This window comes from Cupressus sempervirens, chromosome 3 (genome assembly GCF_028749045.1).
Source record: "Cupressus sempervirens isolate cs-2001-9-10 chromosome 3, ASM2874904v1, whole genome shotgun sequence".
NCBI lineage: Eukaryota > Viridiplantae > Streptophyta > Pinopsida > Cupressales > Cupressaceae > Cupressus > Cupressus sempervirens.
Window position 1 is genome coordinate 611,500,240 of NC_143120.1, and position 288,358 is coordinate 611,788,597.

The window sequence follows — 288,358 nt, forward strand, 5'->3', positions numbered from 1 at the left end:
GTAACCAATAAGATATGCAAGTATTCCCATCTAGTCTATCACATGTTCTTCATTGTTTTGATAAAGCATTGGAATGGTTAAAAAATTTAATAATTTGAATTTTGAAAGTAAGCTTGAACCTTGGCTAAGATGTAACCACTTGTAAAGATAGAAGGCAAAATAACATCTTCATAGTGACTTTTCATGATTGACAGTCTAAGCATATAAGAATTTGATTTATAAAAAACCTTGATTTCAAGTTGATTAAAATTTTTATTTTCTCCTAATCATGGAGTAGCCAATCAAAATAATAATAGCAAGAGCATGATCTGGTCACCCCACCATTGTCTAGACTATAATAAATTGAATGCAATTAAAACCTTTGGAGATGATACTTAAGAATTGGTAAAGAAAACATTACTTCTGCTTGAGCCAAGTTTGGTAATGTAGATTCATAATGCCATAGAAGATAGAGAAATCAATATAGTCTTGATGATATTGTCGAGTTAAACATTTCTTGTCTTAGTATGGAAACTCATTCAAGAATCCTTTGGTCCTTGCTTACAAAGAAAAGACTCCAAAAATTACTAATGGAAAATAAAATTCATTAAGATGATCTAGTTTTGAGTTGGAAAAAATGAGCCATGTTTTTTAATGATGTATTTATACTATTCAAATAAACCCTTGCCCTTAGTGTATTTTAATGTATTGAGTTGTACTTGGTATTTTGTTTAAGATATTGCCCTTACTTTATGGTTAAAGTTGAATAAAGACTAGTGAGTTTAAATCCTTTCTGTGATCTATTTTAGTGGGACTTTATTATAGCTATATACCTTTATTACTTTTTTAAGGCATATAAATGTCACTAGAGGCCTGTGATCCATATTATTTAACTATGAGGTATGAGTTTAATTTCTATAAAAAATTGGTTTGCAATTTAATTTTTATTCATTTGTAGGTCTAACATATTATCATTAGAACAAGTTTACAATTCATGTTAACATAATTACTACTATCACAAATCAATATAGACATACACATATGAAGTCTTTAAAAAAACTCAAAATATTCATAAGGAGCTCTATCAAAAGAGAGAGATAGAGTAGTTGCCATGAATGTAGCAACAAAGCTACCATGATATGAATGAATCACAATCTCCCTACACAAAAGATTGAGGAGTGGAAGATGAGTGTTCCATAAGTTGAGATCTTCTCTCCTTGAAGAAGTCTAAATGTGAAGTTAATTCAACTAAGGTAGAAGAAGCAATTGGTTGGTGTTGATATGTAGCAGAATCAATCCCTCAATCAAAGAAAAGGGAAAAAAAATAAAAATACTTCAAAAAAATTCTACTTGTAAACAAACCAATCTTTACCTTTCCTGATTGAATTGAATGGTTTGATCAACATCTTCAAATATTTTGGCCTCTCGATTCTCTTCTCTTTGTGTATACATGTAGCCACAAATCAGGGAACTCTTCAAATATAGAAAAATAAGAAATTATCATGAGGATAGTCATGCAATCCATGCCCAAAGATATTCCTCCCTCTCATGGAATCACCCCATGCTCATCTAGGATTGAATTAAACTTCACAGAAATAATTTGTATACCCCTTGACATTTGGTGTTTGTCATTTTAGAAGTAGCCTTGCTTGCTACATATATTCATTTACTATATTGTCTAACCCAAAGCCACATGCCCTCTACTCCTTATCTTGGCTCAAATTCAATTCTACCTATTGTTTTCTATCTATTCTCTCAAAATATTTTACAATAGTTTACAAAACAAGTAGAATATAAATCATTTTGGTCAACAAGTATCCTAAAATTTTTCTTTATTGAGTTGCAAAAGAATGAAAATTTCTAGCACCAATTGAATCATTGATACCCAATATTAAAAATTCTCCAATCTCATTTCATAAATACACAAAATAAAATTGGTAGCCCACCCTTAAATCTAGTCAACCTTTACAAATAAAATTCTTGATTCAATTTCCTAAATTAAACTTATGTTCCTATACATCGTATAGTATGTTCACGTATTGAGATTTTTTTGTTTTTTTCTCCAAAGTTTTCATGGAAAAATTAAATTAAAATGGATGAGAATTATATATTAACTGATGACTATTTAATTCTTACAAAAATGGCCTTATCATTGAGGTTAGAATATATTTAAAAAGTTGTGGCTATGATTCAAGGACCTTGTAATGGCCTGCAAAGGGATCCAAAAGAATTAACCTAAAGTTTTACTAAATTTGCCAAACATTTTTTTTTAACAAGACAGAATAACATAAAGTAGCGAAAGCAATAACATACAATCATCTATAAGCATACATAACAAATTACATTCCTTAAGGATCCCAAGATGTTGAATCACATTTGAATTTAATTAAAACTAAGTATAACAAATACCACATCCATATGAAAGAATACTTAAAATTCCAATGTCCATTTAAATAATTTACATTTGTTCCAAATGCCACTTGGAAAATAAAATTTGGAATGCTCAATCATCCATTATACATGTCACAGGGTATAAATGCTAAAAGAATATAAATTTATAAAAATAGAATTACATCATCCTTCTTGGATCCATGATACAAAGTACAATACAATAAATGAAACCATCCATCATAAAAGATATAAACATTCATCATAAGATATAACCATCCATCATAATGATAAAAAGATAGAATGAAAGGAAACACAGCAAGGAAACTCTAGTTACAGAAGTAACAGATGGATCTCAATGGTAAGAGTAAAAAGCACTATCACCCAACTGTGTGGTAACCCAAAAAATCCCACTCCCATCATGCTAAGGAGATAGTCTCAAATCCAAAATAGGATAACAATCCAAATATCAAAAGCACTCTCTTAGTCCAAGAAATTCCTAAAAGTAATCTAACTCAAAGGTTCCATGATAAATTGACATCTAATCCTAGAGGCACACAAAGACATATAGGAAACCTACTATGTAAGTGGGAAAGTTTCATGGCATAAATCAACACTAGAGTTACCCTAGCAATCTTTCAAGACCCTGACCCCCTAGTGACCCTATATGGAACTAGTATCGTCTCATACTGATGAGGCATACTAATGATGCAAGGTTGCAACCAAGCGCTCTCTCTACTCCCATCCTAGTCTGTACTAGCACTCGAGGCATGGGAAAGAACATACAAAGACTCTTATTAGGTTCATTTTACTCTCATTTGGTGTAGTGTTTTCATTTATTAAACAACTTACAATGGGTTACTCTGGCAACCACTTAGGGCCCCGACCTCCATTGCAAGCCACTTTTTGACATTACATATAGATAACCTAACCTAAGCTCATGAAATCACAAATCAATGAATCATAGTAAAATCACCTTAGCCCTATACAAGTGACTGGAAAGCATCCAAAAGATAAATCACAATACCCATTAGTTCTCTATGAGCAACTGGAAAGTATCCCAAAAATACTGATCGAAGACTAAAAAATGGTTAAGTCAAGTATATCATAGCACTTATCTCACCATCCCATAATGACAATGAAAAAAGTAACCAACAATATAATCACATTCATCATAGAGCATACCAACACATTACCATGGTTGAGTCAAAATAATCAAGATCAAGTCAGCATAATAGCACAATCACATAACTCTCAAGCCTCTAGTAGATGCCCTAGAACTAGTCAACACTCTAGTCAACCCAAACCAAAACATAGACAACATAAAAATACAAAGTGTAGGTTTCATAGTTTGGTTTGATTTTGGAAACATAATGATGAGTTAAATATAAGATTTCAGTTTTCATTTTGAAGTACGTTTCAAGTAAAAGATTCTTAGTTTACCCTACAAGTCAACCCATTCATTTATTCAAATAAAATATAGAATTGCCCCCATTATATTATAAGTCAATTACCTAAAATATTCTAAGGATAATCATTTATTTATTTATATTATTAAAATAATAACTAATGATCTTTCAATAAAATAGTTTCAATTTAATAAAATCATTATCATTATAAAATAAAATAAATTTAAATCCATTAAATACTCCTAAGTTGTTAATTAAACTTAATTAAATTTGATTTAATTAAATTAATTGATAACCATACAAATGAATTAACTATATTAACACCCTTTATTAATAATCAACAATTATAATAATAAATTCATTAATTAAATTGAATTAAATTTAACTATATATAAAAAAATTATTAATTAAAATTAATAATAAAATATTTTTAAAATATTTTTTTTTTAAAATACGAGTTTATTTTAAGGCCCACTAGCTTTTTAGCACACAATACCTTCTTGTCACAGGGCCTGCAGTAGAAATGGTATAGAGTGCCATTGTTGTCGTAGCACCAACGACAACGGTACTCGACCACAGTGAAAGGAAAGGAGGAGGGTACGAGGTTATTCCCACCCCTTCTGACATATATAAATATATTAAAATTTATATAACATTTTTATTAAAAACATTCTTTTTTCAAATTAATTTATTTTATAAAATTTTATGAATATATAAAATTAAATAAAACAAATTTCCTTCTCCATTAAAACTTTTTTTAAAAATCACAATCCTAGTATTAATCTGATGGAGAAAATACAGGGACCCCATCAATTTTTTTCGTTGCAAAGAAAATTTCCATTTTAATTCAAACCCTTCCCTAATTAATTTCCTATTTTTAAATCTATTGAAAGAGGGTTGTATTGATCTTTCAATTTTCTCGTATATAGAGGATTTAACATACATACTAGAAATACACAATATTGAAACATTCATCACAAGAATTTTTCAGATAACCATTCAATAGTCACGATGAAGACAGGAAAAGAAAGAGCGTAAAAAATTGTGTGAATAACCACAAAAATATACCTGGACTCTAATGCTAATCACTATGCCCAGAAAGATTGCAAAAAAAATTCCTCCTCTCAAAACCTTCTCTCTTCCAAAATTCTTTCCCCCTACAAAATTTGTGGTCCTTCAAAAATGAACCCTCAATTGGTGATAAGGAATTCTCTCCTAAAATCAAGGCACTAATTGTGCATTCACCCAAGAGGACTTCTTGGTCACCAAACTTTAACTCTTATTATCTCTTCTTTATTTTTTTCATGCACATTTAGTGAATTATAAAATAACTTTATTTATTTTTCACTTGACTTCTTTTTTTTAATTAATTTATTAGATTTTAATCTCATGCACACATCATGCAATCTTAAAACTTTAAATAAATTAATATCTTTTTCACTTTTTAATTTATTTTCAAACGTTAAATGATAAAATATTTATTAACTTAAATAATAATAGTATTTATCATTTATTTAAAAATGAACTCTAAATATATTATTTAATTAAATAAATATTATCACATTCTAAAATTAAACTTATAATTTTATCTTTAAATTTAATTTTTTTTATTTAATTAATTTCCCAATTAATTAAATATAATTAAATATTAAAAATACCATTATAATTTCCCATTAAATTAAATCATTAATTTAATAATTTAATTTGACTTAATTAATAGAAAAATCACCAAAGACTTATAAAACAAAATACGAAAACCCACCACAGAAAACCACATACAAGATCAAACTAAAGGGTTATAATCATGAATTAACGTCATTCGACGCATTCGAGAAGTAATCAACTCAGTTACTTGTCCTAATTTTCTAGGACAAATGGGTTCAAGGTTAGGATTTGGACTTAAGAATTTATCTCCGCTCTCTTACCATTGAGATAATGTGATAGGGTACGCTCATCCTTGCAATTCAGGGAAGTTGATACCCGGTACCTGCAATCTGCATAAAATCCATGCATGTACAAACACAATATTCTAAACTAAATAGATAATGGTAGGAAGTGGAGCATCATGTAGATCTTGGCTAGCTGGTGACTATGACTCCCTTCCTTAACCACATTAGAAATGCCATACATAAAGAAAACGTACATGCACACCATACACATGTAGTATGGGGTAAGTATCCATAAAAAAACACATGATAATCCATCTAACTAATTATCATCATTAATTGAAATCACTGAATAATCATCATGCATACATGAAGTATAGAGTACCAAGTAATCTCATCATATAATCAACTAAATGTGAAACAATATCTGATAATCTCAAAACAATACTGCTAATAATAAAGCATAAAACTGGCCTAAAAGAGTTTTGCAATGATAATAGAAATGTAAAATAGGGGCAAGGACTTCATCCACCCCCCCTAGACTGAGGCTTACTCCTGGAAGCCTATAAAAAAGTAGGGATATAAATCTTGTAATCCGGATGCATCCTCCCATGTAGTTGATGAATCATCAGTAGGGTCCCATTGGACCCTTACCTACTCTATGGTTTGACCCCTGAGGGTCAACTCCCACTACTCCAAAATGTGAACCAACTCCAAAGTCAGCTATATGTCCTCTACTTGTAATGCATTCCAATCAAGAACATGTACCACATCAGGAATATCCTGCCTAAGTACTGAAACATAGAAAATATCATGAATACAAGCAAGGTTGGGCAGTAAAGCAAGATGATAAACAACTAGACCAATCCTCTCAAGAATCTTGAACGGTCCCACAAAGCGAGGTGCTAGCTTTGAACCCTTTCCATAACAAATCAAACTCTTCCATGGAAACATTCTCAAGAAGACCTTCTCTCCCACAACAAATTTCTTATCCGTCCTATGAGCATCGGCATGCTTTTTCTACCTATCCTATGCCATAGACACATTCTCTCAGATGCACACAACCTATTGCTCCATATCTCAAAGCACCTCAGGACCCAATAGGATTCGATCCTTAAGACTCTCTCAACTCAAAGGTGTATGACAAGGATGACCATACAAGGCCTAAAAAGGTTCCATGGCAATAGAATTGTGATATTCATTGTTGTAAGCAAACTCCACTAGGTAGAGATAGTCCTCCCATAGAGTCTTTCTATCCATCACATACATCCTCAACATATCCTCCAGTACCTAATTCACTTTCTTTGTCTACCCATCTATCTTTGGGTGATATGTTGAACTGAAATTCAATTGCGTTCCAAGATCATGCTACAATGATGTCCAAAATGTGGAAGTAAATACAAGATCCCTATCCGAAATGATCTTCCAAGGAATACCATGTAGTCTCATGATGTCACACATGAAGACATTATCTACAGAAGCTATAGTGTAGGATGACCTCATCGGTGAAAAATATGCCACCTTAGTCAACTGATCAATGGTGACCATGATAGTGTCATGTCGACAAGTAGTCATAGATAATCCTACTATGAAATCCACAGAGATGATGTCCCACTTCCATGAAGGAATAAGATTTGGCTATAAAAGCCCTGCCAAATGTTGGTGCTCTACTTTGACTCTTTGACACTCAAGACACCTAGCCACAAAATTAGAAATGTCATACTTTATCCCTGTCCAATAGAATAAACATTGCAAGTCTACATACATCTTCTTGACACCTGGATGTGCTGAGTAAGGTGCACGATGAGCCTCTGATAGGATTAATGTATGAAGCTCATCTAGTAGTGGTACATAGATCCTTCCTGAATGTCTCAAAAGGCCATCTGACTCTAGGAAAATCTAAAAACTTACCTTCCAATGGTCTCCCTGAATCTATCTCTCTACTCACCTCCTGATACCAAGTGTTAGGAGGGAGTGCCTTAAGTATCTAGATCCTCAAATAAACACTAAGAGTCATAGATAATGTCTCATGTCTTATGTGACTCAAAGCATCAACTACCATGTTCTCCTTCCCTTGAATATACTTCACCTCAAACTCATACTCACATAAAAACTCCATCCATCACCTCTGCCTAGCATTCAGATTAGGCTAATGAAAATGTACTGAAGACTGTGATGATCACTATGAAGTTCAAATCTGTGTCCCAAAAAGAAATTTCTCCATCTCACTAAGGCATGAACTACTACTATTAACTCAAGATCATGCGTAGGATAATTCAGCTCATGATTCTTGAGTTTACATGATTCATAGGCAATCACTTGTCCATCTTGCATCAATACTACTCCAATCCCCTCAAGGGAGGCATCTATACACACCATGAAATCACCTATTGGATCAGGTTCTAATAAGATCAGTGCACTAGTCAGAAACTCCTTGAGCTTTCAAAATGCTTCCTCGCATTTCTCCATCCATAAAAACTTATTTCCTTTCCCTTGAAGGGAAGTGATAGGATTTGCTATTTTGGAGAAGTTTTGGACAAATCTGTGATAATAACAAGCTAGACCCATGAAACTATGAATTTCTAAAATAGTAGTGGGTGTAGGCTAATCTACTATTACCTGAATCTTTGTGGGATCTACAGAGATACCTTCACTTGATATGATGTGAACTAAGTATTGTATCTTTGATAGAAAGAAATCACACTTCACCGCATTGGCATAAAGTTGATTATCTCTCAAGCATTACAAAACCAAATGTAGATCTTCCTCATGCTCCTTTTGGGATCTAGAATATATTAGTATATCATCAAAGAACATGAGTACAAATTTGTTAAGATAGGAACAAAACACTCCATTCATCAAACACACGAAAACTGATGGAGCATTTGTGAGTCCAAAAGGAACCACTGTGAACTCATAGTGCCCATAGCGAGTTTGGAAGGTGGTCTTATGAATATTAGCATCCTTGATGTGGAACTAATGGTATCCTAACTTAAGGTTAATCTTGAAGAATACTGTAGCTTCCTTAATTTGATCAAATAAATCATCAATCCTTGGTAAAGAATACATGTTCTTTATTGTCACCTTATTTAGCTATCTATAATCAATACAAAGGTGTAAAGAACCATTCTTCTTCTTCATAAAGAGCACTAGAGCTCCCCATGGTGATACACTCGATCTAATACTACCTTTGGCCAAAAGGTCCTCTATTTGTAGGTGCAACTCACTCAATTCCTGAGTGGTCATAAGATAAGGAGCTCTAGAAATAGGCTCCACTCCTAGAGTGAGGTCAATGCTGAAATCAATATCTCTCTTCACAGGCATGCCTAGAATCTCACTTGGAAAGACATGCACATATTATTGTAGAATAGGGTGGTCTAAAGTCTTTCCCACAGGGTCTTCTTCTTCCAGCTCATTTACTATAACAACAAATACCTAACATCCCTTATGAAAGCTCCACTTCAATTGCATAGTGGATATCATCCGTAGAGATATAGGCCTCAGTATCCCCACAATATCCACATCCTTCCCTTGGTCATCTTGACATACTATGGTCTTTTTCCTATAGTCTATACTAGCTCTATGAGATCCAAGCCAATCCATACCTAAGGTTGAATCCTAGGAGCCAAGAGGAATAACCCAAAGGTCAACAGATGTCACAAACCCTTCTATGCTTAGCTTACACTTCTAAACTATAGAATCTATGGAAACCTTAGCACCTGAGGCTAGTTCCACTTGCTAACTCATATCTTGCTTAAATGCTTCCAACTTACACCTAGAAACTAATGATGGTGAAATAAAAGAATCGGTGGCACTTGAATCAAATAATACAGAGAGGGGTGTACCTCGAATAGCTCCCATAGTTCCAACCATAGTCCCTTGATGGTCTGCCTGATAGTGATCTACTATCACAAATACCCTAAGAGCTCTACTTGTAACTGACTATGGGCTCAGATGCTGCTAGCCTAGAACCTAAATACTGAGATGCACATTGTGGATAATATGTTGCAATGTGTCCAATTTTCCCACAAGAATAACATCATGTGCTTCTGCTAGATCCTCTTCCTATAGGAGGTGCACTCGACTGCTAGTGGCTACCCCTACTAGCAAAAGACTAGTTGCTCTATGTAGGTTGAGTGTACTAGTTTCACCTATTGTATTGTGTATTGTGATTGTTCTTAGAGTTAGAACCACTGCCACCACTCTATGCTTGAGGGTATGATCCCTTTTGCTGCTATGACTATTGAGGTTGCTGCTAATTTTGATTCCCCTTAGGAAAAGGAAGCTTCATATTCCCACCTAAGTTGTGGTTTCCCTTAGGTCCTAATTTTGTAGGTGCTCCCACAAAACCCCCATGTCCTAGGTTGACATTTTTCTCTACAAGGATGGCTCGATGTACCACATCCTTAAGGGTTTTAGGCTCAAACACCTTAACACCCCCAACTAGATAGTTGTTCAAGCCTTTGATTAAATGTTGTGCCAACTGTGCTAGGTTATCACTCATTCTTGAAAAGGGCATGAGCTCATAGAACTTGTGCTCATACTCTTGTACGGTTATAGTGAACTATCTTAGGTTGTGGAACTCATTTTCTCTATGCTGCTTCCATTCCTCTAGTAGGAATCACTCATGGAAGTTTTCCAAGAACATCTCTCATGTCACACTATTCATGTCTATGCCCAACTTCTTATCTTTAATAGTCCACCAAGTGGCTCTAAAGAGTTCCAGGTTGGTAATAGAAAACCTCGCTTTGACATTACTGTCAAAGTCCTAAATAGAAAAAATCTTATCAAGAGCAATAAGCCACTACTTAGCTACATATCTTGAACCATGCCCGTTAAAGGGCTTGACCTTGGACCTCTAAAGGTCCTTCATCTGAGAAGCTACTAAGGATCTATGTTGATCCTTTTGAGGGATCCTAGACTTAGGTCTATGCTCATGTCCTTCATGATGTGCTCCATCTTGATTCTGAATAGGAGGTAGGTGATCAATGATGGTTTTCATCATTTTCTTGAGGTCAACCTCATCAAAGTCAGCATACTAATCCCTATGGTTCTCCTCCTAATGCTCATTGACATACTCTTCCCTATTCTCTTCCTGAATAGGGCCTTTGTGGATAGACTCATGTACACTGATGGCTCTGCCTCATCCACGACCTTTACCATGGCCAAGGCTACGACCTCTAACAGAAGATCTCATCCCAAATACCATCCTACAATAATATCCAAGATACAAGATACTATAACAACCATAAAACATACTACTATAAAGCATACATAAAAGACACATGTTTTGAAAATAGTAAGTTCAATTTTTAATTTTGCCTAATTTGGGTTTAAGTATAATCTTCAATTTTGAAGTTTAAGTATTCAAGTATGAAAATATACAACTAAAAGTTTAGATTTTGTTTTAGTTCAACTAGTTCAAGTTTCAATTTGAAATAGATATGCATAACAGTTTTAAGTTTTGTTTTTTGTTCAACTAGTTAACAACTAGTGGCATTCAAATATACCCAGAGCTCCCAATGTAGAAACTTGGGCTCTAATACCAGATGTAATGCCTCGCCAAGGAATCCAAAAGAATTAACCTAAATTTTTACTAAGTTTGCCAAACATTTTTTTTAACAAAAAAGAATAACATACACATCAAACATAAAGTAGTGGAAGCAATAACATACAATCATCTATAAGCATACATAACTAGTTACTTTCCATAAGGATTGCAAGACGTTGAATCACATTTAAATTTAATTAAAACTAAGTCTAACAAATACCACATCCATATGAAAGAATAATTAAAAGTCCAACATCCATTTAAATAATATATATTTATTTTGAATGCCACTTGGCAAATAAAATTTGGAATGCTCAATCATCTACTATACATGTCATAGGGTATGAAAGGCTAAAAGAATATACATTTATAAAAATAGAATTACATTGTCCTCCTTGGATCCATGATACAAAGTACAATACAATAAAAAAAATTATCCATCATAAAAGATATGACCATCCATCATAATAGATATAAACATCCATCATAAGATATAACCATTCATCATAATGATATAAAGATAGAATGAAAGGAAATGCAGACAAGGAAACTCCAACCATAGTAGCAACAGACGGATCTCAATAGAAAGAGTAAAAAGTACTACCACCTGACCGCGTGGTAACCCAAAAAGACCCACTCCCAACACACTAAGGAGATAGTCTCAAGTCGACATTACATATAGATAACCTACCCTAAGCTCATGAAGTTACAAATCAAAGAATCATAGTAAAATCAACTCAGCCCTATACGAGTGAGTGGAAAGCATCCAAAAGATAAATCACAATACCCATCAGTTCTTTACGAGCAATTGGAAAGTATCCCAAAAATACTGATCGAAGACTCAAAAATGGTTAAGTCAAGTATATCATAGAACTTATCTTGCTATCCCATAATGACAATGAAAATAGTAACCAACAATATAATCACACTCATCATAGAGCATACCAACATATTACCATGGTTGAGTTAAAATAATCAAGATCAAGTCAGCATAATATCACAATCACAGAACTCCCAAGCCTTTGGTAGACGTCCTAGAACTGGTTAACACTCTAGTCAACCCAAACCCAAAACATAGACAACATACAGATACAAAGTGTAGGTTTCATAGTTTGGTTTGATTTCAGAAACATAATGATGAGTTAAACGTAAGGTTTCAATTTTCATTTCAAAGTATGTTTCAAGTAAAAGATTCTCAGTTTACCCTATAAGTCAACCCATTCATTTATTCAAATAAAATATAGAATTACCCCATTATATTTTAAGTCAATTACCTAAAATATGCTAAGGATAATCATTTATTTATTTATATTATTAAAATAATAACTAACAATCTTTTAATAAAATAGTTTCAACTTTAATAAAATCATTATCATTATAAAATATTATAAATTTAAATCCATTAAATACTCCTAATTTATTAATTGTACTTAATTAAATTCTTCTTCAAGACTCTACAAATGACATCAGATCTCAATGTTGCCTACCACATAATCTGAATTAGGCACAAAAGAATGAAATATATGGAAACTATAATAGAGGAGAGAGCTTTCACAACAACTAGAGGAAAACCAAGGAAAGAAGAATTAGAGAAGACTAAGTCAACAAAGGAAAGAAACTCATTACTCCTAGATAAAAATTATCAAAAAGAAAAGGTCACAAAAGTCAAGGAAAATAGAGAAAGGAGTCCGCCTCTCAAGAACAGATATAAAGATCCAATATCAAATTTGACCAAGGATAATTCGAATTCACCAATCATTACAAAGTAGGAAAACCTCAACCTTAGTTTGGAGAGCCCTTCCAATTTCAATAAATAGAGTAGCAAAATCTCAAGAGAAGATATGACTGGATACACCCAAAATGAAGGATCAACCAGATTGAAAATCATAATAGTGTGCAACAATAAATCCAATAGAAAAAAGAAAAAGCCAAAGGAAAGGAAAAATTCTTCAGAGATATGCAAAGATCGGACTTCAGCTGCTCTAGTATTAAACAATGAGGATATCAAGAGTCATGTCAACTCTTTTGGCAAGATAGAAGAGTTGGAAAATTCCCTCTTATTTGGCATAGATGTAGCGCTAGATAATACTATATAGATAGAGGACAAAACAAGGGTAGTGATTCAACAACCTAAAGAGCCTCCATTGGTTACATAAACATCTAGCAAGAAAACTTCGAAGAAGTTAACCAAATTTTGGCAAACCCCACCCCTAATGAAAGACTTACTTGAGGATTCTTCCATAGCAAATAATCCTAGTGGGAAAAGGCCAAGAAATACTCGATTGCAAGACTTTTAGGATTTTCTGAATAGAGGGTTGGAGGAGAGTTAAGTTATGGGAGAAGAGGTCTTAAAAGAGGAAGAAAAATAAAAACTAGAAAGGCTTTTAGAGGACTTGATCCAAGTGTTTGAACCTAAAAATTTAGATGTTAGCAACACTTCTTAGAAGGAAGAACTCATGCAACAAATACTATAGTTGGGAGGAGATGATTATACTTTTGAAGATCTCCAAAGAGACCTACTATCCTTTGAGGAAGATCATAAGTTAAGTAAGGATACTAAGGTCATGTTAACCAAAAGGAAACCTAAGGAGGAGGTCAGAGCCTCAAAGGAACAACAAAGCAGAGCAGAGAAAATACTACTAGAGCTGGGAAGTGATGAAAAGGAAGAAAAGGAAAGTAAACTATTTGAGTTTGTTAAGAGTTCACAGGAAGATCCAGAACAACTGGGTATAAAAATGAATCAAGAAGGTGTGAAATATCATAATTGTGGTCGAGTAAAAGCTAAAAGAAGAAGAAGATCTCTCAAGGAACTTAGAGAAGCAGATGGTCAAGCCCAAGAACAACAAAAGATCAGTCAACTTTTCAACATAGGGAAGGGGAAGTTCCTTCCCAATGAGCCATGAAGATCACCACATGGAATGCTAGGGGTCTAAATGCCCCTAGTAAAAAAAGGTTATTAAAATAAAATATAAAATTATCCAAATCTAACATTATTTTAATACAGGAAACTAAGCTGAATAAGGAAGAAGGTACTAGGTTAGAACATAGGCTAGGCAGTTGGCTCAACATATTTCAGGAATCCAAGGGGTTGTTTGGAGGTATGGGTATCATATGGAACCCTAGGAAAGTTAGTTTAGAATTTCTAGCATCCAATCATAATTGGTTAAGTTGCAGAGTTAAAAATATTAAAATAAACTTTCAATTTATTTTGATTAATATATAGTCCCACACACAATTTAGATAAGAAAATTTTATGGAAAGAAATAACTTATCTCCTTAATAGCTATAAGAATGACTTAATTCTCTTAGGAGGAGACTTTAATACAATTTTACATATGGAGGAAAAATTTGGTATTCAACGTATCTCCCATGCCTCCAAAGATTTCAAACTTTGGTATGACTCTAATAAATTGTTTGACATTCCTATCAACAATGGAAGGACTTCTACAATATTGCAGAAAAACTAGATAGGTTTTTTTTTTTTTTTTCTGAAAGCAGATTTAAGTAAAACCAACATTAATTTTTACTCCTTAATTCTACCTATTACTGGTTCGGATCATTTTTCATTCAGAATGGTTTTTTTAGAACCCTCCAAACTAGCTAGGAATCCATTCAAATGCAAAAAAATGTGGTTCTGCGATCCCAAATTCTTAGATTGCATAAATGACTAGTGGAAACAAGGATCTTTCAAAGGTTCCAAAATGTACATCTTTGTCTCAAAAATGAAAATGCAAAAAGAGAATATACTAAAATGGAATAAAGAACACTTTAACAATATTTTTGTAGAAAAACAAGAAATTGAGGAGAGGTTGAAAGAGCTTAACTTAGAAGTCATAAAAAAAGGTATGAATAATAGTAGTTAACTTTTGGAAAAATAACTGCTCGCCAAACAAGAAAGCATTTTGGTGAAGGAAGAATTTTTTTGGAAACAAAAATCCAGAGGAAAATGGTTCGATGATGGAGATCATAATACTAAGTTCTTTCATCACTCTACTCTCCATAATAGAGCAAAAAGAAAAATAGTCAAAATAAAAGATCCATCAGACATTATTACTGAAGATTTAGTTAAAATATCTAAAGTTATAGTTAATCATTTTCAAAGAATTTTAAATAATTATGAATTTTCTGATAGAATAGCTCAATCAACCATGTTGGAAGTAATTCCTAGATTAGTCTCTGAGGATGAAAATATACATTTAAATAAACCTATCATGTTGGAAGAAGTTAGAATGGAAGTCTTTGAATTGCATCCTAATAAGTCCCTAGGTCCAGATGACTTCCAATCTTTTTTCTATCAAAAATACTGGGATATTTTAGGAGAAGACCTATGGAAAGCCATCAAAGCTACCAAAAATGGTGGGACTATTCTAATGGAAATTAACCACACATTCTCACTCTGATTCCCAAAAAAGAGGATCCACTCTACCTTGGGGATTTCAGACCCATTGCCTTATGTAATACCATATACAAAATATTGGCAATTTTTTTAGCAAATAGACTTAAACACATACTGCCTAAGATCATTTCTGAAGAAAAAACTTGTTTTGTCCCAAGTACATCAATTTTAGATTGTATGCTTATCATCCAAGAGACAATTCACTCAGAAATCAAAAACAAAAAGGCAAGTATGTTCTTGAAATTAGATATCCAAAAAGAATATGATATGGTGGATTGGAGGTTTCTCTGTAAAACCCTCAAAGCATTTGGATTTTCCTGCCAATGAGTCAACCTCATCTTTAAATGTATTTCAACCACAAAGTTTTTAGTTCTAGTCAATGGCTCTCTAGAAGGTTTCTTTAATTCCTCGAGAGGAAATAGACAGGGTGATCCCCTCTCTCCATTTCTATTTATCATTATGGTAGAAACCTTTAGTAGAGCTTTCTCCAAAGCACATAAAAAAGGGAAGATTTTGGGTATTACAATCACAAATAACATCTCTAATATCACCCACCAACAATTTTCAGATGATACTATTCTGCCCAGTGAAAGCACAATCAAAATAGATAGGGTGATCCCCTCTCTCCATTTCTATTTATCATTATGGCAGAAACCTTTAGTGGAGCTTTCTCCAAAGCACATAAAAGAGGGAAGATTTTGGGTATTACAATCACAAATAACATCTCTAATATCACCCACCAACAATTTTCAGATGATACTATTCTGCCCAGTGAAAGCACAATCACAAATTGATCATTCAACTCTATTTGACAGCTTTGGGTCAAAAAATCAATGTAGCAAAATCAGAGATCTTCTTCATCAACACCAATCCAGAGGTAGAAAAGAAGATTTGTCATATTATGGGATATAAGAAGGGTGTCTTCCCTTGTAAGTATCTAGGTATAGACCTAGAAGAAGTAAGCAATTCTTGCAAATTTTGGCAAATTTTTTTGGACAAAATGGATTCGAGACTTGGTGATTGGAAGGATAGATGACTCTCTAAAGCAGGGAAAGTAGTCAACATTAAGTCTGTTTTATCTGCTATCCCTTCTTACCCTTTATCATGTCTCCCACTCCCTAAGAATATTAATAAGAAGTTTGAAGCTAAACTTAGAAATTTCTTTTGGGGAAATGGGAAGAAATCCAAAAGTCTACCACTTACAAAATGGGAAAAAATTTGCAAACCTAAGATCTTAGGAGGTTTAGGGGTTAAGAACCTTAACTGGCAAAACAAGGCATTTGGTGCCTCTTTGAAAATAGCCATAGTAGGTGGGCCAAAATCTTATATAATAGGCATCTTGATCCTTTGGACCCTTACTCTATTTTCAGGATGAAGAATCTCCCTAAAGGATCTGAAAGTTGGAATTTCATGGTTAGATGTAGACCGCTCATCAATAAATTTCTCACTTGGGATACCGATAAAGGAGATAAAGCTATTTTCTGGGATGACTCATGGGATGGACTACCTCCCATCATCTGTTTAGAAATTCCTAGGGAGTTCAAAGAGATGTTGGTCCCTCGGTGGGGTAGTAAGGTTAGTGACTATAAGACAAAGGTTCCTAATGATGAATCCTCTATTTGGATTTGGAAAGAAGTGGACAACATAGAATTGGATCCTTCTTCAAAAGAGATTTATCAGAAGATAATAAAATCAACAAAGATCAAGCAATCAAAGAAAGTAGATAAGCTGGTGTGGGCTGCATCCAAAGATGGTAGATATAATGTCAAAAGTGGCTATAAAGCTCTTATTAAACATTTTTATAACAAAGAAGAGGACTTGCCATCCTCTTTTTTTTGGGACCCTTCATGCCTACCCAAGGCAGGGATTTTCCTTTGGCTAGTATACTATGAGAGATTCTACAAATTGGGCTATGAAGGACCCTCAAGATGCATCTTGTGTAAACATAGCAATGAGGATGTTGATCACATTTTTTATAAATGCCCTTTCACCTTACAATGTTGGGAATGACTCAGACGTATGTTGGGTAGCCATGCCCCATTTCCTTTTTCTTTGGTGGATCTTCTGAGAAGCTAGCCTTCTAACTCTTGTAGAGGCATTTACAATAATATTTGGAAGATCAGCCCCTCCATCCTTGTTTGGGAGGTTTGGAAAGAAAGGAACATAAGACTGTTTAGGGAAAAGGAAATGCAACTGGAGGATATCATAAATAAAATTTAATCTAGTATTATCAAAACTATGAACTCTCATCTTAGAAAGTCTCAGAATGAACAGGGATCCTTTTCTAGCTAGGATGGCTTCATTAAAATAAAATGAAACAATCTTATCAACCCTCTGCTCACGTATAGAAAGAAAAAACCAAGTTGCTAGGGAATCTTGCAAATGGCAACCCCCCCTAGTGGGTAGACAAAATTAAATTTTGATGGAGCCTCATGTGGTAACCTAGGAAAGGTAGGCATTGGTTGTATAGTTAATAATGAGTTAGGCTTTTGGATAGCTAAGAGGGAAAAATCTATTGAGTCAACTACTCACAACCTAACAGAGCTTGAAGCCTTGCATGAGGGGTTACTAATTTGTCTAAAATTGGGTCTCTCCAAAATTATCATCGAAGGAGATTGTCAGATAGTACTAAATGCCATTAGGAAAATAGTCATGCCTAGCTAGACTCTAAATTCAAAATTATTAGAGGTCCTCTCCATTCTAGATAAATTTGAAGAAACTCAAATTCTTCATATCTACTGGGAAGGTAATAAGAAAGCTAACCTTTTAGCTAATGAAGGGGCCAATGGTAAATCTTATCTTATTTTTAGAGATAGTTAGTACTTTATTTTCTTTTATAATCCTTGTAATGGGCACCTCTTTCCTTTGTTTCTGCCTCTTTATACTTTATTTTTTATTTATTTTGTTTTTCCTCCTTTTCTTTTTTGCTTCCTATATTTTGGTGGCATCATTTCATTTTTTAGTTTTTGTTTGTCCTTTTCATGATTGTGGCAATTTACTCCTCTAGATTTTCCATCATTTCACCTTCAAGTCTCACTCATATCTCAGCTCATGTTGGTGTCATCATTTTATGATGTAACAATAGAAAGGGCTTCTAGGTCCTTCGTCTAGATCTTGACTTTATTCTTTGGCTGTCGTTATCTCTCATTATCATTGGGCACAATCTTACCTTGGAGATGGATTCAAATATCAATGTATTTCACACTTCAAAAATTCAAACCATGGCATTCCGAGGTAATGTCAAACCAGAAAGAAGTAGCAAAATCCTTAAACTGGTGGACAACATGATGAGGATTGTTGTAAGCAGAGCCATTGGAGAGGGAATTTTTGACTATGATTATACCTGGAGGATGAATAGTGATATAATAGGAACCCTCATCAATTGTGTGGCAAGAGCTAGGGTGGAGTTGTGGGCCATTATTAGGCTCTACTGCAACATCTTTGACCTAATTTGGAGGAAGGGTCTTGAACAAGTCATTAGAAGCATAGATGACAAGCTGTGTATTCCTCTCCAAAATAAGTACATGGAACTCCCTCCAGGGTCTCTAGATTTGGAGGTAGCCTTTTGTCGACCCTCACTTGTGATTTGTGAAAATTTAGCCTTTTATCGAGAATGGCCCAAGATGGAAGCCGGTATTCAATTCCTCCTCTGGTGGAGGGGAATAGTTGAGGAGGAGAATAGAGCATGGCTAATCAACTATCTTAATGTGTCCAGAGCATACATCCAACCTAGGATGGTCTTTGACAATCTAGAAGCCCTAAACTTTTGCACTCCAAATATAGAGAAAACCAGCAGGGTAAAATTTGATTTTGAATTTCCACCCAACTTCCATTTGGAGAATCAAAATGATATTTCTAAAGTCATTATGGTTTATTGGAAGTAAGTGGCTCTCAGTGTTATGATGGGTAGTTTTTTTTTGATCCTAGGTAGTTGATTAGGATACTTTTAGTATTAGGGCTATGTATATACTGGTATGTTAGTTTCATGATGTGCTCTGTGATGTAGTAGTTTCTTAATTTTGGGTCCTCCTAGCTCATGACTCTTATTAGATATGGTCGAGTGGAGGTTTTTGGTCACTTCCTCTACTCTATATAAATTCTTCTCTCCTCTAATACAGATAATGGCAAAAAAACTTTGTTATATTTACTTTTTTCATGGTTGCTTTAGCTTTGGAGGTCTTCAAGGCCTATCGCCCCCCTTTTTGTTATAATTAGAGCTTCCATATCTATTTGGATCTAGCTAATTTGGTGGATTTATACTCATTTTGGCAAGCCCAATAACAACTTCCTATTTTTTTGGATGGGTAGGAAATTCACATATGTATGACTTTTAGGAACTAATGTTTAATCTATCAGTTCTCAAGCTGTATCTCTTCTTTTCATAGCATAGTGATTGCTTTTAGTATTTTTTGCCTGATATCTCGCACTAGTTATTATCATGGTTATATTTGAGTAGGTCTCTGATATCAAGATTATGTTAAAGACAACCATTATCTACTTGAATGGTATTATGGCTTGGGTAGTTCCTGCCCACTTTTGGTTCCTTTTCCTCACTCAAGTAATATCTACAGGATATCTAATCTTTTTGTCCTTATCGATATTAAATCATTTTATAGTTTTAGTTCAAATGAATTTTAGTCATTGTTATGATGTATTCTCCTAAGGCTATCTAAAATTAGATTGTTAAGTTATTGGACATATTAGATTATTTTCATGCTTTTCTGAATTGTTATATTATTTTTACCTCCTCATTCTTAATATGATCAAAGTAATAATTGTAGCTATCTCAAGTTTAGTTGGGTAGGGGTTGATTAGTTTAGAATTTTTACAAGGATTGTAGATTTATTATAAAATATGAAGTAATTACATTAAAACCAGCGGCAGGTTATTGATTACTCAAAGTATTTACTAAAACTAGATGAGTAGTACATCAGTAAATATAAAGTTTAAGAAATATTAATATATTTAAACTTCTGCTCTTGGTACCAGCCACATTTAGTCAACCTGTTTTGGTTTTCCCCCCTCCTTGTTTGGATTAACTATTAACTTATTTTTGTGGCTAGTTTGTGGTGTTTTTCATTTTGCTTTCAGGATTCCACTCATTAAACTCAAATGCATTTGTCAAAATTTGGAAGGGTCACCTTCTTTTTTAAATCATATTTATTATATACAGAGGAAATTATGTAAATTTGTTGAGATTCTTACTTTGGTATGCTCCTTTTATTTCTGTATAATATAGGACTTTGGTCCTAGGCTAGACTGGAGGTTTTCTTCTTCATTCTTTCCTACCAGTGCCTGCCAGAATGGAGATTATTGTAAACTCTTATTTTTTCATTAATATAATCCATGGCTTTGGTCGTTTACCAATTTAAAACAAAAACTATATTAACACCATTTAATAATAATTAACAATTATAATAGGCAAGAGCCTATAATGCATCGGTAAATTACGAGCCTCTCATCGGAGAGATCTTGGGTTTGAATCTACTCACGATTAACACATAATAATAATTAATCTTAATAATAATAAATAACATAGGCTTCAACCATTTATCTATCAATTTTAAAAAATTATAATAATAGTTAATAATTATAATAATAAATTTATTAATTAAATTGAATTAAATTTAACAATATATAAAAAAATTATTAATATTAAAAATTAACTTAATAATAAAATTTATTAATTAAAATTAATAATAAATTAAATTAAAAATATATATTTTTTAAATCGTGTTTATTTTAAGGCCCACTGACCTTTCATCACACAGTACCCTTTTGTCGCAAGGCCTATGGTAGTAGTGGTATAGAGTACAACTACTATCACAATACCAGTGACAGCGGTACTTGGCTGCAGTGAATGGAAGGGGGGGGGGGTGTAGGGTTATTCCCACCCTTTTCGACATTAATATATATATTTTTAAAAAAAATTATATATAACGTTTTTGTTAAAAAAATTCTTTTTTCAAATTAATATATCTTATAAAATTTTATGAATATAAAAAATTAAATAAAACAAATTTCCTTCTCCATTAAAATATATATTTTTAAATCACAATCTTAGTATTAATCTAATGGAGAAAATACAGTGAACCCATCAATTTTTTTTTGTTTTAAAGAAAAGTTCCATTTTAATTCAAACCTTTCCCTGATTAATTTCCCATTTTTAAATCTATTGAGAGAGGGTTGTACTGATCTTTTAATTTTCCTGTATACAGAGGATTTAACATACATACTAGAAATACACAATATTGAAACATTTGTCACAAGAATTCTTTAGATAACCATTCAATAGCCATGATGAAGATAGGAAAAGAAAGAGCATAATAAACTATGTGAATAACCACAAGAATCTACTTGGACTCTAATGCTAATTGCTACCCCCAAAAAGATTGCAAGAGAAATTCCTCCTCTCAAAACCTTCTCTCTTCCAAAATTCTTTCCCCTTCCAAAATTTGCGGTCCTTCGAAAATGAATCCTCACTTGGTGATAAGGAGTTCTCTCCTAAAATCGGGGCACTAATTGTGTGTTCACCCGAGAGGACTCCTTGCTTACCAAACTTTTAACTCTTATTATCTCTTCTTTATCTTTTCCATGCATGTTTAGTGAATTATAAAATAACCTTATTTAATTTTCACTTGACTTCTCTTTTTTAATTAATTTATTAAATTTTAATCTCATGCACACATCATGTAATCTTAAAACTTTAAATAAATTAATATCTTTTTCACTTAATTTATTTTCAAACATTAAATGATAAAATATTTATTGACTTAAATAACAATAGTATTTATCATTTATTTATAAATGAACTCTAAATATATTATTATTAAATTAAATAAATATTATCACGTTTTAAAATCAAACTTATAATTTAATCTTTAAATTTAATTAATTTTCAAATTAATTAAATATAATTAAATATTAAAAATACCATTAAATTAAATCATTAATTTAATAATTTAATTTGACTTAATTATTAGAAAAATCACCAAAGACTTATAAAATAGAATATGACAACCCACCATAGAAAACTACATACAAGATCAAACTAGAGGGTTATAATCACGAATTAACATCGTTCGACACATTCAAAAGGTAATCAACTCGGATACTTGTCCTAATTTTCTAGGAAAAATGGGTTCAAGGTCAGGATTTGGACTTAAGAATTTATCTCGCTCTCTTACCATTGAGATAATGTGATAGGGTACGCTCATCTTGACAATTTAGGAGTCAATACCTGGTACCTGTAATCTACATAAAATCCATGCATGTACAAACAAAATATTCTAAACTAAACAGACAATGGCAGGAAGTGGTGCATCATGTAGATCCTAACTAGCAAGTGACTACAACTCCCTTCCTTAACCACATAAAAAATGCCATACATAAAGAAAACTACACGCACACCATATACATATAGTATGGGGTAAGTATCCATAAGAAAACACATGATAATCCATCTAACTAATCATCATCAATAATTGAAATCATTGAATAATCATCATGCATATATGAAGTATAGAGTACCAAGTAATCTCATCATATAATCAATTGAATTTGAAACAATATCTGATCATCTCAAAACAATATTGATAATAGTCAAGCATAAAACTGGCCTAAAAGAGTTCGACAATGATAACAAAAATGTAAACTAGGGGCAGGCACTTCAAACCTATTATGGTACCAAATTTATGAATTGAAGTAGCTTAAAATTACAATGAAATTGGTTTAAAGGAAAACAAAAAGTTGTGTGATTAAAGGCAAGGTTCAAGCCATACCAAGCTAGTTCCTCCACAATTACAAACTCATAGGCAACTACTATACTCTCACATTTTGCATACATGTCTATGAGGGTATTATTGACTACTATATAGGCACCAAACTCACTTCTAACTATGTGATCATACAAATTTTTGCCTTGAGGTAAAGCCACTAAGCCATTGCAAGTAGGAAGCAGGCTACCAATAGTCACATAATTGGGTTTGGGGCCAAGATGGTACATTTCATGAAATAGTTTTCCATTCTTTACATAAATTACAACTATGGTATTCCCAGTGACAACACTTTGTTTAAGGATTTTGTGAAACACCTAGGGAGCAAACTCCAAAACCCAACACTTTGTATGGATGAGAAACTAGATTTATGTAGCACTAGTCAAGGTGTGTAAAAAACCTCCTCCCCATAAACATATTTCTTCTATAGTGTATGAAAATATGAACTGCTCTCAAACTAATAACATCTATAATCATTGCCTCTAGTAGTGACAAAAGGTAATTTTCTATGGAATTCTTTCATTATTGCCTACTAATACTACTATCATATTTTCCTTGTATTTCTTAGCAAAAAGCATGCCAAATGTGGAAATATAGACAAGGCATGTAGAATCTTCACCAAATGCCTAAGAGAGCTATCTCCATGTAGACTATTATTTGGCCTTGGGCAAGCCAACTACATACGCTTGTAAGTCTCTAATTAATCCCAACAACTTGTTATGCTCCCTATTCTATGTATTTACATGGTCTCCCATATTGGGAATTGAGATGTTGTTGTATACATCCAATGAGAGATGACCATTACAAATATTTAACATTTAAATTATCCAATTTTGAGGAGATCATCCCTCTATACTTTCTCATTAACAATAGGTAGATTGACAATTATTTGTATTATGGAAAGTCATTAATAATAGACAGATTGGCAATTATTTGTAACAAGGAATTGTATGTCAAGTTAGTCTCCATGTAAGACATTTTTGGTATAATTTTTCATATTTGTATAATTTATTGTTCAGATTTCTAGATTACTCCCTAAATGGATTGAATGTAATTTCCATGGTATTTTTTTACATTTGTTTAGCTCCTAAAAGGAGGGACTAGTAGTTTATATGAATCATTATGGTAGGCTGATTTAAAGAAGAGGAATTAAGTATTTAAAGAAGATACAAAGGCTCACATGACTAAAAAGAAGGAATTAATAAGAATAAAGAATGACATCATGGTGATGAAAATATAACTAAATCTGCTAATGTTAATAGATACTTTTTGTTCATATTGAAATAATATAAATCAAAAAATAAATTCCATCGCAAAAACTTTGGAGGAGATCGCACTGAGTCAATGCAAGTCAAGACAAGGATAGGCACCAATGTGAGAGAGATTTGGGTGGTCATGTTGGGCATGCTGAAACTTATTTTTTTGTAGAGAAGTCAAATATAAACTTATTATTATTATTATTTCTCTACTTAATCTCTATGAATGTATAATAAATTAGATTTTTAATATTAAAATATATTTTATTATTTAATTCATAAATTCTCTTTTCCACCACTTTCATACTTGGTTGAAATTAATTAATTCACTAAATTTTTTTCTTATATATTCTTAGTCTTAGTCAAATCAATCAAATCATATAAATTTTCTTATTTACAAAATTAATTCCTTTGTAAACAAGACATTGATGCTTAATGGATGTGGAATGCATCTTACAAAATATTTGATGACATCCTTATTAGCAAGGAAGTGATTATATTTAAAATTTAAAAATACAATTTTAGAATATTGTGACATGTTATACATTATTCAAATATTTCCAATCTTAAAATGTGCGTATATATATATATATATATATATATATATATATATATATATATATATATATATATATATATATATATATATATATAATTATTATTATTATTTTTTAATGGATAAGAGGTGGAAGCCAAGGTTAATTATTATTGCTTGTTGTGATTAATTATTATGATTATTAGTTAAGCTCGAGTAGATTTGAACCCAAGACCTCCCATTTAAGAGGCTCACAATTTATTATCATGTTGTAAGCTCTTGCCTTTTTTAAATTATTAAATTTATTAAAAGTTCAAATATAACATTTTTTTAAAAAAAATTGTAAACTCTTAGAAAGTGCATTGTTGTTTTCTATTAGCATTGACAGGCTTCCCTTGAACAAAATTAAAATGAAGAGGCAAAAATGAAACACAAATTATGACATTTCCTTCATTGCACCCATATCTTCTATTTATGTCCCTAAGCTAGACACTAATATCTATTGGTTCTCATCAACAACTAAGATAATTAGTTCTCTGCCACTATCAAAATTTATCAATGGGAGAATGATAGTCCAAATAAGTAATCATTATGAAATGGGAGTTGTGTTGATGTGGCAGATGGAGATATAAATGGAGCATATTTATAGGAGTGAGATGGGTCGATCATTGGGTGAGAAATGTGATGAATAGGGATGAAATGCAAAGGTGGGATGTTGAAAAGGAATAATGGTTAATTTGAGCGAGGTGAGGTGAAATGCATTTTCCCAAAATTGTTTTGAGTTTTCCAACCACTTATGAGTTTAGTTGAACACCATATTTAAGTCTACCACTTATGAGTTTTGAGTAGGTTCTAAAAGACTAACTTGTTCAATAATTCTACCATCTTCAAAACCATAAGTGCAGTTATAAACATTAAGTAGAACATGTCCAATATTTTTTCAAATATACACATTAATTAAACCAAAATTTCTTTCAAAACCATATGTGTAGATATAAACATTAAGTACATGTCCAACATTCTTGCAAATATACACATTAAATAAACTCATTGATGCCATGACAACACTTTTTAGACCCAGTGTATTTCAAAAACTTAGGCTCCTTGGGAAAATAGGCCAAGCTTTGAAGTATATAAGGTACAACTATAGGACCCAGATTAACATGACCTTTATTATGAGCGCTCCCCCCTAAATTACTATTACTGAGTGGGAGACTCTAAAAAATGATGTCATTAAGAAAAGTGCACGCCATGGTGGAGAAATATTACCACCTAAGGAAATAAGGTATGTTATAATATTAAGAATGAAATTATGTAGTAATTACTCTTAATACTTATGTGATCTAACATGTTTCAAACTTCACATTGGTTGTCTGACACATCAAAGGCAACCAAAGTAAGAAAGCAGAAGCATGGGCACCACAAGCTCAACTCGGGTGGATATTCAAAACTTGTTGCACAAATTGTAAGTATATATATTAAAATGAATGATAAATATTTATCAATATTTATCTTGTATTTATATGAATATATTATTAATAAATGCACTAATTATTTAATTGGATTGTAGCCTGCCAATCATGATACACCATTCGAGCACTATGGAGACATTGATTCAAATGTGCATTGTAGTATTGAAGGTATATATTTTTTATTTGAATTTTGATTTCTAAATTATTAATACAAGTAAACATTTAAAATTGAATTTGGTATAGTAATACAAATTTAACTATAATATGTGTTGGGATTAAGAAAACGTCTTGTATTGCAGTTGTAGGAGATGTAGAGGTTGTTCTTGATGAGTGTGTTGAGGTTCAAGCCATTGTTCTGATTTATGTAACTTATTTGATAATGACTAATGTTTATGTCTCAAAGTTTTAATTATATTCTATTGAATGTGAATGTGAATGTTCTAATGAATCTTATGTTTTAATATTAATTTGAATGTTCTAATGAAACTTATGTGTTAATAAATTTTATCATATGATCATTGATGAAAGTTGTATTTTATTAATAGAATAAATGAATTTTAGATGTTAACAGAGAATTTAGATGTTTTGGGGGGGGGGGGAATGATCTTCCACCTTCACGTGGTTGGCCTAAGTAGTAGAGAATATTAAACTATTCTTGATACCAAGTGCAGCTCAACATCAACCTATGATTACATGAAAACTAAGTGTGTCAATCTCTTGTTTTCAAGCAATGCAGAAGGAGGCCATAGTTCAATATGAAATCTCAATGCATATGCATACAACATCAGGTGGAACTAAAAAATGCAACAGGTTTGCATTTTTGCCAGAGGTAGTTAATTAGGTATTTTAAATTATAGACCATCATGAACATTGTAACTCTAACTCTTATAGGAAAGGGTAATGTCCTTAGCATGCAAGAAAATCAAGACTTTTTATGTGTTGGTTTGTTGAGGACATTCTCTCAGCCATAGCAGCTATAGTTCTAACATTCATGATGGTTTATAATTTTAAAAAATTAATAGACCTATTAAATAAATATTAATGCAGTATATTTTTTCAGCTCCACCTATTGTCCATGCATATAGAATGCAGCTACACTTGCATTCTCTATTTAGAGTAGCAAAATCTTATTTTGGATGCGATGCAAAAATGACTTGCATCGGAAGACGAGAAAATGATGTCACTTTTGTAGGCCTAAAACCTTTTTTTGTGATATTTTGTCACATGTATCCACATGAATATGAATATTTTTTCACACATACCATTTAAGAATATATTTTCCTTCATATTTTAGGTTGAAATAGGTGTATTTTTTCCATTGATAATCTTGCAATCCCTAGATAGCTGAGATAGTCGACTTCACCAAAGGAGAGTATATTTTTTTCATGGATGATGTAGGAATTCTTAGAGATTTATGCTCTAGAAAAATCAACATATCAATGTTGTATTATTTTGTTTCTTTTTTCATGTATAATTTCATCATTTGATGTGATATGGGAAAGACAAACAATCTCTACATACACATCATTTATTTTTATAATTTTAAAATAAATAAGTGGAGAAGTGGATCTATGGGTGTGTTTAATGTCTATCTTTCCTATGTTTATAAGATCTTCAAATAGATGCTTGAAATGTAATGCAACTATTACTATAATGATAGGAACAAAAATACTTAGCCTTGTGTGGTGATGATAGGAACACAAATACTATTTTTTTTTCATATTATTATAAGATTCACCTCTTCTTCTTAAGAATATTTTTCATAAGGTGTGCATCTATAGCTTCACCTCTATACACTTCTTTTTCTCATTGCTATAGGGTTTCATAATCAAAGAAGTTTCCATGGATGGAATGTTGAGGAGACTCTGTATAGTCAAGTCATGAATTAGGTACACATGCCACCTTGTTTTATTCTTTTCGTGGATTTCATTTCTTCTTTGATTTTGTAGTATTTTGTTAAGTTGTTATAGAAAGTTGTATGAGAGGGTTTCATTTTTGCTTTGATTTTGAAGTGTTTTGGTGGGATTTTCAAGTGTGTGAAGAATATTTAAGGGGTGTCTTATTTCTCAAATTTGTGGTTTGTTACAAACATCTAAACTTGTTAGTGTTGTCTAAAGTTTTGAGATAGAAATAACTTTAATCTGAATTTTATCTTCTCACCTTATAGAATATGACTTTGGAAATATTTTCAAGCACTAGATGGCCTTACATAACATGAATTTATTCTCATGGAATGGGATTTAAAATAGTTTTGAGTGCACAAGTTTTCCATCCACTAATGATGGAAAGAGAAGCATAGGTAATCTCCATCTTCAATAAATAGATTACAAAAAAGAAGATGATAGTTAGGGGGGGGGGGGAAAAAAAACTTTTACTATGGCCATTGCACATATTAAAAAACACACCCTCTATGATCATTGTAATGGTCATATGGTTATTTGTTAGAAAAATTGTCTAATCACAATAGTAGCCCATCTAGTTTTGCCACAATATTGTAGTATGATTCTAATGAAAATACCAATTAGTCTCAATCCATCCTTCCCATAGTTTCTCATAAATACTTACACTAGTTTTCAAGACAGACACATCTTCATCAACTATAGCTACCCACAAGAAGTTAAGAACCTAGTCAAGGGAAGATATGTATGAAATAAGACGTTTCCTTCATATGGTTTATGTGAGATTTTTGTTTCACAATATGGAAAAGGAGGATCAAATAACTCTTCTGACCCTTGAGATCATGACCTACAATGATATGATCATGTTGAACTGTGAAGGGAACATGGACATAGAGATAAGACTTATAACTCAAGTTGATGGTTTTTGTAGGACTAATTAGTTTATAAAGTCACTGAAGCCTTTTATCAAGGATTGACACTTGTTGGGGCTTTATTTATGATGAAAGGATCCTTTTGACAAGTATACATCTGGGATAGGATATGTTCTATTATGGGTTTTGATATAGTTGATAAGATGGCACGTGTTTTGGTTAGATGAAGGGAAGAAGTCTAAGAATAGGTTTTAAAATGACCTTGCAATGTATGCATTTCCTTTGTCCAACCCCTATGTCTTCATGAATGCATTACTAAACACAAGATCAAGGACAGGGAGTAGTGGATCACTGGCCTCAACTACTCCTATTTTACTTCTAATCTTAAGGAATTGAAGCTATACCATTTATTGATAAAGTGAATAAGAATCAAATGGGTCTTAAGAATCCTCAAATCATGAAAACTAATTTCTTTGACAAGTATTTGGCTTTTATTTCTTAGGATTGCAGTTATATTTCATATGCATAAAGTGAATTACCTATGGTTCATATAGCAATTGTGAAGATTCCATTAATTTATCAATTTTTTAAATAGAGGTATTTAATTATATAATAGTCAAGAAAACAAAACTAGATAGATGTTGAAGTTCCTTAGTGTAGCTGAGAGATGTAGTTTTGTATACATAAATTCCCTTGGGTACATCTACACAATTTCTTGATTTTTTTTGTTAGAGAGAAAGTACTCCAAAGTTCCAAACCCACATAACTATCACCCACTACATAGGCCTTGAACTTGAGCTTACCTTCTAATTCACTACCAACTCAGATGAATCAACCATGAAATGGAAGAAGCCTCTTCTACTGAGCACATTTGAGTATCATTGCCATTCTGATCATTTTCCTTTTATTCATCAATTTTCAAATGCTCACCAATGTTATCATCATTGAAGATATCATTTGAGTCAAAGATATACTTATTGTTGGTACTAATAGTTGTGTTATTATTAACCTTCACTTTAAGAAACTCATAAAATGGAGGCACTGGGACTCTTTCACGTCTCCTAGCAAGTGGGTTGGTAAGTGCTAGTATTTGAGTTATTCAAGAAAGTTTTCCATTACAAGGGAGCATCCTACAACATTTCAATGTATATCTTTAATTTTAACTTGAGATTGATCAAGATTTGATTTGTTTGAATGATTTTTTTTATTTCACTTTTGTGTTTCTTATTATTTATTTGAATGTGATTAGCTAAAATGCATAATTTTATATTATGTATGTTAAGTTTTCCTACCAAATTTTATGGTTGGGAATTTCAATATTTTGACCTATGCTATACATGTGTGAAATGACACATTTTCTTGTTAGATAGAAAATTTTCACTTAATCTTTGGTATCAATTAATTATTTAGTGATTTAAAATTTGCCACAAAAATTGGATTACTTTCATCTTATCTTTCAAAAAAAACAACATCAAACACCCAAAATGAAAAATCAAGTGGTCAAAATGATGATTCCAGTCAATACATTTCACATCACTACTTTCCACATATTGGTTTTGTGTTTTCCTTAGTTAAACAAGTTCAGTACTTCCCAACTTTATTTTCAAAATGCCCCCTCTGGTCTCTTTTCGCTACTCTGTCCAGTAAGCAACAAAAAAATAAATTTCTTGGGAATCAAGAATATAGAAGAAAACTCATAAAAATGAATACAATATACTTTGGCCTCATTGAATGTTTGGAAAAAGTGCTTAGAAAATTCATTAGTCCTAATTCCTTACTTCTAATTGGTAAACTCATCTTTCCAGATATTTTTCTCAAATCCCATGAGAATCCAAGCTAGTTAGAGTCATCTAATGGTAGAAACCCATTGCCTAAAATTAAAACAACAATTTTTTGTCAAGAAGTTTTGAAACAAACAAAAATTCCTACTCAACATGATATGTATATATATTTTCATGTTAGATTTGAAGAAATCAACGAGAAGAAAAACTTGGACCCAACATGTAAAAATCCCAAATCTCAAAAGTGCTACAAAGAGAGGCAATTTATGTGGAAAAAAAGGCTCTGGCTATTGACACTCAAAAAATACTTATACAATCATAGAGTACTAGATTGGGTGATCATGATGACCATTTAAGTGAAGAGAAATATGAAGATTATGTAGATATGGTATGAAGATTAAATGATCAACTTAACTTAACAATATAGTTAAGATTTCTATTTTAATTTCTTAAAATGGTAAATTTGGAAATTGACGTTCCTTGTTTTGTCTTTGTAAATCACCCAACTGCTAGAAACAAAGAAGATATTTTTCAAAAATTTGGCATGGACATGATTGTGGAGTCTTTCTTGTCAAGAATTTCTTTTATTGACTTGCATTCAATTTAAACTTTGTTGTAGAAATCATTAACTAACTTTGTGATCATCACCTTGTTAGCATGAATCTTGATGATACTACATTGGGGGAGTATCCTAAGCATTGAAGAGAATTGATATGTTGCATTCATGACCACATTTTTCATTGATGTCAACATGGCAGTAATTCTATAAAGATTGAAACAATAGCAATCAAAGATCTTACGATGCACAAAAGTTGAAGAAGTTTTAAGTGATGCATAGTGGAGGACATGTTCCTAAGGTTATCTTGATGACATGCTTAAGAGGAATAAGTCTGAATAAATGGTGTACAAAAGCTACACTTGATTTACTAGAAGTAGTGCAAAAACAAAGCATTGGAAAATAGAGTTCTAATGATCTATCGCTATCTTTCGTCTGAGATGTAATGAAGAGATGTGTAGTTACATAGTGATAGAGGATAGTCATGTGATGACACCAGCATGTGCATAAGATGTAGTTTCACACGTGAAGTTTTGTATAGACTGTGAGCTGACAGTGCTATTGTAATTATGAATTAATTACTTATCTTATTTTAATTAATTAAGAAAGTCTCAAGGCCAACTCAAAGAATTATTATAAAGATACGCTATAAAGGATAGTTGTTTTCCTTTTTTGAAAAGAGAAATTGGATAAGTGGACCAAGTGGGATGTGAAGTATTAGTGTGTAGTGTGAGAAGGAGCAAAATGCTTACTGAATGTGTGTAAGCAATCCAAGGGATCATTGGATGTGCAATATGAGATCTAGTTACAAGATCTAAAGGAGTAGAAGTCCAGTTGATAGGATAGAGAAAGAGAAAGGAAGTACATTTTAGTTCTATTATTCTACAAGAAATAATACAAAGATCATTTGGACAGTGGCTTCATTGATCTTAACCTTGAAGTTGTTTGGGCAGTGGGTCCAGCTATCTTCCACAACTCCTAATAGGGTTGGAATCTCATAACAGGGATTCAAAGTCTCCTAACAAGGACTCGTATGTATTCAATGTTGTAATAGAATCTTAATAGGGTATATCCTCTAATAAGGAATATTTATATTAGTACATCATCTTGTGGATACCATCCCCATTGAAGTTATCCCTCTGATCAAGGGTTTCCCTAGTTAACATATCTGGCGTTAATTGTGTATGAGTATCTTGTTGTGGTTTCAGTTTATATTACTCACATGGTTAATTTTGTTTAATGTTAATGATTGTGATGATACTTGTATAACTGATTCACCTCCCCCCCCTCTCTTATTTATATGTGTGGACTATATGTTCTAACAATTAGTATTAGAGCTTTAGGTCCTTGAAGATAAGGCTTAAAAACTTTGGGAGGTCAATGGAAAATATGTTCAAGAAGGATAGTTCAAGATTCCATGGGGGCAACTATGATAGTAGGAAGAAAAGGATGAAGACTCATCTGCTATGCATGGGACCAAGATATTGGATTTTGACAAAAACTAAGAAGGAAATTGTTGAAGAATCAAAGTTAGATAAATGCAATGAGGGAGAAAGAGATTTTTTCATGTGTAACATAAGAGCCAAAGAAGACCTACTATCTGGTCTTCTAGAAAATGAATACAATTAGGTAAAGACATTGCAAACTTCTCATAAAATTTGGAAAGCATTAGAAGTTACTTTTGAAGGTGATGATCATGCAAAAATAATGAGATTAAAAGATTGGATTTGTGCATTTCAAGATGCTAAGATGATGGAAGATGAATCTATAAGAAGTTATGTAGGAAGAATATCAAAAACTATTGCAAGAATCTGGTCTCTTGGTGGAACTAAAGAAGATGATGAGGTTATATGGAAGATCTTCAAAAGTTTTGCACCACCATTCAAGCAAACAGCTTAGATGATTCAACTAGTTATGCCCTCCACCAAACATTTCACAAAGGAAACATTGCTTGGAAGATTAGAATCTATAGAAGCATAAATGAGATAGTCTGGAGAATTAGCCAGAGTTGAGACAACTTTTATTGCTTTGAACATTCAACTTAATCTATCAAGAAGTGAAAGTGCAAGAGGAGACTTTTCCAGTAGTAGCAGATCTGAAGAAGATAAGAATACTGAAGAAGGAATAACCCTTCTAGTAAGAAGAGAGAAAGATGGTAAGAAAATCTTTAAATTTTGGACTTGTGATGAATATGGTCATTATATATCTAAATTTCCTAAAAGAGACAAAAAGTTTAGAGGAAAATTTAAGCCTAGAAGAGATAAGGATAGAAATTTTTTATATGCTAATGAGGACGAACAATCCAATGAAAGAGATTAGAGTGAAAGTGATGATGATTTAGAATTTTTGGCTATCAAGGAAGATGATCTTGATAGAGAAATTAGAGAGAAAAGAGCTCTAGTTACCCAAGTTGAGAAGAAATCAAATTGGATAATTGATAGTGGATGTTCACATCACATGACTGGTGATATGAAAAAATTTGTAAGTTCAGAAATCATGATGGAGGTATTGTTAGAGTTGGTAACAATGCAGTCTGTCATATTATAGGGATTGGATCTATTACTCTTGATAGTTTTCTTTGTTGATGGTTTAATTTGTTAAGTGTTGGACAGTTGGTATACAATAGATAACTATTGCTATTCATAGAGAAGACTTGCATTATCAAAGACAAAAATGGTAAGTTGATTGGTACTAGAACTAGATCTAGAGGTAATGTATTTCAGTTGAATCCTACTAAAATAACATGTTTGCACTAGTAAATTTGAACTCATTTTTTGACAAATTTTGGTCAAATTTTTGACATAGGTTGGTCAAAATTTTGACCAAGCAGTTCGTGGTAAATTTTTTCGTTAAAATTTTGACCAACCAATGTTTGGTCAAAATTTTGACCAATACATTCATTGAAATTTTTTAATTTTTTCTAGCTCTGATTTGTCAGTGTTGGTTAAAATTTCCACCAATGTTTAGTCAATTTTGTTTTGAATTAGTGGAAATTTTGACCAATGTTTAGTCAATTTTTTTTATAATTGGTGGAAATTTCGACCAAGTCTTGGTAGAAAACAATCAAGAATTGATCAAAATTTCCACCAATGTTTGGTCAGAATTTTTTTATAATTGGTGGAAATTTTGACCAATTCTTGGTAGAAAACTATCAAGAATTGGTCAAAATTTCCACCAATGTTTGGTCGAAATTTTTAAATAATTGGTGGAAATTTTGACCAATTCTTGGTAGAAAACTATCAAGAATTGGTAAAAATTTCCACCAATGTTTGGTTGAATTTTTTTTTAATGTTGTATCAAGGAATTGTTTCTTATCGAAGCCATTTAATTTAAAACCTTTTAAATCTCTGCAAAGATAAAGTTGGAGCAGGAGAATTTTTCTTCTCAAAGGTGTCCTCTAATTGTAAAGTGAATTGGCTTCGATAAGAAACAATTGCTTGATACAGCATGAAACAAAGAATAACATAAACATATAGCATGGACATGTATTCTTTGAAATGAAAGCATCCAAGAATGTAAGCAAAAGCAGAATTATTGAAGTGTGAAGGATTCTACATTGCATCTTACTTTTTGCTAGAAGTTATTTTCAAAAAGAAAAATAGAGGTGTCTATTACAAAGCCAATACTTGTAATCCACTAATGAATTTTCTAATTGGTTTACATATGTGTTTCTTTGCAAAATAAATCAATTCCTTAGTCATTTTTGTTTGTACAAGTTTGTTACAAGAAGATACAAGGACTTAGTACTCATAAATCCTAATTCATCAATAAGCTAAATGTCCACTAGTTAAAATTTTCAAAGTGATTACCGGATATAAAGATAAAAATACCATAGAAACAATAAAAATTATTTAGTTAGATGGTATATATATCATAATATTTTCCAAGGTCAACTCAACTAATTAAGACTTGGACTAAAATTCTACACTATCTAAGTTACATGTTTTGGTTCGTCGTATGAAACATCGACTTAGTATTTGAAAAACTTATACAAAAGTTGTGTTCCATGATAGAATGAGTACACTAATTTCATGTCATCATTATTCAACCTGATAAGTAATGTCATAATCTGGTTGTGGCCCAGAGTTTGGCACCTATAGATAAACAATCCTATGCCACTACACTACTCTTAGTAGGCCCATAGTAGCAACCTAGCACCAAAGGCTCCACCATATCTAGGAGACCAATTTTATTTTAACTCTACATAACCAAAACTATTTGATATATCAAGCCTTTTGTACATTTTTCTAGTTCAGCCATTAATTTTGTGCATAAAGGGTTGTAGATATGAATGATGATTGCATAGAAGAGCTATTTTTTAACACAAACTCAAATAATTCTCCTGTAGTGATCATTTTATAACACACACTTGGATAATAATCATGATCATCTTGGGTGCTCTATCAATAATATAGTAAGTTCACTCTTTGTAATGAGAACCATGAAGTTGACTTGAAAAAAATAATCAATCAGGAAATGCTTCCAATTAGTAATATTTTGAAGCCACTTTTGGCAACTTTTAAAAGCTAATTCAATAGAGATTCTTGTCATAAAGCATTGGTGCTACTTTAAATTGGTTGTAGTTATAAGATAAAAAATTCAATTTACTAGCTGGACATAACTATCTACTATATGAAATTGAATAGACTTGCTTTTATATGTATGAAACAAATTTACATAGTTACATTTAGTTCATTGTGAGTTGAATGTGATGATGGCCATGTTCATGATAGTATATGCATTCCATCACCTAGAAATGTGCACCAAAATCCTTTTGAATTGACATGGCAATAGCCATAATCATGGTGATGGTACATGTTTAATCATTCAAGATATAGTAATAAAAAATATTCAAGATGATATCCATGAAATGCACATTTACAGTCAAGCCCTAGAAGCATTCTAACAAGATCTTAGGACATCACTTCAACATGGATGATCATTGATTGCTTATCTCATTTCATGATAGCACTTTGGAGTTAAATGCAGGTTATCCAATGTCATTGTTGGAGGATTGGATGTTGAAGAGGGCCCTAAAATAGTTAGAAAATATAGAAGGCATTAAATTTCATGGTACAATTTCTGCTAATGGTACTATTGTTGCTTTCATGAAAGTTACTGATGTCTCAGAGAATGAAATTTTTTATGGAGTTTTGATGGATTAGAACACCTCTTGGTACAGGTTTCTAATGGTTCAAGTTTTTGGGTTGTGCTTATGTGCAACATGCTGCTTCATGAGTTGTGGGTACTATCTTTTAAGGCAGGCTTCCTATTTCTCTGTGGTTTCTGTGAGTTTGCTAGATTTTTTTGACAAAATTACATTTTTTTTCATGGAGATTGTACATCTATTCATATTTTGGTATGGCTATCTGTAGTATTGCATAAAGTGGGAGCTATGGGTTCTATGGTATTTATTTAGTTTTTAAGACTTTGGTGGTATGGTTGTAGTGTTAATTTCTTTGAGTAACTTTGCTACTGGCATAGTTGCTACTATAATACTGTATTTTTTTCAAATGTTGCTAGGTTGGGGCCACATATGTATTCACATTGATATAATTTTAAGGGAAAACAATGTGAATTACATGGGATATAAGAAAAAGGGCATATACATTATTAATGCAACCTGATCAGTTACTATTAGTCTTCATAATATAATTAGGAACATTTTAAATTTCCTCTACATCAAAAATTTAAAAGTCTCAAAACCCTTGAATTAATCATGATGTACTGGACAACATCCACTAATGTCGTAAGAAATAAATTGCAACTAGAGAGAAATAGATTACCTCCAATAAAATTTTATTCATGATACTACCATCACAATTGAAAAAATCCACATCTTCAAGAGGCAATCCACATTGATGAAGAAGCCTTGGCATTTGATCCATCACAATGCTAAGCTAAAATAGAAAAAGGCATTCAAATTAATAAAACTGCAAAATTATTTCCTTTTATCTTGCATACATTGACAAATGTGAATTCTAAATTAAAGATATCAACTTTTAAAAGTGGCTTGTTGCCCATGTAGAGAGCGCCCATAAGCTATAGGACAGGTATCTCCAATGGAAAATTGAATGGGGTGATGATTGTGACCTGGAAAAACAATTGATCTTAGATTTAGGATATTGCCAAAGAATTATCAAACTTTTAATGAAATGTTAAACAAAACTATTATAGAAAATAGGTCAAAAATTCATTAGTAATGGAAAAAACACAACAATTATTAATGTACCAATGATTCAAGTCAGAGAAGAATGGAAGGTCATTGTTTCCTATAGTGATTTTTGATTTGTAAAGTGAAGCAAATAATCATACCCCAACCTGCTATTTACTGAAGTTGCAATGACTTATCTAATTCTTTGAGTGGTTGGTGTTAGAATTTTGTTGAGAGTCAAGATAGATCAAATTCATTAGGAAGAAGCGTAAATTGTAGCTCTTTGTAGGGTTACACAATAGAATAGCAGAATAAGCCCAAGCAGGTCATACAGTGGGATTTCAAAGAGGATGCTAGTTGCAGAGGCAAACTTGCTTGAGAAATTTGCAGATTAGGCGCCTCAGATATAATTGAAGACTGGTAATTACTCTGAGCTGGCCATACTACCTACATTATAGCTAATGTCATCCATTACAGTTTTAAGAAAAGTAATCTGGGTCTGAAAATTGGAGTTAATAAAGTTTTTGTATCATCAAATTGCATAATTTATGGTCAAACTACCTGGTATGGTTTCCAAAATTAATCTCTTGAGTAGTTTTAAGGAGTTTGAAATTGTTTCAAAATTGTCTATTCATGAGTGGATGTAATTCTAGTTTAGATGTTTTTGTGTTATTCTTCCAGAATTTTTGAAAAACACATAAAAATTAGACTTTTGTAGTCTTAGAAATTCAGAATTTGCTTGGTATGAACTTCTAATTGGACATTTGTTTTGAAGAAGCAAAGGAATCAGAATCTTCATAATGTTCTCTATAGATTGTAATGCTTAGTAGTGGAAAATTTTCAATTAATCAAGATAATCAGCTTCAGTAATTTTTCATTCTCAAAATTATTGCAAAAAAATCAACAAAAAAATAGAAGATAAGAAAAACACATCAAAAATTATTATGCTAGTCAAAGTCCATTTTCCAAACTAACCTCAAAAATTTTGCTAATTTCCTTATCCAGGGTATCTCAAGCCATCATGAGAGTGATGGTAAACTTCAAAGGCCATTGATATCCAAATCCTTGACACTCTTCAACATCCTATAAAGTTTAAACTCGAAAAGAAACAATCTTGATATGCATAAAGACCCAGTGCTGCAACACCAAACAAAGACTGTATTGGCAAGCCATCATTACAATGATGGTAAACTTCAAATGATAGATGTGGTATCCAAAGAGAGATCATAGTGATGTATGAAAGTCATGGATATGATGATGATCAAGTTGTTATCTCAAATGTCATTCACAATCTATTGAAATTTGAGACAACAATCTACAGAGCTCATAATCACAAATGATTCTTGTTCAACTCATGTCAAGTAGACCCAGCTCAAATGACCTACATGAAGATGGTTATCTAAAATTTAGAATTTAGATATTTAAAATACAATATAATTGCTACTCTTTACATGAAATTATATGAGCTATCAAAGTACAAGAAGGTAGTACAAATATCACTTCTTCAAGTTCAAGGTTGTCTACCTATTTTCAATATTGATCAAAAAACATGACCACGACCCTTCATTAACCCATACATAATCTAATCATTCAAATAGACCTCCCAAAAATTGTAGATCAATTCTTTCTAAACATTACCATTGTTTGCTAAAAGCAATTGCAGCATTCTTCAAATGAAAGGGAAAATAGTACACAAAGCATTTAGTAGAGAAAGTGATATATGGGTGGCTTTCGTCTTGAATAATAATATGATAGTAACAAGAAAAAACATTAGTAAAGGAATACACCTCTCCCTACTACTAGTTCTAAAACTTCCATTATGAATGGGGTATTAAATAGGTCATGTACACAGGTTTTTAAGTTCTTAAAGTACCCATGAATCCTTATTTCTCCAAACTTTTATATATTGAACCACGATTGCAATGATCCAATCTACAATTCCTCCATGTGGCATTGCATCCAATTCTTTCTTCACCTTGATTTAACATTGAGCTTCAATTAGTATGACCTTTTCTTAGATTTAACATTGAGCCCATCCACGCATCCCATTCTCACACCTGCATCTACATTTGCACCTGAATTAGCAACTTAGGTCAAAACCCCACAAGTAAATTGTTAGTCAGCAGTTAGAACACATAGAATATATATGTTAAGGGGTTGATGTGAAAATGGAAGGATTTGGATAATTTAGGAGTTACTTTTGTTTCTGTAGCATTGAGAATTGTGTTAGATATTGTTGATCACATCCAATTTTTCACTTTTGAAAATAACTTTCCATCTTTAAGATATAGTATTCTACCACAAACAACCAGCTCACCTATTAGGCTAGTGCAAGTTAGATTAGATTAAAGAGGAAATGATGGTAGAGCTATATCTGGCTACACTTCTTTAAATTTCCTTGATATGCTCACCAGAGTGCCAAGATCTTGAAAGGTGATGAAAAAGTTGTCTAAGAGGTGCTTCATCCATATTAATTAAGAGCGCAAATATTTGTACACTAATCCAATATGAAATATATAGGTTAGGAAATGCTTAACTATATGACTGTCCTTTATCAAAACAAAATTATGCAATTCAAGATGCTCTAAATGACTATTGGTACTAATTCCATAGTAAAGTTAAGAAAAAGGCTTATTGTTCAAACTATCTACTAATAGAACAACATGTTGTTCCATAGTATAGGTACATATGACATTAAATATGTTTGAATTGTCAAGGTTCAATTAATAACCTTCAATTACATCATCATATGATGAAGCCACTGTTGAGGATACGACTTTGTTATTTCTTGATTTTGCAAAAATGGATGAAAGCAAAAAAAAAAATTGGGAAGGAAACACCTCAGTTTCTATTTCTATTGCAAGTTCAAATAAATTATAAAACCGGGCCTGTTTGTATGCTTGGCCTTCACTATTGTTCAATTTTGATATAATTGACCTTGCAAATTCCTAGAAGAGTGACCTTAAAGAAGACTAGAAGACATAATGCATGAAATTACAGTGTTATGGTGATACATTAAGTTTTTCCAATTATGAATATTACAATCTTTAATGCTTAACATTTTTCATGATTCAACCTCATTAGGCCCTTTTCCCTTGTTTTTAAGCATTGAACTATCAAGATCTATCACAGGAAAAAAAAAACCTCTTGATTAGAATAGAAGTTGATTCATTTTCCAAATTTACAAGGTTTCAAAATGATTATAACTATTATCCATTGAATCCATATGTTCTTGCATCTAGAAATATGATTTGATGTGTTAAGACACTGTACTATCATATTCATCTACATTGTAAAATCAAAACACATTTTCCTCGATTACAAAGTGTCTTAATCGATATATGAGTCTTAATGGAGATACTTTCATACAGTGTTTTATTGTGACAATGGTTCAACACCACATTAACACAACAGTCTCTCTCACAATGTCACCATCACTACAACAAATGTCTCTCGCATGACACTAAAGGGCAACATGGTGTCTTTCCTAAAAGACTACAAGAAGTTTTTCTATCAAGTGATAACATAAATAACACATCAGTTGCTCTTTGAAAACACCATAACAAAATGCTCTTGTAACAAAATGTTATCTACTTTACCATGAGTGATGATTTGATTCTATTAATAGTGGCATATAATATAGAGAAGCTCACTTGGCATATGTTTCTCATCTGTATGAGTCATCCTTTCTATGACCTATCAAATCCATGTTCTCCCTTGTTTTGTACTTGTTTGGAAACATAAAATTGTTTGGTTAAATTGTCATGTTTTTATTAGTTCTTCTGCTAAAAAGTAACAATATTTCTAGGAAAAGATTTAACTTTCTATTGAAAATATAGCCATACTACTCTTTGTTTATTTGTAAATTTAATGGATAATTATCACAAATTGATGGAAATTCTTTTGTAATCAGCACCAAGACATTTGACAATTTAAAAGTTGTTATGCTACTACTAGTCAATGTCAAGAGTCTATTAATAAATTCGCATACCTGTCATAGGATATATCTGTTGACATGCACTTGAATGACGTTATAAATTTTATCTTTTTGCATGTAAGAGATTTTGACTATAAATGCCTTCCTACTAAAGTAATTGAAAAAGCTTTGACCATGGTTTGACTGACAAGGATGAAATTGAGAAATTGAGCATTAAGATTCCCTAGACTAAACTTGGTTGGGACCCAATAATGATTGCTTTGGAAGATGTATTCATATGCACTTGCAAAAGAAGCGATTTAGAGGTGTTGTTTGATAGATTTTGCATTGTAACTTTGTGAAAGTATTGATACATTTGGAATAATTTTCCCATATGGAAGTGTAGATCTAATAATGTTGCAATATCCTAGATACAAATCTGTAGTAACTAACAATGATCCTACCAGGTTAAAGACTAGGAATATGTCAGATTCTCAAAATGTTTTTCAATTACATTTGTGATTTCTAGAATGATCATAGTGGTGTGCAGAGGTTGTGGAGGTTAGAGAATGGGCTGGAAAGAGATAAAATCTTGTAGCATCAGAGCTTGCAAAGTAGTCAAGACATGTTTGTGGTAATTATTACTTTGGTCTGTTGGCCATTCCTTTAAAAAAGTGCTAGTGTGCTTGACAAAAGCTATTGAGGTTCCCATAATGCATTTTATCTTCTTTGAGAAAATATGTTTTTATTGAATTAGTCACTTTTATGGAAAATCGGAATGACTCTACAACTTATTGATTTTTAACATTCTTCTTAGTGAGGATAAATTGTGGTTGATTCATAGCTCCAGAAGGTAGTGAGGTTATGAAATTAAATCTCTGAAGGTATTGGGTTAATAATATGGGTGATAATACAGAATGTTCTAATACCTATTTGACTTTTGAGAAGATCTTTACTTTTTTTGTTTGATTGTATCAAATAATCAAGCTGGTTAATATTTCATTTCCCAACCTTCAGCAAAGGTGATTTTAGGACTTATGCTTATTCATTTTTGACAATCTCCATATAGTATGTGAGAAAAAATAATTTATGGTCATCATTGTTGTAGTTTTGAGACACCACTCATTTTTTGGAACATTTTGTGCTATCTAAATATTTGATTGTCTTCAAGGTTTACTGCTGATTTATGTTTATGCACCTTAGTCAGATTATTGACAACATTCAAGTAACAATCAAGAATGTTCACATTCGATATGTTGATCAAGATCCCGCTTCTAAGGTAACCTGTGCTTATATGCTAATGATTGCCTTATGTTTTTCATGGATTTATATTAAGTGTTCTTTCTTATTAAGTGTTCTTTGGAGGGTGATTGCATAGAATGTATTGAAACTCATATACAAAAAAGCTTTTGATTACTTTGGAATGGCATTTTGTGACATTCCCTAGTAGGAAATTCCAATTCCCAATGAGTAATGGTATGTCACTATGCTTTTAAATCAAATTAAGGAATAATCATTGATTCACAATACATAGTTCCTAATTCCTTACTTCTCTCGTAGTCATTAACCTTAAGAAGGATGATAGATTTACTATGCCAAGGGGGTATGAAATAGCCTACAAGTGGGTTCCCTCAAGGCTCTTACCTTTATATATTAGTTGATGATATACTGAAACCATTGTTTTGCTCTTACCTTCAAAGGGAATTGTCATGATGTGACAAACCTATAAGGTCCTTCTAATAGTATTGAAGACTAGTATGGTGAGCATGCAAAGGTTGTAAAAGGGATGTATAAATAACAATGATGAACAAATGATAACTACACTATTATGATAGTTTTGAAGGTATGTTAACAGTATGAAATAACTTCAATCCAAATCAATGATGTAGCAGCATGTAAAAGATAATGATTAATGAACAATGGTTTCCTCATATATATCTATACCAATTTTTTTTGTTGTGTCGGTTATGTTTGCTACAGCAAATGCTCTAAGACATCTGGACTTGAAACCCTCTCTCATGAAGGCCAGCTGAATATGGTTTATGTAGCATCTATTCTACTAGGATAAGGTAAGCAATAGTCATTAATCTTATACTCTCAACAAGTTTTTAATTGCTACATCATATTTTTGTTTATGTTGTAGATTTTTGTGATTGTTGGTTACCTTCAATCATTTTGTTTGTAGTTATGTTCTTCTATGGCTTATTGTGCACGAAAAATCATGACTGTGGGACCATACTTTAAGAGTAATTATTAGGTAGTTTGCATCATAGAAATAAAATGGGAAAATCTTTTTGTTGTTTGTTAACTATTATAATTTTCAGAGTACTTATAAGTCTTATATTTTATGACACTGGACTTGAGAGGACTTGTGTTCTTGAATAAGATCACAATTTCAAATCTCATTAAGTGACTTTCCTAATACAAATTATCTGTAGATCCAAATTTACATCTCTTTACTGGCCTAATAAGGGTGATAGTCATGGTCTTGTATCTTTTTTTGGCCTTTTCCAAAGATTAATGATAGTGCAAAGAATATACTAAACCCAATAAAAACTACAAGCTAACGACAAGCTATGAGCTATGAGCTAATCAGACTACAAGGACTAGGATATATTTTTATGTAATATGCAGTGCTCTTGATGTACAATATAAAAGCAAGTTACTTTAGACATGGATATTGTTGTTGCTATAGACTACAATGAAAGTGTATTCTGTAGAATGAACAACTTGTCTTATTCCTTGTCATGGAAGTGTTTTGAACAAAAATGTGCATAATTTTCTATCAATATGAATGTTGGCTAAAGAGCTAGGAAGGAGATAAGTGTATATTTGCAACTAAGACACCAATTTTGAAGGATTTGTTGGATTTATTCAAAGAGTGTGCATTTTCTAGAAAAATGTAGGTGCACATATGTTAAATTCATATTGGAAAGGTTAGGATTTTATTTGTGATCTTAATAACAATTTAAACAATGGAGTTCAAGAGATTGGCCTACTCATTCTCTAAGTAGTATGCACTAAGGCACCAATTGTGAAGGGGTATGTTGGATTTATTGGAAGAGTGTGCATTTGCAAGAATAACGCAGGTGAACATATGTTAAATTCACATTGGAATGGTTAGGATTTTATTTGTGATCCTGATAGTAATTTTTAATAATGGAGTTCAAGAGATTAGACTACTCATTCTCTATTTAGTATGTACTATTCTCAAGAACTGGTCAAGTTATTTATCAAGGAAGCTTATGAAAAGTCCATTTCTTGTTAAATGTTCAAAGAATGACTGTTGAGTGACCTTAATAGTTAATTGCTTCCGTGTTTTTTAACTGTAGAAAGGGTGATTATGAATACTAGCACATGCTCTCAGACGGTCAAAAAGAACAATATGATAAGAATATGTTTGAAATGAGCTAGATATGTCTTTGAAACATTGATAAAAGTAGCTAACAACTATTTGGTATTATGCTAGTGTTTAGGAAATGTATAAAAAAGTATATTTACAAACTCTGTTGTAGGATGATATATTCACTTGATTATGTAGTTGTAATTAATATGGATGACTGAAGGAAATCATAAATAAGAAAGTATAAAAAGAGCTCCTTGTCTTCCAACTGTGTATACCTTATCCAATAAGCCCACACCAAATCCTCACTTGTTTTATGTTGAATAATGATCTTTGATGGCTCACGAATGCTTAACTAGGTTAGTAAGAGTCACGTGCCTTGAAAATGCAAAGTTTCTCTTTTAAGAAAAAGGGCCCACTTTTCAATATCGCCTGGTAAACCCTGTAATAATCAATTTACAAACACCCAAATCTTGAAATCAATTGTGAACCAATCCTTCCCATTAAGTTATGCTCTATTCAACTACTAGTCTAGACTGCTACTTCCAATTTGGGAAAACAATTTTGTTTGTTTGCATCTGATTCAAGAACTTATTGATTGGCTCAACTTTATAAATTATGTTTATACTCTTTGAACTATCTTGAAGAAACTTATCCAGCTTTATATACAATATTAGAAGAGTTTATGTTAGATCTTCTTTAAGCTAAATAGACTGCTTCCAAACAAGGAGTTTGCCCCTTAAATGGATGATGAAAACGCAACAACTATATTGTTTTACCTTTTAATAAAAGTAGAAGCAGATGCAATACTCCTGTATGTGGACAGGCAAGGGCCTCTATATGAGAAAAGAATGCCCAATGGCCTAATTCATTCTCATTGGGAAGCAAATGCACTATAGCTTGAGGACCAGTTATTCTAATCTCATGTGTGTGTCATGTTGATGAGAATGAGAAACAAGTATCCGACGTAGGCTATGGTCAACCACCTGAATGCTATTCACTCTCACCAGTCGGTTGTAGCTGGTATTGAAAGAATGGTTCCACAGTGGACCAAGTCGACATAGGGCACCTACAAGAAAATTTGTTCATGGGAAAACCCTATGAGAAATGCCAATCTGATATTTGTACTCACCAAAGTTCAAAAAAAATGGGCAAACCCTATGCAAAATGCCAATCTAACTACACTCACCCAAGTTCAGAAAACGTGGGCAAACATATTTGGCATGCACTCACCAAAGTTCAAAAAATGTGGGCAAACATATTTGGTGTTTCTAGTCTTTGCATCGACTTTATCCAAAGTTGGTTAGTCAAAAATTTGTTATGACCCACTTTGGGTAATTTGATGTTGGTCAAAATTTTGACCAAAGGGGGAAAAAATTACGAACAACGCGGGAATGAAAAAAATAAATAAAGAGGATTCATAGTGTTGGTCAAAAAGTTTGGTAGAAAAATGGATGCAAATGTACTAGTGTTGGTTGCAAAGGTTGACAACAATTGGCTATGGCATAGAAGGTTCTCTCATATAAACTTTGATAATATTGTGAAAGTTAGCAGTACATTTGCAGTGAGAGATCTGCCTAAATTTATTAAGCTTACTAATGTTATCTGCAAAGAATGTATTTTGGCTAAGAAAAGGAAGTGTCTTTTCCTAGCAAGAAGTTCTCTACAACAGAGAAATTGGAGATTTTTCACACAGATCTGAGTGGTCCTACAAGAACCAAAGAATTCTATGGTGAAAGGTACTTTATGATTTTTGTTAATGATTTCACTAGAATGATGTGGGTATCATTTCTTAAAGAGAAGTTTGAAGCTTTTGAGAAATTTAAGATATTTAAGAATAGAGTTAAAAATGAATCTAGTGTCAAGATTAAATGTTTGAGATCAGACAGAGGAGGAGAATTCACCTCTAAAGAGTTCAACATGTTCTATGAAGAGAATGAGATTGTTGAAAGAAGGAACAAGTTAGTAGTAGAAGCAACAAGAGTGATGTTATTTGAGAATGATGTCTCAAAGACATTTTAAAGACAAGCATTTAACACTACAGAACATACTCTGAATAGAGTACAGATTAGAAAAGATATTAGCAAGATACCCTATGAGTTATGGTTTGGTCATCCACCATTAGTCAAGTATTTTAAAATATTTGGAAGTAAGTGTTACATAAAGAGAGATGATGATACTAGTAAGTTTGATCCTAGAAGTGATGAAGGCATGTTTATTGGTTACTCATTGAAAAGTAAAGCATATAGATGTTTCAAATATAGAACTAAGACAATAGTTGAGTGAGAAAATGTAAGGATTGATGAATTGTTTGGTACTAAAGAGAAGATAGTAGATTATAATTCTGATGAAGAAAAGGATAATTATGCAATTGTTAGACAGAATGTAGTTCTTTTTTAGACTAACAAAAACTTGCAGAAAGATGTATCTGTTGAGCATAAAGAAGAATAGAGATCTGAACCTAGTGAAGAGATAAGAGCGATGTCAACTCCTACTTCTAGCAAAAACATGACAAAGAATCACCCTCTAGAGTAGATAATTGGGAGAAAGAATAAGGGTGTGATGACAAGGAATAGCATGAATAAAGAATTGTGTCTAATTTCTCAAGTAGAACCTAAGAGCACAAATGAAGCATGTAAGGATGAACACTAGATGCAAGCAATGAAAGGAGAATTAGTTTAGATTGTGAAAAATGAAACATGGGAATTAGTTCCTAAACCTAAAGACAAGAATGTTATAGGAACTAAATGAGTTTTTAGGAATAAGATGAATGAGCAAGGAGAAGTTGTGTGAAAAAACAACGTCAGACTTATTTATAGAGGTTATTCATAGAAAGAAGGAATAGATTATGAAAAGACATATGCACCTGTAGCAAGAATGGAAGTAGTAAGGATGTTCTTGGCTTATGCAGCAAGCAAGAATTTCAAGGTTTATCAGATGGATGTCAAGTCAACTTTTCTAAATGGAGAACTTGAAGAAGTCTACATTGAGAAACCTAATGGATTCCCTGTGATAGAAGAAAAATAATTCGTATGTAGACTAAAGAAAGAATTGTATGGTCAGAAGAAAACACCTGGAAATTGGTATGCAAGGTTGGATAGGTATTTGTCTAAGCTTGAATTTAGCAAAGGTTCAACAAATGGTAATCTATATTTAAGGAAAATTGACGATGGTTTGTTAATCATTGTAATATTTGTGGATGACATAATATTTGGAGGTAATGATAAAGAAAGTGATAAATTTTTTGAAGAAATGAAAAATGAATTTGAAATGAGCATGATAGGAGAAATGAAGTTTTTCCTAGGATTGCAGATTGCACAGAGTAGAGATGGGATATTTATTTCATAAACCAAGTATCTGAAAGACTTGTTGAAAAGATTTGGTTTAGAAAGTTGCAAACATGTTGGTACACCCATAATAACTGGTCACAAGTTATCTAGTAAAGATGAAACACCTCTAGTTGAGCAAAAAAAGTATAGATCTATGATTGGAGGATTGCAATATCTAACTCATGCCATACCAAATATAGCAAATGCAATTAGGATTGTAGCAAGAGTCCAAGATGATCCTAAGGAGTATTATTATGCAGCAGTAAAGAGGATATTTAGATATTTGAAGGGTACATCTGATTATGTAATTTGGTATGACAAATCAAGTGATTTCACTTTTTGCGCATATAATGATGTAGATTGGGCAGATGGTATGGATGATAGAAAGAGCACAAGTGGTGGAGCATTCTTTCTTGGAGGAAGATTGGTTTCATGCTTGAGCAAGAAATAGATTGTATCTCTCATAGCATAGTTGAGGCAAAGTATGTTGTAGAAAAAATAACTGTAATTAAGTTATGTGGATGAAACAAATACTTAAGGATATTGGGATTGAATTTACAGAGAATATTATCATTTACTGTGATAACACGAGTATAGTAAGTATATCTAAAAATCCAGTATTGCATTCTAAGACAAAGCACATATCCATTAAGTAACATGTTTTGAGAGAAAAGGTAGTTGAAAAGGAAATAAAGTTGGAGTATGTAAGTACTAAAGATCATATTGCAGATATCTTTATGAAGCATTTTCCTAAACATATTTTTGAGTACCTAAGAGGTATTCTAGGGGTTATACTCCTACCTACTTAAGAGTAGATGGTGCAAGGAGTGTATTAGCCCAGTGGTATAGAGCACTATGGTTAGACGGGACTGAATGTTGATGCTTCTTGAATGGAGGAGTATCTGGTACATACTGAGTCATGAAGGACTCTTGGTAATTGGTAATTAGTATTTGGTATTGAACAGTGTCTTTGGACATTTGAGTTGGTTGATGATTTGAGCAGCTGATTAGCAATTGGTATGTAACAATTGGTATTGTGATTGAGACCTTTGACATTGATGTCAATGGAGGAGAGATACACATGAAAAACATCTTCTAGAGAATATGTATGAGAAGAAATCCTAAGAAATGGGGCAGAGATATCTCTTTAGGGAGATTTAGAAAGGTTCATGTAAAGATGCAGGAATATGCACTTGATGTATTATTATTTGTTTAGTGTGAAAAACTATTTCTAGTCCTAGAGAAGAAGAATATGGATAGAGTAGTGTTCTAGAGGATTTCAGATTTGATTGATGAAGAGAATTTGAGAAGATGAGAACAGTAGCAACAACAATAGAGTACTATTTGGTATTCTTGGAACTTAGATATTTTTCATCTATGTTGTCATCAATGCCAAAGGGGGAGATTGTTAGCATGAATGTTGATGATAATACATTGGGGGAGTATCCTAAGCATTAAAGAGTATTAATATGTTGCATTCATGACTGCATTTATCATTGATGTCAACATAGCAGTAATTTTTTAAAGACTGGAAGAATAGCAGTCAAAGATCTTATGATGTGCAGAAGCTGAGGAAGTTTTAGATGATGTGCAATGGAGGACATGTTCCTAAGGTTTTCTTAATGATGTGGTTAAGAGGACTAAGTCTAAGTCAATGGTGTACGAAAGTTACACTTAATTTTACTAGAAGCAATGCATAAATAGAGCATTGGAAAATAGAGTTATGATGATCTATCACTATCTTTCATCTGAGATGTAATGAAGGGATGCACAGTTACACAGTGATAGAGGACAATCATGTGATGATGCCAACATGTGCACAGGATGTGGTTTCACATGTGTGAGGTTTTGTATAGATTGTGAGCTGACAATGCTATTGTAATTGTGAATTATTATCTTATTTTAATTAATTGGGAAAGTCTCAAGGCCGACTCAAGGAATTATTATGAAGATATGCTATAAAGGAAAGTTGTTTTCCTTGTTTGAAAAGAGAACTTGGATAAGTGGGCCAAGTGGGATGTGAAGTATTAGTGTGCAGTGTGAGAAGGAGCATAATGCTTACTGAACGTAAGTGATCAAAGGGATCATTGGGATCATTGGATGCATAGTATGAGATTTGGTTACAAGATCTGAAGGAGCAGAAGTCTAGTTGATAGGACAAAGGAAGGAAGTGCATTTTAGTTCTATTATTCTACAAGGATTAATATAGAGATCATTTGGATAGTGGGTTCATTGATCTTAACCTTGAATCTATTTGGGTAGTGGGTCCAATTGTCTTCCACAACTCCTAACAGGGTTGGAATCTCCTAACGGGGATTGAAAGTCTCCTAATAGGGACTCATATGTATTGAATGTTGTAACAGACTCTTAACATGGTCTGTCCTCTAACAAGGAATATTTATATTAGTACTTCATCTTGTGGGTACCATCCCCACTAGGGTTTTCCCTCTGATCAAGGGTTTCCCTAGTTAACATATCTAGTGTTAATTGTGTATGAGTATCTTGTTGTGGTTTCTGTTTATATTACTTACAGGGTTAAGTTTGTTTAAGGTTAATGATTTTGATGATACTTGTATCACTGTTTCAACAACCCCCCCCTCCCCCAACCCCACCCCTCTCAATTATATCAGTGGACTAGATATACCTAGTTATTATAACATACCATATATTAAGCTTGATTCAAAGAAAATGAATCAATTTATTTACATACCATCATTATAACCCTAAAATAAAAATACATCCTTTTTCAAGCATGTGAATTTCATCATATGTAGTTCACCTTCTTGGGACTAATTTTCTTGTTTTATAGAATATACTGCTTGGTATTACTTCATTATTTAGCGATCACATATTCTAGTACTTTCATTTAATATTTCATAATAAACAACATCAAATACCCATTTGGAAAAATCAATTGGTTAGAATTGTGATTACAATCAGTTACAACAAATACATTTTCTTCAACATTGCTTTCCAAAAATTACAGTGGCCACATGGATCAACATTGCTTCAACAAATCAATGTATGAAAAAGGAAGAAAACATAGATTAGATAGGAATAAGAGGAGCCACATTGAGAAAAATCTTTTAGCTTCAGCTTCTAACTTGGAAATAGAAGCTTGTGGCATCTCCATAAAGCACAAGAAACACAACTCTTTCAAACATATTATTTAAAGCTAAATCCAATGGCACTAATCAACACAAGATTCAACTACAAGGAATAGCACGATATCCAAAAGCTTGAGATTATTTCAGAAAAAGATTATGAGATAGACATATAATTTTGATGTTATAGAAACACTCAAAGTGGGAACTCATATTTTCATCTCACTTTTTAGGTTATTTCATTTTTATTTCCAAGCATTTTAATTTTAGTTGGTTTGAAGAGAACGGTGAATGTTGGCGCTTGGCACATGGGCTATGTCGTCGCATCTTGCATACTATATTGTACAAAAATGCTTGTTTGTATTGTACACCACTTCCATGTCCTCTCCAAATGAAGATACACAAAAAATGATTTTTGTGTGAAATTCTAACATTATCTGTGTAATTTTGTGATCTAGTAATCAGATTATATTATACTCTGGATGAATCTACAATGTTCTTAGATCGGATTGATATGAAGTTGTTATTAAATGTGATGAATTGGGCTTGGTCTTTAATCATCACCATTACATCTATAATGCTAATATTGAATTTGTTCAATGCATAGGGAATCGAGTACTTGAAATATGATAATTGTTACGATTCTATTATCGAAGCTAGAAAAAGTTATATAGTACTTTTGATATGTCTAGTTTGTATGGTTTCTCTAGATCTAAATTTAGGCAAAATATGATGAATGACTCTATTTTTTGTGGGGATTATTGAGTTTGGCCTCACACTCATTCTTTTATATGCCAGTGGACAAAAGCAATAATTATTTTTAATAATTCAACTAGTTGTCTCAATTACGATGGACCCACGTTGAAAGCGACAGTCAGTTCAAATGGCTATTTGTTGCTTACACAACATAGCTATCGTATTAGCATCATAACTATGACAGCAAGATCTAATAGATAACCATCACTTCTGCAGTATAGCTATCACATATATGTCACAAAGGAAAAGTGAAATTTATAACCATCATAATTACAATGGTGTGTTGTCGTGAAGATGAAGTCTTGTCCCTCTCCTCTTCTAAGTTATGATAGTTTTTACTACTGCAAGTATGACAGATTTGCTTGCCATTGCAATTTGCAACAACAAAAGTCTAACAAGAGCCATTGAGCGAGTTTGTCGCTAGGGCGATTGTTGGATGTCGCAATTGAGACAATATGTTGTAGAAAAATGACTCCAAATGTTGTAGTGGTACTTGTACTCATAATTCAAAGAGTTGGTTTGTATCATGTATTCTTCCCATCAACAATGAAAAATATGCTTCAAAAATAAGTGTACTTGGTGGCGTTTGGTTTTATTGCAACAATATGTTTAATTCAGAAAATAAATAATTTTTTAATCTCATTTTTTTTGTATATTATAATTTTTGTATTGTAATTCTTCAATTTGATTTTTCTACATACTCTTATTGGAAAATCAATTGGTGAAATAGTCATGATTAATTGGAGTTTCCAAGCCCCTTGTGCTCAAAATCTATGTGAACTAATTTTGATGGAGAAGGAAGTTGATGTACGGTAAATCCTTAATGAACAAAAGCCTATTTGCAGGAATAAGGGTTGCACTATCGTCTTTGATTACTGGACTAACAACAAAAAGAAGTCATTGTAAAATATTTTAGCTTTGTTCAAATGACAAAATGTTTTAAGTTGGTTGTATAATAACTACCCTATATTTTTTAGTTCCTATTGGTAAGGCATGAGACTGAAGTTTTTGGTTTCCATTCTAACATTTGTTTGTCATAAAAAAAAATTGTGCAAAATCTACTAAACATGTGCTCTTAAACAATAATTTCTACACTTAATTCTCATTTTCTCATTGACTACTTCAATTTATTTGGTAGTGTTTTCTATTTTTTGAGAAAAAAATGCTATAATTTTAAACTTTCTATTAGCACTGTTGAAAGGTTGCATTTCATGATTTTTCTAGTTGTCAACATGTCTCCCGCTCCAACTATTCATGTATAGACAGATGGCTTTTGTTTGCAATATAGTTTCCTCTTTCTCATTATGTTCAACTTCCAACCACCCCTAGCCATTTTTGGGAGTGTTTTTTTACCCCCTCCCTCCATTGATGTGAGACATTCTAGATTTTTAAGACCCTCGTGATGTAAATATTATGCTCCTGTATTTCTCACTTGACATTATAGCTTCAAAGTCTCTCCTCTATAGATTTATTATAAGATTATGAGTGATTGATGGAAATTTATCAGTAGAAGTGTGGGCCTAAAATTTATATTTCTCTAATTCCAAGTATATGCACCCTTATTTTTTTTGAAACATATTATGTTGTTTTTTATTAGATAAAAAAGTTTTATAGGGAACCTGAAACCCAAAAGTTAGTACATAAGAAGGTTGATAATAAGCGTGACAGCCCAGCCAAAAAGGTAAAAGTTCAAAGGCTGATAATAAGCATTAAGCCCAACTAAAGGAAAAAGTACTAAGAAAAGACCAGGAAAAGGAAACAGACAAATCCACGGCCAAAAGCTAGCACAAAAAACCAAAAGATAGCGATAAACAAAAGAACATGCAAGAGTTATTCCTCGTTCTTTCGCTCTAGATCTTGCATCACCTGAGCAGCCTCAAAGGCCTGTTGATTCTCCTCCGTTTCCATTTGTTGCCCTCTTGGACTCCCCTGGTCCTATGCAAGAGTGGAGTTGTCCTTTGCAAGGTCATCCTCCATTCTAGCCTCGTCTCTATCTTCTCCATCCTCATCATCGTGCTTTTCTCTTTCTTTGATCTAGCCCATGAGAGAGATGATGTTGTTGTTGATGGAGCTTAACAAGGAAAACATCTAATTGGCAAGGTTGTGATTTTAGTTTTTCAGATTGTGTATCCTTTGTTTCGCCAGAGTGAGCCTATCAGCCGAATCAGTCCTCCTATTGTCTTCCCTTCCTTCCCTTGTTGCCTCAATGTGTTTCACCTAGTCTTTAACCTCCTCAAGCTCGTGGAAAAGCCATTTGATTGATCTGAAATTATCAATCATGCTATTGCGAGCATTATTTAAAAGATTCATCCCTGTCTCCCTGGCCCTGTCCGAAATAGCCACAATCATCGGATCAATTAATTCTTCCAGCCGTTGCTCTTCTTGATTATCCACTAGGATTTGGAGATTCATGGCCTCCCTAAAGATTCCCATTTTGACAGTCTTGACATTGAAATTAATCCACGGTTTCCTCCTGTCATTGGTCTACACTTCCCCTTCCACATACCCAGCTTTCTCCTCTTTCTATTCCTCAGGGTGGAGATGGACAGGAGAAAGGGGCAGTGCAGACATCTCCTCATAATGAGAGCGTACATCCTCCAGACTCTCCCTCTTGCATTTCTTCCTTCCCCTATCGACCTTTGTTTCCTCTTGCATCTCCTTCACCACCTCCTCAAACTCTGGATCCTCCTCATCATCGTTGCTTCCCTCCTCGGCCTTCTCTGCTTGCTTCTGCCCGAGATCCCTAAGGCTTTTTCTACTTGGGGTTATGGGGGAGGGGAATTTTTTAACAGTCACAACTTTCCCTAAGGAGGAGACTCCGCCTTTCTCAGAACTAAGGCTCTGAATGTCATCTGAGTTAGAGGAGTAACTGGAACTTCCAGACTCCACAATCTCGGTCTGAGGGGGGGCATTGCTAATAGTCTGAGCTTTGAAGTGCTCATGGATAAGAAGCAGCAGCCCTTTATGCAGTGCTAAGTTTGCAATGGGCTTCTTTTTGAAGCTATCCATCGCCTTACTCATAGAGGTTAACAGATAAAAAGGAAAAGAAATTCTGGCTTTCTTCCGAAAATGATTTAAAATAAAAAAGTGGTGGGTGCGGGCTATATCAAACCTTGGGTCCAAAGTGATATACTCAATAACAGCTTTCAGCACATACCTCCACCGCTTCTTCATGGAGTCAGGGACATAATAGGTGTCAATTTTCTTTAATGCATTCAATTCCTTCTCACTCTCCACAAAATCCCTTACCGCATTAGCTGAGAGCTTCTTATCCCTGAAGAATTTGAAACCCTCGATAGGGATCTCAGTAACAGTCGCGATTACCTCCTTCATTATCTAGAAGTTGATGTCGTTCACCTTAACCCTGCCCTCTTTCCAGGACCCCACCATACTATTAGTCACTTCCTGATCATAACCGTGTAGCTTCATGAGATACTTGGTTACCCCACCATCTTCGAGCTTTTCCCAAACTTTGGCATGTTTCTCCATTTCTCAAAGTCCCTCGCTAGCTCCTTTTTGCATCTCTCGCCCACCATCTCCTCACTCTGCAAACCCGCTTTACTCAAAAGCTCTTCACTATGGGCTGGAGAGGACAGCTGAGATTAAGCAAGGAGCAAAGAAAAATAACTCTATTGTTGCCCCTAAAATGAATGCAATAAACAACCCACAAAGCATGGAAATTAATCAAACAAGGATATTTGCATTTACAAATTCCCATTTTTCTATTATGAAAAGTACCCCTATATCTTAACCCTTTCATATTCATAATTACAACTTGATATCCTCCGTACTTCCTTGGATTTTCTCCAAGTCGATCAGACACTTGACGTCCTCCGGCAAAGAAGTTTCGGGAAGCCATGTCATTTTTTGGTCTGTGCCAACCCCTATATTTGCCAACCTGTCGGCCATCGGGTTTGCTTCCCAAAAAGTATGGGTGACATGAAATTTTTTGAATTTGGCAAGTGTCTCTCTCGTCTCATTGATAAGATTTGCAATCATCTAAGAAGGATATGAATTGCCATTAATGCAATTAATAATGTTATTCAAGTCCCCCTCCAGCCATAAATTGGTGACCCCAATTTCAAAAGCCAGTTTAACTGCATTGCACGCGGCGTTGGCTTCCGCAAAATGGTTTGTTTGGAAACCCAATGGGAGAGCGAAAGCCGCAATATTGTCTCCATTTTCATTTCTAACCACACCTCCACTACTCGAGGATCCAGGGTTGCCCTCGGAGGCTCCGTCGAAGTTGGCTTTGTGCCAGCCTTCAGGGGGGAGGTACCATTTGGCTTCCTGTCTTTTTATCATTTTGTCTTTAACCTTCTCCTTCTTCTTGCCTCCTATCTCAAAAGCTCCCCCCTTCCTCACGAAAATATTTTCCTTTATGTTACTGAAGATCTTCCTTCCAAAAACCAAAGCCAGCTCCTCCCTATCTCTGAAAATTCGAATGTTTCTCTCCTTCCATATGCTCCAACAAAAATGGGGCAGGAGCCAGGAGCTGATTTCCTTCAAGGCAAACCCATTGAACATACCTTGCCATTGGCAGATGAAGTCCAGGAGGTTGGAAGGAATGCACCAGCTATGGTCAAGGTCCTAGGTGAGGAAGTCCTAGACTGTTCTAGAGTAAGAGCAAAGAACGAACAAATGATTGCCTGTCTCTAACTCGTCTTTGCATAAAACACATCTATTGGGCATGATATGACCTCTTTTAATGAGATTTTCCTAGATGAGATTTTTGTCCTGAAGTGCCAACCAAAAAAAATATGTTGACTTTTGGCGTTAGGCCTGGGAGCTAGGCCCTCGACCAAGGGGGGGACGCATTTGTAATCCATAAAGCAGAGTACACAGAGGCAACCAAATAGAACCCATTGGAATTATCCCTCCAAACTAGTTCATCCTTGTTGGTGCTGAGGGATAAGGAATTAAGCAAGATCATAATTGGTTTGAGTTCCTCTGAGATAATAGAAAGGTCCTTCCATCCTTGATCAGTCCTGTATTTACTGACTTTGTGCCCAAAAAGGTTGATGCAATCATTAGCCCAACCACCATAGGTAGGGTTATTAATGAGTGGGCCCTGAGAAAGCCAACTATCCGACCAGAAAAGAATGTTCTCCCCATTTCCCAGCTTCCAGGAGACCTTAGAGTTAGCCAAATCCCTGGCTTTTAAGAAGCCATTCCAAACAACTGAGCCTCTGGGTAAATCCTTACTGAAAAGAGTAAACTAAAAAGAGGGCCTTTATATACTTGTTCACCACAGTGTCTCTCCATTCCCCCGCGCTACTAAAGATGCACCAGATTTGCTTTGCCAGGAGGGCCTTGTTGATATGAGTGAGCTTCCTGATCCCCAGACCCCCATTCTTTTTAGGGAGACAAAATTTGTCCCAAACAACAAGGGGGTACCTTTTATTCCTATCAGTTCCCGTCCATAAAAAATCCCTTTGGATTTTCTCCATTCTCTCGGCATATTTTCTAGGTATGGTGAAAAGGCTCAGGGCATATATAGGAAGGTTTTGAAGGATGGATTTAACCAGTTGACATTTTCTAGCTTGGCTGAGAGAGGCTCCTTTCTAGCCATCCAGCTTCTTACTGAACCTATCCAAGATTTTGTTCTAGAAGGAATCAGAAGGGGTCATGCCCAAGGGGAGACCAAGGGAGGAAGAAGGAAGCTTCCCCACCTGACAACCCAAGATTTTGGAGATTCTATGCTATCTTCCCTCCAGGGTGTTGATAAAGAAAACAGAGCTTTTGTCCCAATTTATGAGCTGCCCCGACCCTCTGGAATAGGTGTCCAAAGTGTCTTTCAAAGCCTTGGCTTCCCTGACCGAAGCCTCTCCTCCCATAATGGTATCATCAAAAAATTGTTGATGCGTGAAGGGAGTGCATTTGGAAGAAGGTTTAAAGCCTTTGATCCTCCCATCTTTCTTTTTCTTCTCCATGAGTCTACCAATACATTTCACTAGGATGATAAAGAGAATTGGTGATAGAGGATCTCCCTAACGAAGGCCTCTAGTAGGTTTGAAGAAATCAGAGGGGGATCCATTCACTAAAACAGCTAGCAAGGGGGTGGTGACCAGCTGGGAAATTAACTTGCAAGATTTGACATCAAAGCCAAAAGCCTTCAACACCAACTCCAAAAAGGACCAATCCACCCAGTTGTAAGCTTTAGACATGTCAAGTTTGAGTAACATCACTTCTCTCTTACCAGCTTCCATAGAGTGAATCACTTCATGCACCATGATAATCGAATCTAAAATCTATCTGCCTGGGACAAAACTAGATTGTTGTTGAGAGATGATCAGGGGGAGGCTTAAGAAGCCTCAAAGTGAGCACCTTCAAGATGATCTTATAAAATGAGTTGCATAAGCTGATGGGTCTAAACTTATCCAGAGTGTCAACCCTTGGCACTTTAGGGATAAGAACTAAGAAGGTGGAGTTGATTTCCTTCAGGATGCAACTTGCTCTAAAGAACTCCTGAACTGCCTTAACAACATCCTTCATAATGACAGGCCAATGCATTTGGAAAAAGTAGGCAGAAAAACCATCAGGTCCAGGTGACTTATCCATCGGAAGAGAAAAAAGAGCTTCTCTCACTTCAAAATCAGAAGGAATGGCCCAAATCAAATTATTATGGTGCAATTGGAGGATCTGAGGGATACAAGAGACAATATCGCCCTGGTCCACCTTAGAGAGAGAAGGATACCAAGAAAGAAGGGAGGAGAAGAAAGAGACAACTTCAAGTGAAATATCATCTTCCTTAGTCAACACACCCTGGTCTTTTTTCAGGCCAAAAATCCTGTTGTTAGCTCTACGTTTAAGAGTGGATAAATGGAAGAACTTTGTGTTTTGGTCTCCTTCCTTGAGCCAGTTGATTCTAGATCTCTGCCTCCAAAACTTTTCCTCTTTACTAATGATTTCATGTAGATCAGACAGGATGGAGAGCTCTACATCTCTACTCGAGGCATCATACCCATTTTCCTAAATGGAGGCTTGGATGGAAGAGAGATTAGAAGAAAGGTCCTCTTTCATAAAGAATAAATGACCAAAATCTGACTTATTCCAAGCTTTTAACATTACTGAGTTTCCTTTCTACTCTGAACATAGCAGTGCCTTCCACATCGATGCTCCACCAGCCCTTTATTCTCTCTAGAAGGTCGGGTTGGGAGGTCCACATTTTCTCGAAACGAAAAGGAGGAGGTCTACAGGGGTCCAAAGGGACAATCAAGAGGGAGATGGGGGAGTGGTCGGACCCAATTCTACGCAAAAGAGCTAATTTGCAAGAAGAGGACTATAGCCAATCAGGAGAAATGAGGGCTCTATCTAGTCTAACCTGAATACACTCCTTACCTGAGCGTTTGTTGGACCAAGTAAAGTTACCACCCATGAGGTCCAGATCCAGAAAGCCCAAATCATTGATAAAGTTGGAAAGATCATACTTGCTATCCCAGTCCTGAGGTAGACCGCCCTTCTTCTCCTTATCCAAAAGAGGGGTATTGAAGTCTCCCATGATGATGCCTTTTTTCAAGTTGCTATTCTAAACCATCCCTACTACACTGGACCAGTAGGAATTTCTTTCTCTCTTGTTGTTGGGGGCATAAATGTTGAGTAAGAACCAAAATTCATTGGAATGAATATTGTACACTTTCCAAAATAGAATGTTACCAGCATTGGAAATCGATTCCACCCTAAAAAGATTTGACTTGTATAAAGTTAGGAGGCCCCCAAAGGCTCCATCAAAGTCTGCAGCCTCTCTGCTGATCATGTTACTGAACTCTATGTTTCTCAAAAAATCCTTTTTCATTTTTGTTTCTTGGATCATCAGAATATTTGGTCTCTGGTCTTTGATCAAATTCCTAATTATTTTCTGTTTATGGGCGCCATTAAGGCCCCTGATATTCCATGAGATGATCTTCATTTTTTACTCTTGGAAAAGTCCTTTAGGGTGCTTTGGCATCCATTCACCAAACACCTTCTAGTCTCCTCTTCTCTGGACTCCCTTTCTGATTTCTTGCCTGCTTTGGTTGTAAAGCCCACATCTGGTTTGCAACTACTCCTAGTTGTTGCCAGAGAAGCCTTGGACGGATCTCTGATTTGATTCTTCCTTAGTATCTCTTCCTTCTTTTCAAACTTCAAGGATCTAGAAGCCTTATTAGCATTCCTTGGGGTGTTGTGAAGATCAACCCTTTGGTTCTGATCTTTCACCATATCCTCCTTATTTCCTGTTCTGGTCGGTGCAACTTTGGTGGAGACCAAGTTTTCTTCTGGATCCTGGAAAATGATAATTTCCCTATTATCTCTTTCCTTGATCTCTGCCATGGAGCCCAAAACTGACTGCTCCTCTCTAGGGGGAAGGACCAAACCATCCTCTTGAAGACCTTTCAGCGAGACACCCTTAACTTCGTCTTCTCCAGTCTTGAGGGTCCTTTCCTTGACTTGATCATCCCCTGACGGCTAGGGTTCGATTAAAGGTAGAGAGGAACTGGGATTGTGTAACTCTCCTTCTTCACTAGACTTTACCTTAGGTGCTAGGTCTGTCCTCTTTGGGGCTACTGCTGCAACCTGGGTCTCTGAAGATAGGTCCTTCTGGCCTTGAACTGTGGTCTTTTTTTTCCAAACTTTCTTCATCCTTTGTTGAGAAGAAGAAGGGGGATTCTGCTTACTAGTCATCTTAGATTTCAGGCACTAAAATGCCTTATGACGGGTTTTTAGACAGTGAAAACACCCAAAAGGAACACTTTCAAAGTCCAGTTGCTGGATATGGGTACCAAGTTTGGACTAAAAACACACCACTTCAGGCATATCCTCCCCTTCCCTTACTCCAACGCAAATCCTCGCATAAGTTAGCCTACTCTTTGAAGTAGTGATTGGGTCGATGGAGAGAAGCTCTCTGAAAGAGCTGGCCACTCCCTTGGAGACATGCTCATTCCAAAACTCTAATGGTAGCTCCGGGAGTCTGACCCAAATCGGAGCTTGCTAGAGGAATGCTTCGTTTAAGTCCAATTAGGAGGACCATCTCTGAAGCATGAGGGTGGCCCTTCCAAAGCTCTAGGGACTTTCACACAAAATCTCAGCCATATCCTCTTGAAAGGAGAACTCAAAAGAGAGGAAACCCTTAGCCATTGCAGTGAAAGAGACCTGACCTTTCAATCTCCATTTTTTCAGAGTATAGGCCTGGACCACATCGATATTTGGTCTGGGGCCAATAAACTTTCCAACGAGCGTTGAGGCCATAGAGGCAATGTTGTGATCAACAATCTCGTCTAGAATAGCGATCGTGCAAGATCCCTTTTCCAGACCTGACACAACCTTAACTGGAGGGAAAGAGGATTTACCTGATGGCTTGACTCCAAAGAGTGAGGCCCAATGCTTTGGGAGAATCCCTGGAATGTCCTCACATGGGTCCCCATTGCTTGACTCCTCCCCGATGCCTACCTGGATCCCCTCCTGCGTGCCTGGTGATCGAGATCCGCCTCCCTGTGAAACATATTATGTTGTTGATAATTTATAGTTTTTCCTAATCTGAAATATATGTCTCTAGACATGGATCGTGCTTAAAGTCTGCACAAATCTATTCGTAATTTCTACTATCCTTATTTTATGATATCAAATTTATTCGTAATATTTCTACTATCCTCCTTATTTTATGATAAAAATTTTGACTGTGCTTAAAAGATTGGTTCCAATAGTTTATCATTGCAACTAGACCAACAAGCCTCTGTACTTCATTTCTTTGCCTTTTTCTGGTTTTGTTCTCTATTATTTTCTTCAACTTTTTTGACATATTTTGTAAACTCTTATTTTATTTTAATATATTCAGACAACTGCCATTTGTTTTAAAAAAATACTACTTTTCAAGTTTGGCAGAAATTTCATTTCCTTTTCAAAAAGCAAGAAATATCATTCAATTTGATATTTTAGTTCACGAATGATGATCATTCAAAAGATTGTTTGTGTACTTAATTGTGTATGTTTTTATGATTCATTCTTTACAATTTGTAAATCACTGAACATAATTTATAAACAATATAAAATTATTATTTTGATCACATTAAAACTTTTCTTTCCACATTAAATCTCATAACATAAATAGCATTTTTGCCACACATGCAAATATCAAATGTATTTCCTATTACATTCTCAAGATCAAATTGACAAACAAATCAGTTTTACAGTACCTAAATTAGAAGTTGGGTTGATCCTAATCTCTAAACTAATAAAACTTCAGTCTTCAACACATAACAGATACAAATAACATATAAAAAAAATTTAGAAGTACAAAATGCAAGATTCGATAATGTAGGTCAATTTCCTTTAAAATAGTATTTGGTTTGTAGCATTACCATCTTTATAGTTTAAAAGACCTCTTCAACAATCTATCTATCAAATCAAATCAAATTTCTGATATTTAATGATTTGGATTAATTATTTATTTTAAACTTTTTAATCTAATTTCTGATATTTTATGATTTGGATTAATTATTTATTTTAAAATTTTTATTTTTATATGAAATGTGCTAATTTTTTAGATAATATACTCACTGACAAAATATATAATTTTTGACAAAATTATTAACATGTTAATATTTAGAAAAATCTATGTAAAATATGTTTATAGATATCAAATTTTTAAAAAATTAAATTATTTTTTTCATAAGTCAAATTGTGATATTAGGGTAAATTGTGTTAGGTCAAACTCGTTACCAGTATTTTATGAGTAGTGATTCACACTAATCCATATCTCATAAGAATGAATGAATGGAAGAATGTTTTTGTGAAGACAATAAAAAAACAAATCTAATTCAATTTGCTAATTTCTAGCTAGAGACTTAAATCTTATAAGAAAAATTATAAAAACAAAATCTAAACCCCTCAATAGTGTCAAGGTTGTGCTTTGTGGGATTGAATTGACTTAGAGATAATCCTCCTATGATCATTGGTTAATCAATAATTAGACAAGTATTGATATATATAGTTTAATTATTGATTAATTTATAAATTATCAAAGAGACATGGCTCTTCTACAAATATTCATATATTGAAATACGCCGATATAATGACAGTTTTATTACATTTGTAATTGCAAATGTAAAACAAGGAATAGAGAAGAGAGCAAATGTTTCTTTTCTTAAGCTCTCCTATTAGTCGAACCATTTTAAGGGAGTAACTGAATCGAAATTTCTTGAGTATAATAGTGACGACTATAACATTAGGCATTTTATTTTGGAATGTCAAGCTTTGTGACTCACTAGCTTATATATTATAATTTGAAGTTCAATGTGAATATGTGAAACTTCCCCAAAAGCCATAAATTAATATTTGTTATAAAGTTCAAATTCCAAGAGAAGAAAATATAAAACAAGTTTCGTAGTCAAACCCAACATCAATGAGTAGCATGACACAATTAATCTAAGGGAAGAAAGTAATGGCTTCGACGAGAGACCAATACTAAATATCCATGGTTCTTTTTGGAAAAGTGGAGTTAAGAATGTAAGATTGACTATTGTGTACTTTCTTCCAATGAGGACTAAGTACCGCATCATATATTTGTTGATAATTATGAATTAAAGTATAATAGATTTTTTTTATTAAGATAAATAGATTTTGAAGGGTACCAAAAACCCTATACAAGTCTAATGATTTTCAATAAGTTCAGATACAAAGATACAACAAAGAAAGGCAGAATTGGTCACCCCCCGAACATAGGGTAACCAAGGTGACAAAAAGCCTTTCACTAACCAAAAGTAAAGATCCAATAAGGGGGCAGAGCCAGATATATCACGATTTGTCCTTTGATTTAGAGCCATCGTTGTACGATCGGAGGTTCATTTCTAAAGGAGGAGCAGATGGTCTAGTGTTCTTTCTTTTTACCGTAGTCCAACCATCCTCCACCTTAGTTGCCTCAGTAATCCAATCCCCAGAAGAAACTGAACAATGAAGCCCAAGGGAATCTGAAACACCAACAATCTTCCTAGAAGAGCCCGTTGCCAACTAGCCCCCCACAGAACCAGGAGGAAGGACATGGGCAGGGGCAGGAGAGGGTAAAGGGTCCTGGCCCCCAACAAGACCATGAGGAACATCCAGTATTGTGGCAGGCGAAGGAACATGAACCTCCTCTAACACTGACATCAAAAGATCATCACCGAAGGAGACATCTACAGATACAACTGTTGAATCCAGAGGTGCATCACTGGACTTAACCACCGTATAGTGTTCAGAAGAGGCCCCTGACCACCAAGAAGGTGGTCACCTGGATTTAGTCTTCGCAATAGCACAGCAAGCAGCAATGTGACCAGTCTTATGACATTTTCTACAGCGAAAAGTGATACCTTCATAATCCAAAATTTGGGTCCAAGAGCCCCTCGAAGAATCCAAACAAACCTTCTCAGGAAGGCCCTTAGAAATATCCATCTCTACAAGAAATCGAGCATATGTCGAATGAAGGATATCCAAAGTATCTGAGTCCACATATAAAAAATCACCAATGGCAGCCCCAATAGCTTCATAAACTAAATCTAGGTAGAGATGCATCGAGAGATTCGATATCTAGAACTAGATAGGAACCCTGTTACGAGATTCAGTTAGCGGAGCAAAATCCATATGCCACAGTTTGGCCATAAGAGCATATCTATCCTCCCATGAAAAATTGTTATTGCACAAAATAGTCTTCCTGTCTTTAATAGAATTAAACTTTACTATGAAAAAACCTTTAGCTACCGGAAAGATGTGGACCTCACTATCTAAAATAGGCCCTCAATGCTTAGAAATCCAAGCGTAAAGCTTAGAAAGAGAGGGCCAAAAACCCTGAAATCTAAAGATACCAGCAAAAGAAGAGAGCTCATCTGCCGTACCTAAAATATTATCAACTGTTTCAAAGTCCAAGAGTACCCTTATAGGGTTTGAAACACAAACAGGGGAAACTTCACAAGGACAAGAAGGCCCGGATTGAACATCTCAAGCACCATGAAGACCCGCCTCAAATGCAACCACATCAGCATAAGAGGTAGATCTACCCCCAGAAGGCATAGTAGAAGCTGATCCAGATGAGCTGCTACCTACAACCAGACCACTCCCACACCCTGAACCAGCAACCAACAAGAAGCCAAAGGACTACACCCAACGACCACAACTAGGACTAAGAGGCAACAAAAAAATGCAACACCCAGACGAACTAGAACACGAGCAAGACCAGAGGCCACGATGAGGGAAAAATTGACCAGCATCAACAGCATAGCATACAGGCCAGCAGCCATAGCAAGGGCTACAAGAGCTGACCTGTGTCCATCCACAACTAGGGCACACACAGACTCACGGCAGTGGTTTGATAAAGTATAATAGATGTTAATAATGGAACAAATGGGTGAATATAATAAATTCCATATATTATAGGGATAGGGAATAAACCCTAACAATATACTCTTAATACATATATTGGATATTAAAATAGAATTAATCTATAATTATAAAATAGTTATTGAAAAGATATTCATTTTAAAATATAGATATGTTTATCTATACTATATTGGAATGATCCTATATAATTATGAAAAATTATTTATTATCTGGAGTATTATTGTAGTTTGTCTTTCTTATTTTTATTTTTATAAGAGTTATTTTCCTTGATCTTTTCCTCCAAAATGCACTTGAAGGAAAAGGAAGATTGATTTCAGGTTCAAAGGGAGTTTTGACACTTGAGACAACCCTAGAAAGAGAGGGAGCATATAGTTAATAATGATAGTGGACATGTAGTAAGGAATATCCATTCAAATTTAAGCTCCCTGAACCAAGTCAAGGGAGGGGGTGTGACTACACTAGTTGGGAAAAGTGAATATGATTCAATGATGGAATCCCTGAAAGATGTTTTTGGGAACTAGCAAGAGGTCAAAGTGGAAGATTAGAGGAGAGGAGCATAATGCAATTATAATTTTGATTCCATCTTTTGCATAGACCACTTACAAATACGAGAGAGTTTTAAACTTGTCATTCTCAAATTCATGTGTATGATCTTATTGAGAAAGCACAAAGTTATGTCATATAAAGAAATCACAAATTAAAAGGAATTTGGTCATGCAAAGAAGCAACAATAATATTTGTGAAGTTAGGTTTCTTCACTTGCATAATTAAGTCACTATATCAGAAATAGTAAGAACAGTTGAGGTAGGGAATACACATCTATTATTGTTAAGATATGGACATCTCTCTCGGTTGGAATTGCAAACATATTACAGGCTTGCTCCTAAAGAAAAATAAAATAAATAAATTATTTTGAGTCTATAAAATGAAAAGAGTGGAAATTTTACATTGTGGGGGGATAATAAATAACCAATGTTTGATTCCCACTTGAACCATCTTTAGAGGGGAGATGTCAAATTTTCATATCTGAATGGAAGGGACGTCATCAGAGTTTCAAATATGAATCATCTTTCGAATTGATGCATATGGGTTTCCATTAAAACAACTTGTATAAGGGATGCATACATAGATATTTATTAGCTTTAGGTATTATATTTATCTACTCATTATATTCTCTCTCTTAATTGTATTTCCATATGTACTATAAGAGTTATCTACCTTGATCCTTAGCTTTATGTCTGGGGAAATTCTTGCATGAAAAGAAGGTTGGTACTTTACACATGCTACCAAATATTGTGCAGACTTAATCTTATGATAGTAGATTCAAAGAATTTGTGATCTAGAATTCAGTAACATTTGATGATAAGGATGGACTAAATGAGGTTCTTGAAACGAATATCTTTGATAATTGAGATTATGAGTATCCTTCTATATTTAGAGGGAGTCTAAAGATACATCTATATGCCTCCATGATTTTGATGGGCCTACCCTTGTGTACATCATGAGGAAGTGCCAACTTGTCACAAAAAAGTCGAAAGATTAATATCAAATTCAAAGGGAGTGACAATTTATCTCAGGCATCCTTGGACAAAGAGATCTTCTAAGGGAGAAGCTAGAGGATATGACTTGACAAAAATAAAATTAGAAGGACAATTTCAAGGTGCAATTCCTTGTTAATGAGTTATTCTCTACATAAGAAAGGTTTGAGGTGAAATTCCTTATAATACATTCTTCTTTATGAGTGAGAAGCTTAAGGTGAAAGCCCTTTGTCCCACCCTCTAGGAGAAGCTATGGTAGATCCACCCTCTGACATGGTTCATGGTAGATATCATGTGAGTTTCTACATGATTCTATTGGAAAACATCATGAGGTGATGATCTTTCATCAATGTTTGTGTTGTGAGGTTGTTATTGTAGGATGACGATCTTAACAATGGCTTTCTTTGTTATCATGATGGACTACATTAAGTTGTTGTCTTTGAATGTGTTGGAGATCGTGATAACAAATGTATCATGACACTACATTTGTTGTTCTTGAGTTCTTGATCCATTATCATGATATACTTCATTAACTTGTTGTCTCACAGATCATGATAACTAACATATCACGATAGGTTACATTAAGTTGATGTCCTGGAGTGTGCCAGAGATTGTGATACTTATCATAATGGAGACTAATTTTCTTTCCTTGAGATGAACGTTATTATCTAATAGACTACATTCATTATTTGTCTCAGAGTGCACTAGAAATCAAATAACTCATATCTTTCTAAGATATGATATTCTTGTTGAAAGGCCTCTTGGTGTTAATGCTAGTGCTCATGTCACAAGAATGTGATATTGATAAGATAAATAAGAATTAGGTCACCATTTTGTGAAATATTTGTGTTGCTTAGATCATCCCTCGCTAAGAGGGAGTGTTGGTGAAATAGAATCACTTGGATTATATATGATTTGATGGATATATGTCGATATCATTAAATATGTCATTTCAAGAATATCATGTCGAAATGATATCTCTCTATATGCTTGAAAGCATAATGTGTCGTAAATGTGTTCTATATCAATCCTCCCTAACTAAGAGGGAGTGTTAAGATTGTAACTTCTATGGGATTGAATTGGCTTAGAGATAATCCCTCTGTGGTCACTGGTTAATCATAAATTAGACAAGTAATTACATGTGTGTGTGTGTATTAATATTTTTTAATTATTGATTAATTTATAAATTATCAAAGAGACATGTCTCTTCTATGAATAGTTATATATCATTCAAATCTGCAATTGGAACACACTGATATAATGGTAGTGTTATTACATTTGTAGACAAAGATCTTATAATATTCAAAAAATAGAACTTAAGAGAGATTTGAAACCAAGACTATGGGAGACTACCCACAAGCTCAAGCCAGCTCATCTACCAATGGGGGCTTAGAAATTTAATTGTTAAGTAGAATCTTCTTCTAGTTTCTATCATATATGATGGATCCCTTTATTTATTATTAGATTTTTCATCTTTCTTTTAGAAATTATACGAACATCCTATAAACAACACTTAATTACCAATTTAGATATTGATTTTGAGAATTACTCACCAATTTATTATCTTTTCCATCATACCAAATGTTAATTGGGTTCACTATAATTTCTAATTTATATTTACATTGCACCGACCTCCCTCTAATCCTATTGTATAACACATGTTAACCCAATAACTAAAATTATTTGATTTCAAGAATTAGTAATAATACCTTTTTAGTTAATTCAAAATTATATCTAAAATATTATCCATTGAGCATGACAAGAGTGGAACTCCAACAATTTTCAAAAATGTTGTGGGAAATCATTGTAAACCTTAAAATATGAGTTGTATTCATTTATAAATGTCGTAAAGGGTAACATGTAGAAGCTTAGAAATACACTTGTTTTGAACATGTTGGTTAAGAAGGGAGCAAGGTTAGGTAAAAAATGCCCTTTCAGTTAAGCTATCGTTGTTGTTAGCCTAGCCCCATCTAGCCTGGACATGAATGTCATCCCATTTCTGATTCACAAAAGCGTTTGAATAATCCTTAACTAACTTTTGAATGGAATCTATTGAATTGTCTATATTATCCAACTCTGTTTTTCCTCGTTCAAGTAGTTATATTTTTCTTTGGCACTATCTCACCAAATTTTTTTGTTTTTTATTCTCCAAAAACTGATGTATATATTGCATTTCGCCAAAAGAATAAAGTAAATTAGTGCATGTTAAAATATTTGGAGGATAATGGTCATTCTTAAACATCACATGTTAAAATATTAGAGGAAAATAGTCTACATTTTCAAAATCAGAAAATTTATTTACAAAATATTTTGATTTAGGAAGTGTAAGAATAAATTTTGAGGTCTAGAATAAAAATTTTAAATATATGAAAATCTTTACATGAGCACTATATTTTATGGAAGATCTTTGTAACAATCATAAGAAAGGAATAAATTTCTGTCAAGGGAAAAAAATCGAAGCAAGAAACTCTTAGAGTTGAAAGATAATCTATGTTCATAATTTTACAAATTTGTAATAACAATGAATTTTTTGATATAGCATTAAGAAATATGTTTACAAATTGTTAAAGCTCACAATAGATTGTCTCAAGGATGACGAGCAAATTTATCCAAACAAGTAGCTTGAAGTTACTCTACTAAAACTAAATATATTGATAAATATGGTACTTTTAGGATATTGAAACGCAACATGGTTACTTAAGAGTAAAACATATGGTGTAAAAAGTTGTGTTGATCGATTCCCTTTTGTTTGCAGAAACTAAATCTTCTTGTGTACACAAGTTACATCATCATCAAAACATATAATTCATTTTTCTCCTTACCACTCTGTTAGTGTAGTTTTTTTATTCCTAGTGGGTTATTTATTTTTCCCTTTACTGCTAGTTTTTTTTCTTACACTTTTAATAATCTTGCTTAGGTTAATAAAGCATGTCTTATTTAGAAAGTGGTTGCGAGGTGTCACCTTCCTACATGTGAGCATCCATTAGCTATCTTAGGAAGATACTTTGCTATATTTAGTCTGATAGATGGTTGCTCCTCATTGGTCGGTGTTTCCACCTCCTCCCTCTTCCTAGTCTATATAAGCATGCTACCTGGCTTGTATTTGGGATCGATTTCTTTTGCATCCTCTTAATGTTATTTTGCTTCCAATATTTGCAATACTCTCTTGGAGACTAACTCTATGTTGCTATTCTGATTTTATATCATTTGCATTCATTTTTTAGATATCTATTCTTTGAACTAGTTTTCTGGGTTATCAATTTTGTCAGATTCTAACATGGTATCAGAGCTTTTTTATGTGCAAGAGTAGATTTTAGTTTTCTTATTTGAGAGATTCGTGGGGGGGCTAATAAATTTTATTGTATTTTTTTGAAAAACGAAGTATGCTCTTCTCTTACATCTTTGGATGATCTTGAGAATCAGAAAAGTTTTGACAAAAACATTTTTTCTCTGGGGTTTCAATCTCAAATCTGACAACCAACGTGCATATTTGGAGTTTTGAATCAGTATTGCAGGTTCCAGCATGCCATTGATGGACTTAGGAAGCTGATTCAGCATTTGCATGTCATATTTTGGTTGCTGGGGTCATTTCTTGATTTTTGGAGCCACTTTTTTTTACTGTTAAAGGCATCTGATTTACACTACAACAACATCTTTTGTACATCAGCAAGAAAATCGCTTTTTGGGTTTTGTTCGCAGCACCAAAAAACTATCTGAGTATCTTTTAGTTTTTGCATGCAAGCTCTATATTTTGCATAATCGAGCACGGAAGGCTACAACCATACCCCTCTCCATTGGCAGTCGCAGATTTGAACACAGTTTTCAAATGTCTCATTCTTGCTCATACAAACTCCGATTTTGATGATTCTTGTTATGACCTTGGCTACTTTTTTGTGCTCTATCCACTAGTGGAGTTGTTTTTTGATTTTCGTATGAATTCTTCAGAAATTGCATATTCTCGGCCGTGACTATGCACAGTTCTCGTTTTGGAAACTTCAGAGGATCATAACTTTCTCATACAACTTCGTATCAGGGCGATTCTTTTTTTGAAAGTGCATGATTTTTCGAGTAGATTGCAGTGATGCTATTTTTTTTCTTGATTATTGTGACCAAGTTTCACTTTTAGCATATGCTCTTCATGAGGGTTTGTAATGCATTGAAATCAAGACCACTAAGTATTTCTTTCTAGTGGCAGTTGTAAACGAACTAAAATAAAGTGCCAAATCATATTTCTTTGGGGGGGTTCTTTGATTGAGTAAAAGGGGGGGGCCTTGTCATAGTTGGATTCTCTTTTTTTGGCATTTCTTCATCATGGATCAAACAAATATGCCAATCCTAACTCCATACAATTACTTTGAGTGGAAATCACGCATGACAATTCACTTAAGGAAAGTTGGATTAAATAGGATAACTACGGGACTTGAAACTAAACCTGCTAAAAATGAAGACAAGCCTAAGTGGTTTAACAAATGTGATGAGGCATATGGAACATTGTGTTTGTCTGTTTCTCCTGATTTGCTATTTCACATTGAATCTTTGAATACACCAAATGAAATATGGTTAAAGCTAAAAACACTATTTGGTACACAAGATTCAATGAGGGGTCATATGTTGGAAAATGAACTAATTAGTTTAAGTCTAGGAAATTTCAACACAATCCAGGATTTCTTCACTAAATTGAAGTCACTAAGGTTGCAGTTAAAACAATGTGGAATTGAAAAGAAAGATGAACAACTGATTCTTAGTATTCTCTCTAAGCTAAGTTCAGAATATTCTGTGTTTGTCTCCACCTTCTATGCTACTAAGGGTGCACTTAGTACTCAATTCACCATGCCATCTTTAGATGATTTTGCTGTCAATCTCACTTGAGAACAGGACAAGCTAATCCAGATGGGCACTCTTAAGTCCTCTAAGTCACATGCCTTAGCTGCCAACCAAGGCACAAAAGAACAAAAAGGACAAAGTAGTAAAAACAATAGTAAGGATGAGAAACAAAATAGTAGTGAGGAAAAGAAGGATCAGATACTAGTTGCTTCAAAAGCAACTATCAATACCCCATCTTTCAAGGGCGATAAGCCTAAGAAAGAAAAGGTCAAATGCACCTATTGTAAAAGACCTGGTCATGATGAACATAAATGTTTGAAGAAACAAATTGATCACTTGACATACATTCTTGAGAAGAATAATATCAATGTTCCTAAGTCTATCAAACAAAGTTCTAATGAAGGGTCTAACAAGAAAAAAGAAAATAGCAAGGGGAAAGGAAAGGGCAAGGCCCTTGTTGCAATTGCTTCCTCGCCATCCACTTGGGTTCTTGATTCGAGTGCTTCACAACACATGGCTTCTGTACACTCGAAAGTGTCCCACTCTAAACCCTTCTATCCAAACGATTCCATAAGTTGGAATGCTTGGATGCCGGCTTAGAGCTCCCTATCCACGGAGTGCAAGAGAGTATATTTCAAGAATAAGAAAGCTCTCAGATGAGCCTTAGAAATACTCTTCTTGTTAGTAAACCATGCAATGGGAGATTCCAAAGACAATATGCAAGAATGCAAATGTCCCAAGGAGTTCCTCAAGAATGCAATGCAACTAAAGATTAAACTAGAATGAATATGAAAAGTGCAACTATTCTAAGCATGAATGAGAGTGTTACAATCCAAATATTAAGCTATGTGAGATAGATTATTGCAAAATAGAAGCTAAACTAACATGCAACATGAATCTAAGCTAAAATGCTATGGTATGAGAGAATGTAGACAAGAAATAGAAGTTCTCCACAAAGCTCCAAAGAAACCTGTTAGAAAACTTGCAGCATAACAATATTCAAAATGAGGATGGATCCAGGGGGAAAGCTCTCTCCCTTTTAAAGTTGTATGGACGGTAGAGATCAAGATGAAGATGGTGGATGATCAACGGTGGAATTCGAAAATAGGTGTGATCCATGTGCACACACAAGTCAACCAATAGAATATAAGTTGACTTGTCATATACGACAAAAGTCACAAAGCCTTTTCTTTTAATTGCAAAATAGAAAAAGGACTTTATGTGTGCACTTTAAGTGGGTTAGAAGAATGGGGTGTTTTATTTAATTAAAAAGGGACGTGTTCTTTTAATCAAATAATGAACTTAGGATAGCATAGTCAAACTATAGGTTATAATCAAATAAATTGATTATTAGCAATTTGGCTTAGGTAAGTGATTAAATTAATTTAGCCAAAATGTTGAAAAGGGGGCTAATAGTCTAGATGACCATTTTTAGGTGATTACATTTGCCCCTCTTTGACTAATGTGTGATCGATCTGGGAACATATTATGTCAAAGAAAATAGAAAGCCAAGTAGGCAGTGATAGATATAGATGTTTGATTCCAAAGAATGAAATGCAGAAATAGATAGCAAGTCCTAAATGCACAGCCTGATAGTGGTAGTACTGAACATTAGGAAGATGATGTTAGGATCCGAAAAGAATTCTAACACCTAGCAAAGCGAATAGATTAAGAGCAAGTAATAAGGTCAAATAAATGCTCCTAAGAAATAGATAGCTGTAACAATCAGCAATAGAGTATTTTTGCCCCCTCGGGATCGAAATTGAAATGAGGTAAGAGGAAGAAGAAATTAGCTAGATATGAGAAAATCGAGATATAGAATTTTTTTTTTTTTTCATAAGGATGGCAACCTGTAATCACAACTTGTTAGCACCAAAAGTTAGTGTGAAATAACCTAAAAATCTGCAATAAAAAGTGGTGAGTTTCCTCAAAAATTCAATTTATCTTCCAACCAAGTACATGCAAAGAAAGTGCAAGTTAATCACAAATGCTCTCATTTTTACTCTTTGGTTTTGACCTAGTCAACAAGATTGGACCTGTTTGCTATGATTTCGTATCCAAAAATAAAAATGAAAACAAGAGACCCCTATTAAAAATCAGAGAGCTTTCCAAAAATGTAAAAAATTTAAAAAAATATCTTCATTTGCGCTCTAGAGATTGATTTTGTCAAAACAGGCCAAATTTTTTAAATCGAGTTTTTGATTCTTAATACGACCTCAAAATTCAAAACATAAAGAAAGAACCCCCATTAGAATTGAAAACTCTTTCTGGAAATGTAAGTTTTTTTGAAAAAAACGCTGATGTGTGACCAGAAATGACTTTTTATGAAAAAATAAGAAAATATCATAACTTTCGCAAATCACGTCAAAATGCTCTGAAAATCGGCTTGAAACATTTTGAATACATATCCAACTTGGGAAAAAAAATTTAGAACCAAACTCCAAGCGTTTTAATAGATATGATCAAATCTTTAAACCAACTAGATTTTTGGCCTTCAAACCAATCTACTTATGGGTTGGCCTTAAAACCAAAGTGATAATTCTACAAAAGCACTTGATTAGATCCAATATACTGTTGTAAACAACTAGAGATAAAAAAATGAAAGCAAATGGAGCTAGAACTTGATTCAAGCCCCACGGTGGGCGCCAAAAATGTACACTCGATTTGTGTCACACTCTAAACCTTCCTATCCAAACGATTCCATGAGTTTGGAATGCTTGGATGCCGGCTTAGAGCTCCCTATCCATGGAGTGCAAGTTAGTATATTTCAAGAATAAGAAGGCTCTCAGATGAGCCTTAGAGATACTCTTCTTGCTAGTAAACCATGCAATGGGAGGTTCCAAAGACAAGATGCAAGAATGCAAATGTCCCAAAGAGTTCCTCAAGAATGCAATGCAACTAAAGAATAAACTAGAATGAATATAAAAAGTGCAGCTATTCTAAGCATGGATGAGAGTGTTACAATACCATTATTAAGCTATGTGAGATTAAGCTACATGTAAAAATAAAAGCTAAGCTAAGCTAGAATGCCATGATGCCATGGATGAGAGAATGTAGACAAGAAATAGAAGTTCTCCACAAAGCTCCAAAGAAACCTGTTAGAAAACCTGCAGCATAACAATATTCAAAATGAGGATTGGTTGAGGGGGAAAGCTCTCTCCCTTTTAAAGATGCATGGACGGTAGAGATCAAGATGAAGATGGTGGATGATCAATGGTGGAATTCAAAAAGATGAGTGATCCATGTGCACACACAAGTCAACCAATAGAATTAAAGTTGACTTGTCACATAAGACAAAAGTCTCACAAGCCTTTTCTTTTAATTGTAAAATAGAAAAAGGACTTTATGTGTGCACTTTAAGTGGGTTAGAAGAATGGGGTCTTTTATTTAATTAAAAGAGGACATGTTCTTTTAATCAAATAATGAACTTAGGATAGCATAGTCAAACTATAGGATATAATCAAATAAATTGATTATTAGCAATTTGGCTTAGGTAAGTGATTAAATTAATTTAGCCAAAATGTTGAAAAGGGAGCTTATAGTCTAGATGACCATTTTTAGGTGATTACACTCGAAAGTGTCCCACTCTAAACCCTTCTATCCAAACGATTCCATGAGTTGGAATGCTTGGATGCCGGCTTAGAGCTCCCTATCCACGGAGTGCAAGAGAGTATATTTCAAGAATAAGAAAGCTCTCAGATGAGCCTTAGAAATACTCTTCTTGCTAGTAAACCATGCAATGGGAGGTTCCAAAGACAAGATGCAAGAATGCAAATGTCCCAAGGAGTTCCTCAAGAATGCAATGCAACTAAAGATTAAACTAGAATGAATATGAAAAGTGCAACTATTCTAAGCATGGATGAGAGTGTTACCATCCTAATATTAAGCTATGTGAGATAGATTATTGCAAAATATAAGCTAAACTAACATGCAACATGAATCTAAGCTAAAATGCTATGGTATGAGAGAATGTAGACAAGAAATAGAAGTTCTCCACAAAGCTCCAAAGAAACCTGTTAGAAAATCTGTAGCATAACAATATTCAAAAGATGGATGGATTGAGGGGGAAAGCTCTCTCCCTTTTAAAGATGTATGGACGGTAGAAATCAAGATGAAGATGGTGGATGATCAACGGTGGAATTCAAAAAGAGGAGTGATCCATGTGCACACACAAGTCAACCAATAGAATATAAGTTGACCTGTCATATAAGACAAAAGTCACCAAGCCTTTTTTTTTAATTGCAAAATAGAAAAAGGACTTTATGTGTGCACTTTAAGTGGGTTAGAAGAATGGGGTCTTTTATTTAATTAAAAAGGGACATGTTCTTTTAATCAAATAATGAACTTAGGATAGCATAGTCAAACTATAGGTTATAATCAAATAAATTGATTATTAGCAATTTGGTCTAGGTAAATGATTGAATTAATTTAGCCAAAATGTTAAAAAGGGGGCTAATAGTCTAGAGGACCATTTTTAGGTGATTACAGCTTCATCTAAGGAAGAACTTGCATCCTTGGAGCCATGTACTATGCCTTCTATTTTGATGGGTGATGACACTCATGTTGAGGTGTGTGGGAGAGGGTCTGTTGATGTGGGGGATGGCACATTCCATGATGTTCTTTGTGTACCCTCATTGTCAACTAATCTCCTATCGATATACCAGATCACTCACACAGGTTTAGGCAAGTGGGTTGAGTTCACTCCTGATTCAGTGGAGATACGTGAGTTGCATAGTGATTCTACAGTTGCAGTTGGAAGAGCAAATCATCAGTCATGACTCTATCTATTTTCTCACTTTGTTTTTGATTCTCCTTCATCTGTTTTGCTCACTCACTCTAATGATGTGAGTAAATTATGGCATGAGAGGTTTGGCCAGCTTAACTTCCGTTATTTGCATCAGCTCAACTAGTAGAGCATGCTCATAGGGTTGCCTTTGGTTCAGTTCTCAAGCGGTGTTTGCCAAGGTTGCATTCTTGGTAAGCATCCTAAGGAAAAGTTTGACAAAAGTAAGGCATGGAGAGCTTCACAGATACTAGAGTTAGTTCACAGTGATTTGGCTGGTCCATTTTAGCATCCTTCTTTCAGCAGGGCCAAATATGTCCTCACATTCATTGATGACTTTTCTTGATATACTTGGATGTTCTTTCTCAAACAAAAGTCAAAGGTATTTGATCATTTTCAGGACTTCAAAACTTTTGTAGAGAAGTAATCCAGGAAAGCCATCAAAGTTTTGCACAGTGGTGGACTCTAAACTCTTCTATCCAAACGATTCCATGAGTTTGGAATGCTTGGATGCCGGCTTAGAGCTCCCTATCCACGGAGTGCAAGAGAGTATATTTCAAGAATAAGAAGGATCTCAGATGAGCCTTAGAGATACTCTTCTTGCTAGTAAACCATGCAATGGGAGGTTCCAAAGACAAGATGCAAGAATGCAAATGTCCCAAGGAGTTCCTCAAGAATGCAATGCAACTAAAGATTAAACTAGAATGAATATGAAAAGTGCAGCTATTCTAAGCATGGATGAGAGTGTTACAATACCATTATTAAGCTATGTGATATAGATTATTGCAAAATAGAAGCTAAACTAACATGCAACATGAATCTAAGCTAAAATGCTATGGTATGAGAGAATGTAGACAAGAAATAGAAGTTCTCCACAAAGCTCCAAAGAAACCTGTTAGAAAACTTGCAGCATAACAATATTCAAAATGAGGATGGATCTAGGGGGAAAGCTCTCTCCCTTTTAAAGTTGTATGGACGGTAGAGATCAAGATGAAGATGGTGGATGATCAACGGTGAAATTCAAAAATAGGTGTGATCCATGTGCACACACAAGTCAACCAATAGAATATAACTTGACTTGTCATATAAGACAAAAGTCACAAAGCCTTTTCTTTTAATTGCAAAATAGAAAAAAGACTTTATGTGTGCACTTTAAGTGGGTTAGAAGAATGGGGTGTTTTATTTAATTAAAAGGGGACATGTTCTTTTAATCAAATAATGAACTTAGGATAGCATAGTCAAACTATAGGTTATAATCAAATAAATTGATTATTAGCAATTTGGCTTAGGTAAGTGATTAAATTAATTTAGCCAAAATGTTGAAAAGGGGGCTAATAGTCTAGATGACCATTTTTAGGTGATTACATTTTCCCCTCTTTGAATAATGCGTGATCGATCTGGGAACACATTATGTCAAAGAAAATTGAAGCCAAGTAGGCGATGATAGATATAGATATCTAATTCCAAAGAATGAAATGCAAAAATAGATAGCAAGTCCTAAATGCACAGCCTGATAGCAGTAGTACTGAACATTAGGAAGATGATGTTAGGATCCGAAAAGAATTCTAACATCTAGCAAAGCAAATAGATCGAGAGCAAGTGATAAGGTTAAACAAATGCTCCTAAGAAATAGATAGCTGTAACAATCAGCAATAGAGTATTTATGCCCCCTCGGGATCGAAATTGAAATGAGGTAAGAGCAAGCAGAAACTAGCTAGACATGAGAAAATTGAGATATAGCAATGTTTGATATGACAGATAAATGATTAGAACCCAAGAATGACTATAAGAAAGTGATTAAATGCCCCAATTTGACTTAGAGTTGACCATGAAGGATAGCTAACTACTTAGAAGAAAGTAGAATTTTAAAAGACAATTTTGACCATCAAGATGAACTCGAATTTGGATTTCGATCCCGAAAACGAATCTAGGACGTCAAAATTATTTAAGAGGTCAAAACTTTATATAATGTGATGACAACATAGAAAAGAGATGAAGCGAAAGATTAAGAAGGTGAAAAGACATGAACAAGAAGAAAGTAAAGAAATATATGAAACGAGTTAGCTGATATGTCCAAAAAAAGATGAAGATAGAGCTCTCCCCATATGCAAGAATGCAAGACTAAGCTAGAAAATGAACCTAAAATGCAAGCTAATATGCAAAGTGGTTTACCAGCAAGAAGCGCATAACATTTAGACTCTTAATTTCATCATTGAGCATTTATTAGGGACATCATGAGATCATACAACCATCACTAGTATAACTATGAGGATATGAATATGATCGATATCAGATAGGTATTGTGGAAATCCAATCTAAGCATCAGAGACATGTAAGTCAAGATAACTACGCGATTAGATTCCCTAAGTTTAGTTTAGCAAGATTACACCTATATCAAGGCATAAGTGCCAGGATAAACCCCAATTGCAGTCTTTCAAAACAGTCAAGGATGATACATTTGTAAGTCAACATGTTGAATAGGACCAGCATGAATGCTTACAACACTATAGAAAAACAAAAGTATACCCACAAGCAGAAATCAAGAAAATATGTCCCATGCCCCCAGTCTTCTAGTCAATGACATCCTCGAAAGACTATTAAGGAGGGAACACATGGCAAAGAAATCATCATAGACAGCACACAAAGTAGATAAAGGTCAGCATAGCTCAGTCGTTTAAGTGTTAAAGTGTGTGTGTGTAAGTCACTAGGCCATTTCTTTCAGACTTGATTCTGATAGTGAGAAATATCGCGACATCGGAGACCATAGGTAAACTATCTGTAAAGTGTTGAAAAACACTTGATGTCAAAGTGGGTGGGGGTAGTGTTGAGAAACACTATTTTGTGAGTTGTCAAAGAAACCCTAATGCACAAGAATACCTCAATAGGCTAAGTAGCTATGCCCCCAAGATGAGGACAAGAAATAATTCCAAGTCAGGAAATGTGTAGCGAAGTGGATGATTGAGACTGATAGACATAGGTGCAAGGGTTTCAAGTAGTGCCTATTTCCAGGTTTTCACCACTTGACAGATTTTTTCAGGACTTTTTTCAATTTTTTTGTATTTTTGTATTTTTGATTTTTTTGGTGATACATCAAAGTGCCTATTGCTAGGTTTTCACTACAAAGATCTTTTTTTAGGACATTTTTTAATTTTTAGGATTTTTTTCAGGATCATATATGATTTTTTTTGGAATTTTTTAGAAAGTTTTAGATATCACTAGTTCTCAAGCAAGATCACATCATTTTCTCCGAATGTCTAGCAAGGTATAGGATATGATGGAGCAACGAGCTAGTGGATAAGCAAAGATGGATGAAAAAAGAGTATGAAGCAAGTGAAAGTGATCCTCAAGGACTGACTCCTCAAGAGTACCCAAGCTAGGGAAAGAGGTGAAATAGTCATATGAAGCATATTTTGGATAAGCAATGGAAGTAATGAGAAAGATAGCATGTAAAATAAGCAATGAAGCCAACAAGTGCAATAGCATATAAGATAAGCAATGGAATCCAATGAGTAAGATAGCATGTAGGATAAGCAATGAAGCCAACAAGTGAGATAGCATGAAGTGTGTAGTCCAAAAGAGTAGACATGTCAAGAGATCTAAAAACCTTTTTTATTTATCATGATCAAGACCAAGGGGTCAACTAGATAGCATAGCAATGTGATAGAGTAATAAAAATAAAGCTCAAGATGGAGGCTATGAGGGAATGAGAAAGCACAAATAGAGAATCTCATGGATAAGATAGCAAATATGCAAAGATAGCTCAACATTGTCAAGATCAAAGAGAGAAGAGGGGATAGATGGATGATGGAAGAATTACGCATGACACCTGTTTGCCAAGTTTTCATCATGGTACTTATCCAAAGTGCCACAGGAAGTAATTTTCACCGTAGGATAAATTTATTTCTCTTTATTTTTGCTACCAAGGTGCCACAAGAAGTGGTTTTCACCAAGGCACATTTTCATTTTTTTAATATTTTTTCATTTTTATTTTTTTTGAATTTTTTGAAATTTTTTTTTTTTTAGAAAGATCTCAAGATTTCTCAATTTAGATAGTACTCCTCTAGGAAGAATAAGTCGTGATAAGCCAAGAGCATAGATAAGTATGCTCAAAGATGCTAATAGGGTAATGGAAGGGAGATGATAGTAGGAGTATATGAAGGATAAGAGTTCATGTCTTCAAAGAACTGAACGAGCATGGATAGCAAGTGGAAGCTATAAAGGATTTCATGAGGGTAGCTGAAATATTGGGCAAGATCAACATCGACACACACCTTATAGGGTGTTGGAATGATGTAGGAATCATGGAGGAAGTAGCTTTAGGTTTAGATATATGAGGTGGTAGAGAAATTTTGGAAGAAGGTGGAGTGGAAGGCTTTGAAATAGTTTTAGGAAGATGTTTGGAAGAAGATGGAATGGAAGCCTTTGGAAGCTTGAATGTCAACTTTGAAGTATTTTGAATATTCAAGTCTTTTAAAAGAGACTTGGGAATCCATATAGCTTTAGATTTTCCTTTCGATACTTCAAAACACATTTCTTCAATAATGGGTTTAGGAACCCATATTTTCTTTAATTTAGATTTTTTTAATAGTGGATCTTTGCAGTCTCTTTTGTGCATTCTCCTTCTTAGCATTCACATGTCGATTAGATGGGACGTAGTGATCTTCATTTTTCAATGGATTCTTATGTTTATTCTCACTTCCAAAGGAATTGGGATTTGTGGATGAATAAGGATGATATGACTGGTTTAGATGTATAGATGGGTGAAAAGTCATCAAGGATGAGTGTCTTTGTTGATCTTGAGGTATGATGGGAGAGCTAGGAGTGGAAAGTGTAGGAGATGAAGGAACATAAGGTCCCAATATAGATGGAAGGTTTGAAGGCTTTAGCTTTGATGGATAAGGACCAAGGATAGACTTAGGAGATGCAAATTGATAGTGAAAAGGGATATCAACATCTTTAGAGTGAGCAACGTGGTCAAAGCCATCAATAGACTCATGAATACCATTGATAGGAACAACATTTTTAATAGAAGCACTTGAAGCTTGAGCACAATTTTGAAGTGGATATGGAGAAGTAGAACATGAGGGGACACTTTGATCTTGACAAGTAGCTTTGGATAGCATATGAAGAGAACTTTTCTCATAATTTTCAGTAAGCTCAAGGGAGATAATGGAACTGCTATCTTCATCATACTTAGGAGGTGGACAAGATATAGGATATGGAGGGGAAAAATCTTGAAAGAGATGAAAGGGTGCTTGATCTTGATATTTCTTGACATTTATAGCTTTTTCTTTTTGAGAGTCCTCTTGACATGGAGCCACTTCTAAGGACAAGGGAGAATGAAGAGTGAATGGAGTAGTGCTTGGATTAGGCATAGTAGTGCATAAAGGTTGAGGATATTTAGGATTAGTAGCATGGAAAAGGTTTGCAGCCAAGTGAAGGTTAGCTTGAGTTTCTTTTAGAGGTAGCCCTTGAGGATACACGTAGTCAATGTGGAAAGTATTAGGTTCTTTATTTGATGGAGGCATGTTTGAAAGATTTGAAATGTTGGGAGATGCACGAGTGTTGGAAGAAGTGGAGGTATCAAGGAAACCATTGCTAGACATAGGTTCATTAATATGATCTTTCTCAAGAAAAGTATCCTCATCACATGAGTCATTAGAGGTATCAATAATTCCATTATCAATAAGATCTTGGATTTTATGTTTCAACTCAATGCAATCTAAAGTACTATGCTCATTATGTTGATGATAAGCACAATAGATATCCAAGAATGGGTTTCCATATGAGCTAGACTTAGGTAACATGATGAGCTTGGTGCCAAGAAGTGTTCTCAAAATGTCATCATAAGAATTCCCCAAGGGAGTAAAATTTCTCTCAAAAGTATGTCTAGAGTCCTTTTGTTGTTTCTCATGTGAATGGTATGCATCCATGTCTTCATCATTATCTTGGTCAAAGATAGGTCCATCATGAAATTTTGGCATAAGCTCAAATGCTTGTTCTCTACAGAGGTCTTTAGATCTAGAAGATGAAGACATTTGATGTCTTGAAGTAGAGCATGTAGACCTAAAAGAAGAGGATGACCTCAAAGAAGGTGACTCACATGCATGTAAAGACCTTAAGGAAGATTCATTTAATGATGCAATCTTCTCCTCTAACCTTTTCTCAAGTTTAGACTTCATTTCCATCATGTGCTTAGAGAGACGAAGGTAAGAAAGATCATTTGTCTCTTCTAGTTCTTTGTATTGTGCATATAGATCATGAAACTCTTTAGTGACATGGAGGATATCATGATCATCTAGATTTGGCCAAGGTTTGATAGCACAAGGTTTAGATCCCATAGCTTTAGATCCAAAGCCAAGCATAAAAGAGCCTAGAAGATAACTTGATGTTGAAATTATAGGAGGTAGAGTGTTCACTTGCCAAGATAGTAGAGAGAGATTAAAGTGACTTGTCAAACAATATGTCCAAGAAACTTACGACATGAATGACTCAAGTCAATAGCTAGGCAAGATGCCCAAATAGCCAAATAGATAGAGCAAGTGGGGTGACAAGTGAACAACTCTCCAACCCAAGAGTGTAGTCAAGAAATCAAGGCAACCATTTCAGCAAAAATATAACTAGCAAGTGGACATAGACCATGAAGATAGAAAGACCAAGAGTACCAAGACCAAAGAGTTACTTTAAGCATGTTCAAGAACTAGAGACATAAAAAATAAAAATCAAATCATGAGACTCCCCTTAGCAAGCAACACAAGAAAATGTTTGCATTTGATGTTTTGACCTGGTTGACAAAGTTTGACAATAGTTGATAGCATAGCAAGTTTGATGTTCAAAAGCAATTTCTTTCCAAGGAAGATAGTGACACATGGAGTAGTCTTCAAACAATCAAGCAAGGGAAAAAGCAACCTTGCATGATACAAGCATATGTGAGGTCTTAAAAGAAAGCCGTATAACTATCACCATGTGTATGTTCAAAAGATTTTCACAAGTATAGCACATTCGAGAACACATAAAGCAATATCTACCTAAAAGGCATGGTTCATTACTCAACAACTTGGCCCACACTTGATGCTCATTCGCCTCACACCAAGTGGTTTCCCACAAGAGATATTGGCTTTGTCATGGAAATGCCATAAGCACAACCAAGGGAACACATATGGTGAGTGTAAATCTTGGGGTGATCCGGGTAGTCCACTAGGATCAATCCTTGCACCAAGAAGTTGAGCAGCTAAAAAAAAGGTAGTTACTAACTTAGGGTATTTAGATAGGGCTTCCATTCATAGTGTTCCTCTTGCTGCCAATTATGGGACACCTCACCTTGCGATGAGTAACCGATCTCGCGATCACAAGAGTACCTTAAGCATTCTTGCCTAGTGATCTCCCTATGGTCTAAATCCCATAAGTGATCACACTAGGCGAAGATAAACACTACATCTACCAAGGTTTTGTGTCTTTGATAGCCTTGAGTTTATAGTGGGTTGGAAGAGCCAGGTAATCTGCTTGTCCCCACTTGGGCCGTTCCTCTCAGGTTGTCCGAGAGCAGGCCCTCTAAAGGATTCTAACTATACAAAGAGTGGATCAACTTTCAGAAGTCAAGATTTCTAATTCACCAAAAGGGTGAAGAGCATACTCTCCTATTCCAATCATTTTCTCCCAAACACGCCAAAAAGATTCAATTGCCTCTTACTCTTGAAATCAAATGGTAAGTCAAGATTTCTGATTCACCACAAGGGTGAAGAGCATACTCTCCTATCACCAAAAGATCCCAATTGTAAGTTTTAATGTGCTTAAAAATAAACAACTAGTATATGCTGCACATGTAAAAGTAAAGAACAAGAAAAATTGGGTTTTTATGCATTGGGCAGCCCTGCAAACAATCGTTAGTAGCCCTTGTACATTTGAAGCTTTGACATGCGTTCTTTTTATGCAATGTTTCGATTTTTTTTTCACAAAGATGGCAACCTACAATCACAACTTGTTAGCACCACAAGTTAGTGTGAAATAACATAAAATAATGCAATAAAAAGTGGTTAGTTGCCTCAAATATCCAAGTTATCTTCCAATCAAGTGTATGCAAAGAAAGGGCAAACTAATCACAAATGCTCTCATTTTTACTCTTTGTTTTTGATCTAGTCAACAAGACTAGATTTTTTTGCTATTATTTCGTATCCAAAAATAAAAATAAAAAGAAGAGATCCCTATTAAAAATCAGAGAGCTTTCCAAAAATGTAAGAAATTTAAAAAAATCTCTTCATTTGCGCTCTAGAGATCAATTTTGTCAAAACAGGTCAAATTTATCAAATCGAGTTTTTGATCCTTAATACGACCTCAAAATTCAAAACACAAAGAAAGAACCCCCATTAGAATTGAAAACCCTTTTTGAAAATGTAAGTTTTTTTTAAAAATTCGCTGATTTGCGATCAAAAATGACTTTTTATGAAAAACAAAAAAAAACTCAACTCCCGAAAATCACGTCAAAATGCTTTGAAAATCAAACTGAGACATTTTGAGCATATACTCAACCTGTAAAAAAAATTCAGAACCAAACTCCAAGCGGTGTAAAAGATATGATCAAATATGTAAACCAACTAAGTTTTTGGCCTTCAAACCAATTTACTTATGGGTTGGCTTTAAAACCAAAGTGATAATTCTACAAAAGCATTTGATTAGATCCAATATGCTGCTGTAAAAAATCAGAGATGAAAAATAAAAGCAAATGAAGCTAGAAACTTGATTCAAGCCCCACGGTGGGCGCCAAAAATGTACACTCGATTTGTGTCACACTCTAAACTCTTCTATCCAAACGATTCCATGAGTTTGGAATGCTTGGATGTCGGCTTAGAGCTCCCTATCCACGGAGTGCAAGAGAGTATATTTCAAGAATAAGAAGGCTCTCAGATGAGCCTTAGAGATACTCTTCTTGCTAGTAAACCATGCAATGGGAGGTTCCAAAGACAAGATGCAAGAATGCAAATGTCCCAAGGAGTTCCTCAAGAATGCAATGCAACTAAAGATTAAACTAGAATGAATATGAAAAGTGCAGCTATTCTAAGCATGGATGAGAGTGTTACAATACCATTATTAAGCTATGTGATATAGATTATTGCAAAATAGAAGCTAAACTAACATGCAACATGAATCTAAGCTAAAATGCTATGGTATGAGAGAATGTAGACAAGAAATAGAAGTTCTCCACAAAGCTCCAAAGAAACCTGTTAGAAAACTTGCAGCATAACAATATTCAAAATGAGGATGGATCCAGGGGGAAAGCTCTCTCCCTTTTAGAGTTGTATGGACAGTAGAGATCAAGATGAAGATGGTGGATGATCAACGGTGGAATTCGAAAATAGGTGTGATCCATGTGCACACACAAGTCAACCAATAGAATATAAGTTGACTTGTCATATAAGACAAAAGTCACAAAGCCTTTTCTTTTAATTGCAAAATAGAAAAAGGACTTTATGTGTGCACTTTAAGTGGGTTAGAAGAATGGGGTGTTTTATTTAATTAAAAAGGGACGTGTTCTTTTAATCAAATAATGAACTTAGGATAGCATAGTCAAACTATAGGTTATAATCAAATAAATTGATTATTAGCAATTTGGCTTAGGTAAGTGATTAAATTAATTTAGCCAAAATGTTGAAAAGGGGGCTAATAGTCTAGATGACCATTTTTAGGTGATTGCAGTGAGTATGTCAACCATTGGTTTGAAAGATTTTGCACTTCAGAGGGGATTGATTTACAACATTCAGTTCCATACAATCCTTAGCAGAACAGTGTTGCAGAATGGAAGAATAGATCCTTGAAGGAAATGGCAAATTGTATGATTCACTCTAGATCTCTTGCACCACAGTATTGGGCAAAAGCCATTAACTATGCTTGTTATATTCAAAACCGTGTTCCTCACTGAGCTTTGAAGGGAGTTACTCCTTTTGAAGCTTGGAATGGTCGAAAACCATCAGTTAAGAACTTTCAAGTTTTTGGCTCTCCTACATGGGCCCACATTCCTGTAGAGAAACGCAAGGCCTTGGATCCACAGAGCAAACCTTGCATATTTGTAGGTTATCCTGATGGTGTGAAGGGTTATCGGTTGCTCCACCCTACTACACATGAGTTGTTCATTGAGAGGAATGTTCAGTTTGAGGACGGACCTTCAAGCTCCCTTTCTATCACTTCTCCAACTCCTTCTACTTTGACATTGGAGTCACTTGGAATACATGACAGATCTTCTGATGGGTCGGACTCACCTGAAAAGTCTTCCCCCTCCACTTCTGATGCAGAGAGTGATATAGAGGACTCAACTCCTTCCTCTCCTAGTCATCATTCACAGGTTGATGATTCTCCTCCCAATTCTCCATCTTCCAATCCACTTTGGGCTAGACAGACCTTGCAGTCTGCAGGTGATTGGGTTGGGGATCTATCAGACACCAGGCAGACTCATTCACAATTCCAGGATGATCCACATGTCTTCATTGCTATTGCCTTAGATCCACAGTCCTTTCATGAGGCTTCTAGTATTCTTGAGTGGGATACAGCAATGCCGGAAGAGTATAGTTCCTTGATGAGGAACCACACTTGGGATCTTGTCCCTCTTCCTAAGGTAAAAAAACTTGTTCGATGTAAATGGATCTATCAAACAAAATTTGCAGCAGATGGGTCAATTGACAAATACAAGGCTCGCTTGGTCGCTAAAGGATTCTCCCAGGTTCGTGGGATTGACTACTCTGAGACTTTTGCACCAGTTGCCCGAATGAATTCCATTCGACTTGTTCTTGCCATTGCTACAGCTAACGTTGGGAAGTACATCAGATGGATGTGAAGAGTGCTTTTCTTCACGGTGACCTTCATGAGGAGATCTACATGGAGCAGCCACAGGGTTTCCTTCAGGATTCTTCACTTGTGTACCATCTTCAAAATTCTCTCTATGGCCTCAACAGGCTCCTCGGGCCTAGTATGCCAAGATGGACTCCTTTCTTCTATCAGTTGAGTTCACTCAGTGCCATTCTGATCTTAATGTCTACGTTCTGCAACAAGGTGATTCACTCCTATTTCTGGTTTTGTATGTTGATGATTTGCTGATCACAGGAAGTTCTTCACCCACCATTAAGGTTGTCAAAGTTGCCCTTCAAGACGATTTCTTGATGACTAACTTGGGCTTATTGCATCACTTTCTTGGGATTGAGATCTTTCAGTCTCCTTTTGGGATCACCATCACACAATCCAAGTATGCTCTAGATTTACTCTCGAGGTTTCATATGGCTGATTGTAAGCCTACTCTGACTCTCTTCCTTTCTAGAGTCAAACTTGAGGCTCAATGTTCTTCTCCACTTGTTGATGGCACCTTGTATCGCCAACTTGTTGGGAGTCTCATTTATTTGACTCATACGAGACCTAATATCTCATATGCTATAGGCATGGTCTCTCGATTCATGCAAGAGCCTCATGAGCTGCACTGGAAAGCAGCCAAGTGGATCCTTCACTACATTCAGGGGTCTCACAGTTATGGGATTCACTATGCAGTAGGTATTGAGCTTGATTTGGTGGGCTACACAGATTCAGATAGGGCAAGTGATTCTCAGGATTGCAAGTCTACTTCAGGTTACAGCTTCTCACTTGGTTCCGGTCATGTTTGTTGGTCGAGCAAGAAGCAGTTTGCTATTGCTCTATCTTCTACTGAGGCTGAGTATCGAGGAGCTATAAATGCCGCCACTGAGGCCATTTGGCTTCAACATCTTCTCACTGAGTTTGGTATCCAAATCAAACGACCATCAGTCATATTTTGTGACAACCAGAGTGCCATTCAAATCTCACGAAATCCAGTCCATCATGAACAGACCAAACACATTGAGATTCACATGCACTACATCTGGGAGCTCATCCATGGTCATGTCATCGACCTTCACTATTGTCCGACATTCGAGCAGGTTGTTGATATCTTCATCAAACCCTTCACTGAGAGCAAGTTCCTTCATTTGTGAGCTTTGCTAGGGGTGCAGGATGCTTCATCTTTTGGAGGGGCCTCTTCCTCTCACTTGGAGTCTTGATTATTTTTGGGGCTCTCTTCTCTCTCTTTTGGGGGAATTTTATGTACATGGGTACCTCATCAGGCCTAACTTGTCGGGACCCATTTCTCCATCCACCTAAGCTTCACTTATGGGGGGGTGTTAGTGTAGTTTTTTTATTTCCTAGTGGGTTATTTATTTTTTCCTTTATTGCTAGTTTTTTTATTTCCTAGTGGGTTATTTATTTTTTCCTTTATTGCTAGTTTTTTTCCTACACTTTTAATAATCTTGCTTAGGTTAATAAAGCATGTCTTATTTAAAAAGTGGTTGCGAGGTGTCACCTTCCTACATGTGAGCATCCATTAGCTATCTTAGGAAGATACTTTGCTATCTTTAGTTTGATAGATGGTTGATCCTCATTGGTCGGTGTTGCCACCTCCTCCCTCTTCCTAGTCTATATAAGCATGCTACCTGTCTTGTATTTGGGATCGATTTCTTTTGCATCCTCTTAATGCTATTTTGCTTCCAGTATTTGCAATACTCTCTTGGAGACTAACTCTATGTTGCTATTCTGATTTTATATCATTTGCATTCATAGTTTAGATATCAATTTTTTGCACTAGTTTTCTGGGTTATCAATCTTTTCAAATTCTAACACTCTACTTCTATATCCATGTTTATTTGAAACCTCCACCTCTGTACTTCATACTCCATTCACTGTCTAATAGAACTGACTCGTGTTAAGATAAGGCGGTCCAAAATTCTAGAATTATTCCCCTCTCATGGGAACTTGGATATATCTTTGGTGAATGTTTTGAGGTTTGTAATCACAAAATCAAACATCCCCTGTTGATGGAGCTCTTTCTAACTGGTTCAAAAGTCAACCTTGCGAAATTATTTTTAAGGCCTTCTAATATTTAAGATTTCATTTTTAATCATTTGACTTATCTTTATTTGGTGCATATATAAATATTCTTTGGTTGACTTCTTCCTAGATTCTACATTTATGGTTTCATACAATTATTCAATGTTTACTCTTACTAAATTTTCTTCCTTTCTTTTTGTAAGAATTATCAAAGAACACAACTTCATTGAAATAACTACATTAACATAGCCATGTTTTGAGCCCACAGAGTAAATGAAAACAGCAATATAAAAGGATGAAATAGATACAAAGAACACAACAGATTTTTCCTAGGAAAACCTTTTGAGATTGAAGGGTAAAAAGCAACAACACGTAGAAAAAATCCTTTTATTGATCATGAAATGTTCAAGTGTACAATCCTTTCGCTTCAAGCGAAATATATAACAAATAAAAAGATCATTCACATAACAATTGAAAGTCTCTTCAATTTCTCATAACTCCTATAATCATTTACAACTCTTTGAATTTTCATGTCTCAACACATGTGAATGACACATGTCATTTATAGTTAATATTGCAATTTAAACATAGGTGTCATTTTCAATTAAAGGTGATTATAACGATAATAACATCCATATTTCCAAAAAAAAGATCGCTATCGCAATTACAATCTTCAACATCAAGAACCCATGTTTATCAATAATATAAAAACCAAGAGATGAAAATTGAACTCCACTCCATTTTGTTTACTAATTATTTAATAAGACACTTGAAACTTAATCCTCTATAGCTCAACTGAAGTAGCCAAATTCTAAAGCAACCATAAAATAAGCAATTGACCACCTCTAATGCGTGTGGTAAGAATGGAGTTGAATCATTAACAACTTCACTTTGTTTTCTTAATAAATTATTTATAGTGAACACTAGAAATACAAACTTTTAAACTTCAACTACAGTGGCCACATCAGAGTAAATGAGAAATAGGTCATAAATCATATTTGATAAGTGATGAAATTGCACTCGTCACACAAACCTCAACTTTGTTTTCTTATTTAAGTTCATTCATGGAGTCTATATGGTGGAAAAAATAATAGAATCAAAACACTATGTGGCATTAATCACCAAGCTATATTTTAGCTAAAAATAAATGTAAACAAGAGATGCAATGCATCATAGTTCTTGCGAGAAGAAACTAATAGAAGAAGTTAAAGATATGGAGAGCGAGTTATATGGAAAGTAGAGAGAGTTATATTATCAGCGATCCCAGGGTAGTAATATAGATGGTTGAAAAAACAATTTGTTTTTCTCTATCAAGCTATTGGAGGTTAAGAAGAGATTAGCTTCTAAGGCCCTTCTTTAGCTTTATTGAGCTTGTGGCGACAAACCTACCTAAAGTTTGGATAGTTTAGAGTAAGTATGAGTCGAGATGAACTTGGAGGGGTGAGTGAAGAAGAATCAAATCACATAGATTGTGGGAGGAGCGAGAGAGACTTGGTTAAGAAATAGAAGCAAAAAGAGGAGACAAAAATAGGGAGAGGTGGCAAGGGAGAGAAATAGGCAGAGACTAGAAAGAGATTAGAGAGGGAGAGATTAAAAGAGAGGCAAATAAGAAGTAATATAAAGTAATTAAAATAATTGATAAAGTTATACAGTTTCGAATATTTTTAATTAAGAATACAATGAATATTTATTAATAGCATAATCATATAAGGTTTAAATATTTATTTAAGTCAATTTTACATTATCAATGATGCTTAAATTAATTACATATCTTAAAATAAATTAAACTTATTTCTGATATATATTATTTTTCAAAAATCAAGCATTAAAAGAACATATAAACATCTAATCGATGTCTCACAACTACTAGCTAAGCCAACAAACTCTATTACTAGTTTTTAAATTCTTCACATTTCAATTTCTACTTAATTTTATTTTAAAAGTAATTTAAAATCTAATAATGATCAATTTTGGATGTCTTCTATTTGCCTAATTTATGATGGGCTAAAATTTTTTAACTTAAAAACACCAAAGAAATATTAATTTTTAAATTTAATATTTTTCCCTCATTGAATTTAATATAGTCGCTTTCGTTGCAACTTCTTTGCTACAATGAGCATGTGTTAGCCAAATAGTGAGTGTTTCTGCGTGATGATATTATCTGGCCAAATGGTTTTAGTTTTAAGGCGAATTATAGATCTCTAGACTAGAAAACCTCATTGTTGCATGTTATCATTTTAACATTTCGACTTTGCCTTTGTCTTCTTTAAGTCGTCAGAAAATTATGACAGATCACATGCTGTGATGTTTTATAGTTTGAAAACTTGTAGATCTTTTATATAAACAATATGATCGTCGAGGCAATGTTTCCCACAGCTTACCTATGTGGCACTTGAAGAAATGAGCGCTCCATGCAAACCATGTGTCCCTGTTGATACTGCTCCAAGTTTTCCTTACTCCTCAACTTTGTGCTCTAATCTCAAATGCTCAGAATTTTTGAGCTTCGTCTATTACCAGGCCCCCATTTTTCCAAATTGCTTAAGACTCGTTATAACAAAATAGTGTCTGCAAATATTTTCCAGATTCATTTGAAGGGTAGAAATCTTGGGTTTTTCCCATTTCATTGACCTAAAGCACTAGTTTTGGGTGCTTGTAAAGGGCAATTATAAATGTCAGGGTTATCGCTTGCAGTAGCTCCTTGGATGGAGGACAGAAGATAAGAAGAGGAAAACAGAGTAGAATAGTTGAATAGTTGGACTGGGGGCATCATGGAGTCACTGTGCATCACAGAGCTACAATTGGTAACCTTTATTTTAGTTTTATTCGGTGGCAATTTAATTTCCCTGCTTGACATTGCTTGTCCTATATTTATTTCCCTATGTTTTCTTATTTTCCTTTCCAACATTATTGGTAAACTCTCGTTTTCACAACTTGAGTAGTTGTTGGTATTTTGCTATGATGTTTCACATTGGTGCAGTATTCAATTGCCACTGCATGTTGGAAAAACTGGAGGCAGTGTAATAAGTAATAAAAGCTACATGCCTATATTTGGGTCTTTTAACTATGTGTAGCACCCCACACATTGTGGCTCTACCTAACAAGTTGAAAAACAATCTAGATATGAGATCAGTGGGGGACATTGTGTTAAGAAATGGAGAAATAGTTATACCCTTCTTAAAGTCTTGCATGTGCATTAGCAAGAAGTCAATACACAGGATTTCAGTACGTATCTTCTCACTTGTTGCTACAGTGCGCACTAAATTTCTTAATTTTTGCCAGATCTTAAAAGCTTCTCATTGAAGATTCAAACTATCAAAGCATGTTTTTTAGTTTTGAATTGGTTGTGTTTTTCATGGCTACCTGTGGATTCAAGTCCAGCTGTTGAACATTACTGGTACATAATTTACTAGGCTCAAACAATGAACAAAATACCCAAGACCGAATTCCACTCTGCCTAACAAACAAAATCACAGTGATGAGGTTGGGAATTAGTCAAATAAGGATTCCAATGAACTTCAAAGATTGATATTTATGTTCTGAAAAGGAGGTTTCATGCCTTCTATTCTTCAGCTTTGCATTTATGACATGGAGTGCAATCTCTTGTAGAGCTAAATTGAATTTCAATATAATGTTGTCTATAAACCCACTTGGATGGTGAATTTGGTTGAATTTGTGACCTTTATTGACTTAGAGAATGTGGTTTAATCTTTACCATTTCAGACATTTTGAAAATTTATGAAAATTAAATCCAATTACAATGTTATACCATTTGCCGATTTTGCGTGCTCTGTAATAGTGTTCTTGGTTTCTTAAGATATTTATAGTTTATCCAACCAAACAGGTGCTACTCATCCCAGTATATGAGCTATGGTCTCTATTATTTCTGCTAAGATCTTGAGTCCTCTGTTTACTATCAGGCTCTTGACTGAAAGGGTATTTATTGTTTCTTTGGCCATGTGAGTTCATCTATGCCATCAAATTAAAACTTCTTGTGAATTTTATGCATGGTTTAGGGTAGCTGATAGACTTTGTTTATCCACATTTTGAATTGATAATTAAGCAACAATGTCTCTCGTCGTTAAAGAAAATTGAAATGGAGTAAGTAGATTAATCGATTTTTGAAGCGAAGAAAATGGCCTGTGCAGCGAAATTCTCAAACAAAGAAATAAATGCAGTTTTGAGCGTACCTCCAGTATAGGATAAAAATGCCAGCCGACAATGGAAATGAAAAATATGGAGAATCAGCCCGAGTACCTGATCATTATCATTCTCTTCGACAGATGCTCTGTATCCAAAACGTGGCCTCCATCTTTGGAATGTGTCGCAGATAAGTTTTAGCCTACTTGAACTTCAATGCGTTGCAATTCAATATTCGTAGCTTGTAATAGCTCACAAATAAATACACAGCTAATTAGCTTCACACCTTTGCTTCCAGGCAAGCACATAAGTACTTGGCAACCACTAGATTGAAGCTAAACAGGACCGAAAATGGCAGTCTTACAGAGAAAAGCAAATTCGGGACAAAATTTAGGGCATCAAAGTCTTGTCGATACATGCCCAACTGCGATCCAGGGCTCCAGAACTTTCCTAACGGCCTCAATCTGCGAAGCTTCCAGAACATTGGTGGATATGAAGTATAATGTCCCAATAAATTTATTAAGTTGATATAATGTTGGAAAATTCCTATTTTGTTTATAAGGAAATTAGATTTTTCAGCCTACTCTTAACCAATGAAAAATCAGAAAAAACATATTTCTAAATTATAAAAAATAAATGATAATAGAAGCTTCCTCATTAACAGAATCGTCAGAAATGAGTTATTATTTCTCAGAATTTTAGTCTAAAATAGATTTAGTCCTTCAAAAGAGAACATGCAGTGATAAGCAAGTTTTAATATTACTAAAATTTGGATACTTTGCAGTAAAAGATATTATCACTTGCAAGGCAAAAGATTTAATGCAAGCGAGTAAAGAAGATAAACGAGATGCATTATGTACATGGTGTTTAGGACAAAATTTAAGAGTTCTTTCGTGCAGAAAACATATAACTTTCGATACTTTAGTAAATGTGAATTCAGCTACCTATAACACTCAACGCAACCATGCTTTTCTAACTGTAATTAATTTTTTTACATCATCATAATATGAATCATCACATAACTCAAGTTCTCTGGTGTTCAAAACCCAATTGTGTAGAACAAGTTATCATTGGGTGTTTAAGGATGTAGAGCTTTCTCACTCTGCATGTTCATACACTAGGAGGATCAGCATTTTGTACTATCCATGGATGTTGCAGAAGGCCTGTTAACGGAAGACGCTGCCAAGAATGTTTAATCAACACCTGCAGCATAAATTGATCCCTCAGATACTTTTCAATTATTCCTGTATTTGGATGGGTGCATCAATGCCATGGAAATCCATACCTTAGAAATAAGGTCCTTGGCTGCATCAGAAACTATTGGGTAGGGAGGAAAATTCAGATCCACTTTCATAATCCTGCACAAAAGTTTACAAGTTTTAATAAAATCCAAAAATGAGAAATCACGTTCAATATCATGAAATGGATGGCTCTCAAATTGTAATATCCAACATATATTGTATCATATTGTTCTATACAGTGATGTACTTGTGAAAATTAACACTATTGCAGTCACTGATTATTAATTTCCTATCGCAAACGATTATTAAACTGCTGAAAACCAATTCACAGCTAATATCAAAAATAACACAACTGCAATTTCACCAATAAAATACGGAAAGAAATTTAGAACACAAAAAATACAATTTTTTTGACAAATCGTCCCTAGAAAAACTTCTAAGGAAAAACTAGTTCTGCAGATGGAAAATATATTAACTTCAACAAATCAAAAGATACAAAATTCCTTAGCTCTCACTGACATAATTCAAACAACCTCCTAATTTCTCCAATTGATATTTTCCACTGCTGTCCCCAATGCTATCACTACGCCCTTGCTAACACTGCAAGACTGTTTGCTATCACTGCAAACTCATTTGGTAACACTGCAAATGCTTCTACAACTTTTGTTGTTCTATGAAATGTTCTGGTTTGTTCTCCAAAGGCCTCTCTTGACCCCTTTTTATACTACTTAACCAAGAGGTTTCTATATGCTTCTTGATAAAGACAACTCAACGAAGAAGTTTCTAGTTGCTTCCTAACCAAGAAGTTTCTAGTTGCTTCTCGATTAAAACAACATAACCAATAAGTTACTAGTGGCTTATAGGAGTCAATTAATTAACAAATATTTTTCGTAACTCTAATAGTTATTTGCCAATTAATCACATATGGACGAATAGCTATCCAAGCTACCTAAACCTAACGATCTCTTGCTTGACCTTGGTTGCAATCTCATTTAAGACATTTTGATATACATTTCCAAGAAGTCGAGGAAAAAAAAGATTTCTATTTATATGTAAATATTATGGGATTAGAAACTCTATATTATGTCAATTTACCACTTTTGAATCAAGAATAAGAAACAAAATTAATAATTGTTTGAGCAGTTGGAAGTTATAAGAAAGTTTCATACAACATATTGAATTAACATTGTTAAAAACAAAGATTGTTCTCAAACTACAACCTATGTTTCTATATTGATTATTGTGAACATTGATTCTCTACCTTTGTTCAGAATCTAATCTTAGAGATTTTATTATTTTAGTAACATTTCTATGATGTGAAAGAAAGGATAAATTCCACCCTCAACGCTCAAATTGATTTAGAACTAGCAGTCACAAACTTTTGTGCTTGCAACGATCAGCCGATAAGTGTTTACTTTAAGTAAATTTTAATTTAATTTTGTAATAAATCAAATAAATAAATTTAATTATTTAATTTATTGTATATTAATAAATTATCATCTAAAAAATATTCCCATAAAAATCCATTATGAAAAACTAATAAGAAAAAAATAACACGTATAAAGTGGAGCAAAAAATATAAATTAAAATAAGTATAAAAATTAAAAACTAAACTTCACCTCTATGAGCATCACCCATATCCGATGACTACTAAGTGTTCTATAATATATGGAAAAAATAATCATTTAAAAACGATCCCGTAAAAAAAACTATTATGAAAAATTAATATGAGAAATATTTTTAAATTGTATAAAAAATAGAAACTCTCACAAATATCATATTGGCTAAACTAAAAATCAATATTTAAATAAAAAACTATATTAATTTAAAAACTAAAACTTCAATCATACAAATATCCTAATCATAATCCTATTTACTAAACTCAAAATTAATATTTAATTGAAAAACTAAACTAATTTTAAAAATAAATTAAAAACTAAAACTTTAAAAAGAATTTATTAAAACCAAAAATTAAACTAATTTAAAGTCTATTAATAAGCTTAAATATATGAATAAAATTGTTATTTTAAAAAATTTCCAAAAATTAATATAAAAAATTAATATGAGAAATCTTTAAAAATATAGTAAAGAAATAGGAACTCCTACAAATATCCTATTCGCTAAACTAAAAATTAATATTTAAAGTAAAAAAAAACTAAACTAATTTAAATAATTTAAAAACTAAAATTTCAATCAATTTTAAAAATCAGACTAAATAAAAACAAAGAAAAATATGAATTAAAAGTAGAGACAACAACTAATTAAATTTTTAAATAAATAGAAAAATAAATAAAGATTAATAATGTAGATAAATTAATTAAGCCAAGAGGCTTTCTACAGTGGCAGCAACCTTCAATGTAAACATCTTCTATTTTGAAAAAAAAAATTGACATTCATTTACATGTCAGAAAAACAAAATAGAAATATGCATTTTTTTATTGTAATATGATTTTTTTTAACTTTGTACATGGTGAAATAAATCATTTTCTAAATTTGATTTGCTGAATTTTTCTAGTCTCATAAAACTTCTATGTATTAATATCAAGGCATAATATATATATAAAAACAAATACAATAGTTTATTCATAAAACTTTTGTGCTCATTTGAATACAATATTTACTAAATTTATATTAATTCTTTTGAAATTAGATACCTCTCAGCTTATTTTATAAAAAAAATTGAATTAGATTTTTAGGTATGCTAGTTTATAAATTAAATACAAGAGTTAAAAATGGAGATAAATAAATAAATAAGAAAAAACAAGAGTTAATAGTGTAAATAATAGCTAATTAAATTAAATAAATAAGAAAAAAACAAGAGTTAAAGTTGGAGTGAGATAAAATTGGTCGGAAAATAATAAACGGCAAGAGCTGACAGTTTTCTAGTCAAAAGCTGACAATTTTCTGACCAAAAAAGTAATTTTAATAACCTATCAGCTAAATTAGTGTAAAGAGAATAGTATCCGAACTCTTTGAGTCAGTTAAAAGACTATGTGAATATTGCATATAACACATTGATTTAGCATTGCCAATAGAAAAAACATTTCATATTATTACCAAATCTCATAGAGTAGTTCCATAATGAACATGTCAATATTAACATGATATATATGGTAAAAATGTCAAATTGCCTTCAAATATAATGAAGCCCTTGAAAACAAAAACACAAAACGTCTACTTCCTGCTGATAGAAGAAAATAATATGAATTTTATATAATAATAAAATGTATAGTCTCAAAAATAATATGTTGTATTTTGTGTTAAAAAAATGGAAAGTCCTACAAAACAAGTCAGTTGTCAATAAATATATTTTTATGAATTATTTCAAATATAATATAGATGAAAACTTTATAATTACAAAAAATAATTGAATAATAAATTATTTTGATTACAAACAAATAAAGGTAAATATATTTTTATGAATTATTAGTTCTTTCAAATATAATATAGATGAAAACTTTGTAGTTGTAAAAAATAATTGAATAATAAATTGTTTTGATTGGACAAACAAATAAAGTAAAAAGTACAATATGAATATTTATAACTCAAAAAGTAATTGAATGATAAAGTGTCTAATTAGACAAACAAATTAAAAATTAAAAATGCTATCAATGATATGTGCGGTGAATAAATAATAAAATTTCAAAAAGCAAAAGTAAGCATGCCTCTAATTGTACCTAGTTCCTCCAAGTCTGCAACACAGTAAGTTGCTCGTCAGCAACTTGTACATTTATATGCTATATTGTTCACCAAGTTAGATTTATGTTTCGTACTTTAAAATAGTTTAGGAGACGTGTAAGAGGGAACACTAATCAAAAGCACCCAGACAATAGAGAGAATGCAAACAACTCTCTGTCAGAGGCAGTGAATTTATGGCATTCAAAAACTTTAAGAATTTCTCAATTTTTCTTTCTTCAAGCATAATTTCTTCATCTCTTCGAAATTTAGATGCCTATGATTTTATTTATATGCCCCGAGGGGATATGCTAGACCATGTTCTTACTGTTATTTTATCATCATAGAGAGTTGCGAGTGGAGTTCTTGTAGAGAATTCTCTGTTATTTGAGATTGCCATCGTAGCAATAGTAAGGGAAGAGAGCTACTAGAGGTCAGGGAATTCTCTGTTGTTTGGAGACTATGTCCATTAGCTTGAGGGCTGTTCTTCCATTGTAGTTCTGTTATCTATAGTACAAGTGAGACTGTCCTTACATTTTCAGCTGGAGTTTTTTAACAAGGGGTTCCTCCTCGGTAATCTTATCTCATTGATGGTGTTTCTCTCTAATTTTCTTTGCTTAGTTTGTTATTTGTCCTTATTGTTCTCTTGAACTCCATCAAAACCACTGTTGATGAGCTAGTTTAGGAACATCCTTCTGGTTCATGGATCACACACGACCTATCCACAAGAACTCCATTTGATACTTGAGACTCAGTTGAAGGCTGTATTTTTGGATAAGTTGATTCTCCTAGTTGGCAAATTAATCTCCCAATCACTCTTCTAATACTTCAATAATAATGAAACTGTTTTTTGGCTTGAAGAGTTTATATAAGAAGGGTGAGGGTGAAACAAATCAAGGAAGCAATCCATTATCACAAGAGAAATACTGCAGGTGGAATGAAATTAGAAAGTATTTCAAGTAATTTCGATTCAATATAAACAGTGGACAAATATTTGCCAATAATATTTATTGAAGTAGTTAATCCAATGACATGTCACATGCTTAGATTGAACAATTCATGATAACTCAATGGTAAAATTATTAATATTTACTAAAGAAATGAAATCACTATGAAAACCATGAAATTGATAGGTAGCAATAAAGTTGGACTAGGATGCATCCAAATCCAAGTGAAAAGAACGAATCTGGCAGAGCAACAAATGCTTAGGGAACCTTTTAAGCCAGGCTGGTAAATTAATTCTTCTTAGAGCTTCTCTCCAAAGTATACCAACTTTTGCCTTAAGTCTCTTCAAAATCCCCACTAAATTTGCTGAGGCTATTGATAAAATTCAAAGGAATTTTTTATGGACTGGTTCAGAGGAAAAAAAGAGAATACTTTTAATTGCCTGGGATCATGTTTGTAAACCGATCAGGGAAGGTGGTCTGGGTATCCGGAAAATCAGAAGTATGAATCAAGCTCTTCTAGCTAAACAAGGATGGCATGTGTTCCATGAGAAGAAAGAATGGAGTACCATTTGGAAACACAAGTACCTCCCTAATTCTGTTTCTCTTCCTGATTTCTTCTCCTCTGCTGATGTTATTCATCCCTCCTCAATTTGGGGAGTTGTGCAGGGTACTAAGAAAATGCTTGGAGAAGGGTGCTCTTGGAAAATTGGCAATGGGTCTAGGGTGAGTTTTTGGGAAGATGTTTGGCTTAAGGATCACCCCCTGATTGAAGATGTTCAAGATCTGAATCAAGTTGACTTATGCAAGCAGAGATATGGCACTCTTGTTAGTCATTATTGGCAGAATGATTCCTGGGTTAACTTGAAGGACATTGATCAAAGTTTCTATCACATCCAATTATCTCTCAATGCTGTTTCTCTCCACCCTTCTTTTGAGGATGAGATTATTTGGTATGCTGATCCTAGCGGGTAATACAAGGTTTCTTCTCTCTTTGCTTCTAAGGAGAAGGAAAATCATCCCTTGTGGTCTCAGGCTTGGATTAAGGGTCTCATTCCTAAAATTAATTTCTTCTTTTGGGTCCTACTTCAAAATAAAATTCTGACCCTTGATAACTTGCAGAAAAGAGGTATAAATTTGGTGAATAGGTGTATTTTATGTAAGAATGGTTTTGAAGATAGAGACCACCTGTTTCTGAACTGCTCTTATTCCCAGATGGTTTGGACTGAGATCCTAATGTATTGGAACTTGACTTGGGTTCATCATAACAATGTGGAATCTTCTTTTAAAAGCTGGAAATGCCCGTCTAAGAATTATGATGTTCAATTTCTATGGAAAATTACTCTGCCTCATCTCTGCTGGGGTATTTGGAAAGAAAGGAATAATAGAATTTTTAGAAACAGAGAGGTTCCTGTATGGGTGCTTGGTCAGAATATTATTAGAGCTTGTAAGGAGAATTTCAGATCTCTGAAAATATCTGATCAAACCTTTCCTATTGATAATCCTATGTTTCCTGAAAACCCTAAGACTCAAACTGATAACCCAAGATTGAATGTCACTTGGAGTTCCCCTCCGAATGGTTGGATTAAAGGAAACTTTGATGGTGTTGCTAAGGGAAATCCGAGGAGTGCAGGTTGTGGAGGTGTGTTGAGAGATCATATGGAAATAGTTAAAGATGCTATAGCTATCCCTATAGGTCAGACTAATAGTCACATTGCTGAAGCTACGGCGGCCCTTTATACTATGAAAATTGCAGTGGATTTGGGATGTCCAAAATTATGGTTGGAAGGTGACTCTTTAAATATTATTAACATCCTTAATAATAAAAGTGCTATCTCATGGTCAATAGAGGCCACTATCAAGGAGATTAAATACCTTATTCAAAAATTTGAAAAAGTTGTCATATCTCATACCTTTCGGGAGGCCAACGGTGCTGCTGATTGGGTTGCCAACTATGCTGTCCTAACAGGGCAAATGGTGAGGTGGACCGATGAATTAACTAATCAAGTTGATCTCAAAGCAATTATTCATTATGAAGCTATCCATGCGCAGGTGGGTAAGATATGAAAAGATTGGAAAGTTAATGATTTCGTAGAGTGATCAAATTATTGCCAGACTTTCATCCCCTATGAAGTACACTCAAATGAATGCGACGTGGTGTTCGCACGTTTCTCCGAACAAAGGTGTCTCTTTTGGTGGGAAGAAAAACAGATCTCTTTCTAACCCTCTCTTTCTATGCGTCTGGTTTTTCTGGTTTGAATGTTACTATTCTCTGCTGATGGGGGGCGAACCGCGCAAACAAGAACCAAAAAACTATGAGGCATGGAAGGCTCGCAAGGATGTTTGGAAAATTCTGCATAAAGGAAAAGTGACTCGTTACATGGAGCGACTCAATGGTTTTAAGCCACACATCACTACGGCTTTCTTTAAGAACTGGTCCAATGACAAAGTCACTCTCCATGGTGTGACTATGAAACTTACGAAGGAGTTTATTGCTGAGATCACGGGGCTTCCTACGGTGGGCATAAAATTCACTAAGCAAACTAGTATTTCAAATGCAGCCTACAAAAAATTTTCGAAAACGAAAGAAGAGGAGAAGCTTCTGGAAAAGAATGGTGATTTCTTTGATGCGAACCAGATAAAGGAGATCTGGAGGGATGTTCTCTGCTGCATCCGTGAGTATTTCATACTTGATGGAAGAAATAAAAGAGTTCATAAATGTCATTTTGTTTTTTTAAATCATTTCAGATATAAAGATAGAATATCTTTCCCCTTCTTTTTGCGGTTTTCTTTACTTAATAGTTTAGAAGCCCATAAGAAAAAGGAATCCATACCCATTCTTCATGAAGGTTTGATCCTTCTTATTGAGGGATATTGTAAAAATAAGCACATTGCCTCTACTCCCTCTAAGGACAAGAAGAAAGAGCCCATTAAGAGTAAGAAGGGTGACTCTGTTAAAGGTAAAGAAAATGCCCTGAATTTGAAACCCTCTGCCTCTCAAGTTCTTGAGGATGAGGAGTTTGAGACTGATAATTCGGAAAGCTGTGAGAATTGGAAACCTGAGGATGAGGATGATACTGAAACTGGAGAGATCAGTTCTAATTTGGACGAGTATCCGGAGACTAAAGATAATAATGAAAAAGGAAAAGAGGAAAACAATAGTGAAGGTAATTTTGAACAGAGTAAATCTAACAATGAGGGTAACCAGGTTATTTCTAGTGGGGGTAATAAAGTGGAAGATAACACTATCGAGAATCCTATTGAGAAGAATAAGGAGGACCATACGGCTATTACTACTTCTCCTGTTAAGGGGATAGAGGAAGAAAAAAGGAAGGACTCTACTCATCCTAAGGACTATGTCGAGGGTCAAAAGGAGGATCAAACGGAAATGGAGGATATCAATGACAATGTCTGCTCCCCCCCACACGAGACTGCTGAAGATGATTGTGATGCTATGCAGAGGGATACCATGCTTACCTTCCTGCATTCTGCTAAGGAGAAAGCCGACATCAGTCTCAAGGTTGATTCTTGGATCTACAATGAAATAATGGGTTTGAAGAAAAAGGTGGAAATTCTGCAACATAACCTGGATACTATCAATGCTAAACTTAGTCATATGGAAGGACAGATGGGAGACATCCCTAACAAACTTAACAACTATGAGCAGAACCTCACAATGTTAATCAAGGAGAGTAGCACTAAGATGGAACAGGTCACCTCGAGTATTTGGGCAGCCGCTGCAAGCCTGGGCAAAAGGGCGAATGAAGATATCATTTCGGTTGAGGGTCCGAGCAAAAGAACAAGGCAGAGCTTGAGGAAGAGTACTATGAAAGTTGCTGCTACTATGGATGTTGTTTCCATTCAAGAGACTGCTGCAATTGGTAAGGAAGCAGCTAAATTGATCCTGGAGCTGCAATAGTGGCACTGGAGTGGGTTCTCTGGTTTGGTGCCTGTCTGGTATTGGTCGCTGGTTGGGGACTCTAGTCTTGGTTTCTGGTTTTTTATAGTTTAGACTGTTTGTGGTTCTAAGTCCCTGTAAAACCTGGGTTAGTTTGTTTTTGGACTTTTCTAGTGGTTTCAGGTCCTTGTAAAACCTGATTTTGATACTGTTCTTCAATTTGTTGCAAGTTTTTTTCCTGGTTGGGTTGTCTTGCTTTATCTTTTTGTTTTTTGTTAAAGGGTTTCGGGGTCCCTTCAAAACCTGCTTTTACCGTAATCTAAAAAAAATGCTTAGGGAAATGAATGAAGAGCAAATCATGTTGCTTGTTAGCGAGGTTAATCCTTAATCGAACTGGATATTCTATTGCATGTTTTTGTCACCACAAGCTTATTTGCACTACCTTGTTTCTCACATGCTATCTGCTTATTTGGACAACATTTGAGTTGTGCTAGTGGATTTACTCAAACCCAATCCACACCCAAACTAATTTGTACTGGGGATGGGTCCTTGTTCAATTAAAGTTGATGTCTTGTTCATTTTTTCAACAAGTAATTGTATCCTCGTGTTACATTATTATTTTTCTGTTGTTGACTCTCAAAACATGTATATAGAAGTATAATCTAAAATAAATTTGAGTTTAAGTTATGTGGACCAGGGATTGGCTAGGGCTTTCAAAATCAGTTTGTTTTGTTGTTTTGAAGAATATGTGAGGATGGTTGAGCAACTGTTTGGACGTAGGGGTTAACTTTGGCATTGCAACAAGTGCCAAAATAACTGTAGGAGCTTCAATACTCAGCTGATCACTGGCCAAGGTATCAAAGCCTGTGGTGGGCCAATCAAGCATGTGTTGTCAAAGTACAAAATCTTGTTTATATCAAATAGAGAGAGGAAATCGGCAGTACGGATAACAAATCTAGATCAAAGATACTTTGACCAAGAAAGGATTCGATAGCCTATCAACAAGGTCACTTTTTAAATACTAGTCATGTCCCTCTCCCTTAATGTGTCCCATTTCCTATTTCATGTATGTAGCCAATATGATCCCCATAGGTTATTAGTCCTGCTTTGCAAGGCGATCAATCTTTGGGCATTTCTTTGTGCATGTTACCTTTGGGCCTGATCCTTGTTTCAAATTGTGGTATCACCTTTGAGCCAGTCATTTCAAATTATGTTTCGGCCAACTTGCAACTTTTGAATGAGAGCAATCTCATATATATATATATAGGCCTCTTGGTGATCTTCATCATCATCAGTCATCTTATTCTTGTTTGTGAATACCAAATTTGAATTTGAATGGGAGATTGGAGTTTTGGAGGTGAGATATCCTACTTAGTCTGCTATTTTTTCAATTTGGTGTAGTCTCTTAGCAGAGACCAAGTTGGTGAAGGTAGATGTAGGCATATCTTGCAGACTCGGACTCAAAGAGCACTCGGCAAGCCCAAAATTCCAACTCGAAAAAAACTCAGAGAAAACAATTTAGAGAGAACTAAAACATAAAATCTCTTAAAGGAACATTTTATTTTTACAATTCAGTTACAAAATGTATTAAATCTAAAATTGACATCAAAGGAGAAAACGCAAGGTTTTATAGCAAAAACAGCATGTGAAACACATTTTAACCAGCATTTTACCTGCATCAATGTTTTTACCTGGTTTTTTGTATCTATACAAAATGCAAGAACTAAACTTGTAAGTACTCACCTATGGTTTTTGTAATTACTTGCCAACTCACAGAGTACTAGGAGAGTTTGCAAACTATGGATGTGGTAAACCCTGCTGATTTTGACCTGAATTTTCCATTTGTCTGTTTGACATTACATCAAACAATTGACATGCTAACTATCTGAAATCTGAATTATGAGTTGTGAATATGTGTTTGATATATGTTTTCAATGCCAAATCATAGATAAACATATAATAATGTGGGAAACAAATGATGAATACACCATAAATTTAAGATTTCTCTTTGAATAACAGTGAAAAATAAAATGATATCAGATCTGAAATGGGTTTGATATTACTCTAGCAACGAACAAGTTCTTTCAAATATGACGGTTATAATAATCAAAATGATTGCACATGTACCCAGATGCATAAATAGAGGTCTAATATTAAGTGGAGGGCACGGCTGCCTTAAATGGTGATCAAATATGAAGTGGCTAACTGATATAGGCAGCAAATGGCTCTTGGAATTCTGATATATAAATCTGACCTCCAAACCCTAGCTGAACAATTTCCAACATTACCAAAATATGTCAAATCCTTTTTTGAAATTACAATAATCACCAAATTGGGGTTTTGAAACCCTAGCTCTAGCAACATTAAATTAATTCAGTCCATTAACCCTTGTCAAAACACCATGATAATGATGCCAAATGAATGTTAATGTTGTTCCATGATCAAAACTGCAATTATCTTCAAGACCTGTCAAACCCTCCAAACAGATTACTAGTTGAAACCTCTAGAAATCTGATAATGAGCAAAACAATAACTTCTAGATGAGTTCACAACATAAGATGAATTTGGGTTTCCATCCAAACTACTGAGAAACTCAAAGAGTATTTGTACTCGAATTTCCTGTATTGAAAGGAAAGCTCCCAAACATTTTAGAGAGAAAAATTAAAAGAAACCAAGCATATAAAATGACTTCCTCAATTTGTTACAAAGTTTCCGGAAACCCTTTTAAAATTTCTCACTTTTCATATTATAATATTTAACTTGCATATGGGAAATAATAATTAGGTGACCCTTTCATACAATTTCTTCACTAATATATAGTCACTTTAATATCCTTACACCTCCATATGTTAGCACCCCATTTGGCATAATAATTAAATACTTTGACATTAATATATTAAATGCACACTTGACCCCTTATATCCCCTTTAATCATAAAGATAATTAATTAATTAAATTAAATCATTAGACTCTATTAAATGTCAAATATCAAACCAATAACCGATCCTGCCAACTTTTTTGATAAAACATGTCCTCTAATTACCCGACTTTACCATAAACAATATGAACCCAAACATCCATTCAACTTACAAAAAATAGTGTAAAAATAGAGCCTAAAAGACCTATGGAAGACAACCCACAAATAAACCGATGCACTAAGATGAACTCTAAAATGGACACCCAAAGGGTAAGTTGAATAACCCTGAATCACCCCAAAAGGACCCCATAATCACCACATTAGCCTACGAGGACCACTGATAATAAGCTAATCTTTGAAAATAATTGTTGCTTAGGAAAGCAAAAAAATGAGGACATTATAGTGGGCCCTTCCCAGTGATTGCTTTCCCTCAAGCTGTAATATCCCTAATGGACATTATACCAATTTTTCTCATAAACAGATTTAATCATATAATAGATAATTCGTGCAAACCCAACGAGAAATGTAAAGCAGCAAATGAACCAATAATGCTCATTAAAATATTCAGTTTTGAAACATCAGATTTGCTATTGTATTATAAATCAGCAATACAATAACATGCATACATTCTAATCTTTACAAACAACAATAACAGTTAGATTTGAAACATATGAAAGAACTTGTAAACCCAATGTGAACTCTGTCTTGAATCCACTGCAGTGATGAACTGGGGCTATGTCCAATCCACCAGTAATGGACTGAAGTTTTGCATCCTCAGGTCTAAAACAGAAGATGTAAACTCTCCCAATGTTTCTTCAAGAGAAACCCAAATTCTCCAAACAAACAATAATCCAAGAATGCATGAAATGAGTCTCTCTTCCTTCTTTTAATGCACTCAATTGTGACTCTTCAGTTTCCACATCTCTGTCTTTCGTCCTTCTTTCTTGTCATCTCTACAATATTTATTTGACCCGTTAATAATTTTCTTTAAACTCTCATAAGTCAAATTTAATATTTTATGAGTTTAACTTCAGAATTCCTAATGTCCCAAAAAGGGGCATTACAAGTCCTCCCTCCTCAAGATTACTTTCCCTCAAGCAATCATGAGTCCATAAACCAATACCGTGGTTCCATATCCATATGCTATCATCACTGTGGCCCATACTAGTAACTCTAAAGTCGAGACTGTGATCACTAGATCCCTGGATCCCATGTCAATCTCTTAATCTCCACTGTGACTGTAGACTGTGCAACTTTGATCATAAATCTCTAACTGTATAGCATCACAACATAATCCACAAAATGCAAAACATACATCCTATTAACACCTAGATCCCAAACCAACCTATCAACACGGTCCTGGGTGTAGAAATAGATGATCGATGAATCTCCAACCTCTTGAATCAGCCAATTGAATAAATAGATGCCCAACGCATTGCCCATATGCAACAAAACCAACTCATCATGACTCAAGCTGTCATTATCATAGCTTGGATCAGCATCAAGAGTGACAATGTTATCACCAATATGTCGTTGAACTGAAAAGGGAAACATCTCATATGGGATATATTGCAACATGTGTAGTTTCCACTCATTTACATGCAACTCACTAACCCTTGTAGGCCAAGCCAAATCTGAAAATGCACTAATAGTCCAAGCACGGCAACCACTGATAGCTAGAGTGTGTAGAAGGATAAAATCACCAATTAATAAGTAGGCAACTGCCATATAGTAAAAACTTGGTGATAAATCTCTAGGTAATTTGCAAAAACCCCCAAGGCACACAACAGACAACTCTAAATTATCTGCTTCACCATAACTATCATCACTACAATCAACATCTCCATCAATGAAATGATCACCTCCACACATAGTTTTCTAAGTCATGTGATTCATATTCTACCTCGTCATATGGTGAGATAATGTTACTGTTGTTGTAAAAATCAAAACTTATATTTTTGACTTCTTACTGGTCTTTATGGTCTTCACCAGCAAAGTGTGCCTCATTAGGATGAGGAATGGTGGAAACATTGTTCTAGTTTTTATGCTTACAAATGGTATTGATTCTTTCAACAATTTATGCCATATCCATAGTTCAATTTTTTTGTTCATCTTCCTTGTGAATGGTTTCAATAGAATTCTGATTTTCAGCTTGATATAAGGAGTAATGTGTCATAATTAGTTGGAGACATAGCTCATCTATCTCCTTCTCTTTATCTTCACCATGTTTGATAACTATATCCCTATCTTTGAGAAACTTCAAGTAGTCTGATTTCAGCCTTTCTAATGCCTTCTTGAGAGTGTGAAGGTATGCACTATTGATTCCATTCATTATTCCCTTCTCCTTTTCAACATTATTAACCTCCCACATGGTTTCTTCAATGTTTTTATGGGTGTTATTGAAATGCACTAATGCTGCAATGACCATGTTATTTGATACCTTTAGCTTATCCTCTAAATTATAAGCTCCAAAATTACCGACTTGAAATGGATTTTCTAATTGGTTCTTCACATCAGCCCCTATTGTAACATCATATTACTCTAGTTTCTTGGATACTAGATTCATTTTTAGTTGCACAAATTTTAGAATTATTCTCCCTCTCAAGATGTATTGACTCAACTATGATGCTATGGTTTTCAAATATTTCAATCTCAGGGAGAGTTCATTTCCATTTTTGGAAACATCTTGTAGATAAATATTCTCATGAAAAGGCTTGTCAATAATCAATTCCAATTCACCAAATAAGATGCTAGTATAATCCTCACCATTATCCATAAGTGGTTCCCTCTCATGGATTTCATCATGTTGAAGTTGGACTATGGAATTCTCAACCGCCTCAAAGCTAGATTTGTGCTTCTTCAACTGACTCTTTCCCTATTCTTCTCACAAATGTGACCAAGTGATCAAGCATGCTTGCAAGTAAAACAAAGTTGTTCTTTTCTCATTTGGTTCTAGCTCAAATTTGAAGAACATGTAACATGTATGCCTACTGATCTCAGTCATGCTCAGACATAAATTCCTTGAACATGTCAAATTTATGTTCAATTATTTCTTTTACAAGCTCGTAAGCCATGGGTGAGATTCTATCTTCCTTCCTCCATATAGCCAGCAAGAGTGATTTTAATTGCTTGCATACATCATCACCCTCGTCTAGAATTAAAGACGTGATTGTTTTTATGCAAGTTTTCACTTTGTTTGGATGATGCTTCCTAACTTCCCTTAAGAAGCATTGAAACATTTGTAGCGTCATTCGCTCAAAATGGAGATCCAACATTATGATAAAAAATCCGGCCTTTGCCATAAGTTCTGCGATCTTACCCTGTCTACCAAAAGTAGGGCTTGTGGCATTATGAAATCCACATAGGTTGTCCACGATTTGTTGTAGAACATTCTTCAAGATGATATCATTATAGGGAACAATAGGAGCTGTTATTCTGATGATATCACTCAAACAAGTGGCAACCATTAAGCTCACCTCTTCACATGGATGTTCCATTAACCTATGTTAGACTAAGGTAGTCATGGAAGGTTGTAATGCCCAATTTAAGAGCCTCCAATAAGACTGATCCACTTTGGTTAAACAAGAACCCAATGTTGATGTTTTGGTAGCTTTAGTAGAATAAACTTGTGAAATCAAAGAGAAATATAATTACAATGATTCATATATATATATATATATATATATATATATATATATATATATATATATATATATATATATATATATATATATATATATATAAAACTTTAATTAATTTCTCCATTATATTAATTATATTAATGAATAGACATATCCCATGGAGGGACATGTCTCTTCGCTTGGTTTACTCATACAAATACAAGAGGACCGCTGTCATTTGGAAAGCACATACCATACATGGCAGTGCTTAGTACATTTGCAACGATCCTCCAAAACTAACATGGTATCAAAGCCACACTGCAAATGTATAGAGACCCACAAGGTACAAAACAACGAATCCATCAAGCATTGAATGGAATTTTTATCTACCAACGTTATTTATAAGTATAAAGAATATACAAAGATCATTACGGGTAGATAGGCGTCGAATTGAGAGGAAGATTTAATATGAATATCTACCAATGTTTCACATTCAGAAAACTCCCGAAAGACATATGATAGGAAAGGCAAAATTCAATTGGTTTGAAGCATCAAAGCTGTGTAAGCACAGTAAACGTTAATTATGCAAACCTTGGGGAAAGATTTTGCATATTCATCAGAAAATTTTAAAAAGGCGTGCAAAGACTTTTGAACAGAGCACAGGCACCCATGGAGATAAAAAAATATAAATTGAAAACTATTTTTTCATAACCTCGTATATAAGGCACGAGTCAAAGGACTTAGTCAAGGATTGGAGAAGTTTGAAATCTTCTAAAACCAAAGGGGTGTGATTTGTTACAAAGGCCAATCTTCAAGCTCCATAGCAGGCGACATCTCATGCAGTTGGTGTATGAAGAGTTACTGATGAAAAGTACAGTCAAAATCGTGCTGGTTGAAATTCACATACCAAGAATTGATAGAAGCATGATCTTCTATGCGAATATTGGCAACTCTATGTAAGACATATTCCTTCATTCAAATGGTGTGAGATACATGGAAATTTAAACAAGTCTAAAATAACAATACATATTGTTGCAGGTTGGACATGTACATCTATTGAAGCTGTATATTTCCATATGTGTGTTGGTTGATAGAATAAATGAAACAAAGAGAGTTTTCATTAGCATGAGTGTCCAATAAAAATAATAAGCAAAGGGATGTCAATATGGAGATTTTATATGTGCGATCCGAACGAGCACACCATCACCAAAGATTATAAACCATATAAGAATGATAAAATAAAAGGAAGAGATAACTATGGGCCCCACACGGAAATAATAAAGGACCCCATGTATTGGGAGGATAATTTCACAATAAAGGGAGATAAAACAAGATAAATGCAGTTTAAAGAAACAGAGGTAAATGCATTGGTAAGTATAACTTCTATAAGGTATGTATGATTATTTAATTGGAAGAGTATCAATTGAAATAATCTATTTATTAAGTTATGTTAATGTTTATGATAATATTATTTTGGAACAAAATTCTAATAATATTATTAGGTATGTGAAATAATTCATAATAGTCAATATTGAATATAAATATAAATATAAATGTTATTTTAAACAATCAGAATAAGATATTTATATTTTTTGATGATAGAGATGAAATTTTTTTCGATATTATTATTATCGGGTATTCAAGAGTGAAGTCTAATCACAAATGTTATTAAATGTAAGAGGATTAGTTGATGTGCAACAAGATAGTAATATACACTCTTATGAATATATGAATATAAATTAAAGTATATCTTTAATTTAGATATTTATCTATATTGCATTGGAATGATCTTATATTATTATACAAAATTATTTATTATCCTTGATTATTTTATTTAATAAATGAAATCTCTATCTTATTTGTATTTTTTGTATACACTATAAGAGTCATGTGCCTTGATCTTTTCCTTCGAGAATGTTACTGTAGGAAGAAGGAGATTGAGATTCAGAGGGAACCTAACATTTCATCAGAGACAACCTTGAAAGAGAGGGAGCAAGTAGAGGATATGAGTCGGTCAACCTTGAGTTATATCGATCATATTGGTTCAGAGGGAGTAAACCATGTTAAGATGGATTATCCAATGATGAATAAATTGTAGCAATTAAGAGGGACTGTGATTCATGAATATACCTCACTACTATGTGATTTTAATGGGCCTACCCCCTGTGTACATCATGAGGAAGTGAGGACTTCCAAATAATGTCACTTTGTTGGTTAACAGTTTGTTCTCCTATTAGATTTTATAATCTTGACTCTTTGATACCCAATGCTTGGAGATACAAAAGGATGTTTACCAACAAATGGGTCAGTGTATGTATTTTATCATTGCCCTCTAAATTGATTAGGTACAACTCCCTATGATTTGCAATAATATGCAATGAATATGTTTTTATGAGATCAGAAGTCTTGACATTATAAGCTCTTAACCTAAGAGCAGTAAAAGATAACCAAATTGTTTGTAGGCACAAACAATTCAGGCAAAATGGATTTTGGATAACCTATCACACTCAATGGAATGACTGTAATAGATGATCTTGGGACTTTCTAACTCTTACTTCTATTCTAAATGCAGGTTAACCATCTATATGCAAAAAGAGGAAGAGAAGAAGAAATGCACATAAAGGGGCAAATGAAATTGCTTTGACTATTAGGCTTGGATGTAATGGAATTCAACAAGTTACCAATAGATTCATACACATCTATTCTTCAATTCCCAATGAAACTATTTAACACAATATGAAACCAGCAAGAGAGGAAACATAACCATATGTGAAGAAAGTAAATGGAATTATCTTCACTGTAATCACCAAAATGAAATGGAATCCATATGATTATCACAGAATCACTTATGATTGTCTTTCAACTCTTAATGCAGAACTAATCTATGCATGGGCAATAGAACATGACAAGCAAATAGGGTAAATGGAATTACAAACCAATTCACCATCAAGTTTGCCAACCTTTTCATTATCAAATGAGGTTACATTTATATTTTACTATTATTCTTTCTTAATTTTGATAGAGCAACAGTCACATAAAAATGAGAATAAAATATAAAAGTATCCAATATGTATCGTGATATGAGCACGTGGTATCCCTTCTATTGATGATTTTGAATCCATGATATTCCTGAAAACACACCATGACTGTTCATCTTCATGCAATCTCAGAAAATCGTATAGAAAATCATTTATTCTTCATTTCATGTCGTTTCACGCCAAATCCATATATTTCATATTCCAATGATCACTACATCTTTGAACTCTGACTGTTGATCTTAAATTAACGATCACAATTACGACCTTCCTTTATGACTTCCTCCGCAGGTCCCCTTTTCCAACTAAACACATCGTGGCATAGATGTGGTATTACTTCATTGCTTGGAAGATCTGACATTAGACTAGTTTGCTTCGTTGGCACCTCGTGACTAGATTCTGAGTGTACTTCATGGAATGTGATGGGCCCAACGAGACACATGTTGAATTGTCGCTTTCCCACATTGTCTAAACCTTGCACATCTTCGAATAGTGGGAAAGCAAGTGTTGTAGATCAAGTGAAATTGGATGATCCTACAAAATTGACCCACCTCTGTCATTGTCAGAGAATCTGACCACTCATAGCACGCCACTTTGACCTTAATTCTGACAGTTATCTTTTGCGGCTCACAAACTGAATCTAGCCCCATTGCTCTTCATGTCGAATCATTACTTTGTCGCATTGTCTAAACCTCAAGCATCTCTGAAAAGCGGAAAAGCGACATCCATAGATCTTGTAAGATCTAACGGTTTGCGAAAAAGACTGTAACTTCGTTGTTTAATTTGCGGTGTCTGGGTCCATTTTCCAACTAGGCGCATCATGGCATATATGTGGCAATACCTTATTGAGCGAAGAATTTGATGTTGGCTTGTCTGTACCTCGTCGAACTTCATGACTGAATTGTACTGTGTGGAATAGAATGGGTCCCTCCATGTACACATGTAATGTTGTCACTTCCTCGCATTGTCTAAACTTCGAGCAACTTTGAAAAGTGGGAAAGCGATGGATGTCAATCTTATAAGACCCAACGGTTGAATGCATTCTCTTTTCGTTTAATATTTTAATGGGACCCGATCTGATAGGTAAGCATTTGACTTTCAACTAGCCAATAGCATGCATTCTTTCATTTAGTGACTTTTCAACTTGGTGATTTGGACGATCAGACGTGTTTTGATTCGTCGATTCGATTTCAAACTTTGGTCTTTGCCACCTTTGACCGTGTTCTTTGCCATTTCTACGTTCTTGAGTGCTCACTCTATGTAAGATTCGACTAATCTTGCTTCTGACTTATTCTCATAATCTGTATATCATCGTTAAGCTTCAATCTTCGATGTTCTCTACTACATTTGCTCTGTATATGTGTGTGATTTCTTCATTCTACCTGCATTATATCTTTAATGGAACACTTGACCACAGAATTAGGGTTGCTCAGATATTTTTAGAAATGCTTTCATGAAGAACTGCTTCTCAACATGAATCTTTGTCTTCAACATCATTAAGAACAAGAAAATATGAATTAATAGAATATCTAAACTTTCTTCTCATCGAAATAATGCATAAAAAACCCTCCAAACCCTAATCACCTAGCTTTGGACTGATGCATTGCTCACATGATTTCCTGCATTAGGTTAGCTCAAAGCAATGATGAGAAGAAAGATCATCCTATAGGCAATCTAGACTCAGACTCAAGAAATTGACACTTGACTTAACTCAAAACCCTAGAGCAAAAATATAAACTGAAACTTGGGCAACAACTGGCTCTGTCTAGGGATTTAAGCATGATAATGCTTGAAAGAACTCTAGCAATCTTTGGCTCTGCACAGAAGGTGACAACTTGAAGACAAAAAAGAACAGACTAAACTAGGAAACAGCAACAAACTACCTAAGAAAGCAAACAACTAAACTAAAGCAAACAACATGAAAGGAAAACTTACCTATCTAGCTACTATGCAGGGGTTACCTGTTTTCAATTTTGCATTTGTTACAACTTCAGATCCTGCCCATTATAAGAACATGGCAAGGTTTCTCCTGTGGGATATGCCAACTTGAAGGAATTATTTTGATTCATTTGAATAATCTAGAAAGGCCCTTTCCACAAGGATTGAAACTTGGTATGCATACCTCTTGACTCATGTCTCTTATCCTATAACAACACCAAATCACCTTCTATAACAATTTTTTTACCTTCCCTTGGTGTTCGGTAATTTTGTCAAACTCCCTTTCTTCTTGCAGCTTGGTGAGATACATGATTCTCTTCTCTAATCCATCTTTGAAAACGTCTTCTTCAATGACAGTCTTTAATTTACATGCAGCAAGTTCTAAAGGTAATGGCAAATTAGCTTCCACTCCATAGACTAATTCAAATAGTGAAATACCTATAGCTCTTTTAGGTGTAGTCCTATCAGCCCATAAAGCATCATGAATCTTCTTGTGCCAACCTTTCTGATTATTTGAGACAAATTTTTTCAAAATATTAATCAGGTTCTTATTGTGATATTGCTATCAGGATTTAACTGTGTGATTTTTGAGTCAAACTCATTGACCCATGTTTCATGAGTAGTGATTCAACATGAATCCATCTCTCATGAGAATAAATGGAACACTTAACACTGATTGGATCTAGGTGATGTTCGAAGGGGTGAAGCACCGGGACGTCACCCATCAAGTTCTTATTACTAGACTCAGCGTGCCCATTTCCTTGAGGAAAATAATCAGAGGAATGTCCAACTTGAATACCATTATCATAGAAAAACTCAATGATTTCTGAAGAGGAAAAGTAAGATGCATTATCCATTATCAATTTCTTAGGAACTCCAAACCTGATCAGAATATGTTCTTTGAGAAAATCACATACTACCTCTAATGAAGTCTTCTTCATTGGCTTAGCTTCAACCCATTTACTGAAATAATCTGTGGCAGTTAATATATATGAGTGTCCTTGACTAGAAGGAGGATTGATTGGGCCTATAAAATCTAAACCCCATTGATGGAATGGAGCTTCAATTACCACTGGCCTAAGAGGTAAAGCAGCTAACCGAGTTTTACCAGTAAACATCTTGCATTTCTCACAACTAGCCACCCACTTATATGTGTCTTTAAACATACCAGGCCAATAATAACATTGTCTCAGAATTTTGAATGCAGTGACAGCGCTAGAAAAATGTCCTCCACATGCTTCATCATGAAAAGCTCTTAACAACTTCATCAACTGTTCCTTATCCACACATCTCACAAATGTTCCATCAATAGCTCTCTTCTAGAAGACATCGTCATGAATTACATATTTCAAGGCTTTAATTTTTAGATCTCTCCTTTGCTTGATAGTCAATCCATCAGGGCATTCACCATATGTCAAAAAATAAGCAATGTTTGAGAACAAGGGATCCTAAAGACTTACCATAAGAACTTTTGGAGTATCTTCTTCTTTGAATTGTTGATCTTCTACCAAGGCTTTACAGAGTACATTACCTCTTACGAGTCTAGTTGGCTTAATTTCTATATCATATTCTTGGACTTTTGCTATCCACACTCCTCTATTATTACAACCAACTTCTTGTTGTGTCCAAATACTTTTTACTATAGAATCTGGCACATATATCACTGAATGAGAATGTAACACATAAAACCTAAAAATTTTAAGGGCTCTAACCACTGTATATGCATGTTTTTCAATCTGTGAGTATCTTAGTTCTTGATTCTTCAATGATATACTCATGAAAGCAATTGGAGCTTGTATTCTCTCTTTATTTTCTTGCATCAATATAGCTGACATTGCAGAATTGTTTATTTATCCCCACTTTTTTCAAAATTATGTGCTTGCGGCAAACACCTCCAATGAAAAAAAAGCTTCAACAACTTAGGAAGTATATATATCAATCAATACTTAGTATGCACCCCTTTATGAGAACTACAATTATTCCACCATAGAGATAGACTAGAATAATATTTTGTTGCAGCTGGAGATATACGACAAACACTAAATGCCCTACTGCCTCAACTTGTCTTAATACAAAATCAGTCACACAGCTGGTATACGGTTGTCGATTGCTATTACCCAGGCTTCTTCAACTAGCTAGAGAATTGCACACCTAATGCTACAGATGAATTACCACTTCACACTGAGTATGTGTATTTGATCCTAATGATTGTCTTATTCAGCAAAACTCTCATCTTCAATTATGGCAGTTGTCCTCATCCGTTTCTCAATTTGAATAAAGACTTGACACACCAACTATAATCTCCCTGTAATATTGATCTTCAACACGTCTACTTTTACTTCGGAAAATAACAGAGGTTGATAAGTTGTCACTTCCAAAACATGAAGAATCTACAACTACGGAAATTATACTCATAAATTCTGCACATTACATTTTCATAGTTTTTGGTTTTGTGTGAGAGAGGATTCACGCTAATGAAATAACCAAAAATCCCTTTGCTCCAAGCACACTACAAACTAGTACATATATCACTCAAATCTATAGGTGAATAGCGATAAATATTCGATTAGCCCTTGCCTTTAATATATTCAACATATTATAAACCCCATCATTGGATTATACAAGGTTAGCTAAGGCATTTAACAAACCCACAAAGAAAATTATTCCTTTAAACACTAGTTGGGACAACTTGTCAAGTAACATAAGAATTCCACACTCGACGTTTCCTCCATTCACTAGAAAGTCTCTGATAGCTTAGCAGAACTCGTAATTATTTTAATTGCTCATAATCCTTGTTCTCCAACAATTGTATGTTCACTATCGGTAACGAGTTGTGTCTAATATTCTCTTCCATAACTCTTGCACTGTTTCTGGCTGTCCTTATACTTCCCAAATACATTACATGTCACAAAGTAACACATGCCCAAAATAATCTATCTCATGTTTTAATTTGATACCTCCTAGCAATCTATGTCCAAGGCCAGCCACAACCCCCTCAAATCTCTATCGCCTTTCCTAAATACCTGAAAAATAAACCGCAAAGACCATTCGATAATTTAATTCTTTCATACCATGTTCGGCTATTAAGGACGACATCAAACCATAATTATCAGCTTCCAACGCACCAATAGAAGGCCAGTATTATCATCCAACTATAATTTGCAAACTATTTGCAACACGATATCAGAAATGTAAACAACTTGTGCCAAAGTCTATGAAAAAAATTGAATTGTTGGCACAAAAACTTCATTCACAGAATAGAATAATTTTTTTGCTTTACTTTCTCCTAAAAACTTTGATACTTTATGAACTCCTCACACGTTGCCTTGTTGCCATGACCATAAAAAGAATGAGAAGGGATTATAATGTCACTGTAGCCTCTGACAATATCCTCCTCCATGTTGCAAAGATAAGAAGCCGATATAATTTTTTTGGGTTCTACCTATGCTCCCAAAGACTTGAGAAAAACTCAAATTTATTTCATATAAATGTATCTAGGTCCACTAATACAAATTTTGTGAAAAATTATAGGGAGTCATACAAATATTTCCTTTAATATGATGACCACATAAGCCCGACTCAATATTTCATTCATGCATTTCCATACGAACCAAAATATTTTCCAAAATGCTCTTTGAAAAGCTTCAATCACTCCACTTGGCTTTATTAATCTCTGATATAAAATCTATTGGATAAATCAAAAAGATTATATTATATTACCCGCAGCAAATATAGACTTCAACTTTAGCATATGCAGTAAAACTTTTATTCATGGCACACGACTTCTAGATGAATATATTGCTTTGGCAAGCAACATTCAAGAGCGCTCAAAACAGCAATGCTAAATGTCTTTAATCAATTTACCCAAATAATATAATTTCAATATAAAACTTCATTCTTCGTAAGATACATGAACTGGTGATAAATAAATATGAAATATTCACGTCGTGAAATACAAATATTTCCTCCCATAGATGTTCCCATAGTAAAACTTCATATGTGTGAACCTTTAGAAGCTTGTGATATTGCTATCAAGATTTAACTGTGTGATTTTTGAGTCAAACTCATTGACCCATGTTTCATGAGTAGTGATTCAACATGAATCCATCTCATGAGAATAAATGGAAGACTTAGCACTCATTGGATCTAGGTGATGCTCACAGGCGTGAAGCACCGGGACTTCTAGGGAGGTCACCCATCCCAGTACTACTCCAGCCTGAGCGCGCTTAACTACAGAGTTTCCTCCATGGTTAAACCCAAAGCTTGCAACCCCATTTGCAAAACCTTCACCAAGTGTTGTGCCTTCTGAACCATTCATTAGAATGCCCCTTAAGGTCATCAATTGATAAGTAGGAGATAATTTCCACAACAAGTCAAATTGTGATATTGTTATCAGGATTTAATTGTGTGATTTTTGAGTCAAACTCATTGACCCATTTTTCATGAGTAGTGATTCAACATGAATCCATCTCTCATGAGAATAAATGGAACACTTAGCACTCATTGGATCTAGGTGATGCTCTTCTTCAAAAAATTTGTCACGATATAGTCTTTTCAAGCCAAATAAATATTTTAGATCTCTAAATTTCCTCTTTTATACAAAAATTTTTATAATTTTTTCTCCAAAATATCTTCACAGGCTAGTAGGAAAACTAGCTCTAATACCACTTTAATACCCCTAATGAATATAATACCAGTTTTTCTAATAAACTGATTTCAACATATAATAGATAATTCATGCAAACCCAACCAGCAAATGAACCAATAATGCTCATTAAAATTTCAATTTTAAAACATCAGATTTGCTATTGTATTATAAATCAGCAATGCAATAACATGCATACATTCCAATCTTTACAAACAGCAATAACAATCAGATTGAAAACATATGAAAGAACCTATAAACTCAACGTGAACTTTGTCTTGAATCCACTGCAGTGATGAACCAAGGCTACGTCCAATCCATCAATGATGGCCTAAAGGTTTGCATCCTCAAGTCTGAAATGGAAGATGTAAATGTTAGAAACAATAGTCCACCAAGATAACTGAGGGGGGTGAATCAGTTATCCAATTAAAACAATTATCAACTTTAATTAATCTTGACCATTCAATCAAAGTAAATAGCAACCATAACAAGATGTACATACACAATTACACTAGATTTGTTAACTAGGGAAACCCTTGATCAGAGGGAAAACCCAAATGGGAATGATGCCCACAAGATGATGTACTAATATAAATATTCCTTGTTAGAGGATGGACCCTGTTAGGAGTCTATTACAACATTTAGTACATGAGTCCCTATTAGGAGACTTTGAATCCCTGTTAGAAGATTACAACTCTATTAGGAGTTATGTCAACCCTGTTAGGAGTTGTAGAAGGCAAAAGGACCCACTTTCCAAACAGCTTCTGGGGCAAGACCACTGAACTCATTGTCAAACTGATCTCTCAACTATTCCTTGCAGAATAATTGTTCGTACTATGCTTTATCCTCTTTCCTATGTCCTATCAACCAAACTAATCACTGTCAGGCCTTGTAAGTCAAGTTACGAACCTCTGATCCAATTATCAAACCTCAAATCACTAAATAAAACCTCGGTAATGAAGTTCTCTCCAACTTCGCTCTGCTCTGCTTATCTTCACATTCTACTCTTTGTGCTTCTTGCAATCATTCATGCACTACATCATGATAAAGGAAAATGTCCTTTATACCGAATCCATAAAACAATTCCCTGAGTCGGCTATTACACCTCAATTAATTAGTATAGCACCTCATTAAGAACACGTTACACTTAGCGATAACATTAATCTTTCTCCTTGTGACTTGAATAACTTTTCGTACATGTGACATCTTGATAAGCAAGCTTAGCCACGTCATCTCCAAAATGTCTTCTATACATCATTAATTTCAGCTTCTCAGATTATCAATTGTAGTAAGAGATATAACAAGTTTATCAGAACATGCTTCTGTAAACTCTATCTCAGAACAATCTTCACCAAAACTTGCATAACTTCTTCCAAACTTAATATCTTATGCTTCCGAGGTTAGCTGCATATACTAGACACTTGGTAGTATCTCTCTTTAACCTTGCTTAGTGAAAATGCTCAACTATCTGTCCGTACCGACTGATCTTTACCGTTGTTCTTCTGTCAAATACCACAAAAAACTGTTATGTTGACATCAATGACAAACACAGGCATGAATGTAACATATCATCATGATAATGATCTAATCATGTTTCTATAATACTCCTCCATGAAGTATCATCAGCATTCATGCTTCCAACAATCTCCCCCTTAGCATTGATGGCAACATAGATGGAAAACATCTAATTCCAAAAATACCAACTGTAGAAGATTGTAATCCTTTCTTTTCAAATCCTCTTCATCAATCATATTGGCTTTTGTGTTTCCTTAACCTTATTACTGACATCAATTGTTCACACGCTTCTCCCCCATTGATATACCTCAATGTGCTCTGTAACTTCTCCCATGTGTCAAAATGTTTTTTCATGCTGTAATCTCTCCCCCATTGACATCAATGTCAAAGGTTTCAGCAATCATCAATCTTGCAACAATTGTCTCTGACTTGTTCAAGCGTCCAAAGACACTGTTCAAAAATAAAATCCAACAAGAGTCCTAGATGACTCTGTCCATCACAGATACTACCCCATACAAGAAGCATCAACATTCAATCTAGACAAACAATAGTGCTCTGTAACATTGGACTGATGCACTCTTGCATCATCTATTCTGATGTAGGAAGGGGTATAACCCCTAGCATACCTCGCAAATACTCAAAAGTCTCTTTGGGAAGAGGCTTGGTGAAAATATCTACAATCTGCTCTTTGGTGCTTACATACTCCAATCTAATTTCCTTTTCTGCAACTTTATCTCTCAACATGTGATATTTGATAGAAATGTGCTTAGTCTTAGAATGCAACACTAGATTCTTAGACATATTCGATGTGCTTGTGTTATCACAATGTATGACAACAAGTTCACTGAATTCTATCCTTATATCCTTTAGCATCTGCTTCATCCAAACAACTTGATTACAATTGTTTGTTGCTGCAACATATTTTGCCTCTGTTGTACTTTGCAAGGTGCAATCCTACTTCTTGCTTAACCAAGAAAGAAGGCTCCACCACTGGTGCTGTTTCTGTCATCCATATTGCCTGCCAAATCAGCATCAGTATAAGCATATAAAGTGAAATCATTAGATCTGTCACACGACAATCTGAACTCTGGTGTTCCTTTTAGGTATCTAAATATCCTTTTGACTGTTGCAAAATGTGCTTCTCTGGGATCAGCTTGAAATCTTGCAACAATTCCAACTGCATTTGCTACATCCGGCCTTGTGTGAGTCGAATATTGCAACCCTCCAATCATAGATCTGTACTTCTTTTGCTCAACAGTAGGTGTCTCATCCTTTGTAGATAACTTGTGTCCAGTTACCATAGGTGTTCCAACTAGTTTACATGTTTCCAAACCAAACCTTTTCAATAGATCTTTCAAATACTTAGTTTGAGAAATAAAGATTCCTTCTTTATCCTGCACAATCTGTAATTCTAAGAAGTATTTCATCTCTCCTATCATGCTCATTTCAAATTCTTTCTTCATTTCTTCTGCAAACTTGTCACTTTCATCATCATTTCCTCCAAATATAATATCATTAACAAATATTACCAAAATCATCAATCCATCATCTATTTCTTTCCAGTATAGATTATTGTCTGCCATACCTTTGCTAAATCCAAGCTTTGTTAAATGCTTGTCCAACCTTGCATACCAAGTTCTGAGTGCTTACTTTAAGCCATACAATGTTTTCTTCAAGATGCATACCATGTCTTTGTCATCTGTTAAAGGAAAACCTTCAAGTTGTTCTATGTATACCTCTTCTTCAAGTTCTCCATTCAAAAATGCTAACTTGACATCCATCTGATACACTTTGAATTTCTTATGTGTTGCATAGGCTAAAAATAACCTTATTGCTTCTATTCTTGCCACAGGAGCATAGGTTTTGTCATAGTCTATTCCTTCTTGCTGTGAGTAACCTTTACATACCAATCTTGCTTTGTTCCTTACAACTTCACCTAGTTCATTCATCTTGTTCCTGAATACCCATTTTGTTCCTATTACATTCTTGTCTACTAGTCTGGGGACTAATTCCGATGTTTCATTCTTCTTTCATAGCTTGCTTACAATAGTCATCTTTACATGCCTCAGCTGCATTCTTTGGTTTAACTTGAGATATCAGACATAGTTCTTCATTGATTTTGCTTCTTGTCATTACACCTTTATCTCTGCTTGTGATGATTTGCTTTGGTGGATGATTCTTTCATATTCTTACCAAAAGTAGGAGTTGTTATCTCAACTCTTAGCTCTATTCTAGGTTTCGAACTTTGTTCTTGCCTTAGCTCTCCTTCATTTTGCAAATCATTATTAGTCTCAAAGAATACTTCATCATTCCTTGGTTTAGTAACAACATTCTCATCATCAGAATTGTAATCAACTATTCTTTCTTGTATCCTGAATTTCTCATCAACTCTTACATTTCCACTTTCAACAATAGTCTTAGTTCTCAAATTATAACATCTATAAACTCTATTTTTCAATGAATAACCAAGAAACACACCTTCATCACTTCTAGCCTCAAATTTACCAACATCATCATCTCTTTTGATGTAACATTTGCTACCAAAAATTTTGAAATACTTAATTGTAGGTGAGTGACCAAACCATAGTTCATAAGGGATCTTGTTTGTCTTTCCTAACTTGCACTTTGTTCATAGTGTAGACTGTTGTATTCACAGCTTCTCTCTAAAACATCTTGGATACATCATTCTCAACTAACATAGCTCTTGTTGCTTCTGTTACTGACCTATTTCTTCTCTCTGCAATGTCATTTTGTTCAAGGGTTCTCGGAGCTAAAAAAATGTCTTTTGATTCCATTAGCTTCACAAAAAATATTAAACTCATTTGAGGTGAACTCTTCTCCTCTATCTAATCTTAAACATTTAATCTTCGTACCTGATTTATTCTCAACTCTATTCTTGAATATCTTGAACTTATCAAATGCCTTAGATTTTTTTTTAAGAAATGCAACCCACATCATTCTAGAAACTTCATCAACAATAATCATGAAATACCTTTCACCATAGAATCGTTTAGTCTTTGTAGGACCACTAAGATCTGTGTGTACAATCTCCAACTTTTCTGTAGTAGTAAACTTCTTGCTGGGAAAAGAAGTTCTGGTATGCTTTGCCAATACACACTCCTTGCAAATTGTGTTAATAGGCTTTACAATCTTAGGCAAATCTTTAACTGCAATCATACTACTAGTTTTCACAATGCTGTCAAAGTTTATATGATAAAATCTCTTATGCCATAGCCAACTGTTATCTACCTTTTCAACCAAACATGTCATTTTAGTGGGATTCAACTGAAATACATTACCTCTAGATCTGGTTCCTCTTCCAATTACCTTTCCATCTTTGTCTGTAATCATGCATGTCTTCTCTGTGAACTGTAACTGATAACCTTTATCCACTAGTTGTCCAACACTCAAAAGATTGTGTTTCAAACCATTAACAAAATATACATCTTCAGTGTTAGTCTTACCATCAAGAGTTATAGATCCAATATCTTTAACATGGCAAGCTGCATTGTTTCCAACTCTGGCAATGTCTCCATCATGACTTTTGAAGTCAACAAACTTGTTCATATCACCAGTCATATGATGTGAATAACCACTGTCAATTATCCAATCAGATTTCCTTTCAACCTGTGATACCAAGGCCATTTTCTCTGGACTTTCTTTAATAACTACAAATCCTATTTCATCATCACTAGCACTTACTGCTTGTTCATCAGAATCATCTTCTTCATTTGCATACAAACAATCTCTATCTCTTCTAGGTTTGAACTTTCCTTTATACTTTTTCTCACTTTTAGGACACTTAGATGCATAATGACCAAACTCATTACAAGTACAACATTTAAAGATTTTCTTACCATCTTTTTCTCTTCTTACTAGAAGGGCTACTCCTTCTATCTTTTTGTACTCATCAGTTCTACTACTGCTAGCAAAGTCTCCTCTAGCACTTGTGCTTCATGATAGATTAGGTCGAATGTTCAGAGCACTGAAAGTTGTTTCTGTTCTGGTCAATTCTTCGGACTATCTAAGCTCATTCAATTGCTTCAAGTCTCCCAAGTAATGTTTCCTTTGTGAAATTTTTGGTACAAGAGATCAACAACTGTATCATTTGAACTGCTTGCTTATATGGTGGTGTTAAGCTCTTCAATATCTTCCAAATCACCTCATCATTTTCCTTGGATCCTCCTTGAGATCTAATACCTGCAGTAATTTCTAATATTCTGCCTCTATATGTTCTTATAGATTCATCTTCCATCATTTTAACATCTTGAAATGCACAAATCCAGCTTTGTAGCCTCAATTTCTTAGAATGTTTATCACCTTCAAAACTATTTTCCAAAGCTTTCCAAATCTTATGAGAAGTATTAAGTGATTTTACCTGGTTATACTCAATTTCAGGAAGTGTAGATAATAGTGCTTCTCTAGCTCTGATGTCACACATGAAAAGTTCTCTCTTCCTTGATACAAGTTTCCAAAGCACTTTCAGCAATAATTGTCTTTTCTGATTTTGTCAAGATCCAATATCCTAGACCCATACACAGCAAATGTGTCTTCATCTTTTTCCTTCCAATTGTCATAATTTGTTCCATCAAACTTCAAACTATCCTTTCTGAATATGTTCGCCATGGATCTTCCAGGACCTGATGCTCTGATACCAATTCTTAGAAACAATACTCCACCAAGATAATATCCAATTAAAACAATTATCAACCTTAATTAATCTTAACCATTCAATCAAAGTAAACAACAACCATAACAAGATGTACATACACAATTACACCATATTTGTTAACTAGAAAAACTCTTGATCAGAGGGAAAACCACAATGGGAATGATGCCCACAAGATGATGTACTAATATAAATATTCCTTGTTAGAGGATGGACCCTGTTAGGAGTCTATTACAACATTTAGTACCTATGAGAACCTATTAGAAGACTTTGAATCCCTATTAGGAGATTCCAGCCTTGTTAGGAGCTATAGAACGAAAAAGGACCCACTGTCCAAACAACTTCTAGGGCAAGACCACTGAACTCATTGTCCAACTGATCTCTCAATTATTCCTTGCAGAATAATTGTTCGTACTATGCTTTATCCTCTTTCCTCTGTCCTGTCAAATGGACCAATCATTATCAGACCTTGTAGACCAGGTCACAAACCTCAGATCCAAATATCAAACCTCATATCACTAAATAAAACCTCAGCAATGAAGTTCTCTCCAACTTCGCTCTTCTCTGCTTATCTTCACATCCCACTCTTTGTGCTTCTTGCAATCATTCATGCACTACATGATGATAAAGGAAAATGTCTATCCTTTATACCAAATCCATAAAACAATTCCCTGACTCAGCTATTACACCTTCTCAATTAATTATTATAGGACCTCATTAAGAACACGTTACACTTAGCGATAAAATTAATCTTTTGCCTTGTAACTTGAATAACTTTCTGTACGTGTAACATCTTGATGAGCGAGCTTAGCCACATCATCTCCACAATGTCTTGTATACATCGTTAACTTCGGCTTCTAAGAATATCAATTCTACTAAAAAAAATATAACAAGTTTACCAGAACATGCTTCTATAAACTCTATCTCTGAACGGTCTTCACCAAAACTTGCATAGCTTCTTCCAGACTTAATATCTTATGCTTCCAAGGTTAGCTTCATATACTAGACACTTAGTAGTATCTCCCTTTAACCTCGCTTAGTGAAAATGCTCAACTATTTGTATGTACCAACTGATCTTTGCCGTTGTTCTTTTGTTAGATACCACAAAAAACTGTTATGTTGACATCAATGACAAACATAGTCATGAATGTAACATATCATCATGATAATGATCTAATCATGTTTCTACAATACTCCCCCATAGAAGTATCATCAGCATTCATGCTTCCAACAGTAAACTCTCCCAATGTTTTCCAAGAGAAACCCAAATTCTCCAAACAAACAGTAATCCAAGCATGCCCGAATCGAGTCTCCCTTCTTTTAATGCACCCAGTTGTGACTCTTCAGTTTCCACTTCTCTGTCATACCCATTTATTAATTTACTTTAAACTCTCATATGTCAAATTTAATAGTTTATGATTTTAACTTCAGATTTCCTAATGTCCCAAAAAGGGGGCATTACACAAGCAATCTGCATGTGCATACCAAACCAAACACTATCTACAACTCTATGCTAGTTGGGATACTTAGTCTCCATACCAATCTCAGAGATATTGCTCTACTAATTTGTTGCATCTTTGTGATACAATTGTCATTAACCACATTGTCATGTTACAACATCTTGGGAAGTATTCCATCCATCATGGACATCCCTAGATCCAAATATTGGGACTCATCATATATCCTAAAAGTGGCCAGATAGATAAACAAGAATAAGTCAACCAAAGAGAGTATCCTTGTGCTATTCAAATCTCCCTATATCATAACCTCCCACAGTTGCACTCCACTTGGATCCCATAGAAAAATTGGTCGTCCATGTGCCCCTATATTTGAAAACTTGTGTCGGCCTACATTGGCTACAAGTGAAATGCCAAACTACCACAACTTAGCCTCCCTATCCTGAAATCCAAAATAGAGACTATCCTGGAAGACTTGTAGGATTTGGATTCTTCCTCCACAAAAAGAAGCACCTCATATGTGTCATCCATCACAATCTTATGTGTCATTTAAAACATCAAGTTATTAGTAGGTGGGATGAATGGAAAAGAATATGCATATCTCACGCTGTAGTCATAATGAAATGCATTCACTAGCTTTGATGGAACTCTTATAGAGTTATGAATCTTACAATGCAAAGCATGGAGTGAAAAACTTACATCATCAAGTACAATTTCCCTACTAAGCCTACCTGAATCACACTCATTCTTCTCTACCCTTGCATTATCATCATGTATACCCCTAGTGATAATGGAACCATTGTTTCCCTTAGGTATTTCATTATTCCTGGCATCATAAAGTCCATCATTGATTTATTCACTCTTTATTGCCCTTGAAGTAGCTTATTGCGCCTCTTTTCCTATAAATGTTCTATATGCCTAGCAAACATGATGGCACAGTCTCTACTACAAAGCAATTGCAAGCGGTCTGATTTTATCACTTCAAGTGACCATCTAAGTGTTTGCAAACTCGATGTTGAGATTTCATCCCTAGGCTTGTTTCATCCCTCATCAAAGTGAACAATCTAGATGATGTATTCAATTGATTTATCTACAATATCTAAATGAGCTAAGGTCTATGAAACTTCTTCCTATGTTGTGAACTCACCCTCAAGAGCTGCTCCATGAGGTGTAATCTAACTCAAAATCAAACGTGTTCCTTATCAAAGCATTTTTGCCATGGATGCAAGTTGAAGTTTCCTATTAATCTTTCTCCTCCACTTTCAAGACTCCAAACTCTTGATGTGCTCTCCCATCAGTATTGCCAATGAGATATGAAGGTTCCTCCTAGATGGCTGATTTACAATCAACATCATGTGTAAATCAACATCATGCTCACCTCTCACATTTGTTAAGGAAAATCGTGGCCACAATCAAAATCTTCAAGAACTAACTCCCCTGCATGAAGTTCATCAACGACTCCAACTAAATGTTGGTCCTCCACATTTCTTGTATCGAAAAGTTACATCTTAGTTGATGATGCCATAGAAGATGGGATTTCAGATTGAGCTAAAGAAGAATGTAACAAAATCAGTTCCAAATTAAGCTCACCTAATAGATTTTCTACTTCGCGTACTACAGCTATGGTAGTCTCTAGGGTGTCCTTAATATTTGAGTGTGCGAAGGTAAGGGTGTCTAATTCTTCATCTTGCTTCCTCGATGCATCTGAATAAATCTTTGCAAGATCGAGGAGATGATCTCAATCTGAAAGAGGACGTAGAAAAATTGATTTCATTATTTTCATCCCTTCATTGATCGCATGTAAATGTGAAAATGCCTCTTCGAGTCCCCTTTGTCTCTTCTCTAATTGTATCTCCCAAAGGTAGTTTTCAATCATCCCATATATGTCATTAAAGTGTTAGAGCTACAATAATTTTATCTTCGGTGACTTTCAACTGACTCTCCAGATGATGTGAGCTAACACGTTTATGAGAAAAATCAGATTCATATGATGAAGAGGTTGATTGTCCTTGAAGAACTTGACTCTCTTCTATGCCACCTTCTCTACACACTGATTTGGAACTAGGACAGTGTTAGTTCCAAAACAAAAAAACATCATCATCATCTTGTATCAAAGCACACTTAGTCTGTATTGTTTCCTTGCACTCATCATCCTTATGAGAAAAATTCATTTCTTTATTACACTTATCAATGTTGATCTCTAGAGCACCCACAAAAAAGCTTGAGCACCCTTCCTTTGTTGGCTTAGCGAAATTGAAGTCTATGTTGTCATCAATGCACTGATCTGAAATAAGATGAAATGAATGAGGATTCATCTTCATCCTCTTTGGAATCACAAAGGATATCCTCATTATGTATTTCTTTGCAAACTCCCTGAAAATCTGTTCCACATTCATCACGAGAGAGTATTCTCTTCAACACATTCTTTCATTCACTCCTCTTTATTCGAGTGAGACTTGACCTTCCCCTCACATTGTTTGAGCTCACTGTAGACAAATGCATATGCAGCTGATGAAATTGCCCATTCTTGTTTCCAAATAGCCAATAAAAAAGATAATAAGCATTGGGAGAGAGCATTACTCTCATTGGTTCTTGTTTCCAAACAGCCAGTAATAAAGATAATACGCATTGGGAGAGAGCATTACTCTCATTGATAAACAAAACCATAATATCCTGTATTTCTGCAGTGACATATTTATCATGTTTGTTCTTGATACTGACAAAAAGATGATGAAACATGTAGATCTGATCTTGCATCCCCAAGTCCAATAGAAGGTTGCTTGCTCTAGTTTTGCATATATCTTCAGTAGGGCAACCCTTCTTTGGTAATGAGGACTATTGAAGTCATCCAAATATTGAAAACTATCAACAATCAGGCGCAATATATTCTTCATAGTGTCATGGTCATAGGGTACTAGAGGTATCAAACTTATCATAATCTCACTTAAGCATGAAAAAAAATCAACTTGATCTTATTGTCAAGATGCCTCAACAATATTTGTTTCTTTAAAGAATTCACTATGGGAATAAGTGCTAGCTGCAACAAGTTCGAAGGTGGTTGTTCCACCAAGAACAAACATTCACCTATCTCATTTAGAGTGTTGAAGACAACATCTCTTGGTTGATGTTGAATGCCCAATTTGTTACCAACTCCATGTAGAGACTTGGCCAAACACTGATTGTCTTTTGATGCCATGATTCAATCCAAATCAAAACTATGAGATTCCCCAATAGGCTGGCAAGATCACAAGCTCTAATACCACTATAGGAATCTGGCGCAGGAGCACCCATGGGACAAAGGTTCTAAGGAGTATTTGGTCTTTACTTTTTGAATGCAATAAGGTCTATTAGACCATTTATGTGTCAAATGTAATCAAATTAAGTCATGTTGTAAGGCTAGTAAGCCAATTTTATAGTGTAAAGGCAATTAGGGTCCTATTGTTCAACCATGATTAAAGTAGGTTGATTGATGTAAAAGGATTAATTTAATCCTATTTGATATGTATTAGGGGCATTTATCATGTTTAAGGTTATATTGTCAAGATAGATGAAAAGTTGTCAATATGTAATAAAGTGCTGTCATAAAATGTTGACAATATAAATTGTTGATGAAAAAGGGAATGTGAACAGTCATGGGGGTAGCTAATATGTTAGAGAACTTGTAAAGGCTTCAAAATATGATGTATTGGTCGTGATTTATAGAGATGAGAAGTTGGAGAAGTATGGAGATGAACTGAATAGAAAGAAACTTGATTTTGTATGTTTTATTCTAAGTATTGTGATATTTTTCCAGAAATCCGCCTATTGTTTGTATTGGTATGAGCACATGTAAAAAGATACGGACTTGAAACTTATACTTTCATTAAGGAATTTGAGTTAGATTTAATTTGGTTGTAGTTTGGTCTAATTTCATCATGATTTGCAGAATTTATGGTTGTCTTAGTGAAGACAGGTCTGAATCTGGTTTTTGTGTTAGCAATTTTGGCAAAAGTGCAATAACTTTTTTTCCACAATGATTGGGCAGGAACTTTCAAAAAAAAATATTTAATTCATTCATCTTCACTCTCATAAAAGGAAATTGTTATAGCTATTCTGAGTGATTCTTTCAAGAATTTTAATTCTGTCCTACAAGTTAATTTGGTAAGAAGTTGCCAAGACGTGCAAAATTTCTATTTGATTTTGTGAATCCTCAGGCCACTTGCATCAGAATCCCTACTAATTCTGAGCTGAATTTTCAGTCTTGGTCATTTGACATTTTGTCAAACAGTTGGCATGCTAGCTATCTGAAATCTGATTTGAGTTTTGAAAATGTGTTTGACATTTGTTTCAGTGCCAAATCATAGATAAACATATATATTTACATGGGGAACAAATGATGAAGGAACGCACTATGAATTTATGATTTCTCTTTGAGTAACAATGAAAGATTCAATGACATCAGATCTGATATGGGTCTGATATTACTACAACAGCAAACAAGTTCCTTCAAATATCAAGGTTATAATTAATCAAAATGATTACACACATACCCAGATGCATAAATAGACGTCCATTACAAAGTGGAAAGCATGGCTGCCTTCAATGGTGACCAAATATGAAGTGGCTGACTGGAATAGGCAGCAAATGACTCTTGAAATTCTAAAATATAAAGATGACCTCCAAACCCTAGCTGAACAGTGTCAAATACTACCAAAATATGCCAAATCCTTTTTCAAAATTGCAACAATCACCAAAACAAGGTTTTGAGACCCTAGCTCCAACAACAAAAAATTATTTCAGTCCATAAAACCCTTATCAAAACACCATGAAAATGATGTCAAATGAATGCTATAGTTGTCCCACGATCAAAATGTAATCTCCCCCTTTATTTGTGACTGTCACATTTAAGAGGATTAACCTACTTCCTCGCCCTCATAGGCTAATGGAGTTGTTCAGAGGATCCAATTGGTACAGTTAAAGGTCAATTCCTGCTCCAAAGGTCAGAAATGTTCAAGATTGCTCTTTGTTTGAGTCAGATTGGCACACTTACAATTTGTAGATAGTGTCTATTTTGGGAAAACTAGAGTTTCTATGTTTAGCAAGCCACCTGAACAGTTTGGTAGTGGGGTGGAGTTATAGTGACATTAACAGAGCTTCCAATTCGGGACTTACTATAGGAAATGAACTTATGGTCAGAGCTATTTTTTGCATGAGCACCCGGACTCATGGTATGCACACTGATTCACTCATTCATATGTTAAACCAAGTATAAGTTGTTATGCCTTACAATCCAAATGCGATAACAAAATTTGATATAAAATGTTCATCTACAGGAACACCATATGCTGATAGATATAATAATGCAAAATATATCAAAGAATCTAATGATAAAATAGCAGCAACTCGGTCGATAAACCTTCAAGAAGCTCATGCCCAGACCATTAGGTGACTAAGCAAGCTTTGGTATTAAGCTCTTCAAACCCATTGAAGAATTTTGAGGATATTCCCTTTCAGATTTGCACAAGAAGACTCCTGCATCAAAAATGTGCCCTTTACAAACACTCACAAATCCTTCATATTTCACACGACCGTTATATATCCGCTGCAACCGCTAATACCAAGAATCAAAATCCACTAGAAAAGATTAATCGTTTCCTTAAGAAGTCGAACCTGTAGTTACTGATAAACAACACAAATATAAAGTAATTCCACTCTAATCTCATCCAAGAAATCCCTCCTGGTTGAAGCCATTCTAATAGCACAATTCATTGGGTGTTTCACCAAATCATTATGCTGCACTTATTCGAGCTTAAAATCCGAAACTCTTGTTTCAGTTGTTCCCCACACAAACAAAAGCAAAGCACAAGTAATAGAATGACTTATAAAATATTTAGCTTTTATTGCACTAGCTTTTGATGCACTTGAAATATAATGTTTAATAATATTTCCCGCCACTTGGTGCACAACAAAATAACATAAAGCATATTTTAATAATCACTTATACCTCCCTTAAATTGGCACTTTACATTATTGTTCATATGCACTTTATAATTTGACTTTATGATCATTAAATAACCTCTTTTAATAATAAAGTCAAATAGCATTTAATGATGTGCACTTTTGAATAGTTATTTATAAAGTATTACTTCATTAATAATTAAAATGTCACGACACCAAAGGTACTCATTATTTCATGATTTTGTAAGAACTAGGAGGTAACCTACTACACGGTGAATTACTAAAAATAGTAAGGATCAATCTCTATCAACCCTTGATTTACTATTATGAGTAAATCCCTAAATACCTGATCAACAAAAGCGCCAAAGGTCATCACTACAACTGAGGTCAGTCCAATTATACCAAATTGAGCCAACTGACGAATGAGAATCATTGTGCATACCATGAAACTAGGTGCCCCTACCAAAAATAGCTTTGACCACAATTTGACGCCAACTAGAAGATCTATCAATGTCACCATAGCTCCACGCCACTGCCAAACTGTCTAGGTGCCTTGCTAAAGATAGAAACTCTAATTTTCCCAAAATGGACACTTAATATATATAGTTAGTGTGCCAATCTGACTCAAACTAAGAGCAATCCTGAATATTCTTGATGTCTAGACTAGGAATTGGCCTCTAACTCTTCCACCTAGATCCTCAAAACAGCTCCATCAGCCTATGAGTGTCAGGAAATAAGCTAATCCTTAGAAAGTTGACACTCAAGAAAAAGGGGACATTACATAGAACTATAATTATCTTCAATTCCTATCAAACCCTCCAAAGAGACTTCCAATTGAAACCTCTAGAAATCTATTGAGCACAACGATCAATTCTAGATGGATTAACATTGTAAGATGGATTTGTGTTTCCATCCAAACCATTGAGAACTCCAAGAGTTCTCATCCCTAGATTTCTTGGATTGAAAGCCAAGCTCTCAAATTACTTAAAGAGAAAAATACAAGAAACCAAGTATATCAAATGACTTCCTCAAATCTCTCATGAATTTTTCACAAACCCTATTTTAAAGTCCCACTTTTAATATTTTAATAATTAACTTACATGTGGGAAACAATAATAAAGTTACCCCCTCATACAATTTCTTCATTAATATAAATTTACTTTAAAATCCTCATACCTCCATATGCAAGCACCGCGTTTGGCATAAAAATTAAATACTTTATGACATTAATATATTAAATGAACACTTAGACCCTTATATCCCCTTTAATCATTGAGATATTTAATTAATTAAAACAAATCATTAAACTCCATCAAATGTCAAATATCAAACAAATAATTGATCCTGCCAACTTTTCTGATATAATCATGGTGGCCTCTGACCATCTAGATGACTTACCATAAATAGTAAATATGAACCCAAACATCCCAAGTGACTTACTAAAAATATTTGTATAAACAAAGGCTGAGAGACCTCTAGAAGGAAAACCACAAATTAATTGATTCATTGAGATGGAGAGTATTGAAATAGACACCCAAAGGGTCAATTGAATAACCTTGAATCGGCCACAAAGGGCCACACTAGCCAACGAGGAGCACTGATAATAGACTATCCTCTAAAAATAACTGATGCTTGGGAACCTGCAAAGGGACATTAAAGTAAAGATAATCGGTATTGTTCTTACTCATATATTAGACTTCTCATATACAACTATAGTCATTAGCGTAATCTAACAATTATTTATTTAAATTAATTGTGGCAGACATCGACTTAAAATATATTAGTGGCAAATAAATGCCAAAGGACATATATATCAAAATTAAGATCAGCATAGTCGTGACAATAAACTCATCCCTATCATTGTACAATCTTGGCAGTGGATACTATATCCTTGGTGGCGGAATGATCATCAGCATCAAGCTCGAATAGGAGGCAAGACACATTCACATGTGCATCAGCATTCTAGGAACCGTGTCATCAGCAGTAAGAGATTGAAGTATTCAAAGGTTTATACATTGATTTCAAGCTCCCTTCAATCCAAATATCATTTATCCATTTGTGCTTTCCATCTTGGATCATCGTTCGCAAGCCAAAGTGTGTTAATTTCCTCCATTGTAACCAAATTTTTAATCTGAATATAGATTGATAACATGTTTCTTTGATTATATTGTGTTTTGGGCATTTTTTTTTATTGCACACTTGGGATATTTCAATGGCATCATAACCTTGAACCTAACAGCCCTTTGGGTTGAGATTGATGAGTGGAAAGAAACAAATCTATACAATCTACAAGAGGAAAATACGCCAATTAATGGATAGACAAGAGGCACTTAGTCAAATGCAAGCATTTTGGCCATTTTGGGCAATTTGGCAAGAGGACAACAAATGATAGATGATATAATCACTTGTTTGATGGAGATAAGAAATAATGGTGCGAACAACGAAGAACAACCACCACAATGATAACTTGGTCAAAGGGAGGACCCACGTTCATCCGTCCCCTACCACCAATTCAAGATCCATAATGCCCACCTTTCCACTAAGGACCAAGCAACACGAGAATCATAGTCCTTTATTGGTAGAGTTGCAAAAACAGTGCAAGTAGGATTGCCTTGGTGGAGGATTGCAATAGAACATGTCCCTTAAGGACCACAAGGATTTAAGGAAGAGACATTTTCCCGCCTAGGGTAATCAGGACTATAATAATGGTTTGAGGCAAAACCTATGCAAGCTAAACCTCCCCTCCGCTCCCCTCCCCTATGATGGATTTGGAAGGTCAACAACACACACTTGGGTGTAGAAGGTTAGCACATATTTTCCACTCAATCCCCTACCCGAAGATGAAGCAATCAAGTACGCAATATTACATCTCAATAGCAATACTTGTGCGCTACAAAATGGTAATATTGGGACATGATCAAATCACCTCTTATGCTGATTTCACAAAGGCTCATTGATTAAATGGGAAAGATCCTGAGCACAACTTCTAAGAATTTGCACAATTGAAGCAAGGAGGATCAATGGAGAGCTATATTGTCTTGGTGATTGATATATCGGAGAGAAGGCTGATCACTCTTTTCATGGATGGTCGGATAGTCTCTTTGAGGGGTTAGGTCAAGGCTCTTAGCCCCAACACACTTCTAAATGAACTTAGGAAGGCTCATGATGGCCACATCTACCTTTAAGAATCAAGTTATTTTGAGGGTACCCTTTTTGTAGAAGGATAAAGGAAAGAAATTGTTTCAGAAGGATTGGCCTAAAAGGACTCTAATGACAATGCAACTAGACAAGACCTAAGGAGAAGGAAGCTTTGTTTCAATTGTAAAGAACCATGGGAGCCCAATCATAGATGCCTTGGTAAAGGGAAAATTAATTATGTCAAAGTTGTATCAATCTAAGAAGAGGATCACATAGTTTGAGGAGTCTGAGGAGTCTAGTGAGGAGCCACTTTGTATAGAGAAGACGGCCACAATTGAGAGAAAGGGTGGTATTATTGCAACCTTATCCAATAGACTACAATACGACATATATCCGGTGTGTGGTGTACTTCAAGGACAATGTGTCATCGTCATGCTCGACAACTTGGCTACTCAAAATGTCATCAATGCTTCCTTGGTGACCATGAGGGTTGCAAACAACGGGCATGATGTGTTTGATGTCAAAGTAGCAAGAGGTCAACTTTTACCTTCAACACATTTGGTATTCCAAATAAGCATCACTTTAGGGAACTACACAATCACAAGCTACTTCTTCATGTAGACTTGGATGGCATAGATGTCATTTTGGCCATCTAATGGATGAAGCTCTTGACACTCTAAGAGATCTAACCGCTTGGAGTTCACATTTAAGGTGGATGGGAAGAAGGTGGCTTTGCAAGGCATGTCTAACAAAGGGCCTAGAGTTGTTTCAGGTAAACACATGGAGGCAATTTTCGGGCATGATGACATAGCATGGGTAGGATAGGCTTGGTCTCTTCCAAAGCCTTGGACAGATGGCCTACACATTACCACATTGATGAGCTACAAACAATTTTGGGTAGACATAAGTTGGTCTTCAAAATCCCCATGGGATACTGCCAAACAGAGGCTTCAAGCATACAATTAAATTGGATGAGGGAGCCAAACAAATCATCACGACTCCTTACAAGAATCAAAAGAAATTCAAAGATGAAATTGAGAAGGCAATACATGAGCCTCTAGACATGGGACAATCAAGCCTAGCTCAAGCCAATTTGCATTTATCATGGGCTTGGTGACAAAAGAGGATGATACTCTTAGGATGTGTATCGATTGTTGACTTGTAAACAAGATTATAATCGAGAATAGGTATTCCATCCCATGAATTCATAAGTTAGTGGATGAACTTCATGGGGCAGTTTATTTCTTGAAGATGGATCTTTGATCTAGATATCACCAACTTTGGATACGGGAGAAAAATGCTCACAAGACGACCTTCAGATGTGACTATAGTCTCTATGAATTATTGGTCAGCCCTTCAAATTGACCAATTTAGCTGCTACACTTCAGCCTTGCATGAACTACATCTTCAAAAAATAGTTGAGGAAGTTTCTATTAGTATTCTTTAATGACATATCATATACAAAAAGACATGGAAAGGTCATTTGAGGCACTTGGTTGAGGTTTTGGGAATAATGGAGGCTCGGTCATTGTGTGTGAGAAATTTAAGAGCAAATTTGGCATGACATAGATTATATACTTGAAATGCATCATTTACGCATGAGGAGTGTAGGTGCGTCAAGAGAAGATCGAAGCAGTTCTTGATTGGTGACCCTAGGGACATTCACTGCATTACGTGGATTCTTTGATCTATGCAACAATTGTAGGAGACTTGTGAGGGGAATTTCGCAGCTCAAAGCTCCTTTGGACAACCTCATGAAGGGTACATTTAGTCAAATAGAGACGCACACCAAGCATTCAACAAGTTGAAGGAGATTGTGAGTACTTGTCTAGTTCTTGTGTTGCCTAAATTCACTTGGCCATTTTTCATCAAGAGGAATGCATCAAGAGCAGACATTGGAGCAGTGTTCATGTAGAACTCTCACCCTATTGCATTTGAGAGTGGGATACTCAAGGACACCGAGAGGTGGTACTCAATCAACGACAAGGAGATGCTCACGATCATGCACACATTGACTAAGTTTAGGCAATACTTGGTTGGTGGGAGGTTTTTGCTTAGCAATGAACATAACTATCTTAGGCACTTTCTAAAGCAAATTGATATGAATAAGAGACAACAAAAATGGGTGAGTGAGATACAGGACTTTGACTGAGTGTATGAAGGGAAAGAAAACATAGTCATTGATGCTTTATCCCACAGACCTTCCATATGCTCCTCGTTGGAGGTCTCAGCTGATTGAAAGGCACATTTGTTGGTTGAGTACTTCAAAAATAATTTCTCTTGAAAATTGGGGGATAGCCAAATGCGTGGTAATAGGTATAAGGTGGTGGACAATGTTATCTACTTCAAGAACAAAATCTTCTTGGTTCTAGAATTGAAGCTTAAGGAGGAGATCCAGAGAGCAATTCACGATCAACACTGGGGGATGCCCCAGCTACTCCAAGTTGTGTAGACAAGCACATGAGAGGTTTTTGTGGAAGGACCTCACAAATGATGTCCCACATTTTGTTAGGGAGTGCACCACTTGTCAACAAAACAAATCAAAGCATACATTTCCAACAACATTGCTAGAGAAACAACTTATGAAAGTGAGTAGAAAGCTAGTTACAAAAGTACATGGAAGCACAACAGAAGGTGTCAATTTATTGGATTCACGTAGGGGAGTATTGCTACAACACGAACTATCACATGTCTATTGGTATGTCGATCTACAAGGTGGTTTACAACTATAAGGCTAATTTATTTGTGAACTTGGCATTTGGGGATAGTAGAGCACCCAAGCCGAAGGATTAGATTCAAAAGAGTAACAATATCATTAGATCCCTTCATGATAGTTTATTTAGGACCTAGAATCAACAAAAGATACATGCAAATTAGCCCTATGTTGAGTGTAGTTTTAAACTAACAGATTTGGATCATCTTCAATCAAAGCCCTAGAGTAGCCTTCCTTGAGGAAAAGTGGCATGAAAAAGAAAAAGGGCATTTCTGACAACATTGCTAGAGAAACAACTTATTTTAGAGCTGAATTAGAAGAGCATTTTGATGGATTTCATTTTACGACTTCCCAAGGTACAAGGAAAGGATTCGTTAATAGTGCAGTTGATTGATTGACCAAGTATGCTCATTTCTTCACCAACCTAATAGAGCTTAGGGTGGTACAAGTTGTTGAGCTACTCTTCCAAGAGATTTTCAAGTTGCATGGGCTCCCAAAGAATATTGTTAGTGATAGAGATAGAAGATTCCTCAACGCATTTTGGCCAAAGCTCTTTAGGTTGCTAGATACCAAGCTAACCCCGAATACCATTTATTACCCTTTGATGGATAAAGAGACGAAGATTGTGAAAGTGAGTAGAAGGCTACTTACAAAACTACATGGAAGCACAACAGAAGGTGCTGATTTATTGGATTCACTTAGGGGAGTATTGCTACAACACGAACTATCATATGTCTATTGGTATGTCGATCTACAAGGTGGTTTACAACTATAAGGCTAATTTATTTGTGAACTTGGCATTTGGGGATAGTAGAGCACACAAGCCGAAGGATTAGATTCAAAAGAGTAACAATATCCTTAGATCCCTTCACGATAGTCTATTTAAGACTTAGAATCAACAAAAGATACATGCAAATTAGCACTATGTTGAGTGTAGTTTCAAACTAATAGATTTGGATCATCTTCAATCAAAGCCCTAGAATATCCTTCCTTGAAGAAAAGTGGCGTGAAAAAGAAAAAGGCCCATTTCTAAGGTCCATATAGAGTTATTAAGCCAATATTTGAAGTGGTTTATGAGTTAGAGCTTCCATAGAACAATCGAATACATACTGTGTTTCATGTATCTTGCCATAAGAAGGCACTTGAAGGGACTCAGTTCCATACGAGCTTTTGCCACTTGATGATGAGAGTAAACTTGCACTAGATCTAAATGAGATTAAAGACGTCAAGGAGTATCTCATCAAATGAAAAGACTTACTCATTGAGGATGCTACATGGAAGATTGAGCAGATATTGGAGCATCCTAATCTAAATTTACTTGTGAGAAAGTGATTCCGAAAAGGGGAGAGTGCCATGTCCCCCTCCCCTAACATGTCTAATTACCTATTTCATGTTTGTAGCCATATGATCCTTGTGGGCTATCAATCTCACTTTGCAAGTAGATTGATCTTTGCATCGATTCTTTATGCATGTTATCTTTGGGCTTGATCCTTGTTTTGAATTGTGGTGCTATCTTTGGGCCACTCATTTCAAAATATGGTATATATATATATATATATATATATATATATATATATATATATATATATATATATATATATATATATATATATATATATATAGATTGTTGCCCCACTTTTCACCCTGTAACCATTTTGCAAAAGTGGAAAATTTTGTGTCTCAATTAAGCCTAAGTATGTCTGGGTCTAGTTTTATTCCCCTTAGGTGAAAAGAGCTTCCATCAAATTTTTCATCTTTCCCTTCTCCAACATTTCATGGCCGGGGGGTTTTCCTTGATGTTGTGAGTTTACGAGTAGCTCGGTACCTAATTCGATGGGGATTCTTGCAACATGCAAAAGTTATTCACAAAGTTGGGCTTGTCCGCGGCTTATCATGTTTTCGATGAAAGAAGGAAGCTCACAAAAAATCGAGCATCGTCTTCTCCTCGACAGGTTTTCAACCCTTGAAAGCGATTTTCTGCAAAGAGCAACAAATGGGGCTCACGGATCAATGTAAGAAGATAATGAGCTATCTTGTGGAAAATCCCTATTTTCACTACAATATTCTACCTTAAGATTCATCATAGAGCTCAGAATCATCTTAGGTGGAAAACTCAAAACTAACTTCTCCAAAGGCAATTGTAAAGGAAAGAAACGAGAAAGTGGGCCCCTTTTTGACTTTCGCAGTCCTTTTAAGTTTTTTCGAACCCAAAGGAAATATTAACTCAAAGGATAAAGTTTAAAAGGAAAGCTTGGGCGGAGAAATGAGAATCCTCTTCTCCTCGGCAGGTTTTCAACCCATGAGCATGATTTTACGCATTCAAGAGAAAATCAACTTTGTAAGCGGATTGGGCCAACAAATTGCACACAAAACATCTTAAGATGATAATGGAAACAATCTAACCATTGCGAGAAAGGTATATTGAGTAGAATTCAACTAAGCGGATATTTCCTTACGGGGTACTCTGTTCATAATTCTCCGAAACTTAATGGGAAACGGAAAAGTAAGTATGAAAGAAAGGAAAGTTACCGTTGGGCCAATGGAAATAGTGAAAAGACACCGAAATATCCGTTAGAGCTCCCGCATTTACTGTTTCAACGGATTTATCCTTTAATTCATTTGTGTGGCGCAAATCCTGAAGATCAACGGATGAATTGAGACTCCTATATAGATGGAAACATAACAGTTATTCAAACTACTGATTTTTCTTGAACTGTTATTCTATTATATTGCACAACGCTTTCAAATAGTTTGTATTTGCAAATTCAATATCCTATTCTTTATCTAGATTTGAAATTTCAATCTACTTCATTCTTAGACAGAATGGCAACCAAGTTTGTGGGTTTTGATGGGTTAAATGGAATCAAGTCCACATTGCAAAATTTCACAGGTACTTCACTCTGTTTTTGTGATATGCAAGATTTCCAAAGGAGGCTGAAGTCGGAGCCGATTCACCCCATAACTGAGAAGCTTCGTGGATGTGGACTAGTAGAGGCAGCTGGTTTCCCGGTGGTTGTCCAAGCTCTAGAATTGATTTATGAATGCATAAATCGCTACAATCCGGATACCAAACAGATTGTGTTACTTGATCATACAGTATTAATCTCCATTGATAGGCAAACTGTGGTGAATTGCCTTCGAGTTCCAGAACGGGAGGAGTTTTCGAACTTGACAGTAGGAGTAGTCTCTGAGTTCTCCGCAAAGAAGATGATGTGGAGGAAGGAAATTATGCAGTCCTAGTTTCAAAAGCAACGGAGTGCCAAGTGTAAGGTCCCCAAAACTCTATTTGGTACTAATCTCAAACCTGAGATTGTAGACATTCTAGTTCTCCTGCACAGACTGAAAGGTGAGGTAGAAGCTCTAAATTTCGTTGAACAGTATTTCTTTCTGGTACAAGTTATTTGTTCAAATACGCAATATGTTGATTGGGCTCATGAGGTAAGTGAAAATCTTTCCAATGCTCTCAGCGCCACGAAATTCTACAACACTTTCTATATGTCTTCCTTTCTGATTTACATGCTAGCATCTCTACAGTTATGGCTGGGCCTTCCAAGAATAGAAAACTTTCCTGATAATGTGAAGTGTTATGAGTTCTATCCATGTTTGCAATTGCAAAATAGTTATGCAAAGTATGTCAAAGTTAATGATGCATTCACAATGAAAATTTGCAAGGAATTCCGAGGATGCCCAGAGAGGAGATTCAATCTGGAGGCAATGGTGGTTATTAGTTAGTTTGAAAGCTATTTTATCCAGTTCTCATCTTTCTCTTGCATCTTGCAGCTTTCAATGGATTCCCCTTGAAGCTTCCCAAGTATCCGAACGACATGATCATGCTGATAGAGATTGTGAGGCAGGCAGTCCAGGTGAATGTGCTAAGCGAAAGCTTGAAGAAGGGATATGAGTTCCCTATGAAAGTAGTAGCTTTCAGTTGCGAGTCTCAATCTGATGCAAAGAATATGCTCAAAGTGTTCGTGATGAAATACAAATTGGAGATGTATGAGGTCTTGAGACCTATGTTTGATCCGAATAGATATGCTAAGGAGGTGTTGCAGATTGGGAGTGTGATCAAACACATTACCACGGTTGAAGATTATTGAGCGGATTGTAAAGATGAATTTGAAAGTCGAGATTGTGCTTTCGCCAGGCTTACAGTGGAGCAAATAAAAACATATAATATCAATTCGGAGCCTTATGAGGATGTTGAGGAAGATTTAGACACTATGATGGCTCGAATCATCCAAAGAACTGGGAAATGGGTCAAATGGACAGCCAAAAGAAGCCGAAGTAAAGGCACAGCCACTCAAGCTTCTCTAGCAACAACTCCTCCCTCTTCCTCCTAGAGTGCTAAACAAGGCATAACACTAGCTATCACTCAAGGACCAGCTCAACCTTCAGGAGGAGGTGACCAACCTCCAGACAAGAGCATCCCCATAGTTAAGACTTGTCACGATGGCTCCCTCCCAGTTATTGGAACCCAAACTGATGTTGAGGAGAAGAAGAGGGAGGAGCCCAAGGATAGTGTTGTTACCTCAATTCCCTCTCCTCATGTTACACCAGTCCCCTCTCCTCATGTTACCCCTGTTCCCTCACCTCATCATAGCCCAGTTCCGCCAGTAAGTGCTCCCTAGTGCAGATAGTAGATTTGGGAGATAGAAAGAGCAGTAGCAATGAATCTACTAAATTTGATGAGGCAACTAAGAGAACCTCAGAGGTGGAGAAAGGCCAGAGCTCTTCCAAGCTCATTTCTCAGGCCTCGAAGAATCCCTTCTCTTCAACTGCAATGACAATCACTCCAATCAAGAAGAAGATGTTTAGCATAGAATCACTTGGGACGGCCTCCAAGGTGATAGGCATTGATTCTTGGTTAGAGGATACTCTGGAGTGAAAGAGAAAAAGGAAAGATGAAAGCGCCCCCGCCAAGTATACCATATCCCTTGCAGTTTGTTCTAGATCTGCATTAACCAAGGTGAAGAAGCAGAAAACCTTATCTATACTTGGGCAAGATCCAGAAACAGGGCACCTAACAATGGAGATAGCCAAGCCCAACAAAGAAGGAAGAATTGAAGATATGACTATTGATGATTTTACTCTACACTTGATGGACCTTGGAGAGGCCAGACATGACACCAAGGTTGGCTTGTGGAAGTCGACCAATGAAGTAATTGAGGGACAACTGGAAAACCTGAAGTTGTCAAAAGTTAGGATGAAGGCTGAGATAGAAGAGTTGAACAGATTCATCAGACAATTGGTCACTCCATTGGCAACTATCTCTGGAGTACCAGTAACAAGAAATCCTACTATTGCCGAAGTTCAAGCACTTATCTCTCAACTTTAGGAAGATATGCACTTTGGCCAAATTGGTAAAGACTGGACTGGGAAGCTCAAATCAGAGGAAGTCTATTATAGAACAAATTGGCAATGTTATCTTAAGATTAGAAACAGAGAAGGATAACATCTTAGCAAATAGCAGGTCTTTGGCTGAAGAAAGAGCAAAGAGTGACGATTGCATCTCTCTTCTGAAGATGATCATTCAAATGAAGCCAAAGGAAGCCGTTGAAGCAAAAACCTTTCCAAAGGGAGGCGAACCTCTGTTCAAATGGCTTCAGAGCATGCAGTTCAAGTCAGAAATGATCTTATTAGCAGAAAAAGGACTTAAGGAAACAGAGGATAAAGTGAAGAAGACCCAAGACAGAGGATTTGAACTCATGAGGGGACTACATACAAATTCACAGAGTAGTGGCCAAGGGAAAGCACTCATTGGGATAAACGTCATCAAGGAGAATTTCTCCAAATTCTTAGATAGTTTGACTGGTGTATCTTCCAGTAATCAAAACAGAGTTGCGGAACTCCAAAAACTCAACAGATGCATACACGTGGCCATGGAGGAATTGCCAAATCAATTGAATGCTGTGAAGGAGTTGGCCAAGGAGCATTCTAAGTGGCTCTTGAGATACACCAACATACACGTGCCTAGGCATGAAGAGTTAATCCCAATCATAGTTGCTGCTAAAGCCTATAGAACAAAAGTAGAAAAGGGGAAGAAGACGAAGTGATTCACATTCCGCCCCCTTTTCACTTTCTTATGTAATTATTTCAATACGACAAACTGGTTTCTTGCCATTTGTCATTCTTTGAGGAGATGAACCGATTGAACTTCTATTGTAACGGTCATCTCAGAATCTTATATGTATGAAATTGAAAGATTAATAAAAGGTCAACGAATTTTTGGTTTGAAGTACTTGATGTTGCAGAGTCAATTGAATGGTATTTTGTATCAACTATTTTCTATTCCATTTCTGTTAGTTGTTAGTTATATGTTTTCTCTTTTATCTGGATTGAAGCAAGGAAAGAACGGAGTTTCATTCTCCTGTTTCGAGGCAACGAACAGATGTGATAAGTAGTGTCATTGCATGTTCAAAGAGGAATCTCTTAAACATTTTTCCCTTTCAGTTAACTTCTTCTACTCTATAGTTCAGATTCTAGTTAATTTAGTTCAGTATTAGTTGTTATGCTATTTTAAGTCATTAAGCTTTGTGAGTTCATAAGATGTGTGGGTTCATGAATTTAATCAATTCTTCCGAAATCTTTTTCTGTCTGAGTTAGATCCTATTTAGGTCTAGCTCGATTTTACCTCTTCTGTTCTCGGGTCAAGAACACACCCCTATATTGGTTTTAGGAATAAAACATAATTCATTGCAAATTCACCATAGGGAGTTGTAGCTATTAATTCAGAGAAAAGCCAGTCTATTTAGAAGTGGCTTTTCAACTGCTTGTAATCAGATATTGTTCATAATTTGGGCATTCAAGAGTCATAATCAAAAAAGAATAAATCTGTTTACCAAAATATATATATATATATATATATATATATATATATATATATATATATATATATATATATATATATATATATATAACGGCCTTTGGGTGGCTTCACCATTATCAATCTTATTCCTATATTTTATTCTAAGTTGGAATTTGAGTGGGAGATAATAATATCCCCCTAAGATATTTGGTCTAGCAATTCTTCTGCAAGATTTTATATAAATATTTTGCAAGAAAACGGATTTCTATTCACCCAATACATTATTTTGAAAACCATATAATCTCAGATTGAGATAGAGATATGAATACTACCATTAAAATGTATAAATCATTAAATCCTTATTTCTAAACAGTTATGAAATACCCCTATTACTGCAAGAATTGTCTTCAAATGAAGACTTCATAAATTTGTCCAGTTGTGAACTTCATTGCAAGTTCACCTCCAAAGTTAGATTAGGTTTTTATCCAATCCACCAAGAGATTCCTAAAGGTATCCATCCTTGGGTCTTCAAAATTGAAAGCCAAGGCTTCCTAGAATTCTCCAAGAGAAAAATAATCAAGCATAAACCAAGCATACTAAAAATGAGCCTCTCAATGTTCTTTAATAGCACATCCTTGTGACTTCATTTCCCTTTTGCTTGTCTCTTGGTATCCTTTTTCTTTACCTCTTCATTGTCCCCCTTTAAATGAAATAATTTTATTAATTATTTACTAAGCTCAATTAAAAGTCATTTCAATACTTATACTAAATAATTAAAATAAGTCATAAAATTTGATATAATTTGACAACTTAAAATCTAAATATTTAAATAACTTCTAATGTCCCAAAAAGGGGACATTACAATCCTCCCTTTTCAAAGATTGTTTACCCTCAAACAATCAAAACCTGCATGCTGAACCAAATGCCTAGATCCCATAGCAACCTCAAGAATGTTGCTCCGCCAATCCATTGCACTACTCTAATATAAACAACATGCTCAGAATTGTGAAGCTACTCATCAAAATCCCACTGAAGTAATGCACCAAACATGGCAATACCAGGATCCCAAATTATCGTGTTGTCAAAATTGTCAAATATGATAAGATAGTAACATCTCAAGGAGCTATCAACACTTAAGAACACTCTATCTGTGAATGATCTCCCATGTAAATACATAAAATCCATCATTGGTGCACAATAAAACATACCAACCCATCCTAAGCTACTAGTGTAAACTAGAACAACTTCTAGAGGTTTAAAAGCTCTATGGGGACTAGAATCGATGCCATGTAATATATCCTGCCAAGGTGACTCGAGAAAAACCACATCAACAAGCTCACTACCAATTACAATCCAAGTACTGCCTCTATGGCCAACCACTTTAAACATGACATCGAGAGTTAGCCACCAAATGCTAGTGTGAGAAAATCAAGTAGTCCAACTCATTGCAAACAACCCATCAACATCTAAAAGTACACATACTGATGTTTTGAAGTGACCATAGTGACTCTATTTCTCCCAAACAAAGGTGAAGAATAATTGAGTTGTTCCTACAAGATGTCCCGCAATCATGCATAAGGAAGTAGCTGAAAAAACATCTCATATTTTCAAACCATATAACCATCAATCCTCAAGAAATATTCAGCTACTAAACCACAAAATCCATCCAACTCAATTGTAGATTAGAATTTCAACCCATGTGTAAGTTGATCCCTTTGGACCAACCTTCTTTAGTCCCCCAAGGCCTTATGGAGCCTCTTTTTCCCTTGCAAACCCCTCTCCTCTGTCACCTTAGACCTCGATTTGTTGGTTTCCCACACCTCCACCCCTTATGACATTCTGGATCAGTCCTCCATTATTGCTACCCCTCTCACCCACTACCACCTTTTCACCATCAATAACATCAACAAGGCAATTAGGTGTCTAAACAACAATAGGGTTGCAGATGAGGAAAGGTTCAAGTGGAACTCTTCAAGTACGACTTTAGGGCACTGGGTTCCTTCCTTGTGGAGTTTTTTAACAGAGTGGTTTGCATGGGAGTTACCCTTCTCTTGGTCACAACACATGATCCATCTAATCCATAAGGCTAGGCCAACCTCTAATCCCACCAATTACAAGACCGTCATATTAAACACACTTTCTCCAAACTCTACGTTGTAGTTTTGCATGTTATTCTTTCCCAAGAGTTGGATTAACGACGTATTCAAACTCGAGAACAAGTTGGTTTATGTCTAGACTTTTAGGCCACGAACCACATCATGACCTTCAGGGCTGTTAGTGAATGGTTTTTCCTTTCCAGCTATTTAAGTTTAATTCACAAGGAAAAACTTCAACAAATAAGTCTTGATAACTATAAAGACTCTCTATGTTCAAAGGCACAGCCCCCTTCTAAAATGATTTTGCAATACAACACTTATTATGAAAGGATATAAACATTCATTTATAGCTATAAAAGAACGCTGCAAATTTGAATAATCACTATCAAATATACACCATGCGACATACTACAGAATTTCAAAATTAAGATCAAGCTCAATAAACCAAACGAAAAGAGAACAGTAATAGTAGAATCAATGAAATAGCATCTACATGGGGATGAATCTCATACAAATTTCATTAACCAACAAGATAACCACACGATTATCAGATAGATGCAATAGAAACAACCATATGATCGATATCCATTATCATTAACTTTACTGTTTTCATTAACAAAGGCGGATAACTACTTACTAACAAAAAGGTACTATGCTATGTCCAGAGAGTTGACCCTTAAGGTCACTTAAAATATTACATATATAGCCACATAGGGCTTTCCGAATTCCATCAAAAAAAGTAACTCCCACATGGAAGTTCAAACGTTTTCAAACATAGAGTTTTAAAATATAATTAACTAAAATAAGAGAAAAATGATGTGAGTGACTCCTCGCTTCTCTTTCAGGTTCCAACTATATTATCAATATTGGTATGAGATTCATGGGCATCAGAACAGCCGCCACCACCTTTCCAGACCTTGTGTGATGCAAGAAAACTAACCAGCTCCTTCTCCTGCGAGACACCTAGCTATTCTAGCCTGAGCTTCCACATCTTCATGATTTGACCAATATGATCCATCTTTTTATCTTGAACCTCTAGGTGATCTATACAAAGGATCATCATTGAGTCTGCTCTAACGACGATAGTTAGATCACGAACTAAAACTTCACTCGTTTCCTGTAGCAACTTGATTTTGGAGAAAAAGGCCATCTCCACTTCTTGAGGGGGCTTTTCATTTTTGTCCTTATTTCCCATGATTTTGACGTCAATACATTTTATGTCAGCAATCAAAATCTCCTTTAGACTCCCAACCTCTTTAAGCAACTGAGAACACTCCTCTAACCCTTGTTCCATCACTATGTTTCGCCACTCCAAATTGGCATGAGCAATGAACAAGAAATCAGCATTAATCTAGGCTCTAGGGACTTCATTTCTGAATTTGTCTACGGCATATTCTTGCACTTCAGAATTATCGATGATGTATTCATCCCACCTGATCTTCTTAGAGTTCCAAGCATTCATTTCTGACTCCAAGGTTGTTGTCAACTTATCTACTCTAGTACTGGTACTGGCGAAATGAGAGAAATAACGGGTTGCCTAAGTATGAACAATGCTCAACCATTCACCATAGGCTTGGGCAATTGAGCAGTCTCTCTTAACCTGCTCGAGAAAGCCTTTATTCAAGGGAGAATCTACATCAATATACGAGATAGCATTAGGCAAGGCTTCTACATGTGGGCTCGATAGCTCATGAATGTATTCGGCCATCTTCTGCATCGATTGCTTTAATTCTTGCTTGTCTCTTTAATCCTTCCATATTCGCTAAGAGATCCTAGTATTCCCCACATTCCATATTTTCGTATCAGTAGCTCTTGAGGCAGGACCGAGGATGGTCTTTTCCACTACATAGTCCTAAGGTTGTATTTCCCCTATGCTTTTGCCAACTGCTGGCTTCATAACCTCTGCAACCCACTAACCTGTTTCATCATCAATGTTCAACATAGTCTCGATCTTTGGCCTTTTCGTCTTAAGGGTCTTCCCAAGGCACTTACCATGTCTCCTTGTAATGTCCCTTTTTGGGGACATTAGAAATATTAAAGGGGACATCGTTATAATATTAAAATTGACTATGAGAGCTAAGACTTTATTTATTAAATGTCAAATTAATATTCCAAGTTGGCAAAAGATGACAAGGAAAGATAAGACGAAAGGCCAGAAAAAGGAAGTCAAAGGGTCACAACTGCAAGAATAAAGGAGAAGAGACCCTCTCTTTTGGTAGGCTTGATTTACTATTCAGTTTTCCAGTTCTCTCTTGTGAGAGTTTTCAAAAAGCTTCAGCTTTCAGCCAGTGTGAGGACGTAGCCCCTCGTGCAGGCAGGCAGTGGACGAAAACTCATTGTTAGGGGAGATATCAGTTCAAGTGTCTCAGTCATGCTTACAAGTTCTTCTCTTTAGTTTTCCAATCTGATTGTAGAACTGTGTTTAAGATTGGATTTATAGTTGCTGGTTATTGTATTGCTGTTGTATAATACAATAACGTCTTATGAGTTATCTAGAAGTAGCTAGTTATTGTATTGTTGTTATTTAATGCAATAACGTACTTCAGAATTATGGAAAGTGTTGGTGTAAATAAGTATTTACTTATTACACTTACTTAAGTTTACTTAGGTTTATGCATTATTTAATTATTTTGCATTATTTTATTATTTTTATTTGTGAGACACTTAGGAGTTTGCGTACCTTTTTGAGTTGTCATGTAGACAACACAGGAGTACGCAACTCTATTTTAACACATGGTGTCTACAACACTGATTTGCGTGTCACATCCTTGTAAGCTTATCCTCTCATCACTGCACTTACTTTCATGCTTAATGGAGGATAACCCATATCCGGTGGACATGTGCTTGGTTGTATGACTTATCATGATGCTGATTACGAGGCATTCTAGATGTATCTCAGAGGCCTTTATATACAGGCACTCCTAGTGTACTTTTACATAGCATGAATAATGGCATATTGAATACATTTTCATTCTGATCATACTCTCTCCCTCTCTTTGGTCTACTGTGTGCTTGTGTTTAAGTTCTTAGTTCCTGGGTGAATTTTGCCCTTAAGCAAATTCTTACAGAAAGGTTACTGGTTTAGTACTTGGTTTGTAATGTATGTTCCTACTTTTGAATCCTTAATATCAACCTAAAAATCAGCTCCAATAAGGAGTTAGACGAATTCTATTTGGGTGATTGTTATGAGATTCACATTTACTGGTTATTTATAAGCAACTGGGTATATTTATGATTCTGAGAGTTAACAAGGAGGGAAAAGAATGGTTCGGGATAGTAAAATACTGGTCATCTTAATACCGTGTTGGTAAATTTTATAGCCTTGCTGGTACGGGTCATTTCAGTGGTATAAGAGCCTAAGGTCTTACCAGCCTATGAGGTTCGATAACAGTGACAATGGTATTTACAACAGCTTGGTTAGATTTCTGAAAAGAAAAAGAGTGCCTCATTAAATTTTTGAAAAAGGCCTCATCACTACAGGAAGCGTGCAAAACTTGATCAATCTGTTCTAGATGCTGAATTTGCAGAGAGATATGGTCAAGTTCTTGCAAGGTTAATGATGATATTGAAGATGGAGGAAAACGTTTAGAAAACCTATTAAGAGGAATATTAGCAGGCAATATATTTGATTGGGGAGCTGCACAGCTTGCAGAAGTGTTTGCAAAGGATGGAATTTCTCTTTTGCCCAATTGTGAAAACCTATTAAACCATCCCATGGGTAATAGATGACTTGGAGGCATTCAAGTTAAGCTGGATGAGAAAATCTTGGAGGAAGGCTATCATATTTGTGGATAATTCTAGTGCAGATATTGTTTTAGGGATTTTACCTTTTGTAAGAGAGTTGCTTCGACGAGGTACACAGGTGATTCTAGCAGCCAATGATTCACCATCCATTAATGACATTACTTACCCTGAATTGGTGGAAATTATCTCAAAGGTGAGAGAGGCCATATGGGAAGGAATTAGTGCACGTTGGGAAGAATACGTGAATAGAATACCAGGGATTTCCGTCACCTATGGGCATTGAAAAAAGAGTTGTTTGGATGTATTAAAGCAAACCGAAAGAGCTTAGAAAGATGTTATGACAGAGGACTCTTCATCAGATGTTCATCCGTTTGTGAAGTCTGAAGCATCGTCTTCATTTTCTTTTCTTCAAGGTCGGGCACAGCTCCTTATTTTTAGAAATTCTCTGACCACAATCGAGCAGAATTATTTTAATGTTATTCTGAACCTAACAAAACACAATTGTACAGATATTATGTCAAAAGCAGCAATAGTAGATTTATGGGTGTTAAGGTGAGACGTCGACTCTTGGGGAATGATGGAGTTGGTTGTAACGCCCGACGGTTATGGAAATATGGTCCAAGTGTTTAAAACACCGAGACTAAAATAAAATAAAAAATCTAAGGGACATTGAAACGTTTAATAGCCGCAAGCCATTTGGTGTGGTCAAAAAAACTCCTTGAATAAAAACTTTGGAGTTTGCCAGAAACATCCTTTGCAAAGAGCTAAATACGAAGCTACCTGTCACGAAGCATTATTTTAACCAATAATGTGCTCATTCTTGGTAGGAGACGTTAATCAACAGGGTCAAATTAAGTTGATAGATGTTGAATGAAAGTTGCATGCCGTTAGGATGGAAGGAGGTTTGCCAGTTGCCTATATGTCAAGATATTTGCAGGACGCGTGACAACTGCGGGTGGATATAAGTGTGTTGATGGTTAACGAACTACCAAATGAGCAACGCCAATAGGTACAAGTAGTCAGGAGTTTTGATTTATCACGGCCGGCAACCAAGAACACTACCCAAGCCAGAGTGATGTTAATAATCTTCCCTCTCACGACAGCGTTTGCAATAATATTTCTGGTACCGTGGAGTGGAGGTGACGCAAACAACAAAACATATTTGGTAGCAAGAACTATTTGGGTGACAGACCAGAACCCCTCATGAGGCACACAACAGGAAGAAGGGAGTGATAACTATGCATTTCGCGAGAGCCTGGGTGGTTACACAACGTCTGGGTTTTATGATAATAACTCACGAGTTTCCTCATCTCACTTTGTCGGCAGTATAAATTAGCAGAAGCCGAGTTTGGTCCTACAACAGTAAGGAGATTGGAGATTGGATACCGGAAGCCTGTGGACAAGTCTCGAGATTATTTTTAAAAAACGAAAAAAAAAAAGCAACTCCAAGAATTGGCCTTGTTGAATGGTACTTCTCACATGAGTGTATCTCCTTTTAACAGCTCTAGTATGAAGCGAGCAGAGACCAGGCGCTAGTTGTGAAGAAGGCATTTGTTCCTTGAGACAGACTGAAAATTCAATAGCGGAGTACAATACAGTTGAAGAAGGTATAACATCTGCAATTACCGAGTTATGTGTAGCCGCGAGATATTGAAAAGAATCAAGTAAATTACTCCACAGCAGCAACAGATTGTGCTTGCGCAAGGGAATTTATCATCACTGTCGAGTGCTAGTGTTCTTAATGAAATAGATAGCAAGAATCTTCGGATGATGTTTAGTGGTAGAAATGCTCCCATAAGCAAGGATGGTCAGTCTAATGTAGTGGGTGACATGACTAACAACACTGGTTCTTCGATGCAAGTTGCATCTCCACTTTCACGGGGTGCCGCATCTGATCCAGATTTTGTGTTTAAGATGAAATTGGCTTGTCAGCAGCGTCAACAACAGCAATTGCTTACCCAGCAGGCACAACCAACACAGCATTCTCAAGTGGTTCATCCTCATCAGCAATAGGATAAAACTAGAGCTGTCCTTACAGTTGATCGTAGCCTGTTGAATTCTTTGCGCGCAAATGATCAGGTATACAGTCCTAGCACAACAGTACTGGTACAGGGAAGGCTTCTTCCAAAAGTCAAGCTGGTAGGAAAGGAAAGCAGCCTAGTTCCTCTTCTGGTCCTGCAATTAGTTCTAGAACAGTGAATAATACTGGACCTTCTACGAATTCTCCACCCTCAACACCGTCAAGTCATACACTTGGCGATGTCATGTCAACAACTGGTGCATTGCAACATAGTGGTGGTTCATCAAAACCTATGATTTTGTATGGGTTAGATGGAACACTTGCTTCTCCTTCTGCATCTCTGAGATCTTTGTCAATATCGCTATCTCCTTGTATTCGAGAATCACCCGTTCCAACTCAAGTCGGTCATGTTTTGTCTAGATCATATGATGTTGTCGATGCTATTCATTCCTTGAAAAATGCCTTGCGTTCTGATTCTCGTAGTGCTTTGTCTAAGAAGACAAGAGAGAAGAATACGGCTGATATGAATTTGGAAGGAGATAATCTGAAAATAGCAGTGAAAATAGACAATGATTTGCATGTCACAATAGTTCAGGATGAAGAAAACGAATAGCAAAGTAGGAATACTAAAGATATGGGGATTTTAACTCCTTCCAAGAGTAGGGGAAAAGGAGAGACGGCATCTCTTTATAAAGATAAATCTCATTCAAAAGGTGACTTAATGAAAAATGCGAAGTCACAGAATTCTGTACTTGAAATTGTAAAGCTTCCTATAGACACAACTACACAGCCAAATTTGGACCACTCAAGGACAGTACATAAAAAGGGAATCAATGAACCGATGCATTGTCAAGTGAATGTCAAAGATGTTGCAAATATCTCACTAAAAGAAGCAAAATTGATTATTAATTTCAAAAAACTACCCATTGAAGAAACTGAAGTGGAGTCATCAGTAGATAATCAGATTCTGGATGCACCACTTCAAAGATGGATACGAAGTATGACTGCAGAGATACTCGATATGTATGCTGAATACCAAAAACTCCCTTTAAAGATTCAAAAAGAGTTACCCTTCATTGATTACATGGATTTCCATCCAAAGCTACAAAACAAGAATGATCTAGCAAAAAAGAAGTATTATGAATTGAGTCGAGATCTTCTTACAAAAGAGCAGTTATGTTTCACTCGTAAGCATGTTTGGTCTCTTGATCACATTTGGTACAAGAACAGGGAAGAAGAGACAACTCAAGAAGTGCAGACCAACATTGAGGGAGTTGGGAAATACACAGTTCAGCCTAAACCTGATGAAAAACATAAGCGAGAACCCACTTTGATTAATGGTAAGGATTATTCTAGCAGCTTATCTGGTGATTTAGAGATTATTCTTGACAAACAATTTGATGAGGTTGGTCCTATTCAAAATAAGAGCAACTTAAAATCTTCACATGATGAGTTTTTGCATGGGAAAGATGACATTTCAGCAGTTTTGCCTTTGCATGCAAATCAAATGAACAAGAAAATTGAAGCCTACGATGATGTTATTACTTCAAGTATGCATTGTGTTGATTGGGTGAAACATGGTAATTCACTTTTTGAGATGGATGTTGATCGGATAATGGAGAATCCGCTATTCGAGTTTGATAGTGAGGAGCCTCAGATTGATACTTGTTGCAGGCAAGAGGTTGCTGCCTTGAGAGGACATAACGCTGATTGCAAATCAGCCTTGGATAGAGACATAGTGAGCAGTATAGCGAGAGAGCATTCAGTTAGCGGAGCAGCACTGTGGCAGTTGAGTAGCTTGGACACACCACCCATTATGGGCACTAAGAAACAGGATATTGCAGACAGTTGGAAAGGTGGATGGCCCTTTTGTTTGTATCCAGGAGGAACTTCCCTGTGGTTAGTTAGGTTTCCAGGAGTTGGTTGGCAAATGGTTGAGTTCCCACAGGCATGTGACCACAGTGGTGCTAGTGATCTCAGTTGGAGTGAGATTCTTAGTCGGGTTGAGGATCTCCCTGTATATGTTAGTAGTACTTGGCAAGTTGTTCTGACTTATCGTGCACGTGGTGTAATTTGGGATCCAAGTGTTGGCAGTATGTATCTATGGTTAAACAAGGATTTTACAATAATTCTTCTAAGTTTGAGGTTGGATGTGGTGATGATCAGAGTTGTACAGTTTACAGGTGCAACATTTCTTCATAGAGTAATATGGGATCCGGTTGACGGGTGGTTTGCAGAGTGGCACCTTGCTTCACAGTTCGGCCAGAATTGCTTTCAGTTTTGGCTTCAAAGTAAACTGCAAATTCATATGGGATCCTGGTACTAATTGCTTGAGGGCAAGCAATCTCAAGGAGGGGAGATTTGTAATGTCCCTTTTTGGAGACATTAGAAATATTAAAGAGGACATCGTTATAATATTAAAATTGACTATGAGAGCTAAGACTTTATTTATTAAAGGTCAAATTAATATTCCAAGTTGGCAAAAGATGACAAGGAAAGATAAGACGAAAGGCCAGAAAAAGGAAGTCAAAGAGTCACAACTGCAAGAATAAAGGAGAAGAGACCCTTTCTTTTGGTAGGCTTGATTTACTACTCAGTTTTCCAGTTCTCTCTTGTGAGAGTTCTCAGAAAGCTTCAGCTTTCAGCCAGTGTGAGGACGTAGCCCCTCATGCAGGCAAGCAGTGGACGAAAACTCATTGTCAAGGGAGATATCATTTCAAGTGTCTCGATTATGCTTACAGGTTCTTCTCTTTAGTTTTCCAATCTGACTATAGAACTGTGTTTAAGATTGGATTTATAGTTGCTGGTTATTGTATTGTTGTATAATACAATAACATCTTATGAATTATCTAGAAGTAGCTAGTTATTGTATTGTTGTTATTTAATGCAATAACGTACTTCAGAATTATGGAAAGGTTACTGGTTTAGTACTTGGTTTGTAATGTGTGTTCATACTTTTGAATCCTTAATATCAATCTAAAAATCAGCTCCAATAACGAGTTAGACGAATTCTATTTGGGTGATTGTTATGAGATTCACATTTACTGGTTATTTATAAGCAACTGGGTATATTTATGATTCTGAGAGTTAACAAGGAGGGAAAAGGACGGTTTGGGCTAGTAAAATACTGGTCATCTTAATACCGTGCTGGTAAATTTTATAGCCTTGCTAGTACGGGTCATTTCACTGCCACAAGGAGAGTCACTAGTTTTAGGCTTCTCTTCTTGCTTACTGCTAGTTCAAACCAGTTAGGCACCAGGTGGTTGTCCTTGGGAGGAGGTGTCTACAATACAAGTGATGAATTGAGTGTCATTGCACTCAAAGTAGTGGCGCCTTCCATAGTCTGTTGACACCACTATTCCATCTCGTCAATGAGGGATTCCATTGTTTCCTCTTGCTCTTCTACTACATCAATATCTATCGTCGCAAACTTGTCTAGAGGCACACTCACGTTCTTCGCTTGTTCTTACTTCAAATTGCTGCGAGATCTGGTCCACTTGACAAAAGTAGGGAGATGAACTAAACCTTGAACAGGGGGTTCAAGTTCAGCCGACTTTCGCTTTCCTGCATCGGAGGAATCAACAACCTTATTAGAATTGATAATAACCAAGGTTGAACTCAAACTATCATGAATCCTCTGAACACTACAAGTCATTAATCTTGTCTGCCTTTTGCACATTAGCCATTGCTCTGTTTTAACCAAGACAGGTTGGGTTCTTGTTTGCAAGTTGTCTTCCTCTAGCTTAGTCCAGTCAATCTCTAGTAAGGGATAAGCTTCTATCTTCTCAATGTATTTAGGGTCAACGATCTCTTCATCCTTCTCTTCAATCACCCCTGAGACATCTAAAGGGAAATTGAAATCTTCAATCTGTGCCAAAGTTAGCCTAGACCAGAGCTTCTTTCTAGCTTCGAAGTCATCTTGACAATTTGCCCAAAAATCCTCTAAGTGGGGAATGTGCGGGGTAGAAGAGGTTGTTTCAGAGTACTTCATAGCGAATTCCTGACTATCAAAATTTGGTCTAGCAAGATAAGTCAGTAAGCTCAGAGATTTGATCTCGGCTTTGAGTTTGAGGGTGTCTTGAATAGTTTTGCATTTGTAATGTCCAAGCTCAATAGGAAATGTGTACCCTAAACCTTTCCTCGCCTTACAATGTTTATCCACTTCTGCCAATTGTCAGAATACTTCAATTAATACAAAAAGATCTAGACAATGCCGAGTCAACCTCGTTGGTTTACCTCCATAGCCTCCAATCCTAAGATAGGTGAATTGGAGAAACAGGGTGAAGTAACTACCATAAATATCAACCAACTGGGTGGCTTCTTCCGTCAACCTCATGTTTTCCTTTCCTTGCAACTCAAACACCAATTTGGCTAAAAATGTGTCTTTAACTATTTTGAATCCATCCAAGTTTCTGTTCTTCTGCAAGAGAGGGTAATATTCATAAATGGGCATACTCGGGTTCCAATCTGAGTGGGGTAGACCTTTCCATTATTTACTACAGGCTAGGAAATAGCACAAGTAGGCGGTCATGTAAAAGCCAGAGGTTCTAGAAGCCTGGGATAGTTCTTCTTGCAACCTAGTCACTATTATGTCAGCCCAGTCAATGTATTTGTCTTCCCCTAAAAAAATTTGAATGAAGAAATACATCCAGTTTTCCCAGTGGAAGGCATGTGGATTTCCCTTTACCCTATTAAGCAATGTGATGACGTCCTTGATTTCAAGGATCATATGCTCTCTAGTCAATGGTTTTGCAAGACGGGAACCTCCTCTTTTAGACTTGAAAAGCCAATTGTTAGCAATGTTATTGTTAAACTCTATGACACTTGTAGAGAATTGGGCATAGGAGGAACAATGGTCCAGCCTTCATATACTTCACGCGGGGGAATTCTTAGAGCACCCATAACAGTTACCCAATTCACATATACCAAAAAATCACCATTAAAGGCACAAATGCATTTTTCAACAGCATCGTATCTCTCTCTACATGCTAGAACTAACTCGAGACAAGGGATAGCTTCTAGGAAAGTGGACGCTTGCAATAAACCACAGTCTACGACTTTTTGCGAGATGGAACTAGGTTTTGGGTTTCTAAACCTAACCAGCAACTTGTTTATATCTTCCTTAGCAAGGAAAGTGTCTTCCATATCGGGAAGGATACGGCTAATAGCTAACTCTCTAACTTTGTCAAGTAGTTTCAACCGGAAAGGAGTGGCCATTACGGAAATAAAACCAGAGCAAAATGATATGGAAGAACACACTTCTCAAGAAATGCAAAAGGAAAAGACACTTGCAAAATTAAAGTTTAGGGACTAACCGAGTTGAGGGCATTCAAGTTGCAGAACAAAGATTTAAGCTATCACCGCATACACCAAACGAGACAAAACAGTTTGACCAAAACAGAAATAGCAAGGGAATGAAAACAAGGCAAGCTTCATTTAAACACAAGACCTAGCTTAAAGCGTGCAGATAGATGACAAGATAGGGGTACAATCATTAACAGCTCAACCAAGTTCCAAACGTGCTGTGACATACTTCTTCATTATTGCTCTTAACTTCTCATTAATGTGAATCCCTTCCGTAGATTTAGCAATATTGCGATGTTGTTGAGCTGTCTCATAAGATACGTGGCACCTGAGGCATCAAACTTTATGACCAAGTGAACGAGAACAATTAAACTATAAAACAATTCAATGTTCAAGTTCAATAATTGCGATATATTGAAGACTATGCTCATGACTAGACCGAAAACGAAAACAAACACGTGAACCTTGAACCTTGAACATGTTCAATGTTCAAGTCCAACTTTGATGATGAGCGTTAGTATCCGAACAAGACTGACCTCCATAACTCGACCAAGGCACCTAATGAACCTATGAACCTTGAACCTTGAACAACATGTTCAATGTTCAAGTTCATGGATTTGTTCAACCAAGAGGCTAAAAACAAGGAACGCCAAAAAGGTTAATCCTCACAATGAGAAATCAATAAAAGATCACCTCTTTATATAACCAACTATTACCATGATTATGTATAAAAATAAATGTGGACCATACATGGGTAACATGGGCGATTATCTAGGAAGTGATGTGGACTTTTCCAAAAAAATTGATTCGATCCCCAGGATGATGCTTCGAGACATTGGGATTATCGAGACTCTTTTAACGATTGTCATGAGACTTTACAAGTCGATGGTTGGGCACATTAGGACCCCCTAGGGGTTGTCAAAGTTCATTCATAGCACCATTGGGCTAATGTGAAGTTGCCCTCTATCTCCTACATTGTTTAGAATATACATTGATGATTTGGAGGCTTATCTTTAGGTGCACTCCCTTCCAGGGCGATGCTTGCTCCTTACACCAAGTCTTGATCTATATTTTTCTTTTTGCAAATGATGTGGTTCTCTTGGCCCCTTCCATTGATCGACTGCAGAGACTTCTTTGAAGCCTTGCCTCTTTCTACGACTCACGATAATTAACGGTTAACCTAGGTAAGACCAAGGTGATGATCTTCAACCATATCAAGACCCCACACCTCCATTTCTTCTAGGGTGTGAAGATTCAAATCTTGTCTTCCTACACATGTCTAGGGGTTAAGTTCTCTAGCCCTTGTTTCAACATGAGACAATGTTTCACGCATCACTTTCAGGACATGGCATCCAAGTTGACTCTTATGGACACTTTGATCAAATAGGTTGTGCTCTATATTCTATGGTTAGGGGACCCCCCTCGTTAGATTTAGATTGGGCTTCAATTGAGCGGGTTCAGACCCTTTTTCTTCAGTGCATTATTCATTGTTGGCACATTGCTTCGCATAGTATTGTCTAGGCCAAGCTCGGGGCCCATCCTTTCAAGCTTGGCACCATCTTCGACTTAGTCTGGTTCTTACATCACCTCTAGTGCTTCACGAAATCCTTTAAGGGAAGTCACAGATAATCCTACCTTGCCTATTGCTTCTCAAAGAATATTGCATGCTCAAATCCTACAGGTAAAGCTCATTGTTGGTTCGCTCAGGCTTCAACACTTATGGGATCTTCTAGGATTGACATCAATTGCCTTCCTCTTTCCAGTACTCTTTGGGTGCCCTCGCTTATCACTTGTCCCCTCAGCCTAAGCTAAATAGGTATATCAGCATGGATATTTACAAATACTACATCCTCACTACTTGGCTCAGCCCCCCAAGGGGAATGAGCCTGAGAATGGCTTACTATGGATGAGCACTATTTAGTTATTCAAGATGGGATCATTGTTTATCCCTCATATTTATCCCGCAGTTGGCTGTGTGCACTCTATATCTCTCTTAGCTCCTTCAAAGCGGGTTCGCACAAGCTCTGCATTTAGTCGAACCATCATTTACAAGATATTTTACATTTGGATTCAAAAGGTGAGAAGAGTTCACAGACTTTTAGTACAAAGGGCCAAATTTTGAGAAAGGGACAATTAGCCCCTTCTCAATTAGTTAGGAGGCCCAAATGGTTTAAGTGGACCTTGAGAGATGTCCTAGAACATGTTGAGGCTCCCAAAACCACATTCAAGGAGAGTACGCCTCTACAAAAGTTTCCGATGTATATGGCCTTCATGACAACATCATAGACTCGTCACCTTCCAACTTCAAGGAAGAAGCTAGCCAACAAGTGAGGAGAGATGTCACCGATAAGAGCATAACTCCATTATGAAGAATGATGTTTGGGAATGTGTGCAAGACCAGTGGGGAAGTCAATAATGACTTCCAAACGATTGGTCAAAATCAAATCTACAACATATGGCAGTGTGCAGAAGCATAAACCAGGATGTGTTGCCAAAGGATTCTCTCAAAAAAATGGAGTACAATACGAGGAGACCTTTTCTCCTATTGCTAGATATTCTTCTATTCAAGTTGTGATTTCCATTGCTTGGTACTGCACATATGCAAACTTACGAAGGCCTTGTATGAACCAAACAATCTTTGAAGGCATGGTACTCTAGGATCGAAAGCTATTTGCAGAGCAACCAAGAGTGAGGAAGATTCCAACCTATACTTCATACTAGTTGGAAGTGATATCGTCATCTCAGTGTTCTATGTGAATGACTTCTTTTGTACAAGGGAAAAGAATTTGATCATTGAGTGCAAGTCAAATTTGGTAACAAAATTTGAGATGAAAGACATTGGGTTGATGCATTACTTTCTAGGACTTGAGGTTTTGCACAGATCAAGAGAGATCTTTCTTGGACAAGGGAAATATACATTTCAGACCCTTAAGAGATTCAAGATGGAAAACAGTAGATCAATGACTACTTCAATGGTAACCAACTTGAAGAAGGTTGATCAAAGGTTGGTCATCAACACTCGACCAGACATTTGTTTTGTTGTAAACACCTTGAGTCAGTACATGGTAGAGCCAAGGCAAGTTCACTGGATCGCAGAAAAGTAAGTTCTCAGATATTTGCAAGTTACAATGGGGTATGGTTTGCAATACCTTAGTGGAGAAATGGTGAAGTTGCAAGGGTACTCTGGTTCAAATTGGGCAGGGAGTGATACAGATCGAAAGAGTATTTCAAGGTGTTGTTTCAATTTAGGGTCAGCCATGGTTTCCTAGTTCGGAAAGAAGCAAACCTTAGTAGTACTCAATTCAATTGAAGTTGAGTACATGGCAGCCAATTTGGCAAGTTGTAAGCAATTTGGCTTCGTAAGATGCTTACAAGTTTATTTGATAAAGAGTTGGAGCCTAGTATGATTAATTGTGACAATCAAAGTTGCATAAAACTCCCAAAGAATCCAGTGTTTCATGATAGGTCAAAACACATTGAGATCAGATATCATTTCATTAGAGTCAGTACCTTGAATGGGGCAATTAAGCTTCAATATATTTCGACAAATGAAAAAGTTACAAACATACTCACAAAACCCTTGGTAAAATGAAACTTTGTTTTCTTCGAGACAAGCATTGAGTGGTGGTGAATACCTTCCTCGCTAAGAGGGAGTGTTGATAATTGTAGCTTAGAAAGGTAAGTTAGAAGTAGAGTTCAAGTTGGACTCTACTTGGAGGAAGTAGACTTCAAGTAGGACTCTACTTTATCCACCTAACTAATTAAAGTAGTCACTTAAGAAGAAGAATTCAAGTAGGACTCTACTTTATGGAAGTAGACTTCAAGTAGGATTGTACTTTATGGAAGTAGACTTCAAGTAGTACTCTACTTTTCTGAACTGTTGTTATAAAAGGAAGCCAAGGGTTAGAATATAATTCAATTATCTTTCTCAAGAAGGGCGTTGAAAGAGAGAAAATCAGAGATAAGATAAGATTCTTAATGTCCAGCAAAATACCACAAAAGGTCTATGGGACTAAGAGTTTACAACCAAACAGTTGACAACAACAGGATCACCAAACGGTGTCCAAAAAAAGCGAACAAAAACAAGAAATAACAAGAAACAAGAAGAGAGAGGACAAGGAGAAGACTATGCGTCTTTCCTTGGCAAAAAGAAATCAATCACAAAAGGATAAGGTTGTAGGTGAACTTGAGCCCTGAACTGTCTCTGTAAATCCGAGGAGTGTCGCTAACATAAGCAACAACTGCGAAATCTGACGGATCTGGAATGACAAGTAGAACTAGTAGAAGCAACCGGTCTTTTCAAACCCTGTAGAGGAGTTAAGGATGCAAAAAAGGCAGTAATAGGCTGATCAGAGCAATGTCAGTGAGGAAGTAGTGATTGTAAAGTACTATCACGGAGTAGAGTGGCTTCCTGAAGATAGAGCATAAGACACCGCTGGTCACAATAACTAAAGAACGCAGAAAGAGAAAAGCAATCCCGGAAAAGACAATAAAATTTCCCTCTAATCTCATAAAAGATAGGACATCGGTAAGTAAAGTGAGTCTCCATCTCGACCTCGACTAAAGTACACAGCTTATAGATCTATTCTCCTCTGTCAGTATGATTGTCTGTCTGAGCACGAAGAGAGTGAGAACCAACTCTAAAAGGCCCCAAAGAGATATGAAGGGCATGACTCCACCATCGAGAAAGGTAACTAGGGCGGACAATAATCCCATCACTGATCTCCAACAAGTGCTCCGCATAGAAGGTCATTCTCAGACATAAGCCACCATGAGGGTTAGTCCAAGTAGTAATAATATATTGTCTGTATATATCAAGTCTGACATGCTTAGTTAACTCCTGTCTAGATGGGAGGAGATGAGCAAGGGCATTCAAAGAGAACTAATAAGAAGGGAGACGATCAATATCAATCTTAATCGAGCTCAACAGAGAAGATGCCTGTGCATACCAACAACGAGACCGAGAGCTAGTATCACAACGTGCAATAGCAACAAAGGAGCAATATGCCAAGTAGGAATATCTATCACACTCACCAATTGAATATGCAAAACCACGCAAACGATGAAGGAACCAAACCAAATCAAATATGGCCGAAAGACTGAAGGGATGAGCACCAAACTCAACAAGAATGATACTATGAGGAGTTGAATATGTGACATCTAATGATGCATCATAGAAGCAATGTCTGAACCCGCTCAATCAAGGCCCAATCAAACCTAAGGAGAGAAGGCCCCCAAACCACTGAGTCATAAAGAACAGTCAGCCGAACAAGGGAGTCCAAGAGGGATAACTTGGATGAGGTATCCTGAAAATGGTGTTTGAAGCACTGTTTCTCAAGCATAGCAAGAGAACCCATACCCTTGGTAACTCTGGACTGTATCAATAGTCTCATACTAAAACGAGGCCTAGAAAACTTGACTCCCAGATACATATAAGAAGTGATCTCAATCTCTTGTCCCTGAAAAAAGAAGTGAAGATGAGAAGTCTTAAGGTAATTAAAGATCATAACCCGAGTCTTACCTAGGTTAACTGCTAGCTGGCTCTGAACACAAAAGGAAGCCAAACCATCCAGAAGCCTTTGCAAACTCTTTGGAGAAGAAGCGAGAAGAATCACATCGTCTGTAAAAAGAAGAATGGAGATCAAAACCTAGTGTAAGTAGCAACCGTCACTAGGGAGCGAAGACTTCAAAAGGAAGTCCTCAAGCTCATCAATATACAAACTGAACAAAGTGGGAGAGAGAGGACAGCCTTGTTTAACACCAATGGTGCTATGGATCGGGACTGAGAAACCATTAGGAGTCCTAAATCTACCCACAATAGTCTCGTAAACTCTCATGATAGTCGTAACATCTCTACAATCCCAATCTCCTAAAGCCTCTAAAATAAAGCCATCCTAGGAACAAAATCAAAAGCCTTGTGAAAATCAACTAAGCAGCAGTAAACTTTCTCCAATCTGTGTCTAGCCTCCTCAATAATAACTCGTAAAGTGAAAATATGATCCATAGTCTGATAGTCAACCTGAAAACTAGCCTAGCCTCTAGCTCTACAACCCTCTAGATAACATAGCATTGAGTGTTGTAGCATATAATTTGGCAAATGTATGCCCGATCATAATAGTCCTATAATTCTAAGGATCAAAAGCAGGACCAGTCTTATTGATTGGATAAATTAGATGCCTAGACCAAGAAATCAGAAACCCAGTACAAATCACCTTATTATATAGTATGGAGAGATAGAGGCCCAAAATGGAAGCACCAAACTTGAAGAGTTTAGCTTGGAACCCCTCATCATAGGCCACTCTACTGCATCTCATGGATCTGATGGCCTCGTAAATGTGAAAGGGGGTGAACAAGTGACAAAAAGGAGGCGAAATGGGATGAATGGAAGGCTGCCCCGAAATGTCATGAAAAGCTATGGTGTGAATGGTTAGGGAGTGAAAGTCAAGGATGGAAGATGGAGGGGTGCAGCGGGGGAAAAGAGTGCACCAAAAGAGTTGGGGATTATAGATCAATGTGGAGCAAAGGGATTTACACTGGGAAGCAATGAAGGATCATTTCTTCCGCCAAAGAAAACAAAGGTAAGACAACTGAAGGTGAGCATAATCAGTAGAGTGAGCCTCAAAAGCAGACCATACTAAGCGATGAAAAACTTTGGAGTCAACATCAAACCATTGGTTCATAGGGCATGTATTACGGCATTTGCTACTAAGGGAGAGTGAAGGGCGGTGAGGTATGGAAAGGATGGCAGATTTCCAAATGGCTATCACAAGTAAATCAAACATGGAGGAAGCCTCACAAGAGTCAACAAAACATGCAAGATTAAGAAGTCTCGAAAGATGAAAGGAGAAAAGCTCATTGTCACCGTTAGGGAAAGAGAAGCGGGCAGTGGAAGGGACGAGATGAGGTGGCTAAAGAAGCGGAGAAGAATGTGGAGGAAGACGAAAATGGATACGAAGGATTGCATGATCCGCAAGAGGAAGGCGCAAGATGGTGAAGCTGTGGATGAAGGAGATAAAGGAGGGAGAGGTGAGGGCATAATCAACCACACTAGCACCTCCACAATGAGGCCAACAAGAAAAGAACTGAGAACCAGAAAAGCAGGAAAGACCGTTCAAGATCACCAGATTGGAAGACTCACACAGCTGCAAAAAATGTGTAATGTCCCCTTTTTGGGACATTAGAAATATTAAAGGCATATTATATTTAATATTAAAATTGACTTGGAGAGTGTGGATTCAAAATATAAAAGGTCAATTTAATATTACAAAGCGGGCTAAAGGACAAGGAAGTGTAAGACGAAAGGCCAGGAAGGAAGTCAAAGAGTCACAACTGCGAGGATAAAAGGAGATGAGACTCTTTCATTTGGATATGCTTGGATTTATTATTCAAATTTCAGTTCTCTCTTGGGAGAGTAATCGGAAAAGCTTCAACTTTCAGCTAGTATGAGGACGTAGCCTATCATGCCGACAAACAGTGGACGCAAACCCATTGTCCTCAAAGACATCACATCAAGTGTCTCACATGTGCTTACAGGTTCTTTTCTTAAGTTTTCCAATCTGACCGTGAAACTGTATTTAGGATTGGATTTTTGAAGCCAATTATTGTATTGTTGTTGTATAATGCAATAACGTTGTTTTAAGTAGTTTTATAAGAGTTTATTGCTTTTATATTATGGATCTGTAATGCATGTTTATATGCTTGAATCTTGAATCACGTTTTGAGAAAGAAGAGTAGTATCTATTGGAGAATCTTTTGGGTTTTATTGTGTTTCTAAGATGCATCTACCTATGTTTAAATGTTGAATATCCGTTTTATATCTAGTGGGGTTATCCTAGGATTTATATTACTGGTTTGACAATGCAACTTCACATGTTTATGTACTGAATGTTAACTGGGAAAGAAATCGGTTAAATATCTAGTCTGGGACATTACAGGGGTATCAAAGCCTTGTATTCTGCCAACCTGTGTGGTTCTTGGATATTATTTATCCTGTGGATTTACCATTCCAAAAAATCTGGAAATAATTAATCAGAAGTTATTTCAGAAGAAGTTGCTAGGAAAAATTGGGCTATATTCTGAAATAACAAATATGTACTTTAATATTGCCTCTAGGCAACGAAAGGTTTCATTAAGATGTTAATATTTCTCCAAGCTGGACAGTGAGAAACTTATCTACAGCCCACGTCCATTATTTTAAGGCCATCTTATTCCATGTATTGTGAGGGAAATAGTGTTGTGACCAATGGTGTGAAATTTTGTATGAAAGAGTATTTCAAATTTTAGCAAACAAATGCTTCCACACTTATTATTGATACCATTTCAAAGATTGTAATGCGGAGGTCGCGAGAAGCTTAACAGTCTGCATTGCTTCCTTAATATTATACCACACGCAAGTCCCTCAAGTGGTGGCAGAAGCAAAACAGATAAAAGGCAATCACTAGTTTCTGGAGAGGAGAATATTTTTGTCGAAGCTCGATTTCAAAGGAACTTTATTAACCATCAGAGAGACTGTCTTTATCTCTGTTGGAATAATAAAGAACATTAGTGGGAAGTATATTGCTCATATTAGGGTCTGCATCAAAGGAAAATATCAGCTAAATAGGTACAGCGTGGTGAATATTGATTAAGCAAGTAGAAATCTGTTCTGAATACCATAGTGCAAAACCGTAGCTTGAAGATAGTGGTAGTGGAGCTATTGTTATCACCGCAGAGATAATGAAAGCCTAGAGCCATTAGTAACCCTGGAAGAAGCTCAAGTATGCGAGCACGTTTCACACAAGAAGATTGCAGGTGATTGCAACAGTCCATGGTCTCTCACTATGATCGACTGACGTGAGTATCAAACTCCTAATCTTGGCACGCAAGTCCCTTAGTGAGTATCAAACTCCTAATCTTGGCACATGAGTATCAAACTCCTAATCAGCGGTAGTTAGTAACAACCGCAAGTGTATTTTGCAAAGCTCATGTCCAAGCACCTTGAACCTACAATAACTTGATAGGGTTGGTGAATTTTTCTTGAAGGGCAATGTTTTTAGCTGGTGATTTAGTTATGTGGTATGACGATAGTCATTAAGAAAATACCGTGAAGTTAATTCATTCAGGCCTGTAGAAGACACGTCACATTGGTGCTATCGTGTTTGCTACATACTATTGTGACTGATGGTGACTCTAAATTGGAAAGTCATCATAAACACCTTAGCAATCGTTATTGTGGAGGTCGTAAAAAGAATACTACCACTCTGTTCGAACGTCATCTTGCATTCCATGTGAATTAGGGGAACAATCTTGAATAGAAGGAAATGTAATAGCTAACAGTAGGAATATTTGGTAACCGTTATGGTATGCAGAAGAAACGTCATACATTTGTCATTACATATTCAGAATTTAAAATTGTGAGCTACCAAGTGTATTTCAGAAACTAGAAATAAAGGTGAGATGTGTACATTCAGGGAATGATGCCAAAGTTAAAACACATCCTTTAGTGATATCATTCACCATCAAGGGAATAATGTAACAAGTGACATTTATTGACAAATATTTCTAAAAGCGGATTATTCGTCAGGCAATTTTAGGGTGACTTTATAATATATGCTTGTATGTCGTTTGGGAAAGATTAAAGTCAATTATTTTACCAAGACTAAAGGTCGAGGGCAAATATTTATAAAGTCATTCAGTATCAAAAAAAAATCTCATGGGCATGTCTGGTGTTTGAACGCTTGCTTGCCTGTCGTTATCATTACTTTTGTTCGAGAATTCTGCAAAAGATAGGATCTGATATGCTTTGGTGTTTCGTATTCTTGAAGACTGTAATTCCTGCTATGTGCGCTAGTGTGGTAAAGTTTAATTCATTGTGGGTGCCTTTACATAATCAAGCTGGGAACAAGTGTCATTATATAGAAAAGTTGTGAACAGGTGTCATTATAATCTGGTGTTTAGCTAATGTGGGGCAGATGATAGTATTGGCTGAGACCTAGGAGTCACCATTCAAAACATTATTCGTGGGCATGTGGAAAATATCAATGTGGTGATTTTTCTTCGTATTGTGTGACTATATTCAAAGTGCAATGTACTCATTCTAAGGAGGAGTATAAAGTTGTTTCTTCAGTAAAGGGTGTGATATGATTTTATTTTAGTACAAACATCTCTACACAATTCTTGATTGGGAATCAATTCCAATTGGACCTAAACAACATAGGGAAGCATAACGTAAGCGATGACGTTGGTGGTGGACATCAAACGTACATGGACACTCATCTTCAAGCTTCTGCAAGAGGAAATATGCAAAGCAATGTTGAGCAGACGAGATCCCACAAGTTTTTGCCAAATGCAAGGCTAACCAGTGCAAATAATGAGCATATGGCAGGATTGGGATACGAGTCCCTAAATGTTATGCAACAGAAGAACAGCATTTTCAAAGGCTTGAGTCTACTTCAAGAACCTTCACATCTGCAAAATAATCGGCAGATGAAGCTCAAGGTACAGAATGATGGCACCAATCAGCTTTTTGAAAAAGCAACAGCAAACCAAAAGAATGTTATAACCCATTCAAGTTTTTATCCTGCGGTGATGAGTTGTCTAGAAAATCATAAGTGTGAAGAAGTAAATTTAGAGCAAGAATTTCACAATTATTCCAAGAGACATGTAAATACAAGAAGATTGTTGCCAAGAAGTAATACTAATGTAAAGAAGGTTGGAGGTGGTAGCATAAAATTTGATGAACATAGATGGTGCAGTCTGAAATATGAAAACATAAAAAGAGATATAGAATGAGCTGAACATTCTGGATTGTGGGTGCGACAATCAACAGGAACAAGAACAAAAATACTGAACATTTACAAAAAGTATCAAAAACTTCCTACCTGAATTCAGAATGATTTATCATTCAATGATTACTTGGGTCTTCATCTAGAGCAGCAAAATAAGACTGATATGGCAAAAAGAAAGTATTTTGAATTAGCTCAGGATATCCATGCAAAAGACCAAGGCAAAAATGTGTATGAAGAGTTTCCAACAGATCAAAATCAGCTTTTAAAGGGTCTTAAAACAGAAGAGCAGTCAATTACCAGTGATTTACAGCCTTCCCGTGATCACGTAGAAGATGTTACATAGGGTGCAAGTTTCTACATTGGGGATTTGGAGGTTAGTTTTGATAAGTAAGTTGAAGAGAATGATTGCACACGAAGTATGAGCAAATTGGGGCCTTGGTATGATGAGCCTTCGTTTACAAGTGATAACATGATAACATTCGGGTCTTTGCATACAAATCAAGAGAACAAGGGAAAGAAGGCCTATGATTTTGAGGGGTGTGACGAACCATTTATTTATGATGTCCACAACATGACTTTGGAGGAACAATCTAAGATGACGCTACAAGAAGATGAACCATTCCAACATGGAGATAATAAAGTGCATACATTAAAGAACCAGTTGAGGGTTAGTGGAGAGATGGTTGTGGCGTCTTTGGTACGTTATAATAAAACTCACAAGATGGTGGAAGATCTCTATAGGAAGGTTCAAAAGGGAGTGGAAGCAGATTGGCTTGTTTCTGATTTGCACGTGATCAAAACAGCTCTTGAAACTATGAAATCAAATTCTTTGTATTTGTTTTCCGACAAGGATAGCATTCTTAAAGTTGCTGAAATACATGTTCATCAGCTGAATAAGGAAAGGAAGGAGATTCTAGAGCTTAAGTATATCATGAGGCATTAGATGATGCTCAGATTTCCCTTCAGGAAGTAAAAAATCAGATTAGGACCACGAATCACTCACAAGAACATGAGGATAAAGAGAGGCAAGAATTTTTTCTAGAGGTAATTGATGAACTTGATAGCATTCAGCAGACATATGATTTGGATAGTTGCCCCAAGCGACCAAGTTCCAAAACTTCAGATCACATTCAGCTAATAGACAACCCTTTATTTGAGGTAGATGCTGTTTGGTTTTCCGATAAGCCACTTTTTGAGGTAGAGGAGAGAGTTCTTCTTGATTTCAAGGAAAAGGATGACCTTAGCTTCAGAGATTTGGATCAAGCTACAGTTCTTGATAGTGAAACTTGGTCAAAGGATGAGAGTGGTGAATTGACTACAGTTGTTCATCATTGGATCAGTCCAAATAGGGTACCTGATTTCACACCATACAGGAGTTGGTTCAATTATATACATCAGCCTTTGGATAGTTTTTGGTGTAGTATTGAGGAGAATTATGTGTTGATCATAGGGAATGCTCTCTCAGCTTCATTCTTATTCATAGTACTTATGTACCCAGAGGTGTAATGTCCCCATTTTAGTAGTTGACCAAGTGTGTGTGCGTTAGCCTTGTTCTACATGGTCCCGAGGGCTAACGAAGGGTTTAATGGGATTTGGAGTGTTTTGGCCTAGTCATTTCCAGTTTGGGCCAAAACGAAGTTGATTTACTCAATTTCAGGCATACTTACTATTTTTAGTAAGTCGGCAGGACACAATGCAGGTCAATTTTGGTGATTGGATTTGATACTCCTCGGTGAGAGCTTTCCGATGAGCTATCACTCGCATTATTCGGAGTCCGATTGCTAATACATTTTAATGCCTGAAGTTTTATTAAAGTAACGTCTAATTTAATTGTAAAATATTAAAGTATTACTTTAATATTTATTTTATGGGGATGTGTACCCAAGGGAGACATAAGGGTTATTTTAATATATGTTTTATATACTACACATCTTTTATCCCACATTGCCCATATGAGTTGAGCAGAACCTTGGAAATAGAATAAAAGGAAGCATTTGTGACTTCATTAGCCAGGTTGAATATGAGAAGAAATTGGTGTGTGAGTTGCAACTCCGTTCTTGGCATTTGAGGACGTCTATCCTCTCTTGTAACATTCTAGACGTCATTCCCTTGGGGTTTGGCCTTTGGAATTCTTTGCTATTGGCTTCATTATCAGGCAATTTAGTTGCATTTCCAGCTACAGGCAGATTTGGCATTTTGCTCATATCTTCTTCACTACTTTTCCGACGCTTATGCCGCTTTGAGGGAATGATATTACGAAGGTAGTGGACTGATTGAAGGACAAGCACTATAGCAGTAAGTTCGAAAGCATGGGCTGGAGTATTATGTCAATACTGCTGAAGCAATTAGTGAGTTGATAAATCTGCCATGTATTTGGTTTTATGAATTCTGAAAATAACATTTTATTAGCAGCAGTTTATTTCCACTTTGCATATTATTGTAGTTTCTTTCTTGTTTATGTTGTATGATACCAATTCCATGCACAAAACACAACAAACAAACAAACGTTTGATTTCCGGAGTTATAAGGGGTTTAAAACATTAAACGGAGAAATAAGAGGTTGAATGCAAATTGTTTGACAAAATTCCTTTCAGCAAATTGGTTTAGTTTTTTGGGACATCCAGGGGTGCCCATTACAGTGGTATCAGAGCTATAAGTCCTGCCATCCTGTGGAGGTCTTATAGGGAATTTGGAACAACCAGATAGAGGGAAAAGTGTTTGACGAAATGTCAAAACACTAAAATCAGAAAAAAAAAAAAAAAAACACATGCTAAGCATTTATGTTTGAGCATGCGACAGGGGCCTTATAATTTCCGCGATACCAGAGCAAGACAAAATAGGATTTCAGACTTGCAAAGCAAACAGTCTAGTACATCCGTGCAGGGGGACATTGAATCCAGCCATACAGACACAGAGGAGATATTCTTTAATTAGGACAACAATATGGGTGATCGAGATGACAGGAATACAGGATTAGGCGGAGGCGGGAATGCCGGTCCAGATCAGGGGGACGTAATGTTCAGACAATTCCTAGATACATTAGAGCAGGGGCAGCGTATGCAGCAGGAGCAGAATAGGCAAATGGACATGATGTTGCAGCTCATGGCTAGACAGATGGGTGTCAATATTAATCCAGGTGATGCCAACAACAGAAACAATAACAATGAGAGAAACAATAACAATGAGGGAAACAATAACCATGGAGGCCAAGGCAACAACAATGGTCCTGAGAATAACATTAATGGTAATAATGGACACAGCAACAATGGGAATGAGGCTGATAACTTTAGACACGTTGCACGCCCAGCGCAGACTGCGAGCTCGAGACCTCTTCTACCCACCTTCCCACCCAGAGATCCGGTTCAATCAGTAAACGAACTGCAGATTACCGAGTTACAGGATCAGTTCAGGAGGGACTGGGAGGCTAGTGGACCGGAGTTTCAGGCAGATATTTCCCTCAGAGATTATATGGACTTGAGGATGAGACACATGCCTAGAGCAGGAGGGAGGAATCAAAACTTTGAGCTGAGAAAGAAAGTTGGAAAACTTTCCTTACCTTATTATGATGCTTCAGGGAAGATGACTGCACGAGCTTGGGTGCAGAAGGTAGATACATACTTGCAGCTAAATCCTATGCCTGAAGAGGAGGGTATCAAGTATGCGGCTATGCACTTGGATGGAGTTGCACATGAATGGTGGCATCATGGCATGGTGACTTTGGGGCATAATCAGATTACATCCTATGAGGAATTCACCGAAACATTGATTGAGAGATTTGACACTAGGGATCCCGAGTTACATTTCAAGGAACTAGCACAGTTAAAACAGTCAGGTTCTGTGGATGCTTACATTGCCGAGTTTCAGCACTGTCTGTACTTGTTACTGATATCTCTCCTTGGAGATTGGTGGTGTTATTTTGTGATGGTCTTGCTGATCCATTACGAGGTTGGGTGAAGGGACATGATCCACTCACCTTAGCTGAAGCAACTAAAAAGGCACGAGATTTGGCCCCTTCAGTATACAAAGGAAAAAACCATTCAACAGATTCTTCCTACCGCAAGGACAAAGACAAAAAACCGTTTCAGAAAGAGTATAGCAAACCCAAAGAAGGATCAAAAGCACTAGACAATGAAACCTTGAATGAACTTCGAAAGAAGAAGCTGTGCTTCCATTGTAGAGAGCCTTGGGACTTATCTCATAAATGTTCTCTCAAGGCTAAGGCAAATCAAATGGAGTATTTTTCAGCAGAAGATTCAGAGTCAGAGGGGGAGGATCAGCACTCCGATTCAGATGAGGGTAACACTATAGAGGAGAGCAGCATTCCTAAGGATGATAGATCGTTGGCACGCTTGACAGGGGCCCAAAAGGCAATCACATTTAAGGTCAGGGGTACTATCCATGGGCAGAAAGTGATATCTCTTATTGACACTGGGGCTACACATAACTTCATAGATGCACAGTTGGTAGCCAGGAGAGGGTTACAGACAGAGGAGCATGATGGGTTTAAAGTCATGGTGGCTAACGGTGATAAATTATTATGCACTCAGAAGATATCTAATCTTCACATCAAGTTTGGAGATGGCTACGAGTTGAAGGATGAGTTCTATGTTGTGGACATGGGAGATTATGATGTCATCCTTGGCATGACATGGATGGCTTCACTAGTGGAGTTCACACTCAACCTAGCGAAATTGGAGATGAGATTCCAGCATGAGGGCAGAACTGTGGTACTTAGAGGACTTTCAGATGGAGGTTGCAGAGTAGTGTCCTTGAGGAGAATGCAGAGACTTTTTCGTCATGATGACATAGAGTGGGCAGCAGAGTGCTACATTATGCCAACTTCACCAGAGCCACAAGAAAAGAGTCATCCACCAGATATCCAGAAGATACTTGATAGACACGCTAAAGTATTTAGCAATATTCCTCATGGGGTTCCTCCTGACAGAGGGATGGAACATGTTATTGAGCTCGAGGAGGGAGCCAAACAAGTTATGATTACTCCCTATCGTCATCCTAAGAAACACAAGGATGAGATAGAGAAGGCGATTAAGGATTTGTTGGAGATGGGGCATATCAAGCCCAGTAAGAGCCCCTTTGCTTCAGCAATAGTATTGGTAAAGAAGAAGGATGGGATGATGCGCATGTGCATCGATTACAAGGCACTGAATAAGAAAACAATTAAAAACAGGTATCCCATTCCTAGGATTGATGAGCTGATTGATGAGTTGCATGGGGCATGCTTCTTCACCAAAATTGATTTGCGATCCGAATACCATCAGATCAGGATGAGAGCAAAGGACATTGAGAAAACAGCCTTCCGATGTCACTATGGCCACTTTGAGTTCATGGTTATGCCATTTGGTCTAACCAATGCACCCGCTACATTTCAAAGTTGTATGAACCAGGTATTCAGGAAGCAGCTGAGGAGATTTGTCTTGATCTTCTTTGATGACATCTTGGTCTTCAGTAAGACCTAGGAGGAGCACTTACATCATCTGGAGGAGGTGTTATCTATTCTGGAGAGAGAGTCATTCTATGCCAAGGAATCTAAATGTGAGTTTGGCATGACTGATCTCCTTTACCTTGGGCATATCATTAGTGCAGATGGCGTTCGGGTTGATCCCGAAAAGATTAGAGCTATTGTAGAGTGGCCTACTCCCACAAACCTTACACAGCTTAAGGGATTCTTTGGTTTATGTGGTTTTTATAGGAGGTTTGTTAAGGGATTCTCACAGATTGCTACACCCTTGACAAATCTTACCAAGAAGGGAGCCTTCATGTGGACAGGGGCAGCATAGAGGTTTTTTGAGCATTTCAAGCAAGTAATGTCTTCATGTCCAGTTCTAGCTCTACCGGATTTCACGAAGCCTTTTGAGCTTCATTGTGATGCATCAGGTGATAGGATTGGAGCAGTATTGATGCAAGAGAAGCATCCCATTGCCTTCGAGAGTAGGAAGCTCCGGGGAGTTGAGAAGAGTTATTCTGTCTATGACAGGGAGATGTTGGCTATAATGCATGCATTGGCCAAATTTTGATCATATTTGGTAGGTGGACGTTTTGTGATCAAGACTGATCACAACAGTATTAAATACTTCATGAGCCAGCGTGATCTTAATGACCGGCAACAAAAATGGGTGACTAAATTGCAGGCTTATGACTTTGACATAGAGTTTGTCAAAGGTAAGAAAAATGTGGTGGCTAATGCCTTATCTTGGAGACCTCACTTATGTGCTCTGGCAAAGATTTCAAGAGATTGGAGAGATCGGATTATAGCAGAGTATGTCGGAGATGCTTGGGCTTCTGGATTGATTTCAGGTACCATACAGGATGATCACTATGAGGTGATAGATGGATTGATCAGAGTTCAGGACAGGGTTTATTTGATTCCGTCATCACATTTGAGAGAGGCGATACTGAAGGCATTTCATGATGCACCCACAGCTAGACATCCAGGGGTCTTCAAGACCTACAGGCAGATCCGAGAGTGGTTTTCATGGAAAGGGCTCAAAGATGATGTTCAGAGGTATGTCAAGGAGTGTGTGGTTTGTCAACAGAATAAGGGAGAGCACACATTTCCTGTAGGTTTATTACAGCCCTTGCCCATTCCTGATAGGAAATGGGAAAGTATTTCGATGGACTTCATCACTGGTTTACCACGAGTGCAAGGAAGGGATTGCATCTATGTGGTGGTGGACCGCTTGACGAAGTTTGCTCACTTCTTTGCTATTCCGTCCACTTACACAGCACCACAGGTGGCAGATCTTTTCTTTAGAGAGATATTTAGGTTACATGGGCTGCCCAGATTCATTGTCAGCGACCAAGATAGTAAGTTTATGAGTGTTTTTTGGCAAGAGTTGTTTAAGTTGTGTGGTACAAATCTTACACCTAGCACTAATTATCATCCACAAACAGATGGGCAAATAGAGATTGTGAATAAATGGGTGGAAGGATATTTGAGGAACTATGTAACTGCACAACAAAAGGCTTGGATCAGATGGTTGCATATGGGAGAGTATTGTTATAACACCACTTATCATATGTCCATCAAGATGACTCCTTTCATGGCACTCTATGGTTATGAAGCACCTAGCTTCATGGATTTAGTTTTAGGGGACAGTAGACTGCCCAAAGCCAAAAACTTATTGCAGGATAGTCAGGACATCCTGAAAGTGCTCAAAGAGAATATACAACAGGCCCAGAATCAACAAAAATTGCATGTTGATCAGCACCGAATAGAGCGTAGCTTTGAGGAAGGGGATATGGTTTACTTGAGGCTACAACCATATAGACAGTCATCACTCAAGAAGAGCGGAGCTGAAAAGTTGAAACCTAGATTTTATGGTCCCTACAGGGTGATTCGCAAAGTGGACAAAGTCGCCTATGAGCTTGAGCTTCCAGAGGGCAATCGAGTGCACAATGTGTTTCATGTGTCTAGGCTTAAGAAAGCCATTGGTCAGAATGTAGTGCCTTCTGCAGATTTACCCCCTTTGGATGAGGAGGGGAAGCTTGTGTTAGTACCCGAGGCTATTCTGGACACCAGAGAGAGGAAGCTTAGAAACAGGATAGTGAAGGAATATTTGGTCAGATGGAGAGACCTGCCGAAGGAAGATTCTACATGAGAGAGTGAGCAGGTTATTCAGCAGGCTGGATTGAGATTGCTTGAGGACAAGCAATTTCAAGGGGGGCGGACTGTAATGTCCCCATTTTAGCAGTTGACCAAGTGTGTGTGCGTTAGCCTTGTTCTACATGGTCCTGAGGGCTAACGAAGGGTTTAATGGGATCTTGGAGTGTTTTGGCCTAGTCATTTCCAGTTTGGACCAAAACGAAGTTGATTTACTCAGTTTCAAGCATACTTACTATTTTTAGTAAGTCAGCAGGACACAGTGCAGATTAATTTTGGTGATTGGATTTGATACTCCTCAGTGAGAGCTTTCCGATGAGCTATCACTCGCATTATTCGGAGTCCGATTGCTAATACATTTTAATGCCTGAAGTTTTATTAAAGTAACGTCTAATTTAATTGTAAAATATTAAAGTGTTACTTTAATATTTATTTTATGGGGATGTGTACCCAAGGGAGACATAAGGCGTATTTTAATATATGTTTTATATACTACACATCTTTTATCCCACATTGCCCATATGAGTTGAGCGGACCCTTGGAAATAGAATAAAAGGAAGCATTTGTAGCTTCATTAGCCAAGTTGAATATGAGAAGAAATTGGTGTGTGAGTTGCAGCTCCGTTCTTGGCATTTGAGGACGTCTATCCTCTCTTGTAACATTCTAGACGTTATTCCCTTGGGGTTTGGCCTTTGGAATTCTTTGTTATTGGTTTCATTATCAGGCAATTTAGTTGCATTTCCAGCTACAAGCAGATTTGGTATTTTGCTCATATCTTCTTCACTACTTTTCCGATGCTTATGCCGCTTTGAGGGAATGATATTACGAAGGTAGTGGACTGATTGAAGGACAAGCACTGTAGCAGCAAGTTCGAAAGCATGGGCTGGAGTATTATGTCAATACTGCTGAAGTAATTAGTGAGTTGATAAATCTGCCATGTATTTGGTTTTATGAATTCTGAAAATAACATTTTATTAGCAGTAGTTCATTTCCACTTTGCATATTATTGTAGTTTCTTTTTTGTTTATGTTGTATGATACCAATTCCATGCACAAAACACAACAAACAAACAAACGTTTGATTTCCGGAGTTATAAGGGGTTTAAAACATTAAACGGAGAAATAAGAGGTTGAATGCAAACTGTTTGACAAAATTTCTTTCAGCAAATTGGTTTAGTTTTTTGGGACATCCAGGGGTGCCCATTACAAGAGGTTCTCTAGATTGATGATGACGGTATGGCATTTGATGCGCCAAGGGTGTTACTTTCAAGTTTTGGGTGGCTTGTGTATTTCATCAGCTATTTTGGTCAAGTTGTCACCATCTACTAAGCCATGCATAGTTCATTGATACATTTCTATCTTGTCATATCGACTGGTTATGACAACAGGTTTTGATACCCAACTGTTGACCGTTTGTACCTATGGCTTGTTGAGTACTTGGTTATAATCCTATTCAGCTTGAGGCTAGATGTAGTGATGATCAGAGTTGTACAGTTTACAGGTGCCGCATTTTTTCATAGAGTTATATGGGATCCAGGGATCCGGTTGACAGATGGATTGTATAGGGGCACCTTGCTTCGCAATATGGCCGGATTTGTTTCCTGTTTGGGCAGCAGAGCTACTTGCAAACTTGTATGGGATCTTAGTACTGATTGCTTGAGGACAAGCGATTTTAAGGAAGGCAGATTTGTAATGTCCCCTTTTTGGGACATTAGAAATATTAAAGGCATATTATATTTAATATTAAAATTGACTTGGAGAGCGTGGATTCAAAATATAAAAGGTCAATTTAATATTATAAAGTGAGCAAAAGGACAAGGAATGATAAGACAAAAGGACAGGAAGGAAGTCAAAGAGTCATAGTTGTGAGGATAAAAGGAAACGAGACTCTTTAATTTGGATATGCTTGAATTTATTATTCAGATTTCAGTTCTCTCTTGGAAAAGTAATCGGAAAGCTTCAGCTTTCAGCTAGTATTAGGATGTAGCCCCTCGTGCTGGCAGATAGTGGACGCAAACCCATTGTCCTCGAAGACATCACATCAAGTTTCTCACATGTGCTTATAGGTTTTTTTCTTAAGTTTTCCAATTTGACTGTGAAATTGTATTTAGGATTGGATTTTGGAAGCCAATTGTTGTTGTATAGTGCAATAACATTATTTTAAGGAGTTTTATGAGAGTTTACTAGTTTTATATTATGGGTCTATAATCCTAAATCACAATTTGAGAATGAAGAGTAGTATCTATTGGAGAATCTTATGGGTTTTATTGTGTTTTTGTGATGCATCTACCTATGTTTAAGTGTTGAAAATCCATTGCATATCTAGTGGGGTTATCTCCTAGGATTTATATTACTGGTTTTACAATGCAACTTCACATGTTTATGTTCTAAATGTTAACTGGGAAAGAAATCGTTTAAATATCTAGTTCGGAATTGTTGGTTCCCAAAACTGCAGATTGAAAATCCAAGAGCCTACCACTTCTCCGATAGGACTTCTCAATCAGTTCTGGCCAATGAACAGGAATACTTCTCAATTCTCCTGCACTTCAGGCTCCGCTACACCCAGGCGGGTTAACCTTCACCTCGAACACCAACTATCTGGTTCAAGGTTTTCCTACAACAAATTTAAACTTCTGGAGTTCTACGGCAAGCAAAGTCCTCGAACTCGATCAAAATGAAATTGGGTGCTAGATAATACTTGAATGTTTTGTATAAGGTTTTAATTAATTGATTTGATGTTTGCAGGAAGGAAATTATAGATTTTCTGACTTCAATAAAAAGACCAGTGACTCTGCTCATCCGGGCGATAGAGTCAACTTTAATGAATTATCACGTACAACTTTATAATGTTTTACATATTTTACTACCAACAATTAAATAATCAAGATGCAACAGATCAAATATTATGCCATCTTAAATTAGTCCAGATTGAACTTTAACTCCTCTGGCAGGGAGACAAATTGGACACAGATGTGGAAACAATTATTTATTTCACAATATCTACGATGATCAAACTTAAAATGCTAGATGACCATGTCCACTTATCCGATATTTAAATTGTATGCAGAAATCCAAAAGATAATTACATAGGACGATTCGCCTACAGTTTAAAATCTCCATGCCTTTAATAATAAACAAATAATATTTTATTTTATTATTAAAATAAAATAATATAATTTATATTACAAAGTCATAATAAGCCCCTTATTCCTCCATACAATAAAAAATATGAAATACTTTCTCTTGAGAGAATATAAAATGTTCGGATGTCTTCTTTTTTTGAATATGTCTCTTTTCACCTCTTTATATATGAAAATATTTAAAAGTATATGACTTTTCCAACTCCGAAATCACTCCCTTGAATGAAAATGAATCATACCCCTTTGTAAATAATATTTAATCAGGTGTATAACATGGTCCAATTAAAGTTTATAATTTGAACTTTATTAAAATTGCATAATTACTATTTTATGGCATAATATTTTATGTTTATGGAAAGAACGACGCTTCATATTCTTCTCCATCCTACCGCACAAATTCTTCCTAATTTGTGTCTTGTCATGTCCCCATTTTGGAAGCAATTTGATTTAATTAATTTAATTAATTAGGTTGTCCAAAGTAATGAATATTTTATGAGGATGACTAATTAATTATTTTAATTAAATAAATAAGTGATATTAAGTTAATTATTTATAAAGTTATCAAATAAATAAATATTAAAAGGTAACTTTATATTTAATTAATTTAATAAAGTGACTTGAATTATAAAATATTTTATAAAGTCACTTAATAGATAAAATAAAATAATGTTCTAGAAGTTTCTGGAGAAAGTGGAGAAAAAAGAATAAATAGGCACCCCGAGCTTCATTCTGATCATCTAGTTGTTTATTTCTCTCTTGACATCAAATTGTGATTCAGTCACATAGTCTATTGTGGAGTCAAGTGGTTTCAGATAGTCAGTTGATCTTTGGGAACGAAAACTCCCTTGGATTTGCATAACTGAGGAAGTGAAATATCTTCTGAAGGGTTGCACATTTGGAGGTGATACTTCAGTCACTTCAGCTAGGGCATCATTGGGCCTAAGGCCATTTTCAGCATTTCAACATTTCAGGAGGCAATTTTAGCAGGGCCGAAATTATTGGAGGTCATTTCTAACAGGTCTAAAATTATAGGAAGCCATTTTAAAACAGGCCGAAAAAAGCAGAACCGAAAAAGCAAGCCGAAAAAGCAATTCGAAAAAGAAGCTCCAAAAAAAGCAATTCGAAAAAAGCAGTTCGAAAAAGCGGATCCGAAAAAGCAGTTCAAAAAGCGAATCTGAAAAAAGCAAATCCGGAAAAAGCAAGTGGAAAAAGCAGATCGGAAAAAAGCAAAGCAGAAGGGGCAGCATTGAAAAAAATTATTGCAGCCTTCTACAATCAGGTTCTTCACTTCTCATTTGGCATATTTTCTAAGAAATGTAGGTTTTCAGCTGAGTACAAAATATAGCTTCAGCACTTCACTATTTTCATATTGTACTTGTCTTTGTTTGCCATTTGGCATTATTGGTATCAAAGGAAGGCTAGGATTTTGCAATTGAAAGAGCATTGTAATTTTTAGACTATCTATATTGCAAACCTAGAGTTTGATGATCAGCTTATTAGTTTGCATGCCAATTGTTTGACAAAATGTCAATTAGCTATAAGTTCTCTTTTTGGCATAAATAATGTTATAATTTTGCATACTAAGTGTTTATATTAATGACACTTGGTTGCAAGTGCATTAATGCCATCTTAGGTTGCATCCAAAGTATTTGTCATAATTACTAGTTGCTGTAGCTGCATATTGCAAGTAGTTAAGTCACATATTTGTATTGAATATTGTCAAAATTAGTTGCACATTCATGTTAGGTCATTGTTTAGGCAATTTGGAGTCTTTTTAGTAAGCATTCTCTTTGATGCAAATCGAAACAAGAGTCATTGCAGCAAACTAAAAAGTTATATCAGTCATATGACCCCTTGTATGCAAAGTGTTTAACAAAATTCTTCGAGCCTTCAATCAGCATTTTAAGGTCGGATTTGAGCAGGGTCATTACATGTCTTCCTTGGATCGAAGAACTATAATCATATGCTCGAAACAATTATCCATTGTTCCTCCCGTTTTGATCATTCTCCTAATGGCGCCCATATCTGACATGTATGGTCATTGATCCTTCCATTTATCATTCGTGTTGTACAATATTCCTGTCTACTTGCCGTTATTTCCCAATGCTGTATATCCATCTACTATCATAGGTTTTGTTCCAGACAGCCTTTTCTTTGGCAACAATCGAATTTCCAAATAATTACCTTGTGCATTGAGAAAGGATTTTACTATCATATCTAACTCACCATGACTCTATCTTCTGCACATTGATTCTCATAGCATTGGCATATGTGTTTAAATCTGGGCACAAATAACAATTGGAATTCACATGGCTTTTGGGGCGACCATATTTGTTGGTCACTCATTGCTATTACTTGATCTTCATCCATGATTGCAACTTTGTCCTCTTGCGGGTGCTTTTGACTTCTGGAATTATCCACCCATTGTATTTGTTCACTCTAATCATATTTCTTTATTTCTTCCTGTGTTTAGTGTAGTACAAATCTGTTTCCAAATTTTTCCTAGCAACTAAAAGAGCCCTTCTCTTTTGCACATCTTTCAACAGGCCTGATAGCACATCCGTGTGCACTGTTCTACCATCTGCCTTGTCTACAATGATAGCAGAGTACTTAAGCAGAAGTGGGTCCAGAAAAGCTTACCTCAGCAACATGCCATCTATCATGTACTTGATCTTGGTTATTCTAGATGTTGCATCTTCAAACCTGATTGAATATCCAACTTCCTCACCCAACTTGACAGAAGCTTCTTCAATGTATTAACTTCCATTTTATTCTTCGTCCATTTGTGACTCCTTTGCTACATACATCTTAGAATATTCACAGGCGGGTAGAGACCATTCACAGCAAGGAAAGTTCTAAACCTTTGAACTTCTAGATTGCCATCATAATCCGTATCAAGGATTTCCAAAACAATGATGAAGGTGCCATATTTGGAGTTTTATCAGCAACTTATGAGCAAGCTATTTGTTCTGACCGGTTGGTTTGGAAATTATCAGGTTACTCAGTATATCCGAGTTCTTCTTATTGAGCACCATTTTTTCTTTTGTCTATCACTGAACAGATGACGATTCATTCTGGAGTATATTTGCCCAAATATGTGTTGCTACATACAAGTGTTGATGGTCAATATGAGCGATGCTAATGTTGCATATGCTTGAATTGTTGGGGCTTTGAAGGAAAAATTGATTCCACTAGAGCCATTGCGTCTGTCCATGTTCTTCTCAAGTTACATCATTGACAATGTTCTCTACATTTTTTGTAGAAGTATGGAATATCAAGCACAAAGATATCCAGTTTGATGTAATTTTGGCTATCTACTTGCAATCACATTTGCACAATTTGAGATGTATTCTTGCTTCAGACTTCAATAATTTCATCTTTTGCTAGAAATCCAGAGTTTCACATCCATACCAATCATCTGATATACTCAATATCTGTTTATACTTTTGATGAGGCTCAACTTATGTATATCTTTTACTGATCACAATGAACTCTATATACTATTGTTTCTCTTCATTGCATATTCCATATACTCTGCGTTTTTTTTTCTTTCTGAATTTGCCCAGTCACATTAATTTTAGGATTTATCCATCTCTGGCAATTTGTCTTCATCCTTTCGACATCAAGGTCAGTGCTTTATCAAATTTTCAACATTATTTTTCTAATGGAGAACCTAAATTTTCCAACAAAAAAATTAAGCTCCATCAGGGACATTACAAAATGACGACCATAGCAAGAAATCAATCCAAGAACATCCTCAAAAATACCCTGAAGCCCCAAAGTAGTGAGATCAATCTCAGTAGAGCAGATGAAATCAAAGCGTCGGTCATAAAGCAAAGTCTGGAGTTCTTTGTTCCTCGGATTGAAATCACCAAGAATGATGATGCCACCTAAAGCAAAAAACTAAGAAACACTCTCGCTAAGGTCAACATAAGGGTCACCGTCCTCGATACCATGAATAGCATAATGGGAGGAAGCTAGCGGGAAATAGCAAATAGTAATGAAGAAATCTCTCTATCGATGACACTTACGGTCAATACGGACCCACATGAACTTGGCAAATGTATTGGAGTGGACAATAGAAGTACGGCTGAAAATAGAATCTCTAATCAAACAGGCAACACCACTAGATCCAAGGACCCCACTAGAAGCACAAACCTCTTCTCTACAAATGAATAACCACTGATAACCTGTAAACCCCGAAAGAGGACGCATAGGACTCTCGTGGGTCTTAGTGATGACAAGTATATCAGTGGACCCAACTGCATCGTGCAAAAGACTGAGTAATGACCATAATGAACCATTACCATTCCAACAATTAACAAGAAGAGAGCAAGTGGTAGTCTCCCTCTTGTCAGACTGTTGGCAAGACTGTCATTTGATCTTAGTGACCTATCTTGCTTCCCAACCACTAGGGGGGGAATCCTGAATAATTGCTTTAAGATTCTTAAAAACTGCCCATTTACCAGCCCGTCTAGCCTCTACCACAACACCACGAGCATGTTTCAGCTATGCAACCTGAGTCCTCGTAAGATCTTCGTATAGGAAAATCTTAGAAGGAAGAGAGAACAACTTCCTCTTAGCTCTGAGAGCACAAAGCCTATCTGAAAGTGTGAGAAACCGAATGAACAAGATATCACCATGGCCAAACCAGCATTTATCTAGTATGATGTCGAAAATACCAAGCTGATCACAAAGGAAAGAGCGTCCCGCAAATAGAGGATCAAAAGTGGGAGGGAGACCACAGACCCATAGATTGAGTTCATGAGCCCACCTCATCCGTTCATCATCAATCTTCCCCCGAACCATCTTGTCGAAACTAGCTAAAGGCGTAGTAGTAGCTGTATTATTGCAGAGAGAGGCCCACGATTTCACTTTTAGTTCAATTTCAGATATCAATGAAGAATGATTCGCTGTGAGTTTCGATTGTTACTCTTTGATGATATCCAACCCATCAAGCTGCTCAATAATGGACTAAATATTGGTTTGTAAGACTGCAATCTCAGAGGTGAAAGTATCCGAGAAACACTGGATCTGAGACGAATTGGTATTTGCGATAGCTTTGAGTTCTGAACTAGTATTAGTTAAAGAGACAATTTTCTCTTTAAGTTGTTGGTTATCCATCTCCAGCTTAGAAATCCTATTGCAAAGTTGTTGATAAGTCAGAGTTTGTTGACCTTGAGATGGGCAAGAATCACCAATGTCCGACATTTTCAAGAATCCGCAGACCACAAGAAAGACGCTCACACAGAACCAGCATGCAAATAAACAGTCCACACATGAGGGGGAAGGAATCGACGGGAGTCAAGTAGAAACCCACACCAGCCTACAAATGTAAGTGGAAGAAGCTACAGAAGTAATAGCAATCGGAGTTGTATGTGTAGAACCCTGCAAAAACAAAGAACGGTAGCATCTGCAACAGTATCCACAACCATTGACAAAGGAAGAGGAGGAAGTGAAGAAATCCAAGTTGATGACAGTCGTAAACACCCAAGACAGATAGTGGATGATCACACCTGAAGCATAACCCGAGCGGAAGACAAATATAGTCACAAAGGAGAGAGAAGGGCACACAACCGTCGGCAAGGAACACACAAACACCAACAATTGCGGACAAGAAAAACAAACGACATCAATCACCTAGGACAAAGGGCACAGGACCACACTCATAACAAAGCTCAAACAAAAAAAGAAAATTTACAGCAGTTAACAACAAAGGAGAAAGTAGCAATACCAAGTATATTCCCAGTTTTTTGTTTTGTTTGTAACTTGTTTCGGAGCCATTTTCCCATGTAAAGGTATCTCTTTTAAGTTCTGAAGTTATTTTGAATGATTAACTACTTGAAGAACATATGAATTGTGTATGATTGATTTTTGTTTTTCTAGTTTTAAGCTGCTTTATTTTGTTAAATAAATATAGTAGTGTCAACCAAGATCTGGTCTATTTAGCCAGATATTGGATTTAAAAAATTTACACATATCATCCTCACTCTTACTCTCAATTCTTTTTTGTGTTTGAAAGATAGGTATAAACCCAAAAAGTCAAAGAAAATGTCTTAAAATTTTGTTTTTTCACTTTATTACTTTTGTCACCACAGTCAAGTCCCAAGCTTGGGACTCGACAAGTCAGGTGAGTTTGGTTGACTTGATGGGTCAACAAGTCAGCCCAAACTCAATCTGACTAGGCCAAGACCAAGCCTAGAGGCAACTTGACCTGGTTCGCTAGGCCCAATTTAGGACTCACAGAGTCTAGTAACTATTGCCAAACCATGCAAGCATATCTAGGAGAGATTTACTTGGAAAGGATTAAAATATGGAGTCCTTAAATATGTTACAGTGTATCCCACATGCGAATAGAGTAAAAATGTACACACTTATCTTACTGGAATTTTGTAGCCCCTACTTGTTGACAATCAAAAATGGGAATCTATCTCTATGGACTTTTATCATATGGCTACTGAAAGTAGAGGGTACGGATTAAGTATGTTGTTATTAATGGATTGACAAAATTTGCCCACTTCTTTGCCATTTTAGCAACAAATACAGCAGCACATGTAGAAAAAATATTTTTCAAAGGGATTCAAACTTCATGGGATACCTGTATTGTGAGTGACAAGGACAAGTCCCTAGTTTCCGCCAAGAACTCTTTAGGTTGATCGAACTAACATCACTCCTATTGCTAGCTCTCACCCACAAAAATATGGGCAAACAAAGATAGTAAACAACAGGGTTGAAAGGTACCCCATAAACTATGACTAAGGACAACAGAAGGCATGGACAAGATGGATATACTTTTGAGAGTTATAGTTTTACTTACCACATGTCAATCACGACATCAATATTCACGGCATTGATAGGTATGAAGCCCCAAGGTTCATTGATTTTCTTTTTGAGGTAATCAAAGTGCCTAAGGACAAGGATTTACTACTAGAAAGATAAGCCATATTAAAATTTCTAAAGAAAATCTACAATAGGCACAAAATCGGCATAAGTTGTACGCTGAACAGCAGCGCACACAACATTATTTTTAATTGGGTTACATGGTATACCTAAGATTACAATCCTACGGACAGTACACTCTTAAAAAGAGTAGGTTAGAGAAGCTTAAGCCATGATTTTATGGTCCCTTCTCTGCAGAAGGATAGGAGAAGTAGCTAATGAGCTAAAGTGTTTCATATGTCACACCTCAAAAAGGTGCATGGTCACAATGTGGTTCCTTCCTCATGATTGCCATTGTTAGATAAGGAGTGGAAGTTGATTTTGATTCTTCAGGCTATCATTGATGTTAGGGAGAGTACTCGATAGAGGAGGACTAAAAAGGAATATCCGGTAGCCTATTGGTTGAGGATGTTACAAGAAAGAGCGAAAAGATATTAAGGCACCCAGAGCTGTGATTGCTTGGGGTCAAGTAATTTTTCGGAGGGAGGACTCTAATGTCTCCTTCCTAAACAAATGACTTTTGGAGACAACTGACCTATTTCTTGGGTACTTGAAAGCTAATGTGTTTGATTACAGGACTCCACAGATCTTGGAGACCATGTTGTTTAGCCTCTGGCTTTCTCAGTGTTGCAAAGAGTTCAATGGTTAGTAGATCCCATTTGGCACTTAACATTTTCGGCACATGGTCCTTTTTACTATTTATAGAGTCAGCTTGAGGACTGATTTGGTCAGCTGGGGACGGTTCATCTTCGGATAGTCCATGAATGGATTTGATATTGAGTCAATGATAAGTTTTAATCAAAAGATATTATTTTATTTATAATGTTAAAGCTATAAATCTAAATCAAATATTTATCTTAAAATTATTAAATATTCCTTTGGGAGAGATGGCCTTCATTTGAATTAAGTTTCCTTCTTGTTGAGACACGGTACATTTATTTTATTTTATTTTAGTGCTCACTTTTCCTCATTTTAGTATCACTGCCACATTGCATGTTGATGTTTATAGTTTATACACTCAACCATGGCCATTGGTATCCAATAAGCAGAATAGTTAACTCATATTCAATTGACCACTGAACTTCTACATGTCTAAAGCTCAAGCAACAAATAAATTAACTCCTATGCTTAAACATTTAAACTTATACCAGAAAGTTACATATTGTGATGACAACAATTCCTAGTGCTCTACTCCTGCAATAGAAAGCATAAAACTATGATCAAGAAGGGCCAATAGAAGCCTCCACAACTGGAAACAGAGGGTGTAGACAAAAGCAAAACATATCAGACCCCAACCCAAAGGACAGATGCTTGTGAGGAGTAAAATATTGATATGAAATTAACATCGATGGATCATTTCAGTATGAAAAAGGATTTTAAAATTGACTTGAAAATTGCTGAACAAGCATGTCTGATATCCATAATGTATCAAGGCATGAAACCATTTCAGTATTTACATATCTTTGAACTTAAGCCACTATATCTTGAAAACTTATCCCTCAAATCAGAAATAAATTTGTCATATACCACAAGCTAGATTTTTTTTGTCAAGGCCTCATCCAACTGCTTCAGAATCAGTTATAAATTATCAGCATTGAACAGATGGTAAAGCAGTTATCTATTGTGTACTGTTGTCTCACACCAGTCAGACCTCATATAGCATGATAAAAAATTTAAATTAGCATAAAACCTGAATTTTCAGGCATACTGGATTTATTAAAGCAACTGACAAGCATAAAAGTAATGGTAGATTGTGCTACATGTGAGGCAGAGTACATTGATTATGTAACTTGGTATCCATGATGGATAATTTCAGTGGCTAACATCTACCAACGGTCTATTATTCTGATTATTCTTCTGATAAAAATTTGCAAATTGAATTATTTTTAAGATGAAGGCTAGCAGCTATGTCCATAAATTGTTTGATTTTCTTTGATGATCGCCCAACTTTCATGAAAATAATCTATGTTCCATGGAGTTCCAGAACAGGGAATTGGAAGGACAAATAGTAGACTAATGCCATTGGGCCCGTAGGGCAGGTGTGCTTGAGCCCTTCGAACTTATTATGTGGACCAAAGATGGCAGGGAGAGGGCAGCTGGTAGCACAAATACACTACATCTATACATATATTAATTAAACTAATTAGTAATAATGCATTACATTATCATAAATATAAGCTTTCCCCATGTTTCCCATGTATTCTCTGACGCAATATTCTCATTCTTTCTGACCAAACATTCATTCTTCAGAATATCTAGGTGAGGCTGGGGAATCTGGGTGGTCTGAACAGTTACAGCTGTGCCTTTAAAGACAAGAATAATGTCAATATTGAATCTTTTATTGTTTTTGTCTGAGTTTAGAAACTCCTTACAACAGTCAGCAGAAACGTGCAAACATTTTTGGAGACTCGATAACATCCTCCACCACTCCATCCTCATCTATTCCTTCATTCTCCACTATGCTCAAGGTGTCTATGATGTACAAAAAAAGAGTTGATCAACAAGTTCCTAAGTAGAGTGTGCATCAAAATTGATAAAAACAATAACTGTGTTAATAATTCTGCCTCCAATACCATGTAAAGGTTCCTTCTTCCCAGGTTAACCATTTGTACATGTCACCATAGTAGTTGTTTGTTCAAAGCTTTCACACAGAACAAGCTCAGTACATGACATGGGGACTCCCTAATGTCCCTAGGACAGGCAAGGGACCTCCAAGGACCTGGTTGCACAGAGTTTCTGGAGTCTCCACAACATCCCCAATTAAACAGTAGACACCAAGGCTGTCCCCAACTGAAGGTGGTGTTGGGGGTGAAGGGGACATTTTGTTCCTATCCAAACCTCAAAATGCCCCCATTTTTAGGGTTCAGCAGTGGGGGGAAGTCCCCATTGATAAACATAAAAGGATTCAATATTAAAAACATTCTGCCAAGATTTCTGACCTTACCTTCTGTAAGTATCTGAATGCTCTTTTGCTTCAAAAGGAGGAATACCATAGAGAAACTCATACAACAACACTCCCAGGCTCCAAATGTCCACTGCTGTATCGTGCTCCTTGTTCTCCACTGTAATATTATTACGCTAAGTGTTTCAGTTTGTATAATGTAGTGACTGAAGAATTAAAGAAGCACTAGCAAAGTTTATAAGCAGAGTAATACAAGCATTTCACTCACCCATTTCAGGAGGCAAGTAGTCCAAGGTTCCACACATTGTTTTCCTTTTATCAAGTGTGTGAACAGACCATCCAAAATCTGCTAATTTGAGCTCACCCTGCAAATTATTTTCACATAATTTAGTAAATAGTGTTTGGGAATTGGAATGCAATCATGAACAACAAAACTGAAGATACATGTACCTTGATGTCTAGCAACAAGTTCTCTGGCTTTATGTCCCGATGTATAATATGCTTGTCATGCAAGTATATCAAAGCTCTTGCTAATGATGCAATGTACTATGATAACAAAGGAGAACGTAAGAAGGATTTACAAATAACTCAACTGCGTCTTAAACTTATGTGTATACAAAATCACTTACAGTAGCCGAACGCTTCTCACTGAAGTATTTACAGCGTCTAAGCTCTTTATATAACTCACCCTTTGCAGCATATTCAAGAACCAGATATACACGACTCTATAACAAGGTAACAATATAATCAATAACAACATGGAAAACAAAGTATTTCAAGATTAGCACATGTATCCTATTTTTTAAGTACGTAATAATAAAATTGAATGTATCCTTTACCTTATCATAAAAATAACCATATAGGCGAAGTATATTGGGGTGCCGAAGGTGACTTTGTATTTCAACCTCCCTTTGTAGTTGGTGTTCTACTTGAGATGCTTCAAGTTGGCTTTTGAATAAAACTTTCATAGCAACAACATACATACTCTGCACAAGCAAGGAACCAATATCAATTCAAATTAGAAAATTATTAACTAACTTTTTCTTTGTTCATCTCCTATCGCCCAATAATTATAGAAAGACAATTTGTTTTTGCTTAAGCCTTTTTTCACTTGCAATATAAGATGGCGAAAGATATTAAGAAGATCATGCTAGCTTTCATATTTTGAGAAAAGCATAATGTTTCTAATATCCTAGGAGAATGTAATAATAAAATGCAAATAGTCAATTGATCCTTGCATAAACAAGCTACAAGGGCATTCCCCAATGGATTTGCTTAAGACTTTCATTTAGGTTGATTGAAAATGGCCTATATGGATGTTTAATGAATCATGTTTTAGGCTCAAAATGGTTCCAATTGAACAAAATTTCATATGCATCGAAAAGATGTGTCTATAAGAAATATGTGCAAAGACAAATGAAGGTGCAAAAGATTCAATACAAAAAATATGTGTTTCATTCATTCCATTTATATAGAAAATTATAGGAAACTCCCTATACAACTTTCCTGAATATATTGAGTTGTTTTGACAACTCAAAACTTACGTACCACTAATACAATAACCTATAAATTACCACTTTATTGTTTTATGCAAACTATGATGCAATATTCCTATAACCCCCTAGATATTGCATCATTCTCTAAATGGAGACAAGTAGACCACTAATACTTGATGAACACATTCAATAGTTCAGCCTAAAGTATGAGTGGGGACTTACAAATCTACTCATGAGAAGCAATAGTGGAACTAGCCTCACTACGCCCACTATACTTGTTGATTAAAACTTTTGTAAGTCACTAAGACTACAACTTAAAAAATTGTAATTATTGGCAATAATATAATGAGACATATCTCTCCTCCCAGCACTAGGGGAGATTTCCTTCTTACCATAGGTGGTTTTTGTTAAACTAAAGTGTTAATTTAATTTCATTTATTAAATTACCTTTACTCCCTTCTTAAGATTTCACTTTATGCACTTTGCATTTCCATTTAATAATTAATTAATAATTATTAAACGTCATGTACCTCTTAGGGTTTCCCTTTTAGGTTTTTGATCTCCTTCTATAAGGATTGATCTTTTGTAATTATCGATCATCCTTTCAATCTGATAATATAGTTCTCATATTTTCAGAGCAAAACCCTTGCCTCTTCTTTGTTTTTCTTCTTTGTGATAGGTTCTTGCATGCAGTTATTCTTTGGGTTTTGTGGATTTGTAGTGCTCAAATGCTTCATGGTATCAGAGTCTGACCTATTGTAGCTTGTTCAGTATTTGGAAAAGAAAAGAACGAGGGTTTGATAGAATAGATCTAGCATTTTTCGAGTATTTTCTGTGAAAATAGGGGGGTCTCTGATTTTCAGAACACTTTGAGCCAAATAGACCTCATGGTTGGATTTAGAAGACATTAAAATCCCCATTTTCATATAAAATTTGTCGAATTTGGACATAGTTGGAATTTGAGGCGAAATAATATTGCTTCCAGATTGGGCACATTTCCCGAGGAGGCAATTTTTTTATTTTCGACATGCAAATCAAAAATTTTCAACTTGCAAATTGAGATCTTTTACATGCAGATCGAGATTTTTGGCACACATATTGAGATTTTTAGTCTCGCAAATCAATGTATTTTGGCACAGATCCCAAGGTGTTTGGTACCTATTTTTCGCTCGAAGTCAAATGATCTTTTTTATCTTCCGAGGGGCATAACTTGCTCTTTTTAGCTCTACTTTTCAATTCGAAAGAAGCATCGAAAAGCTCTTCTCAAGCCCTATCCAAATTCTTTGTTATTTTCATCAGTATTTCTCAAAGGTACATGTGTTTCTCAAATTGAAGCCTTTTTTCTCTCTTCTTGTTTATGCATTTCTATTAGCAGCTAGGGTTTAGTTTTTTGCATTGTGGGGGGTGTTTTGTATTATTGTTTATGTTATTTCCATCAATTTACTAGAACTTTTTCAAAAAACAATTCAACACCTTCTAAAACAATGGTCAAGACCTCTTCTTGTCTAGAACTTCTAACCCTTTATAACTATCACACATGGAAGACCTTGATGACACAGCTTCTCTGGTCAAAAGAGTTGTGGTCTTGTTTAGATGCAATGCAGCCAATTTTACAAAGGCCTTTTGAGGTCATGCAACACAAGAACAAGATGGATGAGGCAATGGGGTTGATTGCTTTACAGGTATCCAACAATCTATAGTTTCATCTTGATGGGTGCAATACCCCTCTAGATGTGGGTCAAGCTTGATGGCTTGTTTGGTAAATGAATGAGTGCAGGACACTTTAGATCAAGGCAGAGTTTACCTCTCTTGTACCGGATTATTCTCCTTCCATTGAGGACTTCTTGATGAAATTCAAACAACAGAGAACTTTATTGTAGGATTGTGGGAAAACCAAGACTAACATTGAGTGCATTTACCTAATTCTTTCTAAGCTTCGTGGAAACTTTCAGATTTTTGCTTCTACCTTTTATTCTACCAAAGATGCTTTGGGTAATAGATTTACCATGTCATCCTTTGAGGTTTTTTGTGATCGTTTGACTCAAGAGCAAGCTAATCTCTCTTAGTTGGATTCTCTCAAAGGCTCACAAACTTATGCATTAGTAGCTCGGCCATCTTCTGGGACAAAGGAGAAGACATAGAACATTCTACAAAGTCTTAGATTAATTATAGCCCTCACAGTTCATCAGGGCCACCTCCTCCTAAAAGGGGTAAACCAAAGCAAGAAAGACCGAAGTGTGCTTATTGTAATAAGCCTAATCATGATGAGTCACATTGCTATGAGAAGTTAGATGGTTATGCCAAATAGGTTTTAGATTTGACTGCTCTCCTTTAGAAGAGCAACATTGATATTTCTTCTACTTCTCACAGATCGTCTTCATCATCATCATTTCAGTTAGATGGTAAAGATATAGGAAAGGGTCATGCACTATGTGCAACTGCTACTCCACATTCTTCTAGATGGTTACTGGATTCAAGTGTTTCACACCATATGGCATCTTCTCTGGATTTTTTCCCTTCTTTTGAGGCTTCTCCTACTCCACACATTTTGATGGGGAACAACACTGTTAGGACTGTATGTGGGAAAGGTTCTATTGGCATTGATGATGGTACATTTCATGATGTACTTTGTGTTTCATCTTTGTCCTCTAACCTTCTCTCTATTTATCAAATTACACACAGTGGGACAAGGAAGACAATTGAGTTTGCACAAGATTCAGTGCACATCAAAGATAGTGAGACAGGTAATACTGTTGCTATAGGGATTGTTGATCACTCTTCCCGCCTATACCCTTTCTCTCATTTTGGTCCACCATCTCCACTATTGGAGACTCACTCTCCTTCTTCACGAGAGACTACTAAGGTGAAGTCAAGTCGCTTGAACTTATGTGTTGTTCCTGAGACCAATGTTGTGACTTCTACACCTCCACCTCTTGTTCAGAGTCCATCTATTGCACAAGATTACTCTTCAGCATTGCCTACCATTGTAGCTCTAGTCATCGAGCCACCTACTACAATTGTTGAGGATATATCAGAGGACACACATCTCCTCTTAGATGACAGATTCAACACACTTTGAGCATCAGCTAGGACTTATAGCTTCACCTTACATTCAAGGGTTTTACCCTCCTTGTCCACTGCGTTTGTTTCTTTCAAATTGGAGCCACATTGGTATGTTCATCGACACAGGAGTTCTGCCATTCTGGGGGGCTATGGAGGCTCAAGCTTCTATCATAGGGGGTTTTATTGTACTTATGGTCTTGAGAGAGTCTCTTGAGATATTTCATTTGTGCATCTTTTTCTATCTCTTTTTGGAGTAGGGTTTTTCCCACTGGTTTTTCTCTATTTTTTCATTTCATAGAGATTTGGTTGTGATTGGATACCTCATCAGGCCTTGTTGCCAAAACCCAAGTTTGCTTTCAGCATTGCACTATAGTTTCCTTGTTTTTTATGTATTGTTTGTAACTGCATTGTTGGTCATCTTAACGGGGGGTGTTAAGAGTAAAGCATTAATTTCATTTCATTTATTAAATTACCTTTACTCCCTTCTTAAGATTTCACTTTATGCACTTTGCGTTTCCATTTAATAATTAATTATTGATTATTAAATATCATTTACCTCTTAGGGTTTCCCTTTTAGGCTTCTAATCTCGTTCCATAAGGATTGATCTTTTGTAATTATCTATCATCTTTTCAGTCTAATAATATAGTTCTCATATTTTCAAAGCAAAACCCTTGCCTCTTCTTTTTTTTTTCTTCTCTGTGACAGGTTCTTGCATGCAGATGTTCTTTGGCTTTTGTGAATTTGTATTGCTCAAATCCTTCAGTTTTAACAAGATTATAATTAAAATCATACAAAGGGGTGCTTCTCTCAATCTATTTCTCTTTTTCAGGAATGATTCACAAGTAACTACAACTTTTAATTCTACAAAAATCTCCTATTGCTATGATAATACCAGAGTAACGAGAATCGCCATAAAATCGCCTAAATCGGCGATTCAGCGATTAGATTCAGCAATGGCGATTTTTTTGGAGTCGGAAATCGCCATTGCCGATTTCTTCAGGTGAATCGCCGATTCAGGGGATTCATCCAAAAAATCGCATGAATCACCTGAAAAAATCGGCATGAATCGCCCGCAGCCAATAAAGTATAGAGTTGTAAAATTTAAAAAAATTGCTTGTTTTTTTAACTTTGTTTTTGACCTATTCTCTTTGTTATAACCCTAAAGGGCCTTCTATTTGTTTAACATGAGTAGAAGAGAGGAAAAGTGACAGAGAAGAAGAGAAAAGAAAAGCCATAGGTTTCTAACCGGCAAGAAGAAAGAGCGCAAAAGAGATCAGAAATCCATTTGGGGAGGCCATCAATTGCATTGGGAGCATTAGGGAGCCGATCTCAACACTCCTCAACTCATTTGCAAGAGGTAAGTGCTCTTTTTTTTTTTGCATGTTAGTGTATTATGCATTTTTTGTTAAATTTTTATAGTTTTCAAGATTTTTAGTTTAGATCTTGAATGTTCTTTATTTTTACTAAGTTGCAAACTAGGGTTTGTTTTGTAGCTTTTATTAGCTTCAAACTTTGATATTTTACATATAAATTTTTATTGCAGCAGCCTTTGCTTTCATTTTTTGCAAATTCGCAATGGGTAGAAAAGATGAATGTTGGAAATATAACGAAGAGTTTCCTGGAAGAACCAAATATCAAACAAAATGTATTTTTTGTAAAGAAAAAATAACTTCTAGGGGTATTTATAGATTGAAATACCACATTGCTGCTATACCTGGACACGATGTTACAATTTGCACTCACCAAACTCCTGAGGCAAAACGCACTTGCTTAATGGCATTAGAAAAAATTGAAAAAGACAAAGCCAATAGGAAAATGCAACTTGAAGGGTTAAGGGGTATTGGCTCCCATGTTCCCGCATCCGCATCTGCAGCCGCATCCACATCTGCATCTGCATCAGCTTTTGCATCTGTAGGTTGTGTTGGAGAGGGTTCTTCTAGGCCTCCTTTTTATTCTAGTTCTTCTGCTCATGCTAGTGCTAGTCGGTCACATACTGAGACAGAGTCCCACACCAACCTATTGCAACCTAGAGTGCGGAAAAACAGAATGGATAGTTACTTTGTGCCCCGCACTACTCCTGGTTCCCAACCCACGCTTGAGGGCATGAGTTTGAACAAGGAAATTCATGATGCTGCCAGAAAGGAGATATGCAAATTTTGGTACTTTTGCAACATTCCATTTATTGCAGCCAGGTAATTGATTCTTTTTTCGTTGTTTTCTTTAAAGTTAAAATTAAAAGTAAAAGTAAAACTTTAATTATATTTACTTGTTTTATAATTTGAGTCTTTGACATCTAAATTTTTATTTGTGACAAGGCTCCTTATTGGCAGAACATGATAGACGCGGTTGCTATTTGTGGTCCGGGGTTTAAAGCCCCAACTGAGGCTGAGTTGAGCGGATACCTCTTGGATGAGATGGTAGAGGACATGAGGGCTGAGCTCGAGGAGAACCGAAAGGAGTGGATTGCAAAGGGTTGCACCATCATGACTGATGGTTGGACAGATAGGAGGAATAGAACACTCCTCAATTTTCTTGTATCCTGTGGAGGTAATTGATCATTCTACTTTCCTACATACATAATTGTAAATTTTGATTTGTTGAATGCTAATTTGTTGATGATCCATTTAATTTTAATATTCTAATTCGTTGTTTTGTTACTTGTAGGATATACCATGTTCATCAAATCCATTGATGCTTCCGCACATGTAAAAAATGCCACATACTTATGTGAGGCTATTGAGGAAGTCATAGCAGAGGTGGGAGAACAAAATGTGATCCAGGTGGTGACGGATAATGCAGCAAGTTATGTTGCTGCAGGTAAACTTTTAACTTTTCAAGTTTTGAAAATAAATTTATTTGAATTTTGAAATTTGAATTTCTAATTGACTTAAAATTGTTGTAGGTAAACTTTTGATGGAGAGGCACCCCACCATATTTTGGTCCCCTTGTGCGGCACATTGCATTGACCTCATGTTGGAGGAAATTGGCAAACTTGAGTTTGTCAAGTCATGTGTGGAAAGGGCAAAAAAAATATGCAAATTCATTTATAATCATTCATTTGTCCTTAGCACAATGAGGAAGTACACAGAAGGCAAAGAGTTAGCTCGCCCAGGTATCACGAGGTTTGCCTCGAATTTCATCACCTTGCAGTCCTTGTTGACATCAAGGGATGAATTGAGGAGCATGTTTGTTGGGCGGGAGTGGATTTCCTCTTCCTATGCTACGACCACTGTAGGGATAGATATGGCGGATTGCATATTTGATGAGGATGGTTTTTGGAAACCCGCTAGAGAAATCCTGCAGGTAAATTTATTGCAATTTAACATTTAGTATTTTACTTTTACTTTAAGTTATATTATTTTATATTTAAGTTTTGACTCAAGTTTTTTGTTTTACTTTATATGTAGGTCACTGAGCCCCTTGTAGCTTTGCTATGAACTGCTGATGGGGAGAAGCCCTCTATGGGCTACATTTATGAGGGCATGGATAGGGCCAAGGAGGCCATCAGAGCCCAATATGCAGGAGTGCAGGAGAGGTATGGCCCTATTTGGGACATCATCGATAGGAGATGGCAGAATCAGCTCCATCGACCCTTCCATGCAGCAGCTTACTTTCTGAATCCGGCATATCGTTTCCGTCCTGAGTTCAAGGCTGATGCGGAGGTTCTCACTGGCTTATACATAGTGATTCAGAGGTTGAGTAGCGATGAAGATAGCGCTGTTGCGATTGTTGAGCTAGGCCAGTTCAACAATAAAGAGGGGCCACTTTTCTCTGGCAGGATGGCCATAAATGCTCAGACAAGACTACAGCCAGGTAAAAATTAAATAATATATTCAATGTTCATGAATCTAGATTCTAATCTTAAAGTTGATTATGTAATTTTAGAGTTAACTTGTAATTTGTAAATGAGACTAATTGTTTCTATTTTCAATTTTTCCCTTATTGCAGATAGATGGTGGCAAATGTTTGGGGCCACAACCCCAAAACTTCAAAAAATTGCCATTCGTATTCTGAGTCAGCCAAGCAGCGCTTCTGGATGTGAGCGCAGTTGGTCCATGTTCGAGCACATCCATTCGAAGAGGAGAAACAGGTTGACAGTGCAGAAGTTGAATGATATTGTCTTTGTTCATTACAACCTCCGTCTTAGGATCAGACAGATTTTGGGCACTGACTCCTCTCCAATCATTCTGGAGGAGATTGATCCAGAATCAGAGTGGCTCACAGAGGTTGTGGATCCAGTCTTCACTGAGGAAGACCGTGTGTGGGTTGACCAGGTGGATATAGAGGCTGAGGCAGCTAGAGCACGTTCTTCAGGCATTGGTAGACGCACACGTGCACGCACAGGCACAGGCCCTAGCAACGTTCATGAGCCCATCTTACATGCGGGAGATATGGCTCGGCAGTCCTCTAGGACCTACATTAGACGCTTTGCTACTAGGCAGACTGGATACTCTGAGGCTGAGGCTGAGGCTACAGCCGAGCTTCAGGATGATGTTGAGGATGATGATGATGACTATGAGTCTGAGGCTTGAGCTGGAGCCTTGTTTTTATATTTTGTTTACAGATATTGATACTGAATCATTGATAGACATATGTTTCAAACTTTCAAGGATCTTCATCTTAGATTCTTACATACATTTATGATTTGATGTCTTATGGATCATCTTACATACATTTTATGATTTAAATCATTGTGATCATTTGATTTCTATTTACTTTAGCTAGCCTACAATTTACATTTTAGATAACATAGTTACATATGTGATGGATTTTATGTTCCATGTTTATGTATGTTAAGTTTTAACTTCTATTTGATGATGTTATAGTGTGTTTAAGTTATATTCAATAAAGGGTGCATGAAATAAGTTTTAAATTGTTAAAATCTTTAAATTTAAAGGGTTTTTCAAATTTGCCGATTCATCGCCGATTATTTGCCGATTCACGATTCGATTCGGCCTTGCCGATTCCGATTCTTGTTACTTTGGATAATACTAGTGGATTGGTGGTTGACGTAGGAGAAACTCCTAAGACAACAATTAACTATGATACTTTGGTGGGAAAACAATAGGAACCCAAAGTCTCCTGCAATTAGCCCAAAATCTGATTTAACTCAAACATGTAACAGGCACAAAGTCTCTTACTAATGTTTTTAAAATAAAAATACTTCAAACTAAAAGTCTTTAGCAAATTGTAATTTGTAGCCACTATTAACAATAGCAATTTCTTCCCTTGAAACTCAAAGTCTTCAAGAAACTAAATTGATAGCTCAAATGATTCACACAAGAGAAACTATAACTTGAAACAAAGAAAGATCAACAGGTAAAACATAAGAAAACACCAATTTATCGTAAGATCCACAATGCAAACTTTGAGAACTTCTGTTTCCTTTATTCAATTTAGAAAATGTGTACTATGAAACACAAAGTTTTCAAGATACAAGAGATCATAGTATAGTGTTCTTGCCAAGACCAAAAGATAAAAATATACAATGATCGCTCTCCTTTATATAGGAAAAGAAGAGAGAGAAAAGGGGATAAAATAAAATGTAACTTTTTTTGAAGTCCATCTTCAGAAAACCAACAAAAAGCTTACTTTTCATATTAGCGCAGAAGAGGCATTGCACTAGGCTTTTCCGGCAATCAGAAGACAGAAACGTGTCTTTTGGGACAGCTGTGGACTCTGATTTAATTGGTCTTCCATTGGCAATCAACTTCTATCTGTGCAGTCACCATAACGAGTGGGGAACCAGCAAGGCAATGCATTATAATGTTATGGAGAACGAGATCAGTTTCAGTGAAGAGGACCTAAAGAGACTCATTTACCTTCTATGTTTCACCTTCGCCACCTGCACAAAGCCTGTCTTGCTCATGCCTCTTGTTTATTATGCTGACCGGGCAGCCTACAGAGGCTGGTTGTATGTTGAAGCGCATAAGAATTCTTTCATACCACCCTGTTACCCCCCATTTATTCCTAATATACAACTTGGTTGAAACAAATCCTTCTTCTTTTTTGATACAGTTATGCTGACTAAAAGTCTTTATGTTAAATTGCCTGGTTTGGATCCTCGTCACTATTGAAATCACTATTCCTAAATTTAGCTAGTTTTGGTGCTCCTTATAGGATGGTTTAAATGGAAATAGTGAAGTGGAAAAGAAAGAACCGAAGGCTTATGAAGATTTGCTTCCAATCACATCATCTCGTGATGCAATATGGTGGTATGCAGCATTCCACTATGTTACTGCTATGGTCGGTGCTGGAGTCCTCAGTTTGCCCTGTGCCGTATCAGCCTTGGGATGGTACAAATAAGCAACATAAATAGAAAATATTTAAAATATGCTTATTCAAGTGGTATTCCAATTCCACAAATGTACAACCAAACATATGACATGTATCTTCTCATTATGAATTCTAGGTGAACCAAACAGTCCCAACCGTATTCTAAAAACCATAGTCTAGATTTGAATTTCCAGATTTAGACAATTCTAGCATCACTAATTCCTGCAATCAAACAGGCCCATATTGAGGTGGAAGATTGAATTCCAGTATTTGGGGATAACTGGGAATATGAAATCCAAAATTAATCCAAATTTCAATTCCGGTTTGGCACATCCAAACTGCGGATTACAACTTTTAAGAATTAATAACGTCAATTCCTGTCTAATTCCAGCAACCAAACGGGCCCTAAATATATTGAGTTGTTTTAATAATTCAACACATGCATACCACTAATACAATAATCTATATACCAACCTATAACAAAACTACCACTTTACTATTATTATTTTATGCTTCCTATGATGCAACATACCTAACAGCGTAATGTGAGATGTTATTTATTATTTGCATCCTTCAAATAAAGAAAAATCTTTCTTTGATTTGTCTCTTGCAAGACAACACAATTGCAACGACACATATGATAGAACCATTCCTAAACCAACCCTAGACTAGAACTATAGACAATATTTACATACAAGCACACTATATATATGATTTCATGGGGATTTGAATAAAAGAATAATACGTTGTCAATTATTTCACCTGAAATGCATGCATTCTACTGTCAATAGTCAAGTCCTTTAGATGAGATTTTTAGAAGAGCAAACAATTTGAGCACAAATAAACAGCCACAACTACTTACTACATGAAGCTAAGACATAAAAAGTTTTGAGAGGAAAATAAATTGAACAATGTATGATTTCAGCTATCTTTTGAAAAAGATATTGCCATCAAATTTTGCACCGAAAATGTAACATGTGCATAAATTTTTAGATATGTTATGTGGTTAATATTGGCTATATGTTTAATTGATTATCCATCTAAAGTTCCATTATATAGTTTGTCAAGAGGTAAGCTTGCCTATAATTCTCAACCCCAACCATGAGGAATGATATTACTAGCACTCGCTTTTGTTGAAAGTTACCATCAAATACATGTTATCTTTCACTTTAAAATTGCAATATTCAAGAAGCGCTACATCAACTGCAACACTACATTAGAAAGAAAGAACAAGAATGGCACAACATGAAACTAGAATCTTCTTTTAAAGAGCTTAAAGGGACCCACTGGCTAAAAAATTGTTTATAAATATCCATGATCTCAGAATTACACTCCTAGAAGCAATCCATCACAAGTGATTATGCTGTTGATTGACATTGTTCACATTTTTTATTTTTATAGGGATTCTGATGGATTTGGAGAAAGATTTGTGGGATATTGTATTCAACCTGTTCAAAGGTGTTACTTCTTAATGACTTTAAATGAAAATGGCTCTGCTGTAATTTACTTCGTTAATTTGCAAATTTTAATAGTTTGACTGTTGACATGGCTTTCCAATCATGTGCTGCCCCTTCTAACTTTCTTTATGTATCATACTGCGAAGAGGAGGTGCTTATAAGACACACCGAGTCATATGAGTACTCTTATCATACTTGTTGAGGCTAAATGTGAGCTTATCTCTGAATTCCATATATGTGTTAAAGTCCCAACCATATTAAAGGCAATTAGAAACATCATAATTATTGTCAATTGATATGATCTAGCAGTAATATAGCACAATTAACAAAATAATGAAACAGGCAACAATGGCTACCATATCCATTTTAATGGGGCTTCTTCTTGAATATGATAACTGAAGTTGGACTCCAAAAAACCCTTGATAGAAAGCCAGTTTGATGATGGATAATGAGGTGGTTGGTTTCTCAGCTAACTAAAGAAAACAATGTAATTGGAAGGTTGTCTACTGATGTACATTGTAGGGTAAAGAAGACTGATAAGCTTGTACAAAAGTAGCAATGCATACAAAACCTGAAGCAAGAAACAAAGACTCAGCATGCAACTTCGGAAAACATTTTTGGATTGAAAACCCAGCACAGTACCTTCTTCGCTATTGCATAAAAACCCAACTATTCACAATACAGCAGAAAAGCTCTTGCTCAACCCTAATCGTATCCATTATCAATAGACACATCGAAAGCAGTTCAGGAATGCTTGAAAACCATTGGAAAAAAATAGAAACCCCAATGTAGTACCCAATGAAAACAAAATCTGGACTACTAGTGATTAGACCTGTTTGACTATTAAACATAGAAAGTATACAACACGCTTCCACAGATTTGGAGAGAATTAATGGACTGAAACACAGTACAATGAAATGGATGACTTCTTACTTAGAAAATAATATTGTACTCTGATAAAGATCGTAAGTGTAAGGGAGAATAATTAGGGCAGCAGGGTAACCTGGACCAGTTTCTAGCTAAAATTAAAATATCCAACATATTGCCATCCAGTACTGGTGCATACCTTCTTTTCCCTAGCAAGATATACACTTCCAAACTTGCCTTTTCCAAGAGGTTTCCCAATATCAAAATCATTGAGAGTCCACCTTCTGTAATCTTTGATGTCATTATCTTCCTCCTCCTTTCCTTGGATAGTCTGCCCCTTCAAATTACATATCCAATACACATTTTATTAGCAGGTAAACGGAACGGCAATCCAGAATATAACAGCCCAACGAAAATCCCATCTCATATTTTAGGTACACAATTCTATGTGCACAAATAAAAGTGAATTTTAACGAAAGTGTATAATATGTGCACATTTAGCATTTATGCGAGGCTTGAGCATAAAAACCAATTATTACAGGAATTGCGAGTGCGTTAGCTAATAAAACAGGTAACGAATTGCTATTAAGAAAAAGGGGTTCTTGAAAACACAATATAATTCTAAAACTATGAAATGAATTCTAAAACTCTAAATTGATCACTCCGATTCAAGATAGATAACCATATGGGCAATTCAGGTTCGTTAGGAAGAGGCTTTCACCAGAGTAAAACAAATTTTCATATAGTGATTTATTCTTCACAGAATTTCAGCAGCTGTACTTCTTAGGTTACAATTTATCAATATTAGTAGACTTAAGTTTTACCAGTCTGCCTGGCTGAGAAGAATTTTCTTGGCCTGTAACCACCAGCATCTTGCGCAGGAAGATGTTTCAATCGAGGGAAACCAAAGATTGCACAATTGTTGGGTCTGTATGCGGAAATAGGCTGTTTGTATTTCAAATACCAAATCTATTGTACCCGTTTACGTTTTCCCGGGTTCGCTGCTGGCAACGGAATAATAAGCCAATTACCTATTCCGTTGGGGCCCGTTTGTTTGTGGGCATAGGAATAGAAAATTAGAAAGGAAAACTAGAATAGGAATGCAAAAGAGCACTCTCATAGAAGGAGAGACAAGTTAACCAAAACTTTGCAATTAGATTAGTTCCGCTCCTATTTTAGAGGGGTGATTGTGTTGATCCCATAGGCTACTTTAGCCTCGTGGATGTCATTAAAATCTATCATATCATTCTTGTTTGATTAATCCGGTATTTGATTGGGAATATGTTACTCTCTTGTTTGGTTGTACAAAAATGAAATAGGAATAAGGTGAAGTTTTGTATTTTTTTAAACTGATATAATAAAAATAAATTAACCAAAAAAAAAAAAATTTAAATTAAATTGGGAATAGGAATGGCTCATTCCAATAACAACTATTTTTTGGAATGGACATATGCTCATTTTGGGGGCAAAATTGGAATATGTTTGTCTATTCCCTATTCCGATTTGGGGTACCAAACAAAGAATAGATTTCCTATTCCTATTCTAGTAAACAAACGGGCCCTTAATTCCATGAATTAAAATTATAAAGGTAATAGTAGTTTGGGCTTTTGTAACGGAGGTGTCAAACAAATAGAAGGTTTTAAATGATCTATTGGAGATATTTCCTGTAGTAAATGAAATTGTGAGTTTGGGAGTAATATTAGGATGAATGATCTTTCAGAAAAGTTTGATGTTTCACCTTTCTTAATATCAATTAGATGTAACGAGTGTTTAGAGGTCCATTTATTATCATAAGAGATGGGTTATTTTGAACCGATGCTCATAGAATATATATCAATGAGTTTTACTTTCAAAAGTTACATTGAAAGGTTCTCAAAGAGTCCACCAGGGATCAAGTCTCGTCAAACATGTGGCTTTGACATTGAAAATGGATGAGGTCAAGATCATGCCTCGAGCAAATTTGGCATAATGGATACCCCTTAGTCCTTGGCTCTTAGCAAGAGAGGTTTAGTCGTAAGACTCGTGCTTCTGTATCAAGTAGCTAGAAATATTTTGTGGAGGATCTCCATCAAAGAAAAAAAAGTTACATAGTTGAATTCTAATATCAATATCACATTTTTAATGTAGTTGTTTATGAAATCAAGTAGTTTGAAGGATTAGAAGATGTATTCTTAATATCAGACTTTTTTATTAATATTATTACTTTAATAATTTTTATATTAGAGTAGACAAAACAAGGGGTTGGCCCTTAGGAACTAAATAATGAAAAACTCGTTAACAATAGATGACCAGCTACATGATAACCAACAAATTCACAACCCTAATATATAACATCAAAAACCTATCCACACAAAACCTACATAATCAAATCGAGTACTTATCTAATTTGATACTAATTATGTCCACAATAGTGTGCATCATAAAAACAGTAATAAAGATAAGTCCTAAAACTACTATCAAAGTTTTTAAAACCAAATAAGGCCACACAGGGCTAATCCAAAAAATTTACAGTTGAGTCATCCTAGTAGATCCACAACACAAAAAACAAAGTATAAAAACCAAAAAGCCTATATTTTTGTCTTTTCCTTCCCCATCCTCGACAGTATGATCCTTGCCCAATCATGTGCCAAAAACTCATATAGTTTCCTAGAGTCATCACCTCCCTACATCACATCCTCCTTATCTCGTTGGAGCAAGTGTACTGTAGTTGCTGTTGTGTGCATCACCTTCACGACGACTTTATCAAAGTATTGAAGCTCTTGTCTAGGGCAGTAAATTGGACTTATCATGAGTCAATATCTCATTTGGCCTTCTGCATGTTACTCTCTAGAACCTGACAACCCACACATTTGCCCTTTGGCATCACAATATTCTAGTCCTACAACAAATTGGGGCTAGACAAAGCCTTTTCTTTATCATTTTGTTATGGTACCCTCCGAGGAAGTGAGAGTCATAGGGGAGGTTTCATTTATGGTTTGAGCAGTAGGGGGCAGGAGAGGTGAAATCAACAGTGTTGATGGTGAAACTGGTTGACACATTGGTAGAATAAAGGTTGGCCTCCTCCTTCCTCTTAACCTTGCCCTCCTTCAAATCTAAAGTCTCCTCTTTTGCTTCATCTTCCTCTTCCACCTCGTCCTCCTCAACATATTTTCCATTAAACGCATTCTCCTTCCTTCTTGTTTTGTTCATTTTTTCATTAATGCGGGAGCATCCTAGGTTGTCTTGTTATCTTGCTCATATTTGTTCATTCTGCTAGCAAGTGTCAAGTTGCAGTCATTGTCGATCTCTAGTGATTGTTGAGTTGCAATTGCTGCCAAGTTTTTTAGTATTGGCTGAGTTGCTCAATATCAACTGAGTGCTTTGGTGGCCGAGTGTTCCATCATGTGCCAAGGGAACCTGATATTTGTTGATGTTTGGTTCCTTCTTTATCCGAGTTTCTCTGTGATTGGTTCCTAGTATGAGCCAACTTGTGTATTTAATATGGATCATGAATCTAATGTAAGGATCTTGTCATGGGAAGTGTGCAAACCATTTTAAGGTTGGCCTTCTAATATGTAATGATCTAGAATCTTCTATAAGCCATTTTGGCAAGTATAAATAGGGGTGTTTAGGTTTAGATTAGGCATGATTATGGAAATGCGAAGTCAAAGGAGCTAGAAGAGCTAAAATGAAGGATCTATAAGAATTCTTAGTATGGAATTTCTTAAATCTTATTGGTTGTAGCCTATAAGGCCTTACAGCTAGGCATGTATTCTAATAATTGAATGAAGCAATCAAGTATTTGTTGTTCCTTCTCTCCTTGGTGTTGCTTTCTGTGTTGTTTGCTTCTGTTGTGTTTACTCTGCAAGGTGATTGGATAGTAAGGTGTGCCTTTGGCCCTAGCTTTTCAATCCCTCCTTGTGTCATTCTCTCAATCCCAACCCCGACTCCTCCTCTTTAATTATCACCTTCCTATTGATCATTTTCTTCAATCTCACCTTACTCTTAGCCAATCTATCAGAGCTCCTTCAGCCATTCTCATTGTCTTCTTCAAAATCCACCAAATCAACTTCCATAGGGTGTTCAATTTTGGGATTTTTAACAATTTCTTGGGCCCTGTCTGTATCTTTTTTTTCTATTTTTTAAAGGTTCTAGAGGGTGTGGAAGACGAAGATGGCTAAGGAGTGGGGACAATAGAGAAGCTACCACCCATAACTCTCGAGAGATTTGGTGGGCCCTATGCATCTTGTAAGACAACACAACAAGGAGGGAAAGGAGCTAAGTGGAAATTATAAAAGCATAGAATGATCCCCTAGTATAATATCACAATCTTCCTTCCCTTCTTCTTCCTATCCCTAACATTCATCATTTTTGCCTTAAGATCATGCAACAAGAAGAAGGGAATTGATATATCATCATGGTGCCTAAAATGATTCATTAAAAGGGAAGTGATAGTAATAGAAAACACCAAACCTACCCTCAAGCGTTGGGTACTTTGTAATCAGAAGACATACCTCATCCCACAGTTTTGGTAGGTCCCCATGACTAAACCCACCTTTGTGCTTGGTTGAAGCTTCATCCTTCTTAAAAAAATACATTGAGGCTCATTTAATCTGAAACCTTGGTAACCTTCTACCATTTTTTGTTCTCCATGGATAAACCAATATCCATCAAAGTGATCTCCTCATTAACCTAGAAGATAATGTCATTAATAGTCACCCTCTTGTCACTCCAAGGATTAACAAATTGAGTGGAGCAATTTTCACCATATCCCGCCATCACCTCCATGAATGGAACCAAACCATCTTCCTTAACTATCATCCAAGAAAAGGAATTTTTTTGGATATAGTCCTCAATTTTAGGAGGCTCAATCCTCACTATGTCAATCCCCATCTCTTTCTCTTTCTCAAACCCCTCCAACAACTCCAAATTGACAATATTAATAGAGCTCTTACTCCAAAAACCCTTATTGAAGAGATAGTTACTCACATGCATCTCAAAAAAGAAAAGCTTAATTATAAAGAGATGTTTCAAGTTGCTATAATTATTGCTAGAATGTTAATAGGTTTTTCATCTAGATGTCAACAAAGAGATATGTGTGGGCTATTATTTTCACTATCAATTATCATTCAACCTCCTCTCTGAGACATGTGATTTCTAATTCGTACCAAGAGCTTGGTAAGACAAAAAAAAAAAACTCAATCCTCTTTTGACATAATAACTATAAATTATTTTTCATCATCCATATAGATTAGATCATTATAGCTCCACACATAAAACAAAAAGCCACTCTGAAATCATCTTTTCATGATGGTTTTTAAATTGAAATTTGAATTCATAAAGGAACCTCGCTAAAAAATCAACACAACCTTTGAAAACCAATATGGTTCATGAGGTAACCATCATTCTCTTTGTATGAAAGTTTGTTCCCTTTCTAAAAGGGATTGGACATTTGTTGTAAAGTATCCATTTTCCTCCAACATCTAACTCCTTGGACCTGCAAACCAAGGTCATCTAATGAATTCAATACAACATTACCTTCTCTATAAATGTGTTATATTATATATATCTTGAAGCTAGCAAGGAGAATCCATGTCACCAAGAATAGTGGAGATTGACCAACATGGCTCCATATTTCCTTTGGTAATTTCCACAATAATTTGTATCCCCTTTAATACATTGATGTTTCCATCCTAGATTAACAACTAGCTTTAGGCCTCAATACAAAGCAAGAGCATCAACCACATTATTAGATGCATGACCAAAGTTTCCCACATAGGACATTAGTGAACAACAAACAAATTTTTTTACCATAGTCCCACTCGCAACACACCCACTTCTTGCAGTTGCATCAAAACTAAATTTCAGCATAGGAGGAGAGGGGGGACCCCATTTAGTGTTCCTCTAAATCAAGGATTTGAAATTGTCATACATCTTAAAATATTCTAGGTGATTCCAAGCTAAAGAAACCTTTTGTTCTCCAATAGATAGGGGGTTATGGGGGGCTTTCCACTTATGACATATGAGTTTTTGTTTAATGTTTAATAATGATAAATGCCACCACATCATTTGGGCACTCCTATTATTTAAAGATAGGGTTATTCCATTCCTTCCAAATTCCCCAGTAGATGTGGGGTGTGGCCATTTTCCAAAGTAATCTTATCTGTGGGTTGTAGAAAGCACAATCCTAGTTTAGTATGAATTTTTGCAAGTCATTCAAAAAGACCCAAAAAAGAGAGAATCTATGGAGGACCATAAACCAAACATCTCTAGAAAATGGGCAAAGGAGAAAAATGTGGTCAATGTCTTCCTCATCCACCTTGAACAACTAGCACCTATTTGGATTATGAAAGCCCCTTTCCTTAAGTTGTCAATAGTAAGAATATTTCCATGTAAAGAAGTCTACCAGAAGAAATTTATTTTAGGGATCAATTGGTCATTCCAAACATTCTTCCAATACTTAGGGGTTAAATCATTCTTAAAGAGAAGGAGGTAAACAGATTTAATAGTGAATTTCTTTGAAGCATTTATGTCCCAAAAAATTCTTCCTTCTCTGGAAATTGCATTATTTTATTAACCACTAAGATGTTTTTTAGTTCCACAATAAGTGGTTATAGGTTACAAGATAGCCCACCTTCCATAATCTTCCTCCACTTTCTATGTAGGGTAAAATAGTCGCTAACTTTCTCACCACAATTTAACTTTAGATAATCCTCAAGTTGGAAAAAATTACTCATTATTTATGGCTTCCCTTCAAGATAGTTATCTTTCCAAAATCTAACTCTATCCCCTCTTCTCATGATCCATCTGAGCCCCTCCTAGAGGAGATTTTTTATTTTTAATCAAATTGTTCCAGATTTTATAGCTTGAAAGCTAGTCATTATCATTCAAACAGTACAAAAAGGGCAAGTTATTAAGGTACTTTTCTCACATGATGTTTACCTACCCAGTATGATTCACAATTAGGCGCCAACCAATTTTAGTAATCAAAACTATGTCCAAGTCAGTGATCTTCCTAATTCCCAACCCACCTTTCTCTTTAGGGTTACACAATGTGTCCTAGCTCACCAAGTTGATCGTGTTTCTTTCCACATTTCTAATCCCCAGAAAATTGCTCTAAATTTTTTTAAGGTTCTCAGCCATACCAAGAGAAATTTCAAATAAAGAAAGGAATTAAATAAGGATACCTTGAAGGGAAGGCAACAACAATTGTAGTTTTCTTACACTACTTAAAATCTTCTCTTTCAATCCCACAAGTTTTTTCTACATTGTTTCGAGGATGGTGTTCTAAAATTGGGTAGAAAAATCCTTCAATGTAAGGGGGAGACCAAGGTACATGTCCGGAAGACCACCAAATTGGTACCTCATGATAGAAGTTAAGCCTTTGCAGATTAGTACTCGTATTAAAAAAGTACATTTTTCTCTTGTTATAGTTAATCTGTGTGAATGTATAGTCATCCAATAGATTTATCCAGTACCTAATCTCAACCATGAAGGAGCACCAAAATAGGAAGGTATCATCCACATATTGTTGTATAACCTTAGAAGGTAAGGAAGTAGTTGCCTTAATCCCTTTAATAGCTCTTGAACTGGAGAAACACGAGAAGGATGTTCCCAACAACTCCACCACCATTATGAAGAGATAAGGGATAAAGGAACCTCCTATCTCAACCCTCTCCTAGCCCCAAATAATTCCCAAGGAGTATTTTTGAGACTCAAAAGTCCAAAAGAATTTTAAGTACCATATTTGAAAACTTTGCAAATTAGCCCCTATAATGTTTTTTGTGCCTCTATGTCGGGTTGTCATTTTGAGGCTTTTGATGAGTTTCTAGTGTACATTATCTTTCATTTAGTATAATTATATACCTAGGGTCATTATTTTGAAGTTTTGAGTCATTTAGTGAGGTGTCATTATGAGCACTTGTCAAATTTGCATTTTTGTCCAAGTGTCAAACAATGTTTGGAAGCCAACTTTGCATTTGAATATCTTACACCTAGTTAAGTCTCATGACTCACCACTTTGGGAATTTTTAGCATGCATATCATAGAACCTATGTTTTATATTTTGAGTCATTTCAATATGCTTGATAAGGTATTGTGTTCCCCAAAGTTGGTTGTCTACCATATATCATAACAATGTACTTTGCACATTAATCTGTAAAGCCTTGTTTGATAATGAATATTTTATGACCCGTGAAATATTTTGAAAAAATGGTCATGTCATTGAGTTATAAAAATAAATTACATTGACTATGTGTAATTGAAATCTCTGATGAATTCATATGATAAGTTTTCCAAACCAATTCCATTTGCAAAAACTTAAAACTGCCTAGTTGTCAAGTGTGGCAGTTAACCAGTATCCCTATTTGGCCAAATGTAACTTTGACCTAGTTGACCCTATTGAGAAAGTTCTATGTCTACTACATTATAAAGGTCAAAGACTCGTTATTTTATAAACTCAAGCTTATGACAAATCTGTATGACTAGCTTTCAAATGTGATTCCAAATGCAATTTCTAAGTTTTACTGGTGTTTAGATTTGCACATTGATTGGTAAGCCTGTTTGGGATGTTATAACTTTGAATCTGTGATGGATGAGCCTAAAGCAATCATACCACTATACTCTACATTGAAAATATTCCAAGCATGTAATTTGTCAAGTTTTCATGAATCCATTTGTACACTTTTCCAAGTGCATTTCATTTTCAAAAATCTTTGTTTTGCTAGTGTACCCAATTCTACAAATTCCAGAAGTCAAATTTGCACGCTTGCTAAATTTACCTAGTTATTCATCATGAGCCAAATGCATACTCTCTATATGAAAGTGTACCTATGCCCAAATTTGCAGATTCCCAATTAATTATTTGACATGTTTTCAAAGTCAAAACCAAATGGAATTTATCTATTTCTAACATTTTCACTTGCAGGACAGTTTGAAGTAGGCAACTTTTACAGTTAATAATTTTCAACCTTGATGTTTTCATGAGATGAAATCTTGTAGGGTGAGAGTATCTAGACTAGAGAATAAATATGCCAAGTGTTAGCCCCCGATCAGGTGTTCCTGTCAGTTTTTAAAGCTAGTTTTGAGGTCTCTTGACACAAAATGAACAATTCTCAGAGGACATGAAAATGATTTTTTAGAAATAGTAATCAATGATCAATTCTAAATCAAATCAATGCAATGAGCTAAATGGATCAGTTTGAAGAGTCAGGTGATTGAGTTTGAAATTATTTTAGTCAGGCTACTTTGTGACCTGACTTGCCATAACAAAATGTTGCATTTCATTATAAATAACAACATTTGGTTGTTTGAATCACTTTCACATAAATGGTATGAGTGATCATAAAAGGACTGTAACATAATCACTTGTGATAGGGATTGAATTACAAAAAAGATATCGTTTTTTAACTTTTATGCCAAGGTTTGAGGATATTTGCAAGGATATAATGCACATATCATTATATGAGATCAACTAAGTGTGTGAGATTATATACATAGTGCACAATAATTACAGGGAATTATTAATATTAAGGAGGTCCCTAGACTCACATATTATGTGATTGCGATCAAAGTCAAAGATGAATAAGGAAGAATCCTTTTGTAAGTTTTGAATGGACTCCATTAAATTGGTGTGTATTCATGTAAGGCAAGTATTACCTTTCTTTGATTATAATCAAGTTAACACCTCCATGATGAATTTTTCCAAGCTATGCACGCCAAATCACAAGAATGTATGGATTTTTCAGCTATTCTCTAGTATAACAAGCTAACCTACCCAATTTACCAACCTACAGAAATTGCAAGACAATAAATGGATTATTCTAATTGACTCATGCTACATGAGTATATAGCCCACACAAATTTGTTAATATGCCCATTTAATCATTTTTAAAGTCTGATATGTTGGTGGTTGGAAGGGTGTTTTAATAGTGAAGACCTGTGGTTGATAGTATTGGTCCATGAACATATAGAAGCACAAACCAAGGTTGGGAGATAATGTGTTGACTTCTTGGAAAACACTGAGATCCACAATTCAAAATTGAATACAGTTGAATTCATTTAAGTCTGAGACAGATTTCACAACCTATTGTGTGCATATGTGAGAAAAATATTACCACAGACATGAAAGTGGAAAGTGATGCGGGTGACTATATTTCAATTGTACTCCATTATATGGTATGCTACCCAAACAATCTACCATATATGATATTAGTTTCGTGCAAAGTCTAGTATATGATTTGTGTAGGAGGTGTTGTGTTGACTTTCCAAGTGGGAGTGTTGATGTGCAATAGTCTATTATGGTTATGTGAAATGATACAGTTCAAGGATGAGTGCTCTAAGCCTATCGTAGTTGAAACCAAAGTCAAGCACTTCCACTACTGTGATATCTTCTCCTAGTCTCACACCAAACTAAAAAATGCAGAAAATGAATGGATATATTTCAGATGTATTTTATTATGCACACAACTAATCTAATTTTCTAAACAATCACACAACCCTTGTGAAATCTGGCATGCATTTGAGGGGCAAAACTATCTGTAGCCTAGTTTGTAGGAGTTTTCTTCTTCCTACATGGGGCAGTTTGATCACAAATATGCATAAGACGAGACCAACTAAATAAGAATGTCTGGATATAGAATTTTTTTGACAATATTTGGTGGAGTGAATACATGAGCATGCACATGTATAGAGTACCATTATTATGGACAAAGCTTGATTCAAGGAACTAGGCGACAATTGAGGTAAACAAATAGTGACATATCCAATATAATAGTTTGTAAGTGTGGTATTTGCAAGAAGAAATCTCATTGTGGAGACCATGTGTTTTGAAATGAAATATACAAGAAAAGGGTTATATCACACATTGATCTTGGGTTGATTTTTTTGGGTATATTTATGTAGAAGTATACAAGTAATAAATGTCAAAAGTAATTGCTTTTAGACACAAGGCTCACATGTATGGGGCTCACAATGGTAGTGTGTGGTTTAATTTGAACCAAATAACTTGTGACATGGACATGACTGGGTGCCTAGATGGAAAAATGATGGAGCAACAAGTAGCATGATGTTTGAGGTGGGTGACTAGACAAGCTTGACAAGTTTCACAATGACATGGTTTTGGGAGGTTTGGAGACAAGAACGTAAAAACACAACCAGGTGACATGTGGCAATGAGACTTGACAAGAGTGATGAAGTGAGGGTACCACATGACCAAATCATGGGTTATTCGTGAGGGGGTGTCAGAGCTTCAAAAAAATATGATAGGTCGTCATGTGTCATGGTGGGCCCAACAGGTGCTCAGATGGACGTGATGAGATGATGATGAGGTGGTACAACCAGTGAACCAAGAGATGACACAAACAATCTCGGAGATGATGACATCAACAGTAGGCACATGGTGATATTTTGTGATTTCACAAGAATCCATGACATCATCACACAAAAATACAAGATTGTGACATTTTTCCAAGGGTGTGAAGTGGACTGAAGATGAGGTGTCATTAAGAGGGATTTGAGGGAAAATAAGGAGGCACTACATGGTTGTGATGTGGTGGAGGATGATAGGGTTTGGTGACCAAGTAATGGCTAGATTCAACGGGCTAATCATAAAGAGACACATGTTACTAGGTAATAAAATTGGAGGGAAATTTGTGGATCCAAACAAAATATTAAAATTATATATCCCATAAGATGAGCCACAGGGATTATAAAAGGCTTAAAAGGAATTCAAGATGAAGTGGACATCACAAAATTTTGTATTTAATAGAATACTCTTGTTATAAAGTTTTTAACTTTATAATAAATTGAATTTTTTCACGAGGAAGGAGCCTAAACATTCTCTCTGTCCCGTGTCTCTCAAAGAAGGATTTCTGATGCAAATCTTGAGCCAACATAGGAGTATCATATATCATTGAATGATTTCAAAGTGAACTTTCCATTTCTGTAGTCCAAATATGTGTAGGTGCTAAATGTAAAGAATTATTCCAAGGTTTGTCCAACAAGGGCATTTTTCTCAACTGCATTCTCTTGGTTGTTTGTGGCTCTCTCATGGTCATTAAAGGCGTCATTAAGCAAAACTATCATTTGGGTATGGGTCAAATTTGGAGAACATTATCCAAAAATCATTATTTTGCTATTTCATCCATCTGGAGGGACTTTTGGAAGTGGTTTTAGAGGCAGATCTGATTTTATTTTAGTAGGGTTTTCTCATCATCATTTGTTGAAGATATTTGTGAGTTTTTTGCAACAATGATGAGATTTGATCTAGGGTTTTAGTTGAGGTGAGAAGAGAGAGACTTTGGCTTCAATGGAGATGAAGAATAAAGAGGACACATGGCATCATTAGATCAGATCCAACCCATCTCCACTCTTCTACTTATTCTTCTTCTTTCTTATTCTATGGGGTTTGTTCCCAACTGTTTGAGCAAGTCCTCGGTCTGGTTTTCCACCCTTTCCAGCATTTACTTTGTGTTTGAACAACACATGTACACTTCCTTGAGTAGATTTATGGATCTGTGTTAAGTCCTTAGTAGTTCTTTAAGTTTATTGAGTCATGTGTGCATTGTGAAATAAGGAATGATAAAGTTTTAATGAAAATGATTGAAAATTGGATCTCTCCATCTACGTAAATCAGTAGGGTTTTAAAATGAATGAAACAAAGTTTACTTTCCTTTCAGTGTCTTCTTGTGAGATACATATTCATTTGTGACACTTCAATCCAAGAGATTGATTAAATGTTTGGCAGAGATTATGGATCTATTGATATTACATATGGATTTGATAAGTAGGTTAAGTTTGAATCACTTATGTGAGATGTTGCAAAGCATTCATTTCATAAATCTGGGTTATTTCATAGGTTTGCATGACATTGTTGCATTTCTTGTGAGACTTATTACCTAATGGATTAAGCAGTGATCTCAATTGGGAGATCACATGTTTTTTTTGTTTCATATCTAGTTCTTGCTAAAATCCTTTAAAGTCAAAGTGAACATTTTCCCTTTTTGTAGACACCCACTTAGCTTGTGAGTTTCTAGTCTGTGTGATTAGCTACTACACATCTAGTTTGTTGCATAAGTGTATAAGATTAAAGGGTTAAATCTTCTTTATTTGGATTCTAGAACATGTTTTAGCATTGGTTATGTTTGTGAGAATCCAAGGTCTACCTACTTAGGTTTTGTAGACCCTGGAGAGTAGAAGCATAGTTGCCTTGTTAGTTGGCCCAGGTTTTGTTCAAATACATCCATTATAGGATTTAGCTAGCCTTAGATGTCTTCATATTAGCTTTTATGGTTATTTAAACATTGTTAAATTAGGAGCCAACAAGTACCATTAACAAGGACAGAGAAGTTCACAATTTCTACCATCATCCTCGTCATTCTAATAACTTTTTCATTTCAACCAATTATGTATAGTTTCTCATAGAGGAAAGGCCAATCAACATTATTATAGGCCTTGGATATATCCAATTTCAATTATATCCTAGAGTTCTACTCTAATCCATCAAGTGAATGACTTCGTGAGTTGTTATAATAACATCAAGGATTTGTCAACCTAGGACAAATTCTTTTCGAAGGGATCCAACGAAATTACCAAGGAAAGGTTTGATTATGTTAACAAGAACCTTAGAGAAGACATTATAGACAATATTATGAAGGATAATAGGTCTGAAATATGCGAGGACCTTTGGTTCTAACATCTTGGGAACAAATAGTGTATAAAAAGGTTATTTAACTTTCTTAGAAGTTTACCTATCTTGAAAATGTCCCTAGTGGCTCTGGTCAAATCCAACTTTATGACACCCCAAAAATATTGGAGGAAGATCAAGGGAAATCCATCTGGGCCAAGGACTTAATACACTTTCATGGAGAACATTGTCTTTCTTACTTCCTCCTTAGAGATAGTGATAGAATTTTTTTTAAATAATGGTGTTAAGCTTTCGATGATTTTTAAGTATGCCAACAAGACCAATGGTCCAAGGGACTAAGAGATGAAGAGATAATCAAGTTTAAAGTTTCTTTCCTTCTATTTTTTTATCTTTAATAATAAATTGCAATATTGTGAAGTCTTGACTCCTCAAAGATCTCACTTAAAGTAAACATTTGAGAAATGTTTCCAAACTAAAGATGAATGTCCTCATATGTTGCACAATCAAGATGAAGTGTATGTAGGTTCATTTGTTTACTTTTAAATTGTTTTCATATTGGATATATGATGATGAAGTGTTATTTCCACTCTACCCCCCTCTGCGGTGTCAAGGACATCTTATTGTAAGATGGTGTATTTTAATCCTTAACTATACGATTAGTAAACCTATTTTTATCTTAATTTTAATTTAAAATATATTTTTCATCAAATTTCTCTTACACTTCTCCTTGATAAGTTTGATTCAAATTCATGTGCTTTTGCACATCAATGAATTTTGAATTTTTATCATATATATTTTTATCCCCTCACTATTATTAAGGTGCTTTAAAATTATTGTTCCTTAATTCATTCACTTCCTGTTTATATGACTTAATCCTCCACATTCATTCAAGCCAACAATGGTTATCTGTGTTTTGAAATTTTCAGAAGCAACATTACATATAAACTATCATTGATGATTCTAATTGGGAAATTCCCACTTAAACCAAAAAGGTCTTGAATAATTTAAATGCTTTATTATTATTTTTGATGTTGATTATATAATTGGTCATACATGATTTGGTTTATATAAAATTTGAGCTCTATGAATGTGATCTAAGCTCTATATTTTCAATCTTGTAATGTCCCTACATATGGTGCTTATATAAATCACGTATGTGTGATTATGAAGATAAAAATTAGGAGTGAATATTTTTCATTATTATAATACCTATATTTGTTTCTTAGAAGAACAACATTTGTATAAGTTAGGTCAATTTGTATAAGTTAGATCATCTAAGGTTGGCCAAGGAGACCTCACTAAGCCCTTGGGTAGAACCTTGGCACCTTGTCTAAGGCTTACCCTGAAGTGACTTAAATGGGTTCTTGCCTCCCTTCATCATGCCTAGGTGCTATACCATAATATTTATGTATAGGCCATGTCATCTAAGGTTGGCCAAGGAGACATCACTTAGCCCTTGCATAAAACCTTGGCCCCTTGTCCAAGGTTTCCCCCAATGTGAATTTAATGGGCTCTTACCATCCTTCATCATACTTAGGTTGTATACTGTACAAGAGTATCAATGACATTATAGTGGGGTCCCATGGCTTGATTTGTCTAAACCCAAGTGTGGAATGCATACCCATCTTGTCTGAGTGATCAACCCTACACTCTTACTTATCTAGACTTTCCTCCAGATATGTCAAAATAAACTTATTCACCATTTAGATCCAATTGTCAATTTTAATTTAATTTATTGTATCGCCATTTCTATTGACAAGTAACTAACAGAATAATAAAGAATTGTATTGATTTGATTTGAAAACCCTTATACTCATTATATGTTTCCATATTTACTTATTTGTTTAATTTAATAATATGGTTAGTTTCCATATTATTTAATTTCTTAACATAATAATAAAGTTAGTTTCCATATTCTTATTTACTTAACGTGATAATAAATCTTAACACAGCCTAAACTTTTAATTATAGTTCTTCTACTAATTCATTTAATGACATTAATTTTACCCATTTAATATTTACTTAACTTTGTTGAAATTATCTATGTTGTACATCTACCTATCACTAATACATTTGGGTCTCTTTTCTTATTGTCATTTTTTACTTAGGGGGCACATTTTGTGAGATTGTTCCTTTTTGTTTAATAATTGTGCCTGATAGCATCACAATTTTGATGCCATTTGTATAGACCATCATGGTTGTGATGGTCACAAGAAAGCATGGTGCAGGAGCACCCAAGGATCATAGTGAAGGGTCCTATAAATTTTGGCATGTAGGTGGTTTTAGCTAACCACCAGGGAATAAAGGCCAAGTACAAAGCCTCGAGGGTGTGATTAGAAGTTATGTAAATAGGTAGGTGAGTGTAAGAAAGTTGGGAGTCAAGGAGTGTCCTTAGAATGTCTAAGTTGCTTGTAATTGCTTGAATGGGTCAAGGGTTGACCAAAAAGTCCTAAGTTGGGAAATAGTGTTTGAAGTTGGTTTTAGACCTTACTAGGCTCCTCTAATAGGCCTTGACATCTACACATGGTCAAAGTGCAAAGTTGTAAAAAGTTTCTCAAGCAACTTTGCATTTTGCAAAAGTTACACTTGACAACTTTGACAACAAATTGGCAAAATGAAGAAACTTGCAATTTTTTGGTTATGGATCCATATAGGAGGTTTCCACATGTGAAAAAGGTGTACAAAACACCATTACCCAAGATAAGGGTTGGTGTTCAGTTTTTGCAGATTTAACTGTGGGAATAATAGAAAATATTAAACATTTTCCTGTTCAGTCATCTTGCACGCTCAAAATTTGAATGTTAACGGATTGACTGGGTTTACTATCTTACATATATAATTAGAGGATTAAATGTATATTTTAGTGCATTGATTTGTTTTCTTGAAGTTTTGTTTAGGTAGGTGTTTGAAAATCATTTTGTAACTGTACAGTTCATTGCCCTGATTGGAGTAGCACTGAGAATAATGGCCCTTTCTTGAATTCCAATGGTCAAATATCTATGGCCCTTTGGAATTAAGAAGATAAATGTACATACTATGCATATATGCATTTTTGAGTGTTTAGGAGTTGGTTTTCTATTTTCAAAGCAAAGCCCTAGGTGAGTATGAGGCTACCTGACTAAGTGAAGTTTAGCAAAATAGAGGTCAAAAGCATAGTAGATGGATTAAAATTATTAATCTAGTTGTTTGGATGCAAGGAATGATGAATGAAGGCAAATTAGGCCAAGGGAAAATTCTTTGGGAAGTTATCTTGAAAGGGTTTTGATTAAACCTAGTGAATTTTTGTTTGAAGTCCTTAAAACCCTAAAAAATAGGGATATTTTGGAAAGGGACTGCATGGACACCTTGGCGACTTAAAACTAGGTGAATCTTGGAGCACTCTAAAAAGGTTATCCTAATCTAGAGTGTTTTTGGCAAGTCCTTTGGAAGGTTTTGAAACTAGAGACCAAAAGGTCAAGTAGGAAGCCTAATTGCTACCAGTCCTAGTAGCCCTCCTAAATAAGGAAATCTTGAGGTCATATATAAATGAATGACTCAAACCTTATCAAGTACCTTGAAGATCATTGAATACATAAGAATGGAATCCCTACAAGCCATGGAAGCTTGATGAATGTCTTGGTTCATCCTAAGGTGGGATTCAAGACAAGGGGTGAAGCTTAATCTTGGGAATAGTGAAGAGTTGCAAATTGATGGGAGTGGATTGGTGAAGTAGGGGAATAGGAGAAGTGTTCCCTTAGTGGTAGGGTGAAGATAAGACCCTAAGAAAGCTAAAGAAGAGCTTTAAGTGCCTTGTTGGATAGACTAAGGCAAATTAGGAATCCCTCATCAAATTGGCATTAGAGCTAGTGAAAGATTTGGGATAAGTGTATGTATGACTTGGAAAGAGAGTCAATAGGTGAGAGCACCATGGTGACAAATGCAGAGCTAGAAAGGTATTTGATAGAAAAAAAGGGAAAGAAATAGGCTTCTAGAGGAGTGCTTAGAGGCCATGGAAGAGAAACTTGAAAAGGTTGTAGAGACAACATAACAAGTTAAAGAGAAGCTAGAAGGGACTAAAGATAAGGGAAAAGCCATAGATGAAGAATATATACAACCCAAACTAGATCCTCCAATGGAAGAAGAACCTTTCCTCAAATCCATCAAGGAAATGAGTGGAAAGTCACTGGAAGGTATACCCTTGTTCATAGGAAAGGTGGATTCAGAGTTGGTGATGGAATGGATAGAGGGTGTGAAGAATCACTTTGAGTGTGAAGGAGTCATAAAGGTTCAAAAGGTGAAAGTTTCAAAGAAAAGATTGAGGGGACCAACCCTAACTTGGTGGAAGTTTTTCCAAGAAGAGAGGGAGAAGGAAGGCAAGAAGCCAATAACTAATTGGAAATTCATGGTAGCCAAAATCAAGGATAACTATCTACCCGAGGATTATGAAATACAACTTCATAAGAAAAGACAAAGTCTAAAACATAAGGACATGGATGTTGCCTCTTATAAAAGGGAGTTTCAAAAACTATGTTTAAGATCCAAGATCCAAGAGGATGGAAGTGTAAAGGTTGTTAGGTATTTAGAAAGTTTGAGATGGGGAATTTAAGAAGAGATCATTCTATAGAGCCCCACCACCATTCACAAGTGTTTTCAATTGGAACTTAAGGTGGAAGAGAAGAATAAGAAGAGACAAGAATCCAATTCAAGGGGCAGAGGCAGAGGTAGAGATGCTAGACATATCCATACAGGGGGATATGGAGGAAGGAGAAATGACTCTAAGAACCAAGGAGACTCCAAGATCAATGAGAAAAGCTATAATGGTGTAGGACCAGAAAATAGGTTAAATGCATAACATACTATGAGAAAATTACAAAACTCAATAATAATATATTAGCACCCACTAGTCTACCATGAAAGCCAAACTAATAAAGAAAGCAATAGAAACCCCCTTTTTCATTTGTAGCTCCCATGTCCTTCTTTCTTCTCCAAATGATTGTAGCTCCAAAGTAGTGCACACAAAATTGAAGCAAAAGTCTATGATGTGGATGAGGCCACGAGAATACTTGAAGTTGTGATTTGGATGTGAGAAATTGAGTGAGAAATCTAAAAGAAATTAGGACCTAAAGGCTTCCAAGACTTCAAGAAGGCCTGAAATGAGAGAAAGAGTGTCCATTTTATAATCAACACTCAAAGTGAGGGCATTGGATTTGTCACCCATAGATATGCGAAGTGGCAAGAGATTCCTTTGAGAATCCATGACACATATGACAAAATATGCCAATTGTGAGATTCTATGACACACGCAAGTCAAACTTGGCTAAATGTGGAAGAGAATCTCTGATGCGTCATAAGACACCTCAACCCACTTAAAGCTAAGAATCTATGACAAAGAAGCCAAATAGAGACATGCGTAATAGAATACGAATATTTGATTATGAGAAGTCTTAGCCAAGTGTCGAAGGAGAATCCACGAGGTGTCATATCCAAGTGTCATGATGATGCAATATTTTATGGAATATTCGAATTAAAAATCCTCTTATTCCACAAAATAAGAATTAGTAGAAAATGGAATTAATGATGGAAAATGGAACTTGGGAAATTAAGAATTTCCATGGTTTGTAGATAATGAATCAATTAATTAATAAGATTAATTAATTGAGGATGATAATTAGGAAGAATAATAGAATTAAATTACGGGTTATTTAATCCTATAGAGAGAATTAGTAAATGATTGGCCAAATTGATTAAATGAATGTGACAGTATCCTTTGATGAAAATGTAATGATGATGGATATGGAATAAGATGATGACCAGTAGATCAAAGCCATGGTCAGATTGATTGATTGAAGTTGATAACATGCCAAGGACACATGACATGAATTGGTTGATATGTAACATTTAATCGACATTGTAAATGCTACAAGATTAAAATTGATTGATAAGGTTTGATCATAATAACATCGACAGACATTGTCAATGTTATTAAAATGGTTGATGATGCCACCATCTAACATTGAAAGCCTCAACAATGTCAAATATTGGATGACATGAATGATAGTTTGACCTAGCACTGAGAGCCACGATAGTACTAAGGTCATATTGATAAGATTGATAGGTTGATAGGTTTCCAAGGCACTGAAAGCCACAACAATACCTAGGAGTCGGATAAATGATGATTGATTTGGGATGTTTGATACGTTTTGGGTTGATTAGGACTGATTATGAGTGATTCTAGGTTGATTTGGGGTGATTTTGAGTTGGTTTGAAATGGTTTTGAGTTGATATGAAATTGATGTGAAGAAGGATACAAATGACGAAATATGGTCAATCTAGCCAAAAGATCAAAGTTAGTAGAATGAGAAAATGGGACAAATTAGTATGAAGAAGTGATGAAACCGTAGATGCGAACCATTTTTAAGCATCTACAGATGGTAATAATAGAGGAAGATGCCCAAATAGTGGAGGAAGAGGAAGATTAAGTAGTTTTGGTAGGAGTTCACATTTTGCTACTATGAAGTGCTATAATTATGGTAACCTAGGACACCCAGCTTACAAATGTCCTGATAAGACATCTCCCTCATCCCATGTAGAGAAGAAGGTGACCTATGTTAAAGGAGAGGAATATGATGTAACTAATTTAGAGGTGAGACTTTCTTTAGAGAAAGGAGAAAATTTAATGTTCAAGAGAGTTTTGATCAAAGAACCAAATAAAGAGGAACCTAAACAAAGAAGGTCATTATTTATGATCAAATGCAAGATCCTTGGAAAAGTTTGAAAATTAATAATAGACTTAGGGTCTATTGACAACATCATCTCAGAGGAAGTAGTGGAGAAATTGAAACTTGTTAAGAAACCTCATACTTATCCCTATACAATGACCTAGTTGAATAAGAGACAAAATGTGCTAGTGAATGAACAAGCTTGGATTGAGTTTTTGTTGGGGAGTATAATGAAAAAATACTTTGTGATGTGTTACCCATGGATTCATGCCATCTTTTTTTAGGAAGACCATGGCAATTTGACATAGATGTTGTACACCAAGGAAGGAAGAATGCCTATACTTTCAAGAAGAGTGGTGTGACTTACAAAATACAATCCTTAGTGGAAGAGGAATATGATGAAGAAAAAACAATACACAACTTTCTAATGAGTGGAAAGAAGTTCTTGAATGACATTAAGCATGATGAAGGGGTAGGGTTTGTCATTGTGTTAAAACCCAAGGAAGAAGAAATAACCAAACAATCTACCGTTCCTAGTGAAGTGAAGCAATTACTTGAGGGGTTTCAAGGCATCATCTATGAAGGGATACATGTTACCTTACCTCATCAAAGAGAAGTAAGACACCAAATTGACTTTGTACTAGGGACATCCTTTCCTAACAAAGTTTCTTACAAGATGACTCCTAATCAACACAAGGAGATAACAAGACAAGTACAAGAATTGATGAATAAAGGCCTCATTAGGAAGAGCATTAGCTCATGTGTGGTTCGAGTGGTCTTAGCACCCAAGAAAAGAGATAAGTGGATAATGTGTACTAATTCTAGGGCCATAAATAAGATCACTATCAAATATAAGTTTCCTATCCCCTGAATAGAGGATTTGATGGATTTTTTAGGTGGGGCTAGGTACTACTCCAAGATAGACCTTAAAAGTGGTTATCATCAAATTAGGATGAAGGAAGGGGATGAATGGAAAATTGCATTTAAAACCATTGAAGATATTTATGAATGGCTTGTTATGCCTTTTGGCCTTACAAATGCATCGAACACATTCATGAGGTTAATGAATGAAGTCTTGAAGGGCTACATAGGTGAATTTGTAGTTGTGTACCTAGATGACATCCTCATCTTTATTAAAACAAAAGAGAAACACATGAAGCATCTAGAGATAGTATTGAAAAGGCTACAAGAAGATAAACTCACCATTAATCTTGAAAAGAGTGAGTTCATGAAACACAAATTAGTGTACTTATGCTTTATGGTTTCCCAAGAAGATTTTAAAATGGATCCAAGAAAGGTGGAGACTATTCTAAATTGGTCAACTCCTAAAATAGGGGTAGAAGTTAGAAGCTTCCATGGATTGGCTCAATTCTATAGGAAGTTTGTGAGGAGATTTAGTGAAATTTGTACACCTATACTAGATACCATCAAGGGAGGACTAAAAACCAAGTTTTTGTGGACTAAAGCAATAGATAAAGGGTTTGAGGGATTGAAGGAAGAGGTTTCTACACAACCCATTCTAGTTTTGCCAAGTTTTGACCAATTGTTCATTGTGGAGTGTGATGTCAGTCAAATTGTTGTGGGAGCAGTTCTAAGTCAAGAGGGCATACCTGTGGCATTTTTTAGTGAAAGGTTGAATGGAGTTAATTCAAGGTACTCCTCCTATGACTTAGAGTTATATGCACTAGTTCAGGCCCTTAGAAAATGATGTCATTACCTTTTTGCCAAGGATTTTGTGGTCTAGACTGATAATCAGGCCTTAAGCTTCATCAATACATAAGAGAAGTTAAGTTTGAGACATATTAAGTGGATGGAGTTCCTATAGGCATACACTTTCACCATAAAACATAAAAGGGGCAAGCTAACAAGGTAGTAGATGCATTGAGCAAAAGACTCTTAACTGTCTAATAAATTCAGGTGAAGAGCATTGGCATAGAGGGATTCAAGGACCTTTATGAGGGAGATGAAGATTTTTTCAGAAGATTACAAGGTATGCTCCTCATTTAACAATCATTTTCATACTGATTTTGCTAACTATACCTTGCAAAATGGTTTGTTGTTTAGAGATAATAAATTTTGTGTTTCAAGGGGTTCTATGAGGGAAAACATCATCCAAGAAAAACACAATGGAAGTTTAAGTGGGCACTTTGGTTTGAATAAAACCTTAGAACTTGTGAGGAGGCACTACTATTGGACAAGAATGCAAAGGGATATTAGAAGATATGTGGATAAATGCATCATTTGTTAGAAGGCTAAAAGGACCTCTTCAAATGTTGGCTTATATCAGCTTTTACCAACACCTACTAGACCTTGGGAATGCATAAGCATGGATTTCATAGTCGGTTTACCAAGAACAAAAACTGGTTTTGATAGTGTATTTATAGTAGTGGATAGATTTAGTAATATGTGTCACTTCATACCATGCAAAATAACTCATGATGCCAATTACTTAGCACATCTTTTCTTCAAGGAAGTGGTTAGAATTCATGGTCTTCTTATCAAGATATTATCAGACATGGATGTCAAGTTCATGGGGTATTTTTGGAAGACATTATGGAAGAGGTTAGTCACTAATCTAGCCCATAATTCAGCATACCATCCCCAAAATTATGGTCAAACCAAGGTTATTAATAGAGTTCTTGGGAACCTAATAAGATGCTTAACTAGAGAATATAGATAGTCATGGGATCATATCATACCACAAGTTGAGTTTTCCTGTAATGATAGTGTTAATAGAATCACTGGAAAAAGTCCATTTCAAATTGCATATGGTTTGCATCCAAGGGGAGTTTGTGATCTTAGAAAGTTAAGGGAGCATGAGGAAGTCAGTGGACATGCTAAAGATTTTTTCCAATCCATGAAGGAGATCCATAATTAGGTTAAGAATATTCTCATAGATGCAAATTAGAAATTGAAGAGCAAGGTAGATGAGGGAAGAAGAGACATACATTTTCAAATGGGGGATTGGGTGCTAGTACAACTAAAAAAGTCTAGACTACAAAAAAGTAGTTCCAAGTAAACTCCAGATGAAAAGGATAGGACCATGTAAAGTCTTGGCAAAGTATGGTCAAAATGCATACATGATAGACTTGCGTAATGAGTTAGCCCTTTCACCAATCTTCAATGTGAAAGATCTAGTTCCATTCAAATATCCTAAACTAACAAAGGACAAAAAGAAATTAGAAGTTGACAGAGGTGAAGGACATCAATAGACCAGCTCTAGTTAAGCCAAAAGCTAAGAGGATACTTGATTCAAGGGTAAAGAAGAAGACTAGGCACAAAATCCACATGGAGCACCTTGTGAAATGAAAACATCTTCCTACTACAGAGGCTACTTGTGTAGCTAAAAATGATTTCAAGAAGCTAGTTATTCGTATGTATTTGTAACCTAAATATCCTACTTAATTTCTTGTTGTAGAGGGAGAATGGTGCAGGAGGACCCAAGGATCATAGTGCAAGGTCCTAGAAATTTTGGCTTGTAGGTGGTTTCAACCAACCACCAAGGAATAAGGGCTAATTATTAAGCCCCAAGTGTGTGGTTATAAGTTATCTAAATAGGTAGGTGAGTGTGAGAAAGTTGGGAGTCAAGGAGTGTCCTTAGGATGTCTAAGTTGCTTGTAATTACTTTAATGGGTCAAGGGTTAACCAAGCTTTGACCAAAAAATCTTGAGTTGGAAAATAGTGTTAGAAGTTGATTTTGGACTTTACTAGACTCTTGTGATAGTTCTTGAGGTCTACACATGGTCAAAGTGCAAAGTTGTGAAAAGTTGCTCAAGCAACTTTGTATTTTGCAAAAGTTGCACTTGATAACTTTGACAACAAATTGCCAAAATGAAGCAACTTGCAATTTTTCAGTTATGGGTCCATATAGGAGGTTTACACATGTGAAAAAGGGGTATAAAAAACCATTAGACATCTATGAGAAGGGTTGGTTTTTAGTTTGTATGGATTCAACTTTGGAAGTAATAGAAAATATTAAACATTTTCTATTCAGTCATCTTGCACACTCAAAATCCAAATATTAATGAATTGATTGGGTTTACTATCTTACACTTATAATTAGAGGTTTGAATTTAGATTTTTTTTCATTGATTCGGTTTCTTGAAGTTCTATTTAGGTAGGTGTTTGAAAATCATTTTGTAACTATACAGTTCACTGCCTTGATTGGAGTAGCACTAAGAATAATGGATCTTTCTTGAATTCCAACGGTCAAATCTCTATAGCCCTTTGGAATCAAGAAGAGAGAAAAAAATATTGTGTATGTATGCATTTTGGAATGTTTAGGAGTTGGTTTTCTATTTTTAAAGCAAAGCCCTAAGTGAGTAGGAGGCTATCAAAAGCATAGTAGATGGATTGAAATGATCAATCCAGTTGTTTGGATACAAGGAGTAATGAATGAAGGTACATCATGCCAATGGAAAAGTCTTGGGTAAGTCATATTGAAAGGGTTTTGATTGACCCTAGTGAATTATTGTTTGAAGTCCTTAAAACCCTCAAAAAATAGTGATATTTTGGAAAGAGGTTGTACAAACACCTTGGTGACCTAAAACCAGGTGAATCTTGGAGCACCTTGAAAAGGGTATTCTAATCTAGAATTTTTTTGGCAAGTCCTTTGGAATGTTTTGAAACTAGAAACCAAAAGGTCAAGTAGGAGGCCTAATTGCTACCAACCCTCCTAAACAAGGAAATATTGAGGTCATATATAAACTAATGACTCAAACCTCATCAAGTACCTTGAAGATAATTGAATACAAAATAATGGAATCCCTGCAAGCCATGGAATCTTGGTGAATGTCTTGGTTCATCCTAAGGTGGGATTCAAGATGAGGGGTGAAGCTTAATCTTGGGAATAGTGAAGAGTTACGAATTGGTGGGAGTGGATTGGTGAAGTAGGGGAATATAAGAAGTGTTCCCTTAGTGGTAGGGTGGAGATAAGACCCTAAGAAGGCTAAAGAAGATCCTTGGGTGCCTTGGTGGATAGACTAAGGAAAATTATGAATCCCTCCTCATCAAAACATTAAAAAAAAAGACTAACTTCCCTAATTCATTTTCATTGTCTCGCATGAAAGTAGTGGCAAGCTCTATGTGGAAAGCTCTTCAATCCGGATCATTTTGGTAGGTGAATCAATCTAGAGGAGATAGGTCAAATAATTGAGAGTATTTTGATTGAAGAAGATAAGAGAGGACATTTTGAGCGAACATTTTTTTCAGAAGAAGGCATTGATTAGTTTATTGGTACAAAAGTATAGGTTCCTCTTAATTCATTCGTGTTAAAACTTGATCTTCTTGTTGTTTTTGAATGAGACTTGTATGCTAAGAGAATGGACAACTATTTATCTTGTGTTATTTACTTTGTAATATTATTTGTGCTTGAGCAAGCGTTCAACTCTATTGAACTCAATTGTGGAAGAATACTCCAATTGCCTACAAAAAACACCAATAATTACACCCTAAGAATACCAATAATTACACCCTAAGAATATTGTAATCCTTGTTGTATTGTAGAACAAAATTTGTAGTAAACTCCAAGAAGGGCATGTGTGTATAATTTGAAAGCTAGTCATTGATAGGAGGACGCCACATGGGGTTATATCAACAATAGTCAAACTTCCTAGGTGTGGATGGGTAACTCCACCATTTTACTACAAAACTTGGCCACTAATCTCAGTTGCTAATGGCCACCCAAGAATAGAATTTTTATTTGCAATAAATGCATAGCCTATATGCATAGGCATCCCAAAATTTTGATTAAAAAATTGCTCAAGTTGATAAGATATAATTGCGCGTCAAAATAGAATATTTGGTGCTTGAGATTCCAATAAAAATGCCACCAAATACGGGGAGATCCCATGCTAACATCATGCACTAGATACCAATATGGATAATAGATGAAATAGGAATAAGGGATTCTCTAATTTGTAGAAGTGTAAACTAGTTAAGACTACAACACTAGTGCAGAGTTTCAAATCGATAAGAGTCTCTCTATAACTATGTACCAATCTCTTCTTAAAGTAGCCATACAAATCTAAAAAATAGTAGATAAAATTTATGAAATTGTTAAAGAACTATGAAAACCTTACCTCAAATGTGGATTTTTTTAACAACAAGTACACATCTTTAAAACTTGCTTTTTTAGGAAGAATTTTATCATGAGTACTATTATACATTATCGAGACATGGTCATCAAACATGTTGTCTAAAATCTTGTTCATCTATCATTTATTCATGAAAGAAACCATCTTTTCATTCATTAAAGATCTTGTTTGTATTTAAAGACACAAAAAAAAAATTACATGCAAATATATCCAATATCAAAAAAATTATAATGCACACAGAAGAGAAACAAGACACAAAGATTTTACATGATTCACTCAATCCCTGAGCTACTTCCACCAATCAATGGGTCTGATATTTTTATTATCTAGTGCTTACAACTTGATTACAATCTATAATCCCTTATAGCTCAATACCGCCGCAAGAAGCTATTATCGCATCACACCTTATAAAATCCCTAACCCTAAGTCGTATTATACAAAAAAAATTCTGCTTTAGGGTTAATCCTAGTTACAACGTGTCAACCCAAAAAATTTCCAATAAAATAAACCCATTTTTTTGTCAAGGAATTATGGAGAGTGTACAATACTTCCCTGATCAACCACCACAAATTAACAAATCTCGTACCAAAGAAATTTGAAAACCTAGTGAACACACCCTAATATTTATAATCTATGAAATTAGTGTATCGAAGTGGTCCTAAAGGGAAATGTGAACAACTTATAGTTGGTACATGTGGTATTTGCATTGATGAATGAACTCGACAATAAGAGTTTGATAGAACTTTATTCTTGGAGTCTTTTCACAAAAGGTTTGTAAAGTGCAAAGATTCATTGAATGAGGGACCCAAACTTGATAAATTATGTGATTTGTCTTCAATATAATTTCTAATAATAAATTATTTTGTAATAATTTTTTCTAGGCTGAGCTCAACATTGTAGTCTATGTAATCTCAAATTCTCTTGGCATATTAATAAATCAATTTGTTCATTTTTTTGAATGGTTATATATAATAATATTATATTACTCAATTCAAAAGTGGCTAATATATGGCATAATTTAGAAATTAAATACAACCCTAAAAAGCTTTTTGGGAACTCTATAACTATGCTTTCTAAGAAGTACATTGTATACTGATCTTATCCTCTCTAAAATAGAATGCCTTGACTTTTAATTCTACCATATAATAGATCTATGAATTCGTAAATACTAATAGCCCATTTGGATTTTTCTTTTCTTTTCTTGCTTTGTCTTATTTCAACATTATGATATTCTCCTTTATCTTTTTCCATTTAGTATATCATTAATTGAAGCTTTCTTATATTTAGTTATTATTCAACAAAACTTAGAATGACAACATGTGTGTTTTAACATATCTTAATGAAACATTTTTGAAAAAGATAACTATTAATATTGTTTCATAAATTTACATATAAGATATTTCTAAATTGAGTACATATATTTCTGTATTGTTCAACATAACTTAGAATAACAACACATGTTCTTTAGAATAAATCTTTGTTATATGTGATATTTATTAATTATGTTTCATAATTTGTATATGATATAAGATCTCTAAAAGGAAATCAAACTATTTTATTAATTATTGGTTAAATTTAAATAATAACATAGGGCTACAATATGAAGCAACCATATAGAAGTGACAATGATGATCTTCCAACTACTTCTTCTTCCCAAACAAGTAAACCTCATTGTCATTGTACAAGTTTGATGGAAGCAAAATATTAAATAATGTTTTATTATTATTTTTTCCTTCACTATTATTTTGGAGTAATTTTAATAGTGCTAATAATATTATTGTCACAACTAGGTGTTGATTAAAGAAAGCAAAAAGAACCCGCAATCCCTCCAAAGGAGTCTTCTGAAGAGGAACCATTCTATGTTTATTTCACATCAGCCCCTAACTCTATTGGTGCAATTCAAAAGGTCCTCTGTAACATTAGAAAGAATTGTCCTAATTGACATCTATATATCCTATGACTCCTCAGTCACACAAGAGGGTGAATGAATTGATACATCGAGCTGAAATTTTTTAAGTAAGTATTAATGTAATTTTTAATATAACAAAAATTCAATAATGATTTTTATGTTATATTTTTGTATGTCATTAACTAAAATATGGATGTATTGTTTTTGTAAGATTTTATGCATAATTTTGAATCTCGTGGCCCTGATGAGGGTACTACATGTGATTTAGGTAGATTGCATGTTTTATCCTCACTTGTGTTTTCCATTGTGTGTGTGTGTGTGTGTGTGTGTGTGTGTGTGTATAGGAATGATAATATGTTTGAATAATATTTTTTTAATGCTCTTAAAATCTTGTCCATGCTAGTCCATGCTTTTTTAATGCTCTAACAATCTTATTCTTTAGCACCTATCAATGATCGTATGCTAATGTTGCCTCAAACAAGGAGAAACTTAGATGTATTGCCGATTGCAATGTCGACATCACACAACATGACCACATATGCTATTGTACAACCTATTGGTAAAAAAATCCATGTTTATCTCTCTCATTTTTTATGTGTTTATTTCCCTTGAAGTATTCTTTCTTGGGGACATTTCGTAATGGATTCATTTTATGTAGCAAGAGATGTAGCACATAATCATGAATTTCCTAGATGTACTTGATAGGGAGACCCCCTTAATAAGCCACTCTTGACTCTTTAATAAACCTTCTCCTTGGTATTCTAGGGTTATTAATTCAACCCTTCTCTAGGGAAGACTCACTCACCTTCCCTCTATACTTAGGATCTCACTATCAAGGTTCAACTCTCACTTTTCACACCAAGACTCACCAGACTCACCGCAGTAAGTCTTTTCAACACACTCCCATGACTATGGCTCTTATTTGGAAATGTGTATTGGACTCTTAACTCAATTATTGAATTATTTTGGACTTCATACTTATGGATTTGGGTGTCCCTTTGTTACTGATCTCAATAGTTGCTCACAACTTGGCTTTGTAGCATTTTAGGCCTAATTAGGTCTTACAATTGGGGTTTCTGCCAATAACTCAAACAATTCTCAAAAAACCCCTATAATGAATTTGGTATTCGAATACCCTTTTCAAATACCTTCAAGATTTTTAGGGTTTGGGTTCTCCAAGTTGTCTATACACCCCCATGCTTATTAAAGCCTATTATTAAGGGTTTCAAGCTTATTAGTTATGTAGTCACTATTTGGTGTTCAAAATCCAAGTAAATGGATTAAAAAAATAAAACCATCTCTACAAAACCTCCTTTATACTATTTTCTTCACAACCATACCCTTTGATTTCCCTTGCCAATCCACTATTGCATATTTTCGCTAACTATTACCTTGCTTGCTCCTAGTTAGGCACTACTAGTCTTGCCTAGGGAAAGCTATGAAAAATAGAAAATAGTCCCATATTTCCTCTAAATTTATTATTTAAATTATGCATTTAGTTCCCTACCATGTACCAAAAGGTTGTGATGGTCCCACAGTGGGATTTTATGGTAGACACATTTTTCCACTCCTAACTCTGTCTTGACTGGTAAATTGACAACAAAGAAAGAATTTGATTTAACTACTCAAAATTATTGAACTAATATTACTAGTGAAAATATATAAATAAAATTAAATAAACTATCTAAAAACACTATAAGTGAATTCAATCCATAAAAAGATAGATGTTCAAGTTGCAAGTCTAACTGTAACTGAATTATAGAGAAAACATTTAGTTTGTTATTGCAACTTGGTTTCTACACCATCTAACCCATGCATAAGGAATTTATTTCCTTACATAAATATCCTAAAACTATTAAAAGTTGTGGTTTTATCCCATAAATAAATATGGGTAACAGGACAAGTTTTCCCCAAATGTTGTCATGACAACATTGCAAAGTTGCAGCGTTGTCATTGATAACTTTTACAACTTTTGTGCATTTGATTCCAAACCTCCTCCAATCAATAATAAAATATGTGGAATTATCCCCTAGATGAATTTGAATATTTTTACATCTACTCTTTCCCTTGGCAAGAATTTTGGAGGTTCAGTCCTATCTAGGTTCTAATTAGCCAACCTTAGCAGCACATTGGTAACATTGTGTATCTAGTGGCAATTCATTCTCCTACTTGTTTCCCATCTAACTAACTTCCCTAATACAAACTCTATGATATCTTGGAGTCCTTATTCTATCATTAAATTTGATAGATTCAATTACAATTCAAAATAGTTAAGGAATTAGCCCCATTCCTTAGGTGCTCTTGTACCATTCTCCCCCACAACAAAGAAGTCATGTTGCACTTGGTAACAAAAGTTCACTTCTAATCCCAAAATTCTTGAACTCATTATATGTTATTTAAGTAACCTCTTATTATATAATTTGGCCCCATTTCACAAGGTGTTCCATTTATAATCCACATCTAGCATCATTCTTTACCCTTGAATCTAAGATATTTTCAAATTGTAGCTTATTTTTGGCAAGAAATGGCACATCAAAAACATCTTTGATAGCCACTATAACTTTATCATCTTTTTATGCAACAAGACCCTAGTATTTTGTAAGGTATTGAACATTGAAAATAGGTAAAATGGCTAGGTCTATAGGAGGTTCCACTTTGTAAGCATTTTGACCATATTTTTCTAAGATTGAACATGTCCTATCTTCCTTATTTGTAGTTTAGTGGGGACTCCTTTATGAAGTCTAGCCTTGTTGAGGTAAACCATCACCAAATCTCTAACTTCAAAATGTACTTCCTTCCTGTTGTCATCCACTTTAGCCTTCAACTTTTGAGTAGAGTCAATCAATAACCTTTTAACCTGTTTATGCACCTCCTTCATGGATTGTGAAAAGTCCTATGCATATCCACTCCTTCCTTGTAGGTTTCCCAACTCTTTAAGTTCCATAGCCCTCTTGGATTAACACCATAAACTATTTCAAAAGGAATCTTGCCAATGGCCTTATTAATGTTATTATTGTAATAAAATTCATCTAGGAGTATCACCTAGTCCCACATCTAATCATACTCTTTTGTCAAACACCTTAAGAGGTTACCCAATACCTTATTAATGACCTTAGTTTGGCCATCAGTTTGTGGGTGATAGGATGAACCAAAAGATAAGTTGGCTCCAAGCCTCTTCCACAAGGTCTTCCATAAATGACACATGAACTTAACATCTCTATTAGACACAATGCTTAATGAAAAATCGTGGATTCTTACTATATCCTTGAAGAATAGGTGGGCTATATGATAGAAACATGAGTGTTCTTGCATGAGATGAAATGGATCATCTTGCTAAACTTGTCACCAATCACAAATATACTATCCAAACCAATGTTATTTCTAGGTAGGCCAATAATGAAATCCATGCTACTATATTCCCATGGTTTGTTGGGAATAGGAAGTGGTTGACATAAACTAACATTTGTAGAAGTACTCTTTTCCTTTTGATAGATCACACACTCCTCTACATACTTTCTCACATTCCTTTGCATTTTAGGCTAGAAGTAGAACCTTTACGCTAACTCTAATATTTTATCAAGGCCAAAATGACCACTAAGACTGCCATTGTGCTTCTCCTATATTAAATTTTCTCTCATAGACTTCTTTGGTACACACAATTGTCTTCCCTTAAATAATAACCCATTTTGGAAGGTATACTCTACAAAATGACTATGAAAGTGATTTTTAAATTCAACACATACCTTGTATGCCTTTGAGAATTCTTCATCATTTTGATATAGGTCCTTGAAACTTTCCACTCTAACATTTTGCAATTTTACCTCTTGAACAATTAATGACCTCCTTCTTAATGCATCAACCACCTTATTGTTCTAACCTTTCTTATTCTTAATTATGAAATTATAGGCCTATAGGCCTAGAGGACAAGGATCCATATCTATGTTTTAGATATGGACATAGATATGATCTAGGACATAGATATGGTTCCTACATCTGGCTCTTAGGGTCTAGACCAAGGCATAAAGCTCTAGGTCATAGATGAATGTCTTCTCTTAACTTCTTTTAAATTTTCACTGTATAAGGCTACTGGTCTACCTTCTTGACTAAGGACTCCCCCAATTGTTACATCACTAGCATCACACTCTTAAGTAAACAACTTCTCAAAGCTTGGAAAAACCAAGATGAGTTGAGTAGCTACTTTCCTTTTTAGCAGTTCAAACCCTTATTAGCTTCTTTGGTCCATTTGATTTTATTTTTTCAATCCACCCTTAATGGTATCTAGAATAGGAGCACATAGTTTACTAAATCTTATCATAAATTTCCAATAAAATTGAGCAAGACTATGAAAGCTTCTTACCTTTGTTTATTTTCTCAGAGTAGGCCAACTTAGTATTGCTTCCACCTTACTGGGATCTGTTTTCAAACTACCTTATGAGACCACAAACCCAAGGTATATCAACTCCCACTTTGATAGGCCAACACTGGGGCAAATAATATGAAAGAATTAACGATTTATGATGGAATTCAACTGGTCTATACATGTCAATCTAAGAGCGTAAGCTTGTGAAAGGTGTCTGAGCAGTATGACATCAAGGGATGATAGTTGTGAGATGAGGGATTATGAATGCAACTACAACATGCAAAATTGAATCTATGAAAAACCAAATAAATCGCAATGACAAGAACTATCACTTCTTGGTGACAGGAATATTAGAAACAAAAACAATGATAATAACAAATATAACAATTCAAAAATCCAACTAATCTAGAAGAAACACTACCAATACCATCCATATAACTAATCCAATATAACAACTGACTAATATAAATATGATATAGATATATTGATTCATCTCTTAATGAAAACATGATAGCAAATTCAAAATATGTTGGTTATTATTAATAATCTATATAATAATGAGAATGTGATAATCTATCTTGCCTAGCTATGATATTAATTAGATTGTAAATGTATTAATATGAACTAACTATTATTTTAAAATGAAATCTTATTCTACTGCAAATCAAACACACCAAACTTAAGCTACAAAAATCACTAGCATGCAATATAAAATAATTTACAATATTAACAACCTCACCAAACATTCCACTAGCGGGCCCTTTCTCTAGTCTGCAAGGTGAGTGAATAGACTATATCTTTCTACGTTGGATTAATCAGAAGAAGTATTATTTCAGTCTTCAAATTTAACAAAGGAAGAATAGTACATGTTAATATGCATTGGGTTGCCGATATACATGCAACTATAACAATGATACATCTATTTCGATGATATAAACCATACAAATAATAGCTGCTATGTAACAATATAACAAAACCTCAATCTTATGCCAAGAATAGGTAACATTTTATTACCATTCCAGCAAGCAACATTGTCTTCAACCAAAATGATTTGCAAATAATATAGATTAGAAACATTTTGGAGTATATTGGTTTCACATAAAACTTGGAAATGCCTCTTAACTATAATATCTCATCTCCTTAGTGACAATAATAATGTAGTTGTTTGTAGCATGGGGTTTTCAGCATCTAAACCACATGCGTATCTTGCGCATATCCCACATAGTGGTTTATGTTGATCCAAGTCTTATTTCCATCCATAATTTATGAGCCATTGGTTTGAAAATGGTTTGGAAGACAATAATAATTAGATTTGTTCAAACAATAATCTAATTAACGTGACTCGATATTATTATTCCACAAAGATGCAACAAGTATTGTAATTAATATAAGTTAATAATGGAAAAACTTATGTAGATGGAAAATGCATCCTCTGCCAGTCTTCAATATCCTCTCCACATGTTCATGTAGGGTGTATGATATCTACAACAAATATATCTTTATGCCAATAAGGAATAATAGGCAATCCATTTCAAAGTGGATGGAACTTTGTATTGGTGAAATAGCTACAGGAAGAACCATAACATATTACCAACATATTAGATAAAATACAATTTCATCTATTTATTCACATATTCTATCTAATAACTAGATTAAATATTACTCATAAACATTAGATCATATGCAACATATAAAGAGAAAATGGAATATAAAATGGGGCTTGAAATGAGTGTGAAGGCTTATAAAAAGGCTATAATATGGTATAATTTGGGACATAAAATGTTCTCATCATTCCCCCCAACTTAGCTTATTGCACATCCTCATGCAATCATTATGATAAGGAGGTTTTTGGTTTGAATTAAAAGCACTTCGATTTATAGCTTTAGACTTTATCTCCACCCTGAATCATGATAACTCATATATGAACACAAAGCCCATTCTTGGAGTCACATGACAAGATGAGTTATTTTCTTCTTCTTCTTCTTCTTATTTTTTAATATTTTTTTTATTTCCAATATTTATACCTCCTAATTTGGTTCATCACCATTTTTCCTCTTTGTTCTTTTCTTTTTATTGATAACATCAGGGTTCATATGATTACATATAGGAGGGTTCATGAAAATTGTATCTCATCATGCACAAGAGGAGTTTAAATGGGTGAAATAGGAGAGATGAGAGACAAAACAAAGGCTATTGTATGATGGATATAATGGATAGTATGATATTTTTATTAAGGATGATGGATGATAATAAAATGACATTCCTCCCCCCAACTTAAAGGTTGACTGTTCATGGGAAACAAGGAGAGGATAGGGAGGGGTGTTGCATAGTGATCAACATGATAAGCAATATAAATAAAGTTAAGAGATAAAAAAATGAAAAATAAATGTGATTATTTTACCAACATGCATGTGTAGAGAGATGAATGCTGGAACATAGAGAAACTCAGCAACTGATGCCTCCAAAATGGATGAATAAACAACAAGGAATGAAGAGAGGCATCTAGAACCACAACACCATAGAAGAGTGAAATCTCTAGAGGGCACACTACCCAAATGAATCATAAAAATGGAGCAAGAGGGAAACCGGAGGGACCACCATTATAAATTGAAGCATTATAGAGCATATAGTAGGTAGCACTTTTCACTGAAAACATCTTAATTAAACAGACAACACATACTATGGGTGATCAAAGATTCGACGATCACACTGAAGAGGAGCAGAGTTGCAAGAGTGAGCGATAAGAGGTGCCAAGACTGAAAGAACCACATAATTGATTAGGTGTTCTTGAAAATAATGATTAGTAGAAAAACCAAGAACACCAATTATTGCATTTATCATTTTTATTTTTATTTTTGAATAAATTTTGATAATGACAAGTGACCGCTGGAAAGCCAATTTTCAATCAATCATCTCTTAATGATGTTGTAAAAATAATTTTCACCGCTAAGATTTATTTTACAGTAAACATCCACCAAAAACCAATTTTCAGACATTAACTAGCCAACAATGCCTGAAGGTTTTCATTTTTGGATCTTTTATTGCTTTTTTTGTTTGTTTGTTTTTTTTTTCTCCATTTTTTCCATTTTTTTCTTTTTCAATAATTGCATAGAATGACCAAAGAACAAGAGATGCTTACATGGATAATGAAAAATGATACCATCCAAAACTTGAGTTATTTCCATGACCTCGCAGAAGGCACTATTGAATCTTGATTGCATAGAGAACTTGGAATGATGACTATGAATAATCTCCACAAACTTGAGAATACTAAAACAATTCACAGATCAACCTTGATCTATGTATCACATGCCATAGAATTTGAAATCTTCTTGGAGAAATTCACAACACACTAGCACACTTGGATAAGATAATCACTCACAATGATGTTGATACTCATATTTCTCTATGATGACAAAATAGGATGACATCTCATGAAGATGGGGAACCCTATTCATTTGAAGCTTGAGAAATATCCATTAGAGGAAAATTTAAAGTTGCGAGTAACATATCTTCATTACCAAAGATAGGAGTATGGAGTAAAATCCAATATTAGTTGCCAATGTGTCCATAAAACTTCAAAGAGAAGGAGACACATCTCAAGGAAGGAATGTAATAGCTGGTAAGATGTTCTAGATTCTTGTACATGTCTTCAAAGTATCATTAGATGTGTTTTTGAATAATCATAAATCTCATAGACCAAGTTGCATATTTTCCTCCATGTGACAAATCACCAAAGAAAATAAATCTCATCTCAAAGGTGGTGAACACCTTATGCCAAAATTTGCATGTGATTTGGAATAGTGAAGTACAAGTGAAATAGACATGCACCAGATAGCTAGAAAACCCACACAATGTTAACAAAGCCAACATAGTGTGTTATGCAATTCTTGTGTAGAGAAGCACCATCAACTTGTATTTTACCTCACCAGAACAATAGACTTGTAACCATCCAAGCAGATTAGGTATAGTAAAGAAATATCACCCATTCAATAACTCTATCATTGAGTAGGTAATTTAAGTTTGCAAATGATAGATAGAGTTATTAATATGAATAGATACTTAAGAGAATGGAGAAATACAAAAAAAACATCTTGTTCATATAATAGCAATGCTAATTAACACTAGAATGCATACCTTGAATTGTTGAGATGTCAAATGTTCAGGTTTGCTAAAAAAACCAATGAAACAATCAATGAAGTTTGATTGGAAATCATCCAAGAACCACAAAAATGAAGGGATTCCCCCCAAACTTAAATTCATGCTACAACATCACAAAAATATTAGGATAACCAAAGAAATTAGGCAACCCAAAGAGAGAGTAACACATCTTTAAATTTTTGTGAACCCAGTCAAATATTTCAATAATTCAATGGATGTACTCCCAACTTGACGTTACAAAATCATAGGAAATTTGAGTAGTCGAAGGAATCAAGAAATGGAAATAGTACTTGTTATCAATGAAGGATCATCGTAAGATACAAGAACAAAGAACCAAGAATATATGAATATTATTACTTTGATCCTTGTTAAAAAATGAATCATCCATAGTTTATGTTGTCATCTTAGGACAATGGAAAGAATCTGTAGTGCTTGCCCCTAGTCTACATTTTTCTAGTTACATTCTTGATATCATTGCCAAAATCTTTTAGGCCAAGTTTTATGTTTGATAATTAGTAGCATTATCTTGAGATTATCAGATGTTGTCTTACACTCAGTTTATTATACGATGAGATTACTTGGTACTCTATATTTCATGCATGTATGATGATTATTCAATGTTTTCAGTTATCGATGATGATTAGTTAGATGGTTTATTATCACATGCACTTTCTTATGGATACTTACCCCATACTGCATGTGTATGGTGTGCGTGTTTGTTTTCTTTATGTATGGTGTTTCTGATGTGGTTAAGGAAGGGAGTCGTAGTCACCTGCTAGTCGGGATCTACACGATGCACCACTTCCTGCCATTATTTGTTTAGCTTAGAATATTGTGTTTGTACATGCGTGGATTTTATGCAAGTTGCAGGTACCGAGTACCGACTTCCCTGAATTGCCAGGATGAGCGTACCCTATCGCATTATCTCAATGGTAAGAGAGGGGAGATAAACTCTTAAGTCCAAATCCTAAACCCTTTTAGCCAATTGTCCTAATTGATAATTAGGACAAGTATCTGAGTTAAGTACCCTCTGAATGCATCAAATGATGTAATTTCGTGATTATAACCCTTTTTGTTTGATTTAGTATGTGTTTTTCTATGATGGGTTTTCGTATGTTACCTTATGAGTCCTTGATGTGTTTTCTATTAATTAATTCTAATTAAAAAGATTAATTAATGATTTAATTTAATAGAAAATTATTATGATATTTTAATATTTAATTATATTTAATTAATTAAGAAATTAATTAAATAAAAAGAATTGAATTAAGAGATAAAAGTTTTAAGTATAATTTTAGAATGTGATAATATTTATTTAATTTAATAATAATATATTTAGAGTCCATTTTTAAATAAATGCTAAATATTATTATTAATTGAATTAATAAATATTTTATCAATTAAAGTTTCTTAAATAAATTAAAAGTGGAAAAGATATTAAATTATTAAAGGTTTCTAGATCGCATGATCTAAACATGAGTTTAAATATGAGAAATTAATTAAAAAGATAAAATAAGTGAAAATAATAATGTTATTTTAATTTCATAAAGTGCACACAAGATTAAAGTAATAAATTAATTTAAAATAGAAGTCAAGTGGAATATTAAATAAAGTTATTTAATAATTCAACTTAATGTGCATGAAAAGATGAATGCAAAATAAAAGAAAAGATAATAAAAGTTAATTTTGAGTTAACTCAGCTGAGCAAAGAGTCTTCTCGGGTGAACGCACAATTAGTGCCCCGATTTGAGGAGAAAACTTCTTATCACAACTTTGGGGTTCATTTTTGGGGGGGCACGAATTTGGACGGGAATTTTTGGGAGACAACTTTTGGAAATGAATTTCAGAAGGCTAATTTCAAAGAAAGATTCTCGGAAGAAGGTTATTGAAGAGGAGCGAATTCTCTTACAGTTCCTGGGGATTGCATAATAGCATCAGGATCAGGTAGGGTCTTGTGTTTTGATCATCGATTAAATACACAATTATCCTTTCTTGTCTTCTTCGTGCCTGTGGATTGTATATCCAAATTCTCTGTGATGAAAGCTTAAATATTTCAATATTGTAAGTTATTAAATGCTTGTCAATATATTCGGCATACGTAAAAATTAGAAGAGTGATCAGGAATTCTTATTTGATAGATTAATGAAATCTGAATTTGATCGAGGAAGGGTTAAATTCTAAACTCATAAATGAAAATTGTAGATTGAAATTCGAATGGTTAATATTATTTTCTCTATCAGATTATATTTGTGAATGTTATAAAAAAAAAAAAAAATAATAATAAAAATAATTATAAAAAAATTATTATTTATAAAATATTTATATAATAATAATAAACATATCTTATTAAATTTTGAATAGGAAAGTATTGAGAAACGATTTTAATTAAATTTAAAAGTTTCTTTTAAAAAAAATATAAATAATAATATAAAACGCATGGGGAGGGGTCTTACCTCCCCCCCCCAGCGATTTGGGATTGCCGGCGGCGACCTGCGTCAGTAGGGGACCGCACGGCTTTTAAAGCCTACGGTACCCTGTGACGGGGCCGCACGGCTCCCTTTTTTTTGTAAGGGCGTCAGTATGTCAAAAGTGAATGTATTTTTTTTTTTTTTTTAACAATGTTTAATGGTATAGTTTGTTAATAGATATTAACAATAAAAATTGCTTTAATAAATTTTTAATTTATTAAAAATTGTTAATAATTTTATAATAATAAATGTTTTTATATTTAAATAAAATATTAATTTATTTAATTAAATATGGTTAGAGTAATATTTGAAAATAGTAAAAGAGTTATTATTAAATGAAAATTAAATAATTGATTTTAATAAAATCATAGTGATTTTGTTTAAAATCATTATTGATTATTTTTATAACTTAATAAAATAAAGATTATTCCAGATTGATCTATTTTAGGAAATTTGACTTTAAATTTGAGAATACTTGTATATTCATGAAAAATAATTGGGTTAAATTATAAGGGTAATAGTGAGAAACCTTTACATTAAAAACGTTCATTGAAACTCAAATTGAGAATTTCAACTTAAACCTTAGTGTGTATTATGGAAACAAACCCAAACTATGAACTGGATTATACTGTTTTGATTTCTTTATGCTTCTATGATTTGGGGTTTTGGGATTGTCTAAGTGTTGACCAGCTTAGGACGTTACCAGAGGCTTGGGCATTATGCGATTGTGACGTTATGATTATTTGTTCTCGATCTTTCTAAACCCAACCATAGTGATGTGTCGATATGCTCTCTGATGGATGTATTTACTATTGTTGTTGTTTTCCAGTTTCCTTGTGTGAAGCTGAGGTGCTTTAAGTGATTTGTTTTTGATGATGTCATGTTGTGACATGTTTGACTTGACCATTTTGGAGTCTTCGATTAGTATTGTGTTTTATTTTGGGATAGTTTTTCCGGTTGCTTGCTAAGAACCGATGGATATTGTGATTTATCATTGATGCCTTCAGTTGCTGATAGAGAACTCTTGTGAGCATTATGATTATCATTTGATGCTTTCCAGTCACTTGTATAGGGCTAAGGTGATATTTGTGATTTGTGATTTCATGAGCCTAAGGTAGGTTATCTATGTGTAGTGTCGGGAAGTGGCTTGCGATGGGGGCCGGGGCCCTAAGTGGCTGCCAGGGTAACTCATTGTAAGTTTTTTTAATAAGTGAAAACATCTCACATAAATACTAACTTAAATGAATCTAATAAGATAACTGTATGTTCTCTCCCATGCCTTGAGTGCTAGTACAGTCTAGGATGGGGTAGAGAGAACGCTTGGTTGCGACCTTGCATTCCATAGTATGCCTCGTCAGTACGAGAGGATACTAGTGGCCACAGGATCACAGGGGACCCGAGATTCCTAAGGGATTACTCGGGTAACTTTCGACGTGACTTTTGCGATGACACTTTCCCGCTTGCATGGTAGATTTCCTATGTGTCTTTGTGTGCCTCTGGGTTTAGATGTCAATCTATTTTAGGAACCTTTGAGTTAGCATACTTATAGGATTTCCTGGACTTAGAGAGTATTTATGTTCATGTTTTGTTATTCCATTGGGACTTGAGACTATCTCCTCAGCACGGTGGGAGTGGACCATTTAGGTTCCACGTGGCCGGGTGGTAGTGCTTTTTACTCTTACCTTTGAGATCCATCCGAGACACCGTGGCTGGAGTATTACTGTTGGCTTATACCTTCATTCTGTTCATGGATCATTATGATATATGGTTATATTATATGTTGGATGTAGTATCATTTTATGATGTATGTATATTTCTTGATGTATGGATTTATTATGTATGATGAATGGTTTCATTTATTTATTGCACGTGTATCATGGATCCGAAGAGGATTATGTATATTTATCTTGTTTCTGTATATTCTTTTAAGCCTTTCATACCCTGTGACATGTACAGTGGATGAATGTGCATTCCGAATTAATTTGCCAAGAGGCATTCAGAACAATTGTATATTTTACGAACATTGGACTTTTCATTATTCTTTCATATGGATGTATTAAATGATGGACTTGGTTTTAGATTAGATTTTACATGTGATTCAACATCATGGGATCTTTAAGGAATGCAACCTGTTATGTATGTTATTGCTTCCGCTACTTTGTGTTTGATGTGTATGTTATACTTTCTTTAAAAAAAAAAAAATGCTATCAAACTTAGTCAGACTTTAGGTTATTTCTTTTGGATCCCTTGGCGGGGCATTACAGAATCAACAATGAGGAACCATCCAATTTTAACATATTGGTCATTAATGCATAGAATCCATTATAATTGTGCTTAATCAATTATTGGTCCTAAATGGATGCACATTTTAACCATAGGCCTCCAAATATATATATATATATATATATATATATATATATATATATATATATATATATATATATATATATATATATATATATATAACTAATAAAATATAGATCTTGGAGGATTTGGCAACACATTTGTGGAATGAGGAATGTACATGGTTTAATATTACATTGTTAATTCTTTCATACTATTTTCCCCAGTGTTAGCCTATCATTTTGCATTTTTGAAGCAATTTTCAACCAAAATTGATATACTTGAACAACCTTGATAATGCAATATTTTTTTAACATTATTCTTCAAAATTGTCTTTTCTTTACCAGTAGCTCATAATAACTAATGATAATATAAATTTGAATCTAGTTTCTAAAGCAACTAATGAATCTAATTTCTAAGCCTACTTGCAAGCTGTAAAACAAAAATCTAAAGCAATTCATCTATATGATTTAACCAACACAAATTAAGATTAATTACTTAAGCAAGGCTAGCATTTGCATTGTTCCTAACTCAACTCATCCAACTAACATGCCTTTGACACCTTTCCCTGGAAATGACACCAAAATGATAGGCCAACACTAGGGTAAATAATCTAAAAGAATTAATGATTTATGATGGAATTCAACTAGTCTATACATGTCAATCCAAGAGCTAAGCTTGTGAAAGGTGTCCAAGCAGTATGCCATCAAGGGACGATAGTTTTAAGATGAGGGATTATGAATGCAACTACAATGCGCAAAATTGAATCTATGAACAACCAAATAAATCACACCGACAGGAACTATCCCTTTCTGGTGATATGAATACTAGAGATAGAAATAATAATAATAACAAATGTAACAATTCACAAATCCAACTAATCTAGAAGAAACACTATCAACACCATCCATATAACTAATCTAATATAATAATTGACTAATATAAATTTGATATAGATATATTGGTTTATCTCTTAATGAAAATATGATAGCAAATTTAGAATATGTTGGTTGTTATTACTAATCTGTATAATAATGAGAACGTGATAATCTATCTTGCCTAGCTATGATATTAATCAGATTGTAAATGTATTAATATGAACTAACTATTATTTTAAAATGAAATCTTATTCTATCGCAAATCAAACACACCAAACTTAAGCTATAGAAATCACCAATGTGTAATATAAAATAATTTACAATATTAAAAACTTCACCAAACATTCCACGAGTAGGCCCTTTCTCTAGTCTGCAAGGTGAGTGAATAGACCGTGTCTTTCTATGTTGGATTAATCAGTAGAAGTATTATTTCATTCTTCAGATTTAACAAAGGAAGAATAGTACATGTTAATATGCATTGGGATGCTTATATACACACAACTATAACAATGATACAACTATTTCAATGATATAAACCATACAAATAATAGCTGCTATGTAATAATATAACAAAAACTCAATCTTATGCCAAGAATAGGTAAGTTTTATTACCATTTTGGCAAGCAACATTGTCTTCAACCAATATAATTTTCAAATAATATAGATTAGAAATGGTTTGGAGTGTAGTGGTTTCACATGAGACTTGGAAATGCCTCTTAACTATAACATCTCATCTCCTTAGTGACAATAACAATGTAGTTGTTTGTAGCATGGGTTTTTCGGCATCCAAACCATGTGTGTATCCTATGCATATCCCACATAGTGGTTGATGTTGATCCAAGTCTTATTTCCATCCATAATTTTTGATCCATTAGTTTGAAAATGGTTTGGAAGACAATAACAATCAGATTTGTTCAAACAACAATCTGATTAACATGGCTTGATATTTGGAGAGAACATGCCCCATTACTATTCCATAGAGATGCAACAAGTATTGTAATTAATATAAGTTCATAATGGAAAAAATTATCTAGTTGGAAAATGCATCCTCCGTCAGTCTTGAATATTCTCTCCACATGTTCATGTAGGTTGGATGATATCTACAAAAAAATATCTTTATGCCAATAAGAAATAATAGGCAATCCATTTCAAAGTGGATGGAACTTTGTATTGGTGAAATGGCTACATGAAGAACCATAACATATTATCAACATGTTAAATAAATACAATTTCATCTATTTATTCACATATTCTATCTAATAACTAGACTACATATTACTCATAAACATTAGATCATATGCAACGTATAAGGAGAAAATGGAATATAAAATGGGGATTGAAATGAGTGTGAAGGCTTATACGAAGGCTAAAATATGGTATAATTTAGGACATAAAATATTCTGATCACACTTCATAAATTCATATTTCTCCAAGTTAATGGCTAACCTCTCCTCATGTAGCCTCCTTAACACAATTTCTATGTGTTTCAAGTACTCCTCCTTGGTTTTGTTGAAGATAAGTATATCATAAAGATATACTACCACAAATGTGCTTATAAAATCCTTAAGCACTTCATTCATCAATCACATGAATGTGCTTGGGGCATTGCTAAGCCCAAATGACATTACTAGCAACTTATACAAACCCTCTATGGTTTTGAGAGTTGTCTTCCATTCATCTTCTTCCTTTATCCCGATCTAGTGGTATCCACTTTTAAAATCTATTTTAGTGAAATATCTAGCCCCTCCAAGACAATCCATGATATCCTTTATTCTAAGAATAGGAAAACCATATTTAATTATTTTCCCATTAATTTCCCTAGAATCAATACATAGTCTCCACTTACTTCTCTTTTTAGGTTCCAACACCACTAGGACTGTACATGGTCTTATGATCTTGCTTATCAACCCTTGATCTAACAATTCTCGAACTTTCCTTGCAATTTCGTTGTTCTAATCAGGTGTCATCTTATCTGCTACTTTATCAAGCAAAGATGTCCCTAGTATGAAGTCAATTTGATGACTAATTGACCTTTTTAGAGGTAGGGTTGGAGGACTTCCATCACCGACTATATCACCAAATTTCTCAATTAAATTCTTCACTTATGCAAGTAAATGCTCTATTTTTTTATTTGTCCTCCTCCCAAGGTTTCACCAATATGGAAAAGCTCATTTCACTATCCTTCTTGAGATCATTAAAGAACTCATTTCCACTTATTTACAATACATTAGCACCCGTTGATTTGGTCTCCTCTTCATCCACTAAGGATTGAATATGGTAGATGAATCCATCCTTCTTGAACTAGTAGGAATTCCTCTCCCCATTATGAATGGATTTTTTTATCAAACTACCATGGTCTACCCAATAGAAAGTTGCAGCCATCCATGGGCATAACATCACATAGATTACATACTTATATCCCCCTATAGTAAACTCAACCCAAGATTGTTCATTCACCAACACATTTTGTCCTTTGTTCAACCAAGTAACCCTATAAGAGTGACTATGAGGGATGCTTGTCAAACCAACTTTGTCAATTGCCTTCTCTAAGATTATATTATCAGTGGACTCCGAGTCTATGATCACCTTGCACACTTTTACAAGAATATTTCACTTTATCCTAAACAATGTCCTTCTTTGTGGCCTCTCTTTCATAGGTTCCTTGACCAAAATCCTCCTAAACATAAGCTTTTCTCCACTCTTTGAGTCAAGGTTCACCTTAGGATATTTTATACTACTTATCTCCTCTTGGACATAATTGATCCTCTTGTTTTATTGAGATGATGTTTCCATGTTAGAAAATCTATAGGAAGAATGCCTAACTTGACCACAGTTATAGCATTTCAAGTTTGCAAAGTGGGACCCTCTGCTAGAGCCAAATCTGCCTCTGATACTACCAAAACCTCTTCCTCTACTTGGATTCTCTCTTCCATTGCATTTACTACTATATTATGCAAGCCTAGATTATCCTTGGGATCTTTAATCACTTCCTTTAGCACCATAGCCTCCCCTATAACCTCTTGAATTGTTGTCCCTTCCTCTTCCTCTTTTATTGGAGTTTTTCTTTTTCTTACTCTTCTCCTCTACCTTGACGAATAACTGGTAACATTTGTGTACAATGGCGGGGCTTAGAAGGTTTATTTCCTTTTGTATATTCCATATAAGTCCATTTAGACACCTGGCCACCTTAATTCTTTCATCCTCCCAAAATTTGGACCTTAAGCATAGATTGTAAAACTCCTCTATATAGGTTGCCATATCTGTAATAACTACCCCTACTTGACTTTTTTGATTGTATTGTTAGATTCTTTTAGGCCAGTTTTCTGATTGTGTTTTATAATTATCAATACTTGGTTATAGGATTAGATTAAATGTATTTTATATTCAGTTGATATGTGTGTTGAGTTACTAAGTTAATTTAGTTATATCACGTGTTTATGTTTACCCTTTTCAATAATGATATAGTTATGATTAGTTAGCGATTTCAGTTATCTCATGATGGTTAGATAAATGAATTATTTATATGTGTTTTCTATGGATACTTACCTCATACTTGCATGTGTATGGTGTGGATGTATGTTTTCTTTATGTTTGACGTTTCTGATGTGATTAAGAAAGGAAGTCATAGTCACCTACTAGTCGGGATCTACATGATGCACCACTTTTCGCCATTATTTGTTTAGTTTAGAATATTGTGTTTGTACATGTGTGAATTTTATGCAGATTACAGGTACCAATATCGACTTCCTTGAATTGTCAGGACAAGCGTACCCTATCGCAGTATTTCAATGGTATAAGTGGGAAGATAACTCTTGAGTCCAAAGCCAAAACCTTAAGCCAATTGTCCTAGAAAGTAGGACAAGTATTTGAGTTAGTTTACCTGTCCAAATTTTTCAAGTGACATGAATTCATGATTTTAACCTTGGAATTTGATTTTTGTCATGTGTCTATAATTAAGGTATCATATTTAGTTTTGTGGGTCTATTGTGATTTTCTAATATAATTAAATCAAATTAAAAGATAATTTAATGGAAATTTTATAAAGAAATTTGATATCTAATTATATTTAATTAATTGAGAAATTAATTAAATAAAATAATTAAATTTAAAGATTTTATTAAAGTTCTATTTTTGAAATATTTATATTTATTTAATTTAATGATAATTATTTAGGAATTTTATTTTAGTAATAAACTCTAAATAATGTTATTAATTAAGTTAATAAATATATTATTAAAAATATCTCATGAATTAATCAAATAAAAGAATAAAATTTAAAGATATATTCATAGTTCTAATTTTGGCATATTTATAATTATTTAATTCAATAATAATTTATTTAGGAGTTTTATTTTAATTAATAAACTCTAAATAATATTATTTGTTAAATTAATAAATATGATATTAAAAATGTCTCATGATTAATTAAAGTGAGAAAGAAAATTAATTTAATAAAGATATTTTAATTTAAATTACATAAAGTTATTGCATGAAAATTGCATATAATTCAATATTTAATTATATTTAATTAATTGAAAAAAAATTAAATAAAAGAATTAAATTTAAAAGATTAAATTAAAGTTCTAATTTTAGCATATTTATATTTATTTAATTTAACAACAATTATTTAAGAGTTTTATTTTAATAATAAACTCTAAATAATATTATTAGTTGAGTAATAAATATTATTTGATTAAAAAGAAAATATTAAAATATGTGAATATTTGATTAATAAAAAACTAATTAAATTTATGCTTTAAATAAAAAGGTCTAAATTTAGAAAATTGGTTAAAAAAAGATTAGAATATGATGTTATTTAATTAATTAAAAATTAATTAAATATGTATTGTCAGCTTTCCAATTAGATCAATAACTTGGTTTACAAACATAACTCATGGATTGGACATCCAAAATGAGCAATTATCTTTTTAATAGAGAAGGTTTATTTAAATTGTCAATCGAGGACGTATACTTGAAACAAGTTTGCAAAGTACGTGCACTATAAAAATCTCTAAGTTATTCTATTGTTGCAAAATAACAATGCTAGAAATAAATCTAAATACATAGTAATGGCTATAGGAAACTACAAAAAATCTTAATAGTAATGGCTGCAGGAAGTGTATATTATCTAAACTGTCTATATCTCTATGTATGTCTGCATCTCAAATGCTTGATCACAATTTCAAATATATAAGATTATTGACTCTCTAACAACCATCTAACAAGTGTCTCATCATTCCTTTAAACAAGGAAGATATTTATTACAAAACTAATGACTAAGTGTGTTGATTTTCTACTCCACATTTTCAGCAGTCCACTCAAATGCATAGTTCTCCTTCATTATTATGAATTAAATCAAACCTCTTTACCATTTTATTCTCCTATTTTTTTAAATCTTTCTAGATCATTTTGAAAATCTCAATTTCATTAAGAAACATAGAAGTTATGATCATTTTATTGAAAGTGGTTTTGCTGCTTGAAAATGTGCCACCTTTTACTTAGTCAACTTTTGATCCATGGTGCTCATTAACTATTCCAAATTAACTCAAATGTTCAAAAGAGTTTGTGCACTTTGTTTTTAGCTTTCTAAATCCATAGCCATTCTTAATTTCATTAAGAATTGAGTAAGATATGCCTTTTTTTTTTGAAACAAACTTTCGACTTTTTCTGCATTTCCTACAATTGCTGATTATTGACAAGTGTCAACTTGCTTCTCCTTCTTCCCAACTACATGAACAACTCAAATACCTCACAAAAAATATGTTAATCACCTCAAGATAATTATATTTCAATAATAACCATTTATCACAATAAATCATCACAATCTAGCATCAACTAGCTACACATGCAAACACTAATCAATAAATCATTTATCATTGTTAATGCTTCATAAATCAAGTTAATGTATGGAAATGGATTGGACATATATTTAAACCATGGGGTAAAGTGTTATAATAAATGGATATAAATATGACATTTTATAGGCTTCTCAGTCCCCCTAGCTGAAATCTTGCTTGTCCTCAAGCAAGGGATAGGCATTAGATAGTCACGGAAGCTATTATCATTCCATAGTTTTTTTTTCTCTCTTATTTGCATATTTTTCACCAAGACTATAGGAGGTAGCCTAAAAATATTCATAATAGGTCATCCTCAAATGGTCTATGAAAATAACACAAGGCATGTATGTGTTCCCCACAACTAAAAGGTTGTTTGTCCCCAATAATGTATGTATGAGGGTAGCATCAAATCACTCATGAAGCATATAATTATAATAATGATAATTGAAAAAAAAATGCAATGTATAGATAATCAATTACTAAAAATGATAAATATTATGAATAAATGGAAATCATAAATATAGTTCCATTTGTGTTGTTTTGAGAAGATTCAAGCTTTGCAAATAGTTGAAAGTACAGGTCCCTTTATTGTTGAAATTTAGGTCCCTCCAAGAGTATTGCATATTTGATATGAGTACTATCTTCATACTTTCTAAAAGTTGTCTTTTGGATCACATAGTAGTCATTGTAGGATTGTCTATTGAATCAAAGAGCAGTGGTTGTCGGACTCATTGTTAAAACCAAATAGTAGTCTAACTACTACAACATGAAACCTATAGATAATACCAACTAGACACTAACATTGAATATACATTCTTGACATCATGAAGACTCAACTAATCAATGTAACTTTTTGAAAAGGTATGCAAAGACTCTCTTACACAATTAGAAACTTGATACACTCACACTCTTGGAAAAATGATTTGAAATGTGGCCAACCAACCTGTTGTAAACTCCTCCAAAATAGTCACTAAGACAATAAGAACTAAGAAACAAACTAAGCTAGAAAACTACTAACTCTAAGACATTGTTTAAGAACACTTATTGAATGAAAAACCTACCCTAACCTATCCTATCCTACACTAACTAGATTATATGACTCGCTCAAACAAAACCATTCACTGGTTCTTTGAAGTATCTTCCTCTTAAAATCTTTGAATGCTTCACATGCTTATGCACAATGATAAATAGTTGTAGCATAAGTAGAAACTTAACAAACAACAAGACTTTTGGAAAGATATTAACCAACTCACTTATTACTTCATGGTAACAATATACATTGCTATATTGAAGTTCATAAGTAAGATGAAATGTTTCCCCTTCAATTGCATATCTAGCTTCGTCTTCAATTGTAAGTTCTTTCTTTGCTACAATCATAGCTTGTGATAGCATCTTTTCCTCCATATGAATGAGATGTCTAATAGGACACCCTCATGAAAGAAAAAAAATTGAACCCTCTTTGTTGTCTTTGTGTAGATGAGCCACTTCTTTATTGTAGCTCTCTTCTTGAAGTAAGGGTTCTAATTTGATATCACATTCATCTTCAACAACAACCTTGTGTATGGTAATTTCTTCATTTTGCAAAACAAGGTTCCCTTCATTTTCCACTTCGTAAATCAACACTTTCTCATCAATATGTGAACAAAATTCCTCTATTATGCTAGAGGACACGTCTTTATTTATTTTCAAACTTGCTGCAAATGATAGTGGCTCTTCATTCTTATTCTCCATGGATCTAAAATCCATATTGTGTTGCTGCAAACTTTTCTAATTCTAAGTGCTTTGAATAGAAACTAAGATTCTAGAAAAATGACAAAGAGTTGTTAAAAACTTAGAGACTCTCATATCTTGACCTATCCCCAACAACGACGCCAAAAATGTCAGCTTCCTAATTAGATCAATAACTTGGTTTACAAATAGAACTCATGGATTGGACATCCAAAATGAGCAGTTATCTTTCTAATAGAGAAGGTTCATTTAAATTGTCAACTCGAGGACGTATACTTGAAACAAGTTTACAAAGTATATGCACTATAAAAATCTCTAAGTTATTCTATCATTTCAAAATGACAATGCTGGAAATAAATCTAAATGCACAATAATGGCTGTAGGAAACTACAGTAATGCTTGCAGGAAGTGTATATTATCTAATCTATCTATATCTCTATGTATGTCTGCATCTCAAATGCTTGATTAAAATTTCAAATATATAAGATTATTCAATTTCTAACAACCATTTAACAAGTGTATCATCATTCCTTTAAATAAGGAAGAGATTTATTACAAAACTAATGACTAAGTGTGCTGATTTTCTGCTCCACATTTTCAATAGTGTACTCAAAAGCATGGTTCTCCTTCATTATTATGAATTAGATCAAACCCCTTTAAGATGTTATTTTTCTTTTTTATTATCTTTCTAGATCATTTTAAAAATTCAAATTTCATTAAGAAACATGGAAGTTATGATCATTTTATTGAAAGTGGTTTTCTGCTGCCTGAAAATGTGCCACCTTTTACTCAATCAAATTATGATCCATGGTGCTCATTAACTATTGCAAACTAACTCAAACACTCAAAAGGGTTTGTGCACTTTGTTTTCATCTTTCCAAATCCATAAGCCATTCTTAATTTCATTAAGAATTGAGTGAGATATGTCTATTTTTCTTAAACTGACTTTTGACTTTTTCTGCATTTCTTGCAATTGCTGATTATTGACAAGTGTCAACTTGCTTCTCCTTCTTCCCAACTATATGAAAGACTCAAATACCTCACAAACAATATATTAATCACCTCAAGATAATTATACTTCAATAATAATCATTTATCACAATAAATCATCACAATCTAGCATCAACTAGCTACACATGCAAATGTTAATCAATAAATCATTTATCATTGTTAATGCTTCATAAATCAAGTTAATGTATGGAAATGGATTGGAAATATATTGAAACCATGGGGTAAAGTGTTATAATAAATGGATATAAATATGACATTTTATAGGCTCATAGTGTACTTTAGTTTAAAATATTTATTTTAAAAGTCTAATTTAAGAAGTTGAATAAAACTAGAATTAAAATATTAAAAGATTAAAGATTTATTATTATTTTATTATGATTCTTTAATTAATAATTATTAAATTAGAGTTGCATTTAAATAATGAGCCTTAATTATTCTTATTAATTTAAATAATAAACTATGCTTTAAATAGTGCTTATGCTTTAAATAGTGCTTACAGTAATTAATAAAGTGGAGGAAAAGAAAATATAAAAGAATATTTTAATTAAAAAGTTCTATAAATGTGCATGAAAGAATTAAATTTAAAACATTTGATTAAAGTTCTAATATAAGCGTATTTATTTTAATTTAATAATAATCATTTATTTAGGAGTTTTATATTTAATAAACTCTAAATAATATTATTAATTAAATTAATAAATATTATATTAAAAACGTCGCATGATTTAATAAGGGAGAGAAAGCTTTAATTTAATAAATTTTATTTTAATTAAATTACATAAAGAGTGTGCACAAAAATTAAAATATAGTAATTAAAGACAAAGGGTTTTCACATGATTGCATGATCAAAGCCTTGATTTGGGGGAAAAACTCTTTATTAAGGAAATTAGAGCTCATTTCTAAATACACAGGTTTGGAGGAGTCAATTTTCAAAAAAAGAGTTTTCAAAGGAAAAGGAAGATTCTTATGTATTTGTGCGTTCATTGTTTTAGCATCAAATCCAAGTAGGATCTTGTGGGTTTGCGCAATAGTTGTTCGTTCTTCAAATTCTTGTCTTCTTCGTGTCTCTTGTGTTTTTGTTTTCATAAGTTCTTTGGGTTAAAACTCTTGTTTGAGAAAATTGATTTCCATTATAGAATTGTCTATGATTTAATCTAAAAACCTTTAGTAAATATTGAACTTTAGGGTTTTCAAAACCTGATGAATTATGAAATTCACTTTTGTATGTGCTTTATGTGACATGTGATTTACTGGTGTTGGGGTTTTTGGGTTTGACTTAGCTTTGGCTAGTCATGATACTTACCAGAGGCTCAGGAGTTCTATTTTGTGATGTCATGATGATGTTTTGATCTTGATCTTTTATACTCAACCACGGTAATGTGGCTGGTATGCTCTATGAGACATTTTGATTCATTGATTGTTATTGTTTTCTAGTGTTCTTGTGTGAAACTAAGGTGGATGGTGTGACCTATCTGATATAACCTTTGACTCTTCGATCAATTGTATTTGGATTTCTTTCCAGTCACTTTTATAGGACTAAGGTGTTTGTATGATTTTTTCTTGGTGATATCATGTTATGACGTGGATTGGTTTATATATAATTGATTTTGGGATCAGTCCTGTTAGGATGATCGTATTGGTGGAATTTGTGATTATGATCAATGATTTTTAGTACTCGTCAGTAGCTTGTTTAAGAACTGATGTATGGTATGTGGTCTTTTGTGATCTTTTGATTTTACTGAGCTTATGGTAGGTTATCTATATGTAATGTTGGGAAGTGGCTTGCAATGGAGGCTGGGGCCCAAAGTGGCTATCAGGGTAACCCATTGTAAGTTGTTTAAGAAGTGAAAACACTACACTAAATGGGAATAAAATGAACCTAATAAGAGTCTTTGTACGTTCTCGCCCATGCCTCAAGTGCTAGTACAGACTAGGATGAGAGCAGAGAGAACGCTTGTTTGTGACCATGTATCGTTAGTATGCCTTATCAGTATGAAAGGATATGAGTGTCGCATAGATTCACTAGGGTCTAGGGTCAAGTTAGACTGCCAAGGTAACTCTAGCATTGATTCATGTGATGACACTTGCTTGCTTGCATAGTAGATTCCCTAGTGTCTGTGTTTGCCTCTGGGTCTAGATGTCAATTTATCTTGGAACCTTTGAGTTAGATTACTTTTAGGGTTTTCTTGATTTAGATATTACTTTTGATTTTGGGATTGATATCTTGTTTGGGACTTGAGACTATCTCCTTAGCACAATGGGAGTGGGCCTTTTTGGGTTCCACAAGCTCGGGTGGTAGTGCTTTTTATTATACCACTGAGATCTGACCATTGGATGCCATTGCTAGATGTGTTTGTGCAGATGTTCCTTTCTATCTATTCCTATATTTCTATGATGCATGGTTGTACTTAGTGTATTGTATTTGATTTCATAAATCTTACAAAATGATGTAATCTATTTCATAATTGTATATTCTTTTCACCTTTCATACCTTGTGACATGTTTAGTGGATGATTGTGTATTCTGAATTTATTGCCAAGTGGCATTTAGAACAAATGTATATTATTCAAATGGACTTTGACTTGTAATTATTCTTCCATATGGATGTGTTATTTATTTGACTTTGTATTAATTAAATTTAAATGTGACTCAAAATCATGGGACCCTTAGGAGTCATAACTTGTTTATGTGTTGTTGATGTATGAGTGTATGTTAATGCTTCCACTATTCTATTATTGTTGTTGTATCTTTATCTTTAAAAAAAAATGTTTGACAAACTTAGTAAAACTTTAGGTCAACTTCTTTTGGGTCACAGGGCAGGGTGTTACAACATCCATCTCTCTCTATTTTAGATTTTGTCTCCTTTTATGGAGTTGTATTTCATAGTCTTCTGGTAGATAGTTCTCTCTAACCTCTTCTTCTATAGCCTTCCATGAAGCTATTGGTTTCTTCCCTTCTTTATCTCTTTCTAATTTTGGGAACTTCCACCATGTTAGGGTTGGTCACCTTGTTCTAGATTTTTCTAACTTCACCTTTTCGGCCTCATTGATGCCTTCACATTCAAAGTGATTCTCTATCCTTTCTATCCACTCCATAACTAAATTTGGCTACATCTTCCCACTAAATAGGGGAACACCTTCAAGGAATTTTACTCCTAGTTCTTTAAAATACTTGAGGAATGGTTCCTCTTACAATGGTAGGTTAGGTTTAGCGACTTTGTCTCTATCTCAATTGCCTTACCCCTCTCTTCACCATCTTTCATTTTCTCACTCGCCTTCTCTTTGTTCTCTTCTAATTCCCCTAGCTTGTTCTTAATGGCTGCTAGTTCTTCTTTTAGGTGTCTATTTTCCTCCTCCTCCTATGTTGCATCCTTGGCCAACTCTACATTGGTCACCATAGTCGACTCTCCAACTAATTCAAACATAAACTCTTCTCATGTCCAAGTCATTATGGGTCCTGATACCAATTTGATAGGGAGATCCCTCTAATGATCCACTCTTGACTCTTTACTATACCTTCTCCTTGGTCTTCTATGGTTCTTCACTCAACCCTCCTCTTGGGAAGACTCACTCAACTTCCCTCTACACTTAGGATCTCACTATCAAGGTTTTGTACCATCTTAAAATGGATGCACTTCATTTTGAGACCTTTTAGTACTTTTTAGTGTGGTTTTTTTCTCTTTCTCTCTCATCTCCCCTTCCATTTCATGCTTATTTTTCATCTCTCTTTTTGAAATGGTCTTCTAGGTGTTTCTTTGATACCCTTTTGACTATATCTCCTTATCAACTCATTATCTTTTAGTTTCACCTACACATCTCTCTGAGCATTTCTGAGGCCTTCCTTTCTTGTCTTCTGAGACTAGGTTGACCCAAGTTGACCTAGTTTGGACTAGGTTGACCCAATTAGACCTACTCATCAGTGGTTGTAGGGTTTAGGGCCCAAAATTCCTTGAGTCTACCAATTAGTTTAATCAACGCCCTTGTCGGCCTGAGTTGTTTTCCTGCCCAAAAAATAGTATAAAAGGAGGCTTGGGGGTTTCATTTTCATATCTCATTTTCAAGTTATCTCATCTCCACAAGAAATAAATCAAGATTTTTTTCAAGCAAGCATCTTCAAGCATTAAAGTCTAAGCATCTCCTTCTTGCATTAAGCTTCTTCCTTCAAGGTGGTAGTGGAGTTAGTCTCTACGAAAAAGATCCATAATTCCAATCCATACAAGTTATTCTATTATTCATCCATGACATATCACATACATTCCTATACATGAGATTTTGGCTTCCTTGATTTCCTTGTGGCTTTTTTGAGTCAATGTTAGTACACTTGCATATTGATCACATATCAAAGTCAATTACATCTTCAAAGGTAATTGTATCTTTCATTTGATGTTACTCATATCTACTACATGAAAGAATTTCCATTATTAATTATATTTCAATTTTTGATTAATTATTTAACTTAGGGATTGACTAGGAAATCTCTCATCCAACCCAACTACAAAAACCCTTATTTTTAGTGTTTATTTGCAGGATACAGCTGGAGCTTATATATCTACAACGTACTCCTCGGGAGATTTTTGGAGAAGTTCACTATAGATTCATTGGACTAAGTCAAACTACTTTTAGGACATCCTTCCAAGTTGACCTTGTCCTTCAGTGTCCTTTTTGCTGGGAGATTTAAGGGTTTCAATCCCTTCATCATTTTATTTTGAGATTCGTGGTCGAATATTCAGAAAATAGCTCAAATTCGTGAATTTTGGAGCTAAAATACATCTTCCTTTACCTATTTCAAGGTGATTCTTTCATATTTGTACCCTAGATATATATCTTAATTGGGCTAATTGTATATACATAACATCTAGATTTACATCCTTTAATCAATTGGTTTGATTTCACATTCTCACTGTCCTATTAAGGGCCAAAGAACACATTTCAGTATTGACACCCTTCTTCCTTAAATTTATAGCTAATCCAATTTGGATAATAAGTGGAATCATACTTGGAAATTCTCCTCTTTCCCTCTCATTCATATTTTAATGGCTTAGGCCTAGAAAAGTGGAGATCTACAAATCTATTAAAGTGTTTCCCTTTCCCCCAAACATGGTGAGCTCGATGAGTCCCCTCTTCCTCTTGGAATTTTATTTATTTTTATTTAAGATCTTTAACTTCTTTTGGAGAACCCACTTTGTCAACTCTTTCTTTTGTGGTGTTAGATTTCCCCTTTTTATTTTATTGGGTATATACCTTCTTTTAGTGAACCCAACTTATTTCCCCCTTCTTTTTGATATTTGGAGTTATATTTCCCTTATTTTCATTAGGTGTTTACCTTCTTTTGGTGAATCCAGCATCTTACCCTCTTTCTTGAAGTTAGCTATTTCTCTCTTGAATATATTTCTTACTTTGTATTAGTGGTATTTAGATATCCTTTGGCATTTTTTTCATATACATTGCATTTCATATGCTTTCATTTTAAAAATCCAAAAATAATACATCTAGTTAATTTTTAGATTACATTTCCTTTCAATGGGGTTATTATCTTTCTTTTCAAGCTTCATTCATGATCTTCAAGACATTCTATTTTATACATATGATGGCTTTGATATATTCTCTTAGTAAGGCTCATCTTTCTAAAGATGATGTTGTTGATCAAACTTTACTAATTCATGATGTTTCCTAACCTCTATAGTGCTACTATTTGGGATGAGTCCTTATATAAGGACATGGATTATTCCCTTCCTTGTGAGACACATTTAGATAATGACATGGATATTTCTTATAATCAACCTCTTTCTATGCATCCTATTGACATTCCTTTTATACATGAAGCCTTTATGAGTCTTGTTTATCCTCCTCCTAAAAGTGCCTTAGAAATAGAAGACCACACATATTATGTTTCTCATGAAATATCTTACTACAATCTAGGTGTTGTCAAAAAATATGATTCTTATGGTCTTATTTTAAAAAACCTAGCATTAGATCATAAGTATCCTACTTACATTGACCCTAAAAATGGCTTCTCAACTCTTTGCAATTGGGAAACCCTAGATTTTATACCAACATTATCTATTCTTGACTTTATACATCCAACACTTTCCTTTGCTGAGTATACACATATTGAATGCTTCTCTTTGCATTTCCATTAATTAAATGTAAGAGACCTTTTTTATCTAGGATTTATCTTACTTTTCATATTTCTTATGTTATATTTCATACAACTTGTAATGATGTAAGGTATATTTTTTATTATCATTTTACTTGATACACCCACATCCCTAATATGTTGCTCCTAGCTATGAGACATTGTCAGACTATCTTTTTGGGGCTCTTTGTCCTACTTTTTGAGTAACATAATAGCCATTCCCCTTGTCTCCTTACTTGGGAGGCAAGGCCATATTTCCTTTATATATATATATACATATATATATATATATATATATATATATATATACACACACATATATATATGTATATGTATATGTATACATATATATATCTATATATGTATATATATACATATATATATATATATATATATATACATACATATATATATATATATATATATACATATATATATGTATATGTATATGTATACATATATATATCTATATATGTATATATATACATATGCATATATATATATATATATATATATATATATATATATATGTATATGTATATGTATACATATACATATGCATATATATATATATATATATATATATGTATATGTATATGTATACATATACATATATGTATATGTATACATATATATATGTATATGTATACATATACATATATATGTATATATATGCATATGTATATATATACATATATATATATATATATATATATATATATATATATGCATATGTATATATATACATATACATATATATGTATACATATACATATATGTATATGTATACATATACATATATATATATATATATATATATATATGCATATGTATACATATACATATATATGTATATGTATACATATACATATATGTATATGTATACATATACATATATAGATATATATATGTATATGTATACATATACATATATATGCATATGTATATATATACATATACATATATATATATATATATGTATATGTATACATATACATATATGTATATGTATATGTATACATATACATATATGTATATGTATATGTATACATATACATATATGTATATGTATACATAGATATATATGTATGTATATGTATACATAGATATATATGTATGTATATGTATACATATATATATATGTATGTATATGTATACATATATATATATGTATGTATATGTATACATATATATATATATATACATACATATATATACATATATGTATATATAGGTATATATGTATATATGTATATATGTATGTATATGTATATATATATATGTATATATGTATACATATATATATACATATATACATATATACATATATACCTATATATACATATATGTATATATGTATATATGTATATATGTATGTATATATATGTATATATGTATATATGTATATGTATATATATATATGTATATATATATATATTATAGAACCCATTTTACTTTTATACGATGACATGTTTTCTTGTATTCATTTATTGTGTTTACTTGTGGACTAACATCCCAAGTGCAATCTTATGTTTGCTTGAAATCACATGTTTGGTATAAATTGAAACCACTTAGGGAGGTATAATGTGGTTCTTCTTCTCTTCTCTTTTCCAATACCCTTTACGAACTTGCATTCCCTTGTAAGTTTATGTATTCTCTTGCATGAATTTATTGTGTTATGAGTGTGATCTTATTATAATAAAATCTCTCATTCAAGGCATATATTGGATTTTCTTTATCTTTCTTCTCTCAAGGGTTCATTATCCCTTTTTTATTAATTTCATGATAACTAAGTTGGCATAATGTGACATCCTTTCATATTCCTTCTTCATTTCTCTATAGATTACATTATTTTATGGTAAATTACTATCTTTAGCTATGAAAAGCTTAGTTGTATGCATGATCGTATGTCTATTGCCTAGCAATTATCTTTTTATACCTTGGGTACTAATTTTTCTCATCTAATAATAATATAGATTTTACTTCATAAGTGATATCTTTTCTAACTTTTATGTTGTTTATAGTTAGGTATCCTATGACATTTCTTGCTTTAATCATCTATGGTGTTTCATTATTATATAATACTTCTTGTTGGATATGACATGTTTGTGCATTTTGTGCATGTCTATTCTTTGTTGCTTATGATTCATATTTATATCTTTTAAGATTTTGTTATATAATCCTATCATATCTTTTATTGCTTATCTAACACTTGGAGGAAAAGATTATCTTGTATATTCTTTATCTCTCTCTTTGTATAAGGATTAGTTTTTCTTAGTATAATGGAATTTGTTTATTATGTGGCATTATTTTCTTATAAGGAATTGTGTCTTGATCATGACTCTCTTATACAAGAGGTGCATGTTCTTGATCATCACCTCTTCTTTATTTGAAAAATTATTTTCATTATAAATATTTTACCTTACTATGCATGATAAATTTTGTCATCCTTCTTCCATGGATCCCTATTTCACCTATACACAGGGGACTGAATAGGTGAAAACTTTTTTTTCTTCCCCTTTTTTTATCTTGATGTTGTATCTTGGTCAATGACACTCCTCTTGGAGGTAGAAGTATTGTACACAAGATCTCTTCCTTTTAAGGATCTATATATTGTTGATAAAAGGACATCTCCTTGTTGATATAAGTATTTATCCTTGATTCTTTTCCTTATGATGTCTATGGCTACATATTCATCACAAGGAGGGGGGAATATATACACCCTCTTTATACATAGTTTCCATGAAGTGCAAATAAAGATTATGAGTATGATTTGGAATACTTTAGCCTTGTCCATTGGGTATGATTTGTAGGTCACCCTCAAATATATTTATTGTTGCTTCATGTCTCTTTTGCACACACAAGCACATATGCTAAAACTCATACATATGGGTAACACACGTACATTTTCTAAATCCTCTATAGGTATAAGTGACATTTCTCCATCCTAAGGAAATGCATATTTTTGTTTTTGTTTTTGCTAAATCTCTCCTAGGGTAATGCACACTGCTGTAGGGAACCTAAACCCTTGTTTTTGGTTTGGTTTGTGTTTTGAGGCTTTTTGTAACTCTATAAAATTCATTGTGTTGATTTGGTGTGCTTAGGCCAAGTTGGTTTGGCTAAGCCTTGTCTAGGTGTGCTAATAAACTCTAGATGGACACTAGGTGGTCAAATTGGGTCGAAGTCCATACAAGTGATTGGGAAATGGAATATGACTTAAATAAGTGATAAATGTGATTTTCCATCTTGTCCAAGTGTTTGGAACTCTTACAATGCAAAGTTGATCAATTATTGTCAAAAATTGTAAAAAGTTGCTAAGTTGCCAAAAGTTGCCATGTAGGGTCTTGAGGGAAAAAATGAGTATTTTGGTTGCTAGAAGGATAAGGTATGCCTAATAACCTCTATTGGACCTATTTATATCCATAAAAAAGGTTTCAAGGTTATAGAATTCAAAAATGAAAAAACTTACGAAGTTGCCAACAACTTTGCAAAATTGCTTGACAACAAATTTTTCATTTTTCTTGAAATGGCATGGAAAAGAAGGAAAATGGTCAGTGTAAATGAAAAAAATCCTTGGGAGGCCTTATATGACCTGAAAGGATCAAGATCAAAAGGTTGGGCATTGGAAGAAGATATATTACGTTTGAATACGAACATTTTTGAGCATTTTTCCCTTTAAAGTTTTTAGTTTTTGCAATGCAGGATCAAACCAGCGGATTGATGGCTGTAGTTTAACTTTAGATTCAATTAGTTCATGATAGTAAAATAATTTTTTCTTCAGTAAGTTTCCTTTCAAGTGTTCATTTATTAAGGTTTTGAAAATTATTTTGGAAACACCCTGTTTGCTGGTCTTGCCCAGGTACCCCACACAAAAATGACTCTTCCACGAGTTCCCACCATGGAATCATCATGGAAATGAGGGAAATGGGAGAGTACATCATTTACATAATGTATTATAAATCTTGGGCCCTAAAAATGAAGTTTGCTAATTTTCCAATGACACCCTAGGTAAGTTTTGTGCACTTGGCTAGGGAATCACAATGCTAAAAGAAGGAACATGAAGGTTTGAATGTTTTTGAAACTTCAAACCAAACTTGGAGAAGGTAGGGGGATGAGAAATGAAGTTTTTTTTCCAAAGGAGAAGTTTCCAAGATTAAATTTTCTACCCTTGTGAAGAGGCCCTAGGTGATACTGTATTTTTTTCTTAAAACCCTTATATTAAAGCTAAATTCTTGCTTTCTATTGTACGAACACCTTGAAAACCTAAAACCTTGAAAATCCTTGAGGTATTCCAAAATGGTACTCATTAATCAAATTTTTTTCCACATTTCTAAGGGAAGTTTTGAAATATTTCTTGTTTTGCCTAACTAGGAGGCTTAATTAACTAGGCTTATTTTGGACAATTTTGGTCTTGGAAAAAAATGGGTTATAAAACCTTGCAAAGAAGGATACCAAGAGTGTAGGGAAGGTCAAATATGACTTGTGGGAACCCTCATTCCATCGAAAAGGAGTTATAGTCAATTTGGTTGCAAAATGGTGTACAGAGGTGCCTAGGAAGAGTACCTTGAGAAGGAGCATGCAGGCAATTCATTGATGTTACCTTGGTAGGAGTTTTTGGGAGGATCTAATAAAGATCCTCTATTGGTTTGGGTTGAGAAAAGAACCCTATTAGGCTGAGAATAGGCCTAAGAAATTCCTAACAGAGTTAGGACTAGGTGTTAGCAACCTACCTTGTGTTACATCACACACATATATTCACTCTATAATGATACTAGGAAATTGATCTATGGGTGGGCATATGCACATGTATGCATAAGCCACTGATGGGCACACAAGATTAACTACCAGACACACAAATTAACCTACTAGACCATTTGATCTTGGTTTTTTTTTCTTTTTCTTTCTTTCAGGATTGACTATCAGATACATAAACCTTCTAGGCTATTCAATCCTTCCTTATTGTGATTCATGATAAGAGGCACAAAGCTTATAGGGTTAGATAATCTCTCTCTCTCTCTCTCTCTCTCTCTCTCTCTCTCTCTCTCTCTCTCTCTCTCTCTCTCTCTCTCTCTCTCTCTCTCTCTCTCTCTCTCTCTATTCTTTCATGTTGGTGGGACAAAATCTTGAGGGACATAGTCCTTTGTGATGCTCTTTCCTTTCCTATGTGATCTCTTATGTTTTCTAATAGCCTTCCAAATATGATATTAGTGGATGGGGCACTATCTATCAAGGTTCCTTTCACTAGTTAATTTGGGATTTTTAGAGTCTTTGTTTCCTCTTTTGTGTCTTTTGGGCTTTGCTTCCTTTTTGTTTTCCTTTTGTTTTGTTTTCCTTTGCTTCCATGCTCTTATGCATGAGAATTGAGTTAGGATCCTAGGTCTAGGGGCTTATGTCCTTAATCTTGGTGATGTTCTATCTTGATGTGACATTGTCTTTCTTCTCTTCCTTCTTTTATCGAGAATATGACTTTTCTCATACTCCTACTAAAGTGAGGGCTAAATGTACCTTCTTAAAATGGACACACTTTATTTTGAGACCCTTTCGTCCTCCTCAGTGTGGTTTTGGTCTCTTTCTCTCCTCTCCCCTTCCACTTCATGCTTCTTTGCCATCTCTCACTTTCCAACATGGTCTTCTAGGCATCACTTTGATACTTTTTTGACCATATCTCCTGATCAACTCATTATCTTTCAGTTTTACCTCCACATCTCTGTGAGCCTTTATGAGGCCTTCCTGTCCTATTCTCTAGAAACAAGTTGACCCAGGTTGACTTGGTCTAAACTAGGTCTACCCAAGTCAACATAGTCCTTAGTGGTTGTGGGGTTTGGGGCCTGAAAGTCCTCAAGTTTTATGATTAATTAATTAACTCTCCCCCGGCCTGAGTTGTTTTCCTACCCAAAAAATTGTATAAATGAAGGCTTTGGGGATTCATTTTTATATTGAATTCTTAAGTTATCTCATCTCTACAAGCAATCAATAAAGGTGTTCTTCAGGCAAGCATCTTCAAGCATTCAAATCTAAGGATCTCCTTCTTGCATCAAGCTTCTTCCTTCAAGGTGGTAGTGGACTTTGGTTCTAAGAAGAAGATCCATCATTCCAATCCATTCAAGTGCTTCTATTATTTATCCATGACATGTTACATACATTCCTACACATGAGGTTTTTGCTTCCTTGATTTCCTTGTGATTTCTTTGGGGCAAGACTATTACACTTACATATTTGATCACATATCAAAGTCAATTACATCTTTGAAGGTAATTGTATCTTTTATTTTATATTATTCAGATCTACTACATGCAAGAATTTCTCTTATTAATTATATTTCAATTTATGGTAAATTCCTCAACCTAGGGCTTGACCAAGGAGAGCCCTCATCCAACCCAACCATAAAAACCCTTATTTTCTATATTTATTTGTAGGATATCAGTCAAAGCTTATAGATCTGGAACCTACTCCTTGGAATCTTTCCAAAGAAGTTCATTACAAGTTGTCTGAGTATGTCAACCTAGTTGTAGGACATCCTTCCAGTTAGACCTAGTCCTTCAATGTCCTTTCACCATGAGACTATTGGGTTTTGTTCCTTTCATCACTTCATTTTGAGATCCATGGTTAGATATTCAAAAAATAGTTCAAATCCATGGCTTTTGGAGCTAAAATACATCTTCCTCTACACATTTCAAGGCGAGTCTTTCATATTTTATTCTTTTCATATCTTTACCCTAGATATATATCTTAATTGGGATAATTGTATACACATAGCATCTAGCTTTACATTATATAAGCAATTGGCTCAATTTTGTATTCTCACTATCCTATTAAGGGCCAAAGAGCATATTTCCTTGTATTTTATTCTCCTTTATAATGAAAAATAGTATTGTCACTCTTCTTCCTTCGGGGTCTAGCTAATCTAATTTGGATCATAAGCAGAATCATACTTGGAAATTCCCCTCTTTCCCTCTCATACATATTTGAATGGCTTAGTCGCCCAAAAAAGTGAAAATCTACAATCCTATTAAAGTGTTTCCCTTGTCCTCCTAAATAGGTTCAACTCTCACTTTTCACACCAAGAATCACTAGGTTAAGTCTTTTCAACACACTCCCATGACTATGGATGTTATTTGGAAATGTGTATTAGCCTCTTGAATCACTCCTTGAATCATTTTGGACTACATATTAATGGATTTGGGTGTCTCTTTGTTACCAATCTCAAGATTTACTCACAAATTGGCTTTGTACCCTTTTAGCCATGATTAGGCCTAATTAGGACTTAGAATTGAGTTTTCTACCAATAACTCAAAAATTTCTCAAAAAAACCTATAATGCATTTAGGATTCAGATACCCTTTTCATGTACCTTCAATATTTTTAGGGTTTGGGTTGCCTAAGTTATTTGTACACCCTTGTGCTAAAAACAAGCCTATTATTAAGGATTTCAAGCTTATTAATTATGTAGTCACTATTTAGTGCTCAAAATCTAAGAAAATGGATTTAAAAAGTCAAGCCCTATTTACCACACCTCATTTAGACTCTATTACTCACAACCATACCCTTTGATCACCCCTTCCAATCCACTATTGCATATTTTCATTAACTATTACCTTGTTTGCTCCTAGCTAGGCACTGCTAGTCTCACCTAGGGAAGCTATAAAAAATAGAAAATAGTCTCATCTTGCCTCCAAATTGCATATTTATATTATAAATTGAATTTCCTACCATTTCCAAAAAGGACATGGTGGTCCTACAGTGGGATTTTATGGTAGAGGTATTTTTTGCCTCCCGACTCTATCTTAACCTATAAATTGGCAACAAAGAAATAATTTTAGTTAACTACTCAAAACTATTAAAATAAGTTTAATAGTGCACATAAAGAAATAAAATGAACTAAAATTATGATCTATAGACAACTCAAGTACCACTCAATCCATAAAAATATAAATGTTCAAGTTGTAAGTCTAATTGTAACTGAATTATAGAGAAAAATATTTAGTTTGCTATTGCAAATTGGTTTCCACACCATACAACCCATGCATAAGGCCTTGTATTGCCTTAAATGTATATCCTACAAATTTTCCAAATGGTTTTTTGAGCCCATAACTGAATTTGGGTGGTAGGACAAGTTTTTCCCAAATGTTGTTATGACAACATTGCAAAGTTACAATGTTGTCATTGCAACTTTTACAACTTTTGTGCATTTGACTTCAAACTTCCTCCAACCACTCCAAAATTGTGTAGAATTCCCTAGAATAAGTTAATTCATTTACATCCACTCTTTCCCTTGGCAAGAATTTTGGAGGTTTAGTCCTATCTAGGTCCTAACTGTAATCACCCAAAAATGGTCATCTAGACTATGAGCCCCCTTTTTGGCATTTTTGTTTAATTTATCCATTGCTTATTCTTGGTCAAATCCTCAAAAATCTATTTATTAAATTATAACCTATGGTTTGACCACTTTATCCTAAGTTTCTTATTTAGTTAAAAGAACATGCTCCCTTTTAATTAAACAAGAACATGCTCCCTTTTAATTAAACAAAAATCCTCATTTCCCCCTTATCTTTAGTGTGCACACATAAAGCATTATTCTATTATAAAAATAAATGTATATATTTTTGTCTCACATGAGGTACACATTTTCCAAGGTGGATGGAATCTTCATTCTCCTCCACACATCTCTCACCATTTTTAACTCCACCATTGGTTCTGATCAGGTGAGATGTTTGTGTACATGGATCACTTAAGATGCATTCTCCACCCTTGATTTAGTCTCTTTTGCCTCTTAATATCAACCATCAATTTTTATTTAAAAGGGAGGGCTCTCTCCTCATTCTCTAACTTTAATATTTGTACTAACATTATGCTGCAAGATTTCTAGGTGCCTTTAGAGCTTTTGGAGAACTTGGAGCATTCACATTTTCATACTTGCACACTCATTCTAGCTCCCTCATGTTAGTGTAAATTATTATTATTTAAACTTTACTTAAGTTTACTTAGATAAATATATTATTTATTAGTTGTTATCTAGGAGTTAGCATAATTTTACGTATTGACTTGTTGATAAACATATGTGTTTGTTCCTACCTTGTCATACTTATCCTCGCGTCTATGTGGAGGATAATCCATGTTTTGTGGACGTATGCTTTGTTGTCATACTTATCTCCTAGCGCATTATAGCTCATTCTAGAAGCTTCCTAGAGGCCTTTATAAATAGGCTCTCCTAGTGTATTTGCATATCATATTGTACAACAATTTACATTTTATCTAAGAATACAATTTTCTTATTTTCAGACCACACCCTTGCCTCTTCTTCTTTGTGACAGGTTTTCTACGTGTAGGTGATTTGAAGGCTTGTGTATTTTATTTATGTATTTTCTCAAATCCAACACCTCATACTTACATTATGACATTTCTAGCTTATATTTACTTTATGCTTTAGAATAGCTCATATGGTTTAATAGGAAGGCTTGTAATTCTCATTCTTGTTAGCTTAGCTTGCATCTTGCACTCTATTTAGCTTACTTTTCATTTTTATTGCATACCCATCTAAGGATTATTGGATATTGGCACTCATTGAATCATTTGAATCTCTTGTTCTATGGTGCACCTTGTAAGGGTTGCATAACTTTGGTTCATTTGAGAGCCACTACTCTACTATTTACACCTTTGCATGTCATAGATAGAGAGCTCTAAGTCATTGGTCAAGGTTCTTAATCTATTGGATCCCTTGGATAGAATGTCTTAGAGAAGTGTGACACATTTTTGGCACACATTTTTTGTGCCCATCATGGGGCTAGACAGCCTTGTCCATCTCTTTTTCTTGCATTTTTGTGCCTTTTTAGATTGTTGTTTTGGGTTTTTATTTTTACAAATAGAATATTATGCGATACTATTCAAGTATCATATGATACTTTCTCCTATACTGATATGATACACTACTAGGTTTTCCATCATATTAATTTGTGTATTCTATCACCCAACTATTTTGCAAAGTATTGCACTGCCTGATACAAAGTATCCAACTAGGAAAAATAGTCACCTAGGTATACAAGGAAGTATTGTAAGATATTATTGGAGACATAAGTATCGCAAAATCTATTTTTATTAGCTAATTTGGTTTCTTGTTTGTATTTTCAGTTCAAATTTTTGCATTTTGGCCTTTTGGTTTCTCTAATAATTACTAACAAGTGGTTTTGTAGGGTATTTTCAAAATTTGATAACTATTTTATGCACTAACTCTTATTTTATAGGTGTTATTTCTCGCCTTGCTAAAGGAAAAAATGTAGAAAAAGGGTTACTAACATTTGTTGTAGGGCTGCCCAAGTTGAAAAAAAACAAAAAAAAAAAAGATTCTATGTATCTTCTTGCATTTTCAAGTGCGGTATTAAACTAGTTATTTCTTTTCAGTAGGCACATAAAACCCATTAATAGTAGTTCACTTTTGATTTGAGAGTATGCTCTTCACCTTTTAGGTGAATCAGCAATCTTGACCCTTCATTGAATCAAGAAAGTGGGTGGCACCGATTTGCATGTTTGGGGGAAACATTAGGGAGCAGGTGAGTATGCACTTCACCTAAAGGGAGAATCAAAAATATTGATCTCCTTGGTGTAGACCCATTTTGTCAATCTCCTAGTGATATTCATACCTTTAGAGGGCCTACTATTGGTGGAAAGATACCAATAGGAATGACCCAAAGTGGGAACAAGCAAAACCTAGCTAACCCAGCCCAATATAACCAGAAACCCCTTAACAAAGGGCAAAGCCTTGGAGGCATAACAATTGACTTCACTTAGTGAAAGAACTTTTGGAATTGGGACCATGAGGAAATTACTAGGTGTTTATTCTTAAGGTACCCTTGTGGCTGTAAGGTTTGTTATTAAGTCTCATATCAAGAACAAGGGGCTTTTTGCAAATGGGGCCCTTAATAGACACTCTAGGATTTAGAGGCCACCCTTTTTAGCTATTCAATATATTAATGCAAGGATCAATCCTAGTGGACTACCCAGATCACCCCAAGATTTTACAGTCAGGAGATGTGTCTCTTTGGTTGTGTTAATAACACTTCCACGATAAAGCCAATAACTATTATGGGCAACCACTTTGTGTGAGGTGAGGGGGAATCAAGTGTGGAATAGGGTATCGAGTAATGACCTGTGACCTTTAGGTAGATATTTCTTGGCATGTTTTCAATTTGTGCTAGACCCATGGAAATCTATTGAATATATACATGATGGTAGTCTTCATAGGATTTTTACTATGAAACCTCTCAAGTGTTTGTATTAGAAAGGTTTCTTTGTCCCTTGTCTAATTACTTGAAGATGTGTGTTTGTACCACAAATTGATTTAAAAACACTACACTGCTAGTACCAATTGAAAGCACTATGCTACAATAGTCAAATTTGCTTAAAATGATTAAAAAATTGAGTCAAAATATAGGTATTTTAGGCACAAATTCATAGAAGGTTGTCTCTACTAAACTTTTTTCATACTACTTTTCTGAGAAGTATCGTATGATACTCATGGAACTCAAAAACTATTATACTGACATATAAACTAGACTGCATGGTTATATTGCATTCTGTCATACTTCCTCTGATAAAATATTGTATTGTCCTATTTTATTACATTGGTATTTTGAAAACTGTTGCACCATATTATTTGTTGAACTTGTATCACCTAGTCTTATGAACTCTATTGCTTTATTTTGTCACTTGCAAAATATGAGTTTGATTGCAGTCTAGCCAAACGAGGGTGTCTGCACTTGGTACTATTGTTTCCCTAGGATGAAACTTACATGTTTAGCTATATTCTAGACTAAAAATATTATCTTAGCTCCTTGGATGAAAACTTGATTTTGTAGATTGTTCACTTGTCAAAACTCGCTTATCGTACTTCTTTGACTATTTTCTATTGGTCTTCTTGCCTAGCTCCCAACTCGAGTCACTAGTTTCATAAATTTCTTGGACACTTTTGACAAGATATTATCCTTGCTATATTTCTTGACAAGTGAATGTGTTGAATTTACAATTTTTAATTCCAAGTGTTTTGTGTCATCTTATTAGGCCAAGAACTTTCTATTACATGTTGGTTACAAATAGGCTACAATTTGGTCAAGGTAGTCATCCTTCCTTTAGTTTTGAACAATTAGCTTCTCCAACTAGGTACCTACATAAGATTTTATTTTTAAGGTGAGCCTATTTTCTATAAGGTTGAGGAAGACAAGTCTGCCACTTGGTACAACCCTATTAGTCACTTTGGTAGCTCTTTCGATACCCTGCTTGATACTCCTAGAGTTAAAAAAAAGTTTCTTTCACCATGAATCAAGAGGAGAGACTCCACTGCCTAGATGCATTATTTTATATTAGGAGAGAATAAATTAAAAGAGAGAAAATGGCTTCTCAAGATAAACAAGATAGGCTAGAGAAAGAGAAATTTGAACAAGATAGAAGCATAGCCTCTAGGATAACTACACATGCTCATGAGGCAAATAATGCTCCTAACAACAACACTCAAGGATTTGGGAACACTTACACATATGGATTTGAGAATCAAAATTCCAATGTGGCATTTAGCAACCCCTTTTCAAATCATACATCTTTTGGAAACAATAGAAATAACACCCCTCCAAGAACTCCAAGATCACATGTTGGGGGATATGCATCACCACCTAGACACTCACAATCATCACATCATGAAAGTGAAGTGGATAATGGAGTTAATAGCGAAGACCTCATTAGGCTCCAACAAGACAAACATTTTCAAAGACTCATGCTTAAGGAACTAGAAAAAAATGGTAATCAATACTTTGCATATATGGAAAATAGAGGTTGGAGGATACCCCATGACTTTGATGTCCAACAAATCATTCAAAAGAGAGAACCAAGAGTGAGATCTTTATGAAGCAAGTTCAAGACCTACAAAATCTATTTACATTCATGCAAATGGAAAGAGAAAAACCTAAGACCTCATTTGTTGAGACCATATGTGCTCTTCCATTTGATAAAAGTCTTTACATGATTTCCTTTTAAAGGGATATAAAGGTTCCAAAATATGATGAAAATGGTGATCCACATGATCATGTTAGATAATTTTATGCACTTATCATGGATTTTATGCAATAAGACACATATCTCATGAGGCTATTTCCAAGGAGTTTAAATGGACTATCCATGTAATGTTCACTAAGATCTCCCCACCTCTCAAATCTTTTGATGACCTTGTGAAACAATTTATTCAACACTATTGTTACAACATACAACATCCCATCACCTTGATAGATCCATGTAACATTAAGCAAAAACAAGGAGTTTGTTACCTACTTACAAACATGGAGAATATTACATGCTAGATATCCACAACAAATCTCTAAGAATGAAAAGAATAATATCTTTGTTAGCACTCATGTACCTGAGCTATACTATGACCTTAGAAGACAAATGTTCACTACATTCAATGATATTATTGAGAGTGATTATTGCATTGAAGATGTCTCTATTAAGAAGGTTGAAATAGTGTTGGAAAAGGAAAAGAATGGCAATGTGAGTGGGAAGGATAAAAACAAGTCTTGGAATAAAAACAAATATGTTGTCAATGATGGGGTGGTGGACATGCCTAAGAAAAAAGAATTCTCTTTTCACTTGGTGAATGCTATTCACACTACTAAATAAAAAGAGGCAACAAGATCTAACAACTCCAATAAATCTCAAATGTATGACAAGCCTAGGCTCACAAAGTCCTCTAATCCTAAGCGTAGCTTCACTATGTTGGCCGATTCATATGATGTGATCTTAAAGACATTTCTTGCTAAAAACCTCATTATGTTTCCCAATAATTCAAAACCCCATAATCCCATTGTCGAGCCTCCTTGGTAGAGAGATGATCACTATTGCAATTACCATAGAAATAAGAGTCACAATACTGATAATTTCCTTAAGCTCAAGGATGTACTACAAGAAATCATTGATGAAGGGAGAGTTACCATTGATGGATTGGTTAAGAATTCAGATTATAAGGCTTTCAAACAACCCTTACCTAAGTATGAACAAGGGGAGACATCCAACACAAACAAGAAGGGAAATGATGCTAAGAATAAATACACATACACAAACACTGACAATATCATAGACATGCTTGAGCCTATTGAAGAGCGTATTTACATGATGAGGCCCAAATTCAATGAAGAGCCTAACTATGACATGGATTATGAAAGGCCTAAAGTAGTCTTGAGAACTCTTGATCCTACTAACACTTTGATAACAATAGACCTATGGTTTCACTTAGGGTAGTGAATCTCTCTTCCTCTCATGGTGAGACATTAAATGTTGCTACTAGGGGGTAGTCCAAGGTTATCCTTAAAGTGGTGGATAATTATAAAAAAACTTCATATTCTAAGTAAACTACTACTTCTCCTACTATATCCAATTAACATATTGTGAGTTAGTTGCAACAAACCCTTGCTCAAATATCATCTTTGATTTTCTAGAGTTGTTCCCTTTATAGAAGGAGATCCTAGAAAAATCCTTATATGGAACTAGTGTTCCTATAGATATTGACACAAATAAGTTCCAAGCTATGGTAAATCATATATCCTCACCACATTACCTTACATTCTCCGAATAAGATGGAAATTTTCTTAGTCACTCACACAATCTTGTATTACGCATTGAGGTTCAAATCTATCATATCCAAGTTAGACGAGTATTGATAGACAATGGTGCAAGGTTGAATGCTATTTATTTTAGTGTTGTTCAAAAGTTGGGGTTATCTAAATTTTCTATTGAACCTAGATGCAAAATCACTATAAAAGCTTACAATAAAGTTGAGCATTCTTCCAAGGGTCTTATCTTGCTACCTATTTGAGTTGATTATATAGAGAAAGATATGGTGTTTCAAGTCCTTGACATTCCACTTGAATACAACCTTTTTCTAGGGAGACCATGGATACATGATGTGCAAGTGGAACCATCAACCTTTCATCAATGTATAAAATTCTCTTTTAATGATACTAAATTTGTAATTCCAGGAGATAATTCTATGTCCATAAACATGCTTACTACCAAAAAATCTCTAATTCCAAACAAAATACCTAATAATGAAGTGAGATCCCCACTTACTACTCATGAGAAGAAGTTAAAAACTATGAGCACTGGTATGGGAGAATACACTTTAGACTCTATTCTTGCATTGTAAGTTTCTCCACAATCTTTTGGAAAACTGTATGATAGCATGAAATCCTCATCGTCAACTATGACCATCTATGGGACATTTTTCAATCCTCGGTCCCATTAGAAGATGAAAAAGAATATTGATTTGTTAGGGATTGGATATATAGGGAGGAAGATCCAGTTGACAAGGTTATACTTTCTATACCATTTTCTCCTAAGAGATATGGAAAAGGTTATCAGTTTCTTAAGAAGATGGGTTACTATGAATACAAAACTTTGAGTGATAATAAGCATGCCCTTGTTGAAGCTATGAGTCATACTAAAGGTCACAATAATAAGGAAACAACTAGATTAGGCTATGAGATTAAGAACAATCTTCCTATCTATGATGAAGAGCCTCCTACAACTAGCGATTCAGATGATGAGGTTCAATCCATAATTAATATTATTCCTGGGAGTGTTTTCATTCCATCTACTACCATCCTTTGGAGATAAGGTGAGATAATGATCACCTTGCCGAGGCTTCCACCTCTAGACAACCTGAATTTGATGAGTCAAACATAGAAGATCTTAATAGAGAAATAATTAGAAGGAATATTTCTCACCTTGAAGCTCGCAACCAAAGAAATGATTCAAATGAATATGAATAAGATTCTCTTTCTGATGTATCTCATAAGGTAGGAACATATCTTGTACATGCTTATACTAACCAAGCCAATGTAGTTAACGAGTCTTTCATTGGGTTTGATGAGTTAAACCCTCAACTTTCTTTAGTGGATCACATTGATTCTCTTAGGTCTTACCCCAATTGAGGTGCCTTTGGAGATTTCCTTATAGACTTAGATTTTCTTGTCATTAAAAAAAATTCCTTCCATGTCAAAAACCTTGAAGCTTCCTCATTGTTATCTCTCATGCATCTCAATCTCATTGATTGGTCCATAAAGAATCAAAGACCCGAGCTACCATCATTCCAAAATGATTATGAGATCACCTGCTATCTTAATGCTATTGAACTAATAGTATTTTCCACCAATAAACCATATATTAATATGAATGAGTTAGATATTAGGTATCATAGTCATATATTAAAAATAAAAATTGAAAAAGGAGCTTAGATGGAAAAAAATCTACTTTGTGGTAGTGTTTGAGTTGAAAAATAGTAAAAAGAGAGATGTATCTAAGGGTGAAAACCACTTCAAGGTGCCCAAAAATGAGGTACTTGGTAGTCTATTGAGCTATTTCTAATATAGATCATCAATATTGATTGAGCCTACACAACCTATTAATCTTGGTACACAAGAGTCTCCTAAGATTATACATCTAGCTCAATCATTATTAGTTGAAGAAAAGGAGTGGTTTACCCAATTCTTTTGAGAAAATAAAATTAATTTTTCTTGGACATATGATGATATTACTGGTCTTGATACATATCTCATTATGTATCATCTTTCTATAGATCCTAGTTTTAATCCTATCAAACAGAAACTAAGGAAAATGCATCTGTATGTTTCCCTGCTAATGAAAGTAGAACTAGAAAAGCTCCTAAGTGCAAAATTTATTAGAGCTATTGACTATGCCAAATGGATATCCAATATTGTGCTTGTTTCCAAGCATGATAAATCCATTCAAGTATGTACCAATTTCTAAGATATCAATAAGGCTTTCCCAAAGGATGATTTTCCACTCCCAAATATTGACATGATAGTGGATATGACAACATGTTATGAAATTTACTCCCTAATGGATGAATTCTTAGGATATAATTAGATAAGAATATCTCTTGAGGATCAAGAAAATATAACTTTTACCCATGCTTGGGGCACCTTTTGTTGGAATGTCATGCCCTTTGGTCTTAAGAACATGGGTGCTACCTATAAGAGAGCTATGACAATAATTTTTCATGATATGATGCACAAAATCAAGGAAGAATATGTCAATGCCACCTTGGCTAAGTATAAACAAATAAATACTGACTTAGCTAACTTAAGTTTGATATTGGACTACATGGAACAATTTTGACTTAGGCTCAATGCCAAGAAATGTGATTTTGGTGTCACTTTTGGAAAATTGCCAGGCTACATCATATCAACTAAGAGCATAAAGGTTGATCCTGAAAAGGTTCAAACAATAATGGAACAGTCAACACTTAGAGATCTATGTCAATTAAGGATTCTATAGGGACACTTGTAGTTTATTAAGAGGCTTATTTCTTAGCTAGCTAATACATCTCAACCATTCAATAATTATCTACATAAGGGATCTACATGCAATGAGGAATGTGAAAAGAACATTACTCAAATCAAGGAATGTTTAGCTAAGCTAGCTATTCTCATGCCTCCTATTCCTGGGAAGCCCTTGATACTATATAATTTAGCTACAAATAATTCCTTAGGGCATTACTAGCACAACATGGTGTGAATGGAAATGGATGAGCTATATATCATATTAGAAGAACATTGGTTACTTATGAGATCAATTATAATAACATTGAGAAAGATTTCCTTGTCGTATTTGCCTCTCAAAAGCTATGACATTACATGCTTGCTTATACCACTCATTTAGTGGCAAAGAATGATCCTCTTAAGAGTCTTCTAAGTAAAGCTGCACTTATGGGTAGACTTTCTAAGTGGATGATGATTCTATCTAAATTTAACATTCAGTACATCGAACATACAACTATTAAAGGGAAAGCCATCACACATCATCTCACAGTTTTCCTACTCCAAGATAATGCTCATATGTAGATAGATTTCCTAGATTCATCAATAATGTATGTCATAGAGAGAACTTAGAAAATGTTTTTTGATGGATCTCACACTCAAAATAATGTTGGTGCTGATATCTTGCTCATTACACCTCATGGTTACACAATTCCTAAGTCATACAAGCTATTATTTCCTTGCACCAACAATATAGCAGAATATGAGGGTCTCACCAATGACATCAAATTAGCTATTGAATAGAGGATAATTAAGATACACATCTATGGAGACTCAGAAATTGTCATAAATTAAATTAATAATGATTATCAAACCAAAGATGACAAGTCAATACCATACAATAAATTGATTGATGCTTTAAGGAATTATTTCACTTTTGTCACATTTCAACAAATTCCTAGGGCCAAGAATAAGGTTGATGATGATATGGATACTTTGGCATCTATACTAAGTTACAAGAACATGAATCCTACTTTGAATTCTTAGTGGAAGAGCTGTGTTACCCTGCTTATGATTCCCTTGACAACTGAGTCATTTCTACTATCGTTGGTCATGACTCTTCTCGCAATGCTACCATTTACCCTTACCTTCATGACCAATTTGTCCTTGAAAACCTTACTTGTAATAAAAAATGCCGACTCATCTATAATGCTTCCCATTATACCTTAGGTGCCTAGAGGTTGCTGAGTTCAAATGAGTGTTAGTTGAAGTCCACAACAACATTAGTGGGTCACACTCTAATGGCCTTGTACTTTCTCAAAAACTGCTTGGGGCTGGTTACTATTGGCCTATTATGTAAGAAGATGTCATGCATTATGCTAAATCCCACAAAAAGTGTCAGATACATGATAACTTAATTCATGCTCCTAGACATGAATTAATTCCATCTATCAAACATTGGCCTTTTTTAGCAATGGGCCTTTGACCTAGTCAAAAAAATACATCCTAGCTCATAAAGTGGACAAAGTTCATTATCACTTCTATAGAGTACTTCACTAAGTGGGTTGAAGTTGTTACGCTTTCTGATGCTACATGAAAATATTTTTCCTTTTTCATTTTGAATCACATCATCTACCACTATAGTATTCCCTCATCTATAGTCATTGATAATGGAGGCTAGTTCAAGAATAAGGATGTCAGACAACTTTGTAAATAGTTCAAGATCAAACAACATTGGTCCTCTATCTATTATGACCAAGGGAATGGTCAAGTTGAGGCTTCAAACAAAAAAATACTAAAAAATATTGCATAGAACTATACATAAGTGTTGTCACAATAGTTTGCACCATTTTCCAAAGTTTTTACCCAAGGACAACCTTGTAAAGCATGGAAACAATCTCCAAGCTGTGGGACTTGAACTATGAGGTTGAGTCTCTAGAGAAGGATGGCTTCCTTTACTATTAGGGTGCACCTACCTACACTTGGAGAGGAAAAGGGAGAAGGAATGCATAAAAAAAAAATCTACCTATTCTAACCTAAGGGTTGATGCACCAAAATAGAATGTTTGACCTTATCCCTACCCATAAATGTATAGTTAACTAGTTATAATCTCAAAGAATACAAATTAAGTTTTTTCTTAATTCAACAACCACATGTAGATTAGACAACAAAAGAATGCTATAGGAAGATTCTTCACTTAATATCACTCGAATGTCAAAGGTAGATACAATCATGCAAATTGTAGAATATAGACAAAACATTAATCAGAGGCAAAGAGAACTTTCACAGTGTGTCAATGGCTCAAAGGCATGAGAAATTATAGTAGTATGCATAGAAGAAATACTAGAGAATCAAAGAAAGATAAACCCTTACACAGATTACAAAATATACCTTTATAGCTCAAGCATAGCTAAGATATTTCTTAACTAAAGTTACTTTACAACTACTTTATTAAGACGATCCAAACAGAAGATCTAATCTGGTACACTGTAGAGGCATAAAAATCATGAAACCCTGAAGTGAAAAATGGTGCCAATCAATGCTAGAACCCTCAAAATGGATCATCAGATGGTGGGAAGAGTACCTCTACATCGTTTCTAGCACAACAATAACTTTGGAATGGTTGAAATTGATTGAAAAGATCAAATTGTGCAAGAAAACTTATCTTTCCTCATTTCTAGCTTATGAAATTAGCAAGGTCAGTAGGTCAACCCAATCAAGCAATGAGAAACCTCCATGTGGACCAACCATATTATTTCCTTTTTCCACCTCATGGAGTCTTTATGCATTTGACCATATCATGTTTAGCTAACTGTACCACCTTTAAACTTAATTGTGATGGTTTATAATATTGTTATTTCTAACCATGATGTTAGCCTAGCTACACCTGCCAAATTGGGCCCATCGAGACACATGGAAAGACCTCACTATCTTGTTATGACTAAAGGTTGATCATTTTCCCATAGCAACATAGTGAGATATGTTGATCTTCTTTCATCCAACAGCCCCGAGGGTATACCCGACCTGTCAGTGCACCAACCAATAGAAACATGGTCTTTTGCCAACCTGTCTGACATTGACCCACCACACTACAACCCACAAAAGGAATTGAACCACCTACCACATGTCAACTCATCACTTTGTCACTATGAATAACTACCTTGCAACTCTGTAAGGCAACAAAGCGACCACCCTTGGAGATCCTTGATCTGATGGTGAGGAAGTTGCATGATGAATTGGCACATAAAAGGAGAGGACCCACCTTTCATAGTCACTACCTTAACCAATGATAAATCAAAAAAACTACCAACATGTTCTAATAACTTACAACTCTACATAGCAACATTACAACGACCGTAGATCATGAAAAGATCTGACGATGGGGAAGTTTCAAGCCCGTGGAAATATAACTTAGGAAAACACAAAATATTAGAAGGTTTTTTATTTGGTTTATTTTGTATTTCTATGGAATTGTTTAATATTAAAGGTGGGAGGTGATCATTTATACTAGGATACTTGGCTCTCCAACACAACTAGTATAATCAGACCACATATTGTGCTTTTGAATTTTGCTAGAATAGCTCAGTTCTACCAAAAGTAAGATGCTTTGCCTAGCTTGCACTAAAGAACTGAATTTTAACTAGTGATCATCTTCACAAATTAAACATTTCTAATCCCTTTAACTGTGTGCTCTGTTTGCAAGTTGTAGAAAGAACATATCACCTCCTCTTAAACTACCCTTTTGCCCAAGATTGTTGGCGTTTGGTCCTTGATAAGATTAATTTCTATATGTCATCACCTAATTATCTATGGGATTTATTCCAAGCATGGCCAATCTTATACTCTAAATCAATGTTTTTATGTTTTTGGAAGTGCATCCCTGCATATGTAGTATGGAAAATTTGGCTGGAAAGAAACAAGATTTTTTTTAGATAGACATAATCTCCAATACCTCAATTTTTGGAAGGATTAGAGAGATCAATTATTGAGCTTGTTAATTCTTTAGTAAGTAAATATAAGGGTAAACATTTTTTTTCTCCTTGGGATGGCTATGTTATTTAGTGGTGGAAGGGTTTACTTTTTCCTCATCTTCTTGCTCCATTGTGTCCATCCAAGATTCCTCTTATCTAAGCACAAACCAAGTGGATTCCTCCAAGTGAGGGTTATTTCAAACTCAATTTTGATGGGACCTCTAGAGGAAATCTAGGCAACTCTGGCTATGGCATAGTCATTAGATATTTTATAGGTCATGTGATTGCAGTAAAATCATCTTCTCTCCCTTAGTGTACTAATAACAAAGCTGAGGCCTTGGCCTTTCTTTTTGGTTTGAACTTGAAAAATCACTTTCTATATCTAAGTTACATGTTAAAGGGGATTCATCAATTATTATTAATGCATGTATTAAACATCATGTATATAATTGGCCCATATAGTATATATTACATCAAGTATGGTCTCTTCTTGATTTAATCTATGAATGTTTCATCATGCATACTTATAGAGAAGGTAATCTTTTAGCTGATTGTCTGGCTAATTTGGTTACTGATGGGGTTTATATTAACTCTTTAATTTCACCACTTAACCTCCTTGATCTCCCCAACTTGGTTAATATTATGACAAAAAAATATGTTTAGAATTAGGCTGAGTCCTCCTTATACTTTATTTGATAGTAAACCATGACCTCTCTATGATTTCACATACTTTTTCTTTTATGGATCTCACTTGTTCTTTCAAGATATTATATGTAGGTCAGGGTCTTGGATTACACTTGCATTATATTTCTTTCTAATATCATGGTCTTAATTGAAGTTTTGGATGTAGATTAGTGATGGTAATCTCTGTGACATTTTTTGCTGGGCTCTAGGTCTTGTCTCTGGCACCAGTCAATGAATTGTATTCATATGAGTTTTGGGCTCTTTGTAATTAGTATATTCTCAATCTAAGAATCTCTAGGACAAGATTCATTAGTGTTGATAGATACTCTCTCTTGATGTAGTATTTCTTCTTTTGCATTCCTTTTTTGTATCAGGCAATGACCGAAGTTTTTCTTTTCTGGTTCTTTTTTGTGGTAGCTTTTTTTAACCAATTATTATCTATATAAATATAATGTTTCACCAAAAAAAAAATTTGAATTCAAAAGTGGCAATTTTGGTAGGAAGGCAAAAATGACCAACAATAAGTCTAGGAGAGATTGATATCTGTAGATTAATCCTACATTTTTGAGATATAGAACTAGCATTTGCACTCCCACCAAGGCTACTCCTTTTGCTTTAGTTTATGATTCATAGGATGTTTTACCACTTGAGGTTGACATTCCATCCTTATAAGTCTCCTTAAAAGGGCTAATCATTAACAAAGATTATAGAGCTATGAGGATACACGAGCTTGAGGTCCTATATGAACTTCCTAAGGCTGCTTTTTATCATATGAGGGATCTATAAAATGCATGTCTACTAGCTATAATAAGAAGGTTCATCCTAGAGAGTTTCAAGTTGGAGATCTTATCCTTAGAGAAAATCCAAAAAATCAACAAAACATAGAACAAAAGGGAAAGTTTGAACCTGATTGGCTAGGCCCTTACATAGTCACTACTACATTCAAATCTAGTTCTTATCAACTCTCTACACCTGAGGGAGAACAAATCCCTAAGCCCATCAATATATTGCACCTCAAGAATGCTTAGTGCTTTTGCTACTCAACACTTGTACATAGCTTGTGATTATGAAAAAATCCTAAAAAGCAACAAATTTTATAAAAAGTCCTAAAAATTAACAAATTTCCTTAAAAATGATCATCCTAGTGAGAACCTTACAATAGGTGCTTTAATGTATGACCAAAAAATCAAATATCTCAAAAATCCCCAAAAAAATCCAAAAACAACCTTCCAAGTGGTGAAAACCTAGAAATGTGAACTACTTGAGACCCTTGCACTTATGTCTATCAGTCTTACTTTGTGCTCATAAATCTAATCATCTCATTTTTCTCTTCCTTTCCTAGCTTGGAATTGACTCTCATCTAGGTCTAAGGGGCACAAATTGCTTGGCTGATTAGGGTCTACTTGTTATATTCCTATTTCTTTGGTAGCTCATTCAACAATGTTTTTCAATAGTTTCCCCTTTACATATAGTGTTTCTCAACACTTATCAAATACTTTAGCTACAATTTAGGATGTTGTGATACTTGTCGTGGGTAGATTTGAGTCCTAAAGAGACAATCATGTGACTTTCACACACACATTTAAAATAAACATGGGTTGAGGCTTGTTGACTTATTTTTTCTTTGTTTTGTGTCTATGATGATTTTTTTGTTGAGTGTTCCCTCCCTAATAGTCTCTCAAGGATGTCATGGACTAGAAGATTGGGGGCATAAGGCATGTTTTTTTTTAAAAAAAAATTTCTACGTGTGGGTATACCTTGTAGTTCTTAGGTGTCTTGAGCATCTTTCTTGTCTTCCTTGACACTTAGAATCTACAAAATATCATCCTTTTCTATTTTTTCAAGTGTGTGCTTATAGACATCTCGACATTTTATGTCTTGATGTGCATAATCGTGCTACACTAAACCTAGGGAATTTAACTGCACTAGTCATCTTGACTTATATGTCTTTGATACATAGGTTGGATTCCCACATTTTTATCATATATAGATCATATTAATATCCTCATAGTTATACTAGTGATGATTATATGATCTTTTGATGTCCTTAATTAGGCTTGATAATAAAAACTAGGACCTACTTATATAACCCTTGCAATTGCACATGTGCATACTAGTTTGCATTTTAGGGTTCATTTTTAGTTTAGCTTTGGATTTGAATGTTGAAATATTTGTCTTTATCTTTCATGGACATTTTGTCTAACTACATTCATCTCCCCTTGATCATATCTTATCATCTCCTAATTTTCATTTGCCTCTTTTGATATCTTGTCATCACAAAGGGTTAATCTTATCATCACATCTATCTACTTTTTTGGACCCCTTATATAGCATTTTGACCTAATTTTGACATCTTGGATTCATTTCTAGGATCAAAATTGAAATCCAAATTCATCTTGCTATTTAAAATCACATTTTAGAATTCTGCCTTCTTGTGCATAGTTGGTTGACTTTTTGAGGCTTAATCTTTGAATCTTTCTAGGGCATTCACCATTTCTAATACCTTACTCTCTTCTTCCTCTTTATATTTCATTTCATTTCCTCTTTATTCTTGCTTTGAACTAATTCTTATTCTTTACCTTTCTTGGTCAGACTTATTCAAACTGGGGCATATCTTCATTGCTTGGTGGTCCTTCTTTGATCTTAATCGCTTGTCTATCATCATGGACCTCAATTTATCTCAATTTGATCAAATCTAACTCATTTTTGCATCTCCTCTATCTCGCTTCTATTTCAATCCCAAGAGGTAGGAATATTCTGTCATTGATGCAAATCTCTTTTTCTACTATGGCTATCTATTTCTGAGGAGCATATGCTTGGCATTTCCATTTTCTCATGATTCATATTCTCTCTTTGGCTACTTGTCTTGACATATTAGTTCTTTTCTCAAGTATTGATATTGTTTATCTTTCTCCTAATGTTCATTTTTATTTCTAACAGGCTGAGCATTCATGATTTGTTATCTCTCTACACTTTGTTCTTTGAGGTCAAATCTATCTATTTGCTACTTTCTTGGATTCTTCATTCTTTGAAATAATGTATTCCCAAATAGATCACACATTAGTGAAAGAGGGGAAAATATAATCAACCAAAAATGGTTATCTAGATTATGAGCCCCCTTTCTAGCATTTTTTTTCTTAATTTATCCATTGCTTATTCTTGGTCAAATCCTCAAAAATCTATTTGTTTGATTATAACCTATGGTTTGACCACTTTATCCTAAGTCTCCTATTTAATTGAAAGAACATGCTCCCTTTTAATTAAATAAAAATCTCCACTTCCCCCTTATACTGAGTGTGCACACATAAAGCATTATTCTATTTTAAAAATAAAATAAAAGATTTTTGTTTCACATGAGGTACACACTTTCCAAGGTGGGCGAAATCTTCATTCTCCTCCACACATCTCACTCCATTGTTGATCTTGATTAAGTGAGATGCTTGTGCACATGGATTACTCAAGATTCTTTCTCTACCCTTGATTAAGTCTCTTTTGCCTCTTAATCTCAATTGTCCATTTCTCTTTAAAAGTGAGGGCTCTCTCCTCATTCTCTAACTTTATGCTTTGTACTAACATTATCCTGTAGGATTTCTAGGTGCTTTTGGAGAACTTGGAGCATTTACATCTTCATACTTTCACACTCATTCTGGCTTATTCATACTTGCATTATGGTACTTTTAGTTTATATTTCCTTCATGTTTTAGAATAGCTCACATAGTTTAATAGGAAGGCTTGTAACTCTCATTCTTGTTATCTTATCTTTCATCTTGCACTCCATTTAGCTTACTTTGAATTTGTATTGCACATCCATCTAAGTATTCTTGGATATTGGCACTCATTGCCTCTACTCTTTGAATCTCTAGTTCTATGGTGCACCTTTTAAGGGTTGCATAGCTTTGGTTCATTTGAGAGCCACTAATTCCACTATTTTCACCTTTGTATGTCATAAATAGAGAGCTCTAATCACAATTCAAGGTTCCTAATCTATGTGATCCCTTAGATAGAATATCTTAGAGAAGTGTGACACATTTTTAGCACACACTAATTTTCCAACCTTGGCAAGATATTGACAACATTGTGTACCTAGTAGTAATTCATGCTCCAAATTGTTTCCCATCTAGCTAACTTCCTAATACAAACTCTAGACTATCTTGGAGTCATTATTCTCTCCTTGACTTGGCTAGAATCAAGTACAAGCCAAAATAATCAAAGAATCAACCACATTCCTTAGGTCTTCTTGCACCAACACCTTTATTTCTTCTGTAGGAATGGTCAAGGATTGGGTATTTCTCATGAGTGACAAAGATGGACTTCACTTGAAATTATCCAAGATTCCAAGTACTTTAAATATCGATCACTTGTACTATACAATATTATACTCATAATCTAATGCAAAAACCCCCTATGTAATCCCTTGACCATATACTATCTAAACACCAAATATTCAAACCTTCATTTGTCCAACATTTAGATAAATAGTTACACCGTAAATTCTTTTGTAGAGACATAAAAAAAAAAGTACTTCTATTATAACATTTATTTAAACCCATAGGTCATTCTCTTATGTTCTCTGCTCTTATAGTGGAACCTATTTGACAGATCTTTATTGTCCTACCACTACCACCACACCTTGATAGTGTCTTACACAAATTATCATGACAACCACTTTATCTTACTCTAAGCTGTGGATATCTTTCAATAGATCATGGAAGACAATATAAAACATCTCCATGGTTGTGTACTTACCCCTCATCTAACCTTAACTCATTGTATATTTCATATCTTGACCATATAAGTTATCCCCTCACCGTTATGTGATGAAAATAACTTTCTCTTCTATTTCTAGTTATTAAATCTCCTCTAATCTACACAATGACTCTACCCCTTGAACATATTTTAAACAATTCTCTTAACTTGTTAGTGTTTGTGGCAATAAACATTTCTTACACCCTATATTAGATGATATTTACTACCTTCTACATTTAAGGAAAGTAAACATTTTCTTAGGATTTTCTTATTCTTTCCCTTTTATCTTAAGCTTATTTTTGAACTTGTAACCAATCAACTAAACCAAAACTTACTTGTAACTATCATACTATGGTAGTTTACAATCACTATAGCTTCTTTACTTTAAAAATGACCCTTGGGTGCTTCAATCTTCCCAGTGAATTCATAAACATTCTTATTCAAAACTAGTACTTGTTCTTACTTAGTGAACAAAGCCTATATCCAACACCATTGTCCAAACTATTCCTCAAGCTGATCACAATCCTTTCAAAATTAATGATTACTATTGCAACTTCAAATTGACATTCTCTCAAAGTAAAGGAATTTTAATGCAAACAAACTAGCTAGTAAAGTGACTATGGTAAGGAGATATATATTATTACAGAAGAAAGTAAAGCAACTTTTATTGATTTAACTTTTTTATTTCAGTTAGAAATCATAGTTGTGC

General features: G+C 34.9%; 2 protein-coding genes across 6 annotated transcripts; one reads left to right on the forward strand and one right to left on the reverse strand.

The window, feature by feature from the left end:
- Positions 1-94,682: 94,682 nt before the first annotated feature.
- Positions 94,683-204,687, reverse strand: LOC149568160 (serine/threonine-protein kinase Aurora-2-like). 5 transcript variants are annotated; one of them, XM_089821164.1, is made up of 9 exons: positions 204,515-204,687; positions 203,890-204,021; positions 191,370-191,516; positions 191,160-191,255; positions 190,981-191,076; positions 190,799-190,895; positions 190,573-190,690; positions 95,138-95,210; positions 94,683-95,055 (listed from the first exon to the last, which is right to left on the reverse strand). In XM_089821164.1, the coding sequence occupies exons 1-9, from the start codon at positions 204,560-204,562 to the stop codon at positions 94,963-94,965; spliced, it is 900 nt and encodes a 299-aa protein (XP_089677290.1). In that variant the 5' UTR covers positions 204,563-204,687; the 3' UTR covers positions 94,683-94,962. The 5 variants fall into 5 exon arrangements, with proteins under 5 accessions (XP_089677290.1, XP_089677289.1, XP_089677293.1 ...); XM_089821163.1 differs by having other exon boundaries at positions 203,890-204,027; positions 204,515-204,686; XM_089821167.1 differs by lacking the exons at positions 94,683-95,055; positions 95,138-95,210 and adding an exon at positions 105,642-106,076 and having other exon boundaries at positions 204,515-204,685.
- On the forward strand, positions 197,089-198,694 carry LOC149568161 (uncharacterized). Its single transcript, XM_089817522.1, has 3 exons — positions 197,089-197,637; positions 197,755-197,907; positions 197,993-198,694. Exons 1-3 carry the CDS (start codon positions 197,424-197,426, stop codon positions 198,418-198,420), a joined length of 795 nt encoding a protein of 264 aa, XP_089673648.1. The 5' UTR covers positions 197,089-197,423; the 3' UTR covers positions 198,421-198,694.
- Positions 204,688-288,358: the final 83,671 nt, after the last annotated feature.

Bases quoted from the DNA above. Each gene is read 5' to 3' on its own strand.
- LOC149568161 (XM_089817522.1), top strand. From the start codon at position 197,424: ATGATAGACGCGGTTGCTATTTGTGGTCCGGGGTTTAAAGCCCCAACT. The intron at 197,638-197,754 runs GTAATTGATCAT...TGTTACTTGTAG, and splicing joins TTTTCTTGTATCCTGTGGAG to GATATACCATGTTCATCAAA. The intron at 197,908-197,992 runs GTAAACTTTTAA...AAATTGTTGTAG, and splicing joins AGCAAGTTATGTTGCTGCAG to GTAAACTTTTGATGGAGAGG.
- LOC149568160 (XM_089821163.1), bottom strand. From the start codon at position 204,562: ATGCTGGTGGTTACAGGCCAAGAAAATTCTTCTCAGCCAGGCAGACTG. The intron at 191,256-191,369 runs GTAAAGGATACA...ACCTTGTTATAG, and splicing joins ATGGTTATTTTTATGATAAG to AGTCGTGTATATCTGGTTCT. The intron at 95,211-190,572 runs GTAAGGTCAGAA...ACTTTTGTGCAG, and splicing joins CATTCAGATACTTACAGAAG to GATTATGAAAGTGGATCTGA.